Source organism: Pinus tabuliformis, chromosome Q (genome assembly GCF_031772625.1).
Source record: "Pinus tabuliformis cultivar Carrire ecotype Pingquan chromosome Q, CPIR1, whole genome shotgun sequence".
Lineage (NCBI taxonomy): Eukaryota > Viridiplantae > Streptophyta > Pinopsida > Pinales > Pinaceae > Pinus > Pinus tabuliformis.
Window position 1 is genome coordinate 452,049,128 of NC_142296.1, and position 288,358 is coordinate 452,337,485.

Below are 288,358 nucleotides of genomic sequence, written 5' to 3' on the forward strand. Positions count from 1 at the left end.
ACTGAAGCTGCAAAGGCAGCACTACAAGAAGCACTGAAGCAAAGAGAAGAGGGCCAACCCTCCCAGCCTCCTCCTGTGATAATAAATCTTGAGGAAGTCCCTCCAAAGTCTACTCCTCCTCCTCAGCAAACAGAAGCTATAGCACCAACTACAGCGCCATCCACAGCAACAACAACTACAACATCGGAACAGGCTACTAGTTTAGACATGCAAAAGCTGCAAGCTGAGATCAAAGCCATGGAATCTCAAATGAAAGAGCTGGATGAACTTAAGAAAACCTTGGCTAAGGTAAATGAAAAGTTTGACAAGAGCAAACAGAATGAGGCAGCCAAGGAGAGAGAGGTAAAAGCTCTTAAGAGGAGAATTGCTGAACTAGAGAAAGAGCTTGCACTAGAAAAAGTGACAGCTGAAATGAAAGCAGTGCTATGGAGCAACATTGGGCGGTCCATTGCCAACCAGTGGCAATATATTGAGACCATGGATGAGCAAATGGTGCTCATCACTAAAGCAAACAAAGAAATACAGAGAGCCAGGGCAAGCCTCGGACACATGCCAGAAGCTGCTACTAGGATGATCAATATTCTGAACTATAAGACTAGCTCTCAATTAGCTGTCATGGGAATCACCAACAGGACAGAAACAATTGCTGTAGCCAAAAGAGTCATAACATTGAGGAACTTGGTTGGAACACTGGAGAGGAGGACACAGGATATGCAGACTGAAATCAACAGATTCCTGGAAAAATTCGTGGCACTACAGAACAGAGGCCTCCCCAGCATTTTAAGCAGTGTAGGAAGACTGCTCACCCTAGACAATTACAATAAGAGAATTGATGCCCATGCAGTAGCAGAGATTGCAAAACCGCCCAGCACTTCAACAGACACAGGGCCAGCCACCGGGCAGACTATGTATGACAGGGTGGAGAACCTGTTTTTACTCATGAATGAAGTTGAGCATCTGTTTGATACACCACCTAACTTCTTCAAATTCACAGAAGCAGATGAAACTCTAGGGGCAATCTTAGCACACCAACTGCCCACACAGGATGTCTAGAGAAATTTGACACAGACAGTTTTGACAGGCCAGAATCAGTAGCGCTAATTCTCCAGGCGAGTGAGCATACATGCGCAGGCACAATTTTGAAGAAAGATATCTACAGAGAAGAGGCAGAGGCTGAGCCAACTCAGCAGGACCATTGACTCACCACAAGCAACAGTCACAATCACAGGTGACAAGTCCAGGATACAGCGTACAAGCCTTAAAGACAGGTCTTCCAGCATTTATTCAGAATATCTCGACCGACTTAGCTGTTTCCAAAAGCTAAAATATCTTCTGACAGAGCATTAAAATGCCTGTACTCTGTAATCAATGCTGTATTAAATTTTGGTCATAATATCTTAAGTAGTTGGTAAGAATGTAAAATCTGAGATAACTCAGAACTGAGATATTTTGTAAATCACCGCAAGTATATATTCACCCTTCACAGCAGTTGAAGGGGTTGTTGTAATTTTCCTTTGAAGAGCTCTCGCTCGTTGTAATATTTTCAGAGAAGTAATACAAAGGAAGAATGGAATTTCCAAGGCTTGGTGTTCTTTGATGTATTGTGGTGAAAGATGAAGGTTACAGGATTCCAGGGTGTTGCATAAAACAATAAGTATTCTCAAATCTCTTTGTTATATGTTTTCGAGTCTTTTGTTCTCTTTTGTTGTTCAAATGTTTTACACTTGATAGCAAGGTGAAAGGATAGTTCCAGGACTTAATCATGATTACCCTGGACTCAAACTGAGCTATTATACATGTTTTCCTCAGATACAGTGACAGAATTGTAATTCTTAATTGCTGCATTTCAAAACTGTGTCTTTTACTGTGATAGGCATTCTCAGGGATTCAATTTTTGCCCCTGAGACCTCTGTTTTTTCCTCTTAAAGCTGTCTGTTGGGACTATATAGACAATAAGTGAAAATTCTTAAATGCTTTCACTGCTTGTGTTACCTGTTTCCAGTCATCTAATCAAAAATCTGTTCTATTAAGCACTCAAATGGCCCTGTAAGTCCCATCTTTCATCTCAAAGTTTCAAACACATATAGCCACAGACTCCATTGCCCAATGGTACTCAACCTCTCTGAAAACTACATCACTGGAATCTAAAAGGAGTTTCATCAACCAGAACATCAACAAAACCTGTGCATAATAGCTAGCCTAAAACCCTATCATAAACAGTTACAAATCATAAAGAGAGAGCCCTCTCTGATCACAGTTTGGCTAGAAACAGTGATCCAAAGATTGGTTAGTGGTTACCCCGGCCGTATTCCCTTGGGAGTCATAGGGAACAACTTGGGTGATAACAGATAACACCTCTGCAATAAAGTTGGCCAAAAACCCAAAGTTCCATGATCGTACTAAGCACATCAATACTAAATATCATCTGATCCGACATCATGTTGAGGCCAAAGCAATCCATCTCCGTCATTGTTCCACAAACGAGCAAATTGCAGACATCTTCACCAAAGCACTTGGAAGAGAAAAGCTTGAAAGATTCAGAATGATGCTTGGACTCACCAACATCCCTTCAGATTAAGGGGCGGAATGTTGACACCTAATCCTCAACGGATGGGTGAACTGGAACGCGATCAGTCATCAAGAAGATGAACTGATCCGTCCTATTTCTGTATATAAATGATAGTTAGCTAATGAATTATATAATCAGTTTTCTTCTGCCCATTCTAGAGTTACACTGGCCTGACAAAACCAAGGGCTCTTAAACCCCTAAAAGTGTTGTTTCATACCCTAAAGGAACAAGGTCAACTGATTACATCATTTCCCAGAGGTTCTCCCTGAAAACCTGCTCAGAACTGGTCACAACTGGACCATACAGACTGCTCCATGCTAAGGGTGCGATGCATCTCACCTGTTACACACAAAGGAAGTGATGCATACTGAAAAGCCCTTCTGTAGGGTGATATGAGCGAGAGCAGACAAATGGCAGAGACAATTTGCTAGGTGGAAACCCAGAGAATCTTCTAGAAACTGCTCATATGATACCAGCCTCTCTGAATTCACCTAGGGATGAGTAAGAGATCATGAAATCTCCAAGTGGAACCAAGAACTATCAGTCAAATGACACTAATAAAAATCCCAGAAGCTGACTCACCCCCCTGCAAATATCCATATATGGATCCCTCATCCTAGAGATCCAGAGGCTGGAATTTGGTATTTTGTAAGGAAGTGTTGTTGGTTTCTCTGTGAAGGATTGTATTGTTGGGTGATCTAGCTTTTCATGAGGTGAAGAGGGCTTTCATGCTGGGAGGATGGAGCTAGATCAGATAGCTGGGTTGTAATCCTCTCTTCTACTACTTCTATCAATAAAGCTATTTGAGTTTTCCTCCATATACTTGTATATTTCTGAATCTTGTATTTGTGTATGCATTTGTATGGTTAATGAACATCTGATCCTATATTTTTTATGGATATAGATCTCTATGCTTTGATGGTATTTTTCTACTATGACTCAACAGGTGTTCTTTGAAGCAAGAAAAGTGAGAAAGGAGTGGCAAAATCTCTATCAAAGGAGAGAGGAAACAAGCAAGGCGCCAAGCGAAAGACTGAGGTTGGTACTCTCTGCTTCTCTCTCATCTATCTCTCATAAAGGAAAACACAAGTAACTTTGAATTGTTTGTTTCTAAGATAGCTACCTGTCTTAGTGAGACTAGTAGATCTGAGTAGACAGTATTTTTCTCAAAAACAAAATGGTGACTCCACTGGGGAGTGAATAGTTTGTTTGTTTGTTACTATTGTTTGCTTTATAAACTACAGACAGAGCCTGAAGTTAAGCCAGCTAGCCTTTGAACTGCTTTTTCTATGCAACTGCAAAGTAGATCAATGCTACTTAAGTCAATCTCCAAGTTGGTTTATGAACTGAACATCTGGCTTGCAAACATCCTAAGTTCCCTGGTGGTAGCTCAATAACCTCATTAGATCAGCCCCTATACTTTGCGTTTACTGCCTATCATAAGCTCAGCCTAAACCCTTGAACTTAGCTGTAAGTTCTGGGTAAAAACCAAGCTCAGTCTTGTCCCTGGACCATCGCACTATCTCTCATTGGTAGTCTAGATGCATCGCACCTCCGGTGTGCTGCAGGTGATATGCATCCCTATTTCCCTTAAGGATAGGTGCAATGATTGAGCGTGACTGTTTCTGCCTCCAGATTTTGGTTTTTTCTTCATTGTTTTTAGCTCTATTCAGTAGTTTTGTTGTCAATGATTAGTATATCACTGTTGAAACCTTCTTCCTTTACAGTATTTAGCCTCCATTGATAAGGAATTGTGAATGTTTTTTTATGTATTTTTCATCATTTATAGTCCTCCTTTGCAAAAAGTAGCTTAATCGAACTGTCATCTTTTGATATGAAAGTGTCGCAACTGTTGTTTTCAGTCAAGAAAAAGAGTGGCGTAAAATCTTCCTCTTTTAGATAGTTGATTGCACTTTTTCCATTGTATTTAATTTGAATTATCAATTATTTGAAGTGTTGAAAGAAGTTTTCCATTCGAAATTGAAAGTGTCGTCCTAGGCTTCCTTTCGTTTTGAAAAGAAATTGCTAAAGTGTCGCTTTGAAGAAAAGTAGTCCAGATCTGTACTTAGTTTTCTTTTGTAATTCTCACATTAAGGAAACTGAAAAACAAATATATGCATGTGCATTTGCATTTAGACTACATGAAGAAATTTATTTGGGAAAAGTGCAATTAGTGTGTGCTCTCTGTTCTATGTTGAAAGGATTTTACTCTTCTTTCATTAGTAGCTAGGATTTTCATTGCTAAAAGAAAAATAAACGACTGTTTATCATCTTAAATTGCATATTTAGGAATTGTATATCTACATCACGCGGTGAACCTTGAAAGGAAAAATTCCTAAGAAAGATCAACTATAAAATAAATCTCAATGAACATAGAAATGCTTTGGAACCTAACGCAAAAAATCTAGAAGTCTAGGCTAGATACATATTCTGGCGTCGTAAAGCCTGGTAACTATCATTTTCATCGTAGGTTGGGTGATTCCTCCTCTTTGATACGACATGTGCTAGTATGGACTTGTGCTCCCAGGTACCATCGAGTATATATTGGGATACTACAATAGGTTATATCCTTTATCGTTAGGAAGTCGTGTCTTTCGCCCTATCGATTGCAATGCACTAAACACAACATTCGGGAAGATTGACTGCCGTACGTAAAGTATATTGTAGTTTTTTGATTGGTTTGGTAATCCATCTATCTAAAATTCTAGAGTAGTCACTTTCATTACTTTTTAGACTCCTTAAAAGAAAAGGTCCATCTGAGCACTTGTCACTTCAGGCTTATTAAAATTCGAAGTCGACTAGATTCATCTTTAGCTTTTTCTTGACTCTTAAAAATTGAAAAAGAAAGTTGTGTCAAAGCGTCATAAAATTTATTTTAATCGGAATAACATCATTGTTCCCTCGTTGGTCTTAGTTTTAGAAAATGGATTCGACCAATCAAGGATTTACCCTTGGGGGGAATCCTAGTCCTTTCTCTTCTTGGGGAGATATTGGTGCTCCATACATGGCTACATTGTCCCTTCCAGGACTCACAATTGGCCTGCCAGTATGGCTTTTCTCGACCTCTGTCGTTCAAAACACTGTAATTCCTAAGCAATCAAATCAGCAACCAGATGATACTGGAGTTGTCCCCCCACCTTCTAATTCATTTATTTCTTCCTCTCCTTCTTCCTCTTCACTTGGTGAAGCTAGTAACACTAAAAACCAAGTTACTGGGAGAAGAAGAAGAAAGGGAAGAAGAAGAAGAAGAAGAAGCCAACAGCGAAAGGGGCAACTGTACATCGTCTGGTGAAAATCCACACACTGCACCATCCAAACCTAAATCTCCATGCGTCATTTACAAAGGAGACCACTATCGTCGAGATTGTCCCTGCATCCCATGGATCCTAAGGGACTGGTCTCCCCGCTTGCACAATCTGGTGTCTTCAACCTCTATCGATCATGTTGAGAGTACACCATCAACTAGTGAAAATGAAGTCAATGGACAGAAAGGAAGATCTAAATTTCCTTATAGGTTGTGTGAAGGCGATCATGCCCCCCACCGTTGTCCTTTCCTAGATGAAGCTAAAAGAGTCTTTGATAACTGTCCTACTTCACCGCAGGGACTTGCACCTGGATACAAGAAACCCTTGCCAGGTACATCGCTAGTTGAAAATTCTACTGACATACCTCTGTTTTCGGTTGAAATGCCTATCATTGATGATAAACCCTCTGAGCCCACACCAGACCAAAGTCAACAAGTCGAGACGGCAGTCGACCCAGTTTTGTCTTCGGAAGGTCCATTTTCAGATGATACAGTCTCCAAAGAGAATGAGAATGACACCATTTAAATTCTTTTTGTTAACACAAAATCTGATGAACATGGGGGCAATCTACCCGTTCCTTTACCACAGGAGGGAAGTTTATCCGGTCGTTTATTCGCTCCCTCCTCCAAACAATCTAGTCGTTTCCTTCGATTGGAATCTACTAGCGAGACCCTGCCTACCATCTATTGTGCCATTTTAGATTATAGTACAAGCTTACAGAATGATCATGCCTGACACTACCATAGATGAAGGGGCTTCCGTGAGTGTCCTTTCCTCAACTGCTTGGAAAGTGCTTGGTTCACCATCGCTTCTGCTTGAGATTTGAAAGTTTTCAGGCTTCAATAAAGGAACCAGTTGACTGTTAGGGATCCTTCCAAATTTGCCTATAACTTTGAGAAGGAAAATTGTTCATTTGAATGTGATGGTAGTCCAATGGCCTCTAGATTACAATCTACTCCTTGGGCGTGACTACATTTATAGCATGGGAGCTATTGTTTCCTCACTCTTTCAGGTGATGTGTTTCCCGTATGAAGGCAGAATGGTCCAACTCATTGACTAGCTTTCATTCCCCAGTTCAAACACGACTACTAGTCAAATCCCATCCCTTAATGGTATTTTTACACAAGGAATGTCTCATTGTTATGAAACCAGCTCACAAAAAGATATAAAAGAGAGATCAACGCCTTAGAATTCAGCCTCTTCGAGGGGGAAACCTCCTTTACATTACACAAATGAGCAATTCTTTGATGATACAAATGAAAAGACCTTCTTTCTATATATAGGAGTCTAAGGGGTCATAACATAATCAGAGCTGACATAACAATAATAATGTAAGGGCACAATAATAACAATAGTGGGCTTCTATGGGGCACAATAGTAACAATATGGGAACTACATGGGTACATCAATATAATAAGTGGGTTGTACTAATAATAATAAAGAGTTACACTAGTAGTATAGGGGCCTAACATGCCCCTCTCCTTCAAAAGACGTTGTCCTCAACGCTTGAGTAGTTCTTGATGCTTCTGTATAAAATTCTTGTCCTCCCATGTGGAATCTTCAGTGGGTAAGTTCTTCCACTTGATGAGATACTCTAAAATTGATCAATTTCGTAGCTGTCGGGTTCTTGTTTCTGTGACTGCTCCAGGTTCCAATATGATTTTTCCTTCCTCTTCAATTTCTAGTAATATTGTTTGAATTGGGAGATTTTGCAACTTTTGAATAAGTGTCCATACTTCTTCATCCTTCTTCGATTCATCCCTTGCTTCATTTATCCAATTTTGTTGGATAATAGAAATAGCACAAAACAATGCTTCCACATCCTCATCCTTGAAGAGTCTTCCCATTCGGTAAGGTCGCCATTTTTTAAATGCATGTAGTATTGCCAACATTTCCTTCTCATAAATAGCTTTCTTGAGATGTAGCAGTAAAAATACCCAATCACCTACATCAAAACATTTTTCACTACGATGTTGATCTACCTGTTGTTTCATTTGATTTTGCACCGAATTGGCGTTATCCTTTAAAATTTGGAGAACTTGTTGTTGATGCTCGATGTGATCTTTCACTACTTGAACCTTTTTCTTCTTGATATGTCCTTCTATCTCTAGAATTTGGGGAGTGGTAATTTCTTCCAATCCTTTACAAGATATGGTCAGATTCATTTCTTGATGCTCGATGTGATCTTTCACTTATTGAACATTTTTCTTCTTGATATATCCTTCTATCTTCATGTGGTAATTTCGACCAATGAATTACAAGATATGGTTGGATTCATTTATTCTTTCTCGATGTGATCTTTCACTTCTTGCACCTTTTTCTTCTTGATATGTCCTTCTATCTTAAGAGTTTGAGGAGTGGTAATTATTTCGAATGCTTTACAAGATATGGTCTGATTAATTTCTTCTTTCTCTGGGGTGGGGTCCTGTCGTATATCTTCTTCTTTTGACGTTTCTTGATCCTTTTCTTCCTCCTCTTCATATTCTATGTAAAATAGTATCTTCTCAACACACTTATGATGTTTAGTGAATTTGCTATCACAATTGTAACAAAGCCCTTTTTCTCTTTTTTCTTCCAATTGTTGTGGTGTAACCCTTGTAGGTTGTGGAAGGCTAGGAGAAACAACACTTCCATCTTTATAGTTGTGAAGGGTATGCTTCCTGGTTTCCATAATTTTTAGTTCCACTATGTCACAAAGCCCTTTTACTCTTTCCCATTGTTGTGGTGTTGCTCTAAAGAAGGTGTTGCTCTTTGTATCCTCATAATGTGCTATCATTTCCTCCATGAAAATTGACCACGTAACAAGTTGTTTACGAGAACAAAGCCCTTCATACCATAAAAAATGATCTAGTTCTAAATATGAAGATGCAATGCATACCTTTTGTAATAGTGGTACACCATGTAGATAAAAATATTGCTCCATCTAAAGTATCCAATTTACCGGATCATTGCCATCAAACTTCCTCATCTTGCTTTTTCTTGATTTTAGGAGCTCAATCTTGAAACGACTGTAACTCCGTACTTTTGAATCTTTAATTTCTAAAATTATGACCTGTAGTAGCCCTCTGTGTCCTCTTTCTAATGCCACCAGTTTGATCGAAATTGGATTCTCCAAGAAAGAGTTATGCACAATCTCCCAAGATGACCTGATTTTAGACCTTTCCAGAAGAGCGAACTTGTATGAAGTGCCACGTGTCACTGTTTCGACCTTTGGCTCTGAAAAATATCCACAAGAAAGTACAGTCCGTCCCCTTTTTGTAACTTCATATGAAATTTCAATACGATGCTCAGATAGAAATTTATGACGATTTTCCCCAAGTCACCTATTTGGAATGTAATTCAGGAGTCTGAAAAAAGACCAACTTCCTCAGATCATATCTCCGCAAATGTAGTGCAAAAAGCTCTGAAATTTGGACCCAAGTTTCAGAGCGATTTATTCTCAAATGAGTTTTTTTTTTAGCTTCTGAAACTTCGTAGAGAAAATGTTATAGGAAAAATTCCACGATTACCTGTTTGGAGCAGCGAAACCCTAGAATCCAAAGCTCTGATACCAAATGTTATGAAACTAGCTCACAAAAAGATAGAAAAGAGAGATCAACGCCTTAGAATTCAGCCTCTTCGAGGGGAAAACCTCCTTTACATTACACAAATGAGCAATTCTTCGATAATACAAATGAAAAGACCTCCTTTCTATATATAGGAGTCTAAGGGGTCATAACATAATCAGAGCCGACATAACAATAATAATGTAAGGGCACAATAATAACAATAGTGGGCTTCTATGGGGCATAATAGTAACAATATGGGCACTACATGGGTACATCAATATAATAAGTGGGTTGTACTAATAACAAAACGGGTTACACTAGTAGTATAGGGGCCTAACACTCATCAACCTCCAGTTCGTCCACTTGATGATCACAAGTGATTCGGTGAATGTGACGAAACCGAGGGGGCATGCGCCCTGGTCTGCTTCGGTAGGAAAAACCCAGATATAAGATATGTTTCCTCGTAGGATATATGACCAATCTGACACACCCGTCCATTTAGGAAAATGGGATCAGTCTAGAAAAAGATTTCCTCATCGAAGGTTATGTGATTGGAAGCTCACATAATTCACCTTTGTCTATTTCGATGGACAGAGCCGAGGAAGTGTTTTCTCTGCTCCACAGATGAAACAACCTTGCTTTAATGCAAGAACTTCCATATGGTAACCTGGAAACTCCACTTTTCTTTATACCTGGAAACTCCACTTTACGCAAGTGAAAAGTGACCAGCGTAACTCTAACCCCGTATATTTTACTCAACTACTTAAGTTAGGTGATTGGTCTAGTCAACCATTCACTTTTGCCGGGACCGGCGGTGACGAAAAAGTAAAGGAAATGTTTCTACAAACTATCCTACCTAACCTCAGTGGTTCATTAACCCTTAGGATAGTAGTTGGTCGTTCCTAGCTTGCATACAAAAGGCTCTAGAGCAAAGTTTCACATGGGGCAAGCTCCCTAAAAAATGAACCTACCAATGAGAGACATCCTTATTAGGCGACTGGCACGAGCATGTTTACGTGAAGTTCAAGCTCGTTAAAAGATAAACCTAGCAATGAGCATATGTTCCCCCAGAGTTCAAGCTCATTAGAAAATGAACCCACCTTCGGTAAATAACCTTTTTGATCGCATTACCATTAGCTTTTGAGCCTTGGTCGTGTTCTTACCATCACCTCCAGTTTTTAGTCGATCATACGCCTCCACTTGATTTTTTACCCTTTTGAGGAACAGCTGCAACGAGTGATTCTGTTAGACACCTTCTTTACACTACCGTGATTGAAAAGTTCCAAACCTTACTTGGAACCAGCTGCTACCCGAAAATATCACTCATTCCTCAAAAAATGAGTCTCCTTTAAACCCTTTTCAAACTCGTTAAATACGAAAAGATTGTCGAGCATTCCAACTCATTAAAGTGTTTGTAAATACCGAGTTTTCTTTAAACCCTTTTCAGACTCGTTAAATATGAAGAGATTGTCGAGCATTCCAGCTCGTTAAAGTGTTTGGAAATAACGAGTCTCCTTTAAACCCTTTGCAGACTCGTTAAATATGAAAGGATTGTCGAGCATTCCAGCTCATTAAAGTGTTTGGAAGTACCTAGTTTTCTTTAAACCCTTTTCAAACTTGTTAAATATGAAAATATTGTCGAGCATTATAGCTCGTTAAAGTGTTTGGAAGTAACGATTCTTTTTTAAGCTCTTTTTAGACTCGTAAAATATAAAAATATTGCCAAGAAATTGGCCTCTCTAGCTCATTAAAGTGATTGGAAGTGCCATCCCTATTGTATTTTAATCTTTTTGGACCTGAGGGATCATTACATGAAAATATCGAGCGCTTGTCTTTTTCGGCTCGCTAAAGTGATCGAAAAAGTAATCCCTTTTGTATTATTTTATACTTTTTCGGACTTAAGGGATTATACTACGAAAAAGGACTATTGGAGTTTCCTTTCCGTCTCTTTTCAAATTCTCTAAAACTGAAAAGGATCGAGTTATCTTTGTGGTTAAACTTGTTAAAACAATAGTGACAAACTTGTCCATACGGACAAGAGCGAGTTTCACTGTCGCTAGGCTCGCTAAAACATAGTGACAAGTTTGCCCGAAGGGCAAATTATAGAACAAGCATATGTTATCCTCCTCAAACTTGACAAAAATAAAGAGGTACCGGTCAGTAATGACTGGGGAAAAAGAGGAAGAAAATTTGAAGAACTTCATTGGTAGCAGGTCGCTCTTGAACATGACATTTTCACTCTGTCACCATGATTGAGTTGGGTTGGGTTATTCCGTTCACCAGTCATATCACCATTGGTCCTCCGTACCATCCATTTTTGGGGTTAACGCTACCAATCCATTTTAGTGTCGTCGATATGTTCAAGAGAAGTCGCTCAGAGAATTCACCAACCCAGCTAATGCCTCATCCACTGTAATACCTTCACTCTCCATTTTTCATGACTACCACCCTGAACCTTGTATCATCACATCATTTTCACCTCCACAAAATCATTTGCTCCGTTTCGTGTCATAGATGTGGGATTCATTAAGGCCCTCCTACAATGACTCACTTCTTCTCGACATCAACTCATTATCCAAGAAGTTGACTTAGGAACAACCCTTTCAGTACTCTGAAGCTTGCATGCCTCAATGGCAAGTTTCTCACTTCTGGCGACATGTTTACATCAATGGCCTTCGACTGAAAGATTGTGCATGGTGTTCGACATCGACTCATGTATTCACACAACGTGAATTGTACTGCAGTATGTTGAGGGTCATTATCATTATCGGTGATTCCTCTTGCACCTGTTAACAACTTACATCATTGACTGGTAATCAAGCAATGTCTTTCCATGTTCGACAGCAGAACATCTTTTCACATGGATCAACTTGTACATCAGGCGAAGGTTGAGCGAGTTTGAAGACCCTAGATCTAGTTTCATCCATCCAGGCTGTGATATATTCAGGAAAATAAAGACATCAAATATACTCCATAGCTGCACAGATAATCATCCAAGCTAAGGGACGATGGCTCTACCAAAATCAACAGTCTGCCACACAGACGATTGTCTATCCTATGTACATGAAAATGAATTTCTAAAGTTGAGCATGGGAATTCTCGCCTCAGCTAGATCATGAAAATATTATGAAGATAATGCATTGTATTGTATCTTATTATAGGTCACCTTCTAGTTTGAAAAACCTCAGATCCTCATGATAAAGCATTTCACCTGACATCAGAAGATTTACGACCTCATGCTTTAGGGGGTAGCTGTTATAGACATATTTGGGCACTGCAACCCCAATCACATATGTCCATAAACCAAGGGCTCTTAAACCCCTAAAAGTGTTGTTTCATATCCTAAAGGAACAAGGTCAACTGATTACATCATTTCCCAGAAGTTCTCCCTGAAAAACTGCTCAAAACTAGTCAAAACTGGACTATACAGCTTGCTCCATGCTAAGGGTGTGATGCATCTCACCTGCTACACACAAAGGGTGCGATGCATACTGAAAATCCCTTCTATAGGGTGTGATGAGCAAGAGTAGACAAATGGAATAGACGGCTTGCTAGGTGGAAACCCAAAGAATCTTCTAGAAACTTCTCATATGACACTTGCCTCTCTAAATTCACCCAGGGATGAGTAAGAGATCATGAAATATCCAAGTGGAACCAAGAACTATCAGTGAAATGACACTAATCAAAATCCCTGAAGCTGACTCACTCCCCTGCAAATATCTATATATGGATCCCTCATCCTAGAGATCCAGAGGCTGGAATTTTGTATTTTGTAAGGGAGTTCTGTTGGTTTCTCTGTGAAGCATTGTATTTTTGGGTGGTCTAGCTTTTCATGAGGTGAAGAGGGCTTTCATGCTAGGAGGATGGAGCTAGATCAAACAGCTGGGTTGTAATCATCTCTTCTACTACTTCTATCAATAAAGTTATCTGAGTTTTCCTCCATATACTTGTATATTTCTGAATCTTGTATTTGTGTATGCATATGTATGGCATCTGATCCTATATTGTTTATGGTTATAGATCTCTATGCTTCGATGATATTTTGCTGCTTTGACTCAACAGGTGTTCTTTGAAGCGGGACAAGTGAGAAAGAAGTGGCGAAATCTCTATCAAAGGAGAGAGGAAAGAAGCAAGGTGCCAAGCGAAAGACTGAGGTTGGTACTCTCTGCTTCTCTCTCATCTATCTCCCATAAAGGAAAACACAAGTAACTTCGAATTGTTTTTTTCTAAGATAGCTACCCGTCTTAGTGGGACTAGCAAATCTGAGTAGACATTAGTTTTCCTGGAAACAATATGGACTACAAGCATAAGGAACACATATGAAATTGACATGAATTCATGATCAATACACTACCCATCCAGTCTAAGGGGTGAACCATGCTTTGGTACCACTCTCTAACACCCTCCTCCCACATCTACCCAAGCAACTGACCAACTAGTGTAAACATGTGACAAGAGGCCACTATGATATGATTTGATCCCCTAAGTCATGTTAAGGAAGTGGAACTGACAGAAACACACCAAACAAACATTCAACGTCAACATTAGGATCACAAGGAACCAATCCAACCTATCTACCAACTAGTCCCTGAGTCCCACCGAGCTTTTGGAGAACTTGACCTCTGGATGCTCTCAAGCTATGGGCATGCCAACATCCAGGGACCTCTATATGCTCTCACAGGCATACAAGCCAACATATAAGGACTCTTTTTTTTCAGTTTTGTGCCAGCGTCCCTAATATTTGAGTGTTTTTTTAAGCCCAGAGTCGAGATCATTGCCCAAAATTCAATCATATCTTCAGAATAGTAAAATAACAAGGAAATGACAATATAAATGAAATCATTTGAATGAGATCTTGACTAGAACCCTACTAGCCATGATAGGAATTTCATCAAACATATCATGAATAAGTAATCTACAGGTGTAAATAATAGATCTGAGCATAGGGGTCTCACACTTATCTAAGATTCGCTACGAGGAATTGTTTCCTTGTCACTTTAGCTACAGTTTCATCCATTAGGCCATAGATACATTGTTCATTCATATACAAATAAACACATGATGGGATCCATACATATCTACTATCACAAAACACATACATATAAAACATAGTAACAACAGAAATACCATAAATACATCAGCCATAGAATCCACATATGAACAAGTACATTTACACATGAAAAATGAAGGGAATGAATTTCTCATTAATGAAAGTAGAAACAAACCAGAGATGGGACTACCATATTCCAACTAACCAGATATTGGCTTAGCCAAATATCTCTTCATCTAGTCACCCCAGTGCCATATTCCAAGCATGAATGTGGGACTCATAACCAATCGAAAACAACCAAACAAGCTTTGATGCTACAAAAGTTCTCCACCTACACCATGAGGAATTTGAGTGCCTCCTAGTCTCTCAAGCTTTACTGTAATCCACAGTCCAATCTAGGGATCACTAGGCCCTACACCAAGACCCACTCTCCAGGATTTACCATATATCTTGCCATTCAAAGACAAGGATTCCTACACCCACTAAGGCACACAATCCTGGCTTTACTGCAACCCACAGTTTGGTTCAAGGGTTTCTAGGTTAGTGGCTTTACTATGGCCCATAGTCTGGTTTAACAACCACTAGGCCATGTATTTTTCATTTCAGAGATCTACCCCACTCTACTTCAAATCCATCCAACGATCCATCTCAACCGAAGTAGGAGAACCCATCTCATAAAGGCTATCAAGAAATTTCAAGGCTAGGCTGAAGAACACTATCACACTTGGAAAACCCTATGCCATAACAACAAAGAACCACATGAAATAGCATGCATGCAAAATCTAGCAAGGATATCACACATGAAAATCAATATTTGCAAAGAATCCTACTGTAGCTACTTGATCCTACATTTCCTTACTTTATCTTCGCTTCCTCTTTCCTTCTTTGTCTTTCTTGATTCAATGCCCAAGTGGTCCAAGAAAAATCTAAGTGTCCAAGAGTGAGAGAGAGAGAGAGAGAGAGAGAGAGAGAGAGAGAGAGAGAGAGAGAGAGAATAATGAGAGAGCTCCAAAATTGAACTGAAAAAAGGTTACCAACTAATCCTCAGAAGCCTTTTTATTAATGAGGCCTCTATTTCCTTCATTTTCCATTATTTCCTTCAATTTCCTCCTTACATGCAACATGTGACATTTCACCTCCCTTTTCTCCTAATTTCCATTATTTTCATAAATAAATGTGCTAAAAATCCCATTTTTCCTTTCTAAAGACTTAGCCATTGCCTTTTCCAATCTCCTTAGCCATAATAAATGAAATGAACTCCCCATAGGTTGTCTTGCCCAAAATTCATCTTGGGCGAATTGTCCCATCAATCATGGTTATTATTTTTTAGTTTTATTAGATGTAATTTTCACTGGGGTTGTTACATATAGCCAAAGGGGTGATTCCTACCCCTTGGGAATATTTGACTACCCTCATGACTATTGAGCTTCCTTTGACTTTTCAACTTACATGACTCTTCATATTGATGTGTGTTCATTGGAATTCCACTTTACAATACATTTTATTTACAATAAACATGGCCCACAATAATGATGTAGCAGGCGACAACTCATGACACGACTTGACATGACACTGCAAACATGGATTGGCTTCATGATGTGGGAATGCTAAATTGCTACTACTACTGAGTGATAGATGTGTTTTGGATGTCCTTTCTCTTATCCTCCACATAGCTTGATGATGTAGGGTCTTCAATGATCTTTGGTGTTGTAATATGTTTACACACTTGTGTTCCTTTTACTTACTCTTGGTAGGTTCGCTCATCCATTCAACTATGAGTATTTAGACATTCTTCCTCTTTTTTCTTATTCTTTGTCATCATCTCACCATGGTTTCAGAGTGAAATTGTTCCTGCAATTCATTCATGGTGGGATGACATCAATACAAAAACTCCCTAATCTAAGATGACGCATTGTTATCCATGGAATAATCCTAGGACCAATGATAGGATGAGAGAGAGGGCCTAGTAACTATGCATTTCATAGTTCTAGGTCATAGGGAGAGGAGGTTGATCATTCAAACTTTGCAGAGCACAACTCAGGCTTGACTGATGAACTTTTGAGCACAGTCCCTACTAGGGAGAAAAATTGCGCAGTGACCACTCGGATTCAGGATTGCATAGTTCAGGAAAAAAATGGTTTATGCAGGATGGGGCCCTAGGAGGAAGATATACACAATTTTAAGAAATAAGTAGGAATGGAAAATGGAGAGACCTGGAGGATATATTTTTGCATGTTTTGAGGTCAGTGAGCTCCAACTAAAGGAGGACACTATGAGGAAATTTTCACAGTTATGGAGGCTAAGGGAGGATGGGGTATCTGCACATTCTCATGTTCAAACAGACAACGAGAAGAGCATCAGGATTGGAAGTGAAAAGTGTGCAGTTGAAATCAGACTGGGAGGAACTGTTGTGCAATTCTGGAGGTTAAGGGAAGATGGTGAGCTCTACAATTACGCAATGCAGCTTTCCTCGAGGATAGTGACTACGCAATGTGTAGTTCTAGGCAGAAAGGTAACAACACTTAGGGTTGATAATGTGCAGTGAATAGTTTAGTCAGGGTCTGGTGAAGTTGAGTTTTTGCATTGAGATGAGTTTCAAGAAAATCGTTAAGTGTAGGATAAAGATGAACTTATGATGAAATTGATCTTTTAATCACACACTTAACACACTTTGACGACATGACAACATAGACCACCAGCACAACAAGAAAGCATTTTCCTCTATGTGACTGTCTCATAACAAGAAACGATAAGTGCGACACTTGAGATAGACTTTAGAATGACTGTGACGACACTTGTGTGACAGTGCTCAAAACTTTGTGTATGAGTGCGAGATGTGTTTACATAGCTAGGAAAACTTGTATACACAAAGACCAACCTTCAAAACCACTAGAAAAGTTTGCAAACATGACATATAATTCACACATGCCAAAAGATGATAGTTGATCTAATAAGCAAAAGTCGTCAGAGGACTTTATGAAATCTCATGAAATGAGCTTGTGTTTACAAAAATCAAGTGAAATACCAAGGAAGGCTCCAATATTTTGGAGGGTGTTGTAGCCGCTACAATGGGAAGATCCATTTTGAATAAGATATTCAATTCATACTAAATGAGCATAGCCTATCGTCTGGCCCTCGCTCTAGTGCCATTTTCTTAACAGTGCTAGAAATATATCAACTAAGGGGGTCACCTCAATGTGAAGTTCCAATTAGAACTCACACCATTTGGAATATGAGACTCATCTGGACTATCGAATCAATTTCCATATATTTGTATAGGTTTTCCTTCACTTTAGCTATCAGCAAGAGGGAGGAATGCATGTGTCCCTTTGAAAAGAAAGTAAATGTGACTGGTGAGTGTTTGGTTATAGGTGTGTCGAGATATAAAGGAAGTTTTTGATTGGTATTGTGGGTGGATATTGATTTGATTATAGCCAGAAAATCCATCCATGAATGAAAAGATTTCGCATCTAGCACATTCGTCAATAATCTGATTGATAAAAGGTGTAGGATAGTTATCCTTTAGACATTCTTGGTTTACATCCCTATAGTCGATGCATACTTGAATTATCCTTTATTTTTTCATCACTGGAACAATATTAGATACCCAATCAGTAAGAGGTACAGGGAAAAGGAAGCCAGCACGCAAAAATTTTTCAACCTCTGCTTTAATGGTAGCGACTTTCTTAGGATGAACAGGTCGAAGCCACTGTCATACTGGTTTGACATTAGGGTGCATTTTAATCTCATGTTCAATAATGCTTGAGTCAATTCCTAGCATATCCTCATAAGACCATGCAAAGACATCTCAAAATTTGTGGATAAGAGCACAGTAATTATCTAGTTCCAATGGAGAATAAGGTTTGCCGACATGAATATTTTCTACAATGCTAGGCTTGGCCGAAATTTTCATAGAAATCGTTTCTTCTATGTTAGACAAATTATGCTTAGAATCTACAATATTTACAGATTCGACAAGAAATCAACGATTGATGGGTGATTGAGTTCATTTGAATAATCTTCATTTTCATCTCGAAGGTGGGAATGAGGATGATAATCCTCCCACGACGTCTCTCCTATCATCATTGATTGGATTATTACTTCATCCGTAGAATGTATATGCGAAAAAGGATTCGAAGAGGTGCCATATTCTAAAGACCTATCTACCCATGCAATTGTTGAGTGCGGATTAGGGTTTGCCACACAAGCCCAATAGATTGATTGCTATAACGATTCAATGGGGCTTGGCGGCATTGCCTCGCCATAATCATCACTTTCAAAGTAGTTGGAATTCTTCTTAAAATCAGATGATGCAGAAGAAATCATGTTGCAGGTCTCCACTCTTACCACTTCCGCGAAACCAGATGGTGATGGGAGGGAAAAAGTGCCCATCAGGGAAGGATCTTTTGAGAGACCTACTCCAACATTTCGAAGTGATGGTGAGTTTCTGTGTATCAACAGAATACTTCCCATAGCCTATGAACTATTGGCAAAGAAGCCTATTTGATCAATGACTGTGATTCCACCCTTGAAGGGAAATGCAATCATTCGAAAGTATGTGGAAACAATAGCATCCATAGCATATACCCAAGGCCTTCTTAGTAAAATTTTGTAATCAAGGAGTCCATCAACTACCTCTATCTCAACATTTACTCTTTTGCCCCCAGTTCAAATTGCAGGTTACTCAAAATCCCATACGGAGTATATGTTCTTCCATTGAAAGCTTTTAATGTATTTGGTGATCGTGACAAGGGCGGTGAACCAAGAGTTTTCTAGTAGCTCATGGACATAACGCAAGTAGATGCCCCCTCATCAATAATAGTTTAGTGAACATTTTTATTGAGAGTGTTTACTTGTATTAGGAAAGCTAATTTCTCTAGTAACTGTGGCGTATATCCGGCATGGTTAAAAACCACAAGATTTGGATCCGTAGGATCTATTCCACCTATTGCTGACAATAAAGCTTGTTTTTGGGAGTGACAGTTTTGCAATACCTCAAGTGTCGACATAATAGAAGGTGATTGAACCAGATCTTCCACTATATTATAATTTTGAGCTGCTCAAGCACGAGGATTGAATGTTGATTTGTGTACAACTCCCTTTGGTGGATTTATTGTCAATTCAGGTAAAATTGGTGGAACAACTTCTGGTGAATTCAAGGTCGAAATACTAGGTTGATCAAGAGCCTAGTTATTCGACGATGATGGATTACCATAATATTTATTCCTTGTTGACACCAAAAGATCGTTTTGTAGATTTGTGATAGACAACATGAGTACTTGGGATGTGGAAGCATTATTAGTTGCAACCAAATGTATTTCTGGGGTTGGAAACAGATCTATCAACACTGTTGAGGTATTCAAAGTCTTTAGAAGTTTAGAGACCTCAGATCGATGTGGAAATTTTCTTGTATAATGCTCATCATTACATATCAAACATGGATACCGAGGTTTCCTAGCCACAGTAGGGATTCAGATGATTTCTTAGGAGTGGAATTTTCCTGTTCTTTTTGTTATTCTTTCCCTTTTTCTTACCTCCTGGTTGCTTTGGATTTTTGCCTTTGTCAGATGAAACAACATTAATCTCTGAGGCAAGAGTGTTTTCTTATGGATTTCCATTTTGATTGGAAATAGAAAGAGTTTGACCAAATGGTCCTCTTGCCATCTGTGTGCTTGAAGAACCTATCACGTCGTCGATGGCATGAGAGTCCCTACTAGATTTTGGACGTGGTGCAATAGTGAAGGCTAGTCTAGGTGCATCAAGAATTTTATCATAGAGTGTGCCTGATTGTGTGTAAATCAAATCCAAATATTGGGCATGAGCGATAACCTACTCTTCTGTGACAACTCCTCCTTTTTCCACATCCTCAGTGATTGATGGAAACAAGGACTTTATGAACCATTCAGCTAAAAGCTAATCGGGAACATACGTCTTGACCATTCGACGACGATGCCGCCACTCATGAATATGATCTGATATGTGGGTGGAGGTAGTCTATTTAAAGTTGGTCAAGAGTTCTGTTCCAGTTTCATACCTGATAGGTAACTGGAAATGGGTCAAAAAAGTAGTGGCTAGAATGGTGAAGTTATTGAAAGAAGCTCTTGGTAATTAAATATACCATTTAGCAGCTAGACCAGTAAGCGTTCTTTGGAAAAGACGAAGTCTGATCAAATCATCATTCAAAGTATTGGATGAACACTATAAATGAAAGGTCGTAACATGATTCAATTGGTCTTCTCCTGGATTTCCATTAAACTTCGGAATGTTAGATGGTAACTTATGAGGAATCACCAACCACCAAGGTGCATATGCAATCAGATCATTAGTGAGCCGGTTTAAATCTGGTAATTCTAAAGTTGCTATGAATGGAAATTGTCGATTCAAGTTGGGTGGAACATACCTAGGATAGGATGGAATCACTTGTGCAATAGGTATTTTCATACCGGCATAGGCATCTGTATTTGGTAACCTTGGTAAGATTGCTGGACAAAACCAGTATAAAGTGGTTGTTGATAACCAAATTGAAATTGCGCTTGTCCATAACCTACAAAGCCTTGTTGCCCGGGTCCTTAGTAAGCTTGATATTGACCAAAACCAACTTGATCTTGTGAACCAGGTCCATACTGGGGTTGGGACTATTAGAATCGAGGTTGTTGAAATTACAACAACCACAGTTGCTGAACCAACTGTTGCTGCCTAGTAATGAAAGATTGACCAAGCTCTGGATCAACTATACCAGTGTATGCCTGGGTCGTTTTGGATAAAGGTATACTAAGTTGAGGTTGTTGCTAGGCTCCAAAAACAAGTGGTTGTTGTATAACAACTTGAGAAACTTGAACCTCTTGACTTGAAACTTGTGGTTGCAAGGAAGATGGATCAATTTGTATTGGTTGAGATACAACAGATTGAGCTTGTGATTCTGGCACAGTAGTAACGATAAGTGTAGTAGGAATATTCGATGCAGTTTGCATTGGTTGTGTTGGATACACAAGCCTTGGTTGAGTTGGCATTACTGGTTTCCATTGACAAACTCTAATTCCGGTTTGGCTTGAATATTGTGGGAAATTACCATATGGTTGTCCCCCAGAAAAGGGAGGAAATGGTGAATACGCATATTGCTCTCCATATGGTGGCAATCCAATATTTAATGGATATAATGGTCTTTGATGACTAGATTTCCCAAATTGATACTGATGTGTAGGATCAAATTGTTGAGTTCCCATTTGATAAAAATGAGGTAGATTTCCGGATAAGTTTATGGGTGTTGACCATGGTGCTGAAGCAACCCCTGAGTGGGTTCCAGACAATGATTGGTAACCGACCGAGACGGACAATTCACCATACAGGTGCGACTCACGGGTGGTAGAAAACATCTAGAGAGTGACAAAAAAATATTTTGTTGCAGCTGCATCAAATGATACAGTCTTGGATGTTGACGGTTGTTCAGCCATAGTTAACTAGCACAAAATATGTCCCAAAGATTTAACGGGAACTTGCAAAGAAGCAGGATCAGGTGAGGCAAGGTAATTAGGAGTAGCAGGATAAAGATTAATCCCAGTTCCAAAGTGAAACGAGGTTCCAGGTGTGGAATCCTCTAGTATCTATTCTATGGCAATCAGATCTGGTGGAAGAGGTTGACTATCAGGTCCGTAAAATATTTCTGGTGTTGATGAAAGTGTAGTTTCAACAGTGGCCGATGTTGGAGGGGTAACAACTTCTGAATGTTGAAATTCGAGGTCCAGATGTTTAGGTAAATGAACAACAGCTTCAAAGGGATGTTCTTGAACAACTTCTGGTTCAGATGTAACTTCTATTTGAACTGGGATAGATTCTAGACCAACTCTTGATGGAGTTGTCTCAAGTTTAGAAGTACTTTCTGGTTGAACAATTTCAAATTGAGTATCAACTTGTTGTTGGACAACCTTGGTTACTGTTACACTAGGATCAATACTAATGTCCTCAGGTAACTGTGAAACTTCCTATTTAGGAATAGACATACCAGAAATAGCTGGAGTAACCAGAGTCTCTAAAGCGGTTGAAACAAATGTTTCAACAACCCAGATGAAGAATTAGTAGTTCTTGATGTACTAGACTCAATTAAATGAGACCGCTTTGTTCGAATTGGTGTCACTTCGGGAGGAAAAGGTGTTTGATTCGCTGCTCTCCACAAATGATGAGGTTTGGGTTGACTTTCTTCCAAAATTGTAGATTACTTTATCAACTTAAACTCAACTAAGCAATAAGGATGTTATTCATGGTCAATTAATTCTACGACACTTGGAACACAAATTCACTTTTTTAGTTTTAAAGAGTCAAGAAAAAGCAAAAGATGACTCTAGTCGACTTCAATTTTTAATAAGCCTTGAAGGACGAGTCCTTAGATGATCCTTTTTCTTCTAAAGAGTCGAAAAGGAATGAAAGTGACTGCTCTGGAGATTCTAGACAAGAGGGTTTACCAGACAAATCACAAAACTGCAATATACACCTTGGTGATAATGAAAGAGAAATTACCAAAGACTTTATGTACGACAGACAATCTTCCTGAATGTTGTGTTCAGTGCATTGCGATCGGTAAGGTGGTAGACTCGGCTTCCTAAGGATAAATGATTTCAACCTATTGGGGTCTCCCACTATATATGCGACGGTAGAGGGGGCACAAATCTGTACTAGTACTTCTCGGATCAAAGAGGAGGAATCACCCAACCTTCAGTGAAGACGAAAACCACTAGGTTTAAAGACACTGGAGCACGTCTCTAGCCTAGACCTCTAGATGTTTTCGTTAAGTTCAAAAGCGTTGTTAGATTAATTGATGTTTATTTTAAGTTGTTCTTGCTTAGAAAATTTCTTTTGAAGGTTCACCGCGAAATGTGTTCTAAAACTCCTAAGAATGCAACTAGAATGATAAGCACTCTTTTCATTTAATTTCAACAATGAAAATCCAAACTATAAGGGATAGAGCATAGAAGTACTTTTGAGCAAACAACAAAGAGCACAAACTAATGAAATTCCCTAAACCATTCCTTTTACCACACAAACTGAAACTCTAAAATGAAAATGCATGTATTTCTTTTTAGTTTCTCTTAAAGTGAATGATACAATAAGAAAAACTAATGTGCAAAAGATTCAAAACCTTTTCATAAAAAATGGCAATTGACGAGAATTTTCTTCTAAGAGAGAAATGAAGATTGAATGAAACTTTCAATTTTTGAAGAAATGAAGCTTTTCGACACTTTGAATGAAATCAAATCAAATGCACAAAATAGATCAATCGATTAGCTATGATGGAGGACTTTATGACACTTCACCTTTCGAAGAAAATGAGGACTTTATGACACTTTTCTATTGAAACGACAATTGATCAAAACTACTTTTCGACAGTGGATTGCAAATGATAATACAAATACATAAAAACCATTCACCAATCCTAGTCTAAATAGGGCCAAATTAAAGAGATGAAGGCTAGTTTTAGAGATGACACATCATTCATATTCAGCAAACAATTCAATTAAAGATGAAACTTGACAAAACTTCAGTTCCTAGATGGGAAAACTGATCTTCAAGAAATCAGTGCAGGCTGTGGTGATAGACAATGTGATGCATAGCACTGTGTCCATGTGGGAAGTGCAATGCATAGCAGGTCTCAGTTAAGGACAGTGAGATGATTACAGTGAGAAATTCTAAAGGTGCTTTTGGCTCAAATTCGATTCAATTTTCAGTGGATTAAACTTGACTTCAATAAACAACAGCAAGTACAGTGTATTGGAATGTTCTAAGAGGCTACTAAACTACCAAAAATGGAAAACTACTCCCCAGTGGAGTCACCAATTTGTTTTGGGAATAATTAGTGTTTCTAAAAAATGCTAACCCTCTAGGTTTGGTAGCTAACCTAGAAACAATAGTTAAAACAATTCACTATTTTTCCTACAAACAACAGATAAGAGAAAGACTATAAGGAACCAACCTACAACTTTCGCTTGTTTCCTCACTTGATCCCTCTCTCCCTTGACCGATCTCGCTGCTCCTTTCCGTACTTAACTCGCTTGGAAAGTACCTGTGAAATTACAGAAACAAATACCTATCAAAGCATAATGATCTATTATTCATAAATAACATAGAACCGAAAGTATGATAAACATATGAATGAATTGATAGAATACACAAACATAAGGGAAAAATATTGAAAAGCTTTATTAATAGAAAGAAGGATTACAAAAAATGAGTTCGATCCAGTGTCGTCCTTCTAGCTTCAAACCTTCTTCACCTCATGAACAGTGAAACATTCGAACATTACCACAATACTTAGACTCAATACTAAAATCATCAAAAACTCCTTACAACCCAGAATTATTCAGCCCATTGATCTCTTAGATGAGGGATCTATTTATGGATGAGTGAAGGAGGTTGGGTCATTAATGATGATGATGAATGTCTTTCTATTTTTATAAATTGGTTCCATGAAAGAAGGGATAGGAGGTTTATGTTTCTTGATTCCTTTTGTCATCCTTGGGCGAACTCAGAGGGGCAGGTGGCACTTGAGAAGCTTCTAGGGGTTTCCCATGGATAGGGAATCTTCAAACCCTTCCTGAACTTTGCGCAAGTTCACTCATTGTAGGCTAAAGAGGGACTAAGTGCGATGCATAGCCATTAGTTAGTGTAGCACCTGCAATGCATTGCAGCCTGATAAAAGGCTTCCTGCAATGATCTCTTTAGAGACAATTTTTGCATGTATTCTGTGATGGAACTTCTTTAGGAGTAAGGAATTCTGATGACTAACTTCTTTAGGTGATGTAACAATTGTATTAGGGGTTGATGAGTGCTAATAACATTGACCTGTAAGTTGGGGTTGATATGCCCAAATGGATCTGTAACAAGAAAGACTTTGGATGTGTGAATCCGAAGCAAGGGAAAGTTGCCCCCAAACCGCAGAGCAAAGGACAAAACCAAGGTGGGTGTTATAGCTCCATTTACCACTCTTGGTATATGTTATGCTTTGTTTATGGCCTCGGACAACCTCTCCTTCCAGACTTAGTCCAAATATATAAAAAACAATGTTTTATTCCTTGTACGCTACTTTTCCCTTAGCTAAAAGCGTGTATACGCGGATCAGCCAATACCCAACCCACATATATGTATTAAAACACATAAAAAAGTTAAATTTACTTAATTATGGGAGGAGTTCACAGGTTTTACCCATTGATTACCTCCTATTTCTCGTGGCCCAACTATTTCCCAACTAAAAAAACTAATTGGGAGAGGTATAAATAGACCTTTATGGGAAGACCTTAAGGAGGAGAAGAGATAGAGTTATTATACTGAGATTATCCCTCATTGAGTCTAATGAATCCTCGTGCCTCATGCACTTCCCCAAGCTTTAGAAAACCCTTGTTTCATTGATTATATATATCATTCTTTTTGCTTGATATATCATGCTATTGGGGATGGAAGAAGATTGTTGAAGGCTGGGATAGGATGAATCCGGAGGACTGTTCTACTTGGAGTCAGAAGAGGAAGACTCAGGTGAATTCTCTCCATGTTATTTATAGCTTACTGCAATAAAATAAATGTCGTCTTGTTTCCAAAATTAACTACGTTTATGCAACCAATTATATTTTAATTCATATATGAATGTCATTTTGATGTATGATCAATCATTTGTTTATATGATATGAAGTCAATTTTGTGAATATGCTTCACTTCTACACTACTATGTATGTTCAAATTGAATGATTTTCATGTTTGAATAACATCGTGAGTTGCAGAGGGTTTGAACCCTGTGGGACCTACTAGAATGAAGGAAATCCAGGTATGGTCACTCTTACGTAGTTTGTTAATATAAACATCTTCGCTGATCTGTATGAGTATTTCTTGTTGTAGTTTGATTCAGCTTTGTTGGGGTTCTAACCCAAAGTTGTAGGTTCTTCAGCCCAAAACAGAATTGGCAACTCCACTGGGGATAACAATCTTGTTATTCTTGGTTTGGGTTGTTCATTTTCAATCACGACTCAGTGTTTGGTTTGCTTGCTGTTACAGTCTTATTTGGTCTACTAGAGTCCTAGGCCTTAAGTCTGATCTTTTGGATCAGACTTTGTTTTTTATTTTTTCCTGCAAAGCTTTGTATATGCTCTTTACTTTGTTTACAATAGCGTATACATGCTTGTTTCTGTAAATCAAACCTGCGTATATGTGAGGATCCTATTTCAGAAGTGCGTGTGCACGCTTCTGTGTTTGAACACAGTCGTGTATGCAAATTTTGCATTGCTTTTTCAAATCTCTCTACCTAGAAAGATTTTGTTGCATGGTCTTTTCAGTCTCTATGTGGTCAATTGATGTCTGAAGAATTTAATTATTTTGCAAGATTACTATTTCAAAGTCTCTCCTCATTGAAAAGATTTGGCCTAGGTTTGCTTCTATAGTGAGTTTGTAATGAACAAATTTCTTGATTGTTATGGTCCTCCAGAACACGAAATTGTTTTCAATTTCATTGTCAAGACCGGATTTCGAATCTACTTGCTTTCCTTTCCTTTATTTTGTGGTCTCATAGCTTTTCTTGCTTTTTGAAAGTCCTTTTGACAAATTTGGAAGTATTTCTTTCCTGGTCTGTTGGTCAATTTTGTCAAACTCTTTGTTGCTATTTGGGTTGTTTTGTACAAGTTGAAGTCTTTTTACTCAAGTTTTCATTCATTTTCGAGTTTGTAACTTGCAAAGACTCCTTGTGCTCTTTTTTTTATCTTTTTAAATTTTAGTAGCATTTTCGTGGTTTCAAAAAGTTGTTTTTGGTTGTTTCTTTAAAAAGAAAATATCTCAAAAAACTTTCTTTTTGTCTTTCTTTTGCCAAGTTTGGTTTTTGGTTTCTTTTTCTTTTGAAAGTGAATTGCAATCTTTTACAATTTGTGCTTCTTGTTTTGAGAGAATTTTGTGTTAAAAATTTGTATCCTCTTCAGTACTTAAGTTGGCTCATTGTTAGTTATAAACAATTACTTTTTCTTTTTTAGTGATTTAGGATCTTGCATCTCCATTATATCTTGCATTAGGGTAGTTTGCATTGTTAAAGCATTCATAGTCTTTTAGTTTTTGAGTGTGTGAAGTGTGTTTCAAGAAAAGAAGAGAAAAAATACTTTGCTTTGTAGAAGTTTCGTAGAACCCATATAGAGATCTATTTTCATTGAAGAAAAAATGATTGCATTCATGTAGTTAGTTTTTCATTGATTTCTTTTGTGTCATACAAACATCATTTGTTTCATTCCCATCTATACCATTGACTTAAATAACAACCATTAAAATCAAGCGATTAATTAAAATAAACTAGAACTCTTGTATTGTCATAAAAATACACCATCAAGTTTAGGTTTATTAGGGCCTTGGATTAGGCGAGAGGAGAGTTAACTCTCCAAGGCCGCTCAAAACTACAAAACATGGAAGTTTGATTAATGAGAAAAATCCAATAGTGTTAGGGAGATCGGGAAAGCTTCATAACTAGGAGTAAAGCACGAAGGAGAGTGAAGATAAGGACGAGAGATGCCCCCTCTCTTACTTGTCAGATCCTACCTCATGACTATTCCGCCTGCTTCTGATACGAGTTGCTGAACATAGTTGCCTATCCTAGGGACCACACAAGTGGCTGTGAAGGGGAATTCTATGGCACCTGAGGTTGAGATTGTATCACATTCAGTAGTACTTCTCGAGGGTACCCTTTCTAAGCTTGGGTGCTTGCACCAGCAAAGGTTGTTTTCTAGAGGTTAGTGTAACTACCTCTGATACCTTTGCCAGTAGGCCTAGGGTGTAATTGCCCCAGTCTATTTTTGGAAGGCCCTTGTTATTAAATTTCTTGTATTTTGGTGGTTGGTCCTAATCACCCAGAGTGGAAATACTCGAGAGTTGTTTGATTGTTGATATCTTTAGGGAAGTTTTAGTGAGTTTTCTTTGCTCCTATTCAGCCTAGCTTTATAATTTTTTGAGTCTTGTTGACATGGCGAATTTTCACTATACCAACAAGGGGAATTAACCCAATCACAGACCCCAATTAGATCTAGTCTCGTTTGGGATAGCTAGCTCCAACGAGTTTTAAAGGATCTCGTAAAATGTTAAAGGTGTTGAGATATTACTTCCTTGAGGAAGACTTCAATGAATCAACAAAAGAAACAGCTAACCTATATGTATCAAATCCGATCTACACTACTTCTCACGACTTAAGCTAGTCCTAACTATCCTAATCTATCCTGCAGGAGCATAATAAAAGAGGTTAAACATCATATATAGATTCAAAGTCAAAATGAATCAATTATTGGTTCAATAAGAACAAGGTTGTATTAAATCCTAATTGCAATATAATTACTTATACAGGAATATACATTCCTTTCCTTACAAATAACACTTGCAACTGATGTTTAACAAAGTCTCGAATCAACAACCTTTCATGAATTATGTTAGGTCCCTATAATACTAGTGATTACCCCATTACTATCGTAGTTGTATCCCTTATTAATATTGTTGTGCCCCTATTGTCCCCATATTGTTATTACTGTTCCCCATAGAATCCCTCTATTGTTATTTTTGTGGCTTTATATTATTATTGTTAGGTCGGCTGGGTTATATTGTGACTCCTTAGACTCCTATATATAGAAAGGAGGTTTTGTCATTTGAATCATCCAAGAATTGTTCATTTATGTAATGTAAAGGAGGTTGCCCCCTCGAGGAGGCTGAACTCTAAGGCATTGATCTATCTTTTCTATCTTTTTGTGAGCTGGTTTCACAACATTGGTATCAGAGCTTTGGATTCTAGGGTTTCACTGCTCCAAATAGGTCATCATGGCATTTTTGCTATAACTTTTTTCTGAAATGTTTCAAAAGCTAAAAAAAATCCAGTTGATACGAAATCACACTGAACCTCGAGTCCGAATTTCAGAGCTTTTCACACTATATTTGCAGAGATATGATATGAGGAAGTTGGTCTTTTTGCAGACTCCTGAATTACATTCCAAACAGATGACCTAGGAAAAATCGTCATAACTTTCTCTCTGAGCATCGAATTGAAATTTCATAAGAAGGTACAAAAGGAGGACAGATGGTAGTTTCTTGTATATATTTTTTAGAGCCAAAGGTCAAAATAATGACTCATGACATGTCGTACAAGTGCACTCTACTAAACTAGTCTATAATCAGGTCACTGTGGGAGATTTAACATAACTCTTTCCTGGAGAATCTAATTTGGATCAGACTGGTGGCATTGGAAAGAGGATGCAGAGGGCTACTGCAGATCGCAATTTCAGAGCTAGATGATCCAAAATTACAAAGATACATCAGATTCAATATCAAGCTCCTACAAAGTGAAAAAAGGTGTGTAGTTTTTTTTAAATTTTTGCATAAGCTTGGTTTGAAAAATTAGTTTGAAGGAATTCAAAGGGCATAGTAAAGGATTATTATCGGTAATTGATGCAAACATCTAGTAGGCAACCTGAAAGCTCTAGCATGACTCATGAAGAAGAGGAAGAAATTCAACATGATATATCAAAATTATGAGACCAAGTGAAACAAGTGTCACTTGCACAAAAAGTAACAGAATCCAAGATGGATGGTTTAAAGAAAGATGTAGAAGCTAAGATGGATGGTTTAAAGAAAGGCGTAGAAGCTAAGATGGATTTTTTAAAGAAAGGCGTAGAAGCTAAGATGAATGACATGGAAGCTAAGATGGACATTTTGAAGATAGATTTGAAGATAGGCATGGAAGATTTGAAGACAGATTTGACAAAGTTTCTACAAGAAATACTTGCTAATGGTAAAAGGGTAGTAAAGGAAACTCATGATGAGAACAAAAGAAATGTTAATCATCATTTCATAGACTCTAATGTTGGATCGAAGACCCACCATATTCCAAAAATCGATATGAGGAAGTTTGATGGCAAGGATCCCGCAACATGGATATTACAGATGGAGCAATATTTCGATCTCAATAATGTGCAAAACACACAAAAGGTACATATTGCAACTTTATATTTGGAACCAAATCAGTTTGTATGGTATCAATGGTTTTTCTCTCATAAACAAATTATCACTTGGGCAATTTTTACGGAATAATTGACAGCACATTATGAGGATACAAAAAGCAACACTTTTTTTAGCCAATTGATAAGTCTCAAACAAAAGGGTTCAATAATGGAGCACATTAAGGAGTTCCAAAAATTGAACATAAGGGTAAAAAATATTCCAGAGGAGCATAGGATTGATGTGTTCATAGGGAATTTAAAGGATAATATCCAACATGATGTTCACCTTTGGGAACCTGATTCATTAGAGAAGGCATTCAGGTTAGCAAGAAAAATGGAAAGCAAAATTATGGCAACCAAGAAGCATACCACTCACAACTATAAAGATGGAAGTGTTGTTGCCCCTAGTCTTCCACAACCTATAGGGTTGACACCACAACAATTGGAAGAAAAAAGAGAAAAAGGGCTTTGTTACAGTTGTGATAGAAAATACACTAAAGGTCATAAGTGTGCTGAGAAGAAATTATTCTACATAGATTGTGAAGAGGAAGAAGAAAAGGAGCAAGAAAGGTCAAAAGAAGAGGATATACTCCAGGAACAAAGCCCAGATAAAGAAGAAATGAACTCAACCATATCTTGTAATGCATTGGCTGGAATTACCACTCCTCAAACCATCAAGATAGAAGGACAAATCAAGAAGAAAAAGGTAATAGTGTTGATTGATTCAGGAAGTACCCACAATTTTGTTCATTGTAAGATAGCAAAAGAATTGAATTGCTTCCTATATCTAGCACCAGAGTGTCAAGTGATGGTTGCAAATGGAGGAACAATAAATTGCTCTGGAAAGTTCCATAATATCAAGCTATCCATGGGAGAATATGTATTGACTAGCCCAATGCTTTCCATTCCAATGGGAGGTGCTAATGTTGTACTAGGAGTCCAATGGCTACAATCCTTGGGTACAATAGCTTTTAATTTTCAGAAACGTTTCATGAAATTTTCTGCGGAAGGAAAGGAAGTTGAATTAAGGGGTATTGCAGGGAAACTGGGAAAGATAATCAGCTCTAATGGTATGAAAAAGCTTCTAAAAAAGGAACAAAGAGGTGTAATTGCACAATTATGTTCGCTAGATGTTTCCACATCGGAATCATCTATTTCTCTAGATCTCCAAAAAGTCTTGGACAATCATTCCAAGGTATTTGAGACTCCCAAAGGTCTCCCACCTATTTCTGATCATGATCATGCTATTCATCTGATTCCAGGAAGTGTTCCTCCAAACATCAGGCCGTACAGATATCCCTATGCCCAAAAGAGTGAAATTGAACGTATGGTTGCAGAAATGCTAGAGGCTAGTATAATTCAACCTAGTCAAAGTTCTTTCTCTGCTCCAGTAGTATTGGTGCACAAGAAGGATGGATCATGGTGCATGTGTTCGGATTATAGGGAGCTCAACAAGCTCACTATTAAAGATAAGTTTCCCATTCCTATCATTGATGAATTACTGGATGAATTGCATGGATCAATTTACTTCACCAAGTTGGATCTTCGTTCAGGATATCATCAAATCAGAATGAAGACTGAAGACATTTTGAAAAGAAAATTTAGAACTCATGAGGGTCATTATGAATTTTTGGTCATGCCTTTTGGCCTTACCAATGCACCTTCTACATTTCAAGGTTTGATGAATTCCATTTTAAAACCCTTCCTTAGAAAATTTGTGTTAGTATTTTTTGATGATATACTAATCTACAGCAAGTCTTGGAAGGATCATGTTGAACATGTTGACAGGGTGCTACAACTATTGGAGGAGAAAAAATATATGCAAAAAGATCCAAATGTTTCTTTGGAGTACAAGAGGTGGAATATCTGGGTCATATTGTATCTCATGAAGGAGTTAAGGTAGACCCTAGCAAAATTAAAGCCATTAAGGAATGGAAAATCCCCACATCCATAAAGCATCTGTGAGGATTTCTCGGGTTGACAGGGTATTATCGCAAGTTTGTTAAGAATTATGGGAGAATAGCAGCACCTCTAACAACATTATTGAAGAAAGATGCATTTCCATGGACTCCAGAAGCAACAAAGGCCTTCAAACATCTTAAAGAGGCAATGTGCCAAGCACCGGTCTTAGCTACACCGGACTTCACAAAAACCTTTATTGTGGAATGTGATGCTTCAGGAAATGGAATTGGCACTGTTTTAATGCAAGATGAAAGACCCATTGCTTTTGAAAGTCATCCAATCAAGGGAAAGTTTTTACACAAAGCTATTTATGAGAAGGAAATGTTGGCAATACTCCATGCACTTAAGAAATGGTGACCCTACCTAATGGGAAGACACTTCAAGGTAAAAACGGATCATGATAGCCTTAAATACTTTTTAGAACAAAGATTATCCTTTGAAGAGCAACAAAAGTGGGTCAAAAAGATGTTGGGTTATGACTTTGAAATCATCTACAAAAAAGGGAAGCAAAATGTGGTGGCAGATGCACTCTCAAGAAAGGATGAGGATGTGGAAGCATTGTTGTGCGCCATTTCTATTATCCAACCAGATTGGATAAATGAAGCAAGGGAGGAATGGAATAATGGTGAAGAAGTGTGGGCACTTATTCGAAAGTTACAACAAGATTCCAGTACATCTGATACATTTAGCTGGCAAAATGATTCATTATGGTACAAAGATCACTTATACCTCTGTAAGAATTCCCAACTCAAACAAAAGATTCTTATGGAATTGCACACTTCTCCCTTAGGAGGGCACTCAGGATTTTTAAAAACTTACCACAGGGTTAAGAAGGAATTTTTTTGGGATGGCCTTAAATCAGATATTCAAAAGTTTGTGGCGGAATGTTTTGTTTGCCAACAAAATAAAGTTGAAACAATTAAGACCCTGGGTCTATTACAACCTTTATCCATTCCAATCCAACATTGGGAGGAGGTTTCAATGGATTTTATCACAGGTTTACCCAAGTTTGAGGGAAAGAGTGTCATCATGGTGGTAGTTAACAGACTTACCAAGTATGCACACTTTTGTGCATTATCACATCCATTTAAAGCCAGTATTGTTTCTACTGCATTTATGGAAACAATTCAAAAGCCACATGGAAACCCAGATATTATTGTAAGTGACAGAGATCCCATTTTCACTGGAAATTTTTGGACAGAATTATTTTCTTGTCTTGGTACTTAGTTAGCTCATAGCTCATCTTATCATCCTCAATCTGATGGGCAAACTAAGATAGTAAAAAAATGTTTGGAAGGATATATTTGTTGCTTTGTATCTGATAAACAGAAACAATGGGTCAAATGGTTGCCTCTGGCTGAATAGTGGTATAACACTTCCTTCCATAAAACAACAAAAATGACCCCATTTATTCCACTTTATGGATATAGGCCACCATCCGTCACATCATATTTAAGAGAAAATTCTAAGGTTCAAGAAGTGGAACATCACATCGAACATCAACAACAAGTCCTCCAACTCTTAAAGGATAACCTCGTGTTGGCACAGAATAGAATGAAACAACAAGTAGATCAACATCGCAGCGAAAGAAGTTTTGATGTAGGTTATTGGATATTCCTACGGCTACAACCATATAAACAAATCTCCCTCAAGCAAGCTAAGAAGGATAATAAATTATCACCAAAGTATTATGGTCCATACAAGGTGTTGCAAAGGATTGGTACTATGACATACAAATTGGAGCTCGCTACAGCTTCTCGAGTGCACCTAGCTTTCCATGTTTCATGTTTAAAGAAGGTTATAGGCGACAAGCTCCCAGTTCAAACAATATTTCTAGAACTTGACGAGGAAGGAAAAATTATATTGAAACTAGAAGCAGTCACAGAAACAAGAACTCAATAGCTACGAAATCGATCAATTTCAAAGTATCTCATCAAGTGGAAGAACTTATTCGTTGAAGATTCCACATGGGAGGATGAGAATTTTATACAGAAGCATCCAGATCTACTCAAGCATTGAGGACAACACTTTTTTGAAGGAGAGGGGCATGTTAGGTCCCTATAATACTAGTGATTATCCCATAACTATCATAGTTGTATCCCTTATTAATATTGTTGTGCCCCTATTGTCCCCATATTGTTATTACTATGCCCCATGGAATCCCTCTATTGTTATTTTTGTGGCTTTATATTATTATTGTTAGGTCGACTACATTATATTGTGACTCCTTAGACTCCTATATATAGAAAGGAGGTTTTATCATTTGAATCATCCAAGAATTGTTCATTTATGTAATGTAAAGGAGGTTGGCCCCTCGAAGAAACTGAATTTTAAGGCGTTGATCTATCTTTTCTATCTTTTTGTGAGTTGGTTTCATAACAAATGAACAATGCTATTGAATTATATGCAAATAACCAGGAATAACCATGAACTCCTTGTTATCAATATGCACAAAGAAAATCACATTTATCTTTATTCCATCAACAACACACTGATTCTAAAAATACGACAGAAAAGGAAAATAAATATGAAACAACAGGCTCCTTCTTGAACCAAACAGACTTCTTTATTCACAATAAATCAAAGTTGTTCTCTCTAAAAAAAAATCCCCTCCCTCATTTACGGAGGTAATATTTATGCCTCTGGAGATGACCTTCGGTTTTCTCTTTCACTTTTCCCTATTCCCCCTGGTGTTTTTCATAATACAAATCAAAATATACAGAGATAGAACCGTTAGTGTAACTTCTGACACGTAAAAAGAATATTTGTTGGAGGGCTTCATTTCCTGGGGAAAATGAATAGATGTTGATTAAAAAAGGGTGTCTGTGTGTCATCTCCCCATGATGAAACCTAGGACAACTTTGCTTTTAGAATACACAGGCAATGGGTGGAACCCCAACCGAGAACACCTAAGGCTGGATCTTTGAACAGAACACATCCGCCTACATAACTCTTCGGATCTGCTCCTGCATCTTTTACTCCTTGCCTGTAGAGATATTAACATTAGCTTCATGATTATGAACATATGATAAAAACTTCTAAGAACAACTCCTGCCATCATTGAAACTTTAAAAATGATAAGGCATAATGAAATCAAAAGGAGCGAGTGTGAAAGAATTGGCCCCTGGTTCAGCCAAAGTTGTGTTGCAACCAAGTCGCAATCGTACATCTCGATGGGAAATCATATGCTACATCACCCATATCAGATTTTCTTTCAAAAACCTGGACCACGAAATTTCATCAAATACACAGGAAAACACGGAAAACCATGGTCGGACCCTAAGGTGGACTTCAAAAATTATGTACTGGATCTATAACCATCATCAGGTCTGCCATATCATGTCGCACCTTATGCATAAGCACTAGACTTCGCCGATAGTGATTTGTGATGGGGTGGGGGTGGACCCGATAATATATATATATATATATATATATATATATATATATATATATATATATATATATATATTATATTTAATAACATAGCGGGTCTACCATATCAGGTTGCGCTTTATGTTTATGCCATGGACACTGCCGATTACGATATGCGATGGGCTTTGGACCCGAAATATATAAATTATGGTTTATAATGCCATCGGGTCTAGTGCCTCATGGTACGCATTGCACGCCAATGTTGAATGCGATAAGAGAAAAGGAATGTTATGTGTATTTTGCAAAGTATTCCCATTATAAAGAGTTATAATGGGAATAAAGATGCAATGGAAGATTTTGTGGGTTAAGCACACAAACGATTATAATAAGGGTGCGGGTGATTATATGTGCGGGCATAAATGTAGCATGAATGCTTATGAAGATTGAAAAGTCTCGATGGAGGGAATGAATGAAGGGCTAGGCTGGGTCATGAATGAACCATGCAGCAGATATTTATTCAAGAGGCTTAGCCATTAGGCATTGAAAATTTGACTCGGCAATGAGGTAAAATCCCTGGGATAAAACAAATCACTCGGAAAGACGAAAGATCAAACTTCTAGGGGACCCATTCAAAATTTGCTACTAGATCATGTTTTAATAGGGTGGTGGTTGTGGCCACAACAAACGGTGAACCGCTGGGTGAACCAGTTATCTCTGTTTCGAAATAAACCTTGGATCAATAAAAAATCAAGGTGTTAAGATAAACTTGAAATGCAAACTATATAGATGAATAGGCATGGGTTCCACTTCAACATTAATTGGTTCAGGTAGGATAAAGACAAATAGCTTCTTCTTACTAATAAGGTTTTGACAGGCATTCTCCAATGGTCATATTATGGGGATTATTGACCTTCCTTTACCTGTTTTCTGGTTTCAAAATCCTTTCGGGGCCATCACTGGTCTGTCAATACCTGTTTAGGTGTGTACCTAAGCTCTTTATTGCTCATAAAACTCGATGTAGATATGTTCATTTGCACTTGATATGAGAATTTCAGTGTTATATTTTCATATGATTGGATGGGGCACAGTCATGGATCATGCCATACATTTAAACTGCTTAAGCAAGGTTGGGCTTGCTTTGTCAACCAGTACTTTGAGCCCAACAGCAATCCTTACTATAACCAGCTTCCCAAACAACCTATCCTTTTAGATTGGCATAAGGACTTCACATTTCATTTTCTTTTAAATAAGTCCTTCCAGATTCAGGCACAAGGACTAGAGCACAATTGGATTTGCCACAGGGTATATGACAGTGAGCTTAGCCCATGAAAGGAGGTTTACTTGTAGCTGACAGGTATTGGAGAATTTAGTGTGGTGGATGGGACCAATGGAGAATAACTGCAAACCTTACAGGCAAGTATAGGCTAGGTCTAAGTCGGATTTATTTAAAAATGCATCGTTCCTCCATGCCAGTCCAGCTGTAGTTACACATTTTTTGTTTTATAAATATGCCCCTACATACTCTAGATATCCAAGTTATCATCATATATTACCCAGTTCCCAACAGATGCCAATGAGTGGCTTTGCTTTGAATTCCACAGCTGATTTTCAAGTTCTCATGGGCTGATTGAAAATTTGTTTGATTTGCAAGGTAATGATGGATTTAGAATCAGCAGACTCATCAGCAGGTTAATGAGGGGTACAAAATCTAAAGGTGGTGGATGAGGGAAATCTAAAAAAGGTAAAAACGACATTGGAGGACTAAAATCAGCTGGCTAAAAAGGGCTGCAATTCAAAACAGAAGGAAAATAAACATTGCAGAAAAACAAGAATAGAAAGGACGGAAATATAACTAAGCTAATAGCAAAAATGAAATGAATTCTAACCTACTTAGGAGGTAACCACCATGTGGTGGCTACTGGAAGTATCTCTTAAGATGTTGGCCATTGAAAGGGAGTTTTTCAGTTTCTCCCTATAAATTTTTCAATCTGTAAGTTCCCTGACTATTTTTTTCCACAACTTGGAATGGGCCCATCCATAAGTGTTGGAATTTCATGTGTTTACCCTTTGGGTCACTCAATTTTTCCCGCTTCAGGACTATCTCTCCTACTTGGTAATCTTTATCTCCTGCTAGATGGTGATCAAACCATCTCTTTACAATCATTTGGAGATTTCTGAATTTCTTTCTAGCTTTATCTCTTAATTCCTCCAATATCATCAGTTGGTTGATCCTTTCTTGAAGTAAGCCTAAAGGGGTTCCTCTTGAGGCTTGGGAGATCTGTAGAGAGGGAAGGGTAACATCAGGGGGAAAGATGGATTCCTATCCATAGACGAGGAAGTATGGGGAGTTTCCTAAGGCCACTTTTAGGGTGACCCTATCAGCCCAAAGGGCATTTGTTAGAGCGTTGTGCCAGTTCCTCTGGTTGTCAGCATTTGATTTACAGATTATGCGTATGAGGTTCTTATTTGAGGACTCTGCAACTCCATTTCCCTAGGGGTAATATTTTGATGCATACCTTATTTGAATTGATTTATCAATAGCAAATTTAGTCAATTTCAGTGATGAAAAGTAAGAAGCATTATCAAATATGAGAGCGTCAGGGATGCCATACCTATTGATGATGAATTTCTCAATAAATGATATTACCTCGTCTTCATTTACCTTCGAAGCGGGATGGCTTCAGTCCATTTGGTGAAGTAGTCGGTCACTATGAGTAGATACTTATGCTATTGTGAAGAGTTTGGAGTGATCTCGCCTATGATATCTAGGCCCCATTGCTGGAACAGGCGATAAATCATAACGGGTCTGAGGGGAACAACTGGCTTTCTTTCTCGTCCTATGGCGGTTTGACACACATTGCAATTGCAACCGTAGGCATGCGAGTCTCTGAACATTGTGTGCCAATAATATCCAGCTCTTAATATTTTGTGAACAGTGGTCTCTCCGTCATAGTGACCACCTGCTGGTCCATCGTGCATTTCTTTCAAGACATGATTAGCATCTCCCTTTTCCAAACACCTCAGCTAGATTCCTTCATAATGTTTTCTATATAGTGTGTCATTGGCTAAGTGGTACTGATTAGATTTCAATCTGAGCACTCTCCGTTATGATGCATCCATGTGTTTAGGGCATGCTCCCCGTGTGAGATAAAATCGTATGTCATAATACCACGTCTCAGGATCCAAAAGGGCTTCCAATGTTTCGCGATCACACATTAGTGTCTCATTAATCCATAGGGGCTCCTCCCTAAATTCTACTTGTTCATTTTGCATGCTCCGCGCTTTTGGTTCTTCAGACACCGCTTCTTTATCTGCCAAGGTTTCTCCTGCTAGCCTACACAATCCGTGCCCTCAAACTATCTTTACCAGCTTTATCTTGAGGTCGAATTCTTGCAGTGCGGTGATCCAATTCCTTCTCCATTCACAGATTTATTTATGCATGAAGAGGGCTCTTACAGTGATGTGGGGAACGATTACTTTAGTCCTAGACTTTAATAAATAAGGGCGGAAGTGTTTTATGCTTTTAAAACTGCAAATCCTTGTTTCTCCATGTCTGGGTAGTTCAGTTCTATCCCTTGAAGATTAGAGCTCATATAAGAAATAGGGACTTCATTGCCTTCATCATTTTTTTGAGTGAGTATTGCGGCATATGAAACATCAGAAGCAAAATTGTACAAGAAGAATTCCTTTCCAAAATTGTGGCTGACCAATGCAGGAGCTTCCACGATGGCTTCCTTGATTCGTTGAAACACTTTCTTGGCTTCATCGCTCCACTTAAACACAATGTCTTTCTTCATCATTAGCTGCATGGGGTGCACTATTTCAGTTAAACCCAAGACAAATTTCCTAACGAAATTGATCTTTCTGAAGAAAGATTGCATTACCCTTTTATTTGCAACGGGTTGTATTCTCATGATGGTCTCTATTCTATCAGGATCAATAACAATCCCTTCTTTAGAGAGGATATGACCAAGTAGTTTCCCTTCTGTGACTATGAAGATTCTCTTCTTGGGATTCAATGATATTCCATACCTTCAGCATCTTTCAAAAATCTGTTTCAGGTGATAAATATGATCCCTTCTATTATATGAATACACAATGATTTCATCCATGTAAACCACTATTGATCTGTTAATAAACCCTCTGAAAGCTATATCCATAGCTCTCTGGAATGTGGTGCCCACATTAATAAGTCCAAAAGGCATTTTACAATATGCATATGTGCCCCATTTAGTGTTGAAGGATGTCTTAAGCTGATCCCCATTAGACACCAACACTTGATTATATCTTGAAAACCCATCTAATAGGGACAACATTTTAGACCCAGAAACACATTGAAGAATGTGTCCTATAGAATGGAGAGGATAGTTATCCTTTTGTGATTCTTTGTTTAGGTTTCTGAAATCAATACACAGCCTGATGCCTCCATTTTCCTTTCTTATTGGCACGAGATTGGCTACCCAGTGTGTGTGTCTGATAGGAAAGATGATTTTAGCACCCAACATTTTGTTTAAGTCTTTCTTCACCAAGGGTTCTAGGCTTGGATGCATCTTACGAAGATTTTGTTGGTAGGGCCTAGCCTCCTTTTCCAAAGGAATTACATGCTGCATAACATTGGTATTAAAGCTTTTTAGGTCTCCATATTTCCATGCAAATATGTGCTTGTATTCTTTAAATAGCTTGACAAATGCTGCATTTTCTTATGGAGAGCACCCCAAGCCTAGATTGACATTTTTTGGGTCTTCTTTGGTTCCAAGGTTGACCGATTCATACTTCATGGATGAACTATGAATTTTGCAGTTAGTTGGCTTCTTGAATTTATCACGCAAGTCATACAAGTGCTCTATCTTGACAACTGACTTGGGAATTATATTGGACTGATCCTTTTCCTCATCTTTCCTTTCATTCATAAGCCTATCATGCTCCTTTTCATCAATGACTGCATTCTTGAATGTCTTCTCACAGTGCAAGAACTCAAGGATTTGCTCATTCTCTTTTATCACCTACCAATTTGAGATGTTATCAGGCATAGATCATTTCAAAATTAATTCAACATAACATTTATTCTTCTTTAATCTAAAATCAGGAAAAAGTTTAGCAACCATACTAGCCATGATATCAGCATCTTGGTTTTTCCCTCAAGGTATGTATGTGATATTAAAAGAATCAAAACTGTCAATTAAGCTCCATACCTCATGCTGATACCTCACCAGGTGTGGCAAATTGCAGTGTATCCTCTTCCTTACCTGATCCATAATTATCTGTGAGTCATCAAAAACTTTAAGATATTTACCTTCATATCAATGGCTTTCTTCAGGCCCTGCAGCAAGCCTTCATATTCTGCCATGTTGTTGGTGCACGCAAACCCAACCGGCTGGCCATCATATGTTGGTTCCCTAGTGCGTCAGTAAGAATGCTCCTAGCACTTGTGCCTCCAAGGCAATTAGAGCCATCAAAGTAGAGTGTCCAAAATATAGATTCTAATGTTACATCAATTTAATTTCTATCTACAAAATTAGTCCTATCATCTACTATAATACAAGATAATTCATTGGCTGGATTAAGGGGGAGCACTTCCAACTGTGTGTTTGTCAAAGTTTGTTCAACTATCTCTACATGGAATTCTCCAAAATAGGTTTCTGTGGAACAAACATTGAAACTATAATTCCCAAGGATAGAATTGGCAAACATTATAGGTTCATTGGGGCAGTAAGAGATGGGACCGATTAGTTGAGAAATATCCATTCAGTTTTGCTGACCAATCCCTACTAAGCAGCATTCCATAAGCCTCGGGTATATCGACTACCACTATACCAATGACTTGTGTATATTGTCGTTTAGCAGCCATCCGAATCAACATATCTTTCAATTCCCCAATTACTTTCACATTTGTCCTATCCAATTGCATAATTCGAGTCCTAGTTTTCTCGGGTATCACATGCAGTATTTTAGTAGCAACATAAGGCATCACAGTGGATGAGGCACTAGAATCTACCAAGCAATTGTGTACGTTTGTGTTGAGGATTTCAAAAGTGATAAAGAAAGGTGGAGTCATGGATTTTGATTTTCTCCCTATCATGGCTGCACTGACATCTTGGGGTTTTCGATTCATTTTAGACAGAGTGGCTTCCATAGCTGATGGTATTTGGGTTGTAATGGAGGTATTGATAGGTCTGGACATTAACTTCTTGGTTTGGCTACTTGGTATGGTGGGAATTTTGCAGTTCCGATCATTCATAGCTTTCAAGAGAAGATCTATTTGCTACGTTAATTTTAGCAAATCAAAGTATGTGATATTAGCCCTAGATTTCTTAAGATCATCCACAATATTGTAATCAATGTTATAAACAGGATAGGGCAGAGTAAACATACCAGTTTTGCCATTCTTAGGTGGGAGCTTACCATTTTGAGTCACCTTCTTTGTAGTGGGAGATGTATTATCTTTCTCTAGATGGTTTGCAACTGGCGTATTATTGGACAGATCACTAGGTCTACCCTTCTCAACGGGAACTTTAGGAGTGGGTGCCTTCAAAGGGTGAACATATTTCTTTGTCTGGTCTATAGGCTTCATCACACCTGCAAGTGGCCCTTTACTTTGTGTGTGGATTTCATTAGTGTGGATTTCTGTCGTGCTATCGAATTCATCGTCATCATTCTCATTTGCATAGAAATCCCAAAGTACATTGATTTGAGATTCTTCGTCCAAGGGTTATTCAACTTCGTATTCTTCCTCATTTTCTTGTTCTGGATCTAGCTCCACTATAGGTTCTTCTTTTTTAAGGAGTGATCCAACAAGAGCCAGCTCTTCCATATTTAGATTCCCTTTATTGCGTGGAGTAGGCAACGCAAGTTGACCTTGACCACCTTCTATCTTCTTATGATAGAAAGGTTTGAAGGGTTTTCTATTGTAATACTATCCTCCACTCTCTCCAAAATTCCTTTTCATATCAATGAATATGTTTGTCAGTTTCTTAATGATCCGATGCAAACCTTCCACATCTGTGGTGTCCCTTTCTTTGCCCTCAGTTGCTTTGTTATCACTCCCATTATTCTTCTTGGATGACTGAGAGGCTTTCTTCCCTTCGATTGTATGATGACATGTTGTGAGACTGATCATTTCATTCTCGACTTTTATCACTTCATCGATAGCACCTTGTAAGGTTTGTGCATTACTTCTCTTGACCCACATCACAGTAGGGACAAGGAGAGCGGTGATATAAAATTCCATGAGCACCTCATGAGTAGGTCTAATGTTAGATGGGATTCTATTGAACAAAGTGTTGAACTGTTGAAATCCTTGACCTTTTCTTTGGCTTCCATTTTTAAGCGGGATAGTTCTAAAACTAAGGCCGTAGGTGTTTTTTCATTGCCAAACTTGTCTAAAAAGGCCTGCTGAAAGGCACTCGATGAGGTGATTGATCCTATCCTCAAGCTAAAGTACCATGTGGAGGCCACACCAATCAGAGTAAAAGGGAATAAGCAACATACCACATCCTCATTGGCTACCCCCAACATGCGCACAGCTAAGAAGAAAGAATGAATATGGTTATCCGCAATGTCTCCTCGCTCACGGTCGAATTTAGGTAATACTCTTTCTGCGTTCTTGGGTAAGGAATGCTACTGCCCAGGTACTGCTAAGACATCCTATGCAAGCCAGGGAGGGAGTGCTCCTAGAGGAGGTGGAGGTTGATTCCCACCTAGAGGAGGTGATGGAAGTTGATTCCCACCCAGAGGGGAAAGTAGAGGTTGATTCCCACCTGGAATAGGGACGTTATCCATGTTGTGGATATGGAGGTTTTGGTTGAGGGTTTCTTCGTTAGGATTTTCCAAATCAGGCCAAGGATTGCCTTCAGAAAGGGAATCCTCAAGAATTTCTTCCCAAGGAGATTCGATACTTTGCAAATAATCTAGCACAATAAGTTCAAGAGAAGGGGCTGCAGATGTCTCTTCATTTATGTGATATACCCTTGGCTTTCTTTTTGCTGTCAGAGGTAAAGACTAAAAGATAGGGAGCTGTGATAGGGAACGAGCATAAGCATGAGTAAGTCTTCTGACTGGTTGCTCCTGAGTGACAGGATACTCCCACAGTCTCTCTTCTTTGGGTGACCCAGTCATGGGGCTGAGAGCAATCTTTGTTTCTTTGAAGTGAGGCTCTTCCTAATGGGTGGAATGGTATTTTTGACCTTTACAATCCATACATTAATCTTTTTAAATCCATGCATGGCATTTATAGATGAAATCTTGAAAAGCTGTGGATGGCGTTATAGGCCCTCCTTCTAGCGCCAAATTTGTTGACATGGTGAATTTTCGCTATACCAACAAGGGGAACTAACCTGATCACAGACCCCAATTAGATCTATTTTCATTTGGGATGGCTAGCTCCAACGAGTTTTAAAGGATCCTGTAAACTATTAAAGGTGTTGAGAGATTACTTCCTTGAGGAAGACTTCAATTGAAACAACAAAAGAAACAACTAACGTATATGTATCAAATCCTATCTACACTACTTCCCATGACTTAAGGTAATCTATGTTGCAGGAGCATAACAAAAGAGGTTAAACATCATATATAGATTCCAAGTCCAAATGAATCAATTCCTGGTTCAATAAGAACAAGGTTGTATTAAATCCTAATTGCAATCCAATTACTTATATAGGAATATACATTCCTTTCCTTACAAATAACACTTGCAACTGATGTTTAACAAAGTCTTGAATCAACAACCTTTCATGAATTAACAATGCTATTGAATTATATTCAAATAACCGGGAACAACCATGAACTGCTTGTTATCGATATGCATAAAGAAAATCACATTTATCTTTATGCCAACAACAACACACTGATTCTAAACATATGAGAGAAAAGGAAAATAAATCTGAAACAACAGGCTCCTTCTTGAACCAAACAGACTTCTTTATTCACAATAAATCAAAGTTGTTCTCTCCAAACAAAAATCCCCTCCCTCATCTATGAAGGTAATATTTATGCCTATGGAGATGATCTTCAGTCTTCTCTTTCACTTTTCCCTATTCCCCCTGGTGTTTTAAATTATAAAAATCAAAATATACAAAGATAGAACCGTTAGTATAACTGCTGACACGTCAAAGGCATATCTGCTAGAGGGCTTCATTTCCTGGGGAAATGGATAGATGTTAATTAAAATGGGTGACTATATGTCATCTCCCCATGATGAAATCCAAGATAGCTTTTCCTTTAGAATACACAAGCTACGTGTGAAACCCCAACCGAGAACACCTAAGGCAAGATCTTTAAACAGAACATATCCACATACCTGAACTCTTCGGATCCGCTCAAGCGTATTTTACTCCTCGCCTGTAGAGATATTAACATTAGCTTTATGATTATGAAAATATGATAAAAATGTCTAAGAACAACTCTTGCCATCATTGAAACTTTAAAAATGATAAGGCGTAATGAAATCAAAAGGAGCGAGTGCGAAAGAATCGGCCCCTGGTTCAGCCAAAGTTGTGCTGTGACCGAGTCGCAATCGCACATATCAACGAGAAATCATATGCAACATCACCCCTATCGGATTTTGTTAAGTTATGGCATGTTCTATGCTTATAACAATTTACTTCTTTTTATTATTATATTCCACAGATTAGCAATCACATGTACATAAAGTAAAGTGCATATTGAACATTAAATGATCAACAGAAAACAAGCCAAGACAAGAGACACAAGATGTGGCGGCTAGCGAGGGACAAATCCCACAATGTGTGGGAAAACCCTTTGATAAAATCTTATTTTATCTTGAATAATTCAACAGAGATAAATAGTACAATAAATTTGATTTATATCAGCAGTAGCAAACCCTAGATCAGCAACATCAGCACTAGCGGCTTCATTATCAAAAATAGGGCAGATGATATCTCGCAAACCGTCTGTCGGATTGGCTTGATTCCACCACCAAAAGTTGCAGCCTTCATAGGAGGTTCAGATGAACCTACATTTCAGATCAAAAGAGGAGGTTAGATGGTCCACGCTGGTCAAACTTTGGATCTGTAGTTGCAGCTTCAGTTTCAACAGCTTCCTTCAAACTAGGGCAGTCGATATCTCGCAAACCGTCCATCGGATCGACTTGATTCCACCACCAAAAGTTGCAGGCTTCAGAGGAGGTTCAGATGAACCTATAGCATAGATCAGAAGAGGAGGTTAGATGGTCCACCCTAGTCAAACTTTGGATCTGCAATTGCAACTTTAGTTTCAGCAGCTTCCTTCAAACTGGGGCAGTCGATATCTCGCAAATTGTTTGTCAAATCGACTTGATTCCACCACCAAAAGCTGCAGCCTTTAGAGGAGGTTCAGATGAACCTACATAGTAGATCGGAAGAAGAGGTTAGATGGTCCATGCTGGGAAAACTTTGGATCTTCAGTTGCAGCAGCGTCCGACTTCACATGTGTGAGAGAGAGACCCTTTTCTGCGTAGTAGAGAAGACACTCTTTTCTGCGCAATAGAGAGAGAGAGAGATGTGATGAGATGAGTGAGTGCAAATGAGGAAAATTCCTCCTGTATTTATACACAACGTTGATGTTTGAATAGATGCGACTGTTGGGTTTCTGAGCCTACATGAGTTGTAGGTCAGCTTGATAATAATTCCATAATCAAAATAAATTCATATCTCCATAAATACTTATTGGAATCTAATGATCTTTAGATCAGTCCTACACCTCTCGACAAGAGGAATCTAATAAAAATATTATTATCCATGAATAAGATGACCCACATGAAGTTTGACCCTAGTTTCCAATTTAACACTCCCTCTCAACTACGGAGAACTTCATCTGTAATATGTCTATGGGTCGCTACTATTCATCCATCAAATGCACTGCCCTGTACAGCCTGACCCTTGCCCTGCTCTGCTCTATTCTGCCTGTTCTACTTTGTCTTGTTATGCCTTGTACTGATATGTACTGCTCTGCTATGTTCTACTTTGTTTTTTTTTGCTCTACTTTTGTTTTGTTCTACTCTGCTTTTGTCTGAATTATGAAAAAGAAGAAATGATTGAGGATGTATCATACTGACTTAAAGTCAGCCTCAGAGTATGTACCACTGGTCCCAGACCAGTTCCAACTGACCTGAAGTTAGTGTCATAGTATGTACAACTCTTACCACTGGTCCTAGACTAGTAACATCCTCCACTGACTAAAATTCAGTCTCAAAGTGTGTACCACTAGTCCCAGACCAGTCTCAACTGACCCGAAGTCAGTGTCATACAATGTACCACTCCTACCACTAGTCCCAGACCAGTATCATTGATCCCATATCAATGGAGGTCATCCTTGCATAGGGAGTACGGTAGATACAACTATCCATCCATCGGTACTACTATGGCCCCTAACTTCATTTCCCTACTCATTGATCAGATGAGAGGTACTTCCCATGAGTCCTAGACTGCATGGGTAAGATGTCTTGACAGGAGAAATTAATCAATCTGATCCTCATAGGAGAACACATTAATTCTGCTACAATCACCATGGAGAACACATTAATCAAGGCCTCACAAGAGAACACATAAATCCTGATACAATTTCCATGGAGAACACATCAATCCAGGCCTCTCAGGAGAACACATCAATCCTGCTACAATCACCATGGAGAACACATCAATCTAGGCCTCATAGGAGAACACATCAATCCTACTACAATCGCCATGGAGAACACATCAATCTAGGCCTCACAGGAAAACACATCAATCCTGCTACAATCGCAATGGAGAACACATCAATCCAGGCCTCACAGGAGAACTAATCATCCTGCTACACAGGAGAGCGAATCATCCTATTCCACAAGAGAGCGAATCATCTTGTCCCACAAGAAAGCAAATCATCTTGTTCAAGTGTGCACCACCAGGGGAGGGTGAGTCACCTTGTGGTCATATGTTGCTCCAGTAAAAACCACAAGCCCTGATAGCTCCTAGAGCTCAATGTATGCAACATTCAGGACCCTTGTACAAGGGTTTCTTGACGACTCCAAGTCGTTTGGGAAAATCATAGATTAGATCTTTCCTCGGGGCTTTGACAAGGTGTATCAACCTATACATCATCTTAATGCGATGGAACCTCCTTGCTCATTGACTTACCATATCCCAGATGATGCCCATTTGCTGGAGTAATCGACGAATACGGGATTCCTCAATAATCAAATCCCACCTCTGGTTGTTACAAAGAATCACAGTGGTATGAGTTCAAACAGCTCACTGAAGAGCTTCCCCAACCAGGAAGCTTCATACGAGATCATACTCGTAGATATGTATCTGGTCTCGGTGGTGCTTATGGCAACTGACTTCTGCTTCCAGCTCATCCATTATATCGAAGCAGAATCCAAAGAGAAACAACACTAAAAGTGCTCTAATGATCCTCCACACTACTTGCCTAATCAGCATTTGAATAATCATGTAGTTTCTTATTTCCGATAATGTATCTCAATCCATGAGAGATTGTGTCCTGAAGACATCTCAGGAGATTTTTGGCACAAATCTAGTGAGGCTCAAACACATATGAGCTCATAATGCTAACTGCAAAACATATGTTCAGATGGAGGTTCACCAAGAACATCAACGCGAATGAGTTTTTGAAACTCAGAGGCATTTCCCAAATCTGGTCCAACATCACTACCATATAACTTCTGAAAGTTAAGATGCTTGAGGTAGTCACAGGCTTACAGTCCATCATACCAAATATTTTCAAAATCTTCACCACATATTTCCTTGAGATAGGAAAATTTCCCTTGGCTTCTGCCACACTTCAAGTCCTTGATTCTTCATTTCAAATTCAAAAGCCAACTTCCTCTTACATTTGTGAATGAGAGCGTATGCACCTGTTAGAAATATTTTATCCACATACAACACCAGTATGAGAGGCTTGTCATCTTCAACCTTAAGGTAAAGGTTAGGATCAGCTTCACTCCTAGTGAATCCCAACTTCATCAAGAAGCTATCAATCCTCTCATAACATGCTTGGAGTGCTTGCTTCAGCCCATAAAGAGCCTTCTTCAACCTCCATACATGAGATTTTCAATCATAAATCTCAAATCCTTCGGGTTGCTCCACATAGACCTCTTCTTTGATCGAACCGTGCAAGAACATGGTCTTGACATCCATATGATGTAGGTTCGATCCTTGTGAAACCAAAAGGGATATGATCAAGTGGATGGTCATATATTTTGCAACAAATGCAAATATCATAGCCTATACCTTCCTTCTGGGAGAAACCACGAGCAACAAAATGAGCCTTATACTATTCCATAATTCCATATGTTGCAACTTTATCTTGTAAAGCCATTTTGAAGTAACAATTGTCTTATGCTGGGGTCTGGGAACTACTTCCCAGACATCATTCTCCATAATAGAATCATATTCTTTGGTCATAGCATCCTTCCATACTTGATTCTTGATGGCATCTGAGAATGATGAAGGCTCATTTTGTATGATCGTGCTCATGATGTTCAGGCATCCCTGATACCTGTTAGGTTTCTTACTTTCACAGAAGGTTCCTCGGGGTGCATCATGTCCTTCAGCATCATCAAGTGTCCCCCTAAGCCATGAAGGCCTCTTCCTAGAAGAGGAAGGCTCAAGTGGATAAATATGATCCATGGGTTCCTCCACATCAGGAATTGTTACATCATCTACCCATAGAGATAACTTTCACAATCGTACGATTCTTCCTTTCCACCACACCATTTTTCTCAGGAGTATGTGGTGTAGTAATCTCCCTCTTAATGCCAACCTCAAATATGCTTGAGAGAGCCAACTGTAATATATCGAAGGTCTTGTTTTGGCTTGAGGGGTGTTACCGGGAAAAGTGTCTATTTAGAACTGCTCTATCCCACTAAGGTGTGACAGCTGCCTTAGAAACAAACAGAGAAAAACTACTTTTGTATTTCCTTTATGAACTATAGATAGAGAGGAATAGAAAGAACCAACCTGTGTCTTGCGCTAATCCTTTGATCCAATCCCTCTCTTCTTTGACAGCCTCCAGCTACCTACTCCCTTACTTGCCCAGCTTCACCAAGTACCTGTAAGATCACAGAAGAAGAACACTATACAAAGACATGGATCTATATTCATAAACAACTTAGGATCAGATTTAAGTTAACCATACAAATGTAACAAGCATCAATGATACAAAAGCATGGAGGAAAAACTCAAATAGTTTTTATTGATAAACAAGAAAATATCCAGGAGGAGTTACAACTGATGGTTCCTGACCCAGCATCAACCTCCCAGCAAAGAAGCCCCTCTTCACCTCCAACAAAGCATAGATCACCCAATACTCTGATGTTTGTCTCAAAACCAACAACAATTCCTTACAATGTGCAAAATTCCTGCCTCTGGATCTCTGGGATGAGGGATCCATATATAGATATGTGTAAGGAGGATGAGTCAGCTTGTGATTTGATTAGTGTCTTCTCTCTGTCAGTTCTTGCTTCCACTTGGAGACTGAAGGCCTCTTACTCATCCTTGGTCGAATTCAGTGAGGCAAGTGTCATAGGAGAAGATTCTGGAAGCTTCCATTGTCTCTCCACCTCGCGGAATGACACTGCCATTTGTCATTTCTCGCCCACGCACCCTCACAGTGTATTTAGGTGCATTGCAATGCACCTAGCCAGTGTATTTAGGCGCAATGCAACACACCTAGCCAGTGGAGCAGCTGAAATGATCCTGTTTTGACTTATTTTGAGCAGTTTCTGGTGGAGAACTTCCGGGAGAAGTTGTAATCTGTTGACCTTGTTCTTTTAGGGGTTATAACAACACTTTTAGGGACTTAGGAGCCCTTGGTTTATGGACATTTCATGCTTGGAGTTGTAAGGCACAAAAATTTCTATAACAAGGGGAATGGTCCCCTTTTTGAGCTTTCCTTCGGCACATCCTGGACATACACCTTCTTTCTCTACTCGAAATTTGGGCATCCCTGTCACCATTTGTCTTACACCGAGTAGAGATTTATAATGAAGGGGGGCAAACCTCCGATGCCAAAGTTCGGACTGAAGAGATGTGTCATAAGGCATGACACCTAGCGGACTTCCATTGACCTGATATAATGAATCAACATGAAACCCAAGAGTAAAGGAATCTTTAACATTATTTTTCCATATACATACCTTGCCATCGCTGAAGGTTACCTTGTATCCTTTGTCTTCCATTACCGAGATGTACACCAGGTTCTTTTTGAGGTCAGGTGCATTTAATATATCTTGGAATTTCTAGCCTTCTTGAATGGTTGTCCTCTTCCTTGATTTCTAGGATTCCTTTTAACTTTGCTATTGAATTTTTCATCCCTTCAATTACCATGAGAGGGATTTTGACCATCTTCACGGTGAGAGTCCTTTCTATCAGGGAATTCCCTTGCATAGTGACTTGCTTTATTGCAAATGTAACATTGTCCTTTTCTTCCACCCTTAGGTCCAGCCTTTCTTTTCGATTTAAACTCGGAATTATTTCTTTTCTTAGCATGAGAAGAAAAGGTAGCAGGAGGACCTTTAGGCAAGGGAATTTCTTGCTCTTCTACCCTTATTTATTCTAGAATGCATCTAGCCATTAATTCCTTGAAACTAGGAATTACATGATTGTTCAGAAGAGTAGTCCTGAACACGTACCATTTAGATGGTAATCCTCTAAGAGTCATGAGTGCCATTTCCCTATAAGTAATAGTCTCCTCAATAGATAGGATATCATTCTTGATCTCGGTGATTCTTAAGAAGTATGCTTGCATACTCTCACCTTTACCCTTCTTGATTTCCCTCAGCTTATTTCTAAGAAACAAGACTTGATTTGCATCATTAACTGTAAATAAACTCACCAGTCTCTCGTAGATTTCCTTGGAGGTGTTTAGATCAGAGATGTAGGCCACCAAGTGCTTGTTGATAGAGTCCAGGATGATCTTATTTGTTTTGACTTCTCTGGTTTTCCATTTGTACCTAGCAGCAGCGGATGCATTTGATGGATGCTCAACAATATTGCCTCTCACATGGTCCAACACTCCTTGTTCTTCTAGGATAACCTTGCCTATCTTCTCTTCAGTGATTGCTCTTGCTCTTGCTCGGGCCTTCTCTTCACCTCAGCTCTTATCCCATGTTAAGTTATGGTATGTTCTATGCTTACAACATTTTACTTATTTTTCCTATTATATTTCACAGATTAGCAATCACACGTACATAAAGTAAAGTGCAGATAGAACATTAAATGATCGACAGAAAACAAGCCAAGACAAGAGACACAAGATGTGGCGGCTAGCGAGGGACAAACCCCACAATGTGTGGGGAAACCCTTTGATCAAATCTTCTTTTATCTTCAATAATTCAATAGGGAGAAATAGTACAATAAATCTTATTTATATTCGCAGTAGGAAACACTAGATCAGCAACATCAGCATTAGCTGCTTCATTATCAAAACTAAGGCAGATGATATCTCACAAACCATCTATCAGATTGGCTTGATTCCACCACCAAAAGTTGCAGCCTTCAGGGGAGGTTTAGATGAACCTACAGTGTAGATCAGAAGAGGAGGTTAGATGGTCAACACTGGTCAAACTTTGGATCTGTAGTTGCAACTTCAGTTTCAACAGCTTCCTTCAAACTAGGGCAATCGATATCTCACAAACCGTCTGTCAGATCGACTTGATTCCACCACCAAATGTTGCAGACTTCAGAGGAGTTTCAGATGAACCTATAGTGAAAATCATAAGAGGAGGTTATATGGTCCACCCTGGTCAAACTTTGGATCTGCAGTTGCAGCTTCAGTTTCAGCAGCTTCCTTCAAATTAGGGCAGTCGATATCTCGCAAACCATCCTTTGGATCGACTTGATTCCACCACCAAAAGTTGCAGCCTTCAGAGGAGGTTCAAATGAACCTATAGATTAGATCAAAAGAGGAGGTTAGATGGTTCACACTAGTCAAACTTTGGATCTGTAGTTGCAGTTTCAGTTTCAACAGCTTCCGAATTCACATGTGTGAGAGAGAGACCCTTTTCTGCGTAGTACAAAAGACACTCTTTTCTGCGCAATAGAGAGAGAGAGAGATGTGATGAGATGAGTGAGTGCAAATGAGGAAAATTCCTCCTATATTTATACACAACGTTGATGTTTGAATAGATGCGACTGTTGGGTTTTTGAGCCTACATGAGTTGTAGGTCAGCTTGATAATAATTCCATAATCAAAATAAATTCATATCTCCATAAATACTTATCGGAATCGGATGATCTCTAGATCAACCCTACACCTCTTGACGAGAGGAATCTAATAAAAATATTATTAGCCATGAATAAGATGACCCACATGAATTTTGACCCTAGTTTCCAATTTAACAGATTTCCTTTGAAAATCTAGACCACGACATTTCATGGAATGCACAGGAAAACACGAGAAAACTGCGGCCAGACCCTAAGGTGGACTTCAAAAATTATGTACCGGATCTATAACCATTGTCTGGTCCACCATATGGTGTCACACCTTATGCATAGGAGCTAGACTTCACCGATAGCGATTTGCAATGGGGCAATGGTGGACCCAATAATATATATATTATGTTAAATAGGATCGATGGGTCCGCCATATTGCATATCGCAATATGCATAGGCCTAGGGCTCCGCCGATTGCGATATGTGATTAGGCCAGACCTGATATATATATATATATATATATATATATATATATATATATATATATATATATATAGATATATATATATATATATATATATATATATATATATATATATATATATATATATATATATATATATATATATATATATCTGTTATATTTAATAACATGATGGGTCCGCCATATTGCATTGTGTTTTATATATGATCCCTGGGTTTCACAGATTGCGATAAGTGATTGGGGAGGTAGACCTGAAATACATATGTGTTGATTTTAATAGCCCCAGCAGGTCCGCCATATTGGACTGTGCTTTATGCTTATGCCATGGACACCACCAATTGTGATATGCGATGGGATCTGGACCTGAAATATATAAATTATGGTTTATAATGTTGTCGGGTCTGGTGCCTCATGGTATGTGTTGCATGCTAATGTTGAATGCAATAAGAAAAAAGGATTGTTATGTATATTTTGCAAAGTATTCCCATTATAAAGAGTTATAATGGGAATAAAGTTGTGATGGAAGATTTTGTGGGTTAAGCACACAAACGATTATAATAAGGGTGGGGGTGATTATATGTGCGAGCATAAATGTAGCATGAATGCTTATGAAGATTGAAAAGTCTCGATGAAGGGAATGAATGAAGGGTTAGGCTGGGTCATGAATGAACCATGCATCAGAGATTTATTCAAGGGGTTTAGCCATTAGGCATTGAAAATTTGACTCAACAAAGAGTTAAAATCCCTCGAATAAAACAAATCATTTAGAAAGATGAAAGATCAAACTTCTAGGAGACCCATCCAAAATTTGCTACCAGAGCATGTTTTAATATGGTGGTGGTTGTGGCCACAACAAGTCTTTAATTAGATCTTTTAAATAATTCAAAGCGGTTGACCGACCATCTCGATGGTCTAGGAGACTTCATGAGGTATCACCTATGAGTTCTGAGCCTTCTTCTAGAAGGTGTAGGAGCGATTCTGCCAGTGGTTTTCAACCAGTGGCAACTAGCACATCGAAGATTGATCCTCTACTTGGGGTCATTGATTCACAAGATAGACTTGGTACCAGCACAAAGTTAGAAAGGAACACACCAGTTCTTTCTCGAGTACTTTTTCAGTCAGAAGATAATATCAAAGTTGAAGAGCTTTTAGAGTTGGTTGTGACTCCAAATTTTCCTCTTCCTCCTAACCATCCAGATATTCTGTTGTACATTGGAACATTCACTCATAGGCCTTCAAGCCCAAGTTTACATCCATCTATTCCTTCGATGAGCACTGCTAGAAGCATGGCATCTACAACGAGTGTTGTGAGCATTCATACTCCCATATCTATACAAGGAGGAGGAAATATTTCCATCCCTTCTATTACTCCCAGCACAAATATATTTGGGTCTACTTCCTTTCTGTCAATGAGTGGAAGTTCTCAAGCCATTGCATCTAGTTTTATATTTATCCCTTATCGAATGTTATCTCACAGGATTCCTTCTGTTCCTTTGAACATACCATCAACCGCCTCTACATCCATGATGAGTGGATCGGCTTCTTCTCAGGGTTTCCCATTTCAAAGTGGTCATATACTACATTCTAGTCAACAGTAAGGTCAATGCCTTTTTATTTTACAAGTCAAGGTAATAACCCATTCCAGAGTTGGACAAACCCTGTGGCTAATGGCATAGGAGACGGGAATCAATTTTTCAGCCAACAAGGGAATGTGTTGTATTCTTCAGTTAATTTGTTTCAGAATTTTCAACCCTTTGCTAATGCATGGAATCCTTATCAAGGGCTATCGGCTCCTTTCAATACTTCGTTAGGGGGTAACTTCACTAGTTACAGAGGATTTTCAGCAAGAGTTGGTCAAACTCTGAATTTTTCTCGACCACAAGGAGTACCTTTTGGTTCACTGGGTTCTACGAGTTACTTCAAGCAACCTGGTGTTTTTCAAAACCCAAGTTATTATTTTTAGACCTTTGGGAATCCCGCCCGCACTGGATGGAATTCCCAAGGTCCACCACAACTCCCTTTTCTGGCCATGCTGAACTTGCAAGAATTCACTTAATTGAGAAATGATCCAATTTAGTAAAATCCGGCTTGGCCTCCACTCCCAACTAAAATTCCCTCAGATATTCCAAAATTCAAATGGAAGAGTGGTGAAGATCTGGGAGACCACGTAACCACATTTCACTTATGGTGCTCATCCAACTCCCTGATAGATGATTCGATCAGGTTGAGATTATTTCAGTGCACCCTAACTGAAAATGCGGCCAAATGGTATATAGAGTTTCCAGGGGGCACCTATACTTCTTTCTATGATTTGGATAATATCTTTTTGAACCATTTTCAGTTGCTTGTCTGATATGAAGCCGAAACTAAACTTCTGGCTAACTTTCAACAAGACACTGCAACTCACATTTCGAACCATATATAGGAATGGAGGAGGAGGAAAAGGCTTATCAAAGTTGAAATCCCACCAGAGTTCCTTCTCAAATGGTTTCTCAAATCATTAGAACCTGAGATATCAAAGCACGTGTCTCTTTCTGGTGTTTATTCAGAAGAGCAGGCCATTTTCCGAGCCCAGGAATTGGAACTAATATATTCTTAGTCTGGAAATATTCAGAAAATTTTACCTAATGCTCCTAGATCTAAGTCCGATTTAGCCAAACTGAAACTAGGTCCCCATTCCAATGGTATAATCATATCGATTGATGTTAACACAGTGAACCTATTGAATCAATTACAATAGTTGTCTCTACAAACTGCTTCTTCTAACCAGGAAGCACTGTCTGTATTATACCTTCCCAACCTACCTCTATAAATGCCATCCAGACCTCTAACCCCAAAAGAAATCAACAATCTTATCAAAAGAGGAAAGGATGAGGTAAAAAGAAGAATTAGGAAGGGAAAGACAATGCAAGAAAACCCAGCATTGGTGCCAAAGAGGGTAGGAAAGAGTCCAAGAAAAAGGTAAAATTTCCATGCAAGTTATGCAATGGAGATCATCTGACTCACCTCTGCCCCAAGATGCAAGATGCTCAATGCTTGTTAGTATAACAGGAGTCCTCTAGCTCCCAAGCTGTTCTGACTAACCCTTTTCCCCAAGGGAAAGAATTACTTGCTGGTGCAAATTCAAACACAGGTACCACCACAGGGGGAAACCAGGAAGGGGAAAATTCATCAAATGTTTATATGATGAGATCTAATATCGACATCGCTACATGAGCATGCGATTATGGTGAATCAGAAACATCTAAGGCTAAATCTATTCTCAAATCCATAGAACCACTTCATATTGAGTGGCCCTCTGTTAAGACTATGCCTCATATACCGAAATGCTCCACAAAGTGCTCGACCATTAACCCTAATGCTAGGGCAACCCAGAACTACTCGATTGTAGAAGATGTGGCTCAATGTCCTTGTGCTATGTCTGCTCAGAGAAGTTCTTTGCTTTCAACAAATGACACAGTGGATCCAAAGAATTCTTTAGTGCTCACTTTTGATATGTTGAATGTCAAAAAGTGACTTCCTCACCATATGGCTTTCTAGATAAAGTCCACATATTGAAAGACCAATATTTTTTGAACTGTTGTAGATGAGGGAGCTTCCACATGTGTGATGTGTATGTCATGTTGGAAGTCCATTGGATCACCGTCAGCTATTCCTTCACTGAATCTTTTGATGACATTTGATGGACATTCTCATAGGATACACAGGATTATCCTGGCCTTTCCTATATGTGTTGGGGGAAAGGTAGTGAATATTGAGGTAGAAATCGTTGACACGAACCTGGATTATAACCTCCTCTTAGGTAGGAATTGAATTTATGAGATGGATGCCATATTTTCATCATTATTCTACATCCTCTATTTTCCTCATGAGGGGAGGATTGTTAAAGTTGATTAGTTAGACTATTCTCCAAGTGACTCCCATGCAACTTCAGATTCTACCGTTCCATTGTTGGACAATCCCCATCAACCTATTGTTAATATAGGAGTTAGAATTTACTCTTCGTTAATGGGTATATTTGACCTCCCTCCTCCTATAGCTAGAATTAATGCAATTTCATCTTCTAAGGGACCTTCTCGAAAAGCATTCTTTCAAACTCATTATTTTTCGAACCCTTGGCCATTACCTTCATCTACCATCAAATTAGATGGAGGGCAGATAGGTGGAATAGAATTTCCCATGTCTGCAGCAGAGCTCACTTATCAATCTATCAGTAACTTTGTAGACAACCATCCCATTCCTTTTTCACAAGAGGAGTTAGATGGCGATGTGGCTTCGGCTTGGACCCTCGATTCTACTTCAGATCTGGATTGCTTGGATACAGTTTTACCATCTGAAGAAGAAATTTTGGAGGCAATGATGGGTGTATATCGACCATGGGAGGATTTACATCATCGTTCATATTTTCTCCCTACTTTGCATGAAGTTGAATCTAGTTTGTCCAATCAGTCTACTAGTGATGTTTATACAGTTTCAAACCCTTTGGCTTCAACACAATTTTCTGCCGAAGGTAACATGTTGGTTATCTCATGAACTATACCTATAAATATCTCTAGGAATCCCAACGTAATAGAAAATGTCTTCATTGGAGTTGATTGTTCCCTTGAAGAAATTCAAATCTACATCAATCTCCTTAAAGAGTTTCAAGATGTGTTCGTTGGGTCTTATGAGGAAATGCCTGGAATTGGTCCATCTATAGTCCAACATGAGATCAAGACATACGAAAATGCCAAACCTGTTCTTCAAAAACTTCGACTGGTCAATCCTCGGAAAATAGTAACTATTAAAGCTAAAGTTGAAAAGTTGCTTAAGGCAGGTTTCATATAACCTGTTCCTCTAACTGAGTGGGTTTCCAACCCAATCCCAGTAGATAAGAAGCGAGGAATGATCCGAGTATGTATTGACTTTAGGGATTTAAATAAAAATTGTCCAAAAGGAAATTATCCCATGCCTTTTATTGATCAAATTATTGATGAATGTGTGGGTAATGAATTTTTTTCTTTCATGGACAGATTCTCTAGTTAAAATCAAATTACTATCCATCTAGAGGATCAGCACAAGACAACTTTTATTTGTCCTTGGGGCACGTTTTCATACAAAAAGATGCCTTTTGGCCTTAAAAATGTTGGAGCTACTTTTTAGTGGGCCATGTCTTATGATTTCCACGACATCAAACATGTTATCGAAGCATACTTGGATGACTTAGATGCTCATTCTCGCAAGAGAATTGATCATCCCAGCCACCTTCGGTTGGTCTTTGAGAGATGTCGTTTTTATAAAATCCAGTTGAATCTGAATAAGTGTGTTTTTGCGGTCACGTCTGGTCGGCTGTTAGGATTCATCGTATCGACTGAAGGGATTCGTTGTGATCCTTTCAAGGTTGAGGCAATAATTCAGTTTCCTCCCCTGTCTTCCATTCGTCAACTTCAAATTCTCCAAGGAAAGGAAAATTTATTGAGGAGATTTAGAGAAAACTATGCCGAGATTACCAAATGATTTATGCATTTGCTTAAGAAAGGAGTTCCATTTTTATGGGATGATTTCGCGCAACGATATTTTGATGCTTTGAAAAAAGAATTAACCTCTGCTCCATTATTGAGTCCACTAGATTATGCCAGAGATTTCCTTTTGTATCTCGCTACGGCAGAATCAACCATCGGTATTTTTCTAGTTCAGGAGAACAATGCTCTCAGTGAGCATGTAATCTACTACTTGAGTCGAGGCTTAGTAGGACCTGAGCTATGCTATTCTCCCATCAAGAAATTGGCCTTGGAAGCTATCCATGTTGTCCAGTGGCTTCGTCACTACATTCTACTACACAAAATGTTCATCTTAGTGGCTATCAATCCTTTTCAGTTTGTCCTCAGTATGCGAGTGATTGGGGGCAAGTATAATCGATGGATTGTTATTTTGCAAGAGTTCTATCTTGAATTCTTGCCAGCTAAATCTAAGAAGTCATCAGTTTTTGCAGAATTGATTTCAGAGCTACCTTGTGAGGAAGTTATTGTTTATGAGGAAAATCTTCCCGACGAACATTTATTCCTCATTTCTTCACAAGATCCCTGGTATGGATATATCATTATATATCACCAAACTTCGAAGTTTCCACCTACTTTCTCCAAAGATGAGCATCGAAAGTTACGACACCTTGCCAAAAACTATGTTATTATTGGTGATACATTATATCGCAGAGGGGTTGACTCAATCCTTAGGCGTTTCTTAACTTTGGAAGAAGTTGAGTATCTACTTAATGATTTCCACAGTGGAGTGTGTGGTGGTCATCTATCAGTGCTTGCAACATCCCAAAACGTTTTGCGAGCAGACTACTTTTGGCCTTCAATTTTCAAAGATTGAATTGAAGTGGTTGAGCGTTGCCATTCTTGTCAAATTTATACTTGGAAAATATGTGCACATCCAGCTCCACTTTTTCCTATTATCACTATCGGTCCATTTACGAAGTGGGGAATTGATTTTACTACTTGTAATTCGCCTTCGGCAGTGAATCACAAATACATCATTGTGGTTGTAGACTACTTGAGGAAGTGGGTTGAGGCCATGCCTACTTACAAAAACAATAGTGAGATAGTAGCATTGTTTCTCTTCAACCTGGTTATTTCATGATTTGGTATCCCAAGAAAGATTGTCACTGACCATGGCAGTCACTTCCAGAATCATCTAATGACTGAATTGGCTCTCAAGTTGGGCTTCTGGTAGAAGCATTCATCTCCATATTACCCTCAGGCCAATGGCCAGGTTGAAGCTATGAATAAATCCCTTAAGACCATCCTGCAAAGGAAAATTGATAAAAGTCGGCCCAATTGGCACATCATGTTGTACCCAGTGCTCTAGGCATATCGAACCCCCGTTAAAACTACCACCAGTTTTACTCCTTTTAAACTAGTTTATGGGTTGGAATCTCTTTTCCCCATCGAATGTGAAATTTTGTCCCTTAAGTTAGTTGTAGAACTTCTTCCAAAGACATCTAATCTCGAAGATCGCCTCATTCATTTGGAACATCTTAATGAGAAGTGTCGAGATGCAGCCATAATAAACGAAGCCCATAAGAAGAGGATTAAAACTCAATATGATAAAGTTGTCCATCCTTTTGTTTTTTCTGAAGGTGAGCTTGTCTTAGTCTATGACCAAGACAAAGATGCCATGGGGCAGGCAAGTTCAAATCTATGTGGTATGGTCCCTTTATAGTCAAGTGGGTTTTGGGAAAAGGGGCTTATGAATTAGTTTATTTTGAATGGAACAAGCTAGCGGAGCCCTGAAATGGGTTCTACTTTAAGAAGTATTTTTCTTAGACTTTGGCCAAGCAATTGCTTGTTTGTATATATTGTATCTTTATACATATTTGTCTGGAATTTTATGATATCAACATTTTTTTGATCTACTTTCGTAGGTATTGATGAATGATTTGATATATTTCGGATTCACCAATGGTCTGAGGAGGCACACTCGGAATATTTCTTCCACGGATTGGGTGATTTATTATCCATCTGGCCAGTCAATGGTGTCAAGTGGAGTATGTATTGGCCTTGCTTCAAACAACATTGTCGAATTTACTGCCATTCTTAATTTACTATCTAAAGCAATATCTTATGGGATTGATTCATTGGTAGTTGATCTAGACTCACAACTGGTGGTGTCCCAGTTGAATAACACTTATCGGGTTCACAATCCTTATTTGTATCACCAATCTTTTAGAGTGAGAGTGTTGCAACAATTATTTAATTATATCACATATGTTCACATTCCACGATCTGACAATTCATTAGCAGACTTTATTGCTAATCAAGCATTAGATTGGCACATTAAGCATTCATCAAATTAAATAACATAAAAAATTGAATCTGTATATATATCATAAAATGGCCTGTATATAGATGGAGTGTTCAAAAAATAATATACAAAATTGGGACAAGATGCCCTCAAAATTTGGGTTTATGCCTATAATCATGTTCAGTCATACATAGATTTATTGATCTATCGACCCAGCTCAGGACGAGCTGCTACAAAGTTAACCACGACATTGGCTACACGCCGAAGTATCTAAACACAGTCCCGTGGTACACCTACAACAAGGTATTGCAACTCCTCAGGCAGATCCTCTATGGCTATCATAGGTACCTAGTGAGTTAGTCTCACCAAGTTTCTTTGAACAACATATATGACTCTCTCTATCTTAGCTGTCGCCTCTTCGGCCCCTCTTCTGTGATGCCCGTGCCTCAGAAATCCATCAGGTCTCACTGAACCCACATCTGGAACATTTTTATTATATTTTGTCTCATTAAATTATTTTTTTTCTAAATTTGTTTCATATTAAAAAAATCCCAAAAATCTTAAAAAATTCACAAAACTTAAAAATTGTTACCTATGTCTCCCCATGCTGCATTTGGTGGTAACACTAAGTCTAGATCTCCACGGAAATCCATGCCAACATATGGGTAGTCATCGACTGTGATGATCTGTTGATCCCAGCAGGTGAAAAAATCATCATCAAAAGTCTTTCTAGGCACGTCTCCGCCTCCAAGGCACTTCATCAATTCCGCCCATCTACCCATTCATGGATCTCTAGGGCTACTAATGGATGTTTATACTTTGGAACTTAGCCAAGTCACCTTCTCGAAGAAGAATGAACACAAGATGGTTCCATATCCAAAGTTCTTCATTTGACCCTTCTATATAGAGGTCAATTGAATCTTCATGTTAGTCAGAAGAGGCATGCACCAGTCAAGCATTGTGGTAAGATATTCCACTATGAGGCTCATAGATACTCATGACGCCTAATGCAGGGAAGGTGACCCATTTACCCGTGCAATGGTAAATAGCAAAATCCTCAGGGATAAGCTTTCCACATGTTTGATCAGAATTTGACTTCTAATATTCTCTAGATGTCCATGATAATATATATGGACATAGTCTTCCAATGAAAGACTACCTCTAATCCTGCCAGTCAAATGCACAACCTCCCCTCTTTAGGAGAGACTAGTAATAAAATATATATCTTCGACCTAAATCTGTAGAGGCATCTGGTCTATCATGAAAGTGTCATCCTCTATTCTCCAGTAGTGGATCAAAAGTTCTAACAAGCACGTGTTGGCTTTCATGTTCGGCATTTTGAGGAACTTAAGTAAACCACAACCTCTCAAAGCATCTAATGCATTTTGGTCATTCATTACCTCATTATCAATAGTGGTATGCTCTCTTTCCCTCCAAGTGATAGTCATCCTGTAAAAAATTTGAGTTTCAACCATTAGTGTTTATGTTAAAACTTTAACTCGTGTACACGTGGGTTCCCTCTAAACAAAGTCACGTGTACAGTCGTCGTATATGCTGGTTGTTCACATCCAACTAGCATGTACGTAGAGTGGAATTTTTTGGCATAGTTTCCCATGGTCAAAACTTTGAGAAAACTTCTAAAAACTATCATAAAACATTACAAGTAGGATTTGAGGATTACCTAGAAACTTTGGGGTGATTTGAACGGTCCAATTGTTCAGAGGCAAGCTTACTTTGTTTTTCTCCATAGCTCTTTGCTCCAAACAGAAATGAAAGAACCGTGAGTCCAAAAGTCATAATATAACTTTGAAATTTCCAAATATTTTTTCAAAAATTGATTTTTATCTCATGGATATTTTGACATGTGGGCTTGGATTGTCTAGAGTGGGTTGTTTTTTCAGGAAATTTTGGATTTTTCTTCGAGATGTTATTTCAGTCCCATGACCGCTGACCCGTCATGCCAGGTATCGTTCCTCACTAGCATTTAGGTTAGGGAAAATCGTTTTCAAGTGCATCATGCATACTAGCCTCCATTCAGTGATACATTAGTCGTGGGGTCGAAACCATTGTATCTTGGTTAGAAAACCATTTTCACTCACCGATTTTTAAATCATGATCTGACGGTAGAGACATCCTTTACATGGTCATCTTAGTTAGAACCTCGCTGACATTGGTTGCCCATGCTACTATACTGACTAGGCTCAGGAGTCCTCTTTATTCCTGCCATGAATGATGCATTGAAGACACATTCTCTTTTCTTCTATGCTACTTTATGGCCTTATGCCCTAGAGGCTCCTTTATGTTGAGTTGTACTGCTACATTTCATTTTGACTATTTACACCTTTTGGCCTTGAGTCAGCTTCACCTGGACTCGTGTTTAAGCCACTTATTTGACCATGTATTCTGCAAAATCAACCATGCAATCACTTAGCTTTTGCAACTAGATTCATCCTTTTACCCATGGAGAGAGCATCCCTTTGAGTGTCCTTGACCAGTTTTGCCTCCCTGCATTGAGCATTCGAATATTCCCCTCCTAGGAACTAGATCATCTATTTCTCTGACACTCGTTCTTCCACTGTACTATAGCATTCTTTTATTCTTTTTCCATCTAAAAGAAAATGACAAAAAAATTATATATTCCAAAAAGAGCGGGAACGGGACAACATTTCCATATTTTGATGGTAGTTAGAGTCAGTCGTGTCACCCTTGAACAAAGCACTCAAAAGAAAGTCTCTCATCCATTTGGGTGGGATTTAGTTTGACTTAGGTGCACCTTAACCTTGTTATTGAGTCAATAATCCTCTTATTGGTTCCCTCTTCCAATCATATGGAGAGTTTTCTTATGCCTCTAGCATGACAAACTTATATAGAGTTATTATATGCTACCATACAGTCATCATTGAGCCATGCTTTTGTTCAAGGGAAGTAAAACTGAGCTAGCCTCTCTGCGGTGTCTCTTGACCTATTTTTCAGTCATCCATCCCTGGTTGTCGGTGTCATGTTTTTCATCACATCAGTTGTAATGGTCCTTTGCTCATGCTGGTTTGAGAAGGTCTCCATTGACTTCTTGCTAGCGGGTCTTGTCCTTATCGGCTACGACAAATTTCTCTGAGGGCAGATCTAGAGCCGCACCCTAGCCCTATTTTCATTATTGATAGGTCACCTTGTGCTCAGCATTGATCAGTATCATGGGTCTTTGACTGAGTGGTTTCCCTTGTGTTCGAAATTAGCTTTCATTATCACACATTGATTCATGCAATGCCTTGGTTTCCATTTGACCCTATTGGTTGATTCCTTGCCTTTGTGTCAGCTTTCATTATTGGTTGGTTTAGAGGGTTTCTATCGTGTGCTAGCTACATCTTGTGTACACTGGAAAAATTCTTTTGTTGGGTTACCACATCTTTTGTCCGATTCCTTCCACATTATTGACCTACGGGTTACACTCACGCTAGATTGATGAATGATGCCTTAATGACTTACTTCTAGCAAATCATTTCCTATCAACTATAGCTCAATACCTTGGGGTTTGTAGTCATCAGTGGCAGATTCCTTCGCTATCAATAGTCGGAAACCATCATTGTCTCCTCATTGATAGATTCTTTCAAGTGTTCGACTTCAGACCATTCATTCACACTTGTTAGATTGTACTTGGTACCTTGACTCTCATTATCATTATCAGTGAGTAACCTCGTGTTTGTTAAAGGTATACATCAATGATTGGTAATCAAATGATTTCTCACATGGTCGACCTCAGATCATTTATTCCCATTGTTTAAAAATGTACTGTGGTGGTCAATGAAGACCTCAGGTTGCATCAGCATGTTTTTTTTCACTTGTTAGTTGCTCCTGTTGCTGCTAGTTGACACCTTCCACCTTATATGTTGCAGTTCTTCACAACGACATCTTATATGTTGGCATCCGAGTTGCGATGTAGTATCATTTTATTCCATCATGTTCATTTGCTACTATTGGGATCAGTTTTCTACATTAGTGATCAGCTTCATCCTTCAACATCATTGAACATCTTCTTATATGTGATATTTAGACATGTACTTTATTAATCACGATCAGATGATCCATTATGTACTTTCAGTACCTTTATACGTGTATACATATTGGATCTACTTGTACTTGATATGCTGACATGCTTTACCTTCCATGAGCATGGGTATGCCCGCCTCAGACAATAGTTTCTTTCTGATCTCTTTTGATGGCTTGGCAGGCTGAATTCTAGTGAATTCCTTCTTAGTCTCGGCATGATTCTTTCCATACACATAATACATTTCTGCCATCATGTACCCCTTATAACCTCATATATTAGGGGGCATCTGTTATAGCTCCATTTACCACTCTTGTTATATGTGATGCTTTGTTTATGGCCTAGGGCAACCCCTCCTTCCATAATTGGTCCAAATGTATAAAAAAAGTGTTTTATTCCTTGTACACTACTTTTCCCTGAGCTAAAAGCATGTACACATGGGTCAGCCAATACCAAAACCATGTATATGTATTAAGACACTTAAAAAAATTAAATTTCCTTAATTATGGGTGGAGTTCACAGGATTTACCTATTGATTACCTCCTATTGCCTATGGCCCGACTATTTCCCAACTAAAAAACTAATTGGGACAGGTATAAATAGACCTCTATGGGAATGCCTTAAGGAGGAGAAGAGATAGAGTTATTATACTGAGACTATCCCTGACTGAGTCTGATGAATCCTTGTGCCTCATGCACTTCCACAAGCTTCAGGAATCCCTTGTTTACTTAAATATAGATATCCTTCATTTTGCTTGAGATATCATGGTGTTGGTGATGGAAGAAGATTGTTGAAGGCTGTGATAGGATGAATCCGGAGGACAGTTCCGCTTGGAGCCAAAAGAGGAAGACTTAGGTGAATTCTCTCTATGTTATTTATATCTTATTGCAATAAAAGAAATGTCATGTTGTTTCCAAAATTAACTATGTTTATGCATCCAATTATGCTTTAACTCATATATGAATGTTGTTTTGATGAATGATCAATCATTTGTTTATATGATATGAAGTCATTTCTTGAATATCCTTCACTTCTACACTACTATGTATGTTCAAATTGAATGATTTTCAGGGTTGAAGAACATCGGGAGTTACAGAGGGTTTGAACCCTAAGGGACCTACTTGAACGAATGAAATCTAGGTACGATCACTCTTATGTAGTTTGTTAATATAAGAATTTTGCCTGAGCTGTATGAGTATTTCTTGTTGTAGTTTGCTTCTCCTCTGTTGGGGTTTTAACCCAAAGCCCTAGGGTGCTTCCGCCTAAAACAGCGGGGCAGCCCAAGACAACCTGCCAAAGCTACAAGCAAAAGAACAGTTCCGCGAAGCCGAAAAAGGACATGGAAAGTGGTGTGAGTTCCATAAGAGCTCCACTCCCAACACATGTGAGTGTCAGGCCAAGTAGTCACTGGTGGCCGAGCTAAAGTTTTCAGAATCAGATGCATGTTCTGACTCTGAGTCAGAATGCGACAAGGGGAATGACAAAAGGAAGCTGATTATCAGTGCGGAGCCCAACACCACCGTTTCCACCACGAAGATCCCGAAGGAGGAACTTGAAGATCTAGAGGAGGAGGAGCATCTCTTCCACTCCAAAATGTGGGTAAAGGCCTCCCCACTACAGTTCATTATCGATTGAGGGAGCCAAAAGAACCTCATTTTAGCAAAGGTCGTGAAGAGGATGGGCTTACTAACCACATCATATCCACAACCATACACCATCGGTTGGCTTCACCAAGGACGAGATCTTCGCGTGAGCCAGTAGTGTCGCCTTCCATACAACATCAAGCCCTTCACGGATGAGGTATTGTGTGACGGTGCTCCACATGATGTTTGTGATGTATTATTAGAAAAACCATACTAGTGAAAGCGACATACTGTGTATGAATCAAGGCCCCGTGTTGTTGGAAATAAGTTGTACAAGATACTGGAGGAAGCACCACCTATCGCCATATCTTTGGTTACTGCACAACAATGTAATAAGCTCATTTCCAAAACTAAAAAAATTGTTTTCTTGATGATATGCCCTCAAGGAAAGAAGAATATAGTGGCCATGACCTCTAGATAGAGCCCCTCTGCATGACAACTACAGATGGAAAAGTTTGTCGAGGAGTAAAAGGACATCTTCACCTCCCCCAAAGGGGTTCCTCTACACTGTCAGGTCAAGCACTCCATCGATCTGACCCCAGGTGTGCCGCTACCCAATGGACCAATCTATCGATGCTCTGTTCTAGAGAACGGTGAAATCAAGAGGCAGATTTAGAAACTATTGTAGAAGGGTCACATCCATCCAATTTCATTGCCCTGTGGGAGACCCATCATGTTGGTACAGAAGAAGGATGGTTCTTGGAGACTCTATATTGAATATTGGGTGTTGAACAAGATCACTGTCCATAATAGGTACCTGATCCCATGGATTAATGATCTCCTGGACCAACTGAAGGGGGGAAATATTTCAGCAAGATAGATTTGAAGTCAGGATATCACCAAGTACCAATCGAACCCTCCGATGTGTGGAATTCTACCACCAAAGCCAAGGAGGGTCTTTTCAAATGATTGGTTATGCCTTTCGGAATGACAAATAATCCTACAACCTTCATGAGGCTAATGGATGACATCTTGCAGCCATTCACCAACTGATTTGTAGTGGTATACTTGGATGACATCTTGATCTTCAGCCAGAGTTGAGAAGAGCACCTCCACCACATCCGATAGGTTCTCCAAACACTGCAGCAACACATGTTATGTGCCAATTTGGAGAAATGCCCTTTGAGAATGACCCGGGTTAAGTATCTGGGATACATTATTGATGATTGGGGGGTGCATGTGGATCCATCCAAGATCTATGTGATTTAGTATTGGCCATCTCCAACCACTCTAATAGAGCTCCACAACATTTTAGGGCTTGTCAACTTCTACCACAGGTTCATGTTGGGATTTTCTTATATCACTTGGCCCTTGAGTCAAGTCACCAAGGGAGGAGCAAAAGAATTTTTTTTGGTCTAAATCTCAACAGAAGGCATTCATAGAGTTGAAAGATCACCTCTGCTTGGCACCAATGCTCGCATTACTAGACTTGCAACAACCATTTGAGGTTGAGACATATGCCTCTGACTATGCTATTGGGGCAGTCCTTACTCAACGCGGGCATCTAGTGGCATATCATAGTGAGACACTTTCAGACATAGTCTGGAAGTATCCCACTTATGACAAAGATATGTATTCGGTTGTGCAGGCATGCCAAAAATGGAAGCATTACATTTTGGGGAAGGAAATGGTCATCCAAAAAGGCCACCGACCCCTATAGTTCATACAGACCTAATGGAAATTGCCTCAATGATCGCCATCAAAAGTTGTCCACATACCTGCAATAGTTCCATTTGAATATCAAGTATAAGAAGGGCAGCACCAATAATGTTGCAAATTGCCTCAGTTGACCACTAATCATAGCGTTAACCACTGTGCTCAACTCTTATGGGCACAAGACTTCTAATTGGCCACTTCTCTATAAAAGTGACCCTGAATTTGGCCACACATACTAGACACTCTTGGAGGGTCAACATGTTCCAGATTTTCACCTCTAAGATGCCTTGTTATGCCACCTAGGTCACCTTTGTGTTCCTTCAAGCAAGCGTGCCAAGATGATATGGAAAACACACTATAGTTGGGCTACTGGACATTTTGGGGTCGAGAAAATGGTGGCAATACTGCAGAAGTATTTTTATTGGCTGAATCTTCGACAAGATTGTTTAGATAATCTTCGGCAAAATCACATAATCAATCTTTTGTCGACGCGTTTTGAATCAACCAGTGTGGTTCATCGTCAGGACAAGTTGAAGACCAATCCGGCTAAGATGGCTTAAATAGAGTGTGCAGAGATTCCAACGGCTATAATGCCAACGGCTAATTTTGACCAAAGGTCTTAGTCAAACCACTAATTATATTTTTAATATTCTTAGAAACCGCTAAAACATATAATCTATTTTTATTAGCTTATATACTAAGAGAGTTCCTTTGTTAATTTTGAGTATGAATAATATAATATTTATATAATCCATTCTTAAATATAATGGTCATGTATAATCGTTCATATTTAATTAAATAATATCATTCCAATGTTATTTAGTATTAAATTATTATTATTCTAAGAAATTTTGTTACATTAGGTAAATTGAGTATTAATTTAATAATAATTGTTTAAAGCTAGAGGTCCAAAGGTAAATTCTAATATATTATTTTAATTAATTATATCAGAATGGCCCATTCGAAAATAAAAATAATAATTAAATCATCTATATAATTTATAATTCCAATATTATTAAATTAGTATTCTTGTTAAATCTTTATTATTTAGTTACATTAGGTAAATACATAATTAAAGTATATGTTTATTAATAATTGTGTATTAATTTAATATTAATTGTTTAAAGCTAATGGTCCAAAGGTAAACTCTAATATATTATTTTAATTAATTATATCAAATTGGCCCATTCGAAAATAGTTTATGTTTATTAAATAATATATATAATATATAAAACCGACCATCAAAAAGCAAGGCCTCTATACCCCGCTGCCTACCCCTAGTCGACCTTGGGAATCCATCTCCATGGATGACATGTCAGCCATTCCTTCTATTAAGCATGGAAATGACTGTGTTTTTGTGGTCGTCGATAGGTTCTCGAAGATGGCCATTATGGGGGCCTGCAAGAAGAATATCACAACAGAAGCCACTGCTAAACTCTTGTTTGAACAAGTGTGGGTACACTTTGGGATCCCACAGTTTATCATCTTAGATAGGGATAACAGGTTCGTTAGTACATTTTGGTCCAGTCTTTGGTCGATGTTGGACACCAAACTCACTAAGTCCATAGCCTTCCATCCTCAAACTGATGGCTAGACAAAGGTTGTCAACAGGATGATCATACACATTTTGTGCATGTACAAATCAAAGCATCCATGCACATGGGATGAGAGCCTCCCTTATGTTCAACACAGCTACAACCATACTCTCCACGGCTTGACTAGCCACAACCCTTTTCAGGTGGCCTTGGGATTCCAACCACTATGTCCCATTGATGTGGCCATGCCATTTGCAGCTACTCACATAGATTCGGCTCATGTCCAATCTGAAACAGATGAGGCAAACAACCTCATTGAGCAATCCAACATATTTTCCATCAAGCCCATGACATTATGGAGAAATCAAATTCCATGTACAAGCAGTGACATGATCAACATCGGGTGCCACACAAGTTTCAGGTGGGCGACAAAGTCTGGTTGCATTTTCAAAAGGAATGCCTTACCGGAGCCTATCGAAAACTCAAACGACTCCGATATGGTCGTTACACCATTACCAAGGCTATGGGAGACAATGCATTTGAGCTCAACATTCCCCCATTCCTTGGCCTACACCCAATGTTCAATGTGGACCGCCTTCGGCCATACTTTCCACCATTACTATACACATTCGACATTGCAAAACAACTCGCACCCACAGAGTTAAATCCAGATTGCATGGAACAAGATGCAACTGATCAGATCATGGACACGCATATCAAACACACTCGCCAGTAGAATATCCAACTGTATTGAGTTTTCAAAGCAGGCCAACTCCTTCACCAGGGCAAGTGGCTCACCACAGACCAAGTTCAGCAGAAGTTTCCTCATCTCATGGAGGAACTCAACGCAGTGGGGACCATTTTTTCCTAAGGGGGGAGGAATGGTCTAGGTGGATATTGGTGGCCACCCTCCAATTCCACTTGGAGCCCCACCATTGTTTCTTTCAGCTTTTCAGTTTCCTTAATTCTAGCACAATTTACTATTTTTAGTATTTTTTCGGGTCCTGAACTTCTGGAGCCATTTTGAGGCCCTAAACGACTTTTTTGGGAAAACTAAGAGAAACATGGGTCCATGAACCGAATTTTCTCTTCCAAAAGTTGTAGTTCTCAGATATATTTTTCTAACGAGATATTGCGCACGTCAAACAGAGGTCGTATGCCAAAGTTACGACCCGGGGAAGTTGATGTACCAATTTACCCAAACGGGGCCCACAGTTTGGCGTTACATCTTCTAGGGTTAGGTTTGTGGATTTTTAGGGTTTTCCATTGTTTCTCAACATTAAATAGGCCTTGGAGCCTCATTGTAGCACAATTCAGAGGTATGTAGCCGCCACATCTCTTCTCAGAGATAAGGTACCATCGCCCTAGCTGGTTTATTTCCATTTCTATTTGTAAGCATATTTTAGTAATTTACAGTAATGAAATGAAGTATTGTTTCTGCCACATCTCTATATGTATGGTTATATTTTTAATTTTGCATTCCTGTTTAAATCTGGATTAGACATACATTTAGCTATGTGCTAATATGAAACCATTTGGAAAGAAATTTTATATGAAGAAAAAACACTGATATCTCAAGGCACATTATTTAATATGCCATAGGCATTTGAATTAAATAATAGAAAACACATGCGTGATGGAATTCTTGTTAAATATGTAATGTTATGAAAAGGAGGAGCAAGTATTATATTATATATGCAAGGCCCTCAACATATGTTTTAACAAAGGTGTTCCCAGCTAATTAGGAATGATGTGGCCACATGACAAAGGGAGGGGACTTTGGTGTTTTAACCATAATCAACAAGAGCGTATTAGTGTAATGGCCAATGCACAATCAGGGGAGTAGTGACCCATTTGGGGTCACATGAGCCTTGTATTCACTTCAAACTTGTTCGTATTTCAACCCATTTTCCAAACAAACTATGTGAGTCAGTGGCTCATACGAAGACACATTCCTTTTTTGGGTTTTGTTGTGATGCTTATCTGTGAAAATTCAATGCAAATCATATGGAGTTAAGCCTTCAAAAGTAAAATACTGAGTACCTTAGCACAACATGAAAAGGAAATATAGAAGTCCATGATGGAGAAATTATATATGATTTCCAATAGCAGGCCCGTGAAAAATCTCCATAACATTGGCGACCGAGGAACATTATTTTTTCTGCAAAACCGTGGATTTGTAAACGAGTAACTGTTAATCCATGTCAGCCTTGGGCCTCGATGCTCTGGGTGTCAATTCTATGTTTCTCGACATTGTGTTCACCAAGGAAATGGGAATAATTATGCATTAACTACATAAATATCACCTTCCATCCATCATACAATATTTTCAAAGAAAAGGACGTATTCATTGGCAGAAGACATGTATTGAATGATTTCAAGGTTGCATTCAAAGGTGGTGAACCCATGAATGTAACAAAATCGTAAAGAAAATGCAATAATGAAGGGATACATGATGTGAACAATGTTACTTTAAGGTGGTGTTGGCATCAGATTACAAAGAAACATGCCGTAAAGTGGCATCATAGGTCACAGAGTCGCATCCCTTCCATTGGTCGCTAGGTTGCACCCCAGATATTCAACGCTTAACCAGAGGATGTGACCCAACCCTCAACGCGACTATGTGACCTCTCCCAAGTCACTAGGTCACTAAATCACAACTCAAGTTAGCCTACAGGAAATGTGACCTCTTTGATTTGCGTCTGTGCGACCTCCAAGGACTCGCAATTCCACCCAAGTCATTGGGTTGCACCTCAAGTCAGCCTCTAGATAATGTGACTTGCATATGGCTCTAAAATATGACCCCCTCTTGCCATGATGATTTCTAAAATTCCTTTTTGGATGTTACCGCTAAATATTGCATAACAGAGTCCCAATAGTTTATTGACCATTGTGATTGTGGTAATTATATGAAGATATGGACAAAGTTTCAAATTACTTAGATCCAAAGAGCGAGTTACAGATTACCTCTATTGTTGAAGGGGAGATGATTGCAAAACACATGATGCAACTGATTAACAGGGGGAAGTATAGATTGGTGAGTATGCTTGTGAGTGAAAAGTATGAATATTTGGGGCACATGTAGAGCTCATTTTTTCATGTTCCCAGTGGGTTTCCAACCATTCTTGATGTTATGACTTCTCATTTACGTGACACGGGGAGAAAATTGGTTACTGATCCGGAGAAGATGAATGATCTAGTGGAATTTGTGTAACACTTTCTGGATATGGATAATATGTATGACACAATTTTTAGCATGACTCTTATCAATGACAAAAATTTCCAAACTGCTTTGAATGTCATTGGTGGAACTCTAAAAAATGGCTTGCATTAGGTGTGACCATCCGACCTCTCTGAGTCATAAGATCACATTCTTGGGCCTCAAAGAAGCTACCCAAATATGAAACCATGTTATCCATGATAAGTCGAATGTCCACTAAAGTCACAGAGTCGCATTGCAACATATCACCAAAAGGTGTGATTTTTCTCAATGCAATTGTGAGACCTCTCCCAGTTGCTAGGTTGTAAAAATGTTCCTTACGAATCTAATGACTGATGCAACTCATCCTCTTCAGCGATTTTGTGGCTACTCATGATATGAATATGAACGTTCATTTGGAAGTGGGCTACATAAATTCGATACGAATGGGATGCATTCTAGATTCCATCAGTATGTAAATTGGTCTGATCTCATGCATGTTATAGTCGACACTCATGATATTAAGTGGAAGGAACCAGGTGAGTTTGGTGCTCTCCCAAGAGGATGGACGTTGAAGAAGCACAAGGGATATTTTTCTTTGTGTTAATCAGTTAATTGTGCAAAGAAAAAAAGTTTTGTTTTTAGACCACACTGCCCTCTATTCTTGATGAGATCAAATCCCCAATACGGCACTACAACCTTGATGATGATCACTTATTTCATGAGGTATTGATGGGGTTACCATCACACTAACCATTTAAATGTCAAAGTCATTATCATCAACATTTTGGGGTGCTGGAGATTGGAGTAGACCTTCAAAGTTACATTAAGCACTATCATGAATATGTCAATGTTATTAAGAGCCATGATATCCAATACCGTCAAAGGACTTACCCTCAAATGGAAACAATGCAAATGAAGTGTGCAGGCCAAAAGAAAAGTGAAAGAACACTAGGGAAAAGGAAAATCTGAAGAAGAGCAAAATTCAACAATCATTCCATAATAGGCTCATGGAAAAAATACTGATTGGATACGTGTAAGGAGATATACAAAAGCCACTCTCTCTAATAACACAATGGCACAACAGTTGACCACACAAGAGTATAAACTAATTATTTATTATGTCATTCTTTCAATTATTTGATTGTATTTCCAATATCATCAATTTTTTAAGATTATGTATGCCCGATATTATTTTTCTGTAGGTAGAAGGAAGGAAGCATGATGTTGGTACATCGATTTTGCACAAGTAGGGCAAGAAAGATGGTCCCTTACAAGCTTCAAGAACCTTTCAATAGACTCTAAGGCACATCACCAAAACATGGATGAATGCAAGTAAGGAATAGTCGCAGGAAAATAAGCTTGTTGCAAGACCTAACAACTGCAACATTGTAGCATGTGGGCAACAGGCTAATGCAGGAGCATTCAGCTCAATAATATCATTGTATTTTAGTAGACATAGGGGGTCTTGTGTTTTCAAGGAAATTGGTTTCCTATGTTTTGAATTAATGTAAATATTAAGGTTTTGAGTGATTTTAATGAGAGAAGAGAGAAGAGGGATTTAATTAGGTAGAGTGAAGCATGCTAGTAAATATTCTCAAATGTAGGAGAACATGAGAGGATCAGGACAATTGAGAGATTTGAGAATTAATTGTAAAATGTAGATTAGGAGTTAGTTCATGATTTTGTGGATTAGAGAGGATACTTAGAGATAAGGAAGAGACTTTAGGACTTTGTTGAGAAGATTATGGATCTAAACCAGAAATTGGTTGTAGAATCCTTTTGTATAAATGTAAGCCTAAAAGGCATAGTCAGGGGTTGGCTAGTTAGTTAGTCAAGTCGAGAGTTAGATATATTTGATTGTAAGCCTACAATAGGTAAGAAAACAGAGGGCATTGATTAGAAAATTGGGCCAGAGAGATAGAGAGTCTCATTATGTAATAATTTGTTTATATATAAATATATACAGAGATTCAATTCCTAGATTGTGTATGTGTGGATTGAGCAAATCAATGATAAATTGTGTGTGAGTTAGAGTTTCTACATAGTATATGTATGTAGGAGAAGTTCAGGCAGAATACAAAAAGAAGTAAGGATGAAGGATCCTATCGAACCGTTCAATCCGATTGAAGGATCAAAGTAAAGTTCAAGAACAAAAACAGTTAAGAAATATGCAGAGTCAAGCTCAGGAGAGAGTCATGTGGTAAAACAGTGAAGGACCAAAACCCTGAAAAAGGCTGAAACCACAGAAGAACATTGAAAGAACTTGGAGCAGGCAGAAGCATGAGCTGGGAACCTAGCAGTGGTTTGCTAAAACCAAAGGTAATTATTGCACTGCTTCTAAGCTTCAAGCAGTATTGATTCAAAGTCTAGCTATGGAAGAGAAGAGTACAGAAAGGCTTGACCTTAGTGAAGAACCGCTAGCCATAGGATTGATGGATTCCATATCCAAAGGATAACAGGCCATAAAGGAGATCAGATTTTAACTTCATGGATGGACCCAAAAATTTATATATCAAGGATTAATAATCCTTATCAGCTCCGTAAGGTGATTAAGTTTCACGCAAGTTTCTCAGCCGATATCACTATTGACCATTAGATCCAGCACGTTTCGATCAACAGCGTAGAGAAAGTCAACATGGGTGAAGTGTTGTTCAATTGCACATTTGTTGTTCAATTACGGAAGAGTTGTTCAATCGTGCAATTGCTATTGAATTACAGAAGTGTTGTTCAATCGCGTAATTATTGTTCAATTACAGAAGTGTTGTTCAATCGTGTAATTGTTGTTCAATTATGGAAGTGTTGTTTAATCGCGTAATTGTTGTTCAATTAGGCATTGTTCAATTGTTGTTCAATTGGGCATTATTCAATTGTTGTTCAATTAGGCGTTGTTCAATTGGGTGTTGTTCAATTGCTATTCAATTACTGTTCAATTCGGTGCTGTTGATCAGGGTAGACTTTAGCCATCGAATTAAAGGCAAGATCGACGATGGATATTGAAGCGATAAGGCTTGGGCCAGAGTAGACTCGAGAAGGTCATGGGTGCAATTTTATTTTATTTGGATTCCGGTTGTGTTATCACATATTGTATGCGAGAGGAGGAGTCTTAGGAATGCGATGGATTCACATGTTGGTGTGATGTGATATTGTGACAATCGTTGATCTGGTGGATGAAATCAATGGTAGAAATAGCAATCGCATATTGCAAATCAAGAGTTCTGAAGGCATATTCTATTGAGTCTTTGAAACTCCGTGTTTGCGATAAAGGATGAGCTGGCACATTGAGTGGGGTTTGGTTAATATGCGCGATTATAGAATTAACCAAAGTTATTATAAAGGATGAAAGATTGAGTTTTAAGGTTCCATGAAACAGGATCGACTGAGGAGTAGACTGGGGTTAGTTGTTGAATCGTTCCGCATGAGATTTAATGAAGGGGCCTTAAACCTTAATTTATGAAGGTTTCACTAAGAAAGTCATGGAAATTCCTGGGATAGATGACATTATGCATTTTATATGCATACTGTGGGCATTGTTGGTTTAGGCTGGCATCATTTTGGTATTAGAGCAAGAATTTTGGTTGAAACAATTGATATCAGAATAGAATAAGGATATTCTGTGTAAAAGTTCTTTGAGGAAAAACAATTAGAACAAAGTTGTGTTTTAAGGTGTGTGTGCAGGCAAGAGGAGATCAAATTTTATTCTGATAAATAGTAGGCACACAGAGATAAAATGGATTAGAATTTGCAGATGAAAAGAAATAGAGAACCATCCATTCAAAGTGTAGGATAATGGTAGAACAAGATCATGTGGAGGTCTTGAAGGTGAGATGATACGTTTTTGTTTTAATTTGGTTTGAAGATTGGAGAGTTTGTGGTTCTTATATTGTTGCACAAGCAGCTGCTGTTAGAGAATTGTATAATAAAGAGTAATGGAACACATAAAATATTGTAGAAATACAAACACATAAAACAAGAGAGACACAGATATACGCGGTTCACCTAGTTTGGGCTACGTCCACAAAGAAATAGCCAGTCCTTGTTTTTATATTATCTAGTAAACTGAAGAGATACAACCTACAACAGATCTGCTATATCTCCCTCTTCAATCTCAATCTCCTCTCTCTTCCTCACTCAGAATATAGATATACATTGATGCAATACAATTCCCTCATATATCGCGAGGGGTTTCCTTCTAGGGAAAAAAAACCCTAAATTAAACATAACTTATACCGTCAGATCTCCACCTAATGAACGACCCTGATTGACTATGAAATTACAACATTTTACAAGGAAATTTTACATCTATTCTTAGCTTCAAGGGCATTGCCCCCGATCCCCCCGCCAGTGGGGGGCTCCCAAAAGGTTGCAGCTACCCCCCCTGGACCCCCCTGCAACGAATATTTTATGGGCAGCGTTCCCACCCCATTACGAACTGGGGTCCAATGTGGCGATACATTTGAATATAGAAGATAATCAGGCTCCACACCCAACAACAACATAAGAAGGTGAGAAGATTGCAACAACCTAGAGCAAGGAGTGCTCAATTGGCTCAGAGGAAAGAACTAGAGAGATGCCAAAAGACTGAGCTCAGAGGAGAGAAGCTTAGTGAGGCATATGTAGCAAGAAGGAAACTTTTTACTGCAAAGGTATTGTTGCAGCTCACACGAAGATCATAAAGGCAATTCCACAAAGGATGTGGGTATAATTGCTAAGGGATGAAGGAAGATGGTAAGAGTTTCTGAATGAAAGAAGAGGTGGTCGGAATGTGGTATTTCATTGTGATTGAAATACAAGAGGACAATTGTGTTTTGGAAAGGTCTAGATGAATTGAAGCCTAGAAGGAGTAGAGAGAAGTGCTCAAAATAGGTTCCAGAGATAGAGAACCAAGGGCTTGCCAAAAGACTAAGTACAGCGAGAAGCTTGGTGAGGTAAGTGGCAGCAGGGAGGAATTGCTGTTGCAGAGACTTTAATGTAGCTCATAGTAAGTGAGTGAGGAGCTCATGAAGATACAAAAGAAGATGGCTACTGATAGTCATAGCAGAGGTTCTGAGGAAAACCACAGCAGAAGAAAAGTGAAGGAGGATGCTAAGGCAAATGGCAAGAGAATAAAATAACAACTTGATGCATTAAGGAGGATACTGGAGGAAAACCAGAGACAAGGTACAGTCTTGAGGAAAAACGCAGTAAAGTGGAATAAGCTACAGAGAAGGCTACAACAGAAGCAAGTAAAGTGGCTGATGGAAAAACTCAGAGAAGATAAGTTGGAAATGGATGTTTCTATTTGTAAACCAGAACAAGGTGAAATTCTGGGTGAAGATGAAGAATGGAGATCAGTGAACTATTGGGATAGTTTAGAGCAACATACTGAAGTGTTGTCAAAGGAAGAGTAGACACTGAGATCTCATGGTTTTGATTATAATGATTTTTTTGTGAGTGTAGGTTTTGCAGAGGATTGGCAGCCTTATGAAGCTATCATAAAACTTAACAAAAATTACCAGAGTTCAGAGAAGAACTTGGATCAGCATACTAATGTACTAACAGAGGATGAAGAGTACCTTTCAGAGGGTAAGTATTCTAGAGTAGAGAATGACGAAGAATGCCTCTTGAATTCGGAAAATATTGAATTCTTGCAACAGAAAGGAATTATTGATGAATTGATATTTGGTACTGTTACAAAACAAGGACAATTCCTTGTGGAAGGAGGAGATGAAGATCAACCTGAAAAGATGATATGTGAAACGTTATTTGAGGCTATTGAGGCGTACATTTTTCAAACTGACAATTTTTGTGTGAATACTAATGAGCCCAAAAAATGGGTAACTTATTAGGCTCATTTTGCCTACTGTTCTTTATCAATCCACCATTTTTCATAGATTATGCATGTTTTTTGAGTATGTTTATGTTATTTGAATGAATGAGGGTGGTCACTTTACCAAGGAGGCTAATACGTGGTTATTTCAGGTTTTTTGGACAAATTTTGGAACAAGGCCAAGAAATTATGGGCCAGGTGACGGCCAAGCATGAGGGAACAAGGGTGAGGATTCGTAGGAAGGGTGTCTCTTGCATTAGATGGCCCTTCCTCGAAATATCCACCCTCAACTCGAAGCTCAGTAGGCCAACAAAACAAATCCTAAAGGCAGCCGAGAAGCTTTGTGAAGAGTGACTGTTTACTGACAGTTTGAATAGTCGAGCCCCTTGAGTTAAGGAGGGCTGCTAGGATCCTCGTAGTGCATAAATAGGAAGGCTTCAGCCTTTGTAGTTTACTTTTGGAACTATTGGGTTTTGCACTATAGTGCTATCATTGTCTCAGCTCATTTTTGTATCTACTGCTGTATAACCTTCTTGCGACATGATTATTTTTGAGTAATGAAGAGCAGCTTTACTTGGCAACAGTTCTAAGTTTTTCTTAGGAGCCTATAGCTCTTGGGGTTGGGCCCAACCCAAGTGCCAAGGCTTCCTTTATGTACTGTTCTTTGTTTTTTATATCTTTGCAAAATAATTTATGTTAAGTAGATTAAAATCTTGTGGGTTACCTAGGTCATTGTTGATGATTAGACAAGCTTTTTATGTTCAAATTGAGTTGATAGGTTATTAACAGGGAAGATCTTCAAAAAAAGGCCATCAAGGACCTCTGATCTCACCTCTCCCTCAGTGGGATCATGAGCTAGACAAAGGTGACCTTTCTGCCAACAAAAACACTATCTTTGCCTCACCATGCAATCATTAGTGTTAGATTCTCATTTGTAGAAGTTGATACCAGTTGTGGTTAGGCATTCAGATTCATGATTGCTCAGTTGCATAACTATTTCACGTGATTTCATTGCAAATAAACTTCTGTTCATTTCCTTTGTTGTTACTTAGGCTAGATTAGAACAAAGAAGCTAGGTCATTGGTTTTCCAAGTCATTGTTTGTTCAGTTTGAGAAGTAGCTTGTAGAGCACCTGTAACATTTGCTACATTTTCTCCCTTTGCCCTAATTTCCATATTTTTGTGCAACCTTGCTCCACTCCTCCTTGAACAAATCCATCCATCCTCATCTCTTCTCAGCTCCATCCACCAAGTCCTGGACCTCCTCACACCCTTATCCTACCTCCATACTCACCTCTTCACCTTTTTCTCTCCATCCACCCTCCAAAATCCTCATTTCTGAACATCCTGTAGAAATTACAAAACATCCTGTAAAACCCCCGCAGACTTCCTGTAGAAGCTCACGAAAGTGGTTTCTTGATAGCCAAACTTTGTGAAACTCTCTCGAAGGGTGCTAGGGACCCCTTATGCCGTCTTCAAACCTTCCCAACCTTTTTCAAGCATTTCCTCTCCCCAATCCACCTCTGCACAGTCAAAACAGTCAAAGCACATGCATGATAATTTTGACAAATTCAAAAATACAAAAAGATATTTTTTTCAGATGTTACTTTAGAAGTAGCTTAGACACATGCATTTTACCTTCCTAGAATTCAATGGCATCTCTTTCAGTAGCTTGCATCCTCTTTCTTGCATCAGTAGGGCTAGTTAGTAAAATTAGGGTTTGCTAGGGTTTGCGTTTCCTTTCAGATTTCCAGTTTCTTTCTGCAAGTATATTAGCCTTCTTTGAGTTAGCTTTCATCCATCAGTTAAAAAACTTCTTCTAAGAGCTCATAGAAGTTGGCTTAAGCTCCTAGCGGACTTGTGCCAACTGACTAAGTGGCAGTCGCAGCAAGAGCTAGTACTTGTGCATACAGCACCGTCACTTCCAAGTTTGTTACGAGCTACCGGGTTGATAAAAGTAAAGAAGGGAGTCCCAGGAGTTGCATCATTATTGCTGCAATACTGGAGCCCACCATCTTTTTGGCGCCATTGCCGGGGAAGCATCAGAGTATTTGTGATTGCTGCTTTTCTTCTATTTTTCTACTCCAATCTTCTGCTAAGTAGTTTATTTCAGTTTCATTCCGCAATTTCATTTCTGCAAAAGTAGATTATACATCTCTTGCTTTCGTAGATTAGCCTTTCAATTCCGCAATTTCAATTCTGCAAGTGTAGAATAGCATTTCAATTTTGCAAGCGTAGAATATCATTTCATTCCTACAATTTGATTTCAGCAAAATAGATTAGTCCTTTCCTGCTTTCATTTCAATTCCGCATTTTCATTTCCGCAAGATAGATTTTAGTTAGTTGCAATTCCATCTATTTCAGTTTTGCAGGTACAAGCAGAAAAAAGCAAAAGCAACCAAAAATCTTTTCATGCCTCGTAGGAATAGAGATAATACCGGAAAATTCCTACCCAACACCCCCACCACTTCACTGAGTCACCCTTCTCTCTTCTTTGGTGGCAATGACCGAGAAGAACCTATAGGTGAACCTCCTGAGATATACGAAGATCCTATAATAGAAGAAGAGCAAGAAAACATTCCTTTTGAGACCATCGCTAAAAACAGAAATGATAGAGAAGATGATGAGAGAATAGAAGGTACCTTCCCCATCCGAGAGACCAATGGGGACATGAAGATGAAAAACATAAGTCCCTCAACCTTACCTCATTTCCATGGATTGACCACTGAAGACCCTGATACCTTCCTATTTGAGTTTTCTATCCTTTGTCGAACTTATGACTATGCAGAAGACGAGCAAAAGTTGAAACTCTTTCCCTCTACCCTCAAGGATACAGCATTATGCTGGTTCATGGGGTTACCCAGAAATAGTATCAGCACTTGGGCTCAGATGCAACAAGCCTTTAACAACAAATACCAGGACTACTGTAGGTCCAAGGAAACAAAGGGAGAAATCTTTTGGATGACCATGGGAAATGATGAGTCCTTAGAAGACTATGAGGAAAGGTTCCAACTTAGCTATAAACGGGCCAGGTGCACACTTGACCCTGAATCTCTAAAGTTGGTTCTGCTCCAAGGAGTCCCTGAAGACCTTCTAGATACCCTCCATTTGCTAGTTGGAGGGGAAATCTACCAACTACCTTATGAAGACATAAAGACTGTGTTTAGAAACCATTCTAGGGTAGCTCGAAAAAGAGGTAGGGGGAATCCACTTTCAGCTAGTACCACCTTCTCCAACCATAAGTTTTCTAATCAGATGGAATACCTCAAAGGTCAGGTGAGACAGACCATTTCCATGCAACTTGATACTTTCCGAATCCAACAAAAGAAAGAGGAAGCTGAGAGGGCTTTAGCCATTTTCTGTCCTAGATGTACGAGGAAGCACCCTAAGAATGAGTGTCCATTGCACTCAGTAGAGGTATGTTTCATTTTTGAGGAAGACCACCCCACAAACCAATGCCCAACCTTACCCGGATTTAAAGCCATGTACCAAGGGATTGAGGCAACCACTGAACCTCTCTACCTCCTCAACCAAAGGAGGTCGCATGGACCCAGACCTTACCAGCAGGGGATGCAAGGGACATCCCAAGCTTATTATATCCCCAACCAATCTTCTCACATACCTTCTTGGGGTCCCCCTGCTCATCCTTCCTGGTATGCTCCTCCTCTGTGGTCTTATCCATCTCAATACCATACTCAACCCACTGCTCATTCGTTTCACTCACATGTCTAGCTACAACTTCAATGGAATGCACCTCAACTGGGGTGGAGGCCCCAATACAACTCTCCTCCCGCCATTCTGTCTCAACCACCGACTCAGCCACAACCATTACCTCCTGCTCCTCCAAGACAACCCCAGATGCCTGCTCAACCGAACCCGAACCCCAACAACTGACAGGCCCAGCAGGTATACAATGGGGAGACAACATGCCCTACCTATGCTGTGGAGATCCAGGAGATCAACCTGCGATCTGGGAAGGTCCTTCTAGATCGCCAACCTCCTCCCCCAGAGGACGAGGAAGAGAAACAGGAAAGTGAACCCAAAGCCATTCCACCCTTTCCTGAGTGACTAACAGTAACCACGCAACCAAACCCAGAGGAGACTGAACTTCTGGGAGAACTTAAACAGTTGTGTGTGAAAATACCACTTCTCCATGCCATAAAATATGTACCAATATACTACAAATTGATTAAGGAGAAGTGTTTCAGGCACCCAGGCAAGTGAAAGAGAGATGCCTCGACTATCAATGTCATAGGACAACTGTCCGATCTAATGTTGGGGCAAGTAATCTGTCCAAAGTATTTGGACCTTGGGAGTCCTGTAGTTGATGTCCACATCAATGGCACCATAATCCCCCATACCTTGATTGATCTAGGGGTTGCCATTAATGTGATGACCAGGGACACCATGCTTAAACTCAACCTTCAGAGTTCCTTAAGGAAGACCTCGACAGTCCTGCAGTTAACAAATCACTCCACCGTGACTCCCGAAGGGATTGTGGAATATGTCTTGGTCTTTGTTGACTCTTGGGAGTACCCTGCGGACTTCTTGGTCCTTCAGCCAAAGACAAAGCTCACTGGATACCCCCTCATTTTTGGAAGGCCTTGGTTAGCCACTACGGATACTTACATCAGTTGTCGAGCTGGAAGCATCACCATCAAGAATGGGCCTATGTCCAAACAGCTAGTTCTATACCCTCCTGCCCAACCTCTGCTAGAACATGACTTACCACTCTAGTTGGAAGAGGGAGATGAGGATGAGGTCTACTCTACACCATTTTGCATAGTAGAAACCACCAAGGGAGGCCCTCAAACTGAGGATGAATTGATTGAGAATTTGATTCAAAATCCACCTCCCAGTGCACTGTCCTTAGAGGAGTTGGTGGAAGATACCCAAGCCAGTGCTTTAGTGGACCTCTGTGTGACTGATCCGACCTCTCCCATAGTTAAGAATGTGGAATTTGGCCCTGAAAGAACCTTAAAGATCAACTCCTCCCTATCTCCCTCCCAGGAGAAAGAGTTGTGTAGCTTACTGAACAATCATCTAGATGATTTCGCTTGGAGCTATAAGGAGATGAAAGGAGTCCATCCTTCGGTTTATACCCATCACATTTACATTAAAGAATATTGTAAACCAGTCAGGCAGCCTCAGAGGAGAATGAATCTAGCCCTTAAAGACATTTTCAAATAAGAATTGCAAAAATTGTTGGATGCAGGATTCATCTACCCCATCTCCGACAGTGAGTGGGTCTCACCTCTAGTGCTTGTGCCCAAGAAGAATGGGAAGTGGAGAATCTATGTAGATTATCAAGAACTTAACAAAGCCACCAAGAAAGACCATTTCCCTTTGCCCTTTTTTGTAGATCAAGTGTTGGATGGACTGGTAGGGAAGAAGTTCTTCTCTTTCCTAGATGGGTTCAGTGGGTATAACCAGATCCAAATCAGCCTCGAGGACCAAGATAAAACCACCTTCACTTGTCCATGGGGTACCTTTGCCTACCGAGTCCTTCCCTTTGGGCTATGCAACACTCCTGCTACTTTCCAAAGAGCAGTATTGAGCATATTTTCTGAGTTGGTCCACGATTCAGTAGAAATCTATATGGATGACTTTACTCCTTATGGGTCCAACTTCTGAGAAGCATTGACTATCCTGGGAAAAGTCTTAACCAAGTGTATTGAGATGAACCTATCCCTCAGTCCCGAAAAATGCGAATTCCTGATGACCGAAGGGACTATGCTAGGCCATATAATTTCCCAGCAAGGATTATAGGTGGATCCTAACAAGATTGCTATCATCCAGAAGGTCCCACCTCCTCAAAAGGTGAGAGATGTTCGGAGTTTCCTAGGCTTAGCAAGATATTATAGGAGATTCATTAAAGATTTCAGTGAGCTAGCCTCGCCATTGTTTGGCCTCTTAGGAAAAGATGTTGAGTTCAAATGGACTGACCACTGTCATGGGGCTCTGGAAGAGTTGAAAGATAAGCTGGTGTCTGCCCCGATCATAAGAGGTCCAAACTAGGCCCTACCTTTCCACATCCACACTGATGCCTCAAACAAATCCATAGGGGCAACCTTAGGACAAGTTGAGGAGAAACTACCATATGCCATGTACTTCGTCAGCAAAAACCTGTCCAAGGAAAAAATGAACTATACTGTAACCAAGAAAGAGTTCCTGGCTGTAGTCCATTCCCTAAACAAGTTCAAGCACTACATCACTGGTTATCAAACATTTGTACACACTGATCAGGCTGCGATTAGATATTTAATGAATAAGCCTGATGTAAATGCTCGTATCATTAGATGGTTACTTTTGTTGCAGAAATTTGATTTGACTATTGTCGACAAGCCAGGTAAGGAAAATGTTGTTGTTGACTTCTTGTCTAGGTTTGGATTTGCTTGCGGTGAAGAAGGGACAGTGGATGACCAGATGCCAGACGAACACCTGTTTGCTATCTCAGTACTCTCTCCATGGTTTGCTGATATAGAAAATTACTTGGTCTCTGCACAGTTCCCTACGCATCTATCCTCAAAGGAGAAGAGCAGAATTGTGAGGAAGAGTGCCTCGTTCACTTGGATCGGGGGCAACCTGTTCAAACTTGGCCCAGATCAGATCTTGAGGCGTTCTTTTAGGAAGGAGGAAGTCTTTGACATCCTCCTGACTTGTCACGATGGGCCCTGTGGAGGCCACATTGCAGCAAAAAGGATTGCCTTCAAAATTTTACAGGCAGGTTACTATTGGCCTACTCTTCACCAAGATGTCAGAAGATACATCAGCCAGTGTGACCAATGTCAGAGGATGGGGAAACAAACTCCAAGGGATGAAATGCCTCTCCAGCCTCAAGTGACCTTCGAGCCATTTGAGAAGTGGGGCATGGATTTTGTCGGTCCTATCAACCCTCCTTCAAAGCAAAGGTCTTACATCATTGTGTGCACCGACTATATGATAAAGTGGGCAGAAACAAAGGCAATCAAAGCAGTGACAGAAGAAAAGGTGGCTGCATTTTTAAGGGAAAATATCTTCTACAAGTTTGGCTACCCAAGAGAGTTAGTCACTGATCAAGGAAGCCAGTTCACCTCTAACCTGATTGAAGACTTTCTCGCTCATCACAAGATCAAGCACAGGACTTCAACCCCATATCATCCACAAGCAAATGGGAAGGTGGAAGTCACTAATAGAGCATTGGAAGGGATTTTGACTAAGGTGGTGAGCAGCAGAAGAAAGGATTGGGTAGATCGCCTAGTTGAGGCCACCTGGGCCTACAACACCACTTGGAAGACTACAACAGGTTTCACACCTTATGAGCTGGTCCATGGGAAGAAAGCTTTGTTGTCCATAGAGTTCGAGTACAACACATTGAGGGTGGCAGCTCAGCTAGAATTAGATCTCAGCCATGCTCAACGTGAAATATTACTGTAGCTTAATGGATTAGATGAACACAGAATGCAGGCCCTCCTCCACTCAGAAGTAGTTCAAATCCAAAGGAAGATATGGCATGACTGGCACCTTAGTGAAAAGCAATTCCAGCCGAGAGATTGGGCACTATTGTATGACTCAAGATACAAGGATTTCAAAGGGAAGCTGAGGACAAGATGGTTAGGACCATATACAATGGAAAAATGCAATGACAATGGTTCAGTCCTTATCAGGACCATTGATAAAGAAGCCATCCCCATGCTTGTCAATGGGCATTGATTGAAAATCTATAAGAAACCCCTTTCAAGGCAGGAGTTCATTCAAACTTTGGAAAAATTAGTGCTGGTAGTAGAGAAGGGCTTTACCTTTATTCCACCCACACCTTGATCATCAAAAAAAAAGGGGGGGGGGGGGGAATAAAAATATCCTTGGGTGAAAACCTCTTTGAGGGACCCAGGGCAGACAGTGAGGGTGAAAACCTCATGGAGGCACCCCAACTGCCTCTCAGAAAATAAAGAAATGGAATAAAAAAAAAAAGATCCTTGGGTGAAAACCTCCCTGAGGCACCCAGGGCAGATAGTGGGGGTGAAAACCACATGGAGGTGCCCTAGCTGTCTCTCTCTAAAAAAAAAAAAGAGAAAAAAGAAGGAAAAAAGAAAAAGAAAAAAGAAAGAGGCCTAATCTCTGTAAAATTATTGCAGGTTGCATAGAATACATTGCAGATAAAGAAGGTCATGAAAAATGAGGACAAGGGTCCGTACCAGGCGACAAGACCTCCTTACAGACACTCCCTCCATGGCCACTCACTTTTCCCAGGATTTGATCACATTCAGGTCGAGATTCCACCTCCTACAGGAAGTTTTGGGCTTTCTAGAGGAAGTTTTAGGCTTTCTATAGGAAGTTCTGTATTTCTACAAGAAACATCCTATAGAGCCTTTGGGTGGGCCAAATTCGATTTTGGAAGGGGATTTGAAGCTTGGAGTCTGTTGGTTAGGCCTGCAACCACCCCTCTCTTCCATCCATCACCTGTTTCATCTCTTTCCACTGCCATTGCAACCACCTGGTTATGTGTTCCTACAGTCATACAAGAAATCCTGTTTTATTCAGATGGACATAAAAGTTTCAAGTGATAAATCAAGCAGTGAAGGCCCACACAGTCTACCTGTTCAAGCTCCATCTAGACTCTTCATCGGCGAATTTATCCCTGCTCGTTTAGCCTGCATCCCAGGAGGAGAAGCAGCTACATGACATCCTACAGGAGTCCTGTAGCGGCTGATCCCTCTGGAAGACATACTCTAGAGGCAGGGGAAACCGAAACCAAAAAAAAGGAAACATGTAAAAAGGCTCCTCCTGGACGTGAAAACATCCTCGACGGCTGAAACCAAACACCACCTGTGCATGCAGCGTTGCCAACCAAGGATCGGGTTCCAAAGCTGTGGATACAGCCTCAACCAATGAAAGAATGAGTTCTAGCACCTTTGCATGAGGCAGCAGCGAGTGAAGCAATCGTTCCAAGTCTCGAAGCCTGCAGAACACATCCACGGCCACACAGGTAAGTGTCTAACCTTATTCGTCAAATTGCATAGACTATATTTCGAAAACTGCATGTCTGTGAAATGGTTCAAATTGAACAAATTCAGTGGCCAGTCAACTGGCCACCCATAGTCAGTTGCACAGCTTCATGGGATCCGAACAAGCTCGGTTACATTCGAATTTGCCAACAAGACATGCAGCCGACATGTGTGGAGTGTCCAGTTAGGGAGAATTGGCGGTTAATGGTAGAGGAGAGATAATGGTGGTCAGGGACATGCAGAGGAATGATGGCGATGACATTGGCTAACGGATCGGCCTAGCCACCTCACCCCCTCGCCACGAATTGCGCCGTAATTAAAAAATGCTCGGCTGAAGACTCGCGTTAACCGTTGTTCATTTGTACATGCAACCGTTCTCAGCGAAGTATGCATCCTCTTCCTCCATAGTCTGTTAACCCGAGCTTTTTGGCCTGTTTCAAAATTCTCCCACATCCCAAGCTCATTCAAAAGCGCCGTGACATCCTACAGAAGCCGAAAAAGCATTCTATAGGAAGAGGCTCTACAGGAAATACAACATAACCTTACGGAGCTGAGAGGTCTGGACTTTTCTTTGTCAAATTTGGAGTTCTGAGAGAGGTAGGCTCGAAAACACTCCTCCATGCATGGTATATTTTGAAAACATGGTGAATTGACTTGTCTTGAATTGGAGGGTTAGAGACAAGTCTGCCTATGATTCAAAAATTACAGTTTACTTGTGGTTGCACGAAATTTCTTCGTTGGTTTTGCGTCCAAGTTTTCCTCCACACTTCCTATTAAGAAAATTCCTCCTGTAGAAAAGATAAAGCACTGTCAGGGCTAACCTGTGTAGGAAAAATGTGAATTTTACATGGTTATATGTATGCTGGGGGTGGAAATTGAGCTCTGCACTCTATTTGGGGAAACCCAAGTCTTCCTTTTATAAACGGACAGTCGAGTTTTTATAACCAGGGAATTGGTGCAAGGTTAAAATATAAACACCTGAGAGATACTGTCTTCAAGTTCGAAGAAGGAAACCATAAAACAACAAGTCCTCTCTACTCAGAGCACAAAACAGAGCACTCTCACCATGCCAGGGGGGGTTATCAGGAAGGAAACCTCGAATTCCATAAAATTGCGTGAACATCTCGAGGTGGTGAACCTCTTCACCCGTGCCAATTGGATGACCTTTTGTGACAGAATTCAAGGTCATGACGATGAGATAACAGAGGAGTTCTTAATGTCCCTGAAGCCTAAGTCAAAGACACTGGCCACTGTGAATTTTAGAGGGTTGACCCTAAAGCTCACCCCACAACTCATTAGTCGAGTTACTAATTTGCCATTGGGGATACCCTGGAGCAAAGAGGAGAGGGCATTGGGCCAAAAAGCCAAGAAATAATTCTTTCTACCAGAGGAACAGTTTGCAGAAGACAAGAATGGGGTCCGGAGAGCTAGCCTACATCCTTTTGGAGTGAAGTCAGCTTTGAAATCATGGAATACATTACCTGTGAGGGGCGGTTCAGTATTGTCTACGGCTATCACTTCCAGTTGCGGTGTGAACTCAAACATGGGATGGATTTACCTCCAGAACAGAAGTTAAGCATCCCTTATTTTCTCCTGCAATCATTAATTGAGTGTGGCACAAAATTGAAGGAATGGACACCAGATCAGCTAGCCCATCATGGGCTTATCAAGCTTCTAGTGGAAGATGCCCTCCATACCTACACTATCCCTCTCTCTTGGGAGATTTTCCGCAACATGTCCAGGGATGATGATATTCAAATTCTGGCCGAGGAACTCACTTCATCCAGCAGTGAAGAAAGGGAACACATTGAGGCAGAAGAGAAAGCCAGTGGTAAAGAAACATAGGACAGACCACCACTGAAAGAATGAGAAGAGAAACGAGGGAAAGGCCATGTTGATGAGCCCAAAACTGTGGGAGGAACAAAGGCACAAACACCAAGGGAGAAACAATTGCAGAGTAGAGCAGAGAGGATTGGAAATGTCCAAAAAAAGGAGGGCACAACCAAGGCAACCGCACAGAAATTAAAAGGAAAGACACATCCAGCCAAGCAGATTGAAACAGTTGAAACGGTTTCTACAGGAAGCATGAAAACTGTTTCTACTGGAAGCATGAAAACAGTCGACACAAGACTTTCTATAGGAAGCCTGGAAACGAAGCAGCAAAGGGAGAAATCGCCTGAGATTTTGGCTAGGGAGACGGCAGCAGTGCTGAATACCCTAAGCACATCTCCAAAGCAAAAAGGGAAGCGAAAAAGGGAGCCTTCCATGTATTTTAAGGCCAGAAGGAGCATGTGAATAAAAACTGGTAGACCCCAGCCACAGTCAAAGGAGCCAATTATGATTGTGGACACCCCAGCTAAACAAAAGGAAAGGTTGTCTTCAAAGGCATCCATCACCTATGAATGGGGAAGCCCAAAAAAATCCACTTGGAGAGAAAGGATGAAAATGCTGGATACAAAGACCTCTCTACAGGATGCTGAGACTGTTCTACAGGAAACACTGGCTAGGCTAAAGGAGACCGAAGAAATGGAAGGAGAGGCAGCTAAATCACCACTGGAGGAAGAAAAGGTGGAGAAAATTGTGGAACCTAGCCCCCATCCCAGCTTGGGTTCCTACTATAACTTGTTAGAGGCTGGAAAGATCATTCCCCAAAAATTCGCAGTGGCACTTTTCCTTGCACTAGAACAAGAGAGAGTGAGGACCCACACTTGGATGAAGATCGCTAAGTCCAAGGGTGTGGAAGATATAGGTCCCCTGGAGAAACAACTCAAAGAGGCGAGAAAGGAATTGGCTATGGTGTGACATGTGGAAAGCAGCCAGCGGGCCAAGCTACATGAAGAAAACGAGATGCTTAAACAACAGCTACAACTACAGGGACAACATAAGGAAGACAGGCCTCACATCTTGGGAGAACAACAGCAAAAAGAGGAGCCCACAGCAGACAAAGGAACCCCTGATGAACAACAGAGAAGAGAAGGGTTGCAGGCTAAAATTGAGACACTAACTAGATAGCTACATGAGAAGGACTTGCAAGTAGGCTAGGAGATACAGTCTCTGAAACAACAGGTACAAGAAAAAAAGGCCCAACTGGCCCGCATGGCCAGCTGGGTGATGGAATCTTTGCAGTGCAGGTAGCCTGCCAAACCATACACCCTATACCTTAAGGATCAGTGGTTTCAGTTTCATATTAACACCTTGGCCCAAAGGGGCATCACTCCATTTCAAAATTATCATCAATTTGTGGCTTTATTTGATAGTAGCTCATCAGAGGACAAGGCCAAATTATCAGAGTTTTATTTGCACAACTTAGCCCTTCCAAACATGAATTCATGGGATCCCAACACTGTGGTAGGAGATGTCTAACTTATGGCCATGGCCTCTTGGATGAATCATGAGGAAAAGAGAGCAGCAGAGGTCCACAATATTATGAGCAGAGAACTCAGTGAGCCACTAATGATTAGAGCAGAGCCAGAGGACCCCTCAGCAGTGATAAGCGCCCACCAGGACTTGAACAACAGCCCTCAGGATTTACCAGAATACATTGAGCAACAAACTCAAGCTATTGCCCACTTTGAGGACATGGAGAGACTGTTGGGGGATAACTACCTTCATGCCTGCACAAGGTGGTGGAACACACTGCCTCACAGCTTGAAGATAAGAGAATACCACTCTCCCACCAAGATGAGGGAGGCCTTGGCAAGGGTACCTCTCTACAAACAATCGATGTAAAATCTACAGGCCAATTGGATTAGCCTGAAATTCAGTCCTCCCTTGCTTTTGGGATTGCTAGAAGGAGTTAAGGAAGAGGAGGAAAACAGAAAGTGGGAGGAAGTGGAAAGGAAAGAAGGATTTCATAACCGGGAAGAAGATATCCCCGCAGAGGCCTGAGACGTGAAGGAGGCGGTCAAAGCTATAAAGGATGATGAGCTAGATTAGTTTCTCAGAGGATTAGCAACCCATTTAGCAGGGGGGTGATGATGAGCCCCAAAAATGGGTAACTTATTGGGATCATTTTGCCTACTGTTCTTCATCAATCCACCATTTTTCATATATTATACATGTTTTTTGAGTATTTTTATGTTATTTGAATGAATGAGGGTGGTCACTTTACCAAGGAGGCTAATATGTGGTTATTTCAGGTTTTTTGGACAAATTTTGGAACAAGGCCAAGCAATTATGGGCCAGGTGACAGCCAAGCATGAAGGAACAAGGGTGAGGATTCGTAGGAAGGGTGTCTCTTGCATTAAATGGCCCTTCCTCGAAATCTCCTCCCTCAACTCAGAGCTCAGCAGGCCACCAAAATGAATCCTAAAGGCAATCGAGCAGCTTTGTGAAGAATGACTGTTTACTGGCAGTTTGAACAACCGAGCCCCTTGAGTTAAGGAGGGATGCTAGGACCCTCGTAGTGCATAAATAGGAAGGTTTCAACCTTCGTAGTTTACTTTTGGAACTGTTGGGTTTTGCACTATAGTGCTATCATTATCTCAGCTCATTTTTGTAGCTACTGTTGTATAACCTTCTTATGACATGATTATTTTTTAGTAATGAAGAGCAGCTTTAGTTGGCATCAGTTCTGAGTTTTTCTTAGGAGCCTATAGGTCTTGGGGTTGGGCCCAACCCAAGTGCCAAGGCTTCCTTTATGTACTGTTCTTTTTTTTTTATGTCTTTGCAAAATAATTTCTGTTAAGTAGATTAAAATCTAGCAGGTTACCTAGGTCATTGTTGATGATTAGACAAGATTTTTATGTTCAGATTGAGTTTATAGGTTATTAACAGGGAAGATCTTCTGAAAAAGGCCATCAAGGACCTCTGATCTCACCTCTCCCTCAGTGGGATCATGAGCTGCGACAAAGGTGACCTTGCTGCCAACAAAAACATTGTCTTTGCCTGACATGCAATCATTAGTGTTAGATTATCATTTGCAGAAGTTGATACCAGTTGTGGTTAAGCGTTCAGATTCATGATTGCTCAGTTGCATAACTATTTCACGTGATATCATTTCAAATAAACTTCTGTTCATTTCCTTTGTTGTTACTTCGGCCAGATTAGAATAAAGTAGCTAGGTCATTGGTTTTCCAAGTCATTGTTTTTTCTATTTGAGAAGTAACTTTCAGAGCACCTGTAACACCTCCCCATCTACCCGTACTCCATCAATCCCATCTGCTCCATCCCCTAACTCTGATTCTTGCCTCTCATTTGCTACATTTTCTCCCCTTGCCCTAATTTCCATATTTTTGTGCAACATTGCTCCACTCCTCCTTGAACAAATCCAACCATCCTCATCTCTTCTAAACTCCATCCACCAAGTCCTGGACCTCCTCACACCCTTATCCTACCTCCATACTCACCTCTTCACCTTTCTCTCTCCATCCACCCTCCAAAATCCTCTTTTCGGAACATCCTGTAGAAATTACAGAACATCCTGTAGAACCCCTGCAGACTTCTTGTAGAAGCTCACAAAAGTAGCTTCTTGATAGCGAAACTTTGTGAAACTCTCTGGAAGGGTGCTAGGGAACCCTTAGGCCCTCTTTGGACCTTCCCAACCTTCTGCAAGCATTTCCTCTCGCCAATCCACCTCTGTACAGTCAAAACAGTCAAAGCACATGCATGATAATTCTGACAACTTATTCAAAAATACAAAAAGATGTTTTTTTCAAATGTTACTATAGAAGTAGCTTAGACACATGCATTTTACCTTCCTAGAAGTCAATGGAATCTCTTTCAGTAGCTTGAATCCTCTTTCTTGCATCAGTAGGGCTAGCTGGTAAAATTAGGGTTTGCTAGGGTTTGCGTTTCCGTTCAGCTTTCCAGTTTGTTTCTGCAAGTAGATTAGCTTTCTTTAAGTTAGCTTTCGTCCATCAGTTAAACATCTTCTTCTAAGAGCTCATAGAAGTTGGCTTAAGCTCCTAACGAACTTGTGCCAGCTGACCAAGTGACAGCCGTGGCAAGAGCTAGTACTTGTGCATACAGCACTGTCACTTCCAAGTTTGTTACGAACTACCGGGTTGATAAAAGTAAAGAAGGGAGTCCCAGGAGTTGTAGCGTTATTGCTGTAATACTGGAGCCCACCAAATACAAGGATTATAAGTGTTGAACAGAAACTTATTTCTGTAGAAATGAATGAGACATAATTTTCTATGGAAGGTAGTCCAATTGAATTATTGGGAAAAAGTGGCCATGTAAAGGATGAAGTTGGAAATGAACAGAATTGTGATAAGACACTTGCTAAATGTAAGGAGGAAATTGAATTGCTAGAGGAGTTACTAGGAGGAAATGGAAATAGAAAATAAGTGGTTACAATAGTACTTAACAATAGCGGAGGGTCTTCAAAAGACATGGAGACAGAAGAGTGTTTTGGTTCACAAACAAATAGCTTGTTTGTAGGAACAAGGCATAGAATGAATGAGTGTGATGCTGTGATGGAAGAAATTGAACATAAGTTATTTGGAGATGGAAAGGAAGTTCAGAAGCAACAAGAGGGTAAGGATGTAAGGGTGGTAGTAAGGAACCATCAACTAAAAAGTGAAGGTAACTAGTAGAAGATTGAAGGCAAATTTAAAGAAGAGACTATGCTAGCTAAAAACATAGTAAAGGATAATCATTCCATCATGATGATCGACATAGTGGAGATAACTAGGGAAGCTATTGAGGCAGTCAACAAGGAAGAAGGACTAAACTCTCATCAAAGGATTAGTGAATGGGAGGAAGAATTGGAGCTACAGGAGAAATGGCTGAAAGCACCAGTAGGGAAGAAAGAACCTAATGAATATTGCAAAGGATATGCAAGAGAGGAAGAGGAAAGAGTCCAGCAAAGGAGTGAGTTGTACATAGAAATCGAATTGATGATGGATTTGATGAGAAAAGAGTCTCAAAGGGAGAGGAAAACAGAAAGAGAACAAAACAGTAGCAAGAAAATGACAGCAACAGACTGTGAGAGCATAGCTAGTGGGGCAATGTAGCATAAAGTTTGGAGACCTAGAGAACAACAACAAACAATAGTAGCAACCAAGGACAGACTACAAAACAAATTAAGGGATCCAGGAGGACACAAATCAGAAGCACATGATTAGGATATCATGATTATTTTCAACCTTGAGAGTTTGATGCAGGAGCATTCAGCTCAATAATATCATTGTATTTTAGTAGACATAGGGGTTCTAGTGTTTTCAAGGAAATTGGTTTCCTATGTTTTGAATTAATGTAATTATTAAGGTTTTGAGTGATTTTAATGAGAGAAGTGAGAATATGGATTTAATTAAGTATAGTGAGGCATATTAGTAAATATTCTCAAATGTAGGAGAACATGAGAGAATCGGGATAGTTGAGAGATTGAGAGATTTGAGAATTAATTGTAAAATGTATATTAGGAGTTAGTTCATGATTTTGTGGATTAGAAAGGATACTTAGAGATAAGGAAGAGACTTTAGGATTTTGTTGAGAAGAATATGGATCTAAACTAGAAATTGGTTGTAGAATCCTTTTGTATAAATGTAAGCCTAAAAGACATAGTCAAGGGTTAGCTATTTAGTCAGTCAGGTCGAGAATTAGATAGATTCGATTGTAAGCCTAAGGTAGGTAGGAAAACAGAGGCCACTGATTAGAAAATTAGGCCAAAGAGACAGAGAGTCTCATTATGTAATCATTTATCTATATATATATATATATATATATATAGAGAGAGAGAGAGAGAGAGAGAGAGAGAGAGATTCAATTCCTAAGTTGTGTATGTGTGGATTAAGCAAACGAATGATAAATTGTGTGTGTTAGAGTTTCTGCATAGTATATGTATGAAGGTGAAGTTCAGGAAGAATACAGAAAGAAATGAGGATGAAGGATCGTGTTGGATCATTGAATCTGATTGAAGGATCAAAGTAAAGTTCAGGAACGATAGAGGTTAAGAATTACGCAAAGTCAAGCTCAGGAGAGAGTCATGTGGCAGAAACCACGGAAGAACATTGAAGGAACTTGGAGCAGGCAAAAGCATGAGCTAGGAACCTATAAGTGGTTTGCTAAAACCAAAGGTAATTATCGCACTACTTCTAAGCTACAAGCATTATTGATCCAAAATCTAGCTATGACAAAGAAAAGTACAAAAACACTTAACCTTAGTGAAGAACTGCTAGTCGTAGGATTGATGGATTATATATCTAACGGATATCAAGCCATAAAGGAGATCATATTTTTAACTTCAAGGGTGGACCTGAACATTTATATATTAAGGATTAATAATCCTTATCGACTTCGTAAGGTGATTAAGTGTCACACAAGTTTCTCGGCCGATATCACTATTGACCATTAGATCCAGCACATTTTGATCAATGACATAGAGAAAGTCAATGTGGGCAAAGTGTTGTTCAATCACGCATTTGTTGTTCAATTATGAAAGTGATATTCAATCGCACAATTGTTGTTCAAATACGAAAGTGTTGTTCAATCACACAATTGTTGTTCAATTACGAAAGTGTTGTTCAATCGCGTAATTGTTGTTCAATTACAAAAGTGTTGTTCAATCGTGTAATTGTTGTTCAATTATAGAAGTGTTGTTCAATCGCGTAGGCACTATTCAATTATTGTTCACTTAGGCATTGTTCAATTGCTGTTCAATTGGGCCCTGTTCAATTATTGTTCAATTAGGCGTTGTTCAATTGTTGCTCAATTGGGCATTGTTGATCAGGGTAGACTTCAACCGTCGGATTAAAGGCAAGATTGATGGTGGAGATTGAAGCCATAAGGCTTGGGCCAGAGTGGACCCGAGAAGGTCATGGGCACAGTTTTATTTTATTTGGATTCTGGTCGTGTTATCGAATATTGCATGCGAGAGGAGGAGTCTTAGGAATGCGATGGAGTCACATGTTTGTGTGATGTGATATTGCGACAGCCATTGATCCGGTGGATTAAATCAACAATGGAAAGAGCAATCACATATCACAAATCGATAGTTCTAAAGGCATATTCTATTGAGTCTTTGAAACTCCGCAATTGCAATAAAGGATGAGCTGGCACGTAGAGTGGGGTTTGGTTAATATGCGTGGTTATAGAATTAACCAAATTTACTATAAAGGATGAAAGGTTGAGTTATAAGGTTCCACGAAACAGGATCAACTAAGGATCAGACTGGGGTTATTTGTTGAATCGTTTCGCATGAGATTTAATTAAGGGGCCTTAAACCTTAATTTATGAAGGTATCACTAGGCAGGTCATTGAAATTCCTAGGATAGATGAGATTATGCATTTTATATGCATACTGTGGGCATTGTTGGCTTAGGATGGCATCACAGATGTTCCAGGGTTTCTAAAAAACATCTACATCCAACTCTACTTCTCCATCGTAATGTAAATATTTCTCACCATAATTTCAAAAACTATGATAAGGATACATGTAGCATGTAACAGTCATATGGCTTGAGAGAAAAGTGAGTAAGCTCAAGAGTCATTAGGGTAGCTGAAGGTTCACATGAGGAGGTCATGGCTCATGGTAGGTGAACAATCACCTCATCTCTATAAATGTTCCCCCAGGCCTCATTTTCTACGTGACTTTAACAATTGAGTTGAGGCTAGGAGGAGATAGTTGATTTAGGATTAAGAGCTAGAGCCACTCATATCTCGGGAGCTAGTAGAGTGGAGTTGTAGTGAGGCTAGGGTTTTGTAGTGGGCAATGATATGAGAACCCCATGTCCCACTATTGGGTTTTGAACAATTGCTAGCTATGTACTTGGAATTGTAGCAACATCAATAATATTCTCTCTCTATTCGAGAGTGATTACCATGCTTACTCATGGTGGTTGTATTGGTTGTATAACACTTCACTATATTTGTATGTGTGATTTCATATACGTAATATGTTATAGACTAATTCATAGTGGTTGCATGTATATTTTTATTTCAAACCTGTGTTTCCTTATCTCGTGCCATGTCTATGATATATTGTGAAATATTTTGCAATTAACTTCTGGCATGTTCCTATTTAGTGTATGTCAATTTAGCTTACTAATCCCTATCATGGCATACCTCTTTTTATTACTATTGAGACTTTTTCATACCTATTTCTGCAATTTGTCAATCTTGAGTTGATTTTGTTTCACTATCTAGGAATTTCCTTCTTGTCATCACTCGAACACCTTCTCATTTGATAATCAAGTGCAGAAACATTCATGGTGGTAGTTGGGCCCACATATCAGATGGGAATCCTATCCCAAATGTTGTGAGCTATAATTGGGACTTCACACCAGGGAGACTCCAACTATATGGCAGTACATTTTGGCGCATCAATAGTTTTTCAAATAAGTATCCCAACCCCCTATGATCACTCATCCACACAAACCTCCTACCAAGAAGATAGTGCCTCCACATTTTCAATGCATGAATAATCACTACCAACTAAAGATCATGTGTCACATACTTTATCTCATTCTCATTCAATTTACTTGACTCATAATATACAACCTATCCCTTTTACATCAAGACTCCACCAAGTCCTCTCTTGCAATCATATGTACATACCAAAAACTCTTTATCATGATATAATATATTTAGAACTAGAGCATTGTAAGCAATTGCTTCAACTGCTCAAAACTTGTTGCACATTCCTTTGTCCATTCAAATGTATTTCCTTTCCTCTGAAATAATGTGATAGGATAGGTAATGCATGAGAAGTTCCTAATAAACCTCCTATAGTAACCTGCTAACCCCACAAAATATATTATCTCATCCACATTCCTAGGCTCTTCCCATTCCATTATAGTTCTTATCCTTTTTGGATCTGCTGCTATGCCTTCCTTGGAAACAACATGTCCCAAGTAATGTACCTCTTTTTGAAAGAAACTACATTTACTAATCTTGGAATACAAGTGATGCTCTCTTAGTAATATCAATACTCCTACTAAGTGTTTGTCACGCTCTTCCTCATTCTTAGAAGATATGAATATATCATCAATGTGTACAATCACAAACCCATCCAAATAAGGATGCAACAAACTATTCATCAAAAACATGAAAGTAGATGGAGAATTAGTTAAACTGAAAGGAACTACAACAAACTCATGATTCACATACCTATTCTAGAAGAAATACTTGTAAATTTCCTCTTATTTTATGCATACCTAGTGATATCCTGGTTTAAAATCAATCGTTGAGAACATCGTTGCTCCCTTAAACTAGTCAAACAAGTCATCAATCCTCAAAAAATGATACTTTTTCTTAATCGTTATGTTGTTCAAATGCCATTAATCAATACATAACATGAGAGTACCATTATTCTTCCTCATAAACAATAATGGTGCACCCCAAGACAACACACTTGACCTAATGTATCCCTTGTCAAGCATTTCCTTCAACTGCAACTTCAATTCCACTAGCTCTAGTATGCTAATCATGTAAGGTCTCTTTGATGTCGGTTTTGCTCCTAGTACCGACTTAATAGAAAATCCCACTTCGTTGTTAGGTGGAAAATTTGAAATCTATATTGGAAACACATCCCAAAATTTCTACAAAACAAGATACTTCTTGAAAACTTTTGCATCCTCAACATCCTTACCTTTATCAATGGAAATATGCACTACAAATAATACACAACCTTTCCTATGACTGCACTTTTCCTACATAGTTGTAACAGTTCTAACTGTTGTTGCCTTGTTCTTGCCTTGTAATATTTTTTGTTATCATTGGTTGTTAGGCCCCTATAATACTAGTGTAACCCCTTATTGTTATTAGTACAACCCCCTTATTATATTGTTGTACCCATGTAGTCCCCATATTGTTACTATTGTGCCCCATAGAAGCCCACTATTGTTATTATTGTGCCCTTACATTATTATTGTTATGTCGGCTATGATTATATTATGACCCCTTAGACTCCTATATATAGAAAGGAGGTCTTTTCATTTGTATCATCCAAGAATTGTTCATTTGTGTAATTTATAGGAGGTTTCCCCCTCGAAGAGGCTGAATTCTAAGGTGTTCATGTATCTTTTCTATCCTTTTGTGAGCTGGTTTCATAACATTTGGTATCAGAGCTTTGGATTCTATGGTTTTGCTGCTCCAAACAGGTCATCGTGGAATTTGTGCTATAACTTTTTTTCTGCGACGTTTCAGATGCTAACAAAAAAACCCATTGGGGCTTAAATCTCTCTGAACCTTGGGTCTGGATTTCATATTTTTTTACGCTATATTTGCAGAGATATGTTCTAAGAAAGTTGGCCTTGTTACTGACTCCCGAATTACATTCCAAACAGGTGACCTGGGGAAAATAGTCATAACTTTTGTTTTGAACATCAAATTAAAATTTCGTAAGAAGTTACAGAAAGAGGACAAACTATAGTTTCCTGTCTATATTTTTCAAATACTAAGGTCAAAACAATGACACGTGGCACTTCATACAAGTTCACTCCTCTTAAAAGGTATATAATCATGTCATATTGGGAGATTGTGCATAACTCTTCCTTGGAGAATCCAATTTGGATCAGACTGGTGGCATTGGAAAGAGGACACAGAGGGATATGGCAGGTCGTAATTTCAAAACTTAAAGATCCGAAAGTACAGAGTTAGAGTCGTTTCAAGATCAAGTTCCTAAAATCAAGAAAAAGCGAGATGAGGAAGTTTGATGGCAAGGATCCGGTAAATTGGATACTACAGATGGAGAAATATTTTGATCTACATGGTGTACCACTATTACAAAACATATGTATTGCATCTTCATATTTAGAACAAGATCAATTTTTATGGTATATAGGGCTTTGTTCTCGTAAACAAGTTGTTACGTGGTAAATTTTCATGAAGGAAATTATAGCACATTATGAGAATACAAAGAGCAACACCTTCTTTAGAGAAACACCACAACAATTGGAAGAAAAAAGATAAAAATGGCTTTGTTACAAAGTGGAAAGAAAAATTATGGCAACAAGGAATTATACCTCTCACAACTATAAAGATGGAAGTGTTGTTTCTCCTAGCCTTCCACAACCTACAAGGGTTACACCACAACAATTGGAAGAAAAAAGAGAAAAAGGGCTTTGTTACAATTGTGATAGCAAATGCACTAAAGGTCATAAGTGTGTTGAGAAGAAATTATTTTACATAGAGTATGAAGAGGAGGAAGAAAATGATCAAGAAACATCAAAATAAGAGGATATACGCCAGGACCCAACCCCAGAGAAAGAAGAAATGAATCTGACCATATCTTGTAAAGCATTGGCACGAATTACCACTTCTCAAACTATCAAGATAGAAGGACATATCAAGAAGAAAAAGGTTCAAGAAGTGAAAGATCACATCAAGAAAGAAGAAATGAATTCACCATATTACCACTCCTCAAACTATCTAGATAAAAGGACATATCAAGAAAAAAAATGTTCAAGAAGTGAAAGATCACATCGAGCATCGAGCAATGAATCCAACCATATCTTTTGAAGCATTGGAAGAAATTACCACTCCTCAAACTCTCAAGATAGAAGGACATATCAAGAAGAAAAAGGTTCAAGCAGTGAAAGATCACATCGAGCATCAACAACAAGTTCTCCAACTTGGTGCAAAATTGAATGAAACAATAGGTAGATCAACATCATAGTGAAAAATGTTTTGATGCAGGTGATTGGGTATCTTTACTGATAAATCTCAAGCAATCTATTTATGAGAAGGAAATGTTGGAAATATTACATGCACTTAAGAAATGGCAACCTTACTGAATGGGAAGACACTTCAAGGTAAAAATGGATCATGATAGTCTTAAATACTTTTTAGAACAACTATTATCTTTATAAGAACAAAAAAAATGGGTCACAAATATGTTGGGTTATGACTTTGACATCATCTATAGAAAAGGGAAGCCAAATTTTGTTGCCGATGCACTCTCAAGAAAGGATGAGGATGTGGAAGCATTTTTTTGTGCTATTTCTATTATCCGACCATATTGGATAAATGAAGCAAGGGATGAATCGAAGAAGGACGAAGAAGTATGGCCACTCATTCAAAAGTTGCAGAAGATCCCAATTGAAACAATATTACTAGAACTTGAAGAGGAAGGAAAAATCATATTGGAACCTGGAGCATTCATAGAAATAAGAACCCAACAGCTACGAAATTGATCAATTTCAGAGTTTCTCATCAAGTGGAAGAACTTACCCGCTAAAGATTCCACATGGGAGGACAATAATTTTACACAGAAGCATCAAGAACTAATCAAGTGTTGAGGACAACACTTATTGAAGGAGAGGGGCATGTTAGGTCCCTATGCTACTAGTGTAACCCATTATTGTTATTATTACAACCCCCTTATTATATTTTTGTACCCATGTAGTCACCATATTGTTACTATTGTGTCCCATAGAAACCCATTATTGTTATTATTGGTTCCTTACATTATTATTGTTATGTTGGCTTTGATTATAGTATGACCCCTTAGACTCCTATATATAGAAAGGAGGTCTTTTCATTTGTATCATCTAAGAATTGTTCATTTGTGTAATGTAAAGGAGGTTGCCCCCTCGAAGAGGCTGAATTCTAAGGCGTTCATCTATCTTTTCTATCCTTTTGTGAGTTGTTTTCATAACATTGCCATCCAAGTATTGCATAGCCTTCTCATAACAATCCACGTTATTCCTGTGTAGATACAACCAATCCATACCCATAAGGATAATGTATGATCCCAATGGATGTACATTCAGATGTGCTGATGTAGGCATACCATTCAACTCAAGTGCACAAGCTCTTACCCAATCATGAAATCTCTTCTTAGTACCTGTAGCCAACTACACCAACCAAGACTCTACATGCAGTTGTTTTCTCAAACCACATGTATCCACTAGGTCAGGGTTAACATAAGTATAATTAGATCCAGGGCCAATAAAAATAGAAAAAACTTGATCACAAATGTTACCATCCTTCTCGATAATAGTTTTCCTGGTGATTTGCCTACCTGTTATCCAATGCTTCATAGATTTGAGGAATTATTTGTCAAACATCCCCAACTTTCTGCGCCTCCTAGGCATTGAAAATCTTAGGCCTACCACCCTAATACAATGGAAAATCCTTCTTGAGATGCTCCTTGTGACATATCTAACAAACTATCTCCTACCATCACCTATGTTTTGTTACGGTCAAGGATGTGTCCCATGTCCCTTCTCCACTCCATTAAACTTCTTGTAAGGAACACAATTTTCTTTCTCACCTAGATCTTAAGGCCTTTAGTTACAGAGTGCTATCAGATCATGTATCAATGCTTAAATGGGATGGGCGGAATGTGTATTTCATATATGCATGTCAGTTTTCTATATGGGTTTTATTCTTTCATTCTCATGGTTATGTTTGTCGTGCATGATGTCATGGTATGCAGTTGGTATTGTCATGCATGATGTGGATATATTGATGCGATTATAATTACACATGTATCATGCTAATCTAAACTAATTTTGTAGATGAGATAACCTCCCCTGAACTTCAGTGAGTTATGTTGATTATTTTTATATTTTGGTTTAGCAAACATGGTATACTTGTAGTAAGAAGAGGATCAAAGATGACTAGGAAAATGGTGGATTATATTGGAAACTAGATCAATACTGAGAGGGAGGGGTGGTGAATAAGTAATGATGGCATTTATAAATTTATAAATTTTTCTATAAATTATTAATCTTTAAACATGCATAAACTGAAACACATAAATATAAATCACATCATCAAAAACTAACATGAAACATGAAAACCATTCAACATATCAAACACAATTATGTATGGTGGAAAAGCCTCTCTAGGGAAAAACACCGCCCATTGCTACTGCACTATTCAAACATTCTATTATGTCAAACAATTATTTACATAGAGATTCAAATGGATACTTTCAAATGGAGATTGTTTCTCATGTAGATCTATAGACTACCATCCACTAAATCCCACCACGATCAACGATCCTTTCTTGGATATTGTTGAACTAACAATCGACTCTATAGACTATGATATGCTGGAAGCCACCATGACCAACGAGCCCCAACTAGTTTCTGCCAAAATATCCAACCACCATTGGATTGAGAAAACTACTCACTTATATTGATTTGATTAAAGTCCTCTATCTCCACTCCTCTATGTGGTTCTCATCTCATACATATTCATACTGGAACCAAGAACTTCCCAACTTGAGCATTGCAACACCATATCATCAAAGCACACAATTGAAAACCAAATATCCAGTCTCCAAATAAACAACAAACTACAACACAATATCTCCACACACTTCTACCAATCCACACTTCACCTTCTCACTCACTACACAAAGATGATGGATGAAACATATTCTACTTATCTGCTAGAACACCTATACATTTCTTCAGAAATTTTGCATTAGAAAACTCACAAAGCTTGCACACAATCCTCCAATATCACACTCACTCCAAACACCAAGGGAATCAACCAACTATTATTGAGCTTCCTCCAATATATAGATGAACTGAGTTCTCAACTCACTAATTCCCAAGAACTAATGATCTCCACAAACTCTATTCATATGCTTGATTTGATCTAGATTCATCCAATTGACTTGATCAAGCCACTAAGTCCACTTTCCTTTTGATATTTTTAACTTTGACTAGCTTCTAGAGGCCCCACTAGCTTTTCTGACCCCACTAGCTTTTCTGACCATATGCCGAAAAGTTTTGATCAATAATGTCACTATAATACCAAAATTATCTGAGTTGCATGAGGAATGCAGATAAAATCTCATGAAAATGCTGTCTCATTCAAGTAACACTGCACTAACTTGATTGGAGCTCCTCATTCACTCCCATAGGTTTTCTACCAATGAGTGTAAAGTTTCAGTCATTCCCATGACTCACCATCGATGTGACTAGCCAAAGGATGAAGGAAAAACTAAATCAAATAATCTCAAGAATCTACCAAAATTCAGAGACACCTTCATTATATTACAAACACACCTCGAAGCCTCTATGACAAGTCTACAACTGATGATATAGGTAAATAACATCCCCAACAATTTAATGACATGTATACACTTGTCTTCCCATCTGCTTATTGTGACCAACACTTCCAACTCCTCAAGTAGCAACAACAACATGTCCAAACACCTCCAACACCTGTAGCTTCATCTCCAACACCCGTAACAACATCTCTAACTCTTGTTGCAGCATCCTCAATGACTGCAGTAGCAACATCAAGTCAGAAAACTACCTCCAACATAGATAGAGGGATCTCCAGCACATGCAACCACATCTCCATGCACATAGCAAGAACTCCAATGCTTCTAACATATGTAGAAGCATATGAAACACCTGTAGAAGAAATACAACCACCTATAGAAACAACATATTCAATCAACACAACATGTCTAGAATCCATCTCTTCTTAGCCTCCAAATCACCTCCACTAAGGCATGCCATAACCAATTTGACATCAATGCCAATGAACAAGACCATCAAATGAAACACTCATCACACATCAAGAGGAGGAATAATAATAATCAAATAGAAATATGGCATATGATGAACAACACCATGACCCTTTTGACATCAATTCCAACACTACAATTCCAATAAACTCTCCCTTTGGCATTGATATCAACCTCAATCCAACATGTGAGGATAATATCCATAGACTCTCGAAAAAATAACTCTACAATTTTGAAGTTGATCTCTATCCATCCAAATTCTCTCCCCCTTTGATATCAATGGAAAAGGGCCATATGAACACTGAAGTAAAATGCCAAATAATTTGTTGGATGAGAGAAATACTCCCCCTATCATACTCAACACCATATAGATGCAACTCAAATATTTATCTCCTACAAGATAAGAATGTGAATCAAGGAACTCAACAACCAAACATGCGTCTAGCCACTTCCATGCAATCTTTGAAACTAAGAATACTCCCCCTAACCATGTAATGAAGATGCTAACACTTCTCTTTGTTGTTGAAGAAAAACATCCTCTTCACTACTATAAGCCTCCTTTCCAAGTGCAAGATACTACTCGTCATGAACCATGAATCTAAATGAATTTGAGTAACGTTATACCATGATGTACAATACATACAATGCTTCATGGATGAAATAAATAGTTGTGACAAACACATAGGACTAACATATGACTCCTCTACACCTATCAACAACCAATACTTCTATGGACCCAATTTTAAATCATGGAACCAAAGTAGTAGGGTTACATCAAAGATATACAAAATAATACATAAATTGGACTTCCATTGACCCATACATTGCTAACGACAAGACATAATAGACACCATGAATCTCTCAATGAGAAATACACCCAAAAGATGACATAATGATAGTGCATAGCTCTTACATCTACACATAAGTGTGCTATATTCTATACATGCACAAAATATTAAATAACATGAGTACATGGCTTTGATGAGCATCAATATATGCTCCATATAGTAGCAAAAATACATGGCATGTGCATCAAAACATAAGGCCTCCATGAGCAATGACATAAGCTCTCAATGTGTAGCAAAAAAAATAGGAGCACTATCCAAATCATATGCTAGTGCATGGCCACTCAACACTTTGGCCATCACCATCCCAACAATGAAGATCTTGCAACAACATCATGATAACCACTAACAACCACCATGCTCCACATAGGCATTAGAAACAAAATCATCTACTAGTAGAAACATGGAAATATGTCATAAAAAGCAGCAACAAATACATATCTTCATCATCATGAGGCTCACCAACCATTAACTCAAATCATGAGAAGCACATAAATAGTTGAAAAATAGTCAAACAATGGTGCAACATGTTTGATACACATCTGGAAAATTTTAGGGGCTAATATTCACAGGTGGGCTAATTTTCCATGATTTTTCGAAAAGCAATATTTGCCAATTTCCCTTTTTTATAAAAATGATTTGCCCAAATTTTACAGTATAAAGTTATTTTACCTTAAAAATCGTCAACGTTATATAGAGAGTATATGTAAAATCATTATATACCTAAATAATCTAATAAATACATCAATGAACATTTTATAGCTTTCATATTAGGCACTAGTGAGATTCGGCAATGTTTCTAAATTTCAAGGTAATTTTCCATCCTTAAAATTTCACCCTACTCTTTCCCGCTTATATACAATAAGTATGTCAATTGAAAAATAATGAGTGAAAAAGAAATAAACATAAAGAACAAGCCTTGAAAAACACATCCCCCCCTTAGCATAATACACCTCATGAGCATGCTGATCCAGTGGACCTCAATATGTATGGATGAACTAGATCAAAAACTCATTACTTCTGGCACTCCTCAAGCTATCAACACTCACCCTAAGAGCATACTAGTCTCATACATATTGTTGTAGTCAAGTAGATCTAACATGAAAGAATATAATGTAGTTCAGACTAATCTAATCTACTCTGAATTTGATGAAGAAGACTATTCCTTTGATTTCATCTTAGTCTTCACTCTTCCCTTCAACACATACACATTATCTGGGGTCTTGACTCTTCTTGCAATCACTCTCTTTGATCCTTCATTCCATATGATTCAACCTTTGGAATTGAAAATCACTTACTTACCCCCATTAACCATTTGTCTCACACTCAAGATATTATGATTTAGGCCCTCAATGAGAAAAACATCTTCTACATTTTTCCTCTTCCCACCACGATTGGCTATGCCACTTCCCAACACTCTAGTTGTTTCACTACCTTCAAACACAACACACCCACTATTGGATTTATTGAAAAAATGAAATTTTCTCCTATCTCCTGACATATTGTGTGAGAATATGCTATCTATATCCCACATGTCAACCTCATCATGAGAAAAAAGTGCAATGCCACATCTTCCTAGCTGCTACTCCTTCTCCCATATATTCTTTGGTTACACATTCTCCCTTGATTGCTGCTTTTGAACAAATGACCTCAATGGTCTAGCCTTATTAGAATCCTTGACCATGTGTGTTGGGCCGCCAAATTAGCATACACTTCCACTCCATTTTCACCTTTATACTCATTTTGTCACCTCATTTCATCACATTCTCGTTATATTTCCATTACCATATGGATTCATATTTTCATTTCCCAAAGTTATATATTTTATGTATTTAAAGTGAATTTATGATTAAAAGTTAGAAAAATAACATGTATTTTCTTATACCTAAAGGAGAAATGAGTTTGGTGACATGTGTTGGTGATTTGGAAGGTTCCAAGACACTCTTATGTGGCCTGCAAGACTCAAATTCGAATTCTCTTGAAGATTTGAAGGAGATTTGGGATAGTGGTCAAGCATATCTCATAGAGAAAAATCATGGATAAGGGAATATGTGTCTCATATTAATTGTCACCATATGAAGGATTTGTGGATCTACGAGGGATTAGTGGATCTCCCTTAATGAGTTAGTTTCTTATGTTTTTGTATAAATAGGAGTACCTCCTCCATTCCAGGGGGGGAGTCTTGGAGCATGTATCCTAACTTATGATGGAATAGAATAAAGTTTTCTTTCTACAATTTTAGATATAAATTGTCTTAATGTAGTATATTAATTTTTGGAATAGTTTGTCACTTTGTTATTAACGGAATTGAGCTCACTCTAAAAGGATCAAACAAACATTTTATTTCATTTTAAATTTATTTCATTATATATTTTATTTTCATTTAATTACTTATATGTTTGAAGATTTTTCATTATTAATGAATAAATTTTAGTTTAAATATTATCAGAATATGAAAGGAAAAACAAGGGTCTAAGTTACACTCTCTTCCATTTGATATGAGTAATAATTTAAATTCATTCTCTTTTTCTAGTTTCATGTGATTTTCTAAATTTCCAGTTTTCCAACAATGGCATTAATGATGAATGAATTTGTAATGAAGAACAACAAGAACCTCCTTAGTTACAAGCCTTTCCTATTATTTGTTTATGCATATTAAGCTATTGTCCATTAGTGGTTTTTGATTTCTGTTCATGAAGCAGTGTTCTAGAAGAAGGACAAATCTGGTTCTCCTAAGTTAGGAGCCACTTCTCTTGCTTATTACATAATGAATTAGAAATTACTTAGTTAAATTTTCAATTTGTAATATGCACTTATAATTAGTTTATAATTGCATTCCCTTCAATTTCCATAACTTATCTTCTAAAGTTGATTATAGTTGCATCTAAGGTCCCATATATTTTTGTTTTCTTCTAAGTTTTATGAAACCCCTCGGTTGACAACTTAAGTGACAAGGATTTAACAGACAATTAAATAACCCAACATTTTGGCATCGTTGTCGGGGAAGAAAACTTAGATGTAACTAAGTTAGGAGGATTGTTTAGGAAACATTTAGTTTTAACATCATTTCCATTTGGGGTTAAATGCATTTAAGCATTTTTCATTTAAGTTTATTTGCATTTTCATATTTTCATTTGCATATAGAAAATATAGAACATTAAAATCAAGAACCCCCATTAATTAAAAAAAAAAAAATCTACTTGAAAAAACGAGATCTGAATAGCTTTGTGTTATGACAATTGAAGAAAATAAAAAACCTAAAGATCACATTTGAATTTGGTTTCAAGTAGTCAATCTTCATGATCATGTCCAAGAACTCAATAGGGTTTACTTTTCAAACTTGGATATGGGTCTACTCATTATCTTGTTGCACAAATAGATGCATTGGAAATTCTCTTATACTTAAGAGAATGTTTGATTTCTTTTTCAATAGAATAGGACTAACAAATAAAAAACAAGTTTTTATGATTTTTAGGATAAATTTGTGATTTTGTGGTACAATAAGAGTCACACATCTACTAATCCTTGGCAGGAAAAATTTCAATAAAAACGATTCTGAACAAGGAGCAGAACTGAAGGTGGAAGAATGTTATGTGTGGTTTTGAAAAAATGAAAGCTAGCTCTTCATTGTCCTGATTAAAAAAAAAAAAAATGAATTTCACCCGATAGTTACCTAGGGAGAGGTTAAAAACGTCATTTTTAAAACGCATTTTGTGATAAAATGAAAATGAATCTCAAAAATATAAAACATGGGTTTTTCTCAAAACGGGGTGAGTTATGTTTATTTGTGAAATTTCCTCAAAATTCATAATCATTTGATATATTTTCGGGGTTCTATGGAGTCTTATTTGCTAGGTTGCATGAAAAAAAAGGTTTTTAATTAAATGCAGCCAGTAGCCAAGGCCAAGGCCATGGCCATCCAATAGCCTAGCCACAGATCCATGGCGATCCACCTAGCAGCTTTGCCAAACTGCAGAGAAAAAAATCAATCAATAATTTAAAAATAAATATTAATAAAAATAAAAATTTTAATAATTGAATAACAAAAAAATTAATTATTAAAAAAAAAATCTTACTGCAGAAATTTTTAGAAATGATATTTTCTCCATGCTTACAACCTACAACAAATATATATATATATATATATATATATATATATATATATATATATATATATATATATATATATATATATATATATATATATATATATATATATAAACATTTCCCAAGCTTTTATAGAATTAAAATTGGTTAAAAAAACCCACTTTCTCGCAAAAAGGATGAGTTCAAAGGATATGAAAAATGATTTGGCAAATATTTTGGAATCATATTTTACTAAAAATATTGGATTTAGATTGGCCACTTTTCAAGTTGTTGTTTCAATTTTCATTTTTGGAATAATTAGAATTTCCAAAATTTCATTGAATTCATCACTGTGACTTGTGATCTACTGGTAAGTCATTCAAATTGCATAATGGAGGTCATGATTTCAAATCTTGTGGGGATTGGACTTTGTTAATTATTTTACACTTTTGACACAACATTAATTAAACAACAATTTTTCCACCGCATGGCAAACCAACATTGGCCAATATTGCACATTCATTGGCACATCATCAGTGAAATCGTCAACATGTTACATCATCCATTTTCCATGTCACCCACTCCCACATCACTATTACACAGTCACCCTCCATCTTCCAACTCATTTTTCAACACTGAAAATGGATCAAGAAGAAGAACGATAAGGGTCCATCATCTATAGGATTATTGTTTTGCAAATTGCCTTGAAGAGAATCCTGTAGATGGAAGATTGAATCTTGTAGACATGAATTTTCATTTCATAAAGTATTTTTATATGATCATGTTTCTTTGATTCTTGCAGGTACAGAAGCCAACAGCATCACAAACTAGAAAATTTTATGTCATGGCTCATACAAAGAAGATAGACAAGATTTTTAGATGTAGGAAGGGCACAATCCTGCAACTAAGAAACCTTATTACAATTTTCATTATTTCACCCAAATTTCAAATAAGCACAACTTTCTCATACGACATCGGATTTTGACGATTCAAGCATTGTTGGAAAGATCTCAACAAGATATACATAATGAGAAAGATATCATCAAAATTTGAAACATTTAAAGAATGAAGAAGTTGTTGACAAGATGTAATAGGTAAAATGAGACACTAGTTTCGACACATGTATAAATTCTTTCAGTTTTTCTTTCATGAATTTGTTTTATTAGTACAAATTCTTAGTTTTTTTTGTAAATTTCATAAATAAAGAGATTGGTCACCTCTCTCTTATGAAAAAATTACATTTCATTGCAAAAAAAGTATTAAGTTTTTGTAGGTTCCAAGAAGATAAACGAATGACCACAACCAAACATTGTCTATTAAAGACCCCATTTCAAGCATGAGGACATGCTTTTGGGTAATCCAAGGGGGAGAATGTCACCATATATATCAAATCATTGAAAATCCTCTCAAATACCACATTTATTTCACAGGAAAATGATCAAAGCACCAACAAAGATGAAACATCAATGCGTGAGCACATGATGTCAGGTCAGATCCATCACATGCAAGCCTTTTAGATGCGAGTGTCTCCATTGCATCCATGCTTCTTCGATCAATAAAACATTCACCTCATTTCCCTTTACATTCATCATTTTATTCCTCCTTTTCAGTAAATAAAATCTTCATTTCACTCTCACTTTTTCAATCACTAAATTTTCCTTCACAGAAATTTCCCTACCTCACTTTCACTAACTTGTAACCCATCAATAAAAAAATTAAGATCCTCTACAAAGCTGATTCATTCCATTTCCTTTTCATTTTTCCAAATAAACCTTGATCCACTGCAAAATTTCTCATCCATAATCCTTTAAAATTTTTGTTTCATGCTTGAGTTAGATGACGGAGGATTCCTTAAGGCAACTCTTCTAAAAAGTCTTGGCATATCAACATCAGCACATTATCTAGGTTCAAGGCTAGAGTTACTAGTACCTTGAGGCTTGTATGCCTTAATGACATGCCCTCTCTCAGCAATAATGGGAATACACTAATGTCCCTTGATCATTGGATCTTGTAAGTGGCTCGACATCATCTCATCTATTTGCCCTTCGCAAGATGTACTTAGGTACCATAGCACTCATTGACATTAATGGTGATTTACCTCGCATTGGATAATGACATGCATCAATGGTCGGTAATCCAATGACTTCTCTTCATTCTTGACATCGACACATTTATTCAGATGATTAGAATTGTACCATCGGGTGTTGTAATGATTGAATACTATATCATTTTAATAGTTATTGTAAGAGCCCTATCCTAGGGTCTTCTAACGGAGCTATTTCTCTAGAATTTAAATGCAATAAGAGGAAATAACTTACTTTCTTACAAGACTTTTAAACAATTAAAATTTTACCATTTACATTCCAATCCTTATAACTTATAGTGAATATTTCATTTTAATTAATTTACATGAGTAATCTCTAGAGGAATACCTGTACCGGTGGCTGGTGGAGATGCCATTGAACTACTGCTCCTGCTGAACGCTCCTCTTGACTAACCTGACTAGATTTACCTCCAAGCCAACTAGGAAATAATTCATAGCCCAGGAAACCTCCATAGGTTCCCTAGCCTTCCGAGCCCAAGTCCAACCAAATGTAGTGTGTGTGTGTACAAGATGAATGATCTAGACCAAGATGAACAATACTTCCCTCCTCTCAACAACCCAAGAAACCTCCACAGGTTCCTAATGTCTCCAACAATCACAGGAAATCCTAAAAGTACAACCAACCACAAAATCATAAACAAGACCCAACATTCCCTTTTCTCCCTTCCCCCTTCCATTTTTATACCCTCCCTCTCTTCTCCATCTCAACCACCTCTCATTAATGTCATTAACTTCTCATCCATCCCTATAGTTGACTTTTCTTCTCCCAAGTAAAGCTAGAAGTACATTTTGAAATGTGACATGAATATAAAATTGGGAAATTAATGGGAGAGGACCATGTATTCTCCCATGTAAATCTGAAAGTACATTTGGGAATGTGAGATGAATATATATATATATATATATATATATTGATAATTAGTTGGAGAGGACCATGTCTTCTCCCAAGTAAATGTGAGGGTACATTCGAGAATGTGAGATGTAATTAAATGGAGAGGACCATGTCTTCTCCCTAGCAAATGTGAGGGTACATTCAGGAATGTGAGATGAATATATATATATTATTTGAAAGAATGGAAGGATACCATATCCTACCTAAGATTCAATTTGAGAAGGTAAGTTGGGAATTCGAATAATAGAAATCATGAATTTTATATTAGACCAATATTTCTCAATATTTTTAGATAATGTAAACATTAATAAAATTTGCAGGATAATATTTAAGTGGGGAATTACATACACCCCTCCTTGAGAAAACTTCATCTCGAAATTAGAATGAAAATATACAAGGAGTTTGAAAGCATACCAAATCAGAGAGAGTTATAGCAATAAAATTTGATAAGTTAGAAAATGACATTACTTCCCATCAAGAGTCTCCAATTGATCTATATCCCCCTATCCATCCTAACCTACTTCTGTTCGCACCCTATCCATCCTCTGTTGCTTTATTAGTGGCAATGACCATACTAACCACTGATAAAACCAACATGGTGGAAGCATCGACTATGTTGACCTAACTCCCCAGAGGGCAACTGGCAATTGTCATCACACATCTAGGGGAGTGTGTCCACCATTTCCCTCCCACGATTCCAGGTTTTGAAGGATACATGGTGGGAAATGCCTCCACCTCTCCTTACAAATAGGGTCAATGCCCTAACACGGACCACACTACAGAGCCAGTTCGACTTGTCATCGAATAATCTAGTCAAGTTGTCTTGCCACCCGTAATTTTCATTTTACTTGTGTCATAAGAGTGCATATCAAGTAGATACCAAATGTAGTAGAATAATGTACATTATACCTTCCCCATGGGATGTCTCGACCTTCCCTCAATGGAAGGGTAGATCTCAGCTATCACATAGTTCTTCCCCCCCTGCAGGTTAGCTCTCACTCATGCATTTATGTAACAACAAGACGTATAATCATCACATTATTAAGTCTAGTATCCATGTGTCAATTTTGTAGTTCATATCGGAAACAAATCACAATTTCATTACATTACTTATTAGATAAATCATATCCACTTAAACCATACATGAAGCAACTATAGCTCTGATAAGTCATGCACTAGATAAATCATCACAAAGTACATCATACATTAGGTCATACATCAAATATTTTCATCATCAAAATCAAACCTTAGTTTCACGTGTCCAACCAAATGCATCAATATTACATAATGTTCATAAATAATAACATGGCACTGCAAAATAGAGCCTTAGTATGGGTAGCTATCTATGTCAAAATGGGCATCACAGATGCTCATGTGACAACCTTGTGAAACCCCTTGATAAAATTAGAGTTGAAACAGATTCAACTGTCCACCATGGAAAATAACATTTGAACCTGAATATGCTATAAGGTGGTACCGAAACCGAAATATTGGCAAGCAATGGATTAGTGCACTATCAATTCCACTAGAAGGCGCTAGTATAAGTTTCAAGCATATAATTTCTTTAATACCTCAGTGAATATAAAAGTCCCACTCTTCCAAGTTGCTGGTTTTTCATCTTCCAAACCAATTAGTTAACTTAAAAATAAAAGACTTCAAACTTCAAAAACTATTTCCAGCATGATTTTCATACTTATTGAGAGGAATTTCCTCTAAATGTAAAAGGTTCAAATTTATTATATATTTAATCATTGTTTACTAGTACTAAAACAATTTCATTATATATATATTGCAGCTCACAATATGACCAGACAAATGAGAAATAAATAAACGAATGGAATAATTGCCTTTTCCCTGCTACTATTAGTATTTCCCTTCTAAATGGCACCGCATTTTTAAAGATGCCTACTCCTTTCACAATGTAGGAATTTACAGGGTAAGTTCCTCAGAAAGAACACCAAAAGGACACTGCTCACAACCAGATCACATATCAATACACCAGTATTTTTGACGTGGTTAAAACCCTCAAAGAGGGAAACAGTCCACGGCCTGCGCCAACGTGGCTACTACAGGCGATTTATTAATCAAAGAATGAAAATTTACATAAGCTTCTCTCATGCACAGATTACCCGAACAATGACCCTCCATGCGCTTTAAATAGAACTCATGGACCAATCGGGTGTCAAGCCACGGATCAAGTGTCGGTAATACCGAGGAGAGAGTGAACCATCGGATCACTACATATCGTGACCGTCGGATTGTAAGTTACAAAATGTACAACGGTAAAGAAACACACTTTACCTAACTCTATACCTAACTCTACACTAGACCAAGTTGAACTTAACTATATCCTATGTGTCGGAATATCCTAACATCCCCCCTTAAGAACAACTTGGGATAGGATTAAAGGATTTACAAATATGACACAATAGGAGAAGGAAGGAGGCACTAGAGCCTATGCCCCCTTAGTGACAACTTCCTGAACTCCAAGCATATATCGAAGTTTAGTGAACTTCGCCTCTGTGAGAGCCTTTGTGAAGGTGTCTGCAACCTGATCATCTGTTGAACAATATTGCACTTCAAGAACATGGTCATGAATGAGCTTTCTGATGAAGTGCATGTGTAGTTCAATGTGTTTGCTGCGCTGATGCTGGACTGGATCTTTGCATAGCTGAATGGCACTTTGATTATCACACCAAAGTGTGGTTGGATGCTGCTGCTCAAAGCCAAACTCTGATAGGATCTGACGAAGCCACAAGGCTTCCTTACTAGCTTCCACGGCACCACGATACTCTGCTTCTGCTGACGAAAGAGAAATGGCAGCCTCTTTCTTACAAGCCCATGTAATAGGTCCTGAACCAAGAGTGAAGACATAACCGACAGTAGACTTCCGATCATCAGGGTCACCAGCCCAATCAGAATCAGTGAAACCAAATAATAGAGGAGCTGCTTTGGCACTGTAATGAATCCCAAACTGTATTGTACCTCGAACATAACGAAGTATTCTTTTAGCTTATTTCCAATGAATTTCACGGGGGTTTTGCATAAAACGAGCAACAATGCCAACAACAAAGGAAAGGTCAGGACGAGTATGGGTTAAATACAAGAGTTTTCCTACAAGTTGACGGTATAAGGTAGCATCAACTTCAGGAGAAGTACAAGAGACTGAAAGTTTGACTCCAGACTGAAAGGGAGAAGGGGCTGGCTTACAGTTTTCCATGTGAAAATGACGAAGAATATCACAAGCATACTTGGACTGGGAAAGGAAAATACCCTCCTTGGATTGCAAGACTTGAAGACCGAGAAAATAGTGTAAGTGTCCTAAGTCTGTCATTTCAAATTTCATTTTAAGGCTGGACTTCACATGGTTTATAAGGTTGGGATCACTACCATTAAGAATAAGATCATCAACATAAAGAACAAGGATGATAAGAGAGTTGCCCACTTTCTTGGTGTAGACAGTATTGTCAGAATAACACCTAGAAAAGCCAGATTCTAAAAGAAAGCTATCCATTTTGGCATACCAAGCCCGAGGAGCTTGCTTGAGACCATAAAGGGATTTCTTAAGTCGACAAACAAGGCTGGAGTCTGTTTGTATGAAGCCAATGGGTTGTTCCATATAGATTTCTTCCTGCAAGTCCCCATGCAAGAAGGTAGATTTAACATCCATCTGATGGACTTCCCATTTTAAGGAGGCAGCAAGGGAAAGAACAAGGCGGATAGAGTTCATTTTGGCAATAGGGGAGAAGGTTTCTGTATAGTCAATGCCTTCAACCTGTGAAAAGCCCTTAGCAACAAGACGAGCTTTATGTTTATCAACTTTCCCATCTGGTCCATACTTGGTTCAGTAAACCCATTTACATCTAACAAGTTTGCGTCCCTTTGGTAGAGGAACAAGATCCCATGTATCATTTGCCAACAATGAATGATATTCTTCATTCATAGCTGCTTCCCAATGTGGATGGCCTGAAGCTTCTGCAAAAGTGTCAGGATCATGATTTACTGGAGCTTGAGCCAGTAAAGAAGAGGCTCTTTCAAACTGAGAACGTGTACGTCACTGATCTGTAGGATCACCGGCAAGATCACCTGCTGCATCCCGAGTAGCACGGACCCATCTTGGAAGTTGAGGATCCTGAGAAGGTGGGGGAGGATTATCATCCTCACTTTCATCATCTGAAGAAGAAATGTTTTCAAAAGTAGAAGAGATAGGAAGAGGTGGCACATCCCCCGGACTAGGCTCGCAGGCCGATTTATTTTCATCAAATTTTACATCTCTTCTAATGATAACATTTTTGGACTTAAATGGAATAAGTCTATAACCTTTTACATCTTCAGAATATCCAACAAAAGTACATTTCTCACTCTTAGGTTCTAAAGCTTTATGCTTTTCATCTGGAATATGGGCCCATGCTTCACTTCCAAAAACACGAAAGTGACTTACATCTGGTTTAATGGAACTCCAAGCTTCTTCTGGAGTGATATTCTCTAGAACCTTAGTAGGAGTGCGATTGATTATATAATTTGCACAATTAATTGCTTCAGCCCAAAAACTAAGACAGAGTCCTTTAGATTGCAGCATACAATTAGCCATTTCCTTTAAGGTGCGATTTTTTCTTTCAGCTACACCATTTTGTTGTGGAGTGTATGGAACAGTATGTTGCATTTGAATTCCATTTTCGGTGCAAAAGTTGATGAATGTGTTTTTAACATATTCTCCACCATTATTAGTTCTTAGCTTAAGAATTTGATGTCCATATTGTTTTTCAACAAAGGCTTTGAAGGCCAAAAAAGTGTTAAATACTTCGCTCTTGAGTTTTAAGAAGTATACCCAAGTGCGTCTGGAGAAATTATCAATGAAAGTTAAGAAATACTTGCAGCCAGAGAATGAAGCAACAGGAAGTGGACCACATAAATCACTGTGCACAAGCTGTAAAGGGGCTGAGGCGTGCCAAGAGGCACGTTTGTCAAAACTGTCCCGATGATGTTTTCCGAGTACACATCCGGAACAAACACCATCTCTGCAAGATACCATAGGAAGACCTGACACCATATTTTCTTTACATAGATGCTGAAGGGAGCGATAGTTTAAGTGACCAAATCGCTCATGCCAAAGTTTGCTCACTTCATTATTATGAGCAACAAATACTGAGGGAAGATTTGATGACCCAAAGTTGTGAAACTTATACAACCTTGTGGAATCATCAACAATACCAGTAGCTAGAATCTGTTTAGGATCTCTTAGATCCTTGATTACAACATCATGAGGTGAAAATTCAACGATTTTACCTTCACCTAAATGAGTTATCTGATATACAGATAGAAGGTTGCAGGATACGGTTGGAACACATAATACATCATTAAACTGACCATTGTCTAGATGAACAGTTCCAGTCCCGACAACATTAAGAGATCTATCATCACCAACATATATATTTTTGGTGTTACAATCATTTAAAGAAGAAAACATGGCTTGGTTTTTGGCCATGTGATAAGAGGCTCCAGAATCAATGAGCCACTCATGAGAAGAAGAGGAAGAAGATACATTTAATGCATAACCAGACTGAGATGATTGACAACGACATGCAGAAAGTGACATTCCGGAAGTTGAAGTTGAAGTATGCTCCACATGGATGTTATGTTTCTTCATTGCGGCTTCCAAGGCTTCCATCTTCTTAAAGCATTTAGATTCTAAGTGGCCATCTCGATTACAAAAGTTACAATGTCTATCAGTCTTCTTCCATTTGTTTTTATTGGTCTTATCATTTTGCTGAAATGATCTTTCATTTTGAGGCTGAGTTGGTTTAGGACCATTCTTTTGAGGATATGACTTCTTAAGATTCTTTGAATTTGGTTGCTGCTGGGCGGCTAACGCTTTCGTGGAAGAGTTTCCAAGATTAAGAAGACCAAGGTGTAAGAGTTTTTCTTGTTCTCTTATTAAAGAATCACAAAAAGATTCAAAGGAAGGGGCCTTGTAGTCTTTTCCTTGACAAATGAAAGCTTCCCTTGTAGAATGGAAGGTGGAAACAAATACAGAGTAGGCTGGTCCCAACTTAGTAAGGATGGAATAAATAAGGTTACTATCTTCTTTCTTAACCTTAACACCTTCCAAAAGATATCTAAGGGTCTTGAATTTGGACAAGAAATCTTCAATGCAAGGAAAATTATTAGGATCCAATGTAAGCAACTCATTTTCAAGTTGATGGGCTCTAATTTCATTTTTAATCCCAAAAACTTTAGTGAGTTTTTCCAATGCTTCATGAGGAGTCTCAAGTTCTGCAATATGGAATCTAAGACCAGGAGAAATAGACATCCCTATCAAACCACGTGCTTGATCTTGTCTATTTTCCCATTTTGCAGCCTTGTATTCATCTTTTGGTTTCTTCTCTTGGTCTGTGGCTATTCTGTAGAGACCTTTACTTCTAAGTAAATCTTCCATGTAGGCTATCCATTGGAAGTAGTTAGTGCTGTCAAGAATGACTTGGCATGGACTTTCCATTTAAAAAAAAACTGAAGCTGAAGATGCTGAAAGTAAGTGTTCCAATGGATAGATCTCGAAAAAGTAGGCTGTTTAAAAAAAACGGCTCTGAAAAAGGCTTCCGGATGAAGAAATTATGGCTTTTTGAAAAACAATTTGTTGAAGTTGCCGGCAAAGTGCGCAAATGTGCGGGAATGAAAAAATCCACCCCCACAAAATGGAGACTTGAACCCAAGACCTCTAGTCTCTTAAAATAGCTTTGAACCAATTGATCTATACAAAAAATTTGAGAGAGAGAGAGAGAGAGGGGGGGGGGCCTTGGTTTGCGTGCTTGCCTTGAGAAAGCTCTTTTTCCCTACAAAACACAAAACACAAAACCCAACACGAATATGCAAAGAAAAAACGAACCTTGCGGCTCGAAGTTAGCTTTAGCCAAAAAACTAGATATTTAAAAAAAAAATCTCAAAGTTAGCTTTAGCCGAAAAACTAAATATTTTTCTCAATGTTTCTGATTTTCCGAGATCACACTAAGGTGCAGGGAAAAGAGCATACGCATGAGAAAAATCCTTCCTTTCTGTTTCTGATTTGCCCAGATCGCACAGAGTCACAGGGCAAAGAGCATACATAGAGATGAAAGGTATAGATCTAGTTAAAAAAAGGGCTAAATAAACCGAAACCGAAATAAGCAGAGAGAAAATAACAGTAAACTGCAAAAACATTGTATACCTCCCGATCTGAAAAATGACGCAGCTAGGGCTACCGGAAACCTTTTCGCGTGAAACGAAAGGGGTTCCTCACTGGAACAGATGCTCCGAACACAACAGAGCAGTCCTCTCGGCCCGAAAGCAGTCAGAAACAACAGATCTAGGAAAAAAAATCCGCATGCAGTTCTACCGGCTTCAGATTTGGATCACCAATGGACGCGGCCCTCAAATAGCTCCGATACCATGTAGGAATTTACAGGGTAAGTTCCTCAGAAAGAACACCAAAAGGACACCGCTCACAACCAGATCACAGATCAATACAACAATATTTTTGACGTGGTTAAAACCCTCAAAGAGGGAAACAGTCCACGGCCTGCGCCAACATGGCTACTACAGGCAATTTATTAATCAAAGAATGAAAATTTACATAAGCTTCTCTCATGCACGGATTACCCGAACAATGACCCTCCATGCGCTTTAAATAGAACTCATGGACCAATCGGGTGTCAAGCCACGGATCAAGTGTCGGTAATACCGAGGAGAGAGTGAACCATCGGATCACTACATATCGTGACCGTCGGATTGTAAGTTACAAAATGTACAACGGTAAAGAAACACACTTTACCTAACTCTACCTAACTCTACACTAGACCAAGTTGAACTTAACTATATCCTATGTGTCGGAATATCCTAACACACAAGTGGTCAGTGACCACAAAAGTTGCAAAGAAAGTTGAGGGTCCTTTTATCCAAAACTAGAGACACATTGATTTTTCACGCCATTTTTATTCAACACTAGAATTAGGGTAAAAGTGTATTCTAATATTTTCAATGGTTTTTCATTGACTAAATAAGCTCCCATTCTAAAATCCCAATTTCTCTACGAATTGATCTTCTCATTTAATTTAAGATCATTACAAACAATTATCACAATAAGCCTTACACATGTCCATGGTATTCAATCTATGTTTTCACTAGAAGATTCCACCACCCATAGAAAATCATTAACATGACATATAGGGTATTTCAAAACATCCTAATCTAAATTGCCATGCTTCATAGTTTTTTACATCTTAAACTCAAGATTTTTTATTATGACTTCATCTATGAAGAATGAAAAATATATTATCTGAAAGATAATCCTACTATCCGAATGGAAAATATACTTTATTTTTAATAATAATAATGATAATCTACTATCGCCAGAATTAAAAGCCACCCTCGTATGTCAAATACAACTGACTAGATTCTTTAGATTGGGACACATTTTGGGTATAAATTACTTGCTCAAAAACTATAATTTTTAGTGCAAATATTGTTCACGTCATCCATATATTTAATAGACACTGAATTTGGCATCAAAACAAAGATCTCAGGTATAGATTAGTGGGAAAAAAACTGAAATTTTCAATGTAAAATATAGTTCACCTCATTCTTCAATCAAAATTCTGAGACCATTATAGAGTTTGTTCAAAACGTTCAAGTGACACATCCTTCGGCCAAATTTAATCATTGTGATGTGGTAGACTTAACTATATAATTAATGAACTTGAGCTGCATGTCCAAGCAATGGAAGATTGTTCATCTCATTACCACATTACAAAGATGGGATATTCATACATTGTCATTTGTAATAGCATGGTTATTGTCTTATTCAATTGGATTGGCAAATGTTTGTCTCTCAACCTCTTCTTTGTACATCTTGAAGAGATCCGCATATTCATAAAAATGGGGAAGCTTATCTTGTTGGAAGTACTAGAGTATATAATGGCGGTGCCTTCCTTTACTTTGGATTAAGTAATTGAAGTTGTTTCTTTCATTTTCACCTTATTTGGGATCATTGAGACAACCCTACCAATCATGCTTTTTAAAACAACACGATGTATTAGTATTGTTATTCAATGAAATAATTAAGAGGTTTTTATTATTATTCATTGTGTGAGACATAGAATTCAAAGTTGTGTAACCCTATTGAACAAGAGGTGGAATCAAGTGGCCTAGAGCACATTAAAAAAGGTGCCATAGTATCTCTTTATGTGCTATCCATTTGAAGGATACTCTTGAACAAATAAGACCTAAAAAGGTACAAATTCAAAAGCAAGCACAAGCTTGGCCTAATTATCTCTAACTCTACCAATGTTGATGGCTTGATCAAAATGCCTAGAAACTGATATCAAAAGTACATGTATTAAGACTATCAAAGTTCAAGGTTGAGTTCAAAATGCTTATAAATCAAGATGGACGGGAAGTGCAATATTTATCCTTCAAACTTTATTTCTAAGAAGCTCCTTGCATTGAGGCTCAATTGGTTTCTCTCCAAAAAAAAAAAATCTTGACTAATCTGGAAATAGATGATCCCTTATGAAAAAAAAATGTGGCTTAAAAACTTTGGAATGGTTCTAAATATATAAATAGATAGATAGACAACAATTTCTCAATAGTTTCCCTCCTTCCCAATGTGCAACTAAATTGTTTGTTTTAATTTGACCATTAGTCGAGTTGACAATGATTTCACAAAACCTTCAAAAATGAGAATATGATCAATGGCCTAAATCACATTGTCATCAATCCCCGAACTTCTTAATGATATTGAACCATTTTGGAAATTTGAAATCCAAATCTTGAAGCAACTTCAATGATAACATCAATTGCACCCACTCCTTTGAAGCTTTAGAAGATATTGTCATTTGGGAACATCCAACTAATTTTAAAAGCCATTCAAAATTCTCGAAAGTAATAAAAGGAATCGCTTTATTTTTTATTTTATTTTTCAAATGGAGGAATCAAGGGATTAGCACATATCAAAAGGTTTACAATAATACTACAAAAATATATTTTGAAAGGCCTCAATAGATTGAGACTTATTCAAACAAAAGGTGAGATCACTTTAATGTGAGGATTTGAAGAGTTAAGAAATATTGAGAATGCGTGTCAAGTGTTTGACAAAATGTCTGAACGAAACATGGTTTCATGGAATGCCTTAATTGCTAGGTATGCGCAGCAGTAGGGGTATGAGGAAGAGGTACTAAAGCTTTTTGTTCGAATGATGTCCATGGAAGTGAGGTTGAATTCCTTGACTTTTATTAGAGTTGCCAGGGCATGTTCTAGACTAGAAGATATCGAACTAGGGAAACAGATTCATGCATTCATAATTTAATATAGTTTTAAATTGGATGTCTTTTTCAATAGCGTGCTTGTGGATATGTGTGCTAATTACAAAAGCACTGGGAGTTCGTGGCAAGTGTTTGATCGAATTCCTTATCAGGATATGGTATTGTGGAATACATCAATTACAGGATATGTGAGGAATGGATGTGACGAGGAGGCTTGGAAACTCTTTTTCCAAATGCAAAGGGAGAGCACAGGAATGAGTGCATTCACATTCGCCAGTGTTCTCTGGGTATGCATTGGGCTTGTCACATTGGAACAGGGCGAGCAAGCTCATCCCCACATTATCAAAACTAGGTTTGAATTCGATATGTTTGTTGGCAGTGGAATCGTTGACATGTACAACAAGTGCAGACACATCTAGAGTGCATGTAACTATTTGAAAAAATGCCTAATCGAGCTGTTGTCTCGTGAACTATAATGATTTTGGGATATGCCCAGAATGGGGATGTTCTAGAAATGTAAAAACATTTTAACCAAGTGCAACGAGAAGTTGGGAATCTGAATCAATATACACTTACCAATGTTCTCAGTGCATTAGATAAGCCAGAAGCCTTAGAACAGGGTAAGCAAGTCCACATGTTCATCATAAAAGTCAGATTCCAGGCAGAGGTTTCTGTTGGAAATGCTCTTTTGACAATGTATGCCAAATGTGGAGATGTTGACAATGCACACAACGTATTTGAAAAAAATTCCTAAGTGGGAAGTTATCTCCTGAAATGCAATGATTGCAGGATATGCACTGGCTGGATATGGTGAGTTGGCACAAAAACTATTCTTTAAAATGCTACTGGCAACACTAAAAATCGATCACGTCACTCTTGCCAGTGTGCTTGGTGCATGTGCTAGTCTAGAAACCCCAAAACATGGAAGGCATATTCATACTTATATCATTAAATCAGGGTTTCAGTCTGATGCCTCTATTGCAATTTCCCTTGTTGACATGTATTGCAAATGTGGGAACATAATGAATGCGCGGAGAGTTTTGACAGCCTTGTTGAAGAAGGTATGGTCTCTTGGAATTCAATAATCACATGATATTCTCAGAATGACCATAGAGAAGAGGCTTTGGTTCTTCTTCATGAATCAGATCACATTTGCCAGTGTGCTTAGGGCATGTGCCCAATTAATAGCTCTAGAACAAGGCAAGCAGTTTTAAGTTCATATCATCAAAATTGTGGTCAAGGCAGATGTCTACATAGGGAGTGCCCTGGTAGACATGTATTATAAATGTGGATTCTTGGAAGATGCACAAATCAACTTCTAGAGTGAAATACAATCTTGTGGAATGCAATGCTTTTAGGGTATGCTCAGCATGGACTTGGCAAGGAGGTTCTTACCCTTTTTGAACAAATGCAACAATCTGGAATTATGCCAAACGATGTCACTTTCATTGGTGTTCTTAGTGCATGTAGCCATGTAGTCCGAGTGGATGAAGGTCGTCATTACTTCAATGTTATGTTTCAATATCATGGTGTCATGCAAAAATTGAAGCATTATACTTGCATGGTTAACATTATTTGTTATGCTGGAAAACTTGAAGAAGTTGTACAATTCATCAACGAAATGCCATATGAACCTAATGCATTGGTGTGGAATATAGTGCTTTCTGCCAACAGAGTTCATGCAAACACAGATATAGGAAAATTGTCAGCAGTGTATCTTCTTGAGTTCGAATCAGAAAATTCTTCAGTGTATGTACTCCTCTCAAACATTTATGCAGCTTCTTCAAAGTGGAAGGATGTAACACGTGTGAGAAAATTGATGAAAGGCAAAAGTGTGATAAAGGATCCTAGGTACAGTTGGATTCAGGTGAAGGATAAAGTACATTTATTTGTTTCTGATGATTGATCTCATTCACAAACTGATAAGATCTATACAAAGTTGGAGGAACTGGCTAGGGAGTTGAGAAGTTCAGGGTATACGCCTGATATGATTTTTGTACTGCATGATGTGTCTTAGGAACAGAGAGAAAATGCCCTACGTTACCACCGTGAGAAGCTGGCAATTGATTTTGGTCTTATCAACACAATACTTGAGATGCCTCTTAGAATTATGAAGAATCTCTGAGTATGTGGAGATTTCCACACTGCTACTAAGTTAATCTCTAAAATAGCTTGGTGAGAAATCATTGTGAGGGATGCCAACCATTTCTAGCATTTCCAAAATGGACTGCGCTCTTGTGGGGACTTTTGGTGACTATTTAATAATAACCAACTAACACAGGATTCCAGAGTAGTTACCAAATGGGAACGCCTGCCAACTACAATCACACCAATTTCTTAATGGAGGATTAGGGTATGGTATTATTATTGTTGACTACAATGTGATTGCCTTAGCCTCATTTAGCTGGGTAAGGGACTTGTAGGACTATCATCGTGGAAACATGTTTCATGATGGACATTAATGATATTTAGAAAAAAAAAAAAAAAGTGTAGTTAATAAGCTTTTTCCCCTTTTAAATATTGATGAATCTTTGGGTAACCAAATTCACATGGATCAGTTCTACCTTTGGTGTTCGTATTTTATTGGGAGACCACACAACCATGACAAGGGAATTTCTGCTACAACTTCAGAACTTGTAACAGAGTATCAACCAGTCAAGGGATGAGTTAGTTCCTTCTCTACGGCAATGTATTACACATACTTATGGTTGGAACATCAACCAACCATGGCCTCCTACCTAGTTCATCAACTAGGAAAAGAACAAACATAGCAACTCAATCTCTTAATGGGAAACATCAACCAGCCAAAGCTAGAAATATTCTCACTAATAACACCAGAAGAAACTTTATAGCTGATTCCAGATTTTCATGATCCAAACTTCATAGACAACAAACAAAGATCATAGAAAACATGCTAAGAACCCACTTTCTAGAGATAGAAGATGTTAGCTAAAGAATCTTACATTTTCAATCGCAGCAAGATAAACTGAAAAATGGTTAAGGAGGCAGATGAAAAAGATAATACAACCCATTACTTTTTAGTCTAGTTTGCTGAGGCATTAAAAGGTGGTTATTCTCTCCTTGGTAAGATCATCGTAAGATATGTTTTTTTTGTTTTACTCTAAGGAAAATCTTGCAGGATTCCCCCTCTTCCCTGGAATATTTGGATGGAGGGAAGTTCAACCACCAACCATAATAGCCACTAGTAACCACAATGGACTCAACCAGATTTGAACTGGTGACCTACAGCCTCTCTGTCAGCAAAATGCCTTAAGCAAATAGTTCAACTTCAACTGACAGAGTTAACCCCTTGGGGCATAGTAAGATATATTTTCACTTGTATATATAGAGAATTGAATGTTTGAGTTTATTGTCTTTTTGAATAAGATATATCTTTGCAAGAGGGGGTCTTTCTAAATAAGAATTTAGGAGGAAATCTCTTTTTAGAGTATGTTTAGCCTTAAATATTGATTTCAATAAATAGTACTGAATGCCACTATCATATTTAATTTATGGAATAGTACTGAATGCCATTGGTTATGACATATTAAATGTGTTGAGGATTTGGAAGGTTGAAACTATGGCCTAAAATGGCATTTTCTATTTTTATATTTTTATGCTGTGAAGCACAATATAAGTCTTAATAAAGCCTTGGATGACAAATAAATAATCCTAAATAATGGCTGAACCTCTACAATTTTCCTTTTTAGAACAAAAAGGCCTAGACAATGTGTATATTGATTTCATCATTGAAATATCAAAGAGAGAGAGAAAATCCATGGAAAAAACACTCATAAAACATGACTTCGTTGCTAGAAAAACATCTTCTATCAAGTGAAAATGTTGGAAATATACGTGTTAATGTTGCTGATAAATTGCATGCATTGCCCGAAAACCAATTTTTGAAGAATAGTCATGCCAAACTGCAATTTTTTTCATGAACCAATGTTGGGAACATACTTGTTGATATTGTTGATAAATTGCATTGTCGGATAGCTAATTTTTCATGAATAGTACAGAACTGCATATTTTTCATCAATGGTTATCTCAAACTAAGTGTTCTGGCATAAATTTATGTCCTTTTAAACATTCTTCAATATCCTAAATTTAAAATATTTCAAGATAATATTCTTCAACATCCTAAATTTAAAATAGTTTCAAGATGGAAAGCAGTCTTATAGTTGTTAGCAATACTTTAACTTCAAAAATGGAAAGTGCGGTAACTATAAGAGTTAGGTGCACCAACTCCAAAACTACTTAATCATCTAAAAATTCCATCATACACTAAGAAACATATAAATCTATTACTCCCCACAGACTCAGTTGGACTAAAAACGAACACTCTTATTTCCTGGAAAAGGAAATGCCAAATCCTACTCATAATTAATAATTCTAGATTTTAGATAACTTACTTGTTTGGAGACGTCCACTTTAAAACGACGTTCACTATCCATAAGCATTTAGAGGATGGAATTTGTAAAGGTTATTAACATTAATACAGAATCTCAAAACCATTAATGCATTTTTAGAAATTGCAGAGGTAATCAAGAAAATTACTGAGCGAATGGATAATTCAAAGAGAACTCAAGCTCTAAGGAGGAGGTACATGTGGAAGCTATTGGGACCATCATAAGACAGAGGAGATGATTGAAAAATGGGAAAAAGTTTTCTATACATGAAATTGACTTTCAAATTGCTCAAAGAATCACCTTCAAAGTTCATTTATGAAAGAATATTGCCAAAAGGTTTAGCACAAAATGGTCTTCTACAAAATTTCATTTGCCTGAGAACAGAAAATTTTCTTGTTGCAATAGAAACTAAATGTTATTTTAGCTTAGTTTGAAGCTTCTACAGAATTGCAAGGAAAATTTTAAAGTGCAATTTACAGGTTAGTAATGTCTTTGTCTTCAAGATTCAACCAGATTTGAAAAATCTCTAGTAGGTAGGCTTCAAGGTCTAGATTTTGACACCTCACTCTGATACCATGTGTAAGATCCCTATCCTAGGGTCTTCTAACAGAGCTATTTCTCTAGTATTTAAATGCAATAAGAGGCAATAACTTACTTTCTTACAAGACTTTTAAACAATGAAAATTTTACCATTTACATTCCAATCCTTATAACTTATAGTGAACATTTCATTTTAATAAATTTACATGAGTAATCTATAGAGGAATACCTGTACCGGTGGCTAGTGGAGATGCCTTTGAGCTATTGCTCCTGTTGAAGGCTCCTCTTGACTAACCCAACTAGGTTTACCTCAAATCCAACTACGAAATAATTCCTAGCCCCCTCTAAGCCCAAGTCCAACCAGATGTAGTGTGTGCGTGTCCAAGATGAATGATCTAGACTAAGATGAAAAATATTTCCCTCCTCTCAACAACCCAAGAAACCTCCACGGGTTCCTAAGGTCTCCAAAAATCAAAGCAAATCATAAGATCACAACCAACCCCAAAATCATAAGCAAGACCCAAAATTCCCTTTTCTCCCTTCCCCCTTGTCTTTTTATATCCTCCCTCTTTCTCCATCTCAACTGCCTCTCATTAATGTCATTAACTTCTCATCCATCCTTACAGTTGACTTCTCTTCTCCCAAGTAAATCTGAAAGTACACTTGGGAATGTGATATATATATATATATATATATATAAATGGAGAGGACTATGTCTTCTCCCAAGTAAATGTGAGGGTACATTGGGTAATGTGAGATGAATATATATATTATTTGAAATAATGGAAAGAGACCATATCCTACCTAAGATTCAATTTGAGAAGGTAATTTGGGGATTTGAATAATAGAAGTCATGAATTTTATATTAGACCAATATTTCTCAATATTTTTAGATAATGTAAACATTAATAAAATTTGCAAGATAAGATTTAAGTGGGGCATTACAGTTTGCAACAGATCAATTTGTTATAGCAATAATAAAGATCCAAACCTTGTCATCAACAAAGAGAACATAGAAGAAGATACAAATTCCTTTCCTTACATACTCCATGATCCAACATCATGAATAACCACACTCTTCAGCATCCACAACTCATGTACATTGACGGTAAGTGAAGGTAATTGGCTTTCTAATTTTTAGTCATGCAATTCCTTAAAATGCTTAAAATTGTAACTTTGAAAAGTTCCTCACTTCCTTTTTCACATTGTCATATCTCTAGTTGAACAGGGAATTCATGCTCATACCTCATATTCACATTTTGTGATATTTATCACAATCATATTCCATTATCACCTTTCATATGTCATATATGTCCTTTATCACAATTCAATGACATGGAGACACTAGTATGCCCATCTGCTTATCATAACCATCACTTCCAACTCCTCAAGTAGCAACAACAACATGTCCAAACACCTCCAACACCTGTAGCTTCATATCCATACTTGTAACAACATCTCTACTTCTTGTAGCAACATCCTCAACACCTGCAGTAGCAGCATCAAGTCAGCAAACTACCTCCAACACAGATAGAGGGATCTCTAGCACATGCAACCCCATCTCAATTCACGTAGCAAGAACTCCAATGCTTCCAACACATGTAGAAGCATATGCAACACCTGTAGAAGAAATCCAACCACCTATAGCAACAACATATTCAATCAACACAACATGTCTAGAAACCATCTCTTCTTAGCCTCCAAATCATCTTCGCTAAGGCATTCCATAACCAATTTTACATCAATGCCTAAAAACAAGACCATCAAACAAAACACTCATCACACATCAAGAGGAGGACTAATAATAATAAAATAGAAATGTGTCACATGATAAACAACACCATGACCCTTTTAACATCAATGCCAACACTACAATTCTAGCAAACTCTCCCTTTGGCATTGATGTCAACCTCAATCCAACATGTGAGGATGATCTCCATAGACTCTCCAAAAACTAAAGCTACAATTTTGAAGCTGATCTCTATCCATCCAAATTCTTTCCCCCTTTGACATCAATGGAAAAGGGCCATACGAACACTAAAGTAGAATGCCAAATAATGTGTCAGATGAGAGAAATACTCCCCCTATCATACTCAACACCATATAGATGAAACTCAAATATCTCTCTCCAGCAATATAAGAATGTGAATCAAGGAACTCAAAAGCCAAACATGTCTCTAGCCACTGCCATGAAATCTTTGAATCTGAGCATGCTCCCCTAACCATGTAATGAAGCTGCTAACAACTCTCTTTGTTGTTGAAGCAAAACATCCTCTTCAATACTATAAACCTCGTTTCCAATTGCAACAGAATACTCCTCATGAACCATGAATCTAACTAACTTTGAGTAATGATATACCATGATGTTCACTACATACAATGCTTCATGGATGAAATACATAGTTGTGACAAACACATAAGACTACCATATGACTCCTCTACACCTATCATCAACCAAGACTTCTATGGACCCAATTTTAAATCATGGAACCAATGTAGTAGGGTTACATCAAATATATACAAAATAATACATTACTTGGACTTCCATTGACCCATACATAGCTAATGACAAGACATAATAGACACCATGAATCTTTCAATGAGAAATACACTCAAAATATGACATAATGATAGTGCATAGATTTTACATCTGCACATAAGTGGGTTATCTTCTATACATGCAAAAAATATTAAATAACATGAGTACATGGCATCGATATATACTCCATATAGTAGCAGAAGTAAAATGTAATATATGGCATGAGCATCAAAACATAAGGCCTCCATGAACAATGACATAAGCTCTCAATGTGTAGCAGAAAAAATAGGAGCACTATCCAAATCATATGCTAGTGCATGTCCACTCAATAACTTGGCCATCACCATCCAAACAATGAAGATCCTAAAACAACATCATGATAACCACTAACAACCACCATGCTCCAGATAGGCATCAGAAACAAAATCTTGTGCTACTAGCAACATGGAAATATGTCAAAAAAATTAGCAACAAATAGATATCTTCATCATGATGAGGCTCACCAACCGCTAACTCAAATAATGAGCACCACATAAATAGTTGAAAAATAGTCAAAAAATGGTGCAACAAGTATGATACACATCTGGAAAATTTTAGGGGCTAATATTCATAGGTGGGCTAATTTTCCACGATTTTTCTAAAAACATTATTCACCAATTTCCCTTTTTTATAAAAATGATTTGCCCAAATTATACAGTATAAAATTATTTTACCTTATAAATCATCAACATTATATAGAGAGTATATATAAAATCAATATATATCTGAATAATTTTATAAATACGTCAATGAACATTTTATAGTTTGCATATTAGGCACTAGTGAAATTCGCCAATGTTTTTAAATTTCAAGGTAATTTTCCATTCTTAAAATTTTCCCCACTCTTTCCAACTCATATACAAGAAGTATGTCAACTGTAAAAATAATGAGTGAAAAGAAATAAACATGAAGAAAAAGCCTTGAAAAACATAGCTCCCCCTAAGCATAATATACCTCATGAGCATGTTGATCCTGTGGACCTGAATATGCATGGATGAACTAGATCAAAAATTCATTACTGTTGGTACTCCTCAAGCTGTCAACACTCACCCTAAGAGCATACTAGTCTCATACATATTGTTGTAGTCAAGTAGATCTAACATGAAAGAATAGAAAGAAGGTCAGACTGCTCTGATCTACTCTGAATTTGATGAGGAAGACTATTCCTTTGATCTCATCTGAGTCTTCACTCTTCCCTTCAACACAAACACATTATCTGGGGTCTTGACTCCTCTTCCAATCACTCTCTTTGATCCTTCATTCTAGATGATTCAACCTTTGGAATTGAAAATCACTTACTTACCCCAATTAACCATTTGGCTCACACTTAAGATATTATGATTTAGGCCTTTAATGAGAAAAAACATCTTCTGTATTTTTCCTCTTCCCACCAAGATTAGCTGTGCCACTTCCTAACACTCTAGTTGTTTCACTTCCTTTAAACACAAAACACCCACTCTTGGCTTTATTAAGAAAATGAAATTTTCTCCTATCTCTTGACATATGGTGTGAGAATATGCTATCTATATCCCACATGTCAACCTCATCATGAGAAAAAAGTGCAATGCCACACGTTCCTAGCTCCTACTCCTTCTCCCATGTGTTCCTTAGTTACACACTCTCCCTTGATTGCTGCTTTTGAACAAACTGCCTCAATGGTCTAGCCATATTACAATCCTGACCATGTGTGTTGGGCCGCCAAATTAGCAAACACTTTCACTCCATTTTCACCTTTATCCTCATTTTTTCACCTCATTTCATCACATTATATTTCCATTACCATATGGGTTCATACTTTCATTTCGCAAAGTTATTTATTTGATGTATTTAAAGTGAATTTATGATTAAAATTTATAAAAATAACATGTATTTGCTTATACTTAAAGGTGGAATGAGTTTGGTGACATGTGTAGGTGATTTGGAAGGTTCCAAGACACTCTTATGTGGCCTCCAAGGCTCAAAGTCGAATTCTCTTGAAGATTTGAAGGAGATGTAGGATAGGGGTCAAGCATATCTCATGGATAAAAATCATGGAGAAAGGAATATTTGTCTCATATTGGTTGTAACCATATGAAGGATTTTTTGATCTAGGAGGGATTACCGGATCTCCATTAATGAGTTAGATGCTTATGTTTTTGTATAAATAGGAGCACCTCCTCCATTCCGAGGGGAAGACTCTTGGAGCATGTGTCCAAAGTTATGATGGAATAGAATAAAGTTTTGTTTCTAAAATTTTAGGTATAAATTGTCTTAATCTAGTATATGAATTTATGGAATAGTTTATCACTTTGTTCTTAAGAGAATTGAGCTCACTCTAAAAGGATCAAAGAAACATTTTATTTCATTATAGATTTATTTCATTATATATTTTATTTTCATTTAATTACTTACATGTTTGAAGATTTTTCATTATTAATGAATGAATTTTAGTTTAAATCTTATCAACATATGAAAGGACAAACAAGGGTCTAAGTTAGGTTCTATTCCATTTGATATGAGTAATAATTGAAATTCATTCTCTTTTTCTAGTTTCAAGTGATTTTCTGAATTTCCAGTTTTCCAAAAATGGCATTAATGATGAATGAATTTGTAATGAAGAATAGCAGGGACCTCCTTAGTTAGGAGCCTATTCTATTATTTGTTTATGCATCTTAAGCTATTGTCCATTAGTTGTTTTTTATTTCTGTTCATGAAGTAGTATTCTAGAAGAAGGACAAACCCGATTCTCCTAAGTTAGGAGCGACTTCTCTTGCTTATTACATAATGAATTAGAAATTACTTAGTTAAATTTTATGTGTGTAATATGCACTTTTAATTAGTTTATAATTGCATTCCCCTCAGTTTCCATAACTTATCTTCTAAATTTGATTATAGTTGCATCTAAGGTCACATATATTTTGGTTTTCTTCTAAGTTTTACGAAACCCCCAGGTTGACAAATTAATGACAGGGATTTAACAAACAATTAAATCACCCAACAATGTGCCAAAAATTATGGCACACATAACACTCTATATGACCAACATATGTATCCAAAGGATCTGGTATTTTTCTTCTTATACTTGACGTCCATATTCTCATGCTAGATCCGCAATCAATTCCTTTGTGCCCAAACATGTTATAAGCAAAACAATGACCATTCAAATAACTTTTATACCTAAATGTAAGTCCTCTTTTTGGATGATGATACTATTTCATGGATCTATGTATTCTCCTTCTACAATCAGCTGCCACATGACTAAAATTTAGACAATTGAAGCACTTGACCTTGTCCATCAATGGGGCAAAGGAGTTTTAATTTCTCCTCTAAAATATGTCACCATCAATCCTAGGAGTGAATCGTTTCCTTGGTTCTCTTCTTTGCTTTACTAGAGGATTTGTTTTCTTTATCCTTTTTTGCTATTATTTTTGGTCACATTCATTATTGCAAGCTTCCTTGGTTTTTCTTTGTTATTGTTTCTTGCATGCAAATTTGTCTCACCATTTTGAAAATTGTTGCGAGATTTTCTCACTGCTATGGTTCTCTTCACTTTTTCCCACTGCTGGTTATTTTACTCAATCTCCTTTCTCAATTTGTCAATCACACCTTCAAGCACTTCAACATAATCCTTCCTATATTTTTTCTTGCTGCAGTTGACTTCCTCTAATCTTTTTGATTCTACCAGCTATGTTCTTAAGGTAGTGATTTATTCCTTAAGATTTTTCTCCTTTTGATCATAAGCCTGAAATTTCTTCTCATGCTCCTTGCATATCTCTATAATTCTACCAATTTCACTAGAAATTTCTTTAATAATAATCCTGGATATTCATATTCAACATTAAGGAGCCTATAATTGTAATCATCATCCATTTTACTAACTAAATCTAAATCATTATCATTACCACTATCAGAAATATAACTCAAAAGTATTTCATTACAGCTTATACCTTTAGATTTATGTTCCCTTTCATAGCTGGTTCAATGATTCGAACTTAAATAGGAATGAAAAAACTTACATATTTAATCATAAACACAGAGATGCAGCAAAAAAACACTTCATTTCATAATAGAAAAATATTGAACTTTGCTTACAAACAAAATGGAAATAAGATAGCGTGGGCAATGGTAGCTTATCTATAAGAAGAGATGTGGCATAAATGTTCCTCTAAACTATGTTACAATGAGGCTCAAGGGCCTATTTATTATTGGAAAACATGAGAAAACACTAAACAACCAAAACCCTAACCCCAAGAGATGTAACACCAAGAGTTTGTGGGCCCACGTTGGGGTTAGTTGGGTAGCCAACTTCCCAAGGTCGTAACTTGGTCATATTATCTCTATTTGGCATGTAAGTTAATGTTGATGGTGCTACACACACCAACATGTCAAGGGGATCTCCTCATTAAGAAGACTCAATTAGACCTCAGACCATTTGGTGTAAGAGTCCCAGCAGTGGGTCGTATGGTAATGCCTTGACCGCGATGTCACATAGAGGCAAGTAAGATAACTCTATTAGTAGAAAGGGTGTGACTACTACAGTGAGTCAAGGGAGGTGCGTGAGAGGTTCCTAACATAGGTGGGATGAGATGAGTGCGCCCATTCGCACCCTGTAGGTGTACATAGCTAGGAAGGGAACACACGAGCGGATATACATCACGAGATGGAAATTACGTCACTTTGGCAATCCAAAGTGATGGTTAAACCAACAACATATCTACAACAAGATTCACATAATTTCATACGAAAGTGTTCCTACACAACTATGTAATTTAATTAACATACATTGCTATAGCAACCGGAACAGTCTAACTACAATAACAACATACGCATGAAAACATGATGGATCTTATTATATAAAGAAGTGTAAGTTACAATCATACAATACATCCATGTAAACCTGTTAGCCCCAACAGTCGAACGTTACAACCACATCCACCTACTCCTCCAAAGAGGGGAACTAGCTCCGTGTAGTGGAGTAGTCAAGGCACGTTACAATACTATCCAAGCTCCTTCTAAGATAGTCTTATCAAAAGCTTGGCTGACCAAAAGCCTATACAATGAGTTATGAGGGACTATTTATAGCAAAGGGTGGGGTGGTCCTTAACATTCCCATTTTTACTGTTCAACTACCCTCATGATTCTTCACCTACTCCATTATTGTTACATCCACTATTGACACTTGACATACACTTGACATGGCTCAAAATTACAATGCACATGTACCCATGTGAACATAATGGATTAAGAAAGCCAAACTAGACATCACTCTGAATTAGACAACTATAGAAGTCCAACTACTCAATATCCTCATGATCATCAAAATTAACATATTGATGCGAAGCTCTATAGTCTCTAATAGTGTCTGTGTGTTCCACAATGAGATTCATCTCAAACCTGACACTTGCCTCCATAGCATCTGAGTACACTGCTCGAGCTCCTTTGTCCAACTCATCTGAAAGCATGCGCATCATTTTCTTGAATGTGGCCAAACCAGTCACATACTTATGCATGATGTCTACACTGATAGGCAATTCTGGGCTGCTGGCGATGTGCATCAACTCATCGAAGTACAATTCAAGCTCTATTCGAACCTGCTTCTTTATCTTTGCCTAGGTGAGAGTCCTAAGTGATGGGATCGCATGTGTGTGCACCATAACATCCATGCTCTTGAATACTTATTCATGGGAAGCATGTATGCTAATGATGAACTACGAGAGCTCTTCATAATTCTAGATTTGACTCGAGATATGTGCCTTCAGCTCGACCGCTTTGACCCTCATCATCTTAGGCAAGGGAAGTGGGTCTCCCTTGTACTTGATCATTCATGTTTGCATGTCATCAGTAGCAACATGCACGTTCATTAATATGCTTGCTCTTCTAGCACATCAATACTGCCATCCATCAAGATGGATGATTGCCTTGTGCATAGTACCAAAGTTGGATTACAATTATTGCATAACTATATCAAGGGACGATACTTCATCTAATATTTCCTTCTTCAGTTCATCTCGAGCGGACATTGTCACCAAGTATCCTCCTTGCTTGCCTATTTGTATTCCCTTTATCATTCGCTCATTCTTAGCTATTAGGAAGTGAACACTTGAGCTAGTGTCTTTGGCATACACTCTGGTTGCATTGGCCAAGGAAGTCGAATGTTTGTGCACATCACTCTCAATCACTCATTCTTCAACTTGCGTAGGAGATGTTTGATCTTCCAGAGTTGACACTCTACGACACTACACAAATCTATGTTGGGTTCATCAAATGAGATGTTGTGCATCTCTTCTTCCAGTTGATCACCAAGGATCTAAGTGCCTCCTTGGTCATCCAAAACTTTCTCCTCTTCTGGATGCATTGAAGTGGGTGAGTCGACCTCTTTGTGGTTATGCATGAGGGTGGTATCTTGTTCCAACTCCTACCGCTCCATGTCTGCATCCAATTGTTCATGTGCCCATTCTATCTCATGAGCAAAGTCTATCCCCTACGATGGTTCACCCTGTTCACCTAATGCCAATTGTTCAGATGAATCAACTACTTGTACAGGAGCTGCTTTGTTTGTTTTCACATGTTGTTCCCCCTGCTGTATTTGTTGTTGCTACACTTCCCTCTCCTATTTTTTCAGCTCTTCTTCCTTTCTGAGTTGCTCCCTCAATTCATGCAACTCCTTTTATACTTCTTGCATTCCATTCTTTTCCTTTTCCCTTCACATAATTCGCTTGTCACACTACTACCTCTTTGCCTCTATATCCATAGTTGCTTTCTCAGCAAGTGGATCTGCTCAAAACTTGTAGCTTTGCTCCTCCTCCATGCGATTGTCAATCTCCTTTTTACCTTTTTCACGCACTGGTATGCTTACCTCTGATGTCACTGCTGCTAGTGTTGGTGCTCTTCGTGATGCTTATTCATGCTTCTTTGCTAACCACTCCACAACGAAGTTGACTCGTTCATTGGGTCTAGAGAAACTATAGCAATATCTCCATGGGACCTCCTCGACCCAACAAAATCTATCATAGATCCAGTTGAATTAAACTCTCGTGCACTGATCTTTCACAATGCAATGTGGGTCATATGGCTTGTAGCTTCAGAGATCTAATGGGTACTTCTTCATCAGTTCTACTTTGACATCCACTTGCTTGATACTTCAAATCTCATATAACCCAATCTGAAACAAAGAGTGGGCCAAGGTTTCTTCTTCTTCAAATGCATTCTAGCTGTCAATCCTATCGAGATGTGATAGTATACTTGTTCCATGATATGTACATCCAAGAAAAACTTTGGTAGAACATGCGGAGGCTTATCCGAATTAAACATTCAGATGAAAGTGTCAGATGGTGAGGCATACCAATCTGCAATGCCTATCAATGCCTCAATTGCTTCCTTTGATATGTAGGGTGGATCATGTTCAAATATCATCTTGTACACAGGGGCAAAAAAATGATGGGACAATTTTGTGATTACTGCTTTGATGTTGCATTCAGATAACAACTTGAAATATGTGTTCACATTAGTCTTTGCCAGTGTGACCATGCCCACTCCAATCCCGAGAACTCCTGTTGAGCATAGAATACATCTAGGATGTAGGTAGACATGTAAATATTTGCATGCATACCTCTGGGTGACTTTCGAGCCTTTGTTACTTGTTCCTTTAGCTGATGAGATAGTATGCTTGACTAGTTACATGGCTTTCCTTCTCTAGCCAATTGGTTCAGAGCAACCACCCCACTCTGTGAGAATTTTTTTGTGCTTGCTTGGCCATACAGTCAACCAGAAAATATGATCAAGTATTGGTATGCCTTCCTCAATATCTTTGTCTTCTAGAACTAGTTGGGTGTCAACCTGAATCGAGTTGGCTCCTTTACCTAATTCTTCAAAATGTATCTCAAGTTAGCACTACTATTGGGTAAGTTGAATAGAGTCTCCATGATAGTCACGGGCTCTGACATCTGATACATCTCATCATAATCTTGTTCCCAGAAGGTCGCAAGCTTCATCCCACTGACACTGCTCAAGGTCATCGTCTCAGGATCAGTGTGAGAGACGATCCAGTGTATCATGTCCGCGCATGGGAACACGAGATATCTGCATGCAATCTGGTACAAGCCAGACTTGTGAATGTTCATGTACACCTGACAGTCTTCGAGGTGTTCCCCAAAAGTGCCTGCAAATGTTTCATTGACCTCTTACCACTTTAGTTTGATGTCCTTGTCTAGATACAACTTTATATCTTCATAGATCGACATACTAGAGGACACTTGCTCAGTTGTTTCTCTAGTTGCCTTCCCATTAGTGTCTTGAGATCCTGTTCTCTTGGAAGCCATTGTGACAGATGAACACCTGAAATATCTAGAGATAAGTAACATGCATGGTAAGAAATCCATCAGTGAAAACAAGGAAACATCAAGGAATGACACAAGACATATCTGGGAAACTAATGGGCAAGAGTACGCAATTTCTTCTCGGAGGCTGGGTGACTGGCTACCATAACTACACAAAGGGTAGTCTAGGTTTTATGGGAGGCAAGAGTGGCTTTTGGATCTGTGCAATACACAATCCAAACTGGCTGTTGGCTGCTGGGTTTGTGCAATGTGTAATTCTAGCTGGGAGTGACTATAGGCTCAGGGACTACATTGCACAATTTTCTGGGCCAACAATCACTACCCCTCAAAAACATGAAATGAAATCCTAGAGGGAATTGGTGGGAAAAAATGTGCATTTCTGGAGAGGAAGGTAGAGCCTTCCTTCCCTAGATTGTGCAATGGAGTCTCAGTGAAGGTAGAGCCCGACCAAGGTTGGCCCGATTCACCGACGGGCAACTTAAAGAAAATAAGACACTAAATGCATGGCGATACTAAGTGATAGAAGAAGTGATTGACAATGCATGCAAAACATGAATGAAATATTCAACAAATAGATCAACATGCATGAGGGTGAAGCGATTCATCGATTCAGCGAATGTTCATGCAAAAAAGTTTCATGCATGCAACAACAGTGAGATAGAAACGAAAACTAAAATAGAGCTGGGACAAGCTAGTATACATGTAAACGAAAGAAAGCATTCAAAGAAATCAAGAAAACAACACTCACGCAAAAGAATACACAAAAAGTGATAGAAATGTTGAAAAAGACAAGTTTAGGCCACTTACCCATGAATAGTAGAGCTAGATGTGTCGAAGAGTCCTCGATGTGCTGTGGGATGTTAGATCTCCAAGATTGGTGTGAAAGAATGAGCTCTGATGCATCGAATAAATAATTTTGTGTTCATGAAGCACATGCCATAAATCTAGGAAAAAGCGACACTTGGAGGGATCCCTGAATCAAGGGATGCCTTTTGCATGTTTCCTTTTACTATTTCAAGAAGAACAAATCATGCATGCATGCAATTCAAGTTTCCTAGGCCCCAGGTGGAACTGGTCAACTAGACTACTTATGCATGGAGCTACCCAACTCCTTGAGAAACATGCGTATTTTTTGCTGGGATCTAGGCTGAATTCCCAGGAGGTTTGCATATTTTCTGGGCAGAGCAGATGACTACTACCCATATCTCCGCAAATTCTAGGCTGAGTAGCCCTGCTAGGGAAATTTGCAAAATTTTTGTTGGGAGTTTTGGCTGGCAGCATTGCACAATTTTGGAGCTCAGCAGTCTGCGAGACAAAATTGCGCAATTTCTGGAGGGAAGGTTGGTTTCCCTCTAGAAATGCACAATTTTCTTGGGGAAGTTGCTCAGCCTGCAGCTGGACCAAGTCCAGGTGAGCAACCTGTGAGGGGAATGCATCAAGCTGCGCTCGACAGGCTGAATTTCTGCATGAAAAAAACAGAAGCTTGTGTACTTGAAAAAGCAAGACAAGGTGTTGTGAAAGGTTGGTTGGAAGGCTCCAAAATGGGCTTAGGAAAAATTTTGGAGGGTGGTTGTAGCTGCTACAACACTTGATGACACACTAGTAGAACTCCAGCTCTCTGAATGGACCTTGTTCATGAAAAGCAATTCTAACACCTCCAAAAGTATTGTTTAGTTCTCAGCTGATCATGGTTTCACACTCGCTTGATTGTAAGATGTAGAATCTACCAAGTCTAGGTCAATTGACACACATTCCAAGCAAAGGCAACATAGTTGTTCAATTTGGTTTGAGGGGTATATTGGTGCACAAGAAGTATAGTCGTTAGAGTCTTAATTTCATCTTTGGTGTTGCTCCACTGCTAGCAGGCCTGGACAGTACCCCAGAGGAGTCACATAGGAACACAAGTATGGCTCCGTTTCCAGCAAGCCTGGTCAGTACCCTGACAGAGTTACTTGCATCACCTCCCTACACAGGAAGCCTTTCTCATTTTTCACCTTAAAGATTATTGATTTTTCATTTTTTGACTTTTCATTTTTTCATTTTTTTCATCTGTGCATAGCACTTATTTATTTCAGAGGCAGAAGAGGGGTCTTGACTTATTGAGAGCAAAAGAGGTTATTCCAGCAGAGAAGTAGTTTATTTTATCTCTGACGTGCTTGTTAAGGTTTTCCCTCTCACCTTTCTCTACTTTACTAAGCTGACAAGGGTTAACACAAAACAACCAACTAGAGAAGGTGACACTAATTAGCATGCAATCGTTTTGTTTTCAGTAAGGTTCACTTCGAAAGGTATGTATTTTCCTTAGACGTATCATGGGCTAAAAGTAATAAGCTATTCATACTGAGGCAAGATGACAGATAACCAAGTAGCGATAGTTTTACAAGCCCTCTCGTACTTCACCCAAATCATTTGATGAGTCATACATGGTTTCATGCAAAACTAACCTACAAATGAAACAAACAATCAATATAGAACAAGTGAACTAACAAACAACAAAGCAAAGCAAGAGAATAAGCAAAAGTGAAAGAAAAGCAAGTAAGAAAACAAGCAAGTAGACAAACAAGTAAACTAGGAAAATAAGAAAACAAGCATGCAAGAAAACTAACTGAAAGCAAACACTACTCTTACTCCTACACTAATGGTGCATGGGCCTGATCACGTGAAGTGATATTTCCAGTGAAGCCACTTGTGCATTGGTTGACCCACGTTGGTGAAGGCTTCATATACGAGAAACCCAGTTGTGCGAACCAGCAAGCAAGAAAGATATAACAATGAGACAACCACGCTTCATGTTTGACAGTGCCCACAGGACATAAATGAGTTCAAGTGCATGATAAGTAGTCTGTGGACTTATCATGGTGCTATGTGACACTGCCTGTAACTTTGAAGCACAAGCACACTCTTGACTGAGACACACAAGCAAATGAAAGAAAAAAAGATAACTTGTGTCGTACATGTGTGCTTGCAATGTAATATTCCTCCAATGCATGAGTGATGGGATCTTGTAGTTCAAGTGGAGGATGTGTGATATGTGTGTGATATGGATCTTCGATGCATACAGGTGAGTAATGAGGAGCCTTGGGTGATTGAACATATTCATGATCAAATGTAAGACTAACCCCAAGAGAGCAAGGTCCTGACATAACCATCAGCTCATGATGAAGTGCCTCGAGAGCCTTTGGTGTTTCAACTTCATCATTAGATATATCATCATAAACTGGTGGCTTCGAATGATCAACTGTGATAGATTCATGGTCGTGATCAAATACAGAAACAAATGGATCACGACCATCGTGATCAAAAAAATCAATGATTTCATTGGCATCCTCATGACCAGATGAATCAAACAGAGGGGTAGATGAGAAGTGAAGAAACTCATCCTCTGTGTTTCTAGAAAAGATAGATGAACATCAAGTGTATTTTCAATGATCAGCTTATCCTCTCTGTTGTCAAATGACGAACCAAAATCCGATGAGTCCTACGAGTGATCAATAATGGTTGTATCTGTGGATGAAGACACACATGCCAAATCATGGATGGCAGGTTCACCAAAGATGTTAGGGAAGAATAGAGGGGGCTTGGACAAAAAGGAGTACTCCTTCTCCGAGTGTTTATGCTCAAGCTCCCACTCATACTCTTCATGAATGATAGCGCATGTTGGCTGTGCAACACTAACTCCATCAATGGGTTGTTCGTCGTTCACAACAAGTGAAGAGTCTGGAATGGATGAGCACAAGATAGTATCATCTAGAGGAACACCTGAGTGTGAAGATGGAGGTCGTTGAATATAATTCATAAGAGAACTCACAACCAAATATGCATGAAAATTTAGTGAAGTGATGTTGGGAGAATGTGAAAGATGAACAGGTGTGTGAGCATGATCTTCAACATCGTTAGGCATTGGTGGAGCTGTTGAATGAGAGGAAAGTGGACAGTCAGTTGAGATGATGACCGCATCCACTTGAGATTGCACAACTCCATCAATGAAGAATTTTGGGCAAGGCTTGATCTCAAGCTTCTTCTTGGGACAGGAAATTTTCTTAAGGAAATACTTGAATTGGTCCCAAAGATAGGAAAATTTCATCTAGCTCCTCGGAGCTTGAAACTACAAGTCATGGCAGCGCTGCCAAAAATAAATAACCGATTCATGCAGAGCCTTCCATTGCTATAACATTTTTTGGTCAAGATGGTCTGAATAAAAATGATAGAAAGTGTCTTCAATAAGATCATAGAAGTGCTCAAGTGAGTGCATGTTGTCAGCCAGTTGGTTGAGCAGCCATCGACATGGAGACTCACGAAGTGTGTGTGCAAGGAGCAAGCTAGCCTATTCGTCAGAACACCCATCTTCCTCATGAAGCATGAAAAGAAATGCATGTAAGTACTCAGTCTAGGCCACTTTTCCTTTACCATCATATGTGAAAGTGGACAAGAGATCTAAAAACTCCCTCGTGATTGAGACATCTTCATGATTCGAAAAAAATCGACGAGGGAGAAGAGTGCAAGAATCCATGAAAGGTATGAAAAGGTCCAAAATTGGGTGACAGGACACAGCTTGTCATCTAGCCCTCCTTCTAGCACCAGAAATGTTGATGGTACTGGACCTGCCAACATGTCAAGGGGATCTCCCCTGTAAGAAGTCCCAATTAGACCTCAGACTATTTGGTATAGGATTCCTAACAGTGGGTCATTTGGTAATGCCTTGATCGTGATGTCGCACAGAGGCAAGTAAGATAACTCTGTTAGTAGCAAGGGTGTGACTGCTGTAGTGCGTCAAGGAAGGTGCATGAGAGGTTCCTAACACAGGTGGGTTGAGATGAGTGTGCCCCTTGGAAACCTATAAGTGTAATCAGCTGGGAAGGGAACACACGAGCAAATATGCATCACAAGCTGGAAAGTAGGTCAGATTGACAATCCAAATTGATGGTTAAACCAACATCACATTTGCAACAAGTCATATAATTTCATACAAAACTACGTAAGTTAAACAACATATATTGCTACATCAACTGGAATAGTCCAATTACGATAACAACATATGCATGAAAACATGATGGATCTTATTATATAAATAAGTGTAAGTTCCAGTCATACAATACATCCATATAAACCTGCTAGCCCCAACAGTGGAATGTTACTACCACATCCACCTGCTCCTCCAAAGAGATGAACTAGCTCTGTGCAGTGGAGAAGCCAAGGTGTGTTACAATATTGTCCAAGCTCTTTCCAAGATAGTCTTATCAAAAGCTTGGATGACCAAAATCCTATATAATCAGTTATGAGGGACTATTTATAAAGAAGGGTGGGGTGGCCCTTGACATTCCCCTTTGTGACTGTTCAACTACCCTCATGACTCTTCACCTACTCTATGACTGGTACATCCACTATTGACACTTGAATTACACTTGAAATGACTCAACATTACAATGCACATGTACCCATGTGAACACGATGGCTTGAGAAAACCAAACTAGACATCATTTTGACTTAGACAGCTATAGAAGTCCAACTGCTCAACATCCTCACGTTGATCAACAGTAACATATTGATGCCAAGTTGTGTAGTCTCTAATAGTGTCCAGGTGTTCCGCGGTGACATCCATCTGAAACTTGACATTTGCCTCCATAGCATTCAGTTACATTGCTTGGGATCCTCTATCCAACTCGTCTCAAAGCATTCACATCATTATCTTCAATGTAGTCAGACCAATAACATACTTATGCATGATGTCTGTAGTGATAGGCAAGTTTGGGCTGGTGGTGATGTGCATCAACTCATCAAAGTACGAGTCAAGTTCTATTCGGACCTACTTCTTTGTCTTCACCTAAGTGAGAGTCCCAATTGATGGGATCACATGTGTGTGCACCACAACATCCATGCTCTTGAATACTCATGCATGGGAAGCCTGTATGCTAGTGATGAATACCGGGAGCTCTTCATAATTCCGGATCTGACTCTGGATACATGCCTTAAACTCGACCACATTAACCCACATCATCTTAGGCAAGTGAAGTGGGGATCCCTTGTACTTCATCGTCCATGTTTTCATGTCATCAATAGCAGCATGCACATTCGTCAAGATGCATGCTCTTCTAGAAAATCGCTACAACCATCCGTTGAGATAGACGACTCCCTTGTGAATGGTAACAAAATTGGAGTACAATGCTCCCATAATTGTATCAAGGGACAATACTTGATCTAGTATTGCCTTCTTCAGTTCAACTCAGGTAGACATTGTCACCAAGTCTCCTCCTTGCTTGGCCATTTGTAGCTCCTTTGCCATTCACTCATTCTCAACTATTAGGAAGTGAACACTTGAGCTAATGGCTTTGGCATACACTTTGGTTGCATTGGCCAAGGAAACTGTATGTTTGCACACATTAGTCACGATCACTCATTCTTCAACTTGCATAGGAGATGTTTGATCTTCCAGAGTTGACACTCTGCGAGACTACATAACTATATGTTGGGATTCATCAAATGAGATGTTGTGCATCTCTTCTTCTGGCTGATCACCAAGGATCTCAGTGCCTCCTTGGTCATTTAAGACTTGCTCCTCTTCTGGATGCATTGAAGCACATGAGTCAAACTCTTTGTGGTGAGGCATGAGATCGGTATCCTATTCCAACTCCTGCTGCTCCATGTCTGCATCCAACTGTTCAAGTTCCTGTTCTATCTCATGAGAAAGGTCTTTCCCCTGAGATGGTTCACCCTGTTCGCCTAATGCCAGCTGCTCAGATGAATCAACTACTTATAACGGCACTATTTCATCTGTTTGCACATGTTGCACCCCCTGCTCTATCTGTTTTTGTTGTGCTTCCATCTCCTGTTTGCGCAACTCTTGTTCCTTTCGCAGTATCTCCCTCAGCTCATGTAACTCCTTCTCTACTTCTTCCATTCTCTTCTTGTCCTCCTGCCTTCATGTGATTCTCTTGTCTCACTGCTTCCTCTTTGCCTCTATAGCCATAGCTGCTTTCTTTACAAGTGGATCTACTAAAAACTCACAACTTTTCTCCTCCTCCATGAGATCAACAATATTCCTCTTACCTTTGTCACTTGTTCCTTTAGCTGATGAGCCAGTATGTTGGACCAATAACATGGTTTTCCTTCTCTAGTTAATTGGTCTATAGAAACCACCCAACTCTATGGGAAGGTTTCTGTGCTTTCTTGGCCATACTGTTGACAAGAAAATATGATCAAGTATTGGTATGCCTTCCTCAATATATTTGTCTTGTAGACCTGGTTAGGTGTCAACCCGAATCGAGCTCGATCCTTTACACAATTCTTCATAATATCTCTAGAGTTAGCACTACTATTGGGTAAGCTAAATGGAGTCTCCATGAGTGTCATGGGCTGTGACATCTGATACATCTCATCATAATCTCATTCCTAAAAGGTTGCAAGCTTCATCCCACTAACACTACTAAATGTCATCGTCTTGATATCAGTGTGAGATATGATCTAGTGTATCATGTCCGTGCATGGGAAAATGAGATATCTACATGCAATCTGGTACAAACTGGACTTGTGAATGTTCACATACACCTGATGGTGTTCGATGTGTTCCCCAAAAGTTCCTGCAAATGTTTCATTGACCTCTTGTCACTTCAATTTGATGTCCTTGTCTAGATACATCATTGTATCTTCATAGATCGACATACTAGAGGACACTTGCTCAATTGTTACTCCAGCTGCATTCCCATCAAGGTCCTGAGATCCTGTTCTCTTGGAAGCCATTGAGATAGATGAACACCTGAAAGATCTGGAGACAAGCAACATGCATGGCAAGAAATTTTTCCGTGAAAACAAATCAACTTTAGGGAATGACATAGCACATATCTAGGAAACAGATGGGCAAGATTATGGAATTTATTCTAGGAGGCTGGGCGACTGGCTACTAGAACTGTCGAAAAGGTAGTCTGGGTTGTTTGGGAGGCAAGAGTGGCTACTCGATCTGCACAATAAACAATTTAGACTAGGTGTTGGCTGCTAGGATTGTGCAATACGAAATTCTAGCTGGGAGTGACGATAGGCTCAAGGACTCCATTGCATAATTTTCTGGGCCAACAATCACTGCCCCTCAGAAATGCACAAAACAATCCTGGAGGGCAGTGTTGGGAAAAAATGTGCATTTCTGGAGAGGAAGGAAGAGCCTTCCCTAGATTGCACAATGCAGTCTCAGTGAAGGCAGAGCCCAGGCCAAGGTTGGCCCGACTCGTTAATGGGCAACTGCAAGAAAATAAGACAGTGAATACATGGAGACACTAAGTGATAGCAAAAGTGATTGACATTGCATGCAAAAAATGAATGAAATATTCATCAAATAGATCAACATGAATGTAGTTGAAGCGATTCGTCGGTTCGGGGAATGTTCATGCAAAACAGTTTCATGCATGCGACAGTAGTGAGATAGCAACGAAAACTAAACAAAGCTAGGACAAGCTAGTATACATGTAAACTACAGCAAGCATTCAAAGAAATCAAGCAAACAACAATCACACAAGCGAATACACAAAAAGCGACATAAATGTTGAAAAAGACAAGTTAAGGCCACTTACCCATGAATAGTTGATCCAGATGTGTCGAAGAGTCCTGGATGTGTTATGGGATGTCAGAGCTCCAAGATCAATGTGGAATAATGAGCTCTAATGCATTTAAGAAATAATTCTAGGTTCATGACGTGCATGCCACATACCTAGGAAAAAGCAACACTTGGAAGGAAGTTTCCAAAACAACTTTGCATGTAAACCCCCGCTGCTAAAAATAGCTCCCTGAATCAAGGGATGCCTTTTGCATGTTTCCTTCTTTTATTCTAGGAAAAACAAGTCATGCATGCATGCAAACCAATTTTCCTTGGTCCCAAGTGGAACTGGTGAACTAGACTGCTGATGCATGGAGCTGCTCAACTCCTTGAGAAAAATGCGCATTTCTAGTTGTGAGCTGGGTTGAATGCCCAAGAGGTTTGCACAATTTCTGGGTAGAGCAACTAATTGCTGCCTAGATTTTCACAAATTCTAGGCTGAGCAACCTTGTTGGGGAAATTTTCACAATTTTCTACTGGGAGTGTTGTTGTTGGGAAAAGTATCTATTCAGAACGCCCCTATCCCACTCTAAGGTGTGATAGTGCCTTAGCAACAAACAAGGAAAACTACTTGAGTATTCTTCTTTATGAAATGTAAATGAAGAGGAAGGATGTAACTAACTTGTGTCTTGAGCTAGTTTGTTCATCCAATCGCTCCTCTCTTCAATAGCTCCCAGCTCCCTGCTCCCTTACCGGCCCAGCTTCACTGAATTCCTGCAAGATCACAGAAGAGAGAAACTACACGAAGATATAGATTTACATTCATAAAAAGCTTAGGATCAGATTAAGCTAAACATGCAAATATAACAAAACGTCATTGATACACAGCATGTAGGAGAAACCCAAATAATTTTATTGATATGATAAGAAAGTCCAAGAGGAGATACAACCAAGTGAGTCCCGATCCAGCATCTACCTCCCAACAAAGGAATCCCTTCCTCTCCTCCAACAAAGCATAAATCACCCAATGTACTAATCTCAATCTCAAACCAACAACAATTCTCTACAAAGTACAAAATTCCAGCCTCTGGATCTCTGGGATGAGGGATCCATATATAGATGTAAGCGGAGAGGATGAGTTAGCTTATGTTTTGACTTGTGGCTTCTCTCTGTCGGTTCTTGCTTCCACTTGGAGACTGAGAGCCTCTTACTCATCACTTGGTCGAATTCAGTGAGGCAAGTGTCATTGGAGAAGATTCTGGAAGCTTCCATGGTCTTTCCACCTCGTTGAATGACTCTGCCACTTGTCATTTCCCACTCAGTGCACCTGGGTAGTGCATTCAAGTGCGTTGCAATGCACCTAGCCAGTGTATTTGGGTGATTTGCAACGCTGGCAGCTAGTGGAGCTTCTGAATTGATCCTGATTTGACTAGTTCTGAGTGGTTTTTGGTGGAGAACTTCTGGGAGAAGATGTCATTGGTTGACCTTGTTCCTTTAGGGGCAGGAACAACACTTTTAGGGACTTTGGATCCCTTGGATTATGGACATTTCATGCTCAAAGTTGTAAGGCACAAAAAATTCTATAACAGTTGCCCCCTAAAGTATGAGGCCATTTATCGGGTGAAATGCTTTATTATGAGGATCCGAAGTTCTTTCAATGTTGGGAGGAGACCTGTAATAAGATACAGTACAATACATTATTTTTCATACTGTTTTCACGATCTAGCTGAGGCGGGCATTCCCATGCTCAGCTTTATAAATTCATTTTTATGTACATAGGATAGACAATCGTCTGATGGTAGACTGATGATTCTGATGAAATCATCATCCTTTTGGTAGGATGATTATCTGTGATGCAATGTTGTACATGTCAATGTCTTTATTTTTCCTGAATATATATCGCAGCCCGGATGGATGAAACTAGATCCGGGGTCTTCAATCTCGTCCGATCTTCACTCTAAGTACAAGTCGATCCATGTGAGAAATGTTTTGAAGTCGAACATGGAAAGACATCGCTTGATTACCAGTCAATGATGTAAACTGTTAACAAGAGCGAGAGGAATCACCGATAAGGATGATGACCCTCAAGGTACTCTAGTACAATTCACATGGTGTGAATAAAGGACTTGGTGTCGAACACCACGAAAAATCTTTCGGTCGAAGGTCATTGATGTATACCTGTCGCCGGAAGTGAGAAACTTGCCATTGAGGCATGCAAGCTTCAAAGTACTGAAGGGGGTGTTCCTAGATCAACTTCTTGGATAATGAGCTGATGCCGACAAGAAGCGATCCGTCAAAGGAGGGCCTTAATGTATCCCACATCAGTGACATGGAACGGAGCAAATGATTTTGACGGAGGTGAAAATGAACTGATGATATATGGTTCAGGGTGGCGGTCATGAAAGAATGAAGTATAATGTATGGTAGTGGATGGGACACGGTTGACTTCTCTGGATGACTTCTCTTGAACATATCGACGACACTTATATGATGGATTGGTAGCATTTACCCCAAAGGTGGATGGTATGGCGAGACCATGGTGATGTGACCGGTGAATGAAACAACCCAACCCGACTCAGTCACGGAGTGGAAGTGTCATGTTCAAGAGTGACTTGCTACCAATAAAGGTTCTTTGAGTTTCTTCCCAATTTTTCCCCAGTCATTGCTGACCAGTACCTCTTTATTTTTGTCAATATTGAGGAGGATAACATATGCTTGTTCTATAATTTTCCCTTCGGGCAAACCCATCGCTATGTTTTAACGAGCCTATCAATAGTGAAACTCATTCTCATCTAAAGACAAGTTTGTCACTATTAATGTTTTTAACGAGTTTAACGACAAGGATAACTCGGTCCTTTTCATGTTTAGAGAGTCTGAAAAGGTACGTAAAGTTAACTCTGAAATTCCTTTTTCATCATCTAATCCCTTAAGTCCGAAAAAATATAAAACAATACAGAAGGGATGAATTTTTTATAGTTTTAACGAGCCGAACAAAACAAGCACTCGATCTTTTTGTGCAATAATCCCTCAGGTCCAAAAAGATTAAAATATAGAGGAGGGATAGCACTTCCGGTCACTTTAACGAGCTAGAAGGCCAAAACTCGGCAATCTTTTCATATTTTACGAGTCAGATGAAAAGAGCTTAAAGAAGACTTGTCTTTTGAGGAACGAGTGATAAAATGGGTAGCAGCTAATTCCAGGTAAGGGTTGGAATTTTCCAATCACGGCAGTGTCACAAGGATGGCTAGTGAAATCACTCTTCGCAGCTGTTCCTCAAGATGGGTAAACAATCAAATGGAGGTGAATGATCGGCCAATGGAAAAGTGGAGGTGACGGTGCAAACACGACCAAGGCTTTAATGGCTGATAACATTACATTCACGGTGGTTATTTACCGGAGGATAGTTCATTTTTTAACGAGCTTAAACGCGGGTTGAAACACTTGCTCGATCTTATGCTTATTTTTTAACGAGCTTGAACTATGCGCTAAAACTGCTCGATTATCCAGTCATATGATAAGAATGTCTCATGTAAGATGCCATTTTTTATGGAGCTTGCGCCTTACAAAGCTATGTCCCGCATCCTTTCGTTATGCAAGTTCGGAAACGACTAATCCTACGAGTTTAAAGGGTTAGACCTACGGGTTTAAAGGGAGGACCTAAAAATTTAAAAAATAAATAGCCGCCCCTTGCTTGCACTTCAAAAGGTTTTCATGCCCCCAGGTATAAAATAGAGATTCAAGGTTACCCCTCAATTTGCAGGAAAAACATTTGTTTAACCCGGAGAGGCCTACCTCTTTCAAGTTACCAAAGATTGTCTCATTTGCGCAGCAAACAAAACACTTCTTTGGCGATGTCTACCGAGATAGACAAAGGTGAGTGACAACGAGCACCAAACACATAACTTTGACAAAAGAATATTATTCTAGAACAACCCCTCTTCCAATCACGGACGGGGTATGGACTAGTCATATTCTCCTGCGGAAACCTACCCTATACCCGAAGTTTTCCTACCGAAGTAGACCAGGACGCATGCCCCCTGGGTTCCAGTCATATCCTTCCGAATCACTCGCGCTCATCGGGAGGACGGACTGTGGGTTGAGACATTTCTTGCGTGAAGAGACCATTTAAGGATGGTATATTACTATTTGCGATGCGTGATCCGGGAAATGAAAGTTTGTCCACGAGCTTGACCACTCTTCCTTCGTGCGGAAAACACATTACTCTAAAGAGTGAGGAGATGATGGCTCCCATGCAATAAATATAGTCTCGTCCAATGAGTAGGTTATAATCCAAGGGTCCTTGAATGACCATCACGTTCATTTGAACGGTCTTCCCTTTCAATGTTATGGGCACATTGGGGAGGATCCCTAAAGGTCGACTGGTTCCTTTATCGAAGCCTGTCAGATTTCTCATCTCAGGCAAAAGCGATGGCGAACCAAGCACTTTCCAAGCAATAGAGGAAAGGATACTCACAAACACCCCCTCATTAATGATGGTGCCAGCCATGACCATTCTGTATATTTGAACGATAATTCGGAATGGTATGCTTGCTGGAAAATGGGGTCTGCCTAGTTGGTTCCAGTCGAAGGATACAACTAGGTTGCTTGGTGGTGGGACCGAGTAGACGGCCGAGTATCGCTCTGACGAACTTCCTTCCTACGATAAAGGAATGGGTGGATTGCCCCGTGTTCGTCGGAGTCTGTGTTGATGAAGAGAATTTGGACGGTGTCATCCTTATTCTCCTCAGTGACTATATCATTCGAAGATAAAACCTCTGAAGGCAAGACCGGGTCAACTGCCGCCTCGACCTTTTTACTTTCGTCAGGTATGGATTCAGCTGGTTCATCTTCAATGACCGGCGCTTCAGCTGACCACTTGGGCGGGCCAGCTGGATTCTCAACTAACGAAGGACTCGGCAAGATTTTTTTATATCTAGGAGGGAGTCGTAACTGTGAAACCGGACGATCATCCAAAACTCTGTTAGCTTCGTCTAAGAAGGGACAACGGTGGATGGAGTGATTGCCTTTGCACAGTTTACAAGGAGATCTAGCTCTCCGTTTTTGTCCTGGAACTTCACTTTCGCTAGTTGACGGTGTGCTTTCAACATGGCTATCAGAGGTTGACGCCACCGGATTGTGCAAACGGGGAGACCAGTCCTTTAGTATCCGAGGGATGCAGGGACAATCTCTGTGAAAGTGGTCTCCCTTGCAAATGACACATGGCGATTTAGGCCTGGTTAGTGTAGTGTGTGGATTTTCGTTAGACGACACTCGTTTGCCCCCAGTTGCTTTTGGCTCCTTCTTCTTCTTCTCCTTCTTCTTCTTTTCCTTCTTCTCCTTAGGAACTTGACTTTTGGCTTTGCCAGCCCCATCAAGCGAAGAGGAAGGAGGAGAGGAAGAATTAGAGGAAGTGGAAGGTTGGTGGGTAACTCTGGACTGGTCTAACTGCTGATTCGACTTTTCAGGAATAGTGGTGTTCTCAACGACATTGATTGAGAATAGCCAGAATGGCAAGCCAATTGTCAGTCCTGGAAGCGACAATGTGGCCATATGGGGCGCACCAACATCTCCCCAAGAGGAGAAGGGACTAGGATTTCCACCAAGGGGAATTCCTTGGTTGGTAGGCTCCATTTTCTCAACCTAAAGATCAACGCAGGAAAAAGGGTATGAATATTCCGTTTAAAATAAATTTTAACGACGCTTGGACACAACTTGCTTTTTCAATTTTAAAGAGTCGAGAAAAAGCAAAAGATGACTCTAGTCTCCTTCGATTTTTAATGAGCCTAAAGTGACAAGTGCTCAGATGGACCTTTTCTGTTAAGGAGTCTGAAAAGGAACGAAAGGGACTGCTCTATAGTTCTAGGTAGAGGGTGTGCCAAAACAATCACAAAACCGCAGAATACTTTTTAAGGTATGGGCGGTCAATCTTCCTCAATGTTGTGTTCAGTGCATTGCGATCAGTAGGGCGGCCGACACGGCTTCCTATGGATAAAGGTTTTATGCCTATAGGGGTCTCCCAATATATACTCGACGGTACGTGGGAGCACAATCCGTATTGGCGCTTATTGTCTCTCAGGAGGAATCACCCAACCATCAGTGAGGCCGACAGTCACCAGGTTTTACGACGCCGGAACACGTCTCTAGCCTAGACCTCTATGTTGTGCGTTAAGTTACAAAGCATTGTTAAGTTCATTTAGTTTATTTTAGGTTGATCTTTCTTAGAAGTTTGCCTTTTTGGATCACCACGAGATGTAGATACAATTCCTAAATGCAGTCTAAAGATGATAAGCAAGCTTTTATCTCTTTTCAACAATGAAAATCCTAGCTACAAGGGGAAAAGAAAGACACAATCTTTTCTCAAAGAGCATAGAGCACACTGTAAATGCACTTTTCCTCAATCAAACCATACAAACTATCAATATGAAAATGCACAAATGCATGTATTTGTTTTCACTTTCTTAATATTGATGCCTAAAAAGAAAGCTGTTGTACAAATTTGAATTCGATTTCAAGTGAAAACACAAACAAGTTTCTTTTTGAAATAAAAAAGACGATTACGACACTTTATGATTTTGAAGTAAACACTTGTTTCGACACTATAAATTCACAAATTCAAACCAAAATACAAAAGTAAAAGCGCAATCAACTGCCAACAGCAAACAAACTTACTCCTAAGATCAAAATGACACTTACGACAGGTCTAGATCTAAGGGTGACAGTATGACTAGTTTACTTTTGTAATGGGAAACTGCAAATGATGTAACAAATACACAAAAACAAATACAGTTTCTTTTATACAACTGAGGCGGAATTAAGGCAAAGAAAAGGGGTTTTCAGATAGGTACACTCACTGATAACAGGCTGCAAAAATCAGAGATAAAACTGAACAAAAAGAAGCAAAGAACCACAGCTGCACAGGGCAAAGGCTGATCAGCGCACCTGTTGCACAGAGAAACTGAATTGCAGCGCAGGTAGCCCTCTTGGGACCTGCGTTGAAATGCAGAGTATCTTCACAGAGCCTGCGCTGAAGCAGAAACGAGAATTGTCTCCGGGTTCTGGGTCACAGTTTGCAGTTTAATCTATGGTTTTTGGCCGGATAAAAGCTATCAATAAGGTACAATTAGAAGGATGATTTAAAGGAGGACTAAGAGCTATCACAAAGGGCAGTTAGAGCATTTGTGGATTAGTTGTTCAGATCATAAACAGGCCCAGTGAATGGGCTAAAGTAGCAGATCTCTACTTTGAATTTGTAAATGGCAAATGCAGTTCGATTCGCCACTCCTAAGTTTATGAGAAGAACAACAATAGAAACACAAATAAACTAACTAGATACGTTCCCCAGCGGAGTCGCCAATTTGTTGTTGGGAAAAGTATCTATTCAGAACGCCCCTATCCCACTCTAAGGTGTGATAGTGCCTTAGCAACAAACAAGGAAAACTACTTGAGTATTCTTCTTTATGAAATGTAAATGAAGAGGAAGGATGTAACTAACTTGTGTCTTGCACTAGTTTGTTGATCCAATCGCTCCTCTCTTCAATATCTCCCAACTCCCTGCTCCCTTACCGACCCAGCTTCACCGAATTCCTGCAAGATCACAGAAGAGAGAAACTACACGAAGATATAGATTTACATTCATAAAAAGATTAGGATCAGATTAAGCTAAACATGCAAATATAACAAAACATCATTGATACACAGCATGTAGGAGAAACCCAAATAATTTTATTGATATGATAAGAAAGTCCAAGAGGAGATACAACCAAGTGAGTCCCGATCCAGCATCTACCTCCCAACAAAGGAATCCCTTCCTCTCCTCCAACAAAGCATAAATCACCCAATGTACTAATCTCAATCTCAAACCAATAGCAATTCTCTGCAAAGTACAAAATTTCAGCCTCTGGATCTCTGGGATGAGGGATCCATATATAGATGTAAGCAGAGAGGATGAGTCAGCTTATGTTTTGACTTGTGGCTTCTCTCTGTCAGTTCTTGCTTCCACTTGGAGATTGAGAGCCTCTTACTCATCACTTGGTCGAATTCAGTGAGGCAAGTGTCATTGGAGAAGATTCTGGAAGCTTCCATGGTCTTTCCACCTCGTTGAATGACTCTGCCAATTGTCATTTCCCGCTCAGCGCACCTGGGTGGTGCATTCAAGTGTGTTGCAATGCACCTAGCCAGTGCATTTGGGTGCTTTGCAACACAGGCAGGTAGTGGAGCTTCTGAATTGATCCTGATTTGACTAGTTCTGAGTGGTTTTTGGTGGAGAACTTCTGGGAGAAGCTGTCATTGGTTGACCTTGTTCCTTTAGGGGCAGGAACAACACTTTTAGGGACTTTGGATCCCTTGGATTATGGACATTTCATGATCAAAGCTGTAAGGCACAAAAATGTCTATAACAAGTGTTGGCTGGCAGAATTGCACAATTCTCAAGCCCAACAGGCTCCCAGACATAATTGCACAATTTCTGGAGGGAAGGTTGGTTGCCCTCCAGAAATGCACAATTTTCTTGGGGAGGCTGCTCAGTTTGCAACTGGACCAAGTCTGGGTGAACAACCTATGAGGAGAATGCATCAAGCTGTGCTCAACAGGCTGGCTTTGTGCATGAAAAACACCGAAGCTTGTGTACTTACTGAAGCAAGACAAGGTGTTGTGAAAGGTTGGTAGGGAGGCTTCAAAATGGGTTAAGGAAAAATTTTGGAGCATGGTTATAATCGCAACAATAGATACATTGTTGGGAAGGTATCTTAGAGTACTACAATTTTCTCCGTAGGCCCCTACGTATGGCCATGAGCCTTTTGCGAACCCCCAAAAATGTTGTTTAAGACGTCAAAATTGCTCCATAAATTCATGACTTGAAAAACCACTAAAAATAGTAAATGCTGATATGAACAAGGAAACATATGAAACTTACTGGAGGTCTAGGTAGAATATGTGGGTAGCCATGAATATTCACTTGGATCATTCCTCCCCCTCTTAAGAAGCAATGGTCCCCATTGCGTGCAGAGCCTCCATGAGGGGAGGAAATTTCTGTTGAACCTGGTCCCTAGTGAACAACTTTCCCTAGTGAAGGAGTTCGCCTAATTTGACAACTCAATATGGTTTTCTCCTTTGTTGGCAAGTGTTCTTGATCTATGTGTCCATAATCTGATTAGTTGTGCCCTATTCCATGTAGTTTGGGTTGAGCTTTGTTGGTGTGAGTTGTTCTACAATGTGAGATGTGTCCAAAAATGGTAGAAAGTATGGCCGAAGGTGATCTACATTGAACATTGGGTGCAGACCAAGGAATGGTTGGATGTTGAGCTCGAAGGCATTGTCACCTACTGTTATGTACCTAGGGGGGATAATATGGGGTACCAAGGGAGGTACCCAAGGTAATAATGTAATAATGGGATGGGCCATAGTAATAAATAAGGTGGTTAACCCATGTCATGTAAGGGACCACAAGTAGTTAATAATAATGTAAGGGGCCCATGGTATTAGTTGATGGTATGAGGAAACCATGGTAATGATACATGGTATTGTATCATTACCATGGTTTCCTCATACCATCAACTAATACCATGGGCCCCTTACATTATTATTAACTACTTGTGGTCCCTTACATGACATGGGTTAACCACCTTATTTATTACTATGGCCCATCCCATTATTACATTATTACCTTGGGTACCTCCCTTGGTACCCCATATTATCTCCCCTAGGTACATAACACCTACGGCCTTGGTGATGGTGTATGGCCCATATTAGAGTGAGGGAAGCTTGCAGTGGGGTCCAATAAGGCACTCCTTCTGTAATGTACCCAAACTTTGTCACCCACATGGAACTTGTGCGACACTCGATGCCGATCATGATACTGCTTATACTTAGCATTGGATCTATCCAATATATCATGGACCTATTGGTGGATGTGTTTAATGTGCTCAATGAAGTTGTTAGCCCTTTCAGCTTTGGACTGAACATGAGCCCAATCTACCTGAGTGGCTACAAATGGTATGGCGACATCAATGGGGCATAATGGATGAAATCCTAGCCCTACCTGAAAGGGGTTGTAGCATGCTGAGCTATGGAGAGCCCTGTTGTAGTTTTATTCAACATAGGGGATACATTCATCCCATATGCATGGATTCTTCAAGTTGTACATGCGCATAATTTGTACGATCATCTTGTCGACAACATCTATTTGGCCATCAATTTCGGGATGGAAATCCATGTACTTAGTAAGTTGTATCGAGCATCAACTAGATGCTTGACAAAAATGCACTCATGAATCTGCTGTCCTGGATTGAGACAATGGAATTTGGGATCCCAAAGTGTACCCATACTCACTCAAAGAAGAGCTTAGTAGTGGCCTCTACTGTGATAATATTCTTGCAAGCCAACATGATGGCCATGTTAGGGAATCTGTCGACCACCATGAAAATGAAATTGTTTCCGTGCTTAGTAGAAGGAAGGCCCAACATGTAATCTATGGAGACAAATCCCAAGGCTGACTAGGACTAGGTAGAGGAGTATACAGGCCTTGCTTCTTGATGGTTGCTTTTTCAGTGGCGCAGGTGGTGCAAGATCTAATGTACTCCCCAACATCCTGATGAAGTTTTGGCTAATAAAAATACTTCTACAGTACCACCACTATTTTCTCTACTTTGAAATGTCGAGCGACCCGACTGTAGTACACCTCCAAAATCATCTTGGCATGCTCACTTGAAGGAACACATATGTGTCCTAGGTGGCATAAGAGTGCATCCTGAAGGTGAAAATTTGGAACTTGCTTCCCTCCCAGGAGTTTCTATTATATGTTGCCGAATTCTAGATCACTCTTGTAAAGATGTGGCCACCCTGATGTCTCATCCGCACTGGAGTCGAGCACAGTGATCGACACCATGATCAGTGGTCGACTAAGGTAATCAACAACATTATTGGTGCTTCCCTTCTTATACTTAATGTTCAAATGGAAATATTGCAAATAGGTGGACCATTTCTAATTGTGATCGTTCTGCAACTTCCCTTGTGTATGCATGAACTGTAGAGGTCTATGGTTTGTGTCGATGACCATTTCCTTCCCCATATTGTAATTCTTCCATTTACAATAGGCCTACGCAATAGAATACATTTCTTTGTCATAAGTGGGGTACTTTTGGAATGTGTCTAAAAGTGCCTCACTGTGGTAAGCCATTGGATGCCCATGTTGAGAAAGAACTGCCCCAATAACATAGTCAAAGGCATCTGTCTCAATCTCAAATGGTTTTTACAAGTCTCGTAATGTGACCTCTTATGAAAAATAGAGGTAATTATTCAACTTGGAGAACGCTTGTCGTTGGGTTTCCAACCAAATTTTATTTTTCTTTCGGTCTGCCCTTGGTGACTTGACTTAAAGGCCAAGTGATATGAGAGAACCCCAACATGAATCTACAATAGAAATTGGCAAGGCACAAAAACCATTGGAGGTCTATTAGAGTGATTAGGGCTGTCCTATCCCAAATGACTTGTATCTTGGATGGGTACACATGTATACCCTGCTCATCAATGATGAACCCCATATATTGAACTTGGGTCAAGCCAAAGGTGCATTTCTCCAAGTTAGCACACAACTTGTGTTGGTGAAGGGTTTGAAGGACCTGTTGGATATGGTGGAGGTGCTCTTCCCAAATTTGGCTGAAGATCAAGATTTTATCTAAATACACCACCAAAAATGCATTGGTGAATGGTCACAATATGTCATCCATTAGTCTCATGAAGGTTGCAGGGGCATTCGTCAATCCGAACGACATGACCAACCATTTTAAAATGTCCTCCTTGGATTTGAAGGTAGTCTTCCACAATCGAAGGGTTCGATAGACACCTCGTGATTACCTAACTTCAACTCAATCTTGTTGAAATATTTGGCCCCCTTGATCTGGTCCAGAAGGTCATTAGTCCGGACAATGATCTTGTTCAACACCAAATAGTCAATACAAAGCCTCCAAGTCCCATCCTTCTTCTATACCAATACAATCAAGCTCCCACAAGGTGATGAGCTTGGCCTAATGTGCCCTTTCTACAATATTTCCTAAATCTAGCTTTTGGTCTCATCATTCTCCAAAACAAAGCGTTGATAGATCGGCCCATTGGGCAGTGGCGCACCCGGGGTCAGATCGATGGAGTGCTTAACGTGATAGTGTAGAGGTACCCCTGTGGGTGAAGAGAAAATATCTATGTACTCCTCCACAACCTTGTTCATCTACTGCTATTGTGCAGAGGAACCCTACCTAGAAACCGTGGCCACAAACTTCTTCCTTCCCTAGGGGCGAATCATAAGGTAAACAAATTTCCTAGTCTTTGAAATGATCTTACTGCATTGCTTTGCAGTGATCAAAGATATGGCAGTAGGCGGGGCTACCTCCGTATCCTATGCAACTTATTAGCCAAAGTAATAATCATAGAGCGAGTTCTAGACTCATATACAATATGTCGCTTCTAGAAGTATGGTTTTCCTAACAACAAATCAGAAACTTAAAGAGGAGCAACGTCACATAGTACCTCATCCGTGAAGGGATTAACATTGTAGGAAAGGCGACACTGCTCGCTGACACGAAGATCTTATCCTTGGTGAAGGCACCCAATGGCGTACGGCTATGGATGTGCTATAGTATGTAGGCCTAGCCACTTCATGACCTTTGCTAAAATGAGGTTATTTTGTCTCCTTCTATTGACAATGAACTGCAACGGAGAACCCTTCACCCACACCTATGAGTGAAAGAGGTGTTCCCCCTCCTCTGGATCTACAAGCTGAATCTTTTGGATCTTGGTGGTCGCCATGGTGGTACTGAGCTCTACATAAATGATCAGTTTCCATTTGTTAGTTCCCTTATCGTGTTCTGATTCAATGTCAAAACCTACGTCTAGTTCAGAAGCCTTCATCTCGGCCACCATTGACTGCTTGGCCCAACACTCACTTGTATTGTGAGTGGAGCTCTTATGGAACTCACACCATTTTCCCATGTCCTTCTTTGTCTTCAGGGTATCATTCTTTACTTACGGCTTCAATGGACTATCCTAGGTAGCATTTCCTTGGCTTGGTCATGTGTTATGTGGTTTGAAGGTGTGTTTTCCTTGCTTTAGATTCGCAAATCCAAAGTCCTGTTTCTTCTGTTTAAACTTCTACTTAATCTTAACACCGTACTGATATGTCATGATGAGCAAGGAAATGTCCAAGAAATCCATCTCTTCCTAGATGTACTTTTGTAGGCAGCCACGATAGTTGAGCACCAAATGCCACTCAGTATCCTTGATACCTAGCTTCATGTGAAGGGTATGGAAAGTATTTTTGAACTTTGGCACATCTTGGTCCCTTCCCTATCGTAGCATGGTCCACTTTATGCATTTGTCTTCATAGCTCTCGACAAGGTAATATTGTTCCTTGATGGCGTCTCGGAAATAATTCCAAGTGGGTGCCACTGAAAATACTGAGTGTTCACTCTCATCCTTTTGTTCACAGTAGGTTTCACACTAATCCTTGATGTGTCGGGTGGCTTTAAGAAGTGCAAAAGTAATCTTTTCCTGATTGGAAAAGTCATGAACTAGAAAATATCCTTCCGATAGATTTAACCATTTATCTATGGCACTACATCTATTAGGCCTTTGGATATGGGAATATTGAAGTTAACCTGTACCTTAAAAGGAGTGGTTGCTGGGTGAAGATGCGTCGCCTGTGGGTATCTGTCGAAGGATCTAGGAAAAGTTATCCATCATCGCATCCCTCTGTCACTCGAGGGCTTCCTCGAGCAACATTTTGAAAGGATCTCCTACCCCTTTTCTTTATTTTCTTCTACCATGGGAGGTTGTCGAGTTTTGCAAGACTGATCTTGCAATGATTCAACCAGATCAAGTCCTAACTCCTTATACCTTGACCTTGCTAGGGACATGCAAAGAAACATAGAGAAAGAGAACACCACTATGATACCACTAATAAAAACTTAATCAGGAACACAAAATCTTATGGATATAATGATAAACATAGAGATGTAGTATAAAAACACTTCATTTCATTAATAGAAAAATATTGAACTATGCTTACAAACAGAATGGAAATAAGATAGCTCGGGTGATGGTAGCTTATCTCTGAGAAGAGATGTGGTGGCTACATGCCTCTGAGCTATGTTACAATGTGGCTCAAGGGCCTATTTATTATTGGAAAACATGAGAAAAACCTAAACAACCAAAACCCTAACACCAAGAGTTTGTGGGCCCTGTTGGGGTTAGTTGGGACGCCAAATTCCCGGGTTCATAACTTGGTCATATTATCTCCATTTGGCATGTATGATATGTTATTGTAAAGGTCTCTCTAAGTAATACAGGTTTCCCTACAGGTCTCTGCCTATGTTTATGGGCTTACTACAAACCCCAAAAAAACGTTGTTTAGGGGGTCAAAAATGCTTCGGAAGTTCAAGTCTTGAAAAACTGCTAAAAATGGTAAATTCTGAAATGAACAAGGAAATAGATGAAACTGACTGGGGGGTCTAGTTGGAATAGGTGGGTGGCCACCAATATCCACTTGGACCATTTTACTGGAACTTCCTTCTTTTTTTTGCTTCTCTTCTTAACCTCTTCATCAAAATTATTACTGCTAGCTCCATATAACATGTGCAATCTATCCCAAACTTCCTTAGCAGATTTCAAATCTTCAATTTTTTTCTAAATCTTCATTATGGATATTTTTAAAAATAATTTTTCTTGCTTGAGAATTTTCCTTCCGTACTTTAGATGAAGGCCAATATCCATCATATCCTTCCAAACCAATATCTAAACGTTAGCACCACAAAGAAATAATTTACTTTTCACACTTTCTTTCCGTATTATTGTAATTCATTTTAAATCTGAGCATATCTTGTAAAAAAAAATGAAAAAATTGAATACTTAAAAAAATATATAGTAATGGTTGAAAGTGCTTTGGGTTATTTGTTAATGCACTAATCAAAATTAGCGTACTTCTTAAGCCTGACATTGGGTCCAGAATTTAACGTTCAAAATATTAAAAGGTAGGAACATATCGTAGTGGAAATGAATTGTGCAATGGGGAAAAATCGAAAACACAAAATTCACTGATGTTAGTAGGAGGTTTTCCTCCGCAAAGACTTTCGCAAGAGCCTGTTGACTTCTAATCTATGACTTAGATTGATTGTGGAGACACTCCTCTAATATGTCATGTACTAAACATTTCCCCCACAGTTTCATCTACAGAAAAGGCCGCCCCCACCACATTCTCAATCACATAATTTTTCTCTTCACCATTTTTCATCCATTCAATTCATTTCATCATTTACTCCAACACCCAAGAAAACTTAATTTTATATGAACACATTGAATTCTTGTTTTCCCCTCCTTCTCTTCCATTTAACCTATAAGCGTTCATTTTAATTCATTCTCATGTACTTTTGTTGCATGCTCTCACTGTTGTGGCCTCCAAATTCTCCAGAAAAACTCCCATTCAACATTGTCTACCATTGCCAGGTATTTACACAGTCACCCATCATTTCAATTATCCAAAATGTCAAAGAAATCTGCCTTAGTGGGGTCATCCTCTCACATTCCACTCATGGACACTGAAAGAGACATTTTCGATACTGTATGCAATTTAAATCATTTGGAAACCTATCATTCTATCCTCAGAAATCAAGTCGATGTCCCATTTTATGCTGCCACAGTCAGGTCTGGTGTCGGCCTTCATATCTAAAACTCATCTCTTCCCAGAATTTATTCATTGGTTAGTATCAGCTATGTATCCACATAAGTTTTTTGTAATGGATAATTTAGGAGAAAATATTTTCTAGGTGTCCTCCCTTTTAATTCAGCAGGCATTGTGTTTTCCCTCTTCTAGTACATATACCTCTTTTTCTGAAGAAACTGTTAGTTTATTTTGAAAAATTTTCTGGTCAAGAGTATGCCCAAATTGTCTTTTATTTGATGCCAAGTGGGAAACAATTGTCTTTGGAGTCAAATCAGTTTCCATTAGATACTTTTATTGATGATGTCAGGCCTATTCTCCATATTTTAACTAAGATCTTGGGAAGAGATGATGCTTCAGTTATTGATAAAGTTACTCTTGGTATTTTTAGTCTAATGATGAAACTTGAAGTTGTTTTAGATATACCAGCTTTTTGGGAAGGGGTAGTCAATGCTTAGTTCATGAACCTTTCACTCACTGGTTGTTTTAGGTTCCCTTCTTTAATTACATATCTCTTCTTATACTCTCATGTTGAAAATTTCATGCATTTGGGGTTAAACATTATGGATCCCCATAAGAAAAAATAATCAATTATTTTCTACAATCAAATAGTGAGGATTAACCCAAAGAAGGAAGTCCTAATGGATTTTGCTGCCTTATTTATTTCAGTGGCATATTCAATTATTAATAGTTCACCTACACCTACTATTTTTCATAAGCTCAACCTTTCCTACGGTTCGACAAAGATATGAGAGTAGGAGACTAGTATTCTTTTGAAGATCATTATGAGATTAGGTTGTATGGAGCTAATATTGAACCTTACAGATTGCCAACCTTTGTTCCTATGAGGTTGTTTTCTTTGGAATTTATAAGGCAAAGTTTAAATGTGGACCAAGTCCATTTTGTTCCAACCAAGAAAGGGCATCTATTTAGATTTCCAAGAATTGTGGGACCTTTCATTGTAAATATTAGACAAGCAAGAAAAGAAGTCAAAAAACTTCTAGAAAAAATGAATTTGTTATTGGGAGAAAAAGAGTAATGAAGTTGTTGGGCTTTGATTTTATAGTGTTGTGAGTTTGAGTTTTTGTAAATTAAAGTTAAAAAACCTTAAATATGTGCTCCTCTTTCCTGGATTTCATTTCTCATTATTCATATCTCTTCTAAAGTTGAAGATAAAAGATTATGTGCAAGGCAACCTATTATCTAAAACTTTCCACTATCACCTCTTTCTGTTCTTTCTTCATTTGTATCCAACATTAGAAGGCCACTTTGGAAATATTGTTTACATATGGAAAGTTAAAGGGTTTTAATTAAATTTCTGGGGTTTTATGAAATGATGGGACAATCAATTAGTTCTTTTATAGTTATGAATAAATGTCTTTGGAACTAATCTAGCAAGAGATTGTCTCCCAAGCTACAGATTTTTTTGGTGCCATTTCTAGGGAAAAAAGATTTGAAATTATTCTTCCCTGGGTTTTTACTTTAAAATCATTTCTTTGGTTGGTGGGAAAAGAAAGTGATTAGGCTGAGTCTCTCACCAAGACAACAGTCTTGGCTCCTAAAATACCACATACGAGGTCTAATACCTCACAACAAAAAACTCCTGCTCTTTCAGACCCAGAGAAGTTAGTTTCTCAGAGAGTTTGGAAACCTAAATCACCTATTACCCCAAACCCCACTCTGTCTGCTCCTGGTACTAGTTCTGGTCAATAGTTGTTTGGTGTTAAGTTAGAAGAAATTGTTAAAAATATTGATTTTCTTCAAGAAGATTCTTTATTCTCTCAAACTATTTTTCCTGAACCAACTTTAGAAGAAAAATCTTTTGAGTCAGTTTCATTCTCTTTTCCTGAATTTCAAGAAGTTAAAATAGTTAATACTTCAGTTTCCCATCAATATGTTTCTAGTATTATTCAACCAGTTCCTATTTCTTCTATTCCACCTCAGTCATTTGTTTTCCAAGAAAAAATCTCATGTTTCTCTTCCAAATCCAAATATGGCTATCCCAACTTTCCTGCTGAACAGATATGCACCTTTGAATCTGGCTTAGCCAATGAATGCAATGCCACAAGATTATTTGAAGTTGTTGCCCAAATTTACAGGGGAGGATGAGATAACAACAGAGAAGCATATTGCTTCATTCTGTGCATTTGCTGAGAACTTGAATGTTGAATTTTTAGATGTTGTTATGAGACTATTTGTTCAGTCATTAGATGGGGAGGCAAGGAAGTGGTTTAAAACTCTATAAAGAGAAAATCTAAAGGAGTTAATGATTTCATTAAGAGATTCAATAAATTGTATAATAGTTTGCCTGAAGAAATTAAGCCACCTCCTGTAGGAGAAAAAGTAGTATTTGCAGGAGAATTTGACTCTGATTTTGGTTTCACTCTAAGGGAGAGGAGATCTCCTACTCTGGACCAAATACAGACTCATTAATTTGATATTGAACCAAATTTTTCTACTACAGGAAAAATTAAGCCAAAAGAACCAGAGTAAGATAAAGGCAAAGGAAAAGAAGAAGAAACAAAGATTGTCAGTCAGCCAAAAGATTATCAAGAACATAAACTAGATGAAATGACCAAATTCATTAAAAATATGTCTAACAAATTGGTGAAGATGGAATTGGAGAATAAGAATGCACCAAGACAGTTCCAGCAGGTCCAAAATAGAAATTTCAACCCTCAATTTAGGAGACAACCACTGCAAATTATGCAGAGAGAAAGAAAGGATCAAGATCAAATACAACCACCTCTGTACATTGAGGATGGAACAAAGGACAAAGTGGAGGAATCTCTCAAAGAACAGGATAATCAGATTTCTATTTTGTATGGGGAAGAAGAGGATATGATTAGAAGTGAAGATTTGCGTTCTAAATTTCTAGTTTCTTTAGATGAGGATGAAATTGAAGATTATTGTCAAAGATTCATAGATTTCATGTATGCATAATTACACAAGAAGTACGACCTTAGATCAAGGAAAAGGTCGAGGGTACAAGATGGTGCAGAAGGAAAAAAACATCACATGGTGACTCCACAACAACCTCCAAAGCAACTTGATCGAGGAAAACAACAGGTCAGTTCAGTTCCAAAGGTTACATTTCAGTAGGGTGAAAGTTCAAAAGGAAAATTGGACACAGAGGTATTGAGTAAATTTGTTCAACCTCCTATGGATAGTTTTCATGAGGTTTCAAAACAAAAGGTGACTAAAGAAGAACAAGAGAAAGTGATTAAACAAGGCCATTCTTTTAACTTGATAAAATAATTAGAGAAGCTCAAAGTTCCAATTCCTTTAACTGAGTTGATTAAAACTCCAACATATAAGAAACAAGTCTCTAATTTTATAAATCTTTCATAGGATAATCATGAAGCAAACACAATTAATTTGCAGGAGGATAGACCGGTGGTAATGTTTGGCCCTCATGTAGAAGAAGTTGATTCTTCCACTCCTCCTTTCTACATTTCTTTATTGGTGCATACTTTTATTCTTCATAACTCTATGTTGGATTCTAGAGCCTCTCACAATTTAATGCCTCTTTCAATTATGAAACAATTCAACTTGCAGATTACAAAGCCTTATAAGGATCGATACTCGTTTGATTCGAAAAATTTTATGTGTGTGGGATTGATTAAGCACTTGGTGCTTTCTCTGAGTCAAATTCCATCTAGAAGCATTGTAATGGATGTAGTAGTTGCAGAATTCCCAACACATTTTGGAATGCTCTTATCTATATCCTAGGGAGCCAAATTGGGAGGAGTGTTGAAGTTAGATTTTACATATTCCATAATCCCTATTTTTGGTGGTGAGGAAAGGAGATTATACAGGGAGGCTAGGTTTTCTAAAAGGATTACAAAGAAGGGTTCTAGCAATTCTCATGTTTAGAGTGAGGAACATGATGACTTTTCCCATTTTATGTTATAAGATATAGGAGAAATTTCTAAAGACACTAAGGTGAAGCTCCCTTCATCAATTGAAAGTAAGGATCTGGCAGTCGATGGAGTCTAGAAGCTATATTCTAATGGTTCTTATTCAAGAGATAACAGTGGAGTAAGAGTGCTTTTGGTTTCCTCAAAAGGTCTTTTCATTCCCTTCTCTTATAAGTTAGAATTTGACTCTACAAATAATATTACTGAGAATGAAGCTTTAATTCTTGGTTTGCAAAATGCTAGACATTTAGGAATATGTTTGGCATGGAATCCCCCCAAGGCATGTTTTAGGGCTTAAAGCCTAAGTTTTGGCCAGATTTTGTTGTAAAGCTCCACGAATTGCGGGCATGAGGCACGAAAGTATGATAGATTCATAGGGTTGTCCGCCCTAGTCTTGTAATGTAATTTCGGTCTACCCATGGTCTGCAGACCATGGAATTGTATAAATAGAGCGAGTCTCTAAGTTTTAATGGAAATCGAATGATGGATATATGAAGAAAGATAATGAGGGCATAAGGTCGAGTCTAAGTGTGTAAGTGTGTTTCTAGGTATAGAGTAGGAGAAGGCTCTGCAGCTGGTGCGTAGAGGCCTAGTAGTTCGCAGCTGAGTGCATAGACCCCTGCAGTTGATTGCACAGGGAAGAGTCGAGTCTGTAACTAAAGAAGGAAATAATAAAGATAATTTTGATTCTAATTTTGTGTATCTATTCTTGGGTTAATGCTTGATTGTTATTGCAATTATATGGTTTATTTATTGTGCACATCTGTATGAATGGTTTATGTTGTTAAATGTAACTTAAGGCACTTAACGAACTAATATTGGAACATACAAATAAGATCTTGGGTAATAACACTGAGCGCAGTGTTCAGCCCTAAGTAAGGGCTGTACGAAGGCCAAATATCAGGAAAGTGTGCAAGGCAAGATGTGCGCAGAGAAGCTGACCTCATCAGACATCTCCAGGGTGCAGAAAACACATTCTAGCACCCTCCCATACTACTTTGGGTGAGACCTCAGTCCGCGCTATGCGGACTGTTGCCGAAAGGGCCAGTAGTAATGGGATTTGTTTGGCTAATTAACTCTGAACATGGGTCAGGCCCCAACAAGCCAACAAATGGTTCCTTTGCCGTGACCGGGATCTGCATAAAAGATGTCGATGTCAAATCACTGGAATCCAACAAGGAAAGGAATTGAAAATTGGTTGGACTGGAAGATTCACAAATTCACGACACAGAAAATAGGAATCCGCGGTTATCAAAAGAAAAGTAGCTAGACTGTTATTTATACATAGAGATCCATGAAATTTTCTTTGCATCCTTCCCAACTGAGCTATACGAGTGGATCGTGAAGCTAGCAGATAGATAAGGAAGGTGTAGACTCGAAAAGCCTATTGTGTGGATCCTAGAATCGGTGCACAGGCTGGAAGCATCAGAAGATAAGATCGCGCGTGTTGTGGATCACTGGCTTGATCGAATTATAGGAGGATTTATCACTGAGTTTGTGGTAGATACTTTAGTTAGCTATAGCGAGGCAGAAGGACGCTTCCTCAAAGGACCATGAGGTAAGTACGTTAAATCTTTGAACACTTGGATCAAGATGCTACTATGTGAAAAACGGGTGATGTGAGTAAATTTATGTTTGGGGCTATGTGAAGTGGGAAAATCTACAGAAATGAGGGTAGTGCAGAACTAGAAACCAGCCCCTTGATTTCACCTCCACAAGAGAACAAGGAAGAGCTCGTGAGGGTCTCACCAAGAAACGCGATCAATTTGATAAGGCAACGAATCCCACGCACACCACTCCCACCTACACCACTGCCAGTCTCACCATATTCAACCCCGGCTTTGCCCACACCACCTCTGCAACCACCACGAAGCAATATGGCAAGTGCAATAATGCTACCAGTATTCACGGGAGTAGGAAATGAAGACCCGAGCTAGTTTTGGTTTGTGATAAAGGCTGTATGGGAAGTGCAGAGAGTCACAGATGACAATATAAAGAAGCCAACGCTAGTCAATGCTCTGGAGGATCGCGCACTGACGTGGTACATTAAGCATTCCAATGACCATCCAAACGTAGGAATTGAGGATATCCAAGCAGCGCTAGACAAATAATTTAGCAGGCCGAAGTTAGAGGCACAGTCAGTCATCGGGTTCAAATAAATCATGATGTTGCTAGGCGAAACCCCATTGGATCTAGATTAGAGACTGAAGTGCAAGATTCCCGAAGCAACATTGACACAAACAGATGGGCAACACCTCACGTGGTTTGTAGCATCGTTAACACCGCACCTATGAAACACACTAGCACAACAGAATCTAACCACTTAGGTTGAGGCCCTGGAAGCCAAGATGAGATTGCACAAAACCCTGATGCAAGACACTAACCTGGGAGTTCAGCAGATCCACGCACAGTTGCAGAATTTGTGTCTAGAAATGCAGAGCTTGAAACAAGATAGGAAAGCTCGCCCAGATGCACACAAGGAGGTATGGTGTGTAAAGTGTAAGGGCCAGGGACATGACAAGGGCCACTATCCAGTATTCATGAATTACTTTGTGGGAGGATGATAATTGCCACTAAGACCAAAGGCACAAGTAGGACCGAGCGCGGTGCCTACATTATGGTGTGTGATTTATGAGATAGGAGGGAAGCATGCTATTGATAATTGCCATATATTATAGAAGTATACGCAAAACTCCTAGCAATTGTTGTGTAATTTTTGCATATCAGTAGGGCACGATGAGTGCACCTGTAGAAGTTATGAACTGATGATGGGTCGAACTCCCACCTACAGAGTTAAAACTAAAACATAAGCCCTTGATCAAAATGCAGGGATGGCACGCACTAGATTTCAGGGGCGCAGATGAGGCCATGGTGGAATGGGTCCAAGAAGAGGTCGAGGACTATTAATATGTTACAACTGTGGAGGGCCAAGACATTATGCCCAAGATTGCACAAATCCAATGAGGCTATCCTACTTGTATTGTACAATGTTTGATCATGAGACAAAGGATTATCCCACACTGATAACAAGGTTGTGCAATATGGAAACGATCCAAAATCCTCCCGCACAAAATCTGCAAATGATGAGGTCTGGGGCATGTGAGGAGGACCTAAACATAAATATCGTGCTACGAAGGGGTATTGTGGCAGGTGATGATAAAGGTAAGTAACCCAAAGAGAGTACTTGGGTTCGAAAGGCTCCGACGAAGGAACCATAATTTGATTTGGTGCGTGCTAAGAAGACATTGATGGAAGTGAAGAAGAGCTTCACGGAGGCCTCCACCTCAGGGAGTAAAGATCGACTAGAGCCTGAACTAGACTCGTCAATGCTTACTACATTCTTAGAGATGTGTATGAAGTTGTTGTGTGACCACAAGGCTGTGAAAGGGCTACAAGAACTCATCACTAGATGTACTGGTACTGCACCGAGAGAACTGTGCATAGTCCGGAAGCTCGGGAAACATGCAACGCAAACAGGAAGAAAGATGAGATTGACTGCGTAAATCGGGAATATGAAATGTATCAAGTGATTCTCAACCTAGGGTCAGATGTGAATTTCCTGCCAAAGTAGACATGGGAGCGCATGGGTAGGCCTCTTCTGTAATCGTCACTTATCTAGCTGAGAATGGAAAATTAGAAAAATATCATACCAATGGGGAGATTACAGGGAATCACAGTATATATTGAAGGAGCAAGAGTGCTAGTCGATTTTGAAGTAATATAAATTGTGGATGATAGTAATCCATACCCTGCGCTCTTGGGAATATATTCGGCCACTGACATGAATGGGGTGATAAATGTGAAGAAGTGCAAGATGATTTTTGAGAAAAATTCACTACGCATAGTGGAACCTCTAGACCCTGCAGAAGGATCACGCTACACAGAGTCGGTATGCGATTACGACAATGATGACAAATTGGACTGCATCTACTAGATAACCATGTATGAGCAAGATTGGGTAAACCCAACAGCGGATGGTCGAGTCTCATGGGAGTGTGGAAGCTCCTGTACATCGGACTCTGATGAAGAGATGGAATGATGGCAGAACCGGTTACACAAAGTAACCACGCTCAATTGTAACGTGATGACGAGGTCGCTGCATTGCGAAATGACGGAGGCCATAAATTTGCCTACATATGACGAGTTGAGCGAGGTAGATGACTTCTTGACCCGATTTGAAAAATAAGTACCCAAGCCGCAGTGTTTCGACACATTGAAGTGGGTACTGCGCACTATGCCCGCATGATGGTGGGGTACGTACCAACAAAGTTTCAAGGACTAGTGCGAATGCAGCAAGATGATGTGTTTGGGAAGCCTCAGATGTGGTTAAAAGACAAGTATGATGGATAGGATGATCCACGTGCACACCTCGCGAAATGGACAAAGGTCTACAGGGAAGAGCTGCAACCGAAGTGGGTGCACCTATTCTATCATAGCCTAGGTACTATACCTATGATGTGGTATACAGAGACAGAGCTCTGCCACAGTACGAATGAATGGGATATCTTACGTGAAGGGTTCCTATTAACCTTCACATTTGAGGATCATTGGTGGGATACTGTTGATGATGCACTACAAGGGCCCTTGATTGAAGACCCTGATTTAACCACACAGGTAAAAACAAAGTAGGTCAACATTGGTACAGAGGATGAACTAAAGTATGCAATGCTCGGTGACTACTGGGATGACGCTATGGTGGATAAGGTTGCTGAGCTACTACATGAGTACAAATATTTATTTTTGACCAAGATGATGGACTTAGAGGGGATTGTTGGTGATCTAGGGATAATGAAAATCACCATAAAACCCAACACGAAGCCGGTTAAGAAGAGACCTTATCTCTTGAACCCAAAGTACAAAGAAAAGGTCCACGTAGAACTAGACAAGATGCTCGCAGCTGGAATTATTGAACCGGTGGAAGAATCAGACTGGGTGAGACCTATGGTAGTGCAGGAGAAGAAGAAAAAGGGTGAGATAAGAATATATGTGGACCTCAGGAAATTGAATGATGCTTTTGTACATGACCCATTCCCAACTCCATTCATAGATGAAGTATTAGGAAATGTTGGCGGACAAGAAGTATATTCGTTTACAGATGGGTTCTCAGGGTACCACCAGATTAAAATTGTGCCAGAAGACAGAAGCAAGACCACCTTAGGGACTAATTGGGGCTATTTTCAATATACAGTTATGCCGTTTGGGTTAAAAAATGCACCGGTCATTTTTTCACACATAGTTGTTGCAGCCTTCAAAGCTTATATCCACAAATTCCTGGAGGTCTATCTAGATGACTATACCATATTTGGATTGGTTAAGCATCATTTAGCGAGCTTACACCTGATGTTGGATACTTTTTGATGACACCAAATCACGCTAAATATAGAAAAATGTACGTTCATCATCCCCTCTGGGAACCCATTGGGACATGTGGTCAGCAGACAGGGACTAATAGTAGACCCCACGAAGATTGCTGTAATTCTGAATTTGGAAGCACATCGAAGTGTTAAGTAGTTGCGTGCTACCTTGGGGCATACACGGTACTACATGAATTTCATCAAAGGCTATGCCCAGATTACTATGTCGATGGAAAAGCTATTGAAAAAAGATGTCACGTATTGCTAGAATGATGATTGTATGAAGAGCCTGGATGTCCTAAAAGAGAAATTCTCCTCCACCCCGATCCTGGTCTTACAAAAATGGGATGTGGAGTTCCATGTCCATGTTGATGCGTCATGTATAGCGCTAGTAGTGGTGCTAACACAATAAGGTGGAGAAGGCTTGGATCACCCTATCATGTTCGCAAGTCGCAAGTTGTCTAAAGTAGAAAAGAACTATTCCACAACCAAACGTGAAGGATTGGCTATGGTGTACGCACTCCAAAACTACCGCCACTATTTTCTAGGAGGACATTCCAAATTGTATACCGACCATTCCGTGTTAAAGTACTTGGTCAGTAAGCCTGTGTTGGTAAGGCGCTTATGCAGGTGGCTCCTCTTGTTCCAAGAATATGACTTTGAGGTCGTGGTAAACCTTGGTCGACTGAACGTGGGACCAGATCACTTGTCATGCATTGAGACAGGGGAGGAACCTACTAGTCTAGAGGAAGGACTACTCGACACACAACTCTTTGTTTTGCATGTAGCAAATGGACACTTTGAAGACATCATTCACTTTGTAACAACGGGAACTACACCAGAGGAATACTCTGTCAAGCAGAAGAAGGAATTGGTGGTGCGCGCAATGGATTTTTCTGTCATCGTGAGGCACCTATACAAAATGGGAAATGATGAGATACTACGATGGTACGTAACTGAGTTTGAACAAAGTCAGATCTTCGTGGAAGCGCATGGGGGTGTTTCAGGAGGATACTGTGCAGGATGAGAAACCGCGTAAAAGATTCTCTGCACAGGATTATGGTGGCCAACTTTTCATCAGGATTCAAAAGCACGCTGTAAGAACTACGATATATGTCAAAGGACTAGTAAACCGTCATGAAGGGATGAGATGCCTTTGAATCCACAGCTGACATTGCAGCCCTTCGAAAAGTGGGCAAACGACTTTGTGGGACCTATCAATCCTTAGGGAAAAACGGGTGTGCGATACATCATCACAGTGAGTGAGTATCTAACTCACTAGACAGAAGTGCAACTCGTCAAATACTGCACAGCCACTATGGCTGCAAAGTTCTTGTTTGAACACGTGTTGACCCAATTTGGCTGTCTGAAAATCTTAATGAGCGATTGCGGTACACATTTTCGAAACAAAACCATCAGCGTGCTAATGGAAGAGTTCCAAATGTATCATCATAAGAGTACACCATATCATCCACGAGCTAATGGGATAGTATAAGCATTCAACAAAATACTAGAGGTTGCACTAACCAAAATCTGCAACACACAGAGGACTGACTGGGACTTGCGCGTACCTGCAATATTATGGGCTTACAAGACGATGTGCAAGAAACTGACTGGACAGACACCTTTCTAGTTGGTTTATGACATGGAAGCTATCATGCCCATGGAATATATTGTACCGAGTCTGCACATAGCAACGATCACAGGTATGATGGACCATGAAGCCCTAGAGGAAAGCCTCGTGCAGCTAGAAGAACTTGAGGAGGAACAATTCCTCACTGGCTTTCAGTAGTAGGTACAAAAGCAACGTGACAAGGCCGGACATGATCGCCATATTAAATTACGCCCTTTCAACGTTAATGATTTCGTACTATTGTACGACAGTAAGTTTGATAAGTTCCTGGGGAAGTTCCAAACACACTGGCTAGGACCCTACATTGTTAAGGAAGTCACAGATGGAGGCATGGTACAACTAGTCAAACTAAATGGTGACCATTTCCAAGGATAGGTGAATGGTAGTAGATTAAATCCCAATACGAGCGGCCTTGCTATCTGACTAACCAGCGGTAGCATAGTATTCGCGCCCCAAGGCCCCGGAAGACGACGCGAGACTATATACACACACAGGGGGTACACATACAGATGCAGAGAAGCACTCCTGATCCAGAGGTTTCAAAATAGTGCATGCAGCAGATCTATGAAGTAGTAGCTCAGTGCACCATTGAATTTGTAGAAGTTTGAACACAGTTGGTAGGACTCCATGCAAAGATCATCACACTGGCAGAGTGAATTGAGGGCGAGTCATGTTTTTTGTGTTGGGGAGATGTTGAGCATGGAATCCCCACCAAGGCATGTTTTGGGGCTTAAAGCCTAAGTTTTGACTAGATTTTCTTGTAAAGCTCCATGAATTGTTGTGTGGGGTGGAGTATGATAGAGTCATAGGGTTGTATGCCCTAGTATTGTAATGTAATGTCAGTCTACCCATGGTCTGCGGACCATGGGATTGTATAAATAGAGCGAGGCTCTAATTTGTAATGGACATTGAATGATGGATAGATGAAGAAAGATAATGAGGGCATAAGGTTGAGTCTAAGTGCGTAAGTGTGTGTCTGGGTCATAGAGTAGGAGAAGGCTCTATAGCTGAGTGCGCAGAGGCCTAGTAGTTCACATCTGAGTGCATGGACCCTTGTATCTAAGTGTACAAGGCGAAGTTGAGTCTGTAACCAAATAAGGAAATAATAAAGAGAAGTTTGATTCTAATTCTGTGTATCTGTTCTTGGGTTAATGCTTGATTGTTATTATTTGCAATTATATGGTTTATTTACTGCGCACATATGTATGAATGGTTTATGCTGTTAAATGTAACTTAAGGCACTTAACGAACTAATATTGGAACATACAAATAAGATCTTGGGTAATAATACAGAGTGTAGTGTTCAGTCTTGAGTAAGGGTTGTGCGAAGGCCGAATATTAGGAAAGTGCACAAGGCAAGCTGCGCGTAGACCAGCTGACCTCATCAGACATCTCCAGGGTGTGGAAACTTGGTTCTAGCACCCTCCCATACTACTTCGGGTGAGACCTTAGTCCATGCTCCGCAGACTGCTTCTAAAAGGGCCAATAGTAACGGGATTTGTTTGGATAATTAACTCTGAACCTGGGTTGGGCCCTAACAAGCCAACATAATACAATGCATTTTTGTTTATGGAGATTCAGAGTTAGTAGTTAAAAATATCAAGAATAAATGTCAAGCAAAGAATCCAAGATTGAAGACCTACAAAAATGAAGTCTGGGATCTGGTAGACAATTTCTTTGTTGCTTTCAATATACAGTATGTACCTAGAGATGCAAATAGATTAGTTGATTCTCTAGCAGTTGTGGCTAGTAGATTCAGGGCTCCCTTGAATCCTAAGTTCAAATATGAAGTTGAAGTTAGATACATGCCATATATTCTAGATAATATTAATTATTGGCAGGTCTTTGAGGATGAAAAGAAGATCAAGGATTTTTTGGAAATGATTGGCGAGTTTTCCAATTTGGAGATTGATCAAGAAGAAGAAGTTGAAGGAGAACATAAAAATGGATTGTCTTTTAAGGATTCTATAGGAAATCAAAAGATATTACAGCTCAGAGATAATGTGATACCAAAAGGCTTAGTACCTTTGGAGAGATTTTTCAATTCGAATGATGTTGCAGTCAATCCGAAGAAAACAGACTTGGAAGAAGACCTTGAATATTGTAATCTGGGAACACAGCAACAACCAAAGATGGTGAGGTTGGCTAAGGATGTTCTAGAGAATTTTAAATAGAGGTATGTAAATATTTTTAAGAAGTTTGTTGATATATTTTCCTAGTCATATGAAGATCTAAAAACATATGACACTAGTATTATTCAGCACAAGATTCCTCTAAAACCAGGGGTAAAAGCTTATAAGCAGAAATTAAGGAAAATAAACCCCTTATTACTCCCATCAATAGAGAAGGAAGTAAAGAAGCTACTGCAAGCAAAAATAATTGTTCCTCTTAGATATTCAGATTGGGTAGCTAATTTAGTTCCTGTGAGAAAGAAAAATGGAGAAATCAGGTTGTGCATTGATTTCAGGAATTTGAATAGGGCATCTTTGAAAGACAACTATCCTCTTCCTAAAATGGACCATATTCTATAGAAAGTAACAGGATCAGACATGATATCTATGATTGATGGTTTCTCTGGTTATAACTAGATTTCAGTAGACCAAGAAGATCAAAAGAAGACAACTTTTACAACTCCATGGGGCACTTTTATGTATGCCAAGATTCCCTTTGGACTAATGAATGTTGGTGCCACTTTTCAAAGGGCTATGGATATAGCCTTTGTAGGGGAAAAAGACAAGTTTGTGGTAATTTACTTGGATGATATTACAATTTTCTCTAGATCATATGAGGAACATCTGGAGCATTTGCAATAGATTTTTCAGAAGTGTAGAAGGTTTGGCCTATCTTTAAACCCCAAGAAGTATCATTTTTCTTTAAGGGAGGGAAGATTATTAGGCCACATTGTGTCAAAAGAGGGAGTTAAAATAGACCCAAAAAGAGTGGAAGAAATTAAAAATGTACCTCTGCCAAGGAGTAAAAAGGAGATTTAGAGCTTCCTAGGAAAAATAATTTTCTTAAGAAGATTTGTCCCAAATTATGCAGAGATTGTTAAGGAAATCACTGATATGTTGAGAGAAGGTGTGGAATTCAGGTGGATTGTAGCTGCCAGGGAATCTTTCTCAAGGATCAAGGAGGCCCTTTAGGAAGCTCCTATGCTGGTAAGCCCTAATTATACAAATCCTTTTCATATTTTTCATTTGCTTCTTCCTCTACCATTGCAGCAGTGATTTTATAGAGAAATGAAGAGAAAAAGGAACAACATGTGGAATTCTTTAGCAAGGTGTTAAGGGATGTAGAATTGAAATACAATATCCTAGAAAAACAAGCTTATGCTCTAGTCAAAGAATTGAAGGCTTTTAGGGTCTATGTTCTTCAATCACAAATTATTGCTTATGTTCCTAATGCAGTTGTGAAGGATGTATTGACTCAAAGTGATATTGAAGGAAAGAGAGGGAAATGGATAGCAAGGATTCAGGAATATGACATGGATATAAAACCAACTAAGTTGGTGAATGATCCAGGTGGATGTTGGTGGCCACCAACCTATCCCACTTAGACCCCCACAATTGTCTCTTTTAGTTTTTTAGGTTCCGTAATTGTAGCATAATTTACTATTTTTAGCAGTTTTTCGGGTCCTGAACTTCTGGAGCCATTTTGAGGTCCTAAACAACGTTTTTTGGGAAATCTGGGAGCAACATGGATCCATGGACGGATATTGCTCTTCCAAAATTTGTAGTGCTCAGATATATCTTTCTAACAAGCTATTGTACACATCAAATGAAGATTGCGTGCCAAAGTTATGACCCCAGGAAGTTGATGTACCAACTTACCTAAAACAGGGCTTATAACTTGGAGTTTCATCTTCTAGGGTTAGGTTTTGGGATGTTAAGGGTTTTCCATTGTTTCTCAACAATAAATAGGCCTTAGAGCCTCATTGTAACACAGTTCAAAGGCATGTAGGTGTGGCATCTCTTCTCAAAGATAAGCTACCATCGCCCTAGCTGTTTATTTCCATTTTCTGTTTGTAAGCATATCTCAGTATTTTACATTAATGAAATGAGTTATTATTTCTGCTGCATCTTTTTGTTTATAGTTATCTCTATAATTTTTTTGTTCCTATTTAAATCCATATTAGTGGTATCAAAGCAGTTCGCTTTTTCTCTATTTTTCTTTGCATGTCCCCAACGAGGTTGGGATATAAGGACTTAGGGCTTGAACTACTCGAACCTTTGCAAGACCAGCCTCGCAAATCTTGATGGCCTCCCATGGCAGATGAAGGAGGCAGGAGATCCTATCAAAATCTTACTCGATGAAGCCCTCGAGCGACAAAGGAACACGATGATGGACAATTTTTCCCAGATCCTTCAGCGGCTACCCAGAGGGGCTGCATCAGCTTCCAACAGCTACTCTAGAAACGCCACACCGTTTAAGGTACAAGTTAATTTTGAAATACCCATATTCAAGGGTCAAATAGACACATATGCCATAGATAAATGGTTAAATCTACTATATGGGTATTTTTCTGTTCATGATTTTTCCAGTGGGGAAAAGATTATTTTCGCTCTTCTCAAAGCAGCCCCCCACATTAGGGACTGGTGGGAAACCTACTGCGAGCAGAAGAATGAAAGTACGAGCTCACTCTTTTTAGCCACACCCACTTGGGATTCATTTCAGGATGTCATCAAGGAGTAGTACTACCCTATCAAAAGATATGAGGACAAATACATAAAGTGGACCACGTTGTGATAGGGAAGGGACCAAGATGCGCCAGAGTTCACAAACATTTTTCACATCCTTCGCACACAGTTGGGTATCAAGGATTCTGAGCTGCATATGGTACTCAAATACCATGGCTGCCTCCATAGATACATACAGGAAGAGATGGAGTTCCTAAACATCTCCTCGCTTGACACGACATACTGATACGTTGTCAAAATCGAGCAGAAGTTGAAAAAAAAGAAGCGAGACTTTGGATCTGCAAATCCGAAGACCAAAGGACAAAGCTAAGGTAGGGTGACCTAAGACAACCCGTCGAAGCCACAAGAAAACAACCACACCATGAAGTTGAAGAAGGACATAGGAAAGTGGTGTGAGTTCCACAAGAGCCCCACTCACAACACAAGTTAGTGTCGGACCAAGCAATCTCTGGTGGCCAAGTTGAAGGCTTCAGAATCAGATGCATGTTCCAACCCTGAGTTAGAAACCGACAAGGGGAATGGCAAAGGGCAGTATATCATTGATGTGGAGCCCAACACCATTGTTTCCACCACCAAGACCCAGAAGAATGAGCCCGAAAATCTAGAGGAAGGGGAGTGTCTTTTCCACTCACAGATGTGGGTGAAGTGTTCACTACTGCAATTCATTTTTGACAGTGGGAGCTAGAAGAACCTCAATTTAGTAGAGGTCATGAAGCAGTTGCGCCTACCAACTACACCACACCCGCAACCGTACAGTATTGGGTGGTTTCACGAAGGACAAGATCTCTGAGTCCGCCAGCAATGCCTCCTTCCCTATAGCATCAAGCCCTTCATAGATGAGGTATTGTGTGATGTTACACCCCTAGATGTTTGTGATGTACTATTATGCTAGCCATACTTGTGGAGGTGATAGGCTACATATGAGCCAAGGCCTTGTGCTGTCATTATTTCTTTGTGTAATTCATTATACAGGATATTGGAGGTAGCCCCACCTACTGCCACCTCTTTGATCAATGCCAAGAAAGGCAACAAGCTCATTTCACAAACTAGGAAATTTATTTTTTGTTTGGTTCACTCCCAAAGTAAGGGGAAGACCGTTGCCACATACATGACCCCTGCGAAGGGTTCCTCCACGAGGCAGTAGCAGCAGAGGGGTATGGTCATGACAGAACACCGGAAAAACTTCTCCTCACCCACAAGGCTACCACACAAGCTTTAGGTGGGCAACAAATTCTAGCTGCATCTGCTGAAAGAACACCTTACAAAGAGCCCATCAGAAGCTTAGACCACTCTGACATGGTCCTTACACCAATACCAAGGCTACGGGGAACAATTCTTTGGCGCATAACATTCCCCCATTCCTTCAATTGCACCGAGTGTTCAATGTGTACCGCCCTTGACCATGTTCCCACGATTACTGAAAAAATACAAGATTGCAGAACAACTCACCCAGAACCAAGTTCAACAGATGGAGGAACTCAATGCAATGGGGACCATTGCTTCCTGGGGGGGGAGCGGAATGATCCAGGTGGATTTTTGTGGAAACCCAACTATCCCTCTTAGACCCCCACAACTGTCTCTTTCAATTTTTCAGTTTCCATAATTGTAGCACAATTTACTATTTTAGTAGTTTTTCGGGTCTTAAACTTCTGGAGCAGTTTTGAGGCCATAAACGACATTTTTTGGGAAATCTAGGAGTAACATGGGTCCACGGACCATGCTTTTTTTCCTAGAATTGTAGTGCTCGGATAGATCTTTCTAATGAGCTATTTTACACGTCAAATGAAGATCGGGTGCCAAAGTTATGACCCTGGGAAGTTGATGTACCAACTTACCCAAAACGAGGCCCACAATTTGGCGTTTAATCTTATAGGGTTAGGTTTTGGGATGTTAAGGGTTTTCCATTGTTTCTCAACAATAAATAGGCCTTCAAGCCTCATTGTAACATAGTTCAGAGGTATGTAGCTGCCGCATCTCCTCTAAGAGATAAGCTACCATTGCCCTAGATGTTTATTTCCATTTTCTGTTTGTAAGCATATCTCAGTATTTTACATTAATGAAATGAAGTATTATTTCCACTGCATCTTTGTGTTTATAGTTATCTCTATAATTTGTTGTGCTCCTGTTTAAATCTGGATCAGTGAAAGGACAAGGTTTGATAAATATTTTAATAAAAACAAATTTTCAAGCTATAGGGATAAACTTGTTGGCTAAAGTTGCAGAGAATAATGCCACTGTAGAAAAAGGTAAGAGTATAGATCCTGATAGCAAATTTCATTATAAATACGTTTGTTCTCAATGGTATAAAAGAATTATACATTATCTATCTTTTCTCTGTTGTCCTCCTAATTTTGATAGATCAAAGTATAAAACTTTGAGAGTCAAGGCTCAGAAATATGTGTTAGTAAATGGGAAATTATATTGGAGAGATATGGCTAGTGTTCGTTTACGTTGTTTGACAGAAGGAGAAATTGTTGAAATAGTAAATGAATATCATGGATATCTTTGTGGTGTTCATTATAGATGGAAGGTAACAACTCATAAAATTTTAAAAGATATGGTTTTCTGGCCCTCTCTATTTTCAGATGCTTTTAGATTGGTAAGGAGTTGTCAAAAGTGTTGGAATTTTGCTGAAAAGAAAAGGCTGGCACCATTGCCTTTAATTCTAGTATTTGTTGAGGAACCATTCATGCAATGGGGATTGGATTTCATAGGGGAAATAAATCCATCATCTAGTGGGAAGTATAAGTGGATTTTGATAGGTACAAACTATTTTACAAAATGGGTGGAAGTTGTCCCAGCAAGAAGAGAAAATGATTCAATGGTGATTAAATTCTTGGAAGAGAACATGTTTAGTAGGTTTGGCTGTCCTAAAAGGTTAGTAGAAGACAATGCAAAAGTCTTTAAATCTACAAGATTAATTGATTTCTACCAAAATTATAATGTAATTTTGTCTCACTCTACTACCTATCACCCTCAGGGGAATGGGTTAGCAAAGTCTTCTAACAAAACTTTGGTGAAAATACTTAAGAAGACTATTGCAGAAAATCAAAAGAATTGGGATTCTAAACTGAAGTTTTATTTATGGGAAAGTAGAGTAACTCCAAGAAGGTCCATAAGAAAGTCACCATTTGAGCTCGTATATGGAATAGTTTCTTTATTTCCCAGCCAATTAATAAAACTTGTTGCAGCATTTGTCCAAGATGTTCAGGAAGAATCAAGTCCCCTGATTAGGAGAATGAACCAGTTGATAGAGCTCAATGAAAATAGAGAGAAATTTATGGAGAATTTGATCAGTTACCAGGAGAAAATGAAACTAGTTTTTGATAGAAAAGCTAAATATATCCTTTTTCAGCCTGGAGATCTAGTACTCAGATGGGATACAAGGAGGGAAGACAAAGGAAAACATGGCAAGTTTGACCCTTTGTGGTTTGGTCCTTTCAAGATAGCAAAGTCTAGAGAAAACAACACTTTTGTTCTGGAAAATATGGATGGTGATCTTATCCAACTACCAGTGAATGGGCAGTATCTCAAACATTACTTCCAGCATTGACTTGCAATCATTTTCATCACTGTATATACTAGTGTGGCCATTGTAAATATTTCGGTGAGTTATTCATTGTAATGTGCTAAGTTACAGTTTGACTCCATGCCTAAGGAGAAGGCACTAATCTGTGGTTCTTAGTGTTTTTCTTTTTGAAAAGCATTATCCCTAGGTGGAGCCAAATGTTGTAACTCATTTTAAATTTGAGCATATCTTGTAAAAAAGATTGAAAAAATCAAATATTTTTTTAAAATATATAATAATGGTTGAAAGAACTTTGGGTTATTTGTTAATGCACTAATCAAAATTAGTGTAGTTCTTAATCCTGACAATGGGTCCTGACTTTAATGTTCAAAATATTAAAAGGAAGGCACATATCGCAATGGAAATGACTTGTGTGACAGAGCCATGCAATGGGGAAAACCTGATAGTATAAATTGCACCGATGTTAGCAGGAGGTGTGCCTCCACAAAGGCTTTCGCAAGAGCCTGTTGACTTCTAATATAGAGATTAGATTGATTGTGGAGGCACTTCTCTGAATATGTCTTGTACTGAAGACTGAACCTTCACTATCGTTAGCAAGAGAGGTTGCCCCCACCACCTTCTCTGCCACATAATTTTTCTCTCTGCCACCTATCATCCATGCACATCATTTCGTCATTTACTCCAACCTGCAAGAAAATTTAATTTTATACGGAAGCATTGAATTTTTGTTTTCCCCTCCTCTTCCATTTAACCTATAAGTGTTCATTTTAATTCATTCTCATGTAATTTTGTTGCATTCTCTCACTGTCATGGCCTCTAAATTCTCTAGCAAAACTCCCAGTCATCATTGTCTTATATTGCTAGGTATTTACACAATCACCCATCATTTCAATTATCCAAAATGTCGAAGAAATTTGCCTTAGCGAGGTCATCCTCTCACATTCCACTCATGGACACTAAAAGAGACATTTTCAATATTGTATGCAATTTAAATCATTTGGAAACCTATTAGTCTATCCTCAGAAATCAAGCCGATGTCCCATTTTATGTTGTCGTAGTTAGGTCTGGTGTCCTTTTGGCTTTCATCTCTGAAACTCATCTCTTCCCAGAATTTATTCATTGGTTAGTATCAGCTATGTATCCACATAAGTGTTTTGTAATGGATAAGTCAGGAGAAAATATTTTCCAGGTGTCCTCCCTTTTAATTCAACAGGCATTGTGTTTTCCCTCTGCTAGTACATATACCTCTTTTTCTAAAGAAACTCTGTTAGTTTATTTTGAAAATTTGTCAGGTCAAGAGTATGCCCAAATTGTCTTTTATTTGATGCCAAGTGGGAAACAATTGTCTTTGGAGTCAAATTAGTTTCCATTAGATACTTTTGTTGATGATGTCAGGCCTATTCTCCATATTTTAACTAATATCTTGGGAAGAGATGATGCTTCAGTTATTGATAAAGTTACTCTTGGTCTTTTTAGTTTGATGATGAAACTTGAAGTTGTTTTAGATATACTAGCTTTTTGGGAAGGGGTAGTCAATGCTCAGTTCATGAACCTTTCACTCACTAGTTGTTTTAGGTTCCCTTCTTTAATTACATATCTCTTCTTATACTCTCATGTTGAAAATTTCATGCATTTGGGGTTAAACATTATGGATCCCCATAAGAACAAACAATCAATTATTTTCTAGACTGATAGTGAGGAGTAACCCGAAGAAGGAAGGCCTAATGGATTTTGTTGCCTTATTTCTTTCAGTGGCATATTCAATTATTGATAGTTCACCTGCACCTACTATTTTTCCTAAAGCTCAACCTTTCCTTCAGTTGAGCAAAGATATGAGAGTAGGAGACTAGTATTATTTTGAAGATCATTCTGAGATTAGGTTGTATGGAGCTAATATTGAACCTTACAGATTGCCAACCTTTGTTCCTATGAGGTTGTTTGCTTTGGAATTTATAAGACAGAGTTTAAATGTGGACCAGGTCCATTTTGTGCCAGCCAAGAAAGGGAATCTATTTAGATTGCCAAGAACTATGGGACCTTTCATTGTAAATACTAGACAAGCAGCAGAAGAAGTCCAAAAACTTCTAGAAGAAATGAATTTTCTATTGGGAGAAAAATGGGCCTATGATCCTTTTCATGTGATTTCTAACAGAAGAGTGGAGAATGGTTATGCCCCTTTCTTACATGAATCTTGACCAAAGATTGAGAATATGGCTAATGGAGGTCAATCCATTTCAATAGGAGGGTTAGTGGTTGACACTCCTATACAAAATGAAAAGAATTTGAAGAGAGGTAGAGAGGAAATTATTGATTTGGATGATGAGGATATTGTTCGTTGAGAAGCCAACGTACAACGAAGTTGTCAGGCCAAACAGTAACTCCACAGAGCAAAATTTGATTTGTATGTTATTCCACAAGGTAGGTCTTCATTATATACATGAGGGAGAGACTGTTCAATTCATCTCCCGATGACTATTCATATTTCTAATTTATTTATTTACATAAATTTACCCAATCACAAGGATTAGGTGTCAACATTCCCCCATTAATCTGAAGGGATGTTGGTGAGTCCAAGTATCGTTCTGAATCGTTCAAGCTTTTCTCTTCCATGTGCTTTGGTGAAGATGTCTGCAATTTGCTCATTTCTGGAACAATGATGGAGATGGATTGTTTTGGCCTCAACATGATGTCGAATCAGATGATATTTAGTATTGATGTCCTTTATTTGATCATGGAACCTTGGGTTCTTGGCCAACTTTATTGCAGAGGTATTTTCAATCATGAGTGGAGCTGATTGTACTTGTTTTACCTGCAAATCTTCAAGAATTTTCCTGAGCCACACAATTTCTTTTGTTTCTTCAGCTGCTGCCACGTATTCTACTTTTGTTGTGGAATCTGTTGGAACTAATTGTTTGCATGATCTCTAGGAGACAACTCCTTATCCAAGACTCATAGCATATCCTGAAGTAGATACCCTAGTTTCTTTGTCTCCATCGAATTCTGAATCAGAGTATCCAATCAAGCTAAAGTCATCTACCAGTGTATACTTGATTCCAAAGTCTTGAGTTCCCTTCAAGTACCTTAGAACTCTTTTTGCAGCAGACCAATGTCCCTCACAAGGCTTTTGCATAAACCTGGAGAGGATTCCAACAGCAAATGAAATGTCTGGTCTGGTAGTAGTGAGGTAGTTGAGACTTCCTACAAGCTGTCTATACTTTGTTGCATCCTCAAATTCTTTTCCTTCAATAGATGTGAGCTTTAAGTTTTGTTCCATTGGAGTAGCAAGAGGATTTCACTCTGTCATACCAAACCTGTTCAACAGATCTCCAATGTATTTCTTTTGATAAAGAAATATGGACTTTGGATGTTGGGTTACTCCAATGCCAAGATAGTAATGAACATAGCCCAAATCAGTCATTTCAAAACTTTTCCCAAATTCCTTCTTTATGGATGCAATGTAGCTTTCATTGTTCCCTGTCATCAAAAGATCATCTACATATACCACAAGATATACAACTGTTTTTCCAACTTTCTTGACAAATAAAGTTGCATCATCAAGATCAAAATGTTTGAAATTGAGTTTCAGAAGATGCTCATTTAGTTTTTCATACCAGGCTTGCAGTGCTTGTTTGAGGCCATACAAGGACTTCACAAGTTTGCATACTTTATGTTCATGTCCTTTCATAGCAAATCCTTCAGGCTGGGACATAAAAACATTCTCTTTTAGATCTCCATTCAAGAAAACAGTTTTTACATCCATTTGATGGACTTTCCAACCGTTCTCAGCTGCTACTGCAAAGAGTGTCTAGATGGTAGCCCATTTTGTTGTGGGGGGAAAATTCTCCTCATAATCGACCCCTTCCTTCTGTGCAAAACCTTTTTCCACAAGCCTAGCTTTGTGCTTGTCAAGTAAGCCATCAACTTTATACTTGTTTTTGTAGACCCACTTGCAGCCAATTGGTTTGGTTCCTAATGGAGGATCAACCAGCTTCTAAGTGTTCTTCTTTATGAGGGCATCATACTCCTTTTGCATTGCTTCTTTCCATTCAACATGAGAAGAAACTTCTTTGAAGGAAGTTGGTTGAAAATCTGTAGACAAGTTCAATTCACAATCATAAGAAACATCCATATCAATAGGTGAATTAGAGTCATCTACATCACCTCCATTTTGCCGGTTTGAATTTCTGGTTCCTATCTTTTCAACTTCATCAGGATGAACACTTTCAAGTGTCTTTGTTAGCCACTTTGGGGGACCTTTCTGAGATGGTCCAGGCTACTCCGTTGATTAAGTTGGGACTGAATCAAGATTGAGTCTCCCAATTCTATCAATTACATCACTTAAAGAATCATCCATTGTTGGAGTTTCATGTGGGGGAGAGTGTTCTTCAGAAGAAGATTCCACATGTTGATCTAGTATAGGAATCCCCCCTTCAAGATGTGGAATATGATTATGAAATTCTTGAAATGATTTTTCTTTTGCGAATCTATCCAAGCGATCAAGTTGCTGCTCAACAACATTGTCAATTTTGGATGATTCAAGAAAAATTACATCTCTAGATACAACAAACTTCTTATTTACTTCATCATAGAGGCGGTATGCTTTGGAGGTGTTTGAGTACCGCATGAAGATACACTTACGACTTCTAGCACCAAGTTTGTTTCTATGTACCTTTGGTATCAAGGCATAATAGGTGGAACCAAAGACCCTGAGATGCTTTACCAAAGGAACATGTCCATACCACATTTCATAAGGAGTCTTGTTTCTTATAGCATTAGATGGACATCTATTCTTTATATATGCAGCCCATAGAACAACATCAGCCCAAAACATTATCTTTACATTTTTGAAGAAAAGCATGGATCGTACCATATTTAAGATTTTTCTATTCATTCTTTCAGCTACACCATTTTGTTGGGGATTATAAGGTACAGTTGTTTGATGTTTGATCCCATGTTGGCGAAGATAGTTTTCAAATTCATTTGATGTTTATTCTTTTCCATTATCAATGCGAATAGACCCAATATGAGATTGTGCATCATTTTCAATCCATTTATGAAAATTCTTGAATGTTTGAAAAGCATCAAATTTGTTCTTCAATAAATAAACCCAACACATTCTGGTGTAGTCATCAATAAATGTCATGATATATTTGTTTCCATTTGCAAAAGGAATAGGCATTGGACCACATTAATTTGAATGAATGAGCTCAAGTTTCCTATGTTCTCTTGAATGTGAATCATGAAAAGACTATTTTATATGCTTTCCTAGAATGCAAGCATCACATTGCTTAAGTTTCCTAGGAATTGTAGGCAAACCAGCAACACCATTTTTCTTCAATAAGAGGAGACTATCATAGTTCAAATGTCCAAATCTAGCATGCCATAATAAACAAGATGGAAGTGTACCTTCTTCATGATGAGAATTGTATGAGAAATGTTGTGCATGAGCAGAGGTTCCTTGCAGTTTGAGAAGCCTTTCTTCTTCTATTCCCCTCATGACAAGTGAGTGCTCAGACGCTTTTCTTACCTAAAGCTTGCCATCAAACATATGAATGGAGTGACCTTGCTGGCAGATGTGGACCAAGGACAATAAGTTTCTCTTGAGTTGTGGGAGATATAGAACATGATCCAGAAGAAATTATGGAAGACGAGGCAGTTTAAGCCTGATTGTGCCAAGCCCTGATGGCTTGATTTTTGATTGATCTACAAAGTATACTACTCCATCAACATTGTCAGTGAAATGTTCAAAAAAATCTTTTCTATGAGTCATGTGGCAGGTTGCTCCTGAATCAAGCAACCAATCATTTTTCCAAGAAGCAAGTGAAGCATTAAATACATCTTCATTTACTCCAATGTTACATTGGGCCACAACATAGTGAGAAGATTCAGGTTCTTTACCTTTGTCTGTATCATTAGTTTTACCTTTCTTTTGGTTTCTTTTCTACTTAATTTTGTCCCATGGTAGCTTGCATGTAGAGGCATCATGTGATCCATTTCTTTTGCAGTGTATGCGGTGCAAATCTGTCTTTTCTCCTTGAAAGTCTCTGCCCCCCTGCCTCTGAAATCTCTTCTACCTCGTGCTGATAATGTGGAAGAATCTTGAGCAAGATTATCCTCTCTGTGTGCAAGAAGAGTTGTCTTCTTTTCCACACCCTTCACTTTTTCAACGAACTTCTCCATTATAAAAAATTTGAGCTGAGCCCAAAAATAATTACAGTATTCGTAGCAAAACACTAATAATAATTTTCTATGACTTTCCAAAAAATGGAATCAACTGCAATATATGTCATGTCATCAACAAACAACATAAGCCCTAATGCCATCATTTCATACAACTTCATCCATTCAAAACTGCGATGTAGGAATGAGTCATGGCTTCTTTTGCAGTTTGACCAACAGATTGACTAAATTAAAAGCATCTCTTTTTTTTGCGATGAAGGAATGATTCATGTCTTCATTTAAAGTTCAGACAATAGATTGATCAGATGAAAAGACCTTTTTGTTCGCCGCATTCTAGCTCAGGCCGTCAGAAAAGGCGCAATCTAGTTAGTCAATATAGAGAGCAGTCTTATTACTTTAGCAGCCAAAAACTATAGTTATAGCAAAATCTCGGCTTACCATAGAATACAATCTATGTATAAAATGCTAACAAAGAGAATTTGTTGTCTATGCTTGTAAATATACAAAAGAAACTCTCACAAGGAGTGAGAAGCACTAAGGCCCTTGAAACAAAATACGTTTCTATTCAGCGGAGTGTATTTTGAGCTACGGCTTGGCACAACTCATCCTCATAAAACAAGACTCTGTGAGAGGGCAGAGACCTTGATCCTGGGTGTGGCAAAACGTACACGGCTACCAATAAAAAAATCAATGCATACACAGCATACAAGTCCAATTATTCATACCATACGACCTCCTTTTAAAAGGGCTCAACGCATCATGGACGTTCTGCCTCCACCAAAGATTCAGTAACATTTTATTATATAACATAACCACGCATATCCAGTATTATAACCACACATATCAGGTCCATTAAAAATAACATAACCACGCATATCAGGTCTGTTAACAATAACATAACCATGCATATCAGGTATTATAACCACACATATCAGGTCCATTAACAATAACATAACCACGCATAGCCATGCTGTGTTAATATTCGCTGCTCCACTCTGATTTATTTGACCTCAAATCACACCATTTCCCCAAAACTATATGCGTATTAACATATCTATATGCGTTTTCATTAAAAAACTATCACTGTAACAACGTTCAACTATATGCTTATAACTAAAAAACTATAACTGTATTAATAATCCAGCGTTCATTAATCACATATTCATCGTTGGCATCTCCATGATACCTCACTTCTCCACCAGACTCCAAACGAGACCACGCTCACCGCAGCTCCTCCATGTGACAATGTTCAATATTGCAGGTAAAGGAAATGAAAACCCAAGCGGTGTCAATGGAAAGCCAAACCCAAGCGATGTGATTGAAATGCAAGGTATGCAAGTAATGTCAGACAATGAGAGCACAGTGAGAGAGCGCAGGTACAAAGAGCGCAAGTGATGTCAGACAGAGAAACGTTTCATCATTCAAGTGAATGTCAGGCGCAGGTCTGTATAAAAGGAATATGGCAGATAGGGTGTAGCTAATTGTAAGGAGGAGCAGCGCAGGTATATGAGAGCAGACAAGGGAGTTACAAGGGACAAGAGCTAAAAAGGAGCTGGCTCTGATACCATGTCAGGCTAGGTAGTAACTCCACAAAGAAAAATCTGATTCATATGTTATTCCAAAAGGTACGTCTTCATTATATACCTGAGCGAGAGACTGTTCAGTTCATCTCTCGCTGACTGTTCATATTTATAATTTATTTATTTACATAAATTTACCCAATCACAAGGATTAGGTGTCAACAGAAATCACTGAATTCAGGATGGCTCATGTCAAGTTCATGAACAATTCAAATGAAAAATTGGATATCTAGAGAAAGTGCAGAGAATGGATGGCACCCCAAGTAGCTGATGCATTAGGACCTTCTTCTGTTCCTGAGTCACAAATCACCCAATGACAAAGATGTTTTTAGCGACAAAGTTTTATAATGTTTTAGCACAAATATTTCATATTAATGTAATTTTTATTTCCTAAATGTAATATTCGAATAAGAGGATAGTTGGTCCTAAAGTAGTTTAGAAGGTTGACAGTTTTGTAACTGTCTTTTGAAATTTTGTATAAAAAGACTTTCTAAGGCATTTGGAGGGTTTCAAAATTTTGGACCTTAGAGGAAAATACAATTTTGTACTTTCACTTTTCATGTGTTGATGAATAAAAGTTTTCACAGTGATTCCAGAATTTGTTGGGTATGATAAGTTTTTCTTGTTTCATCTTGTGTTTATTCTTCCTTTCAGAAAAAAGTAATGAAGCTGTTGGGCTTTGATTTATAGTGCTATGAGTTTGATTTTATGTAAATTAAAGTTATAAAACATTAAACATGCACCCCTCTTTCCTGGATTTCATTTATCATTATTCATATCATTTCTAAAGTTGAAGATAAAATATTTTGTGCAAGGAAACCTACTATCTGAAGCTTTCTGCTATCACTTCTTTATGTTCTTTCTTCATTTGTATCCAACATTAGAAGGCCACTTTGGAAATATTCTTTACATATGGAAATTTCTGGGGTTTTATGAAATGATGGGATAGTCAATTAGTTCTTTTAAAGTTATGAATAAATATCTACTGATCTCATTTCAACTAGTGATTATCTCCTAAGGTACAAAACATACCTTCAAATTTGCAGCGATAAGAACCAATTTTCTTGGAGAACGCATTCTGAACAGAAAATATAAATTCCTCCTAGAATATCGAAGATGCACTCTCCGACGATCAAGTTGCAACTAAGATTCCTTGCTCTGATACTAATTGTTGGAAATTAGATCACTACTTGGGGGGGGGGGGGTGTGGGAGGGCGGATGAATCAATAGCGAAGGAACTTACCATTTTTTCTCCAAATTATTAATCTTTAACCATGCATAAACTAAAACACATAAATAGAAATCAGAGCATCAAAAATGAACATGAAACATGAAAACCATTCAACACATAGAACACAAGTATATCTGGTGGAAAACCATCTCCAGGGAAAAAAACCACCCACTATTGCTGCGCTACTCAAATATTTTATTATGTCATAAAATCCTTTACATAGAGATTCAAATGGATACTTTCAAATAGAGATTATTTCTCATGCGGATATAATTTCTACCATCTACTAAAGGCCACCACGTCATCAATCATCGCTCGAATACTCCTGAAATAATAATTGACTCTACAAGCTCTAATTTTCTAGAATCCACCACGACCAATGAGCCTCACCTAGTTTCTCCTAAACTATCCAACCAGCATTGGATTGAGAAAACTACTCACTTATATTGATTTCACCAGAGTCCTCCATCTCCACCCATCTATGTGGTTCATGTTTCATAAATTTTCATACTAGAACCAATAACTACTCAACTTGATCACTATAGTAACATATCATTAAAGCATACAATGAAAAAATAATATGTAATCTATAAATACACAACAAACTGCAAAACTATCTCTCCACACACTTCTACCAATCCACACTTCACCTTCTCACTCACTACATAAAGATGATGGATGAAACATATTATGGTTATCTACTACAATCTACTACAACACATGCAAACTAATTGAAAAATTATGCATTAGACAACTCACACAAATTGCACACAACCCTTCAAGCTTACACTCACTCCACACACCAAGAGAATCTACCAAATATTATTGAGATTCCTCCAATATGTAGATGAACTAAGGTGCTCAAATAAATAATTAAAAAGAATTATTGAGCTCCACAAACTTTTTTCGTATTCTTGATTTGATTCAAATTCAGCTCATTGACTTGATCAAGCCACTAACTCCACTTTCCTTTTGATATTTTCAACTTTTATTAGCTTCAAGAGGCCCCACTAACTCTTCTGACCATCTGCTGAAATGTTTCGAACAAGAATGTCCCTATCATACCAAAATTAACTCAGTTGCATGAGGAATGCAAAGAAAAACTCATAAAAGGTCTTGGTCACATGCACAATAATGCACAAAATCGGTTGGAGCTCCTGCGTCACTCCCACAGGCCTTCCTACTAGTGACTGTAAAGTTTCAGCCTCTATAATGACTCACCATCCATGCGACTAGGCAAAGGATGAAGGAAAAACTCAATCAAATCATATGAATACTCTTCCAAACTTCAGGAACACCTTCATAATCTTCTCAACACACCTCCAAGCCTCCATTACAAGTATGCAACTAATTATGTAGGCCAAGAACTTCTACAAGTCAATGACATGTAGACACTAGATTTCCCAACTCCTTATCATGACCAATACCTCCATCTCCTTAAGAAGCAACAACAACCTGTCCAAACACCTCCAACACCTGTAGCATCATCTCTGGAGCCTTTAACAACATATCTAAATCCTATAGTAGCATCCTCAACATCTGTAGCAACAACATCAAGTCATCCAACTACCTCCAACAATGATAGAGGCATCTCCAACACATGCAACCACATCTCAACGCATGTAGAAACAACTCTAATGCCTCTAAGACATGTAGAAGAATATGAAACACATGTAGGAGAAATCCAACCCCCTGCATCAAAAACATCTTCGATCAACACAACATGTTTAGAATCCATCTCTACTTAGCCTTCAAATCACCTCGACTAAGTCAAGCGACAACCAAGTTGACATCAATGCCAACCAACAAGACCATCAAACCAAACACTCATCACACATCAAGAGAATGACTAATTATCATCAAATAGCCATATGGAATAGAATGAACAATGACATGACCCTATTAACATTAATTCTGATAGTACAATGCCAAAAAATTATAGTTCACGAGACTCCTCTTATAGATCAAATGAGGATACAAGAGATGAGTACTCTCCAGACATAGAAAACACTTAGATAAGTTTGAAGGCAAAGATAAGAAGTTGCAATGAAGGTAATGAATGGATCATTTAGTCACAAGAGATACTTTCTAGGGCATAGAAGAAACAATAATAGGTCAATATAATCATCCTTTAGAGGTTGTCAGATTTGCAGAGACATGGAGAGCCACAAATCTAGTATGGACATGAGGAAAATACTAATGGATGATATGGTAGCAGGTCTCATGGTTGGCATGGATCGGATAGGGATGAAACATTAAGAGATAGCAATTCCTTAGATACACCTAATCAGAGAGGTAGTGAACATGGGTTCTACTATAGTTCTAGTTCATATAGGTATGATGGACATCATCCATGTCATCCCTATAGGAGGAGTGATAAGCGATATTCACCATATGTGTTGAATAAAGCCATGCCATCTATATTTGATGGAGAGTTAAAGAAACCAGAAGATGAAAAGGCATGGCTTCTCTGAATGAAGAAGTTGTTTGAGGTGCATGATTACATAAATAACATGAATACCAAGATAGCTGTCTCTAGTCTCAAAGGGAAAGAAAAAATTTTGTACGATGATGTGAAGCGGGATATGTTGTAAACGAGGACAATACTGAGAGGGGGGTGAATCAATATTGTAGCACTTTTATCAATTTAAAATATCTTTTCAATTTGTGTAAAAATAATAAGACAATAAAGAGAACTTTCCTTAATATCTTAAAGAACCATAACAAAGATTAGTAATGACAATGGAACACACAATAACAAGTAATTTTCAAAAATTCTCTTCAATTCATTCATAGGGAAAGCTACAACTTGTTATTACAATTTCTTTGGCTATAGCTAGTAGGAAGATACAACTCCCTGATTTATCAAATACAACTAAATAGACCTGCAACCCCAATTATTATCCAACACCCACTAGAAGGAGTTCTAACCCCTGGTCATCAAACTACAACTTTCTTTAGACGCTCATTGTTCCATCTTTCATCAATTTTCACATCAAGATCAATGACTTCCTTCTCTACTTTCAAAAACAATTAAATCTCAGTCACCACTTTAGAAAAAAAACACCTACAACCATCTCTAATTACTGTGAACATCATACTAGCACCTTTCAACACCCAAAGCTCAGTTTCGAAATACTTGTATTGATTCTGCTTGAGTAGGCCTACTTTTATAGTTGTTTCTTGTTGCTAACTTTGTATTTTATTTTTTTTAATTTGTAGATGAAGAATTATTTTTTTCCTTTGTCCCATTCATCTCACTCGTCTAGACTATGTCTAGTTGGGGTTTAGTCTCCAAGTCAAAATGACCTTTACTACCTTTTCTGCAGCTTGAACTGAGTTTATCTGCTTATGTTTACATTCTATCTTTTTAAAGAATTTAGTATTGCGCATGTTATTGCTATTTTCATTTAATTTGGCTTAACTGCCAAATTTCACTACCAATACGGACAATTTCATTATTTTGAGCTTAAGCTCACTTCATTACCTCCTCTTACCTGCTTTCCACAATAGGATCAGTCTCCACAACCACTGGCTTAGGCCCTGGCCCTTAATCCCTTTGATACCTATGTGGGCCAATTTACTTTTTTAACTCCTCTTATGTTGTTGGTCCCACTTCTATGCAAAGCAACCACACCTAGTGCTAATTGAAATTTGTTCACAAGCTACACACTTCTGGGATCCTCACATGGGTCCACTTTTCATTGTCGTCATGCCCTTGGTCATGTTTCTATGTGAAACAATCCAAGTAGTTTATGCTTACCCACTCCCAGAGCCTCTGCTATTATTTATATCTCTGTGCCATTCATTTATTTATGTGGCATAGGGTTATGTGTGGGAGCTTAGCCCATAGCTTCCTTCCTCCTGATGCATTAATTTACGTTCACCACTATAACCTATTGGGGTGTAACCTCTGGGTCGTTATTTCCATGGGGCCACCTAGATTTTCTCTAATTGGTTTTCGTTGTCCCATCGTGCCTTAGTTCTTTATTCCCAACACCTTTCTCTAAGCTCATTTAACAATCTGGCTAGGGTAAAGCCTATGAGATGAGATATCATATGAGTCCTCCCACTTTAGCAAGAGCCAATGGAATGACTCTCTAGGCTTAGTCAGCTGCTGATGTGTCCTAGCTCCTGCCACTCAATTCTCTCTCTCTATTCCATTTTAAATTTTTTGGGCTCATCTCATGAGGATGACGTCACAATGCCATCACTCCTGCAACATGTCGACCTATGAGTGGTGACATGTGTCACCTATAAAAGGACCACATGGGTGCCCAAAAACATTGAATCCACTTGCCATGTGTCCTCTTATTGGTTGATGCTAAAATCACTATCCTCTAGTGTTTGGGCCAATCACAAGGTGCCACCTATCCTCTTGGAGGAGAGAGAAAGGTCCTATGAGGACTTGTTTTGTGACCATTTCCTTTGGTAATTTATTGTTCTCATAAACCGTTGTGTTCAAGCATTTTTTCCTCGACACCTCTTCTCAATGGATTGTGGTTTTTGGAGGAGTGTCCCTAGGATGTATCTCCACCATTGTTCTACGCGATTAATTGTGCTAGAAAACACTTCTCATGGCAATAAAGCCTCTGTACATGGTGTTTTCAAAACATGCCACATAGCCCAATTCTTAGCTATGTGTGTCCTTTCTAATCTGTTGGCCTTCACCGTTCGGGATGCCTCCATTGGGCTAGACTATAATATGGGCTTCGTTGCTCACTTACCATTGCATAGTGCTTAGTTTTCATTTCTTGACACTTACCTTTTGATCAATCCCTTTATGCGCCAAAAGCATTGTGCGGGGTGAACCTATTAGGCTAACACTATCAACTCAGCTCCACCGGCTCAGTGATATCCTGATGCTATGACTTTGCACTATATTTGAAATCTCCAAGGTAAGCTCATAGGGCCAACCTATCAATCAGGTTGTACTTCTAGCTAATGAATAACATCTTCATTGATACTATGGCTTCTACGTCTTCCTGGAGATTTATGTAGAGGCTTCGCCATACTTTCTGCTAGATTTTGGAAATGTGCCAAACTTGGTTACATGCAAAGGATCCTCCACACTCCTTCTAACATTTTTAGGCTAGAATTGCAGTCACCAAATTTTATTAGCTCTATTCTTTTATCTAGGATGCCTTTCTAGGACTTCCATATATTTTTGGAAATATATTTCAGATCTGCATCCATATGGGTGTATTTTTTCCAAGGAAAAAGGTGTAATTTTATTAATGAAAATAAAATTACATGTTGCATTTGTTGATAAAAAATCATCACCAGGCCATTGGCAGAAGATAAGAATAAAAAAATAAAAGAAAAAATGGAATAAGTGATATACAATGGGCAAGAAAACTAAGTTTCCCTCCCTTTTTTCTTCTCAACCTTGCCCCAAAACCCTTGAGATGACAAATTGGTGACAAGAGTGAGCTGAGTCCCTTCAAGTTGAAGAATGTCTTTATCTGAATCTGAATTATTTGATGAATGTGTACACCGGTAGCCACTAGTTACCATTGAATCTGGCATATCTGTTTCTTGAACCTGGTTTTTCTATCAATCCTTGGGCTCTTGTGTGTGCTCCCCTTGGGTTTCTAGTGCCTGATTGTCCTGAGTTCCCTTGGGTTCCTACATGAACTCCACCTATTTTTTTGGTACTTGTGATGTCTGGTTGATCTCGGTATGTGGGGAATCCTCCTCGGCTATGTCTTCCTCCACTTCTTGTTGGGTTGGTTGGAAGTTCCATCCTTTTGTATGCTTCCCATTATTTTTCCTTCTGGCATTGTCTTTTTTGGCTTCTTAGCATATATTTTGAAGATGCCCAGCTTGTCTACAAATTCTAGATCTCAAGGTTATGTTTTCATAGTCAAGAGTCTGAGTCCAGTTCATCTTCTTGTGGATCAGTTGAATATGGTCCGGCAAGCCTTTGCTGAGGTCTACATCCACACAAATCTGGGCATGTGTGTAGATCCTTTCATCCAATCTTTGGGTATCCATCTTGAGGTATTTCCCAATGTTGTTCCCAATATCTAAAAGTATGTGCTCATCCCATAAATGAAGGGGGAGATTGTGCAAACGAATCCACACTGGCATTCTGGAGATAACCATGGTGTTTGCATCGAAAGCAGGGAACCAAGGAGTGATGAAAAGGCCCGTCGTTCCCTAGAACCATGGCCCCTCCTGCAATATATAGTCTCTGGTCTCTAGAGAAGGGAGTTTTACTATAAAAAATCCTTTAGAGAAAAGGTGTATTTCACAATCGAGGGACCAGTTGGTCAAAATCCAATGAAAGAGTTCTTTAGGTTTTGGCAAAAAATAGTTAAATCGACAAATAATAGCTTGTGATTCAAAAGAGGCACATTGCACATCTACTTCAGAATCAATTATATTTAGTTCCGGGATTGAGTTCATTAGCTCCACTATGTATGGGCTAGAGACAAAACCTTCGTGTTGTTTTTTTTCTGTTGTTGTTCTATTCCCTTGCAAAATATTTTTAAATGAGGGGCCTTCGTTTATTTGGTTCTTATTGACTTCTGAGTATTTCGATGTATATCTCCCGAAACCTTTACCTACATTGGAAGGTTTTTTGACAGAACCCCCCCCTCCCCCCCCTTAATCTCAGGTTGAGGACAATGGTGGATGCCGTTTGTATATAGTAATCCTGCAGAGACCTACAATCCTGTAAAGCTCTACCTCCATAAATCACATTTTGCACATATGATGGATATCCAGCTTTCTCCATAATGGATTAATTCAAGAAAAAAAACACTATCTTCATAAGTAGCCCAGATCAATAGGGTAATCCCCTTTGGAGATTATATAAAAAATCGAAAGTTGGAATGGTTTACCTAGAACCTGGCACCTTCCTCCTATTTGTTGCCCCGAGGCCGCATGACAGAGGGAAGTGAATGAGCCACCGAGGGATGGTTTGAGCAAATGATGGCCCATGAAAAATTCAGGTCCAACACCTCAACAACAAAACCCAAAGAGCAGGTCAGCTACATCAAGGAAAACCTTAGATGTAGAGGGACAACTTCGAGAAGAGACAGAGCTCTACCTCCTCTATTTTCCTGGAGTCGAAAACCTCCAAGAGAAGGAAAGAAAAATTTCCCGTAATGTCAGCTGACTAGAGTAGGTAGAGCGTCTGACCAATGCCCACCACCGAGCCAGGAATTCCATCTAGAAACCCCAAAATGACCCCTTGCAAGATACCTTGGGCAGACAGAAGCCCATACCCAAAACTTGGGTCACCAACGGACGCATACCCTATTTGACCCACTTCCTGAGTGAGAAGAAATTTGTGGAGGGAAGCCTGTTTTAGCCACCGAGACTCTAAAACCATCTGGATCAATGAAACACAAGGTGCCCACAGCAAACCTGTCGGCCTATGAGGTAAAAATAAACCAGGTATATAGGGCGAGGATGATGAAGCCACATGGTATAAACCCTTCCATGGCCTGCATGAAACATGGCCACCATGACTGCTCTCCAAGCCATCTAAAGGATAGGGAAAGTCAGCCAATTCTAGAAACTCATTATTACGTAGAAAAAACCCTAGCTCCATTTTTCCCCACTTAGTGATATATGAAAACTAAAATCACTTCATGAATGGCTTATACATGTATCTGGGATGATTTAGTGATCCAAAATTGGCTCCAAAGCCACTTCATTGAATCTAATCTTTTTCCCTTCTTTTGTGCCTAAAACTTGCTCCTTGAGGAATTTCTTTGATACATGTGCCTCATGCTTCCACTTGTTCCACCATGTTGACATCAATGAAACATATTTCCAACATTCTCCCCCTTTGGCATTGATGGTAGCACCAAAATCTAATAAAACACAATTCAATCTTTTAGGAACACCATTAGAAAAACATGAGTGTTTCTCCCGCTAATATAAGATTATGTTGTTTTTTATTGTTGTTGTGCTTGATCACCACTATTTCTCATTTTATCTTATAGATTTCTCTGAATTATATAATTATTCCACTAGATCTCTCCCTCTACTTTTTAATTTTTGTTTGATTTCATTTCTTTATATCTCTCCCCCTTTGGCATCAATGGAAAAGAAACCAAGATGCTACCCTTGTCACCATACTAAATTTGTCATGTTAATCCTTGTGGATCTGGAAGCTTCACCTTGATTCACTGATTATGCAACAATTTCCTATCTTCCTCTTAAAGGAAGAGCTTGTGTATGGAGGCAAGAGCAACAATGCCTAATCTTTGCCTTAAATACTCAAATTTTTCTCTAGGAAGTGGCTTGGGGAAGGTATCAAAAACTATTTTTTTTTGGTAGGAACATACTATAGCTTCATAATTGTAGTTGTAACTTGCTCTCTCAAGAAATGATACTTGATGGAGATATGCTTTCTTTTGGAGTGGAAAAATGGATTCTTTGACATCCTAATTGCACCTTTGTTGTCACAAATAACGGGGATCAAAAGATCATAAAACACTTGTATATCTTGTAAAATTTTGCTTCATCTACAAAAGTTGAGTACAACAAGAAGTTGTTGCAATATATTATGCTTCAGTTGTAGATAAGGAATTGGAAGCTTTCTTCCTGCTCAACCATGAAACTAGACTTTTTCCAAGAAATAAAGTATCCCCACTTGTGCTATTTCTATCATCTACATCACCTACACAATCAAAATTAGTATAAATAGTGAATGAAAAATCATTGCCTCTTGGGTACCATAGTCCATAATCCATTGTTGCTTTGAGATACCTAGGAATTCTTTGGGTTGCTAATAGATGGCTTTGTTTGGGAGCTGCTTGAAATCTACCAACTATATAAATGACCTGCATGATTTCTAGTCTTAAAGTTGTCAAATATAAAAGGTTTCCAGTGATGGATCTATATAAGGTTTGGTCCACTCTTCAAGATTCATCCGTATTACAAAGCTTGCAAACTACTACCTTTGGAGTGCTCACCAAAGAGAATGCTTCCATGACAAATTTATTTAGCACTTCCCTGAGATGCTTGCCTTAAGAAATAAAAAATCCTTTAGGGGTTTGTGTTATTTTCAATCCAAGGAAATGCGATATCTCTCCAAGCATGGACATCTCGAAATCGACCTTCATATTAGTTGCAAATTCATTTGTCAATACATATGAATCAATAGAAAATAAAATATCATCAACATATACTACCACCACAATGAGTTTTCCATCATTTTCTTTGACATATAAGTTGTTGTTAGTTACACCTATTTTGAATGAACAATTGAGCAGGTAGTTTTCTAGCATGGAATACAAAGCTCTAGGGGCTTTCTTGAGACCATAAAAAATTGTGTTTAGTTTGAAAACATAATATAGTGGCTCTGTCATCTAAAATCCTTCTAGATGCTCTATATAAACTTCCTCTTGTAGCTCTCCATTAGGAAAAGAATATTTGAAATCCATTTGATAGGTTTTGAATTTGTTAAAACAAGAAAATGCGAAAAATATTGTTATTTATTCTAATATATGTTAGAAATTAATTAATGGAGCAATGAAATACACAAAATATTGCGGAAACACAAATACATAAATGCATAAAACAAGGGTGACACAGATATATGTGGTTCACACAAATTGGCTACATCCATAGAGAAACAATGAGTCCTCCCTTTTATACTATCTAGTAAAATGAAGAGATACAACCTATAATGGATCCACTATAATTCGTCTTCACTCTCACACAATCTCCTCTCTCTTTCTTGCTCAGATTAATAATACAAAACTGTAAAAAAGTTACCTCATATAAACCAAGGATTTCCCTTTAGGGAAAAGAAAACCTTAAATTAACATAACTTCTACCATCAAATCATCTGCATATTGAATGACCCATATTTACTACAAAATTACAATATTTGACAACACAAATTTTCAACTATTTTTATCTTCGAGGGTGCTTCCCCTGAATTCCTACTGGGGGGGATCATAAAGGTCACCATCGCCCACCCTGCCCCCCATGACGGAGATTAAATGGGTGGTGTTTCTGCCCTATTAGGAACATGGATCCAACATAGCCGAAACAAAAAACATTTGAACAATCAGGAAGACAATCATGCTCCACACCCAACAATCTCCCACTTGGAGACTAATTATATAAACTCCATTGTTGCTTCACTTTCTGGACAATGACTCCACTTTTACCTGGTTGTTTCTCATATTCAAATTCATACCTGAAGACCAATTGAAACTGAACATAATCTTAGATTCCCCCTGGTTACAACTTTTGTTAACATATTTGCAAGATTCTGGCTAGTGTGCATCTTTTCCAGCTTCAATTGTCCATCTTTGAACACTGATCGTATGAAATGGTACTTGAGCTGTATATGTTTAGTTTTGGAATGAAATGATGAGATAATTCAAGATGAATGGAACGTTGGGTATCATTGCACAGCCTACCCATCTCTTTCTTCTTTCCTAATTCATCCATAAACCTTTTCAGCAAAATCATTTCTTTACTAGCCTCTGTAGTAGTAGCATACTTTGCTTCTGTTGTTGAAAGTGGAACAATGTTTTGGAATTTTGAAACCCAACTCACAATTGTTCCACCTACAGTAAAATCGTAGCCTATGGTACTCCTCCTGTTATCTCTATCACCTACCATATATGCATCAACATATCCATGTAGAGCAATGTTTGAACCACCAAAGCATAATGCTTAATTTGTGGTACCTCTCAAATACCTGAGAATTAACTTCACTACCATCCAATTCTCTTTTCCCAGATTGTTCATATAACTTCTTACAACTCACACTACATGTGAAATATCAGGCCTTGTGCAAACCATTTCATAAATTAAGCTTCCAACTACTGATGCATATGGAACTTTACACATATAATCCATCTCTTCTTGACTCTTGGGACACATCTCCTTAGTTTAAAATGGCTAGCCAAAGGTGTAGTAACTGGTTTCATTCTACATGTTAATTCTTCCCAACACCTTTTCTATTTACTCAATTTGAGGCAATCTTCATTTGTGATTTTTCCCGTCTCTAGTTATTATCATACGAAGGATTTTTTTTGAAAAACCCAAATCCTTGATTGCAAATGAATTTTTCAATTTTTCTTTGATCACATCTATTCCTTGCATGTTGGACCCTACATCAAGTAATATGTCATCTATATAAAATAACAATTTAATATAGTTCCCTCATTTAGTATAATATTTTTCAGACATAAACCTATAATATTTTAGATACCACGACCTTGGAGCCTGATTTAAGCCATACATGCTCTTCTTCAATTTGCACACTCATTTCTCCTTCTCTTTCACCTCATACCCTTGTGGCTGTTGCATATATATTTCTCCCTCCAAATCCCCATGGAGAAAGTTTGTTTTTACATCTAACTACTCAATATGAATGTCTTTTGTTGCCACTAGATTTAGAATAGTTCTAATTGAAGTCATTTTAACAAGAGGAGAAAAAATTTCATCAAAGTATTACCTTTCTTTCGTGCAAACCCCTTCACCACAAGTCTTTCCATATACCTCTGTTTACCTCCATCTTCTTCCTTCAATCTGTAAACCCATTTATTCTACAACTTTGTTTTACCTGCAGACAATTTAACAAAGTCCCAAGTTTGGTTATGCATAAAGTAGTCTATCTCTTCTTCCATGGCTAGCTCACATTTCTTCCTAGTTTCTACCTGCAATTCTTCTTTATATATTTATGTTTCACCATAATCCTGGTGGATATTCTAACACCACTTTCAAGTGTTTGATGTGTTTGTTGCTATTGTGGTTATTGTTGTTGTTGTGGTGGTTGTTGATTGTTATGATTTCCAGGCACCTTTACTTTTCCTGTGATATCATCAAGCATTATGTATTCTTTGTTTTATTTTTTCTATTTCTTTCACTGCATTTGATCCTTATATAAGACCTTTTCATTTAACATGACATTGTTGGCATTTTGACATATGTGTTGTACTTTATGGCAACCGACTTGTAGCAGAACAACTCTCTTATATATGATAACTAGATGAATCTAAAGAAGAGATATCAAATGTGATAGAATGAATGATAATAGTGTTTATAGATGTGATGAAATGCAGGGCAGCTTCGAGGAATCAGTTCAAAAGGAAACTCACTCAGATGAAAGATCACAGTATAGTAGGTATACAACAAAGAATTACAGTATAGACTACAAAGAATGAAGAAAGGGAGGTACACGCAGGTTAGCCTTGACCAAGCCGCATATTGTTATAGACATTTTTGTACCTTACAGCATTGAGCATGAAATGTCCATAATCCAAGGGATCCAAAGTCCCTAAAAGAGTTGTTCCTGCCCCTAAAGGAACAAGGTCAACCAATGACAGCTTCTCCCAGAAGTTCTCCACCAAAAACCACTCAGAAACAGTCAATTCAGGATCAATTCAGAGACTCCACTAGCTGCCTGCGTTGAAATGCAGAGGCTACACTGGCTAGGTGCATTGCAACGCAGGTGGAAGCACTACCAGGGTGCGCTGAGCGGGAAATGACAAATGGCAAGCTCATTCAACGAGGTGGAAAGACCATGGAAGCTTCCAGAATCTTCTCCAATGACACTTGCCTCAATGAATTCGACTAGTGATGAGTAAGAGGCTCTCAACCTCCAAGTGGAAGAAAGGACTGACAGAGAGAAGCCACAAGTCAAAACATAAGCCGACTCATCCTCTCTTCTTACATCTATATATGGATCTCTCACCTAGAGGTCCAGGAGGCTGGAATTTTGTACTTTGCAAAGAATTGTTGTTGGTTTGAGATTGAGATTAGTACATTGGGTGATTTATGCTTTGTTGGAGGAGAGGAATGGATTCCTTTGCTGGGAGGTAGATGCTGGATCGGAACTCACTTGGTTGTATCTCCTCTTGGACTTTCTTATTCTATCAATAAACTATTTGAGTTTCTCCTACATGCTGTGTACCAATGATGTTTTGTTATGCTTACATGTTTAGCTTAATTTGATCTTGAGCTTTTTATGAATGTATATCTATATCTTTGTGTAGTTTCTCTCTCTTGTGATCTTGCAGGAATTCGGTGAAGCTGGGCCGGTGAAGGAGCAAGGAGCTGAGAGCTGCTGAAGAGAGGAATGATTGGATCAACAAACTAGCGGAAGACACAGGTTAGTTACATCCTTTCTCCTCATTTACATTTCATAAAGAAGAAATACTCAATTAGTTTTCCTTGTTTGTTGCTAAGGCACTATCACACCTTAGAGTGGGATAGGGGCATTCCGAATGGATACTTTTCCCAACAACAAATTGGCGACTCCACTGGGGATCGTATCTTGTTAGTTTATTTTTGTTTCTATTGTTGTTCACCTCATAAACTCAAGAGTGCCGAATCGAACTGCATTTGCCATTTTCAAATGCAAAGTAGAGATCTGCTACTCTAGTCCATTTGTTGGGCCTGTTTATGATCTGAACAGCTGATCCACAAGTGCTCTAACAGCCCTTTGTGATAGATATTAGTCCTCCTTTAAATTATCCTCCTAATTGTACCTAATTGATAGCTTTTATCTGGCCAAAAACTGTAGATTAAACTGCAAACCGTGACCTAGAACCCAGAGACAATTCTCGTTTCTGCTTCAGCGCAGACTCTGTGAAGAGGTTCTGCATTTCAACGCAGGTCCCGTGAAGGATACTTGTGCTGAAGTTCAGTTTCTCTGTGCTGAGGGTGCGCTGATCAGCCCTTGCCTTGTGCAGCTGTGGTTCCCTGCTTCCTTTTGCTCAGTTTTATCTCTGTTTTTTGCAGCCTGTTATCAGTCAGTGTACCTATCTGAAACCCCTTTTCTCTGCCTCAATTCCACCTCAGTTGTATAAAGAAACTGTATTTGTTCTTTATGTATTTGTTACATCATTTACAGTTTCCAATTACAAAAGTAAACTAGTCATACTGTCGCCCTTAGATCTAGACCTATCGTAAGTGTCGTTTTGATCTTAGGAGTGAGTTTGTTTGTTGTTCACAGTTGATTAAGCTTTTACTTTTGTCGTTTGGTTTGAATTTATGAATTTCTAGTGTCGAAACAAGTGTTTACTTCAAAATCATAAATGTCATAATCGTCTTTTTGTTTTCAAAAGAAACTTGTTTATGTTTTCACTTGAAATCGAATTCAAATTTGTACAACAGCTTTCTTTTTAGGCATCAATATTAAGAAAGCGAAAACAAATACATGCATATGTGCATTTGCATTTTGATAGTTTGCATGCTTTGATTTAGGAAAAGTTCATTTACAGTGTGCTCTATGCTCTTTGAGAAAAGATTGTGTCTTTCTTTTCCCCTTGTAGCTAGGATTTTCATTGTTGAAAAGATATAAAAGCTTGCCTATCATCTTTAGACTGCATTTAGGAATTGTATCATACATCTCACGGTGATCCAAAAAGGCAAACTTCTAAGAAATATCAACCTAAAATAAATTGAATGAACTTAACAACACTTTGTAACTTAACGCACAACATAGAAGTCTAGGCTAGAGACGTGTTCCGCCGTCGTAAAACCTGGTGACTGTCGATCTCGCTGATGGTTGCGTGATTCCTCCTGAGAGACGATAAGCGCCAGTACGGATTGTGCTCCCACATACCGTCGAGTATATATTGGGAGACCCCTATAGGAATAAAACCTTTATCCTTAGGAAGCCGTGTCGACTGCCCTACTGATCGCAATGCACTGAACACAGCATTCGGGAAGATTGACTGCCCGTACCTTAAAAAGTATTCTGCGGTTTTGCGAAAATTTTGGCACACCCTCTACCTAGAACTCCAGAGCAGTTCCTTTTGGCCTTTTTCAGACTCTATAATGGAAAAAGTCCATCTGAGCACTTGTCACTTCAGGCTCATTAAAAATCGAAGGAGACTAGAGTCATCTTTTGTTTTTTCTCGACTCTTTAAAATTGAAAAAGCAAGTTGTGTCAAAGCATCTAAAATTTATTTTAAACGGAATAATCATCACCATTCCCTCGTTGGTCTTCGAAGTTAGTCTCTTTTCATCGCAAGTTCTTGTAGAATCGCTAGAAAATCTTTTGGATAGACTAAATATGTTTGAACAACCGTCGACATCCAGGACTGTGTCATCCGACACAACAGCGGCTGAGCCTCCTGCTGCTACTCCAACGATGTTCGCTGGTATACCATCTGTCTCGGAAAATTGTCAACAACAAGCTGGAGTCCAATCAGAGACTGTTTCGACGACATGGTTAGTTCCTATTTCTTCATCCGGATTATCATCTGGTATTTCTTATGTTGAAACTCAACAAATCGATCCAATGTGTCTTCAAAGGCCAGTCTACCCTTTAAGTACTGGATTGCCACCATATGGAGGGCAGTATGCCTTTTCATTGTTCCCTCCTGGAGAACAACCATATGGGAGTTTACAAAAAAGTTCAGGTCAAACTGGAATTACATCCAGCGGTTGGGTACCAATACTGCCTCAGCAACCAAGGGTTGTATATTCAATGCAACCAGTCCACCCTGTGTCGGATATTCCCACTATACCTGCTATGGTGACTGCGTCGCAAGTACAAGCGCTACCTGTTGTATGTCAACCCCAGCCTCAGGTTGCAATACAACAGCCTCTTGTCTCAACGACTCAATCACAACCCCAGCTTAGTGCCTCCTTATCTGGAGCGACTCAGGATCAAACAAGTACTGTGACTCCTCATCTTGGTCAATCATCCAGTATTGGTCAACAGCAAATGGTTCAACAACCAGAGCTGGTTCAAACTCAACAACCCCCATTCCAGCAATCATATCAAGGACCTGAGCAACAAGTCTTTGTAAGTAATGGGCAATCGCATTTCCAAAGCGGTTATCAACAACCATATTATAATGGTTATGCCCATCAACCTTGTCAAAGTTGCCAGCATCAAATACATTATGCTGGTATGCAAAGACCCACTGCTCAGGTGATTCCATCTTATCCTGGGTATGCTTCGCCTAACCTGAATCAACAGTTGCCCTTTGTAGCAACTCTAGAATTACCAGATCTAAACCGGCTGACGAATGATCCAATTGCTTATGCCCCTTGGTGGCCAGCGATTCCGCATAAACTTCCGTCAGATATTCCTAAATTTAATGGAAATCCGGGTGAAGATCCCTCGATTCATGTGATGACATTTCATCTGTGGTGTTCATCAAACACCCTAAACGATGATTCGATTAGGCTTCGCCTTTTTCAGAGGATGTTAACTGGTCTAGCGGCAAAATGGTATATTGAATTGCCTAGAGCTTCGTTCGACAACTTCAGTACCTTAGCCACAACTTTCTTAACCCATTTTCAATTACCGATAAGGTATGAAATGGGAACGGAACTCCTAACCAACTTCAAACAGACAACGGCCACTAACATATCTGATCATATACATGAGTCTCAACGTCGTCATAGGATGGTAAAAACATCTGTTCCCAATTAGCTGTTAGCTGAATGGTTTATCAAATCCTTATTTCCTACAATCACGGAAGATGTGGCAAAGAGGGGAGTCGTAACGGAAGAGCAAGTCATCGCTCATGCGCAATATCTGGACTTGGTCTATACTCAGTCTGGCACGCTCTACGACAAAATACCTGACGCCCCTAGACCAAAATTCTCAATTCCTCCTCCTCCTAAATCAAACAATGACTCTCATGCCATCGATGGCGTGATTGATGCGACAGACATGAAATCGACAAAGGCTACATCTAAAAAGGCCCGTAAGATTTCCAGTCAAAATGAAAATGAGGAACTTCTTGCCTCGGAAGTAAATGTCGTGTCGACCGACAAGGGCAAACAACTGAAGCAACCAGGGGGCAAGAAGAAAAAGAAAGGGAGAAAAAGAAAACCCCCTGCGGGGTGTCATATATGCGATGAGGATCATTGGACGAGAGATTGTCCACATATAGCTGAAGTTAAGAAACTCTTTAAGAGTTCAAAAACCTCAGCAGTATTGACTGATCCGTTTCCAAGCACGGGAACCAAACTGGTTGCTAATCAAAATGCTTCCCGATCCCAAGTGCTTATGTTGTCTATCTCAAAGCAGCAAAATGATGCTTTGGCAAGGAATAAAGATTACGGGAATCCACAGGTGTCGAATAACAAGGCTAATGAACAACCTATTAGTTCGACAACAACTTTGACCAAAGTTGTGCCACCCATCATTCCTGAACAAATGATAAAGTCGCCAAAGGGAGTAGTGCACAAATCGACATTTAATCCTCGTGCAAAAATAGCACAGAATTATAATATAATAGAGGACCTGGGTCAATCGCCGTCCACTATGTCGACACTTGAGGTACCGCAAAATTGCCTCTCCCAAGAGCAAGCTTTATTATTAGCGATAGGTGGGATTGACCCAATGGATTCCAATCTTGTGGCCTTTAATCATAAAGGATATGACCCTCAGTTACCAGCTGAACTAGCTTTCCTTATTCAAGTGAAAGCCCTCAACAAAACTGTTCATCGAACAATTATTGATGAGGGGGCATCTACATGTATTATGTCGATGAGTTGCTGGAAAACTTTAGGATCTCCAACCTTGTCGCGGTCTTCGACGACATTAAAATCATTCGACGGAAGGACATATACACCATATGGTATCCTAAGTAACTTGAAAGTTGAACTAGGAGGGAAAACAGTAGAAATTGATGTTGAAGTAATCGACGGAAACCTTGATTACAACATCCTATTGGGAAGACCTTCGATATATGCCATGGCCGCAGTTGTGTCGACCTACTTCAGGAAGATTGCATTTCCCTTCCAAGGAGGAATTACAATCGTCGACCAACAAACATTTCTCCCCAACAGTTCACGAGTTATGGGAAGCATTCCAATGATCCATGGAAGCAATCATTCGCTCCAAAATATCGGAGTAGGTCTCCTAAAAGACCCTGCCTTAATGGGTACTTTTGCCCTACCGCCTCCCAGTAATCTGGCGGAAGTGGCCACAGTGGAATATGAAACCTTCTATATCTAATGGATTTGGACTCCGAGGATGGTTCTTATCTCGTGTCGACCTCGTTAAAAAATGAAACAAGGAGTCATGAAGATAGTTCTTTTACTGTGTCAACCTCATTAAAAAATGAAACAAATCCTCTTTCCAAGTCTCAAAGGTAAACCTTCATTCCAACCACAGAGTTGAATGCAATGAAGCTTGGGGGGCATGCACCTCGATTTGCGTTATTATGCTGGGGGCATACAAACTTATCATCGAGCAGTTTTAGCACATAGTTCATGCTCGTTAAAAAAATAAACATAAAATCGAGCAAATTTTTCAACCCGTGTTTAAACTCGTTAAAAAATGAAATATCCTCCAATAAATAACCACCGTGAATGTAACATTATCAGCCATTAAATCCTTGGTCGTGTTTGCACCGTCACCTCCACTTTTCCATTGGCCGATCATTCACCTCCATTTGATTATTTACCCATTTTGAGGAACAGCTGCGAAGAGTGATTTCACTAGCCATCCTTGTGACACTGTCATGATTGGAAAATTCCAACCCTTACCTGGAATCAGCTGCTAACCCGTTTTATCACTCATTCCTCAAAAGACGAGTCTTCTTTAAGCTCTTTTCATCTGACTCGTAAAATATGAAAAGATTGTCGAGTTTTGGCCTTCCAGCTCGTTAAAGCGACCGGAAGTGCTATCCCTCCTCTAGATTTTAATCGTTTTGGACCTGAGGGATTATTGCACAAAAAGATCGAGCGCTTGTTTTGTTCAGCTCGTTAAAACTATCGAAAACTCATCCCTTCTGTATTGGTTTATACTTTTTTGGACTTAAGGGATTAGATGACGAAAAAGGAACTTTGGAGTTATCTTTACGTACCTTTTTAGACTCTCTAAAAATGAAAAGGACCGAGTTATCTTTGTCGTTAGACTCGTTAAAAACATTAATAGCGACAAACTTGTCTTTAGACGAGAACGAGTTTCACTATTGCTAGGCTCGTTAAAACATAGCGATGGGTTTGCCCGAAGGGAAATTATAGAACAAGCACATGTTATCCTCCTCAAGCTTGACAAAAATAAAGAGGTACTGGTCAGAAATGACTGGGGAAAAATTGGGAAGAAACTCAAAGAACTTTTATTGGTAGCAAGTCGCTCTTGAACATGACACTTCCACTCCGTGCCTGAGTCGGGTTGGGTTGTTTCATTCACCGGTCACATCACCATGGTCTCGCCATACCATCCATCTTTGGGGTAAATGCTACCAATCCATCACATAAGTGTCACCGATATGTTCAAGAGAAGTCATCCAGAGAAGTCAACCGTGTCCCATCCACTACCATACATTATCCTTCATTCTTTCATGACCGCCACCCTGAACCATATATCATCAGATCATTTTCACCGCCATAAAAATCATTTGCTTCGTTCCGTGTCACTGATGTGGGATACATTAAGGCCCTCCTTTGACGGATCGCTTCTTGTCGACGTCAGCTCATTATCCAAGAAGTTGATATAGGAACACCCCCTTCAGTACTTTGAAGCTTGCATGCCTCAATGGCAAGTTTCTCACTTCCGGCGACAGGTATTCATCAATGACCTTCGACCGAAAGATTTTGCGTGGTGTTCGACGCCAAGTCCTTTATCACACCACGTGAATTGTACTGCAGTACCTTGAGGGTCATTATCATTATCGGTGATTCCTCTCGCGCTTGTTAACAGTTTACATCATTGACTGGTAATCAAGCGATGTCTTTCCATGTTCGACTTCAGAACATTTCTCACATGGATCGACTTGTACTTGGAGTGAATATCAGACGAGATTGAAGACCCCGGATCTAGTTTCATCCATCCGGGTTGCGATATATATTCAGGAAAAATAAAGACATTGACATGTACAGTATTGCAGCACAGATAATCATCCTACCAAAAGGATGATGATTTCATCAAAATCATCAGTCTACCATCAGACGATTGTCTGTCCTATGTACAGAAAAATGAATTTATAAAGCTAAGCATGGGAATGCCCGCCTCAGCTAGATCATGAAAATAGTATGAAAAATAATGTATTGTATTGTATCTTATTACAGGTCTCCTCCCAGCATTGGAAGAACTTCGGATCCTCCTAATAAAGCATTTCACCCGATAAACGGCCTCATACTTTAGGGGGCAACTGTTATAGACATTTTTGTGCCTTACAGCATTGAGCATGAAATGTCCATAATCCAAGGGATCCAAAGTCCCTAAAAGATTTGTTCCTGCCCCTAAAGGAACAAGGTCAACCAATGACAGCTTCTCCCAGAAGTTCTCCACCAAAAACCACTCAGAAACAGTCAATTCAGGATCAATTCAGAGGCTCCACTAGCTGCCTGTGTTGAAATGCAGAGGCTACACTGGCTAGGTGCATTGCAACGCAGGTGGAAGCACTACCAGGGTGTGCTGAGCGGTAAATGACAAATGGAAATCTCATTCAACGAGGTGGAAAGACCATGGAAGCTTCCAGAATCTTCTCCAATGACACTTGCCTCAATGAATTCGACTAGTGATGAGTAAGAGGCTCTCAACCTCCAAGTGGAAGCAAGGACTGACAGAGAGAAGCCACAAGTCAAAACATAAGCTGACTCATCCTCTCTGCTTACATCTATATATGGATCTCTCACCCAGAGGTCCAGGAGGCTGGAATTTTGTACTTTGCAAAGAATTGTTGTTGGTTTGAGATTGAGATTAGTACATTGGGTGATTTATGCTTTGTTGGAGGAGAGGAAGGGATTCCTTTGCTGGGAGGTAGATGCTGGATCGGAACTCACTTGGTTGTATCTCCTCTTAGACTTTCTTATTCTATCAATAAACTATTTGAGTTTCTCCTACATGCTGTGTACCAATGATGTTTTGTTATGCTTACATGTTTAGCTTAATATGATCTTGAGCTTTTTATGAATGTATATCTATATCTTCATGTAGTTTCTCTCTCTTGTGATCTTGCAGGAATTCAGTGAAGCTGGGCCGGTGAAGGAGCAAGGGGCTAAGAGCTACTGAAGAGAGGAATGATTGGATCAACAAACTAGCGGAAGACACAGGTTAGTTACATCCTTTCTCCTCATTTACATTTCATAAAGAAGAAATACTCAATTAGTTTTCCTTGTTTGTTGCTAAGGCACTATCACACCTTAGAGTGGGATAGGGGCATTCCGAATGGATACTTTTCCAAACAACATATATACACGTAGGTTCATTGAACAAAAGGAGCATATACATACACACGCACTTTCATAGAAGGAAAAGCGTGTATATCTTGGGAAAACAAGTTTTTGGGTCCAAGGTATATAACCCAAGGTATTTGGTTCGTGGTATTGCTCCAAGGTTTTGGTCCTAAGTGGTTTTGGTCCATGGTATTGAGAAAGACCTAAAACTATATAAGGAGGAGAAGATAATTAGGCCATGCAAAAGCAAGTATTGAATATCTGATGCAGTGTGAGATCAAGTATGCAGGTTATGGGTTTCTGATATGAACTTGGCTGATGAAGGTTGATGGACTAGAATCATGAAGGATTAAATGTGTTAGCATTATGTGGTTTGATCTTGAACATTCTAGATCTGAATACTGATGCATGTTTTTATTATGTAAATGTGATGATCTGGGTATGAATGAAGTCTGAAATAGTTGTGATGCTTTAAGTTAGCATTTCCAGATCTGTACGCAAGTCGACTTTGGTAAAGTAGCATATACATGCTGGTTCAGCATACAGAAGTAGCGAATACATCACAGAATGGAATCTGCAGATTGGTATGCTAGTTCCCCTTGGTAAAAGGGTGTATACACACTGGTTCAGCTTATGGATGTAGCATATATCTTCTGAAGTATGATCTATAAGGGTTCTGTTCGCTGTTGCAGTTTTCAAGTTTCTGCATTGTGTTCTTGTGACTATTTTCTGGTGACAATATTCTGCATATTCAGATTGGTTGATTGTGATTAGATTTAGTGTTTATGGATGAAATCTTATGATGGATCAGGATCATAATGACTTATCATTATGTGATCTGATAATGGATGGGCTAGATCTGATCACTAACACATGTTTTATCCTCTATGTGTGAATATGTCTTAAGCCTGGAAGTGCAGCAAAGTGTTTGCAGATATATACGATGGTTTGCTTTAGGGAAGATGCGTATACATGCAGGTTGGCTTCTAGCAAATAGTGTATACTCTCTGAAGTATCTAAATGATAATGTAGTTATCTGAACTCAGATCTGTGTACTAGTTACAGTGATCTATCTGTCAGAGCTGATTGATTGAATTTGATTAAGTTTGACTGAATGCTTGATTCAGTCGTGTCAGAGGTTTAGTAATTGTTTGATTTAGTTATGTCAGAGATTCATGGATTGTCAGTGATTGACTGATTCAGTTGTGGTTGATTTAGAAAGTGATGATTGAGTTTCAGTGATTAGTGGATGCATATGTATTTGATGGTTGTAGTGATTTTGAGATTCAATGTTGTTGATGGGTCCAATATGAGAATTAGATGAAACGTAACCTTCAGATTATGGTGTTGTGTTCCAGGAGTATCCAATCTAAAAATTTATGAAATGTGGTACCTAGAGGAAGAGAGAAGGTTGTAGCCTTCTGTAGGTTGGCACCTATGTTCTAGTAAACATATCAGCTAGTACAAGAGCTAGGGGGTTGTAGCTCCCTTCCAGTAGAAGTTAGAGAATGAGAGAAGGTTGTAGCCTTCTGTAGGTAGAAGCCTGCATACTGGTATGAGTTTGCACTAGTACAATGTTGTAAACAGATTTTCTTATTATTAAAAGAAGACAGAGACGACAACAGCAGGTGGTTTTTACCCACATTGGGTTTCCACCTTACATCTTGGTGTTCATGTGTGTTTCTTATGTGTGATGGTTCTTCCTGTTATTAACTGCACATGATTCTCGTTTAATGTTTAATAAAGTACTCATGCACAGATTAAAGATCAACATATGATGAATTAACTGAATCATTAGTTTGATGGATATACGCTTGTTTCCTTAAACACAGTTGCGTGCACAAGCGGGTTACCTTCATTGAAGTAGCATATATGAAACTGAGTATGACAATGAAAAATATTATTGAGTTGACTAATACTGATATACCCCCCCCCTCTCAGTATTATTTCCAACAGACATCTATTCTCCTAATGATTTTGTGATTTTCATAATCATATAAGCAATAACCAAAATCATTTACACCGTATCCAATAAAGGTGCATTTATTTTATTTTTCTTGAATATTTGTTCTATTTTCTTTATTAATGTGGACAAAGACTTCATGACCGAAAGAATTAAAAAAGGGTAGGTTACATTTTTGTCTGTTAATGCCTCCTCTCGAATATCACCATCTAAGGAACTTGAAGGCCCTATGTTTATTAGATAAACATCAGTATCTACAACATCTTCCAAAAATTGTAAGGGAAATCATGCATGCAATATCATGCACCTTGCACGCTCCATGATTTTCCTATTCATAATTTATTAGACACCATTTTATTGTGGTGCTCCTAGAACTGTCTTCTCTTTGTGAATTCCATGCTTTGAAAAATAGTTATCAAACTCTTTGTTGTAGTATTCACCTCCATTGTCTGGTCTAAGACACTTCAACTTATTTCCTGTCTCATTCTCAACCAAATTTTTCCATTTCTTGAAAGTATTGAATACATCAAGTTTATTTCGAATACAAGAAATCTAGGTTTTCCTAGTTGCATCATCAATAAAAGTGACATAATGGCGAGAGACACCAAGCGATGATACTTTAGTAGGTCCACATTCATTTGTATGCACAAGCTCTATTTTTTCACTCTTATTTTCCTTCACAAATCTGATAAATTTGACTCTCTTCTATTTTCCATAAACACAATTTTCATGAAATTCCAAATCGAAATGCTTCAAACTTGGCAACAAATTTCTTGTGAAGAATATGCATCCCCTTTTCACTCATGTGCCTAAGCCTGTGATTCTAGAGTTTCGTATCTGTGCCTGTGGAGGTTAAATAATTGAAAAAATTCGAAATACTATTGCATAAATATAATGTACCAATATTTTCTCCCTTTTTTATTACTAAGGTTCCTTTAGTGACATTCCAGGTTTTGTCTGTAAATGTAGTTACACAATCTTCACCTCCCAACTGCCCTATTGAAATTAGTTTTTTCTTCAAATCTAGAACATGCCTTACCTCCTTCATTAGCCATTGGTTTCCATTCTATTGCCTTATCAAAAACCTTACCCATTCCAACAATATTACATGGTTTATCATCAATGAGACAAACCTGTCCAAAATATCCTTGAACATAGTCATGAAAATGTTTCCTATCAACTTTGGCATGGAATGAGGACCCTAAATCTACCACCCAAGCATCAATAATATTCTCTAATGAAATAATTAAAGTATCTTGCAACACATCACCTGTCACATTCACTTCATGATTTTTCTCTTGTTATCCATATGCTTATTTTCCCTTCCAAGATTTATAGTCTTTCTTCAGGTGTTCTTTCTTCCCATATTTCTAGCAAACTATCCCTAATATTGATTTGGATCTACCTTTTCTTGACTTACTGTGATTTCCTAGGCTCCTTCCTCTTTTTATTTTTCTTTCCCTAGTATTTTTAGTCAAAGCATTACCTGATGTCTCATCAAAGCTTTTCCATCACATTGCATCACTAAGGATGGCACCAACAACATCATCAATTAAAGTAATAGATCCAAAGACACAGTTACTAATAGCCATTCCAACTTTCTAGCAATGAGCACAGAAATAATAGAGCCCTAACTTCGTCATCAAAATTTACCCCTACAGAAATGAACTTACTCGTAACTGCGTTAAATTCAATCAAATGATAAACAACATATCCACCTCATAACATATTCATATTAAATAGATGCTTCATAATAAATACCTTATTTGAGGATGATGGTTTTTCATATAGTTTGGAAAATACCGTCATTAAACCTTTTGTGGTTGTTTTCTTTGAAATGTTGAATGCCATCGATGCTACTAGACATAGTCGTACTGTTCCTAGTGCCTTTCTTTCAAGAATATCCCATTCTACATTTGTCATACTCGTCATCTTCTTTGATTTTCCACTCAATGGTAGTTATAGATCTTTGCGATATAGATAATATTCCATATGCATCTTCCACAACTGACTGTAGTTTTGGTCGTTAAATTTCTTGACCCTAAACCTACCGTCTTCCGCCATTTCTCCCACTTGAACTGAGAATCCTTCTCTCCTGTGATTTTATCAACCAAATAAACCTTTGTCTTTGATACTAGCTATTAAAAATTAATTAATGCAGTAGCGTCCATGAAGAAACATCCAATCCTTCCTTTTATATTATCCAGCAAAATAAAGAGATACAAGGTAAAATAGATCTGTTGTAATTTCCTCTTTTCCCTCACACAATTTCCTCTCTCTTTCTCACTTCGAATAATAATACAAAACCATAATATAATTACCTCATATAAACCGAGGGTTGCCTTATAGGGAAAAAAACCTAAATTAAGATAAGTTCTACTGTCAAACCATTCTCCTAATGAACGACCGAGATTCTCTACAAAATTACAATATTTTATGAGGAAAAATTTCATCGATATTTATCTTCAAGGGTGGTGCCCCTAAACTCCCTGCACAGGGCACGAGGGCTCATAAAAGTCATTGTCACCCCCCACTTGACCCCCTATCAACAACTAAATGAGTGGAATTGCCGCCCCATTAGGAATAAGGATCCAATGTGTCTTAAACATAAAAGCTATGAACAATAAGGAATATAATCAAGTTCCACACCCAATAGTATAACAATAGGAGAAAAAATTTCATCAGAATGAAAACCTTCTATTTGAGCATAGCCTTTGCATACCAACATGGCCTTGTTTCTTACCAATTATCCATGGTCATTTAATTTATACTTTAAAATCCACTTTGTGGAAATGACATTCTTGTTAGCAGGTCTTGGAACAAGTTTTGAAGTTTGACTTATCTCTATTTATTCCAATTCTTCATTCATCGCCTTCAACCAATGTTGATATTCACTAGCTTGAAAAATATCATTTTCTTCCTCCATGGATAGCAAGGAAACATGTGCTTGCATAAGGGAATTTAACAGTTTCCTTCTTGTCTACACACCAGTATTTAATTCACCAATAATCTGACTAGTTGGGTGATTTTTGTTACATAGCTTGGGGGATCTATGGCTTGACGACTGGAGGGGTCTTCCTCACTTTCCTCTATAGCTACCTCATCATTCTCTTCATTGACGCGCACTAATTCATAAATGCTAGCTTTTTTTAATTGTTTCACTCCTTGAACATCGTGTGTTGAAAAATGGCAACAAGAAATGCAAAAAATAGAAGTGCTAAAAATAGCAGTTTGGGTACCAGTGCTAGATTGGGCATCAGGGAATGAAAAATGGAAGTGCTAAAAATCGAAGTTCTATTTTTAGCAGTTTAGTGTGGATTCCTATTTTAGTCAGTCCATGGACTAAAAATAGGAAGTAAAAATTGAATTTGATATTAACAGTAGTTTGTAAATTAATTAATTAATTCAGTTTGAGTTAATTAGTTAAGGAATTATGAACTTGAAGTCTGTGTGAGGACATGCAACAATTTCTCCTTTGATTGAGGGATTTAACCATCAGTTAAAGGATGAGGATGAGTTGTAATTATGAGTTGTAATTAGTTGGCTTAGTTAACTGAGTCAAGTCTAGTTAGATTAATTTAACAAGTTTTTAAATTAATGAGAGTTCAGTTAGTTAATGCTTGCATGCATGTAACTTGTTGACATTGCAACAAGATGATGGAGCTTAGTGAAAAGAGTCGCCTTCACTAAGTGGGCCCGCAGGAAAATTATGGCGCAAGTTCTATTTTTTATCCTAGCAAGGATGATCACAGTGTGGGTGACCACAGTATGAGTGATCACAGTGTGGGTGACCACAATGTGAGTGATCACGGTGTGAGTGATCAAAGTCTATTTTTAGACTGATTGTCAAAAATAGAAAAGTCAAATATTATTGTCTCATAATAATATTTGGACTATAAACTTGATCTTATTCTCTTGGAGCACTTCAGGATGAGCTACGGATGTGGTACATGCAGATCCCAGAAGGAAATACGTGGTTACCTATGGGATGACTAATATTTTCATGCAGGACTTCAGTTAGAACTCAAGTGAGTTGAGTTTAGTGGACTGGAGGTGCAGTTGATGGAGTTGTGTTCAGTTTAGCTTTGTTAAACTGGTTGTATTTAGTCTAGCTGGAAAATGGATTAGAGATGAGTTGGGTGAATTAGTTGTTAATTAATTCACAAGTTATTAACTCATAATGCAACTATCGAATACATCAGTTAACTCAGTTGCATGTCAGTTCATGTTCAGTTCAGCAGGGACAGGTGTTAGAGGATGAGACTGCTATCAATTGTGACTATAGTTGTGCATGATGATTTGCACAATCAGAGGGATTGAGTATGCCAATGAATTGGCCAATATCAAGATTTGTAGCCTGTGCTCACGTCCAACAGAGTGTGAGTGATTCTTTGCAGGTGAAATACGAGTTTGGTAAACCATTCTCATCAGTTCTTGAGCAGGTATTGAGCTAGAGAGGCAGGCAAGCAGTGGAATAGATTTGGAGATCAGATCTGAGTTGTATTGTGTGTAACAGGTGGAGCTGGTACTGGATTGCTTGTGATAAGCATTGTACTTTGTAATGTTACATGTTCTCAATCATTAATATACAGATAGTGTGGGGTTTTTAGCGAGATGCTTTCCCCAGGTTACATACTGTGTTAATGTGTGAATTCTCTTGATGTTTTATTGTTATTGATGCTGCTATATTATTGATCAACGTAGAGGATCTTATGTATTGTGTATGTATTCCGCAATAGTACATGATCAGGATAATCTCTGTTGAATATGTGTTAAATTATTCAAAATTTCTACATAACTATTGCATTTCAAATAACTGAGTATTTACTCATGGATAACTCATGCATGTCAGTTCAGATAGAGACCCAGTTGAGATCAGATGGAGGGATAGTGTACTATTAGTTTCTAGGATATTCCTTATGAATATTCCTTGCATGCAGAAGGAATATTATTCCTTATGGATTGCATAGTTGGACGTGAGGTTACATTAGGTATGATGTGGCCAATTCACACATGTTATGACATTGGACCCCAATGAAAAATGTGCAAGGAAGTAGGAGCTTGGAGGACTTGTGTAGACTATAGATTCATGCCTAGGTAGTCCATGAGCTTTATCATTAGAGTACAGAGAGATCAGGATAGATTTTGAGCTGATTCTTTTTGTATGTTGTTGAGGATTTCCACTTGATTGATAATACAAAGATGGGGTTTTAGGCTAGTGCTTTCCCCAGGTTATATCTTCTATGTTATGGTTGATTACTTCTCATTCATAGTTATATCTATTCATGCTTGATGCTTCTCATGTTTAGTTAAGCTTTCGCAAAGTTTATGGTAGATGTAGATCTAGTATTATGCTTTAGTACATTGCATATATCAGTTTTATCTACAGGTGAAATTTCTACATGATATCAGTAAGCTAGCTAATTTGTAGAGAAAACTCTACATGGTATCAGAGCACAAGTGGTCAAGGAAGAACAGTATAAAAGAAGGGAGAAGTTGAAGTTTGTGGTTTCTGAATATTGAATTGAGTTCTTATCACATCTATTTCACCAATGGTGTTCTATGGTTTGAGACTTGAATATGCCCTTGATGGCAGTTCGAATTATATAGCCTAGAAGGATCACATGGAGGTAGTATTAGAAGATAATGGCCTTAAGGACTTCATTGATCAAGAAGTCCCAAAGCCGACTGATGCTACTCAACTGGAAGAATGGAAGAACAGTGTGGCTAGAGCAAGGAGAATCCTTCTGGAGGGTGTTATGCTCCTATACCAATAGGTGTCATATTTCATGATTGACTGATAAAGTCTCAAATATGTTCATCCTTTCCATGCTGCAAAGGCTCCATATTTTGAAAAAAAATCAAAAAATTAAAAAATGAAAAGAGGGTATGCCCTAAAAGAAAGATCAAAGGGCAAAAAGAATGAAATGGTCAAAAGAAAAGAAATGAACCCCAAATGAAGAAGACCAGGAAAGTGTGCTACTCCAAAATGCCACTACTATGCTATTTTTCCAAAGAATCTCATTGTGTCCAATCAGTTGACTTTTTTCACAGTGGATGGATGGCCAAACAACTTAATATTGGCCAGTTCATGTTTTAAATTTCTTGTTTTAGAGATAGAGAACAAAATCTGTCCAAATAGTTCAAGCTTGGCAGATAAGTAGTTAGGTAGAGAAGCAAAGGTGCTCAACAGCTAAATCTGAGCCCTTGGAAGAAATAAGGGCAGACTTAGATAGGATGGCAGTTAAAATAAAAGAAGAGAGTAAGGGTTTGCTAGTTTAATTGCACCCAAGGAAAAGGAAGAAAAAATGTTAGTTATAATAGGCTGGGTAGGCAGTTTTGGTGTTGCAGAAGCAGGCTTATGAGTAATTTTGTCTTTCAAAAGTGATTCATCTCATGGATATCATAAGTATCATGGCAAGGTGTGGCTACAAATCAGGTGAGGCATGTCTAACTTCCCCTCACTCTTCTCCCTGAAACATTTACTAACCTCCCCCTAAGGATATTGAGATCTGCTTAATACTCTTAAATCACTCCATTTCATGAGAAAATCAGAGGGAAATAGTATTCATGTTTAATACAAAGAAGCCACATTTCTTGTGTAGAAATCCTATTGTTCCCTAAGCCTAAGTTGTTCAACCATGTTAACTTGGTGCCTACCCTCCATAAACCCGTATTAAACCTTAACTTTATTATATAATTCCTATATAATATTTTTCCCCTGCCCGTATTATATAAATATATGAAAACCCCAAAAAGATTTTAAATATCCCGCCCCTGCTAACTATATCAATATGTTATTGTTCTATCGGGAATTATTGGTTCAGCTAGAACCATATAAAAAACCTCCCTGCACTCAAAAATTAATGGTTAATTAACACCCAGTTAATTAACAAGGTTTAAACCTGCTCGATATATTTAATTCGTTGCTTATATATGTGGGTCCCCGTGCCATAGTCCTACACCATATCCCATTCACCGCCAACTGTTGGATCTGGCCCTCCCCATCCAACGGCCCAGATCCATATTGTGGCACCCTTCCATAGCAAAATTTAGCGCCTGGGGGATGGTGGTATTCCCGCCATACCAAGGGACAGGTGGCGCCCTCTCGCAATGCTCGATGCCCTCCAACCCGATACCACCTTTGCCTGAAAGCAGTGCGGGCCCAAAACTGCTTACCGCCCTCGCTGCCTCCTCGCTAACGTCATCACCACATCATCCGCTGACTTCATAGTTGCATCATCACCACGTCACCCCACTACACGACAAAATAATTCGTCATGCAGACGTCACCCAACTAAAAGCGCCAAAAGCCCGACAAAGTCAATTTTTGTTAAAAAGATGTGAAAACATCATTTTCACTCATTTTCATTTGTTTTCTCTGCGTGACTATTGCATGCAGTTTACATCCAAAGCAACGCTTGACCATACAGTCCGCCACCCAGCCAAACAGAGTCCATAGTCCAGTCTTCCAGCTCATCCCGCAACCTGCAATCCGCACAGTGCGCTGTTAAAAATAGGTATTTACCTTAATTCTGTTTCCAAACCCTGTGAATTTCAGTTTTCTCTGCAAGTAGTCCAAAGGACCCAAATTCGAGTTCAATTCACCATACTTCCCTCAAATAAGCGCACTAGAACCACTGCTCTTTACCCATTCTTGCCAAAAACCCTGCAAATTGCGTTTTTCTCTGCAAATTTCACCCAGTGAGCTAAATTCAAATCGACTTTGGTGTGAAATTCCCGTAGAAAAGCTCCAGAACTATTATTTTGCCTACTTTTGCTATAAAGACCCAAATTCCAATTTGAAAATCACAGAAAATTGAGCAATGGAAGCTCTGGCGGCCTTGAACATTGCTCCCCTCAATGCACCTCATAAGGACCTAGAGTGGTTACCCTTGGCTGATAGGGATTTTCAAATACAAGACTTAACTGGCTACAAAAACCACCTCCAAGCATTCTGTGAAATTAGGAACAGTCACCTAAGAAAAACTGATCTCTATGGGATATGGTAATCTAATCTGCCCAGGTACTACCTCCCCTTAATAAATGTATTCCCAGATGTAATTGTTGGCATTATGATTCAAGTGTTGTCCTTGATGGCAACTCACTCAGAGGTTGGTACAGATACTCAGAAGTTGGTTCAGGTGATGGCAACTTACTCAGAAGACAGATCCTAGTACAGCTTGCCAAGGAAGTTCATACACGCAGGTTTGTTAAGCCCAAGTCGCGTGTACACGCAGGTTGGCTTCAGAAAAAGCGCGTGTATGTGGAAAAGCACCTTTGGTCCATGGCGGTTAGTCCTTGGAAGTTGTGCCTATGGTTTCGGACCATTGTATCTCGACGGGCGTGTCGATCCCTAGTTTTGAAGTTGATGGTATTGTGTTTCTATGGTTTTGGCTCTTGGTATTGAACAAGGCCTAAGGCTATATAAGGAGAAGATCACTAGGCAAAGAGTAAGTGTGTGTGGGTGTCTGACGCAGTGAGAGGATCTGGTATTGCTGGTTATCTGTTCGGGACGCTTGGCAAGGGTCGGATCTGACAGCAAAGGCAGAAGTAATCATTTCTAGATCTGCACGCGGGTTGCCTTTGGAGAAAGCGCGTATACACGCGGTTTTGGTACAGTGAAGTAGCGTATGCATGATAAGGGTTGATATTTCAGGTTGTTGCTGATTCTGGTGGTTGTTGCAGAGTTCTAGATTCTGGTTTGGGTTCTGTGTTCTTGATGACAGGGTTTCAGTGATTCGGTATTGGGTTGTTTAATGAATTATGATGCAAGTATAAGTTGATGATTGTATTGCGGTAATGTTTGCTTTGTACTCTTGGATCCAGTCTGAAAATTGATGAAACGTGGTCCCTGAAGGTTGTAGGGTCAGCACCTACGTACTAGTAAATGGATCAGCTAGTACAAGAGCTGAGGGGGTTGTAGCTCCCTTCCAAAAGTAGTTGGAAAACGAGAGAGAGGGTTGTAGCCCTCTGCAGGTTGTAGCCTGCATACTGGTAAAGGACTGCACCAGTATATTGTAAAAGAAGTTTCTCATTAAAGAAGAAAGAGACGAATTGCAGCAGGTGGTTTTCACCCACATTGGGTTTCCACCTTATATCATGGTGTTCATGTGTGTGGCTCTTGTGTGATGTTCTGTTCTGTTATACTGCACCTGTTTACTGCTAAATTGCTTAATAATGTTCTGATGCATTTACTGAAGATAAGATTAACTGAATCATAAGATATCTGCATATACGCTAGTTGCTTTAGACACAGTCGCGTGTACACGCGGGTTCACTTAACTGAAGTCGCGTATATGTTTCTGAGTATGAAATTGAAAAGGTTTTATTGATCTGATAATACTGATTCACCCCCCCTCTCAGTATTATTTCCAACAATTGGTATCGGAGCAGGTCCTTCAGAGGAAGCTTGATCGCTTGAAGGAAAAGATCCATCAAAATGGCTAATCCAGAAAGAGAGGCACACATCAGGCCACCAGTCTTTGACGGCAACAATTTTACTCACTGGAAGATAAGAACCACTGCATATCTACAGTCTCTTGGAGCAGAAGTTTGGGGACTCATAGAAGGAGGATACAAATTCCCATCAGCAACTCCTACAGATCCAGCAGAGAAAAAGCAATATGAGCTCAATGCCAAAGTAGTTAATGTCCTATTGAGTACTTTGACTCAATCAGAATTTATGAAGATCATGCATCTCAAATCAGCTAAGGAAATATGGGACAAAATCGTTACAAGCTACGAAGGAGATGATCAGGTAAAAATAGCGAAGCTTCAAACTCTCAGAATCCGGTATGAAACTCTTAAGATGCGAAGTAATGAAAGCGTAGCTAATTATTTCCTGCGTATGGATGAGATTGTGAATTATATGAGGGATCTGGGTGAAGAATTTGAGGAAGTTGTCTTAGTTCAAAAGGTTTTGAGATCTCTGTCTACTAAATTTGATTCTAAAGTATCTGCCATAGAAGAAAAGGAGAATGTGCGAAAAATTACCATGTCACAGCTTCACGGGATCTTAACTGCTTTTGAAATGCGACTAGAGGTACCACCAGAGGCCGCATTCGAAGTGTCAGAGGAAGAAGATGAGGTAAATTTTGTCAAGAATCTTGAACGGGGAACTGGACGGTTCAAAGATAAGCTGCCTTTCAAATGTTTTCTATGTGGTAGAGTTGGTCACTATGCTGCTAGATGTCCTCATAACAAAGAAAGGATATATGAAGAAGATGGTAGAAGCTATTATTCCCATATTAAAAGTTCATTTAATGATAGTGAAGATATTAGAAGTCTCATGGCGCACAAGAAGAAGAATGCTTCATCCAATGATAGCGAGGATATTAAAAGTCTCATGGCACATGAAGAGAAGAATGCAGAAACTGAAGAAGCTGCCAAATTAAAAGAACTATTGGAAACAGAAACCAGGGTAAGGGAGAAATTGCAGGATATAGCAAAAGATCAGAGCACAACTATTCAGAGACTTGAATCAAAGATCCTCTCTCTAAAAGAAGATCTTGAAGATCAAGAACATGAAGTGATCAAACTAAAGCGACAAGTAGAAGAAGGGAGAAAAGTTGAAGAAGACCTAAGGAAGCAGTATCTGAAAAAGGAAGAACAACATCAAGTTGAGGTAAATATCTTGAAAGGTAAACTAGAAGAAAAGGATAAGCTTTTACGATTTCAAGATAGTTCTAAAGTCTTGGATGATATTCTTAATAGTCAAAGATCTCCTGCTATCAAGACTGGTCTTGGTTTTCATGAATATGTTGAAGGTGAATCTAGTTCACAAGGTGAGACAAGAAACTCTAATGAGAAATCTGAAATGCTCAAGGAACAACCAAGAAAAGAAATTCCTCAAGGAAGATCCTTTACTCCTAACTATGGACGTGATAGACGATTATTTCCTCCGCTGAATAAAGTTGAATGTTATGTATGTCATAATCTTGGACATGTTGCAGCCAGATGCAGAAGTAGAATGGTTCAAGAAAGATCATCTCATCCCAGGTATTTCAGAGGGTATTGCTTTGCCTGTAATGCATATGGACACAAAGCAATTGATTGTGATAGAAGGAACATGAAAAATATAAGGTGTTATACATGCAACAACTATGGGCATAAAGCAAGGGAATGCAGAAGCAGATTTCAAAATTCAAGACAAGGGGACCATACATCATCACAGTTGCAGGAATTGAAGAAGACAGAGACAGAAAGGTGTGGGACAACTCAGTCAGCTGACATAACAGACACAGGGGAATCTGAAAGTGATGAGATTCAGTATTCCATCCTGCATACGCTGAGATAATGAAGACAAGTCGCGTATATACGCGAGTTACATGCTGCAAAGTCGCGTATATGGAGAAAGGGCAGCAGAACAGATGGTTATATGGAGAAAGGGCAGCAGAACAGACTCAGGAAATGGTTCAGACATGGTTGGCTCACACTCAGGGGGAGAATATTCTTCAAATAATGCATTGTTGGCATTATGGTTAGAAGTTGTTGATAAAGTCTATGAAGATAAGTGATACATCTTACTGTTTAGGAATGGTATTGCAGGCTGATGCTTATATCATGATGCTGTTGGTGGCTTTCATAAGTCTTGGTCTAGATATTTCGTCTCTATGTCATGTATCTCTTGTGATATCTCTTTTATGGTGTCAAGGTCATGTAACGGCCTATGTTGGTTTCCCCACTATGCCTGGGATGAATGATGAATGTATGTTGAGTCTTTTGGTGATAGGAAGGTCTTCTATAATGTATAAGTCCTTGTTCTTCTTGAAGAACATCTTTTGCAGATCTTGCCTACAGTCAAGGGGAGCATGAACAGCACAATTCAGCAAGAGCAGGATGGATAGATTGGTACACTTTGGCATACACAAAGGGGGAGCATAGTTGGAGATTTCAGCAAGTACTCAGGGGGAGTATGGACAGCAGAAGGTATACCAAAGAAGAGAATAGCAGGTTGGCTTCAGAAAAAGCGCGTGTATGTGGAAAAGCACCTTTGGTCCATGGCGGTTAGTCCTTGGAAGTTGTGCCTATGGTTTCGGACCATTGTATCTCGACGGGCGTGTCGATCCCTAGTTTTGAAGTTGATGGTATTGTGTTTCTATGGTTTTGGCTCTTGGTATTGAACAAGGCCTAAGGCTATATAAGGAGAAGATCACTAGGCAAAGAGTAAGTGTGTGTGGGTGTCTGACGCAGTGAGAGGATCTGGTATTGCTGGTTATCTGTTCGGGACGCTTGGCAAGGGTCGGATCTGACAGCAAAGGCAGAAGTAATCATTTCTAGATCTGCACGCGGGTTGCCTTTGGAGAAAGCGCGTATACACGCGGTTTTGGTACAGTGAAGTAGCGTATGCATGATAAGGGTTGATATTTCAGGTTGTTGCTGATTCTGGTGGTTGTTGCAGAGTTCTAGATTCTGGTTTGGGTTCTGTGTTCTTGATGACAGGGTTTCAGTGATTCGGTATTGGGTTGTTTAATGAATTATGATGCAAGTATAAGTTGATGATTGTATTGCGGTAATGTTTGCTTTGTACTCTTGGATCCAGTCTGAAAATTGATGAAACGTGGTCCCTGAAGGTTGTAGGGTCAGCACCTACGTACTAGTAAATGGATCAGCTAGTACAAGAGCTGAGGGGGTTGTAGCTCCCTTCCAAAAGTAGTTGGAAAACGAGAGAGAGGGTTGTAGCCCTCTGCAGGTTGTAGCCTGCATACTGGTAAAGGACTGCACCAGTATATTGTAAAAGAAGTTTCTCATTAAAGAAGAAAGAGACGAATTGCAGCAGGTGGTTTTCACCCACATTGGGTTTCCACCTTATATCATGGTGTTCATGTGTGTGGCTCTTGTGTGATGTTCTGTTCTGTTATACTGCACCTGTTTACTGCTAAATTGCTTAATAATGTTCTGATGCATTTACTGAAGATAAGATTAACTGAATCATAAGATATCTGCATATACGCTAGTTGCTTTAGACACAGTCGCGTGTACACGCGGGTTCACTTAACTGAAGTCGCGTATATGTTTCTGAGTATGAAATTGAAAAGGTTTTATTGATCTGATAATACTGATTCACCCCCCCTCTCAGTATTATTTCCAACAGTAATCCGTTTGTGCTGTGCCAATTATGAACCTATCAAAAGAGCAGTTATGACTCCATATGGTATTGTCCTCTTTCATATAACTCCTGAGTCCATAAATTAAATGCTACACTTCAAACCTACTCAGCCTCTGGCTCGTCTTTCTATGGGATTCTTGCTTGAGCAGGGCTCTAAACTGACCAATGCAGAGATAACCAGTGTTGTTCAAACATTTGTGAGACCAGATTGCCAGCCCAAAGAGCCACCTCCCTTTCACCATGTCTGGTTCAATTAAGCTGGAAGATTAATTATTGATATGATATCCTATGTCTTGAGATTTAAGAAAAGTGAATATGTTGATGAGACCATCTTAGCTTTGTTGTCCATGTTTACTCTAGGACAACCTCCTACTGCCAAATATGATTATGCTACTTTCATTGCCAACAAGATCCATGACCAACTCTTGAATCTAGACAGAGAATGAGTCTTTAAGTACACATCATATATATATCATCTATTCTTGTACTATCAAATAGACAGTTTTCAGTTTCCCATCAGAAAATTGGATTCTAAAGGAAAAAGGAGGTCTGTGATCTTTTGGACCTCAGTCTTCCATGAATTCCATAACTCTTCTTACACTTATTGTGAATTCATTGATTTGTTTATACATCCAGTGTCCTCTCTACTGATGAGAACTCCTCCTCCTAGACTCTCTGGTGATATGCAGAAAATTTTACAGCTCTCCAAAAGCTTCAAAATAGGTTACTGGTACTTCTACCAGAATCACGCTGAGATAAGGATATATGGCTGTGAGCTGTGCCCTTATAAGCTGCCCAAATATGTATCGATGAGACTGTTTGCTCTAGAATATTTCAGGCAATTTATCAACTCAGATTTGACTCATTTTTACGGTGCAAAGAAAAAAGCTCAGCTGAAATTAAGAAACCAGTTAGGCCCTTTTATCATTAACAAAAAGGAAGCATGGCAATATGCTGACAAGATATTGGGTGAACAACTCAAATTAAATAGGAGTTTTTGGTGGGTACCCTATGACCCAAATGGCTTTATCACTGAAAGAAAAGTAAAAAATAGACTATCACCTTACAAACATTGTAGGATCCCTGAAATAGAGCAATTTTCCAATCAGGATGAGGGGGTAGAGGGCACATTAATTGAAGAATTCACTGAGGAAGAAAATATGGAACAAACTATGAAAAATCATGAAAAGACCCTTGACTTGGACTCTTTTGGACAGGTGTCTTTCAAACTCCCTCAGCAAACCGGAGTGGGTACATCATCTGCTGGAACTTCATAGCAACCTACACAAGAGAGCACTACACCAGCTATAGGGACATCAAAGGGCAAAAAAGTGCTAGATACAGAGCAGCACATAATGATAGATCAGCCAGCAGCATCAAAGGAACAGGGCCAAGGGCAAATTCCTCCTATCCAAACAAAAGCACTAGAGATACAAACACTACAAACTCCTCTAAATGAGGAAAGGGGCAAGAAAAGGGACAGAGAAGAGACGACACCTGTCAGTGGACTAGAAGAGTAACCAGAGGAAAAAAGGCAAAGAATAAATCCTCTACTTGAAGAGGAAATTATTGAGGAAATCATAGAAAGTCCAAAAGGTGAGAGGGAAACCAGCCCACAGACATCCCCAGTGTAGAAAAATCCACCAGCTCTCATAGGAAGGACCTAGAAAGGCAGCATAGTGTGGAAGTTTCATCCACAAGACCATCAAGCAAGCAGGCCTCAGATGTCAAAAGAACATTCACAGAGATTAAGGTTAGAAATGATCTGTTAGGTCCCTATAATACTAGTAATTACCCCATTACTATTGTAGTTGCATCCCTTATTAATATTTTTGTGCCCCTATTATCCCCATATTGTTATTATTGTGCCCCATAGAATCCCTCTATTGTTATTTTTGTGGCTTTATATTATTATTGTTAGGTCGGCTAGGTTATATTGTGGCTCCTTAGACTCCTATATATAGAAAGGAGGTTTTGTCATTTGAATCATCGAAGAATTGTTCATTTATGTAATGTAAAGGAGGTTGCCCCCTCGAAGAGGCTAAATTCTAAGGCACTGATCTATCTTTTCTATCTTTTCTTGAGCTGGTTTCATAACATTTGGTATAAGAGCTTTGGATTTTAGGGTTTCGCTGCTCCAAACAGGTCATTGTGGAATTTTTGTTATAACTTTTTTTCTGCCATGTTTCAAAATTTAAACAACAAACCCATTTGAGAAGACATCACGCTAAACCTCGGGTCTGAATTTCAGATATTTTCACGCTATATTTGCAGAGATATGATCTGCGGAAGTTTGTCTTTTTGCGGACTCGTGAATTACATTCCAAACAGGTGACCTGGGGAAAATCATCATAACTTTATCTCTGGGGATCAGATTGAAATTTCATAAGAAGGTAAAGAAAGAAGATAGATTTTAGTTTCTTGTATGCATTTTTTAGATCCAAAAGTCGAAACAGTGACTTGTGGAACGTCATACAAGTTCGCTCTACTGAACTAGTCTATAATCAATTCACTGTGGGAGATTTTGCATAACTCTTCCTTGGAGAATCCAATTTGGGTCAGACTTGTGGCATTGGAAAGATGAAACAGAGGGCTACTGTAGGTCACAAATTCAGAACTAGATAGTCAGAAAGTACAGAGATACATCAGAGGCAATATCGAGCTCCTACAAAGTGAAAAAATGTGTGTAGATTTTCTTAAATTTTTACTTAAGCTTGGTTTGAAAATTTATTTTGAAGGAATTCAAAGGGCATAGTAGAGAATTATTATCGCTAACTGATGCCTCGAGGAAAGAAAATCCAAACACCTAGTAAGCAACCTGAAAGCTCTAGCATGACTCATGAAGAAGAGGAAGAAATGCCACATGATATATCAAAATTACAAGAACAAGTGCAACAAATGTCACTGTCACAAAAGCTAACAGAAGCTAAGATAAATGGCGTGGAAGCTAAGATGAATGGCATGGAAGCTAAGATGGACAACTTGAAGATAGATTTGAACACAAATTTGAAGACAGGCATGGCAGATTTGAAGACAAATTTGACAAATTTTCTACAAGAAATACTTACCAATGGTGAAAAGGTAGTAAAGGAAACTCATGATGCGAACAAAAGAAATGTTAATCATGATTTCTTAGACTCTAATGTGGGATCAAAAACCCACCATATTCCAAAAATCGATATGAGGAAGTTTGATGGCAAGGATCCCGCAACATGGATATTACAGATGGAGCAATTTTTCGATCTCAATAATGTGCAAAACACACAAAAGGTACGTATTGCAACTTTATATTTGGAACCAAATCAGTTTGTATGGTATCAATGGCTTTGCTCTCGTAAACAAATTATCACTTGGGAAATTTTTACGAAAGAATTGATAGCACATTATGAGGATACAAAAAGCAACACTTTTTTTAGCCAATTGATAAGTCTCAAACAAAAGGGTTCAATAATGGAGCACATTGAGGAGTTCCAAAAATTGAACATAAGGGTAAAAGATATTCCAGAGGAGCATAGGATTGATGTGTTCATAGGGACTTTAAAGGATAATATCCAACATGATGTTCACCTTTGGGAACCTGATTCATTAGAGAAGGCATTCAGGTTAGCAAGAAAAATGGAAAGCAAAATTATGGCAACCAGAAGCATACCACTCACAACTATAAAGATGGAAGTGTGGTTGCTCCTAGTCTTCCACAACCTATAAGGTTGACACCACAACAATTGGAAGAAAAAGAGAAAAAGGGCTTTGTTACAGTTGTGATAGCAAATACACTAAAGGTCATAAGTGTGCTGAGAAGAAATTATTCTACATAGATTGTGAAGAGGAAGAAGAAAAGGAGCAAGAAAGGTCAAAAGAAGAGGATATACTCCAGGAACAAAGCCTAGATAAAGAAGAAATGAATCCGACCATATCTTGTAATGCATTGGCGGGAATTACCACTCCTCAAACCATCAAGATAGAAGGACAAATCAAGAAGAAAAAGGTAATAGTGTTGATTGATTCAGGAAGTACCCACAATTTTATTCATTGTAAGGTAGCAAAAGAATTGAATTGCTTCTTATATCCAGCACCAGAGTGTCAAGTGATGGTTGCAAATGGAGGAACAATAAATTGCTCTGGAAAGTGCCATAATATCAAGCTATCCATGGGAGAATATGTATTGACTAGCCCAATGCTTTCCATTCCAATGGGAGGTGTTGATGTTGTACTAGGAGTCCAATGGCTACAATCCTTGGGTACAATAGCTTTTAATTTTCAAGAACTTTTCATGAAATTTTCCATGGAAGGAAAGGAAGTTGAATTAAGGGGTATTGCAGGGAAACCAGGAAAGATAATCAGCTCTAATGGTATGACAAAGCTTCTAAAAAAGGAACAAAGGGGTGTAATTGCACAATTATGTTCGCTAGATGTTTCCACATTGGAATCATCTATTTCTCCAGATCTCCAAAAAGTCTTGGACAATCATTCCAAGGTATTTGAGACTCCCAAAGGTCTCCCACCTATTCGTGATCATGATCATGCTATTCATTGATTCCAGGAAGTGTTCCTCCAAACATCAGGCCGTACAGATATCCCTATGCCCAAAAGAGTGAAATTGAACGTATGGTTGCAGAAATGCTAGAGGCTGGTATAATTCAACCGAGTCAAAGTTCTTTCTCTGCTCCAGTAGTATTGGTGCACAAGAAGGATGGATCATGGCGCATGTGTCCGGATTATAGGGAGCTCAAAAGGCTCACTATTAAAGATAAGTTTCCCATTCCTGTCATTGATGAATTACTGGATGAATTGCATGGATCAATTTACTTCACCAAGTTGGATCTTCGTTCAGGATATCATCAAATCAGAATGAAGATTGAAGACATTCCAAAAACAGCATTTAGAACTCATGAGGGTCATTATGAATTTTTTGTCATGCCTTTTGAGCTTACCAATGCACCTTCAACATTTCAAGGTTTGATGAATTCCATTTTCAAACCATTCCTTAGAAAATTTGTGTTAGTATTTTTTGATGATATACTAATCTACAGCAAGTCTTGGAAGGATCATGTTGAACATGTTGACAGGGTGCTACAACTATTGGAGGAGAAACAATTATATGCAAAAAGATCCAAATGTTTCTTTGGAGTACAAGAGGTGGAATATCTGGGTCATATTGTATCTCATGAAGGAGTTAAGGTAGACCTTAGCAAAATTAAAGCCATTAAGGAATGGAAAATCCCCACATCCATAAAGCATCTGCGAGGATTTCTCGGGTTGACAGGGTATTATCGCAAGTTTGTTAAGAATTATGGGAGAATAGCAGCACCTCTAACAACATTATTGAAGAAAGATGCATTTTCATGGACTCCAGAAGCAACAAAGGCCTTCGAACATCTTAAAGAGGCAATGTGCCAAGCACCGGTCTTAGCTACACCGGACTTCACAAAAACCTTTATTGTGGAATGTGATGCTTCAGGAAATGGAATTGGTGTTGTTTTAATGCAAGATGAAAGACCCATTGCTTTTGAAAGTCGTCCAATCAAGGGAAAGTTTTTACACAAAGCTATTTATGAGAAGGAAATGTTGGCAATACTCCATGCACTTAAGAAATGGCGACCCTACCTAATGGGAAGACACTTCAAGGTAAAAACGGATCATGATAGCCTTAAATACTTTTTAGAACAAAGATTATCCTCTGAAGAGCAACAAAAGTGGGTCACAAAGATGTTGGGTTATGACTTTGAAATCATCTACAAAAAAGGGAAGCAAAATGTGGTGGCAGATGCACTCTCAAGAAAGGATGAGGATGTGGAAGCATTGTTGTGCGCCATTTCTATTATCCAACCAGATTGGATAAACAAAGCAAGGGAGGAATGGAAGAATGATGAAGAAGTGTGGGCACTTATTCAAAAGTTACAACAAGATTCCAGTATGTTTGATACATTTAGCTGGAAAAATGATTATTTATGGTACAAAGATCGCTTATACCTCTGTAAGAATTCCCAACTAAAACAAAAGATTCTTATGGAATTGCACACTTCTCCCTTAGGAGGGCACTCAGGATTTTTAAAAACTTACCACAGGGTTAAGAAGGAATTTTTTTGGGATGGCCTTAAATCGGATATTCAAAAATTTGTGGCAGAATGTTTGGTTTGCCAACAAAATAAAGTTGAAACAATTAAGACACCGGGTCTATTACAACCTTTATCCATTCCAAGCCAACGTTGGGAGGAGGTTTCAATGAATTTTATCACAGGTTTACCCAAGTCTGAGGGAAAGAGTGTCATCATGGTGGTAGTTGACAGACTTACCAAGTATGCACACTTTTGTGCATTATCACATCCATTTAAAGCCAGTATGGTTTCTACTGCATTTATGGAAACAATTCAAAAGCTACATGGAAACCTAAAGATTATTGTAAGTGACAGAGATCCCATTTTCACTAGAAAATTTTGGACATAATTATTTTCTTGTCTTGGTACTCAGTTAGCTCATAGCTCATCTTATCATCCTCAATCTGATGGGCAAACTGAGATAGTAAACAAATGTTTGGAAGGATATCTTCGTTGCTTTGTATCTGATAAACAGACACAATGGGTCAAATGGTTGCCTCTGGCTGAATGGTGGTATAACACTTCCTTCCATACAGCAACAAAAATGACCCCATTTATGGCACTTTATGGATATCATCCACCATCCATCACATCATATTTAAGAGAAAATTCTAAGGTTCAAGCAGTGGAACATCACATCGAACATCAAACAAGTCCTCCAACTCTTAAAGGATAACCTTGTGTTGGCACAGAATAGAATGAAACAACAGGCAGATCAACATCGCAGCGAAAGAAGTTTTTATGTAGGTGATTGGGTATTCCTACGACTACAACCATATAAGCAAATGTCCCTCAAGCAAGCTAAGAAGGATAATAAATTATCACCAAAGTTTTATGGTCCGTACAAGGTGTTGCAAAATATTGGTACTATGGCATACAAATTGGAGCTTCATGCAGCTTCTCGATTGCACCCAGTTTTCCATGTTTCATGTTTAAAGAAGGTTATAGGCGAAAAGCTCCCAGTTCAAACAATATTTCCAGAACTTGACGAGGAAGGAAAAATTATATTGGAACCGGAAGCAGTCACAGAAACAAGAACTCGACAGCTACGAAATCGATCAATTTCAGAGTATCTTATCAAGTGGAAGAACTTATCCGCTGAAGATTCCACATGGGAGGTTGAGAATTTTATACAGAAGCATCCAGAACTACTCAAGTGTTGAGGACAATACTTTTTTTGAAGGAGAGGGGCATGTTGGGTCCCTATAATACTAGTAATTACCCCATTACTATTGTAGTTGCATCCCTTATTAATATTGTTGTGCCCCTATTATCCCCATATTGTTATTACTGTGCCCCATAGAATCCCTCTATTTTTATTTTTGTGGCTTTATATTATTATTGTTAGGTCGGCTAGGTTATATTGTGACTCCTTAGACTCCTATATATAGAAAGGAGGTTTTGTCATTTGAATCATCGAAGAATTGTTCATTTATGTAATGTAAAGGAGGTTTCCCCCTCGAAGAGGCTAAATTTTAAGGCATTGATCTATCTTTTCTATCTTTTCTTGAGCTGGTTTCATAACATGATCCATTGAGGCTGCAACTTTATGACCAATTTCTCAAGATGACCCCTGCCAACCAGCAAAGGCTAATGTCTGCATATGACATTTAAAGAAGGAAAAATGATCTTGAGCCACTTTAAGCCCAAAGTGCAGCAACCACAGTTAGCAGCTTACTACATTAGAACAAATCTAGAGGTCCTTGCCAAAAACATTCATCCTATGGATCAGATTGAGTTGTACAAGAAAATTGGAGAGATGGTCTACTCTGCATTGGCAGATAAGGCAATGTTAGCTCACAAATTGCAGAACTCATTGAACAATACATCTGTCCAACTAGATTTAGACAAGGCATCTTCTTTAGCCAAGGACAACAAGATAAAATCCTTGGAGGATATTATCATTGAGCTAGGGCATGATCCTAAGGATGCCAAAGGAATAAAATCATTTATGAAAAAGAAGGAGGAGGACATTGCTGCCCTCAGGAAGCAACTGAAGCTACCCACTACTATGTATCCACAAACTTCAGAGATTGTGCAGAAAAAAGTAGAGGAGGACATGATGGACTTTCTGATGAGGATGAATCAAAGATTAAGTGAGACAGAGTAGGAATTGGAGAAATAATTACAAGAAAAGCAGGGAGTGTCGACCTCCTAGCCATCTCAAATAGCTCCAACAGTCATAACTGCTCCTCCTATAGTTACAACAGTAGTGCCTCCCACTGACCCAACATTAGCAGCAGGTACTTCAGCAACAACAATAGCAGCAGGCAGCAACACTACCATGACCATAGAGGAGTTGATAAAGGCTATGGAGGAATTAAAACTCCAATTATCAGAATTAAAAGAGGCCAAAGAGAAATTGGCAAAATTAGAAATAAGTTATGACAAATCTAAAATGACTGTGGCGGAAAATACAAGAGAGGTGAAAGCATTAGAGAACAAAGTAAAAGCATTGGAAAAGGACCTCTCTTTAGATAAGCCTCTGGGAGAAATCAAAGGCATTTTGTGGGCTAACATCAATCAATCCATCTGTAATATATGGAGGTCTATTCAGATTATATATGAGCAGATTGACTTGATAGCAGTAGCCCAGGTGGAAATTCAAAAGGCCAGAAATTTATTAGGACATATGCGCGAATAGGCCAACAGGTTGATACATTTTTTGAATACTAAAACCAGTGAAGAACTAGTAGCACTGGACATCAGAGATAGGACAAGCACCATTCTTACAATCAAAAGAGTTCTGACCATGAAGACCCTGATGCAAAATTTAGAGAGGAAGTGCCAGGATATGCAAGTGGAGATAGACTCTTTTATAGACAGATTTGCAGTTTTGCACGAAAGGGGCTTGCCAAGTTTGTTGGGAAGAAATGAATGCCTATTGAGGCAAGATGAGTACATGCACAGGTTGAATAAACATGCTGCTGACCAAGTAAATGCATCATCAAGTACTTCAGCAGAGAAGGTCCTTCCATCTGGCCAAACTCTCTACAACAACTTGGAAAACCTATTCTATATTGAGCATGAAGTGAAACATCTTTTTACAGTCCAGCCTAACTTCTACAAGTACACAGACGCTAATGAGACTTTCAGAAAGCTGCAAAGACATTAGTTACCAGAAGAGCAGTGGTGGAAAAGCATATTGGAAATCCTATAGGCACGTTTCAACTTTTGTTTTACCCAGGATACAACAGATACCATAAAACAGAGGGAGGAAAGGGATGAGAGTTACGTGGGGCTACAGTTTATCAAATCAAAAATAAATACGCCCGAGAAAGCCAAGGCAGTAGCATGGAATATCAGTGGAAATAGCCACCAGCCGACTCACCAAGCTTACAGTCAACGCATCTCACCAACTGAGCAGCCAGCGCAACAACATTTACTTCTGCATTTATTTCTCCCTGTTTTCAACATCATTTACTTCTCCTGTAAAGTAGGTAGAAGAAGTTATTACTAGATATTATCTCTTTGAGATATTTTGTAAACATTTTTGTACAAATACCTCCCCAAGCGAAGTATTAGGGGTTGGTGATACATTTCTGGAACTGCGTTGTAACTCTGAAAATCTTCTGAATACAAAAGTTGTTGGAATCCATTGTTGCTGGACTCTCTGGATATGGAATTGATAGCAGAGGACTATGTTACAGAATTCCTAAATCATTTTGTGGATCAATAAGTCTCTTTTACTTGTGTTTTCAATTTCTGTGTTTACTATATCATATATGTTTCATGATCTAAATAATAGGGAAAAAGAATAACTCAGAATTTGTTTGCAAGCACTCTGAGTTCAATCTCTGTTATTATTAATGTTTTCTTCAGAATTAGCATAAACAGGAATTCTTAACTACTCCTGTTTCCCTTGGTTCTTACATCTTGAATATTAGCTAGGGAATTCTTAACTGCTCCCTGGCAATAATCATCCACTTTCCCTCTATCAACATGATGAAGGATTCTTAATTGCCCTTCACCCATTGACTCCATCCCACCTGATTCTAGCTTATAAATTGTTCCATGATTGATTACCTTGCTCTGTAGTACCACCCTCTATTAAAGAAACCATATCCAGCAGTTCATCCTCATGGACTCCATTAGCCCAATGGACTGAAATTCTCAGATTTACACCCCTGTTCTATTGAATATCACCATCCAAAAATATAAAAAAACCCTTGTAGTTCATAACTAGCCTAACATACCTAAAAAAAAAGCTAAATCATAAAGAGAGAGCCCTCTCTAGATGCAGATTGGCTAGAACCTGCATCTAAAAGATTGGTCTATGGTTACCTCGGCCGTATTCCCTTTTCTTACAACTTTTGGGGAACAACCTGAGTGATAACATCATTGGCGACTCCACTGGGGACCTGAATGATTGTTTGTTACTGCTGTCTATTTTCTAAAGCTACAGATGGAGCCTGAAGTTAGCCAGGTAGCCTTTGAAACTGTTTTTGCTATGCAATTACAAGAGTAAATAAAAGTTGCTTCAGTCTATCTCCAGCCTAGTTTTAGGCTTTGAACAGCTGTCTCAAAGACTTGATCAGTTTCCTTTTTTCAATATATCTTTAGGAAAATTCAAGACTCTCATAGTTTAAAACTTCCTAGAAACATATTGTTAAAAGTTGTATTCTTCAAAATATTTCAAGAAAAAACAAAAAATATAGTCAGAAGCTGGCTCCAAAGAAGAAGATCCATTATACCAGATCAAATCCAGATCCAAATCCTCCACCTATCTTTGAAAATCCTAATTTGATCCCTAAAAACCTTAGAAGCCGAGATAAGCAAGAATATTCTGCTGATTTACACCGTGACACATCTCAGCAGAACCCTATCCAAACTGAGCTTACTGCTGAAAAATCACAAGTCCATTCTGCCATTACTGTTGCTTCTCCTAGTTCACCATTAGTACTTCAAACCATCTTTTCCACTCCCCCATCCACTGCACATATCTCAGTTGTTATCCCTGTTCTTCCAGCTGTCACACTTTTCTCTGTAAATATGGCAAACCGATATGCTCCCCTGCAGTTGCCTGCAAATCTAGGGGCTATGCCTCAAGATTATCAAAGAAAAATTACCTATTTTGATGGCACTGGTACTTACATAGCACAACAACATACCAAGGAGATGACAGATTATTTTGAGAACTATGAAATTGATGATAATGATGTCAAAACGAAAATTTTTGTCCAAAGCTTAACTGGTGATGTAAGGACTTGGTTTAGAGCACTCCCTGCAAACACTATTGCTGATCTAGAAGCCCTTTATCAAACTTTCTTGAACAAATGGGAAAAGAAGAAGGACCCTTTACACATCCTATCAGAATATGAAAGCTTGAAAAGAGGTCCACAAGGAACTGTTCAAGATTACTATGCCATATTTAATAATGTATACAATGCTATCCCTCAGAATCTTAGACCTCCACCAGACCTGGCCTTGATCAAATTCCCTAATGGATTTGATTCTTACATGGCTTACCAGCTTAGGGAAAGAGCTCCTCCAAGATTAGAAGACATGTAGAATATAGCTGTCAGTGTAGAGGCAAATCTGATTTCTAAACGAGCTCGGCTAGGCTGAAAGGAGGATACCTTTCAAACAAGAATCTTCTGCATTTGAGCAAAACCTAGATGCAATTATTAAAGGAATGGATAGACTGGGTGATAGAGTAGAAACAATTGAGAGGAAATCCTCTTGGGATGGGCAACCAAGTAGCACCGAAAGAAATCCAAACTTCAGGAAAAATCAGAATCCCAATACTGGAAAGGCTAGTCCTGACCAAAACATTAGACCTCCATTCCAGGAAAACTACGCTGAAGCTTCAACTTCTAGTGAGCCAATAGAAGACTCTAAAATTAACTTAATGGGTCAAAATTGTGAACAAAAAATATTTTTGACCCAGGCTGACCAAGAAGCTCATACTTTTAATCAATTCCAAACCCAATATGGGGAATCATTCGATTTTAGGGAGGGATATGATGCTGCTATCTACGAGGTCCAAAAGAAATATAAGCTAAAAAGAAGAAAGATAGATGTCTCACAACCCAACAAGAAGAAAGATGCCAAACAGCCTAAAAAAGAAAAGTTTAATAACCCCCCTATACAACTTCCTGCTAGAATAGACCTCAACCTAAAAGAACCAATAGTTTAGGACATATCAGACAGTCAACTATCAAACAGTCAGCCCTCCACTTTCTTTCCTCCCAAATAAAATGCAAAGAAACCTCCTGAAATTGATTTTGAGGCGGATTCAACTCATAACAGCACTCTTGATAAAGAAAAAAGCATTGAAAACACAACAACAAAATGAAAACCTTGCTGCCCGAAATTCAAAAATCCAAATTGAAAAACCTTTCAACCTTGAAACTGAAATAGGAAAATTAAAGATAGCCATTCCATTGTCTGAATTGGCTAAACATGATGTCTATAGAGAACAAATCAGCAGATCACTTCAAATTTCAGAAAGTAGAGATGCAGTAAATGTCCTAGATGACCAGCCAAAATTAATTTTTGGCCCTGAAGTAAATGGCAAATCAGTAGATGGAGGAGTTCCTCCTTTCTATGTAAGTCTGAATATTCATGACAAAGTACTTCACAATGAAATGTTTGATTCTGGAGCTTCCCATAATCTAATGCCCAAATCTGTGATGGAAAAGTTGGACCTAGATATCACAAGGCCATACAAAGACTTGTTCTCTTTCAATTCTAGCCAGGTCAGATGTCTAGGCCTAATCAAAGATTTATGTGTATCATTAGTTCAATGCCATGCCAAGATAATTTTAATGGATGTAGTGGTAGTTGATATCCCACCAAAATACGGCATGTTACTGTCCAGATCTTGGGGTGCTAAGCTCCAGGGATCTTTGCAGTTGGACATGTCCTATGCCACCATCTCAGTCTTTGGCCATCCAAAGATATTGTACCAGGAAACTTTGATGAAATATGTGGTAAGCACCCAGGAGAAACCCCAGAATTTTCCCATCTATTCCATGCATTCTGATATGGACTCTCTCATCCTATTCAATGTTGATATTTATTCTCCAACTGATGTCAAAGCTTTCGCTGTGGAGAAAACAAATTACATAAATGAGGAATCTATTGCTCAAAATCTAGAAATTGCTGAAATAATTGATATAACAGACACACAAGGGAAACCACATGAAACTGAAAATCCAAATTTGCCTACTAAGCAAATTTTTAAAACTCCTATTGCTAGTTGTAATCAAGAAATCCTATGGTATTTAGAGTTTGATGGATCAGTCAATAAACTAGGAGCAGGGGTAGGGATTTGGATACATAACATGCAAAATGATCATGCGGAAGGACATGCTTATAGGCTGAATTTTAGATGCACAAATAACATCGCTGAATATGAAGCGCTTTTGCTAGGACTCAAATTGATCAAAAGTTTAGGGGCAGTTAGGATATCAATTTTGGGAGACTTTGATTTGGTTATTCAACAAATGAAAGGAAAATTCCTCACAAATGACCTCAGACTAAGGTCTTATAGAGGGGCATCAATCGAAATACTCAATACCTTTCTAGAATCACGGCTTGCCAAAATTCCAATACCTTTCTAGAATCACGGCTTGCCAAAATTCCAAGGAATCACAATTTGCATGCTCATAGTTTGGCAACATTTGCCAAAACTTGTAAGCTGCCATTTGAGCCTAATCATTATTTTACAGCTGAAATTAAACACAGGCCAACTGTACCTAACAATGTAAAAAACTAGCAGGTGTTTGACAATGACACTCAGATTAATAATTTCCTGACTTTAAAAGAAGAATTTTCCAGCACAAATATAGATACAGGCACTGTCAGTGAAGATCATCAAATAGACAAAGATGAAACCCACATTTCAGCTGAAACAACAACTCAAAAACTACATCCAACAAAATTTACTAGCAAAAAGTTGCAAGAGCTTAAAGAAATAAACTTTGATGAAACTGTTGAAGGAGAGTTTGAAGTGATTGATTTAAAGGATAATTTTTTACCCACAAGATTAACTCCTCTGGAAGACATTTTTGATTCTAATGATATCTCAAGGAAGCCCAAAATGCAGCCTTTAAACACAGAAATTGAGGACTGTAACATAGGGACTCATCAAAATCCTAAAATGATAAAGTTGTCCAAAACTTTGCCTCCTGACCAAAAGCTAAAATATATTGAACTGTTCAAATAATTTCAGGATGTTTTTGCATGGAGTTATGAAGATCTTAAATCCTATGACACTTCTATCATTCAACATACAATACCCCTTAAAGAAAATCAAAAGCCTTTCAAGAAAAAACTCAGAAGGGTCAATCCTGTACTCCTCCCTCTAATTGAAAAAGAAGTCAAGAGAATGTATGAAGCTGGGATAATTGCACCCATTAGATTTTCAAAATGGGTCTCCAATCTAGTGTCCACTAGGAAGAAAATAGGTGAAATCAAACTGTGTGTTGATTTGAGAAATCTGAATAAAGTCTCTTTAAAATATCACTACCCCTTACCCAAGATGGACCATATTTTACAAAGGGTAGTAGGTGCATCTAGAATTTCACTGCTAGATGGGTTTTCAGGCTTCAACCAGATCCTAGTTCACCCTGATGACCAAGATAAGACTGCTTTTACAACACCTTGGGGAACTTTCAAGTATGTAAAAATGCCATTCGGACTCAAGAATGCAGGGGCAACATTTCAATGAGCAATGGACATAGCCTTTGCTAAAGAAATTCATGATTTCCTGGTCATATATCTAGATGACCTTATTGCATTTTCCAAATCAGATAAACAACATTTAGAACATTTAAGGCAAGTGTTTTTAATCTGCAGAAAATATGGTATATCACTGAATCCAAAGAAATCATTATTTGGCCTAGAAGAGGGCAAACTGTTAGGTCACATAATCTCAAAAGATGGCATTAGAATAGATCTGGACATAATACAATCCATTCTGCAAGTTCCTCACCCTAGAAATATCAAAGAGCTTCAAGCTTTCCTAGGGAAAATCAATTTTTTGAGGAGATTCATACCCAACTTGGCTGAATTAATAATATTGCTGAATAATATGCTGAAGAAAGATTCCAAAGTCAAATGGACAATGGAAGCTAAACAAGCCTTTGAAGAAATCAAAATAGATTTAACCAAAACACCAGTCCTCACAAGCCCGAAATTTAACAGAGACTTCATAATCTTCTCATTTGCATCTGAAAATACTATTGCTATTGTTTTACTACAAAAAGATGACCAAGGGTGTCAAAAACCCATAGCTTTTTTTAGCAAAGCACTTAGAGATGCACCACTAAAATATCAAATCATGGAAAAATAGGGTTACGCACTTGTAAAAGCTATTAAGGACTTCAGAGTTTATATATTATTCTCACATGTGATAGCTGATGTGCCAAATACTGTTGTCAAAGATACCCTAACTAAGGAAGGAATTGAAGGAAAAAGAGGCAAATGGATAGCTAACATTTTGGAATATGATATTGAAATTAAACCAACAAAGCTGATAAAAGGACAAAGATTAGCTAAACTTATGACTAAAACCAATTTTCAAGCCCTTGATATCAATGAACTGGATAACAAACAGGAGATGGCGACTCCACAGATCAATCAGGCCTTTTTACAATCACCTTGGTATGCTGATATAATTTATGTATTGCTCAACCTGCAGGCTCCTCCAGGGTTATCCAGAACTAAAAAGAGATTTCTGAAAATGAAAGCTTCAAAATTCTGTATTTTAGATAATGTTTTATTTTGGAAAAATCATGAAGGCATTTTGCTGAGTTGCTTAATAAAGGATTAAACTGACAAAGTGCTGAAAGAATTTCATGCAGGGGACTGTGGTGGACACTTGTACTGGAATTAAACTGCTGATAAAATCCTAAGGGCTGGGTTTTATTGGCCCACCCTGTTTGCTGATGTCAAAAAGTTTGTTACTACTTGCCATAAATGTCAAATCTTTGAAGGCAAGAGAAAGCTTTTACCTCTATCCCTCAGACCAATTTCCACAGAAAGACCTTTTCAACAGTAGGGATTAGACTTCAACGGGGAAATTCACCCTCCCTCTTCTGGCCAACATAAATGGATTTTGACTGCAACAGACTACTTCACCAAGTCGATAGAAGCTATCCCTTGTAGACAAGCTAATGATTCAATGATCATGCAATTTTTAGAGACCAATATCCTGTCTACATTTGGCTGTCCGGAAGAGATTATAACTGGAAATGCTGCTGCTTTTAAATCCAAGAGAATGATTAATTTCTGTCACAAGTACCACATTACCTTAGGCCACTCCACAGCCTATTACCCTCAAGGTAATGGTCTAGCTGAATCATCCAATAAAAGCCTGATCAATATCATTAAGAAAGCATTGAAGGAAAACAAGAAAAACTGGCATAAGAAGCTTATCAATGCACTTTGGGCAGACAGATTGACTACAAAGAGATCCATTGGAACAAACCCTTATGAATTGGTTTATGGCATGGAGGTTGTATTCCCTTCATCTTTGGGAGTCCCGGTGATAAAATTGCTGCAAGAAGTGTAGGCAGAATCCAATGACATTCAAAGAAGAATCAATCAGACTATTTATCTACAGCAGACTAGAGAAGAGGTGTATCAAAGATCTCAAATTCTATAAGAAAAACTCAAAAAGAAATTTGACAAGAGGACTAAGGCAAAATATTTTTTCATTGAAGACAAAGTACTGAAATGGGACTCCAGAAGGGAAGATAAAGGAAAACATGGGAAGTTTGACTTCCTGTGGAAGGGACCTTTTATTATTCAGGCTTCACAAGGAAACAACACTTATTTTTTGAAAAGCCTGGATGGTACAGAAGTAGAAAATGGGCCAGTCAATGGTCGGATGCTGAAGCATTATCTTGATCCAGTTTGTTGAGATGTCAGGACTCTAATTTGTACATAAGAGTGTTTACTTTCTACAGTTTATTACAGCAATAAGATAGGAAGGAATATGTAGCAAATTTTGGGAAAAAATCAAGGGACTGTCCTACCTTTTTTTTGTTGTTACCTTTTTAGCTTACTAGAAATTGAAGAAGAAGACTTCGGAGCTATAAATATGAGAACAAACATTCAGAGAAACTATTCAAAGTAGAGTTGAAACTATTTGAATGAGCTCATGAGAAGTATATATATGTTGCAAAGTTACAGTTTTGTCTACCTACAGTAGAGGGGAAATTTCAGAATGTAGCAAGAATTGAATATGAAGCCATCTGACCTGTTGTTCTTGGCTTTTCACTAGGAAAAGTTATCCCCAAGTGGAGCTATTGTTATGCTCCTATACCAATAGGTGTCATATTTCATGATTGACTGGTAAAGTCCCAAATATGTTCATCCTTTCCATGCTGCAAAGGTTCCATATTTTGAAAAAAAATTAAAAAATTAAAAAATGAAAAGAGGGTATGCCCTAAAAGAAAGATCAAAGGGCAAAAAGAATGAAATGGTCAAAAGAAAAGAAATGAACCCCAAATGAAGAAGACCAGGAAAGTGTGCTAGTCCAAAATGCCACTATTATTCTATTTTTCCAAAGAATCTCATTGTGTCCAATTAGTTGACTTTTGTCACAGTGGATGGATGGCCAAACAGCTTAATCTTGGCCAGTTCATGTTTTAATTTTCTTGTTTTAGAGATAGAGAACAAAATCTGTCCAAATAGTTCAAGCTTGGCAAACAAGTAGTTAGGTAGAGAAGCAAAGGTGCTCAACAACTAAATCTGAGCTCCTGGAAAAAATAAGGGCAGACTTAGATAGGATGGCAGTTAAAAGAAAAGAAAAGAGTAAGGGTTTGCTAGTTTAATTGGACCCAAGGAAAAGGAAGAAAAATTGTTAGGTATAATAGGCTGGGTAGGCAGTTTTAGTTTTGCAAAAGCAGGCTTATGAGTAATTTTGTCTTTCAAAAGTGATTCATCTCATGGATATCATAAGTATCATGGCAAGGTGTGGCTACAAATCAGGTGAGGCATGTCTAACTTCCCCTCACTCTTCTCCCTAAAACATTTACTAATCTCCCCCTAAGGATATAGAGATCTACTCAATACTCCTAAATCACTCCATTTCATGAGAAAATCATAGGGAAATAATATTCATGTTTAATACAAAGAAGCCACATTTCTTGTGTAAAAATCCTATTGTTCCCTAAGCCTAAGTTGTTCAACCATGTTAACTTGGCGCCTACCCTCCATAAACCCGTATTAAGTATGAACTTTATTATATAATTCCTATATAATATTTCTCCCCTGCCCATATTATATAAATATATGAAAACCCCAAAAATATTTTAAATATCCCGCCCCTGCTAACTATAGCAATATATTATTGTGCTATCCGGAATTATTGGTTTAGCTGGAACCATATAAAAACCCTCCCCACGCTCAAAAATTAACGGTTAATTAACACCCAGTTAATTAACAAGGTTTAAACCCGCCCGATATATTTAATTCGTTGCTTATATATGTGGGTCCCCGCGCCATAGTCCTCTGCCATATCCCATTCACCGCCAACTGTTGGATCTGGCCCTCCCCATCCAACAGCCCAGATCCATATCACGACACCCTTCCATAGCAAACTTTAGCGCCCGAGGGATGGTGGTATTCCAACCGTACAAGGGACAAGTGGCGCCCTCGCTACCCTCCAACCCGATACCACCTTTGCCCGAAAGCGGAGTAGGCCCAAAACCGCTTACCACCCCCGCTGATGTCATCACTATGTCATCCACTGACATCATAGCCACGTCATCACCACATCACCCTGCTACATGACAAAATACTTCGTCATGCTGACGTCACCCAATTAAAAGCGCCAAAAGCCCGCCAAAGTCAATTTTTGTTAAAAAGACGCGAAAACGTCATTTTCACTCATTTTCATTTGTTTTCTCTACACAACTATTGCATGCAGTTTACGTCCAAAGGAGCGCTCGACCATACAGTTTTCCACCCATCCAAACAGAGTCCACAGTCCGGTCTTCCAGCTCATCCTGCAACCTGCAATCCACACAGTGCGCTGTTAAAAATAGGTATTTACCTTAATTCTGTTTCAAAACCTTGTGAATTTCAGTTTTCTGTGCAAGTTGTCCAAAGGACCCAAATTTGAGTTCAATTCACCGTACTTCCCTCAAATAAGCGCACCAGAACCACTGCTCTTTACCCATTCTTGCCAAAAACCCTGTAAATTGCGTTTTTCTCTGCAAATTTCACCCAGTAAGCTAAATTCAAATCGACTTTGATCTGCAATTCCTCGACAAAAGCCCCAGAACTGTTATTTTGCCTACTTTTGCTACAAAAACCCAAATTCCAATTTGAAAATAATAGAAAATTGAGCAATGGAAGCTCCGGTGGCCCTGAACATTGCTCCCCTCAATGCACCTCATAAGGACCTGGAGTGGTTGCCCTTGGCTGATAGGGATTTTCAAATACAAGACTTAACTAGCTAAAAAAACCACCTCCAAGCATTCTGTGAAATTAGGAACAGTCACCTAAGCAAAACTGATCTCCATGGGATATGGGAATCCAATCTCCCCAGGTACTACCTCCCCTCAGTAAATGTATTCCCAGATTTAATCCGCCTGTGTTGTGCCAAATATGAACCTATCAAAATAGCAGTTATGACTCCATCTGGTACTGTCCTCTTTCATATAACTCCTGACTCCATAAATGAAATGCTACACTTCAAACCTACATAGCCTCTGGCTCGTCTTTCTATGGGATTCTTGCTTGAGCAGGGCTCTAAACTAACCAATGCAAAGATAACCAGTGTTGTTCAAACATTTGTGAGACCAGATTGCCAGCCCAAAGAGCCACCTCCCTTTCACCATGTCTTGTTCAATGAAGCTAGAAGATTCATTATTGATATGATATCCTATGTCTTGGGATTTAAGACAAGTGAATATGTTGATGAGACTATCTTAGCTTTGTTGTCCATGTTTACTCCAGGACAGCCTCCTACTATCAAATATTACTATGCTACTTTCATTGCCAACAAGATCCATGACCAACTCTTGAATCTAGACAGAGAAGGAGTTTTTAAGTACACATCATATATATATCATCTATTCTTGTACTATCAAACAGACAGTTTTCAGTTTCCCATAAGAAAATTGGATTCTACAGGAGAAAGGATGTCTTTGATCTTTTGGACCTCAATCTTCCATGAAGTCCATAACTCTCCTTACACTTATTGTGAATTCATTGATTTGTTTATACATCCGGTCTCCTCTCTACTGATGAGAACTCCTCCTCCTAGACTCTCCGGTGATATGCAGAAATTTTACAACTCTCCAAAAGCTACAAAATAGGTGAATAGTACTTCTACCAGAATCACACTGAGATAAGGATATATGGCTGTGAGTTGTGCCCCTATAAGCTGCCCAAATATGTACCAATGAGACTGTTTGTTCTGGAATATTTCAGGCAATTTATCAACTCATATTTGACTCACTTTTACGGTGCAAAGAAAAAATCTCAGCTGAAATTAAGAAACCAGTTAGGCCCTTTTATCATTAACAAAAAGGAAGCATGGCAAGATGTTGACAAGATATTGGGTGAACAACTCAAATTAAAGAGGAGCTTTTGGTGGGTACCCTATGACCCAAATGGCTTTATCACTGAAAGAAAAGTAAAAAACAGGCTATCAGCTTACAAACATTGTAGGATCCCTGAAATAGAGCAATTTTCCAATCAGGATGAGTGGGTAGAGGGCACATTAATTGAAGAACTCACTGAGGAAGAAAAGATGGAATAAACTGTGAAAAAACTTGAAAAGACCCTTGACCTGGACTCTTTCGGACAGGTGTCTTTCAAACTCTCTTAGCAAACCGAAGTGGGTACATCATCTGCTGGAACTTCACAGCAACCTACACAAGAGAGCACTACACCAGCTGCAGGGACATCAAAGGGCAAAGAAGTGCTAGATACAGAGCAACACATAATGACAGATCAACCAACAACATCAAAGGAATAGGGCCAAGGGAAAATTCCTCCTATCCAGACCAAAGCACTAGAGATACCAGCATTATAAACTCCTCTAAATGAGGAAAGGGGCAAGAAAAGGGACAGAGAAGAGACCACACCTGTCAGTGGACCAGCAGAGCAACCAGAGGCAAAAAGGCAAAGAATAAATCCTCTACCTGAAGAGGAAATTATTGAGGAAACCATAGAAAGTCCAAGAGGTGAGAGGGAAACCAACCCACAGACATCCCCAGTGGTAGAAACATCCACCAACTCTCATAGGCAGGACCTAGAAAGGCAACATAGTGTGGAAGTTTCATCCACAAGACCATCAAGCAAGCAAGCCTCAGATTTCAATAGAACATTCATAGATATTAAGGCTAGAAATGATCCATTGAGGCTGCAACTTTATGACCAATTTCTCAAGATGACCCCCACCAACCAGCAAAGGCTAATGTCTGCATATGACTTTAAAGAAGGAAAAATGATCTTGAGCCACTTTAAGCCCAAAGTGCAACGACCACAGTCAGCAACTAACTACATTAGAACAAATCTAGAGGTCGTTGCCAAAAACATTCATCCTATGGATCAGATTGAGTTGCACAAGAAAACTGGAGAGATGGAATACTCTACATTAGCAGATAAGGCAATGTTAGCTCACAAATTGCAGAACCCATTGAACAATACATCTGCCCAACTAGATTTGGAGAAGGCATCTTCTTTAGCCAAGGACAACAGGATAAAATCCTTGGAGGATATTATCATTGAGCTGGGACATGATCCTAAGGATTCCAAAGGAATAAAAGCATTGATGAAGAAGAATGAGGAGGACATTGATGCCCTCAGGAAATAACTGAAGCTGCCCACTACTATGCATCCACAAACTTCAGAGATTGTGCAGAAAAAAGTAGAGGAGGACATGATGGACTTGCTAATGAGGATGAATCAAAGATTAAGTGAGACAGAGTAGGAATTGGAGAAAGAATTACAAGAAAAGCACGAAGTGTCGACCTCCCAGCCATCTCAAATAACTCCAACAGTCACAACTGCTCCTCCTACAGTTACAACAACAGTGCCTCCCACTGACCCAGCATCAGAAGTAGGTACTTCAGCAACAACAACAGCAGGCAGCAGCACTACCATGACCACAGAGGAGTTGATAAAGGCTATGGAGGAATTAAAACTCCAAGTATTAGAATTAAAAAAGGCCAAAGAGAAATTGGAAAAATTAGAAATAAGTTATGACAAATCTAAAATGACTGTGGCAAAAAAGGCAAGAGAGGTGAAATCATTAGAGAACAAAGTAAAAGCATTAGAAAAGGACCTCTCTTTAGATAAGCCTCTGGGAGAAATCAAAGGCATTTTGTGAGCTAACATCAATCAATCCATCTATAATATATGGAGGTCTATTCAAATTATATATGAGCAGATTGGCTTGATAGCAGCAGCCCAGGTGGAAATTCAAAAGGCCAGAAATTTATTGGGACATATGCCCGAACAGGCCAACAGGTTGACACATTTTTTGAATACTAAAACGAGTGAAGAGCTAGCAGCACTGGACATCAAAGACAAGACAGGCACCATTCTTGTAATCAAAAGAGTTTTGACCATGAAGACCCTGATGCAGAATTTAGAGAGGAAGTGCGAGGATATGCAGGTGGACATAGACTCTTTTATAGACAAATTTGCAGTTTTGCATGAAAGGGGCTTGCCAAGTCTGTTGGGAAGAAATGAACGCCTATTAATACAAGTTGAGAACATGCACAGGTTGAATAAACATGCTGCTGACCAAGAAAATGCATCATCAAGTACTTCAGCAGAGAAGGCCCTTCCATCTAGCCAAACTCTCTACAACAACTTGGAAAACCTATTCTATATTGAGTATGAAGTGAAACATCTTTTTACAGTCTAGCCTAACTTCTACAGGTACACAGATGCTGATGAGACTTTCAGAAAGCTGTAAATACATCTAGAAGAGCAGTGGTGGCAAAGCATGTTGGAAATCCTATAGGCACGTTTCAACTTTTGTTTTACCCAGGATACAACAGATACCATAAAGCGGAGGGAGGAAACAGATGAGAGTTACGCAGGGCTACAGTCTATCAAATCAAAAATAAATACGCCCGAGAAAGTCGGGGCAGCAGCGCGGAATATCAGTGGAAACAACCACTAGCCGACTCACTGAGCTTACAGTCAACGCATCTCACCAACTGAACAACCACCGTAACAACATTTACTTCTACATTTATTTCTCCCTGTTTTCAAGATCATTTGCTTCTCCTGTAAAGTAGGTAGAAGAAGTTATTACTAGATATTATCTCTTTGAGATATTTTGTAAACATTTTTGTACAAATACCTCCCCAAGCGAAGTATTAGGGGTTGGTGATACATTTCTGGAACTGTGTTGTAACTCTGAAAATCTTCTGAATACAAAATCTATTGGAATCCATTGTTGCTGGACTCTCTGGATATGGAATTGATAGCAAAGGACTATGTTACAGAATTCCTGAATCATTTTGTGGATTAATAAGTCTCTCTTACTTGTGTTTTCAATTTATGTGTTTACTATATCATATATGTTTCATGATCTGAATAATAGGTAAAAGAATAACTCAGAATTTGTTTGCAAGCACTCTGAGTTCAATCTCTGTTATTATTAATTTTTTCTTCAGAATTAGCATAAGCAGGAATTCTTAACTGCTCATGTTTCCCCTGGTTCTTGCATCTTGAATATTAGCTAGGGAATTCTTAACTGCTCCCTGGCAATAATCATCCACTTTCCCTCTGTCAACATGATGAAGGATTCTTAATTTCCCTTCACCCATTGACTCCATCCCACCTGATTCTAGCTTAAAAATTGTTCCATGATTGATTACCTTGCTCTGTAGTACCATCATCTGTCAAAGAAACCATATCCAGCAGTTCATCCTCATGGAATCCATTAGCCCAATGGACTAAAATTCTCAGATTTACACCCCTGTTCTATTGAATATCACCATCCAAAAATCAAACAAACCCTTGTACTTCATAACTAGCCTAACATACCTCAAAACAAAGCTAAATCATAAAGAGAGAGCCCTCTCTGGATGCAAATCGGCTAGAACCTGCATCTAAAAGATTGGTCTATGGTTACCACGGCCGTATTCCCTTTTCTTACAACTTTTGGGGAACAACCTGAGTGATAACAGAGGGAGTTCAAGATCACATTGTCTCGAGCCTCCATGGGAAGGAGACTCTGTTTTCAATGTGAAAAACATTGAAAGATCTTTATCATAATAGCAGTGATCAAAGGAAGCTCACACTAAAGGACAAACTTCGAAAGATCAAGTGTGAAAAGGGCGATACAATCTCTATGTGTCTGACCAAGCTCACCTCTTGCAGAGATGAGATTGGTAGTGTTGGGATCGTGACAACTGATGATGACATGGTGAGTCTTGCACTCCTCGAACTTCCTAAGATCTGGCATAGCTACCAGGACTCGGTTAATGGAAGAGAGAAGCTGCCAGATTGGGAATGACTTTGGTCAGATTTGATGCAGGAGGAGATAAGAAGAAGCACCAAAGATGGTTCTTCATCCATGGACAATGAAGAAAACTGTGCCTTAGCAAGTAAGGAGAATAAGGAGAAGGAGAAGGTTTCTCTTGCTGAGTCTAGTTCTTCCCATGGTGAGAAGAATTTTGACAAATCGAAAGTGTGATGATTTTGTTGTCATGAGGTGGGCCATTTTGTTACAAATTGTCCACTGAGGAAATCCAAGAAGGGATTCGGGGAAGGATCTGAAGGTGAGGCACTTTCTTCACAGTTCGAGTTGGCTTTCACACTCTTCACATGCATGGTTTCATCCATGGTGGGAAGTGGTTGATTTCTTGACACTGGAGCTTCTTTCCAGATGACCAATGACAAGAGTTTGTTTAGTACTTTGGAGGAGAAATATCTCCAAATACTCATAGCGATGGGTAATGATGAAAAGTATAATGTCTCAGGTGTAGGCATAGTTATTTTTTAGAGGGAGCATGGAGCTCACCTTACCTTGACCAATGTCAAGTATGTACCAGGACTAAAAGGAAACTTGGTGTCGATCGCGATGTTGGAAGACAGAGGCTATGATGGAGTCTTCAATAAGGGAAAGGTTTTCTTTAGACACATCATCACTAGATAGGTGAAGCAGTTCGGTTCACTGGTCAAGAACCTATATTCTCTTGAGGTTCAAGATGCATGCAAAGCCTTGAGCAGCAAGGCAACTGATGGAGACTTGGTGGTTGAAAGGGATAGTATATTACCTCTCAACATGCAGCGCCAGAAGAAGTCTCAAATGATTGCGGAGGAGCCACGATTGGTGCAGCAACTTCAGGAGGTTGTGGAGCAGCCACAACAGGGGAAGCTGAGTAGAGATTGAGTAAAGACATCTACTCATGTAGAGACCTCTAGTCGGGGGAATCTTCGAGCCAAGTGGGTAGAGGGATCACATGCAGCCATACCTCCAGGTAGGAGGTGGGGTGATGTGCAGTGATCGTCCCAAGGAGGAGGGGCACGATCCTTGATGTACCCAACCTCTTTGATTCGACTTTGCTATGAGAGCCCTGATGAAGAATAGCAGAACTGACTGATTGGGTAAAGATAGATACAGATGGAGTGGCAGAGAGAGCTATAGTGTAGTAAATCCCATGACAGCATAGAGCTAGCAGGTTGCAGCAATGCAAGAAGCACAAGTGTATTGCACTAGTGCAGGGTAGCACAGAGAGGTGTGCAATGGTGCGAGATGCATGGAGATGTTGTAGTAGCATAGAGGTCAGAGAGGGAGCACTTGTCAGTAGCAGGTAGAGCTTCAGCATTAGAGTATGTTTCTAGCCCAACAAAGAGGTCAATTGGGAGTTTTTTTTGTTCCGAGAGTTGCTGGAGCAACCACACTTGGTAGAAGTGTTTCATGCAGAAATTTCCAAAGGTACAGGATCAGGTTTGAGAGGAAGCCTTTCTTGTTGAAAGGGAGTGTTGAAAATGGCAACAAGAAATGATAAAAATAGCACTGCTAAAAATAGCAGTTTGGGTACCACTGCTGGATTGGGCAACAAGGAATGAAAAATGGAAGTGCTAAAAATAGAAGTTCTTTTTTTAGAAGTTCAGTGTGGATTCCTATTTTAGTCAATCCTTGGACTAAAAATAGGAAGTAAAAATCGAATTTGATATTAACAGTAGTTTGTAAATTAATTAATTACTTCAGTTTGAGTTAATTAGTTAAGGAATTATGAACTTGAAGTCTATGTGAGGACATGCAACAGTTTCTCCTTTGATTGAGGGATTTAACCATCAGTTAAAGGATGAGGATGAGTTGTAATTATGAGTTGTAATTAGTTGGCTCAGTTAATTGAGTCAAGTCTAGTTAGATTAATTTAACAAGTTGTTAAATTAATGAGAGTTCAGTTAGTTAACGCTTGCATGCATGTAACTACTGTATTTCAAATAACTGAGTATTTACTCATGGATAACTCATGCATGTCAGTTCAGACAGAGACCCAGTTGAGATTAGATGGAGGGATAGTGTACTATTAGTTGCTAGGATATTCCTTATGAATATTCCTTGCATGTAGAAGGAATATTATTCCTTATGGATTGCGTAGTTGGACCTGAGGTTATAGTAGGTATGATGTGGCCAATTCACACATGTTATGACATTGGACCTCAATGAAAACTACGCAAGGAAATAGGAGCTTGGAGGACTTGTGTAGCTTATATATTCAGGCCTAGGTAGTCCATGAGATTTATCATAGAGTACAGAGAGAGTAGGATAGCTTTTGAGCTGATTCTTTTTGTATGTTGTTGAGGATTTCCACTTGATTTATAATACAGAAATGGGGTTTTAGGTTGGTTCTTTCCCCAGGATATATCTTCTGTGTTATGGTTGATTACTTCTCATTCTCAGTTATATCTGTTCATGATTGATGTTGCTCATGTTCTATTAAGCTTTCGCAAAGTTTATGGTAGATGTAGATCTAGTATTATGCTTTAGTACATTGCATATATCAGTTTGATCTGCAGGTGAAATTTCTACATGATATCAGTGAGCTATCTGATTTGTAGAGAAAATTCTACATCGTGGTTATAAAACTTTACATCGATGTAGTTAATGATTCTCTTTATGACTTTGTTGTAGCATCTATACCCTCTGTTGATGTGTGAATAACCTAGAAAAATACCTTCATCTACTCTAGCATTGAATTTGCCATGTTTTTCATCATTTTTGTTGATGTAACATTTGTTGCCAAAATTTATGAAGTATTTAAATGTTGCAGGTCTACCACACCACATGCCATAGGGAGTTTTGTCATTTTCTGGTCTGGCATGGGCTTTGTTGAGAATAACTACTATTGTACAAATTAACTCTACCCAAAACCTTTGTTGAACGTTCCTTTTTGTCATCATCTCTCTGGCTAAATACTACACTAATCTGTTTTCCTTCTCTAATCTAGGTGGATCTCTAGACACGAGGGGCATGAAAAAGGCTCAAAATTCAAAGTGGTAGAAAGTCGATTAACTTGGCATGAGATTGAAGCGCTCGTTGCCCTGATTCGAATGGTGCAAATCGGACTCCAATCCGAGTCTGTATGAAGAAGATAGAAGCAGTCAAAGTTGTGGGTTGACTTACCCATGTGGCAGGCTTAAGGAGGGTGCAATTTGGCAAGAACTCGACACTAGAATTTGACAAGTTTTCCGCGAAAATTTGTGGGTCCATTAATTTGTCTGCTAATGCTTAAGGTTCTGGAAAAACCTAGAAAGGGTCAGTGGTTATATATATATATATATATATATATATATATATATATATATATATATATATATATATATATATATATATATATATATATATATATATATATATATATATATATATATATATATATATATATATATATATATATATATATATATATATATATATATATCTATATATATATATCTATATATATATATATATATATATATATATATATATTAAATGGGGCAGGCGACCATGACCCTGCCACCCCCAGAACCACCATAGCAAATTACATTTTAATAATGGGGAGGGCAACCATGACCCTGCCATCCCTGGTACCCACCAGAACCACCTAATGTAAAATGTCAGAAGTAGGGTAGGCGGCCATGACCCTGCCACCCTAGAGCCCATATACAATGGCCATAATATATGGTGGGGCACGGGATGTCAACCCCGCCACCCATCCACCTCACTTACATATAACGGCTCCAGCGGAGTATGGGGTGAGTAGGCCACCAAGACTAGCAGACCCACCTCCCAAACACACATATTGCAACAATTATATGGTAAAAAGGGAAGGGTGGAATTTTATCCCCTGACCCCTCCTCAACGATTTATTTATTTTCACCATCACACAAATGGTCCTCCTTTGGACTATCTTCCCAACAAACTTTATTTAAACAACTTTTGTAGAGTGCGTTGGGGGAAGAGTGTGTATGTAGTTTGAGGCAAATCAATTGTAGGTGGAAGAACCATGAGAAGTACACAGAGGGGGTCGAAATCATGATTTGAGCAATTTCTCTAGGGGACCAGATTTTCACTTTGTCAGATTTCGACAAATTTTATATGGTTTCATAATTTCTCAACGCCACGAACTCAACAATATTATCCATTTCTCCAACAGAGCTCTCCATTTTTTGGCCATTTTCCAGAATGGAGGTATAAGACTCCTTTTTGTAAATGATAATTGTACTCTCCTTTCTCGTGCCACTTTATGAATGAAAGCTTCCCCATTGATTGAGCAGGGCCTAGAGATGTAGTCCAAATCATATGAAATCTCTTATCAAGTTTCTTTTCTCTTCTCTCATGTGCACATTAAATTTCTATGGTTAAGTTGCAATTTATGCATGTAATTCTTTAATACGTCTATATGCAAAATATCTTGGAACAAGTGGTATCAGAGCAAGTCTTTGTAGATGTGAATTGCATGTTTGTATGCTAACAAGAAACAGACTCTGAAGAGGCAAAGGGAAACTAAAGACTTTCGATCCCAAAGCGGGGAGTGCACATCGAAGGAGAAACATGGAAAATGAAGAGGCTTGTCATGAAGAGGAGCACAATTTCCAAAAAAACTCCTATACAATGGCAAAAAATGTCGGTCAGTTGCTTTCAAGGCTAGAGAAAGCAGAAGAGAGAAATCTAGAAGAACAAGGTTTAGTGCATGGTGGAGAAGAACCCCCTCCTTCTCCTTCCAAAATTCTTCTTCCTCTCATCACCATCATCATAGAAATTCAAGGGATGCATCTACGAAACCTTTCTTTAAATTAGATGTCAAATTTGATCTTCCCATGTTTAATGGTGAATGTAATGTAGAAAATCTTAATAACTAGATTAGGCAGATTGAAATCTACTACAGGATTTAGCAGATCGAAGAGGATGAGGCAAAGATCCAACTGCCCTCTCTTCAGCTGAGTAGCACCGCTCTCATCCGGTGGGAGAGCAAATTGCGAAGTAGTAAGAGTGTGGATAATCTTCTTTCCTCATGGCCGAGGTTCATTTCTACATTAAAGGAACAATTTTATCCCTTGGGTTATAAGAAAAAAGCCTTAATGGATTGGCAATACTTAAGGAAAGGCAGAGGTCAGGATGTTCAAAGCTTTACAAAGGAGTTTAGAAAACAAGCACTTAAATTGGGCATTGCACTTGACTCACCTGATGTAGTAACTAAGTATATTGGATCATTACATAGTTACATTAGACATTCATTATTGTTGTTTGAACCAACTACTATTGACTCGGCTAGTGTAAAGGCCATCCATCTTGAAACAGGGGAAAAAATGAAAGAGATGATCATTTCAAGAAACCACCTTTCAAACCTCCAAATGGCAAACCCAAATTGAAAGGAAAAGGAAAGGAGAAGAGGACGACATCAACCAAGAAAGATGAAGGAGAAAGGCCTTATTGCACACACTGCAAAAAGGAAGTTCATGACGACGATCATTGTTGGAAATGGTACTCGGAAAAGAGACCAAAGAACTATGGAGGAAAAGGTAAGAAGAAGACAGTGGCAACTGTGCAGAAGGACCTTGGATCCAATTCCGAAGATGAAGCATTGATCACAGCAGTATGAACAAAAGGTACTATTATACCTCATGTTAATTCTGAATCACATGAAGGCAAAATTTCAATAGATGAGTCTCTTTCTAATGAACGAAAGAGAATTGAGTTATTTCATATTAGAGTTGTCATAGATCGTACAAAATCAGAAACTCTATTTGATACCAGATCCTAAGAAAATTTAATTTCAGAGTCCTTGGTAAAGAAGCTAGGCTTAGAAACCAAACCACATCCAAAACCTTACCCGCTTTGATGGATACATGATAAAGCAAAATTGAATGTAACTAAGCAATGCAAGGTGAAATTTGTGATCGCTTCTAAGTTAGTGAATGAAGTAGAACTTGATGTGATACCATTGGATATCTATGGCATGGCGTTAGGAATTCCATATCTATATGATAGAAAAATAAATCTTCCTCCGTCCTGAAACAAATACCAAATCACAAAAGATGGGGTAGAATATATTGTAAGGGCTCATCAAACTAAAATAAATGTCAGCTTTGTAAGTGGAGGACAAATAAAGAGGTTGGTGAATTCCAGTAAGGGTTGCATGCTTATGGTTGTAAGGGGGAAAGATGCAGAATTATCCGATGCTTTCCAAGGTTGTGATCATGTGCATAAAAAGGAATTATGTGAATTAATTTCTAACTATGATGAGATGTTTCAGGAACCAAGGGGATTACCTCTGAAGAGGGAAATCCAACATTAGATCCATTTGCATCATGACGCTCCTTTAACAAATATTTACATGTACAAGATGTTGACCATTCAGATGGAGGGGATCAAAAAGCAGGTGCAGGAACTATTGAACCAAGGGGTCATCAAACTGAGCACTTCTCCATGCGGCTCACTGATTGTCTTAGTGTTGAAGAAAGATGGCACATGGAGGATGTGCGTGGATTACCGAGCACTAAACAAAATCATGGTGAAAAATCGTTACCCTCTCCCACGCATTGATGACTTACTAGATCAATTAAAGAATGCTATCTATTTCACCAATTTGGATTTGCATAGTGGTTATCACCAGGTCCGAATTGGAGAGCAGGATGTGTGGAAAACCACCTTCAAAACCAAATAGGGGTTTTTCGCATGGATGGTGATGCCATTCAGACTTTGCAATGCTTTAGCCACTTTCATGAGGGTCATGAATGATCTCTTTAGGCCTTTCATTGATGAATTTGTTCTTGTATATCTAGATGATATTCTTGTCTTTAGTAAAAGTTGGAAAGAACATGTATGCCATGTGAAGAAAGTGCTTTATGTATTGAAAAAATAAAAACTCTATGTAAAATTGTCAAAGTGCAAGTTTGGGAAAACCTCTTTGGTTTACCTAGGTCATATTGTTGGTCATGTTCAGTTAAAAATTGATCCTTCTAAAGTTGAAGCAATTGTAAATTGGCCTAAGCCTACTAGTGTAACTGAGGTTCGCAGCTTTTTGGGTGCAGTACAATATTGGAGGATATTTATTGCAAATTTCTATATTATTGCAACACCTTTACACACATTGACAAGTGTAAAGCAGGTCTTTCAATGGGGAGGAAAGCAATAGAAGTCCTTGGAAGCATTGAAAGAAAAGATCAGCACTGCACCGATCTTGGCCTTACCAGATCTCCAACAACCAACTGAGATAGAGACAGACGTTAGTGGATATGCCATGGGAGCTATATTGATGCAACAAAAGAAGCCGATATGTTACCATTAAGACAAATTCTTTTAGGTTGTGATAAACTATACCACTTATGACATGGAGTTATATGCCTTGGTCCAGAGTGTGAAAAAGTGGAAACACTACCTGATTGGCAAGGAGACCATCATCCATACGGATCATCAGCCCTTGCAGTATCTTCAGTCACAAACCAAGTTGCAGCAATATTGTCATCTCAGGTGGATGGGTTTTCTCCAGCAGTTTCATATGGTAATAAAGTATATGAAGGGAATTAGCAACAAAGTGGTTGATATTCTATCTCACCGTCCTATTTCTGATTCTATTATTTTGCATAATGCTTCGTTATCTTTTGAAAGTTATGCTAAACAATATGTTAACGATGATGAATTTAAGGAGATTTATGCAAAACTAACCCATGGTTCACAAGTGGACAGCTATAACTTGTAGGGGAAACTGTTGTATCACCTTGAAACATTGTGCATACCCACAAGGGAAAGGTACATGTAATTCAGGAGGCCCACACCTCCCTTGTGTTTGATCATTTTGTTGTCGAAAAAACTTTGTGTCATGTACAAAGATTTTGTTTTTTGCCTCATATGAAGAAAATTGCGACTCACTATGTAAAGGGATGTGTGATGTGTTCTGTTTCAAAGCCCTCTAATAGAAAACTTGGGTGTTACACACCACTCCCTATTCCGAGTCATCCATGGGAAAGTGTGTCAATGGATTTTGTAGGAGGTTTGCCTTTATCTAGGAAAAGTCACGACTATTTGCATGTCATTGTTGACCATTTTAGTAAGATGTGTATTTTAATGCCTTGTAAAAAGAAGATCATTATAGAGCAAACTACGTATCTTTTCTCTCAGCATGTTTCGGTCCATTTTGGGTTACCGACATCGATTATGTCAGATCGGGACCCTCACTTTCTTGGAGTGTTTTGGACAAGATTGTGGAATATGATGGACACCAAGCTGAAAACAGGCATGGAATTTCATCCACAAACTAACAGACAGACAAAGGTTGTAAACCGCACCGTGGTACACTTGTTGCGAGGCTATTGTGGAAAAAATCCTAAGTTGTTGGATGTGCATCTTCCATATGTGCAACATTCCTACAATCGAGCAGTGCACTCATCTACACATCATTCACCATTGGAGATGTGTTTTGTCTACCTGCCCAAATATCCTTTTGATATGGTCTTTGGAAGGGAATATGACTCTAGTGTACATGATGACAGGGACAAAGAGCAATGGTTCTTTCAGCAGATCCAGTTACATCACCAAGCATTGCAAGAGCAGTTGGAGAAAATTCAAGCCCAATACAACGCTTGACATGACAAACATCGAGTCGACCATCAATTTCAAGTGGGAGACAAAGCGTGGTTCCATATCAGTAAGGATAGGATGGAGGGATAAGGGAAGAAGTTGTGACCAATCTGGTATGGTCCATTCACCATCTTGGAGAAGATTGGAAACAATGCCTTCCATCTCGATTTGCTGACATATATGCAAATGTACTCCATAGTGAATGTGGAAAACTTAAATATTTATGAGCCACCATTTATTATGGACAACGAAGAGGTGGGATCAGTTCCTATAGTTGATGATTTTGTACCAGAGTATCTCGATGAGTTTCCTGAAGATACCATCCTTAACAGAAGGACCAGGACATCATGACAGGGAGATGTGGAATACCTTCAAGTTGGTTTCAAAGGGATGCACCCTAGCAAGGAAAAATGGCTAGAAAAAGAAACAGTGAGGGAACAACTCCCTCACTTGCCAATTGACTGATAAAGCTTTTGGCAGTCCAAAAGCTCATCAATGGGGAGGATTGATCTAGGTGGATCTCTAGACACTAGGGGCATGAAAAAGGCTCAAAATTCAAAGTGGTAGAAAGCCAATTAACTTGGCATCAGATGGAGGTGCTTGTCACCCTGATTCCAACGGTGTGAACAACAGTCTAATCTGATTCCGTATGAAGAAGATAGAAGAAGTGAAATTTATGGGTTGACTTACCCATGTGGAAGGCTTAAGGAGGGTGCAATTTGGCAAGAACCCGACACTAGAATTTGGCCAGTTTTCTCGGTGAATTTTTGGGTCCGTTAATTTGTCTTCTAATGCCTAAGGTTCTGGAAAAACCCAAAAAGGGCCTATGGTTATAATATATATATCTATATATATATATATATATATATATATATATATATATATATATATATATATATATATATATATATATATATATATATATATATATATATATATATATATATATATATATATATATATATATATATATGTATATGTATGTATGTATGTATATATATATTAAATGGGCTGGACGCCCATCTCCCCGGAACCACCATAACAAATTACATTTTAATAGTTTGGCGGGCGACCATTACCCCGCCGCCCTCCATACCCACTGGAACTGCTAACAAAAAATGTCAAAAGTGGGGTGGGCAGCCATGACCCCACCACCTCGGAGCCCACATATAATGGCCATAATATATGGTGGGGCGCTGGCTCTCAACCCCGCCGCCCCTCCACCTCATTTACATATAACTACATCAACAGAGTATGGGGGGAGCGGGCTACCGAGACTGAGGACCTGCCTCCAAAACACACATATTGCAACAATTATATGATAAAAAGGGAGGGGTGGGATTTTATTGCTCAATCCCTCCTGAACGATTTCTTAATTTTCACCATCATGCTAATGGTCCTCCTTTAGATTATTTGCCCAACAAACTTTATTTAAACCATTTTTTGATAGTGTGACGAGGGAAGAGCACACATGCAGTTCAAGGAAAATCAATTGCAGGTGGCGAAACCATGAGCAATGCAGAGAGGGGGTTAGAACCATGATCTGAGAAATTTCTCCACGGGGCTAGAATTTCACTTTGTCAGATTTCAACAAATTTTATATGGTTTCAACATTTCTCGATGCCACGAACTCAACGGTGTTGTCCGTTTCTCCAATAGAGCTCTCCGTTTTTTGGCCATCTTCCAGAATGGAGGTATACGACTCCTTTTTGTAAATGATGATTGTACTCTTATTTCTCACGCCACTTAATGAATGAAGTCCTCCTAATTGATTGAGCAGGTCCTGGAGACGTAGTCCGAATTGGACAAACTCCGTTATCAATTCTCTTGTCTTCTTTCATGATTTTATGTGTTTCTCCTCTTCTCTCATGTGCACATTAAATTTCTATGGTTAAGCTGCAATTTATTCATGTAATTTTCTAATACATCTATAAGCCAAAGATCTTGGATCACTCTCTGCCACTCCATTTTAGTAGGAATTCCCTGCTATTGTAAATTATCCCTTGATTCCATTGTTTTTAAAAAATTCATCAAATTCCCAAGTCAACTCACCTCCATTGTCATACCTTATTCTTTTGAATGTGCAGTTAGTTTCAATCTCAACCATTGCTTTGAATTCTTTAACTTCTCAAAAGAATTGGATTTCTGTCTGAGGAATTCAACCCACATCATCCTATTGAAATCATCAATTATTAGCATAAAATATAGCTTACATGTGGTTGACTACATTCTAGATGGTCCACACAAATCCATGTGTACTAGTTCTAATGGCTTTGTTGAAGAGTTTTCCTTTGCCTTGAAAGGAACTCGAGTTTTCTTTCCTAATTGGCAGGATTTACAGATAATATTCTCTGGCTTTGAATCCTGGGAAAATCCTTAACAATGTTTTTCTTGCTCAGCTTGACAATCTAGTTAAAGTTTATATGTCCAAGCCTTTTGTTCCATAACCAACTCTCATCAATCTTTGTAAAACAACACTTTTCTGTCTTTTCCTTCAACACATAGACATTTTTATTTGTTCTTACAAATTCAAAAACTATTTCTCCTATACATGTGGACTTGATTTGACAATTTTTATCTTTGAAGATCATATCATAGCCTTGATCACACATCTGAGACACATTGAGTACACTATGTTTCATCCCATCGACATTTAAAACATTTGTGGCTTTACGTTTACCATTTGATAGATTGACCACTCCTTTTGCAATTATTTTTCCTAGAGCAATGTTTCCAAAATGTTACCTTTGTCAACTAGCTTCCAAGTTATAAACTTGCTTCTATCTCCTGTCATGTGCTTGGAAAATCCACAAACCACATACCAATGGATCCCACCATTGTGAGAATACAAAGCAATATTACATTGCTCTATTTTTTTCTTTTTCTTTCTAGACTTTTGTTATGATGTTCAATTTGCTCAATTAGGGGCTCTGACTTCTTCTCCTTTAGCTTGAAATTGAATACTATATGCCAAAAATTTAGATGTTTAAAAAATTACACCACATAGTTTAGAGGAGAAAAACAATTATTGTACTTGGGTCTACTTTTTCTCAACCGAATTCTTCTGCTTAATTTGAGTTGTTTGTAAGAGATATTAAATTTTCAATTTACGGCTTTGGGGCTGTAGTTGGTGCATGTGAAACAATATCCTGGGAAGAAATCATTGTTCCTGAAAGGATGCCTTCTATGCTGAGCTAATTTATGGGCAATTCAATTTTCATGGCTAATGTTATTCTTTTGCTGAGAAATTGTCTCTTGCCAATTTTTAGTCTTTTCTTTTTCTGGAACAAATGTAATTTTATTTTTACCCTTTAATTCCATTTTTGCACTAGAATCAACTTCATATCTCATATCAGTTCAATTTAAGGAGGTTCATTGTGCTTCCAATATCTAATTCAAATATTTAGGCCCTTTCTGAAATTTATGAGTCAAACTGAGCTTGTTTTATACTTCTCTAATTCCTTCTTCAGCAATAAAATTTCTTCTTCTAGCCTTTCACATGCTATGATTCTTTTCACTCAACTACTTGTTCAAAAAATCTTGTATCATCTTCCCTTCTTATAGTTGTAGGAGTAATGGCTCTAAAACCTCAACATTTTCTTTTATTCAAGATTATTTATGGGGTTTTATTTTTCTTTCTCAACCTCTATCTCCTCAAGTGTACTTACTATTTCTCCTTCAATATCAACTTCTCCTTCACCATTATCAAAGTTAATAACCTCATCTTGCAAATTCTCAATAGCCATCAACATGAATTCCTTAGGGCTCTCATCATCTCTATCCTCATTTGAGGATTAGCTAACTTCATTTCTTAAGATCTATAATCTTGAGCATAGAGGCCTCTCCTATTAGAATTTTTCATGTCGTTTTAGACTTTTTAAAATTGATTAGGATCATAATATTCCTTCTCATTTTCAAGAAATTATGATGCATAGTGACCAACTTTTCCACAATCAAAACGTTTAAAGGGTAACTTACCATTATACTTTCTTGATTCTCACTTAAGCTTCCTCAAAAATTTTGAATCTTCCACATCTGATTCATCGCATGAGTCATCATGCTCATCCTTGTAATTATTTTCTTCTTTGAAGGTTCATTCTCTGGCTACAGATGTGCCTTTCACAACTCTCATATCATAGGAAGTGAGTATACCAAGTAGTCGATCTAGAGTGTGAGTGCTCAAACTTGGCATTTCTTCATTAGATGAAATCTTGGGATTAAACCTCTCAGGAAGAGATCTTAGTATTTTTTGACCACCACATATTCATCTAGATTCTCGTCAAGCCCTCTTAGGTGCTCACAACTTCATCAACTCTTAAAAGTTACATTGCAATATCTTCATCATCATGGATGCTAAAAGATTCAACTTTAATCCTACAACCTTGGATTTGAGCTTTCTTTACATTGTTTTCTTCTTCATAGGAGCTTTTCATCTTGACCTAGATTTCCTTGGAATATGTGTAGTCCATCACCTTGACAAGTTGTGATTACTATTGGATAGCAAACATGCCACTCATTTCTTTGGCATTGCATGTGAACTCCAACTTATGATATTTGGGTACCACTGTTGGAGTTCTCTCATATGCTTCTTCAATGACACCCCACACATCAGCGTCGTGTGATTGAATGTAGGTATTCATCTTCACTTTCCCAAAAACATAGTTTTTTCGATTGAACATAGGTGGCATGTTGGTATGACCTCCTTCCTGGATTTCCATGTTCCTTAATCTTTCTTCTAGCTATTAAATTGTTCTGAAGTAATTGCCTATGATACCAATTGTTAGAAACCAGGCCAATACTGAGAGGTGGGGTGAATCAGTGTTGTAGCACTTTTACCAATTTAAAATACCTTTTCACTTTATGTAAAAACAATAAGACAATAAATATCACTTTTAGCAATAACTTAAATAACCATAACAGAGGTCAATAATCACAATGGAACACACAAGAACAAATTTCATAACTCCTATTCAATTCATTCATAGGGCAAGCAACAAATTGTTGTTCCAATTTCTATGGATACAACTAGAAGGAAGCTACAACTCCCTGATTTATCAGGTAAAACATTATGCAACTATAACCCCAAGTATTCTCCAACAACCATTGGAAGAAGCATGAACCCTTGATTAGCAAGCTACAACTTTCTTTAGACACTCATTGTTCCATCATTCATCAATTTTCACAGTAGGATCAATGATTGCCTTCTATTCTTTCAAAAATAATTAAATATTAGTTACCACTTCAGAAAAAACATCAAAAATAATCTATGATTACTGTGAACACCATAACAATACCTCGTTGCACTAGAAGCTCTGTCTCAAAAAACTTGTATCGATTTTGCATGATTAGGGCTACTTTTTTTATAGATTTTTCTTATTGCTAACTTTGGGTTTGTTTATTTTTTTTTAATTTGAGCTTGCAGTCTTATTTTTTTCCTTTATCCTATTCATCTCAGTATTATGCATTTTATTTTCTATTCTAGGCTTAATCTCCAAGTAAAACTGACCTTTACTAAGCTTTTTACAACTTGAACTAACTTTTTCTTCTTATTTGTGCATTCTGGCCTTTTACAGAATTTAGCAACGCACCTACTATTTTTATGTACCATTAATTTGGCTTAAATAAAAAAAATTCGGGGCTAAAACTGATAGTTCCACTATTTTGAGCTTAAGATCCCTTTCTTGGCTCCTTTTACCTATTTTCTAACATAAGACCGATCTCCACAACCACCAACATAGGCACTAGGCGCCAAGCCCTTTTCAGCCCTAGGCGGGCCAATTTCCTTTTTTTAACTGCTCTTATGTTGTTGGTCTTTCTACGCAAAGAGACCATGCGCAGTGCTATGGCCGAAGCTCCCAAGCTCCTAAAATTTTTATTAGTTGTAATTTTCTCACAGATTATGGGATTTTGGGATCTAGGTATGGCCCCACATTCTATTGTTTCCACACCCCTAGTTGTGTTTCCACATGAAACAATATAAGGAGTTGGTGGTTAGCTACTCCTGGCACCTCTATGGCTCTTTATATCTTCCTGCCCTTGATTTGTTATAATGGTATAGGTCCATGTGCAAAGGTTATCCTGTAGCTCCCTTCCTCTCAGTTCAATCATTTATGTGAACCATAATAACATGTCGAGGTCTAACTTCTGGTTTGATGTGTTCATGGCGACAGCTTGAAGTTTCTCTGATTTTTTGTTGTTGTTCCTCCTTGGCTCAGTGCTTGCTACCCAGTGCCTTTCACTAAGCTCATTTAATAATCCTAGTAGGGTAAATCATACTAGATGGGTTGTCCTATGGGTCCTCCCACTACAACAAGAGTAGATGGAACATCTCTCCGGGATTAGTCAACTACCAATGTGTCCCGACACCCGCCACATCATGATATATCTCTGTATGCCATTTTAAATCTTCTAGAATCATCGCACTAGGATGGCGTCACTCTTGTCACATGTTTACATGTGAGTGGTGACAGGTGTCACCTAGAAAAGAGCCACTTAGGTGCCCAAAAATGTTGAATCCACCTGCAATGTGTCCTCCTCTTATTGGATGATGTTGAAGTCACTATCCTCCACTATTTGGGACAATCACGAGATTCCACCTATACTTCTGGAGGAGAGAGATAGGTCCTTCGAGGCAATGTTTTGTGACCATTTCCTTTGTTATTTTGTTTTTCTAAAAAACCAACGGGTTCAAGCCTTTTCTCCTCGACACCACTCTTGAGTGGACTATCCTTTTGGGAGGAGTGTGCCCATGGTGGATCTCCACCGTTAATCTACATGATCAACTGTATGCATAACCACTTCTCGTGACCATAAATAATTTGCCTATGGTTCTATCATAAAGTTTCCCTATAGCCCTTTCCAATCTTCCTGACTTTCCCCTCTGTGATGCCTCCTTCAGGCTAGCCTATAATGTGTACTCTGTTTCTTGCTTGCCATGGTACAACACGTAGCCGCCATGTCCTAGAATTTACCTCCTACTCCATCTATTTGTATGGAAAAAGGATTATGTCGGCCTGAACCCTACAGGGTCACACTATTGGGTGGGGCTACCCACTCAACTATATCTCGGTGCTACAACTTTACGCCATATTTGAAATCTCCAGGGTAAGTCTGTCGGGCTAACCTTTCAGGTAGGCTCAACCACTGGCCAATGAAAAATTCCTCTACTTCTACTATGGCTTCAATTTTTGGGTGGAGATTTGCGTAGAAGCTCCACCATATTTTCCACTACATTTTGGGAATGTGCCAAACTTTTCTCTCTGTTAAGGATCCTCCACACTCCTTCTAACGTTTCTAGGTTGGACTTGGATTCACCAACTTTGACTAGCTTTATATTTTGATCTAGGAGGCCATTTTAGGACTTCCATATATTCTTAGAAAGTTATCTCAAATCTATATCTATTTGGGTGGCTTACAACCACATCTGAGATGATCTGGTGCTCCAAAGGCACTACACTGATTCTCATGTTTGTCCCTTCTTGTTTTCCTAGAACCTACTCCTTGAGGAATTTCGTTCACACCTATTCCTCGCACTGCCACCTATTTCCACCTGTTGAGATCAATACCAGCATATTTTCAATAGGTAGAAGGTATCAAGGTAGAGGAGTTGAGTTGGCATGAATTCAAGAGACTTTTTCAAGAAGAAGTACTTGTTAGAGTGGTACTATGATAGTAAAGCCAATGATTTCTATGAGCTGAAGATGGGACCAATTAAATGGGCAACACATGACTACGTTCCTTGATTTATTGAGGTATGCACTATATCTTAAGGATCAAAAGGGAAAAGTTAAGAGATTTTTTAGTGGATTTACACTAGCATTTAAGGATCATATTGAGTGTGATGAACCTCAGTCAATGGAGGAATTCATTAGAAAGTTGAAGAACTCTTATCGACAATAAAAATATAAGACCAAATATAAGCAGGCTTGGAAATGGAATGGCAATATGAAAGGAAAATGGCCACCAAAGAAATCAATACCTCATTACGTAGGTGAGAAAGATAATGTTATTCCTTACAAAAAGTTTAATTCAATTAAGAAGGGACATGGGTTGCAGCCTAGAGAGGAACACAATAGAGGTGATGGTAGGAGATAGTTGCAGTGTTGGATATGTGGTAAGTAGCATCTCAGGAAGTATTTTCCATCATATCAGGGTTGTAGGCCTTAGATGTACATTGATGAGGAGTAGCAAACAATTGGGGATGTTGGACAAAGAATTTGTTGGATCTATGCAACATTGGATAACATGCAAGTAGGCCTCGAGTCATATATAATTTATTGAGACGGATGGTAAGATTTGTTATCAAGTTGCTTCTATTTTTATTAACCCTGGATCTAATTATATTTATGTTAACCCTAACTTGGTGGATAAGTGGGGTTGAGAAAGGAAGTGCATGCAAAGTATTTGTTAGTGCACTTGGATACAAGTACTAAGAAAAGAGTTCGTCATTGGTTAAGAGCTTGTGCATTTGAGTTAAATGGCATACCTACATCAGTGCATCTGAATGTACTTCCATTGGGATCATACAATACACTTCTAGGTATGGATTGGTTGTATCTTCACATGACCAAGGTGGATTGTTATGAAAAGGATATTGAGTGTTTAGATGATAATGGAGAACAAAGAATCTTACAGGGTAAGAAGAAGGAAACATTAGTTAGAATGGTTAGAACTATGTAAGGAAAGGCACAACTGCATGAAAGGGTGTGTATTATTTGCAATGCATATTTCCAGTGATAAAGGTAAGGATGTTGAGGATGCGGAAGTATTCAAGAAGTATATGATTTTGCAGAAGTTTCGAGATGTATTTCCCACATATATTTTAGAGTTTCCACCTCACAAAGAAGTGGAATTTTCTATTTAGTTGGTACGAAGAGTAACACCAACGTCAAAGGAACCTTAAAAGATGAGCATGTGAGAGCTAGTGCAATTTAATTTGAAATTGAAGGAAATGATTGACAAGGGATATATTAGGCAAAGTGTGTCACATTTGGGTGCACTGGTATTGTTTGTGAAGAATACAGATGGTAATATTAGGTTGTGCATTGATTATAGGTAGTTGAACAAAGTGATGATTAAGAAAAGGTACTGTTTTATGAGGATTGATGACTTGTCTTACTAGTTGAAGGGTGCAACGGTGTTCTCGAAGATTGATTTGAGATCAGGATATCATTAGGTATGAATCAAAGAAGAGGACATTTAAAAGACTACTTTCCTAACCAGGTATGGACATTATGAGTTTTTTGTAGTTCCTTGTGGTTCGACTAATGCTCCATATACTTTCATGTTTTTATGAATAGTGTATTTCATCCTTATTTGGACAATTTTGTGATTGTATTCATTGACGATATATTAATATATTATAAGAATGAGGAAGATCATGTCCAACACTTAGAAACGGTATTGAGATTGCTAAGGGAGAATTAGTTTTATTCAAAGCTTAGTAAATATTATTTCTTTTAGAAAGAGGTACATTACTTAGGACATGTTGTTTCCAATGAAGGCATGGCAATGGATCTAGAAAAGATAAGAGCTATCATAGAATGGGAAGCTCCTAGGAATGTGGAATAGGTTAGATCATTCGTGGAGTTAGTAGGTTACAACAATAGGTTCATCAAGAAATTCCCTTGTGATACATATCCTATTACATCAATGAAGAGGAAAGGAAATAAATTTGAATGTACATAGGAATGTGCAACAAGTTTTGAGCAGTTGAGGCAGCCGATTACAAATTCTTTAGTTTTAAATATTGCAGATCAAGATAAAGAGTTCCTCGTATTCATAGATTCTTGCAAGAGAGGACTTAGTGGAGTCTTGATGCAAGAGGAACAAGTGATATGTTATGAATTAAGGAAAGTGAATGATCATGAGTAGAACTATGTGACACATGATATTGAGTTAGCAAGAATCATTCATGCATTGAAGATGCGTGGGACTATATTCTTGGCAGGAGGTTCATTCTTATGAGTGATCACAGTGGGTAGAGGTACTTGTTAGACCAACCGAATCTGAATTATAGTCAAGCTAGATGATTGGACATGATCAATGAGGTTGACTTCGATATTAGGTACATTAGGGAAATTCTAACAGGGTTGTAGATTCTCTTTTGTAGAAGGATAAAGGTAAATCATATAGAAACTATGATTTATTATTAGATAGATTTACAGGATAAGATCATACAAGAACGAGAACATCATGACATCTACAACAAGCTTAGACATAGGTTACAACAGTAGGGTACAGGGGAACAAGATGTGGACTATCATCTCATGGCATATGGATTGGTCGGATTTAGGGACAAAATCCAAGTGTCAGAAAACATTGAGCTCAAGAAGATTATCTTCAGGGAATTACATGTTAAGCCATATTAAAGTCATTTAGGATATCAGAAGACATTGACAATAGTGAAGAAGTTATAGTATTAGCCAAACCTAAAGACAGAAGTGTAGAGTTTATGGTTAGATGATTAGATTGTCAACAGGTAAAGGAAGAGTGTAAGAATCCAAGTGGGTTATTATAATTTATTCCGATTCTAGAGTCACTGTCATTAACACATGTAGAGACACTATCTATCGTTGACACTAGTAGAGACACCTTTTCTCTGGTAGAGACACTATATGGTACTTACCTTGCATAATTCTAGAGTTCCTTTCATTGAAAATTCAACTTGGAAGCCAAAGGCACATGAAGCACATCAATTAGAGTTTGCATGCAAAACTTATTCCACTCAGAAATTGAGCTTCCTGTTTTTACCACCCTGGTTTAAGAGGATGCCACATCAACACCCATTATGGAAAAGGGGCTAGCAATGTGATTATGATGTTAAAGACTCTAGAAGAGTCAATATTGTAACTATGGTTAAGAGTTGAGGTAGTCAAACTTAACCACTAGTAGGCTATTGGATTGTGTTATACATGGGCCACTAGGAGGAAGAGGCATTCCATTCTTTTGAGTGAATTTTTTCCATAGTTGAGGAAAAATAGAAAAGAGGGATACAAGGTAGAGCACATAGAGAGGATTTGTGCACTGTAGCAACCAATAGGTCACATGACATACTTATTTGTACTTGCAACTATATTTCTAGATAGAGAAATAGAGTGGAGTGACCTCACCTTTTAGCCAGGTTTTCTCTCGAAAAGGTTTCCCATAGAATATCTTATGTCTTATGTGTGTGTGAGATTTTATTTCCCAATTCTCTATTTCCTACATAATTTCCATTCAAATGCATGCACTATTAACAGTAAATATATAGATCCAAAAATATAATAAAAGTGTAATAGTATAGAATTTCAAAGTTTTAATATAATATTATCATATTTTTTGTAAAGAACTATCCAGTGGAATATCAATGATATTTGATTAATCATATCGGTGTTAGAGAAAGTTTATTTTGGTATTTTGTGGATATTCGTAGGGGCTCTACATTGGCTGAGCCAAAAATCATAAAACCATCATCATGGTTAATGAATCTATGAATGGACATTGTGATCCTATAGAGGTGAGGTTTTCAGAATTGGAACAATAAGTCATAAATATAGATCGCAATGTAAGCCTCCTCATGGTAGCCCTGAACAATAAGTTTGGGATATTTGGAGAAGATGGGGGTTCAAATGCAAATGACAAATTAGAAGGGGGATTGCGAGATCAAGAACAAATAAAGGACTGACCGAAGATAAAACCCTAAAAATACCAACCCAATTTGAGTGCCATGAAACAATCATAGTCCTTGTTTAAAATGGAAGAAAAGATTGATATTAATCCATACCAACATGAGATCGACGCTCTAAATCTGAATCACTATTTGCATCAACTAGAAGTTTATTTAAGTGTCAATCAAATTGAGGAAGGACAAAAGATTTCATTTATGCAACTGAAATTAGAAGTCCATGCATGGACTTGGTTGGAAAGTAACACGAACACCCCAAGTGTAAAAAATAACCATGGCGAAGATTGGATGTGATAAATACGAATTGAAATTGCATTTTATATTAACATTGATGTACATTTAATATAGTTTTGTGTGACTATTGTATTCATCTTCCAATGTCTCTTGGACTCATTTGACCATTCAACTCCCACACATTGACCCTTAGCAGATTAGGTGTCCACATTACTCCCCTTAATCCAAAGGTGTATGTATGAGTCCAAGAAGAGAGCTGTAATACAAAATGTGAAAAAATACATGGCAGAACTATGTTGAATGAGCTCTCAGAAAAGTTGGCAGAAGGGTGATGGTTTAAGGATGACCACCAACATTGGAACACTTAATGCAATTCCTGGAACTCTTCCAAGTGTAGAAAGACGCTGAAATTATCTACTGGAGGAAGTGTCCTAATAACTTGGAGAGGGAGAGCTTCAACCAGGAAAAGGGAGGTCTACAACCTACGGTTGTTTAAGGATGGTCACCAACTCTGAAATGCTTAATGAAATTCCTAGAACCCTTACAGAGCTAGAAAGAAGATGAAGTCTTCTGCTAGAGGAACTTTCCCCAATTCTTTGAAGAGGGAGAAGATCAAGCTGAAGAGGGAGGTCTCAACCTCGCATAGATGGTTTAAGGCTGACCACCAACCGAGGGCATGCTCAAGGGCATATTTGTCTCTGGCTACAACCGTGAATATGGTATGGGAGGTTATGTCTTAGGCTCTCTTAATGTGGCTTTGAAGCTTGTATATAACCATCAATTCCCCCTCTATCAGATACAAGGTGAGAAGATGGAGAAAACTCAACTACAAGACCTTTTAATTTTCTAGAAGATATTCTGACATATGATTGAAATATATTCTTGGTTGTTGAAGCCCACTTCCAAGAAGTGATCCATCCAAGATGAATCTTTATTCTTGTAAGAGGTTTTTTTTTGAAGCATCTGCGTGAAAAAGAGTGGTTTTATGATAGTTCTCACATGGATGAAGATCAAAACAATGATTTTTCATATGGCCAACTTGTTCATAATGTTAGCATAAAACATTCTATTGTTGCTGCTATGAAAGAGGAGCATAATCTAGAATTGAATGAAGGTGAAATACCATGAATAGACCGAGAACTTTGAAGTTGAATGGGCATGGAATAGTATGGAATATGAAATGATGCCTCCTTATCATATCCTTGAAATGTATTGTGCTTATTGTTGAAAACATCTTCCTAAGGTTTGATGATTGGCTTGGTGATGAGCCCCAAAAATGGGTAACTTATTAAGCTCATTTTGCCTATTATTCTTGATTAATCCACCATTCTTCATAGTTTATGCATGCTTTTTAGTATGTTTATGTTAATTGAATGAACGAGAATAGTCACTTGACCATGAAGTCTAATACGTGCTTATTGCAGATTTTTGGACATATTTTGGACCAAGGTCAAGCATTTATGAGCCAGTTGACAGCCAAATATGAGGGAACAAGACTGAGGATTAGTAGGAAGGGTGTCTCCTGCACTAAATGGCCCCTTCCTCATGTTCTCCACCATCAGCTCAGAGTTCAGTAGCCCACCAAAGATGATTTCCAAGGGCAGCCGAGCAGCTTTTGTGAAGTGGCTGATTACTTGCAGTTTTGAGTAGCCAAGCCCCTAAAGTTAAGGAGGGTTGTTGGAGGTCCTCGTGGTGCATAAGTAGGAAGGATTCAAGCCTTGGTAGTTTAGGTCTTGAATAGTTGTTTTTCGCACTTTGGTGTTGCTCTTCCTTTCAGCTCATTTTTGAGCTTTTGCTGTAAACATTTTTGTGACATGGTTATTTTTTGAGTAATGGAGATAAATTTCACTTTGCACCAGCTCTTAGCTTTTCTTGGGAGGCTATAGCTGTCAAGGTTGGGACCAACCCAAGTTCCATTACCTCCTTTGTGTACTATTATGTGTTTTCTTTGCATTCATAGAATAATTTCTGCTCTTTAGGCTAAAATCTTGCTTTGTTACTTAGGTTGCTTTTGATGATAAAAATAGCTTTTCATGCTTTAGGTTGATTTGATAGTTTGATAATAGAAAAGACCTACAAAAAGGCCACCAATAAATCCTTGATCTCATCTCTCCCTTCTTGGGACCATGAGCTGAGACCAAGGCATACTTGCTGCCACAAAAACACTGTTTTGCCTTTCAATGCAATTGCAAGTGTTAGATTTTTAGTTGGAAAAGTTGATACCAGTTGTGCTTGCATATTTAGATCTACTCTTACTTAGGTTTCCATAGTTATCTTGCATGATTTCCTGTTCACAACTTGGTGTTCATCATGTTTCTGGTTTTTACGTCAGATTAGGTCAAAGTAGATAGATCTTTGATTTTTCTAGTCTTTCTTTGATTAGTTTTGAGAGATAGTGTGCAGATCACCTGTAATACATTCTTGCCTATCATTCCTTCATCACATAGCCTTCTCCAACCCCAAATTCTGGATTCATTCCCTTCATTTGCCACACTTTTCCAATTTGACCTAATTTCTTCATTTTTGTGCAACATTGCTCCCTCCATCCGAACAAATCCAACCATCTTCATCACTCCATAGCCTCATTTACTAGGTCTTAGACCTCTTCACATCCTCATCCATCCTCCATTTCCACTTTCCCATTGTTTTTCCTCCATCAACCCTAAAAATCCTCTCTCGGCTCTTCTTGTAGAACATCCTCTAGAACCCCTGCAGACTTCTTGTCGAAGATCACGTGAGTCGTTTCTCGAGATCTGATCGTTGTGAAACTCTTTTGGAAGGGTGCTAGGGACCCCTTAGGCCCTCTTCTCACCTTCCCAACCTCCTACAAATTCCCACTCCATTTCCTTTCGCCAATAAACCCCTGCACAGTTAAAAATCGTTAAAACACATGCATAATAATTCTGCAACATTACTAAAAAATACAAAAAGATGTGTTTTCCATATTTTCCTTTAGAAGTAGCTTAGTCACATGCATTTCACCTTTCCAAGATTCAATGGCATCCATTTCTGCAACTCTCATCTCTTTTCTTGCACCAGTAGGGTTAGTCGGTAAAACTAGGGTTTGCTAGGGTTAACATTTCCTTTCAGCTTTCAGCTTCTTTCTGCAAGTAGATTAGCCTCCTTTGAGTTAGCTTTCATCCATCACAGTTAAAATCTTCTTCTAGGAGCTCATAGAGGTTGGCTTAAGCTCCTAGCGGACTTGTGCCAGATGATCAAGTGACAGCCTGCGGGAAGAGCTAGTACTTGTGCATACAACACCGTCGCTTCCATGTTTGTTACGAACTACCGGGTTGATAAAAGTAAAGAAGGCAGTCCCAGGAGTTGCAGCATTATTGCTACAATACAGGAGCCCACCATATTTTTGGCGCCGTTGCTAGGGAAGTGTCAGAGTATTTGTGATTGTTGCTTTTCTTCTATTTTCTACTGCAACCTTCTGTTAAGTAGTTCATTTAAGCAAGAGTAGAGTAGTTGTTTCATTTCCATTCTCCAATTTCATTTCCACAAAAGTAGATTAGACATTTCCTACTTTCATAGATTAGCATTTCAATTCCGCAATTTCTATTTTGCAAGCGTAGATTAGCATTTCAATTCTTCAATTTCCATTCTGCAAGCGTAGCTTAGCATTTCATTTCAATTCTGCATTTTCATTTTAGCAAGATAGATTTTAGTTAGTTGCAGTTCAATCTATTTTAGTTTTGCAGGTACAAGAAAAAAAAAACAAAAATCAACCAAAAATATTTCATTTCATGCATCATAGGAACATAGACAATATAGGAAAATTCTTACTCAACATCCCCACCACATCACTGAGTCACCCTTCTCTCTTCTTCGGTGGCAGTGATCCAGAGGAACCTATAGGTGAACCTCCAGAGATATACAAAGATCCTATAACAAAAGAAGAGAAAGAAAACGTTCCTCCTAAGACCATGGCTGAACACAGGAACAGTATAGGAAATGAGAAGAGAATAGAAGGTGCCTTTCCCATCCGAGAGACAAATGGGGACACAAAAATGAAAAACATAAGTCCCTCAGCCTTACCTCACTTCCATGGATTGACCACTGAAGACCCTAATACCTTCTTGTTTGAGTTTGATGTCCTTTGTCAAACTTATGACTATGCAGAAGATGAGCAAAAGTTGAAACTCTTTCCCTCTACCCTCAAGGATGCAGCACTATGTTGGTTCATGGGGTTACCTAGAAACAATATCACAACTTGGGCTCAGATGCAGCAAGCCTTTAACAACAAATACCGGGATTACTGTAGGTCAAAGGAGACGAAGGGAGAAATCTTTCGAATGACCATGGGAAGTGATGAGTCTTTGGAAGACTATGAAGAAAGGTTCCAACTCAGTTATAAAAGGGCCAGGTGCACACTTGACCTCGAATCTCTGAAGCTGGTTCTGCTTTGAGGAGTCCCTGAAGACCTTCTAGATACCCTCCATTTGCTAGCTGGAGGAGACATCTACCAACTACCTTATGATGACATAAAGACTGTGTTTAGAAACCATTCTAGGGTAGCCCGGAAAAGAGGTAGGGGGAATCCACTTTCAGCTAGTGCCACCTTCTCCAAACATGAGTTTACAAATCAGATGGAAGATCTTAAAAGTGAGGCGAGACAGACCATTGCCATGCAACTAGATACTTTTTTAATCCAACAGAAGAAAGAGGAAGCTGAGAGGGCTTTGGCCATCTTTTGTCCCAGATGCACAAGGAAGCATCATTTGTGAGGAAGACCACCTTACAAACCAATGCCCAACCTTACAAGGACTTAAAGCTATGTACCAAGGGGCTGAAGGAGCCACCGAACCACTCTACTTCCTCAACCAAAGGAGGCCACGTGGATCCAGACCTTACCAACAAGGGATGCAAGGGACATCCCAAACTTATTACAACCCCACCCAATCCACTCACATACCTTCTTGGGGTCCCCCTGCTCATCCTTCCTAGTCCGCACCCCCTCCTTGATCATATCCATCTCAATACCATACTCCACCTGCTGCTCATTCATTTCATTCTCATGTTTAGCCACAACCTTAGTGGATTGAACCACAACAGGGGTGGAGGCCCTAGTACAACTCTCCTCCTGCCATTTTGCCTCCACCAGCTGCTCAACCACAATCATCACCTCCTGCTCCTCCAAGACAACCCCAGATGCTTGCTCAACCGAACCCCAACCCCAATAATGGACAGGCCCAGTAGGTATATACTAGAGAGACAACATGCCCTACCTACGTTGTGGAGATTCAGGAGATCAACCTACGATCTGGGAAGGTCCTCCTAGATAGCCAACCTCCTCCTAAGGAGGATGAAGCAGAGGAACAGGAAAGTGAACCCAAAGCCATTCCACCCTTTCCTGAGAGACTAATTGGAAACTTGCAACCAAACCTAGAAGAGACTGAACTTCTGGGAGAACTTAAATAGCTGTGTGTAAAAATACCACTTCCCCAGGCCATCAAAGATGTACCAATCTACAACAAATTGATCAGAGAGAAGTGTTTTAGGCACCCAGGCAAGCACAAGAGAGATTCCCCAACTATCAATGTCACAGGACAACTGTCTGACCTAATGTTGGGACAAGTAATCTGTCCAAAATATTTGGACCCTGGGAGTCCTGTAGTGGATGTCCACATCAATGGCACCATAATCCCCCACACCCTGATTGATCTGGGGGTTGCCATTAATGTGATGACCAGGGACACTATGCTCAAACTTAACCTTCAGGGTTCCCTAAGGAAGACCTCGATAGTACTGCAGTTAGCAGACCGCTCCACCGTGACTCCTGAAGGGATTGTGGAAGATGTCCTGGTCTCTGTTGATTCTTGGGAGTACCCTGCAGACTTTTTGGTCCTTCAGCCAAAGGAAAAACTCACTAGATACCCCCTCATTTTGGGAAGGCCTTGGTTAGCTACTGCAAATTCTTACATCATTTGTCGAGCTGGGAGCATGACCATTAAGAATGGTCCAATGTCGAAACAACTAGTCCTATATCCTCCTGCCCAACCTTTGCTCTAACATGACTTACCTCTCTGGTTGAAGGAGGAAGATGAGGATGAAGTCTACTCTGCACCAATGTGCACTGTGGAAGCCACCAGGGGAGGCCCTCAAACCGAGGATGACCTTATTGAGAATTTAATTCAAAATCCACCTCCCAGTGCGCTGCCATTAGAAAAGTTGGTAGGAGACACCCAAGCCAATGCTTTAGTGGATCTCTGTGTAGCTGATCCGACCTCTTCCAGAGTTAAGAATTTGGAATTTGGCCCTGAAAGAACCTTGAATATCAACTCATTCCTATCTCCCTCTCAAGAGAAGGAGATGTGTAGCTTATTGAACTGCCATTTGGATGCTTTTGCTTGGAGCTATAAGGAGATGAAAGGAGTCCACCCTTCAATCTGTACCCATCACATTTACATTAAAGAGGATTGTAAACCAATCAGGCAGCCTCATAGGAGAATGAATCCAGCCCTTAAGGACATGGTCAAAGAAGAATTGCAAAAGTTTTTGGATGTAGGATTCATCTACCCCATCTCTGACAGCGAGTGGGTTTCTCCTCTGGTGCGTGTGCCCAAGAAAAATGAGAAGTGGAGAATCTATGTAGATTATCGAGAACTTAACAAACTACCAAGAAGGACCATTTCCCTTTGCCTTTCATAGATCAAGTGTTAGATGGCCTAGCAGTGAAGAAGTTATTTTCCTTCCTAGATGGGTTTAACGGGTATAATCAGATCCAAATCAGCCCAGAAGACCAAGATAAGACCACTTTCACTTGTCCATGGGGTACCTTTGCCTACCGGGTCCTTCCCTTTGGGTTATGCAACACTCTTTCCACTTTCCAGGGAGCAGTACTAAGAATATTAGCTGAGTTGGTTCATGATTCGGTGAAAATCTATATGGATGACTTTACTCCTTATGGGTCCAACTTCCAAGAAGCAATGACTAACCTGGGAAAAGTTTTAACCAAGTGTGTTGAAATGAACCTGTCCCTCAGTCCTAAAAAATGTGAATTCCTAATGATTGAAGGGACTGTGCTAGGTCATACAATTTCTCAGCAAGGATTACAGGTGGATCCCAACAAGATTGCTATCATCCAAATGGTTCCACCTCCTCAAAAGGTAAGGGATGTTCGGAGTTTTTTAAGCTTAGCGGGATATTATAGAAGGTTCATTAAAGATTTCAGTAACCTAGCTTGTCCATTGTTTGGTCTTTTGGGGAAAGATGTTGAGTTTGTATGGACTTACAATTGTCAAGAGGCTCTAGATGTGTTGAAGGATAAGCTGGTAACTACCCCAATCTTGAGAGGTCCAAACTAGGCCCTACCTTTCCACATTCACATAGATGCCTCGAACAAAGCCATAGGAGCAGCCTTAGGACAAGTTGAAAAGAAGTTACCATACGCCATATATTTTGTGAGTAAAAACCTGTCCAAGGTAGAATTAAACTATACTGTAACCGAGAAAGAGCTCCTAGCTATAGTCCATTCCCTAAACAAGTTTAGATACTACATCACTGGTTATCAAACATTCGTACACACTGATCATGCTGCAATTAGGTATTTGATGAATAAAATTGATGTATATGCTCGTATCATTACATGGTTACTTTTATTGCAACAATTTGATTTGACCATTGTTGATAAGCCAGGTAAGGAAAATGTTGTTGCTGATTTTATATCTAAACTAGATTTGCCTATAGGTGAAGAAGAGGTGGTGGATGATCAACTACCAGATGAACACATGTTTGCTATTTCAGTACTCTCTCCATGGTTTGCTGACATAACAAATTACATGGTTTCATCACAATTCCCACCACATCTATCCTCAAAAGAGAAGAGAAAGATCGTGAGGAAAAGCACCCCATTCACTTAGATTAGGGGCAACCTATTCAAACTTGGCCCAGATCATATTTTGAGGCATTGTGTGAGGGAGGAGGAAGTTTTTGAAATCCTCCTAACCTGTCATGATAGACCCTATGGAGTCCACTTTGCAGCAAAAAGAACCACTTTCAAAATTCTACAGGTAGGCTACTATTGGCCCACTCTTCATCAAGATGTCAATAGATACATTAGCCAATGTGACCGATGCCAAAGGATGGGGAAACCAACTCCAAGGGATGAAATGCCCCTCCAACCTCAGGTGACTTTCGAGCCATTTGAGAAGTGGGGCATGGACTTTGTGGGTCCTATCAACCCTCCTTCAAAACAAAAGTCTTACATCATTGTGTGCACGGACTACCTGACAAAGTGGGCAGAAACAAAGGCAATCAAGGCAGCAACAGAAGAAAAAGTGGCTGAGTTTTTGAGGGAAAATATCTTCTATAAGTTTGGCTACCCAAGAGAATTAGTCATAGATCAAGGAAGCTAGTTTACCTCTAACTTGATTGAAGACCTTCTTGCTCATCACAAGATTAAGCACAGAACTTCCACCCCTTATCATCCACAAGCAAATGGGTAGGTGGAAGTCACTAACAGGGCTTTGGAAGAGATCTTGACTAAAGTGGTGAGCAGCAGCAGAAAATATTGGGCAGATCGCTTGGTTGAGGCCACTTGGGCCTACAACACTACTTGGAAAACTACAACAGGTTTCACACCTTATGAGCTGGTCTACGAGAAGAAGGCTTTGTTGTCCATAGAATTTGAATACAACACATTGAGGTTGGCAGCTCAACTAGACCTAGATCTCAGCCATGCACAACAGGAAATACTACTTCAGCTGAATGGACTAGATGAACAAAGAATGTAGGCCCTCCTCCATTCAGAGGTGGTCCAACTTCAAAGAAAAATATGGCATGACCGGAACCTTAAAGAGACGCAATTTCAGCCAGGAGATTGGGCACTGTTATATGATTCAAGATACAAGGATTTCAAAGGGAAGCTGAGGACAAGATGGTTGGGACCATATATAGTAGAGAAATGTAACGATAATGGTTCAGTCCTTATCAGGACCATTGATGAAGAAGCCATCCCCATGCTCGTCAATGGGCATCGATTAAAGATCTATAGGAAGCCCCTTTCTATTTAGGAGTTCATTGAGACTCTGGATAAATCAGTGCTGGTAATGGAGCAGGCCCTCCACCCCACCCACATTCTAAGCACCCAAAAAAAAAAAAAAATAGGAAAAGAATAAAAGATCCTTGGGTGAAAACCTCTTGGAGGTGCCCAAGGCAGGCAGTGAGGGTGAAAACCTCCTGGAGGCACCCCGGCTGTCTCAAAAAAAAAAAGAGAGAGAGAGAGAAAAAGAAACAAAAAAAAAGAGGAAAAAAAAAGAAAAACACAGAAAAATAAACCTGACTTCTATTGAACAAATTGCAGGTTAGGAGGATCGCACAAAACAAGGACAGAGGTTAGCACCAGGTTGTAAGCATCCCTCACAATCAATTCCTCCATGACCACTACCCTTTCCTAAGATTTGATCTCATTCGGGTTAAGATTTCACCTTCTACAGGAAGTTCTATGTCTTCTACAGGAAGTTCTGTGTCTTCTACAGGAAGATCCTGTAGAACCTACAGACAAGCCAGAATTGATCTCGGAAGAGAATCCGAAGGGTGGGAATCTGCCTATGAGACCTGCAAACATCCCTGTTTCCATCCATCACCATATGTCACCCTCTTCCATCTCTTTACACCTCCATTGCACCCATTTTTTATTTGTTCCTGCACAGTCACACACAGAAAACCCTGTTTTCTTCATACTGCCAGCAAAAACTTTTATTGACAAATCAAGCAGCAGTTTCTCACTCACCATACCTGTCAATCTCCATCTTGACTCCTCATCAGCCGAAATCCTCATCAACAGTATAGCCCTGCTCATTCTAGCTTGCATTCCAGGAGGAGAAGCAACTACAGGACATCCTACAGGAATCCTGTAGCAGTTGATCCCTCTAGAAGACATACTCTGGAGACAGGGACAGCCAAGAGTGGCAAAAGAGAGATGCAAAGAGCTCTTCGTGAACGTAAGAATATCAGCAGCAGCCAAAGCCAAGCATGTAGTGTGCATGCAGCAACAGCAAACGAAGGAATGGGTTCCAAAACCCGAAATCTGCATAATGCGGCTGTGACCACGCAGGTAAGTGCCTAAACTCATTCGTCAATTACATAAATCATATTTTAAAAGTTGTATGCCTATGGGAATGGTTTGGATTGAGTGGAATTGGTGGGAAGTCAACTGGCCACCCTCGGCCAGTTACATATCCTCGTGGGATCCAAATGAGCCCCATTACATTCAAAATTTCTGACGAGATGTGCAGCCAGCACGTGTGTAGTGTCCAGTAAGGGAGAAATCGTTGGGACTGGTAGTGGTGGTGGTGGTCAGAAACACGCAGAAACATTATGGTTGTGATGTCGAACCATCGGTCCAATCCAGCCACCTCATCCCCTCACCATGAATCACGCCGTAGTTAAAATATGCCTGGCTAAAACATGCACCACCTTCTATTCACTCTGCACTCACAACGTCCTCGACTGGAGTACGCATCCAACGCTTCCAAAAATAGTTAACTAGTCATCCTCCACCAGTTTTTCTGCTTGTTTTCGAAAATCTCCCGCGCATCAGGCTCTATCGGAGGCATTGTTTCATTCTACAGGAAATGGGAGCCTTCTATAGGAAGGGTTCTACAGGAAAGGTAGAACAGCTTTACGGAGTAGGAAAACCTGGCATTTTTGTTGAATTTGGAGCTCCAAACGAGGTAGGCTCGAAAAAAAATCCTCTATGCATGATGTGTTTGTGTAAGGTGGTGAATTGAATGGAATCAGATTGAAAAATCAGAGGAAAATTTTACTTGTGTATTGGAAGCAAAACGTTTGCCTACATATTGCATTGAGTTTCCCCAGTTTCTCTGCATCAAAAATCTCCTCCACATTTTCTTTTTAAATTCTCCTGTAAGGAAGATATATATAGCCGTAGAGGCCAGCCTATGTGTGAAAAAATTTGAATTTGCATATCTATGTGTGTGCTGAGAAGGGAACCTGATCCTTATGCTCTGTCTGTAAAAACAAAATTCTTCCTTTCATAAATAGACAGTCGAGTTCTGGGTGACAGCGGTCTTAAAACAAGGGAATTGTTGCTAGTTGATATTGAACACGCGAGAAATTCCTTCTTGAGTTCAGGCAAAACCAAATTCAGCTATCCTTTGTTTCAGATTGATTGTTTGGTTGCCTAAGCATTCCCTTTTCTGATTAAAACATAAAAAGGGCACTCTCACCATGCCAGGAGGATTCATAAGTAAAGAACCCTTGGACTCTAGCAAGCTGCATGAGCATGCTAAGGTGGTGGACCTTTTCACCCGAGCAAATTGGATATCCTTCATTGACAAAATTTAGGGTCATGATGAGGAGATAACTGAGGAGTTATTAATGTTCATGAGACCACAGTGAAAAACACATGCCACAGTTAGTTTTAGGGGTTTGACCCTAGAACTCACCCCTGAGCTCATCACTGTAGTTACTGGTCTACCCTTGGGGCTCCCTTGGAGCAAAGAAGAGAGATCATTGGGCCAAATTGCTAAGAAGTCATTTTTTCTGCCCACGGAGCATCCTATAGAAGACAAAACCGGGGTTAGAAGAACTAGCTTGCCTCCTCTCTAGAGTGAAGTTAGTTTTCAAATTATGAAGTATATCACATGTGAAGGGAGGTTTATCATCATCTATGGATATCATTTTAGGTTGATGTGTGAAGTAAGGCATGGGATTGACTTGCCTCCAGCCAAGAAACTGAGCATCCCCTATTTCCTTCTTCAGTCACTAATTAAATGTGGTACAAATTCAAATGAAGCGATCCCAGATCAGTTGGCCCATCATGGGCTCATCAAACTATTGGTGGAAGATTCTTTGCACACCTACACTGTCCCCATATCTTGGGAAATCTTTAGAAACATGTCCAGGGATGACAATATTAGAACTTTGGCTGAAAACATCACCCCATCCAGCAGTGAGGAGGGAGAACACACTGAAGAAGGTGAGAAAAACAATGATGAAGGAACACAGGACATTCAAGCACAGAAAGAACAGAAAGAAAAAGGGGAAATGGGCCAGATTGCTGAGCCTAAAATAGAGGAGGAAACAATAGAAAAAATACCAAAGGAAAGAGGATGCAGAGTAGAAAAGAAAAATCCGATAAAGCCCAAATGAAGCTGCCACAGCCAAAGCAGGCACACAAAAACAAAAGGAAAAGACACACCCTAAGATCTCAGCAACATAGACAGAAACAGTTGACACAAGGATTTCTACAGGAAGCAAGGAAAAAGGACAGCAAGAGGAAAAATCACCTGAGATATTGGTAAGGGAGGCAGTAGCTGTGCTTGCTACCTTAAGCACACCTCCAAAACAAAAAGGGAAGAGAAAGAGGCAACCCTCCATGTACTTTAAAGCAAGGAGAAGCACAAGGATCAAAGTGGGCAGACCCCAGCCACAGTTAAAGGAGCCAATTGTCATTGAGGACACAACAACTAAACCAAAAGAAGAGTCTCCTTCAAAGATATCTATCACCTATGAACGAGGAAGCCCAAAAACCTCCACCTAGAGAGAGAGAATTTGGATGATGGACTCAAAGACAACTCTACAGGATGCTGAGACATCTCTACATGGAATTCTAGCTAAGTTAAAGGAGACCGCGAAATTGGAGGAAAAGGCAACCAAACCATCACAGGGAGAGGAAAAGACCAAGGAGACACTGGAACCAAGCCCTCAGCCTAGCTTGGGCTCATACTACAACCTCTTAGAGGGTGGGAAAATCATCCCACAGAAATTTTATGTGCCACTCTTCTTTGCATTGGAACAAGAGAGGATCAGAACACACACATGGATGAAAATTTCCAAATCTAAGGGAATGGAGGACATAGGCCACATGGAGGAGAAGTTAAAAGAATTAAGAGGAGAACTGGCCATGGTCAGGCATATAGAAAGCTACAAAAGAGCCCAACTGCAGGAGGAGAATGAGCTGCTGAAAAAATAGTTGCAGCTACAGGAAGTCCACAAGGAAGGTAGGTTGTCCATTTTGGGAGGGAAACAGCAGCAATAAGGACCTCCAACAGACAAAGACACAACTGAGAAATAGCAAAGGGAGGTAGAGCTACAAGCCAATGTGGAGATGCTCACAAAATTGCTGCAAGAACAAGAGTCTCAGGCAGCAGAAAAGATATAGGGTTTAAAACAACAGTTGCAAGAAAAATACGCCCAGATGCCTTATATCTTAAAGATCAATGGTTGCAATTTCAAATTAACACCTTGACCCAGAGGGGCACCATTCCATTTTAGAATTACCATTAGTTTATGGACTTGTGTGACAGTAGCTTAGCAGAAGATAAGGCCAAGTTATCATAATTCTATTTACACAACTTGGCACTTCCAAACATGAATCTGTGGGAACCCAATGCTACATTGGGAGATGTGCAACTCATGGCCATGGCCTCATGGTTAAACCATGAGGAAAAGAGGGTAGCAGAGATTCAGAATGTTATAAATAGGGAGCTAAGTGAGCCACTCATGATCAGAGCAGAACCAGAAGATCCCTCAGCTTTACTGTATGCCCATTAGCACCTTGCCAACAACCCACAGGTTCTCCCAGACTACATTGAAAAGAAAGCTCAGGCCATTGCCCACTTTGAGGACATGGAGAGACTATTGGGTGATAACTGCATTCATGCTTGCACAAGGAGATGGAACACATTGTCCCACAGTCTAAAAATCAGAGAGTACCACTCCCCAACAAGGATGAGGGAGGCCTTGGCAAGGGTACCACTTTATAAACAGTCAATGCAAACTCTGCAGGCCAACTGGATCAGCCTGAAGTTCAGTCCTCCATTGCTTTTGGGACTGCTGGAAGGGGTCAAAGAAGAAGAAGAGCACAGGAAATGGGAGGAAGTAGAGAGAAAAGTAGGATTTCATGACCGAGAAGAGGACATCACCTTGGAAGCCTGGGATATTAGAGAGGCAGTCAAAGAAATCAAATATGATGAGCTGGATTAGCTGCTCAGAGGATGAGAAACACATTTAGCAGGGGGGTGATGATGAGCCCCAAAAATGGGTAACTTATTGGGCTCATTTTGCCTATTATTCTCGATTAATCCACCATTTTTCATATTTTATGCATGATTTTGAGTATATTTATGTTAATTGAATGAATGAGAATAGTCACTTGACCATGAAGTCTAATACGTGCTTATTGCAGATTTTTGGACATCTTTTGGACCAAGGTCAAGCATTTATGAGCTAGTTGACAGCCAAATACAAGGGAACAAGGCTGAGGATTAGTAGGAAGGGTGTCTCCTATACTAAATGGCCCATTCCTCAAGTTCTCCACCATCATCTCGGAGTTCAACAACCCACCAAAGATGATTTCCAAGGGCAGCCAAGCAACTTTTGTGAAGTGGTTGATTACTTGCAGTTTTGAGCAGCCAAGCCCCTAAAGTTAAGAAGGGTTTTTGGAGGTCCTCATGGTGCATAAGTAGGAAGGCTTCAAGCCTTGGTAGTTTAGCTCTTGAACAGTTGTCTTTCGCACTTTGGTGCCGCTCTACCTTTCAGCTCATTTTCGAGATTTTGTTGTAAACATTTTTGTGACATGGTTATTTTTTTAAAAATGGAGATAAATTTCACTTTGCACCAGCTCTGGGCTTTTCTTAGGAGGCTGTAGCTCTTGGGGTTGGGCCCAACCCAAGTGCAAAAACCTCCTTTGTGTACTATTATGTGTTTTATTTGCATTCATAGAATAATTTCTGCTCTTTAGGCTAAAATCTTGCTTTGTTACTTAGGTTGCTTTTGATGATTAAAATAGCTTTTCATGCTTCAGGTTGATTTGATAGTTTGATAACAGAAAATACCTACAAAGAGGCCACCAAGCAATCCTTGATCTCATCTCTCCCTCCTTGGGACCATGAGCTGAGACCAAGGCATACTTACTGCCACAAAAACACTGTTTTGCATTTCAATGCAATTGCAAGTGTTAGATTTTTAGTTGGAAAAGTTGATACCAATTGTGCTTGCATATTTAGATATGCTCTTACTTAGGTTTCCATAGTTGGCTTGCATGATTTCCTGTTCACAACTTACTGTTCATCATGTTTATGGTTTTTAGGTCAGATTAGGTCAAAGTAGATAGATCTTTGATTTTTCTAGTCTTTCTTTGATTAGTTTTGAGAGATAGTGTGTAGATCACCTGTAATACATCCCTTCCTATCCTTCCTTCATCACACAACCTGCTCCAACCCCAAATTCTGGATTCCTTCCCTTCATTTGCCACACTTTTCCAATTTGACCTAATTTCTACATTTTTGTGCAACATTGCTCCCTCCATCCTTGAAAAAATCCAACCATCTTCATCACTCCGTAGCCTCATTTACTAGGTCTTAGAC